The sequence below is a fragment of the Pelodiscus sinensis genome, chromosome 4 (genome assembly GCF_052426305.1).
Source record: "Pelodiscus sinensis isolate ZL-2025 chromosome 4, ASM5242630v1, whole genome shotgun sequence".
Taxonomy (NCBI): domain Eukaryota; kingdom Metazoa; phylum Chordata; order Testudines; family Trionychidae; genus Pelodiscus; species Pelodiscus sinensis.
In genome coordinates this window covers 49,524,765-49,813,122 of record NC_143055.1, presented here as the reverse complement: position 1 = coordinate 49,813,122, position 288,358 = coordinate 49,524,765, and the positions used below count along the sequence as shown (strand labels likewise).

General features: G+C 42.3%; 4 protein-coding genes and 1 pseudogene across 17 annotated transcripts; 2 read left to right on the top strand and 3 right to left on the bottom strand.

Moving 5' to 3' along the window:
• Nucleotides 1–39,314: 39,314 nt before the first annotated feature.
• LOC149524511 (small nuclear ribonucleoprotein F pseudogene) lies at nucleotides 39,315–39,680 on the bottom strand (annotated as a pseudogene).
• Nucleotides 39,681–122,067: 82,387 nt separating this feature from the next.
• Nucleotides 122,068–172,405, bottom strand: SPATA18 (spermatogenesis associated 18). 11 transcript variants are annotated; one of them, XM_006113468.5, is made up of 13 exons: nucleotides 163,967–164,648; nucleotides 156,880–157,009; nucleotides 156,670–156,785; nucleotides 152,634–152,752; nucleotides 148,190–148,285; nucleotides 133,846–133,980; nucleotides 132,858–133,095; nucleotides 131,560–131,718; nucleotides 130,887–131,062; nucleotides 129,314–129,437; nucleotides 128,889–128,978; nucleotides 126,304–126,349; nucleotides 122,068–125,781 (listed from the first exon to the last, which is right to left on the bottom strand). In XM_006113468.5, the coding sequence occupies exons 1-13, from the start codon at nucleotides 164,051–164,053 to the stop codon at nucleotides 125,774–125,776; spliced, it is 1,524 nt and encodes a 507-aa protein (XP_006113530.1). In that variant the 5' UTR covers nucleotides 164,054–164,648; the 3' UTR covers nucleotides 122,068–125,773. The 11 variants fall into 11 exon arrangements, with proteins under 11 accessions (XP_006113530.1, XP_075786555.1, XP_075786554.1 ...); XM_075930440.2 differs by lacking the exons at nucleotides 122,068–125,781; nucleotides 163,967–164,648 and adding an exon at nucleotides 172,385–172,405 and having other exon boundaries at nucleotides 126,224–126,349; XM_075930439.2 differs by lacking the exons at nucleotides 122,068–125,781; nucleotides 163,967–164,648 and adding an exon at nucleotides 172,242–172,327 and having other exon boundaries at nucleotides 126,224–126,349.
• SGCB (sarcoglycan beta) lies at nucleotides 171,696–188,483 on the top strand. 2 transcript variants are annotated; one of them, XM_075930442.2, is made up of 6 exons: nucleotides 171,696–171,893; nucleotides 175,119–175,328; nucleotides 178,580–178,765; nucleotides 178,890–179,081; nucleotides 181,736–181,867; nucleotides 182,508–188,483. In XM_075930442.2, exons 1-6 carry the CDS (start codon nucleotides 171,855–171,857, stop codon nucleotides 182,706–182,708), a joined length of 960 nt encoding a protein of 319 aa, XP_075786557.2. In that variant the 5' UTR covers nucleotides 171,696–171,854; the 3' UTR covers nucleotides 182,709–188,483. The 2 variants fall into 2 exon arrangements, with proteins under 2 accessions (XP_075786557.2, XP_025035725.1); XM_025179940.3 differs by lacking the exon at nucleotides 171,696–171,893 and adding an exon at nucleotides 172,476–172,496.
• A 137-nt stretch (nucleotides 188,484–188,620) lies between these two features.
• On the top strand, nucleotides 188,621–201,186 carry LRRC66 (leucine rich repeat containing 66). The gene is given in 6 exon segments (XM_089777661.1): nucleotides 188,621–188,745; nucleotides 188,922–189,264; nucleotides 189,266–189,423; nucleotides 193,099–193,179; nucleotides 193,872–194,053; nucleotides 198,158–201,186. Coding segments are annotated over 5 exon segments (3,414 nt in total). The 5' UTR covers nucleotides 188,621–188,745; nucleotides 188,922–188,926; the 3' UTR covers nucleotides 200,813–201,186.
• A 14,719-nt stretch (nucleotides 201,187–215,905) lies between these two features.
• On the bottom strand, nucleotides 215,906–273,583 carry DCUN1D4 (defective in cullin neddylation 1 domain containing 4). Of its 3 annotated transcripts, XM_075930444.2 has the most exons (13): nucleotides 273,393–273,575; nucleotides 264,671–266,359; nucleotides 263,385–263,530; nucleotides 260,561–260,631; nucleotides 258,599–258,638; nucleotides 253,384–253,498; nucleotides 241,861–241,952; nucleotides 238,174–238,244; nucleotides 230,415–230,506; nucleotides 227,071–227,179; nucleotides 221,691–221,795; nucleotides 221,001–221,106; nucleotides 215,906–220,903 (listed from the first exon to the last, which is right to left on the bottom strand). In XM_075930444.2, exons 6-13 carry the CDS (start codon nucleotides 253,452–253,454, stop codon nucleotides 220,848–220,850), a joined length of 702 nt encoding a protein of 233 aa, XP_075786559.1. In that variant the 5' UTR covers nucleotides 253,455–253,498; nucleotides 258,599–258,638; nucleotides 260,561–260,631; nucleotides 263,385–263,530; nucleotides 264,671–266,359; nucleotides 273,393–273,575; the 3' UTR covers nucleotides 215,906–220,847. The 3 variants fall into 3 exon arrangements, with proteins under 3 accessions (XP_075786559.1, XP_075786558.1, XP_025035712.3); XM_075930443.2 differs by lacking the exons at nucleotides 263,385–263,530; nucleotides 264,671–266,359 and having other exon boundaries at nucleotides 273,393–273,583; XM_025179927.3 differs by lacking the exons at nucleotides 263,385–263,530; nucleotides 264,671–266,359; nucleotides 273,393–273,575 and having other exon boundaries at nucleotides 221,001–221,103.
• Nucleotides 273,584–288,358: the final 14,775 nt, after the last annotated feature.

Here is a 288,358-nt window from a genome sequence, read left to right as displayed (position 1 = left end):
CCATGGCGACATTGGAACTGTAGCTGGCTCTTGCTTAGCAAGTGCCTACTCCCTAGTAGTAGCTCTCGTTTCCTAGTCTTCATCTCAGTTTTTGTGATAAAGATCTTCAAGCACATACAAGAACAGTGGGTGAGTGCCCAAATATTTAGCCCCCCTGGGGTGCTGGGGCATGCCTAACACTCCACGCTTTAAAGTGTGCACAGATTGTAAGTGCCATATGCCCAACAGCCATCTGCACGACGCCTGTCTTTGCTGTTAGGGTGAAGAACACCATACGGAGAAGTGCAGAATCTGCAGAACTTTCAAGTCCCGTACCAAAAAGGACAGGGAGCATAGGATCCCAAGACTCCTGATGGAGGCAGCATTAAAACCCCCTCAGATCAAAAAATCAGTCCCGGGAGCCAGCTCGGTGCTCAGTGCCCCGGGCCTCCTGGAGAGACACGGCACAGAACCTGGGTGCAGCCAAAAAGACTCTCGGTACCTGGGATCCCCAGCACTGAAAACGATGGTGCCGAGACATAAATCGGCACTGCAGGGCAGGAGAGAGGACAGAGGCAGGTCCTCCACTAGCCCTGGCAGAGACAGTAGGTAGTAAGCAAGGCAGTTACCCAGGCCTCATGCCACAGGAGTCCCTGCAAAGCTACCTTACTCCGGCTTTGTCTTTTTCCCCAGATTATAGGTGCTGAGAGCCCTGGGCTTGAGCCCTATACAGTGGGACTTTGGGTTTCTGCCCTGGGCCCCAGCAAGCTTGGTGGATCTCTTGAAATCTGCTCATGGGACCCCAGTCTCCTGTTTGAGAACCACTGCCTTGTATCAATTTATTGGACTATATCCTGGGGATATGGGAGCATAATGATGTATGCACCAGATTCCAGTTCATCGTGTTCTGCAGCTTGGATTTGACTACTGATATATGCCTGGACCCAGTGTGAACTATAGCTGCAGCACTAGGACGAACTTCAAAGCAACTCACATCCTATACCAAGGGTGGGCAAGATAAGGCCCATGGGCCACACTGGCCTGCCAAACCATTTGATCCAGCCTGCAGCTCACCCTGCTGCTTCCCCACTTCCAGGCCAATTGAGACCTGGGGGCAGGGGAGTGCGTGAAGTCATTCATTGTTCAAGACAGCTGGTGATTCCTTGTAGGTGCCACACCCCTGGCAGGGCACGGGTGCCTAGAAGAAACTGCCCCTTCCACCTGAGGCCCCACTACTTCTGGGGGGAGGGAAGCCAGCTCATGACCACAAATCAAAGTTTGTGAACTGGCCCCCTTGCAAAAATTATTGCCCACCCCTGTCCTATACCCATTTGAAACTAAATTAGCATGGGCCCACATTTAAATAGAAGTTTATTCATAAGAAAATAAAAGGAGTTTTCACCCCCAGGTAGTCTTCTTTGTGATCTTAAAATGCCTGCAGTGATGGTGGGGGCTAGGGAAAGTTTTGCTTCCAGTTACACGGGTGTAGCTCATGACTTAGTGTTGTGCCTCAAGATTTACATCAGCAAAAGTGAAAGCAGGATTTCTAAAGAACCAGCTCTAACCAAAAATGCCAGCAATGGCCCTAGAGAAAGGCACGGAAGCTGAAAATACCTATTTAAAAGAAAATTATCTTAAAAAATAAAGTAAATCTTCAGATTTTTTTTAAAAAGTGCTTTAAATTTGAATGTACCAATACTGGTCCATTTCTGCTTTTGCGGAAAAACTTGCCAGCTGTCTACACTGGCCACTTGAATTTCCGCAAAAGCACTGATGATCTCATGTAAGATTGTCAGTGCTTTTGCGGAAATATTATGCTGCTCCTGTTTGAGCAAAAGTCTTTTTCCGAAAAACTTTTGTGAAAAAGAGCCAGTGTAGACAGCAGAGATTTGTTTTCCGCAAAAAAGCCCTGATCGCGAAAATGGCCATCGGGGCTTTTTTGCAGAAAAGCACGTCTAGATTGGCCACGGACGCTTTTCCGCAAAAAGTGCTTTTGCGGAAAAGCGTCCTGCCAATCTAGACGCGCTTTTCCGAAAATGCTTTTAACGGAGAACTTTTCCGTTAAAAGCATTTCCGGAAAATCATGCCAGTGTAGACGTAGCCCCCTAGTCTCCGTGCCATGTGATCATACTGAAGAGCTCCAGAGCCATCATTCATGCTCCCTTCTATCTCCTTGCAGGAACCTCTCGCCCCGCATAGGAAAAGCATTATCTATCAATCTCTGGGCCACTCCAGTGAAACAACATCAATGGCCTTAGACTGCAATCTGTATGGCCCTCAGTGACAGTTCTCCAGGCACATGTCAAATACTTTTCCCTAGACAGGACAACTATCTGGAATTCTGTACAATAGGTTGCCCCAGGGCAAGTCTAGACTTGTGCAGCCACCGTGTCTAATTGCCCGCAGAGTACAACGAAGCTGTAATCGGATACAGATATATCCCACTTTGTCAGAGAATAATTAAGGCACTGGTAGCAGTGGCTTAAGCAAACTTCAATTAATATTTAGACTCATTGCCAGAAATATGTATCAGAAGCAAAATGGTAGCACCTACGGACTTCAGCTGAAATCAAGAGCCCATTGTGCTAGGTACAAACATGTAGGAAAAAGCAGTTTCTGCCCTGGAGAGCATAAGTAAACACACAAGGCAGACAAAAGGGCTGGGGGAAGGGATATCACACAAATGTAGGCCGAACAATGCTTTTTTAAAAAAAAAAAAAAAAAAAACCAAAACCCTATGGAGTTTTGTTAGGAAGGAACTAGAAAAACTAAAACTAGAAGAGGGAAGGGAGGGAACAAAAGAGAGCAGCGGCTGAAGTGAAGATCATGAGGAAGGAAACTGGACTCTCTTTCATTGAATTGGATTGAAATGACTTGTAGAACCTGTGCCAGTCCAGGTCTGCTTCTAGGGAGCAGAGCGAGACTCTTTCAGTAAGAACCACATGAACAGTGAGAGACAGTGAGGCCACTACCCAATCCATGTTCATGCCTGGTTTAAGACAAGATGTGAACTCATCTCTCCAGTGGTAAAAGCTCTAAGCTACTGCACCACTACATTGCTTGGTGTAGAAGCACAAGGTTACCTACAGCCAGGATAACTGTTTGCACATTCTAGAGCCCACACGTTCAACATTCAAATTTCAAAAGAGAAAATAATAATTTTAAAGGGATTTACATTTATTTGCTCCAAGCTTTTAGATTGGTTCCGGTTTTAAAGAGGGAACAAACTTTATCTGCCTGCAGGCTTTAACTGATTCTATAATTGAAATTCCAGACATGTATATAACTTTCTCACATCAGCATTTTTGTCACTATCCATCTAGTTTATTTTTCATGCAGCTCTCGGAGTCCCTATGCAGTAACGTCTAAGTAAGAGCCACATTCTATTTCCTGTCTGTAGCTCATTATTTAGGATATGTTTGAATGACAGGACAATGGATACAGAATTAGTAACCTTTGATGGTATTATAGACAATGCATTGCAGGGGAGCATTTTATTATTCTGTGGAACCTGCATACACAAAAATGTGATCATCCTCACAACCCTCTTCTTTCTAAACTAATTTGTAATGCCTTTGTAATGACCATACAGGCAGTTTTAAATCTACCCATACTGTAGATATTAAACTCAATAAATGCGGAAGATTAGAGATAACCTTGCAAGCCCAAGGAGACAAGCTGCACTAGTCTAAGTGTGCCACAGGAGGTATTTATTGCTATAATCAATCCCTTTGGGTTCCTGCAGGGAAAGGCAATTCTGCTGGCACTGCCCCTGAGCAGGAGGGGCAAGCCGTACCAACACATCTCCCTGGTACACTGGCACCATGCCTTCCCTGCTAGCTCCCTCCACTTTTTGGGTTGCACCAGTTGTCTCCAAGCCTGCTGGAAGAAGGATGGTTTAGGAAGATTATCCTTGTCCCCACAAACATCCCAGTACTGGGAGAATGAATCAGACCTACGAGTCTTTAGTATGGCATTAGTAGTCAAACATCATTAATGGATTTCAATAAGAATTTTGACAAAAGAGTCACTTGTCCTTAATTCCTTATTCAACAGTTTAGAAAGTTATAAGCCTCTAAAATTAGGGGTTGGATCTACCCCTGCTACAGCTCTGCATTTTAAATGTAGTAAAATGCAGCACCACAGTGGTCAGTCCCAGCTTGCGCCAGCTCCAGGAACTACCCCCTCTGTGGCTATGCAGTTCAAATGTAGTAGGAGCCAAACCTGTGAACCCTCACTCTTATAAATCTCACTCAAACCAATGGGACTAGTCGTGTATTGTAAGGGTCATTCCAGATAGTTTATTATAATAGGATCCAAGTGGGATCCCTCAGAGCAACAGATTGGTCAGACTTATTATTCACCAAAATGCTCTTCCAGAACCGTCCTTTTTTTGAGGGGGGGGGCACAAAGAAAGTAACTCTGAATGACACACGAGCATGATATTTGGTTTTTTATATTCAATACACTAATAGCTTTACATTATACTTTTGCTTGATCCATTTATGTTACACAGTATTTGTCTAAAACAATCTGGTTTTCAGTGCACTTAGCCACCATGTCCATTGGTTTCTGGAATTTTGCAAGAGAGAATCAAGGTAGAGTTCACAGAGCTGGCCTATGAAATTAAGCAGCTGTATTTATCACATGGCCCACATACTTTACTCTGTTCCAATGTATGTGTATGGCCTGAGAATGTGGGGAGACAGATAATCTTTGCAAATTTCTTATTAACATTTTACTTTTCCTCTGAGCTCTTGTATGACAAAACTGCTGTTTTCCTTTTTTCTTCCAGTAAATAAAACATGGAATTGGAAAAAGGGCCACTTCTGCTAGTGCTTTTTCTAACATATCTTTGTCTTAAGCAGACAGTTGAGTAAATCCAAGGTTTTTCCTGCACGTCTGGAGCCAATCTAACATGCAATGAAGTCAATGGAAGAAGCTCTATTGACTTCAATAGAACTAGTTCAGAATGCTGCTGAATTGACTTAACCCCACACACTTAAAGTGAATTATACTTTTTTTCAGAAATAACAAGATAACAGCACAGAAATGCCTCTGAGCTACTTGTCTATTGAAAAGTAATAGAGATGTAGCCATGTTAGTCTGGTCTAGCTGAAACAAAAGACAGGACTATGTAGCACTTTAAAGACTAACAAGATGGTTTATTAGGTGATGAGCTTTCCTGGAAAGTGTCTCTACATTCTATGAGACCCCTTGTGCAGCACTGCCCCCTCCTGGCCAACATATTAAGAAAACTCTTCATGATGAGGTCACTCCCTCACATACTACACTTTCAACATAATTTTGTTTAATCAAACCCACCTCTAAGCACTTAATTTTTTCTAATAGTTTGTGTGGTCACTGATGGTAGGTTTCACTATACCAATACAGTTTATGAATTTTGCACCAAATAATAAATACATAAAATTAGAGTTAAATTTTAGTCTTCTTTGGTCTGCAAAAGTTTCTACACAGTCATCTCATGTACCCTTTGCTGTTTAACAGCAGGTATCAGGTAAGTAAGGTATTTAAAAATGTGATCTGCCTTGATAAATACTTGGAATCTGAATACTTGAGCAAATCTCAGATCTTTACCTAAATCAACTCCCATGCAAATTAATGCCAGCAGTCCAAACTGTTACATATTTGCATAATCAAACTCCAGAAAAAAAACACCACCTCAACTGGCCATTAAAACTTTCAGTCTGTTGGAGAGTATATATATATATATATATATATATATATATATATATATATATAAAATCAAAGCACATCACCATTCCCACAAAAGATCTTATCCTAAAACTCCCTTACCTTTTGTTTTTTTAAGTAGGTCTGTCAATTACTTAATCATGCTATTAACTCAAGTTAATTAAATATTAATCATGATTAATATTTAATCATTATAAATTATAGTTTTAATTGCACTTCTATACAGTAGCATACCAATTGAAAATTATTAAATATTTGGATGCTTTTCTACATTTCCACTTATAACAAAGTACAAAGCATACAGTGATCACTTTATATAATTTTTATTACAAATATTTTAACTGCAAAAGTGGTAAAAAACTGTTTTTCAATTTATCTCAAAAGTACTGTAGGGAAATCTTTTTATTGTGAAAGTGCATATTACAAATGTACATTGTTACATAACTTCACTCAAAAATAAGACAATGTAAAACTTTAGAGCCTACAGATCCACTCAGTCCTACTTCTTATTCAGCCAATCACTGAGACAAGGTTGTTTACATTTGTGAGAGATAATCCTGCCTTCTTCTTATTTACAATGTCACCTGAAAATGAGAACAGGTGTTTTAATGGCACTTCTCTAGTAGGCACTGCAAGATATTTACAAGCTAGAGGTTCTAAACATTCATATGACTCTTTGTGCTTCAGTCCCCATTCCCAAAGGCATGTTTCTAGGCTAATGTTGCTTGTTTAAAAAAGTAATTACATTTGTGATTATTTCGTGTTATAGTAGTCTTGGATGATGACCCAGTAAATGTTCATTTTAAGAATACTTTCACTGCAGATTTGACAAAACACACAGAAGTTACCAATGTAAGATTTCTACAGATAGCTACAGCTCAACTCAAGGTTTAAGAATCTAACATGCCTTCCAAAATCTGAGGGACAAGATATGGAACATGCATTTAGAAGAAGTGAAAAGTATAACACTCAAATGCACAAACTATAGAACCTGAACCACTAAAAAAGAAAGGCAACCAACCTTCTGCTGGTGGCATCTGACTCATGATGATGAAAATGAACACGTTGGTCTGCACTGCTTTGGACCATTATCTAGCAGAATCCACCATCCACACATGTTCTGTGGAATGGTGACTGAAGCATGAAGGGACATATGAATCTTTAGCGCATCTGACAAATATTTTGCAATGCTGGCAACATATAAATATTTTGCAATATAACAAAGGCACATGAATGTCTGTTTTCACTTTCAGGTGACATTGTAAACTAGAAGTAGGCAGTTTTATTTCCTGCAAATGTAAACAAACCTATGTATCTGCGTGGACAAGAAGTAGGACTGAGTGAACTTGTAGGCTCTTAAGAAAAACTGTTTTCTTTTGAATGCAGTTATTTTTAATACATAATTTTACATTTCTAAGGTCAGCTTTCTTGATAAAGAGATTGCAGTACAGTATTTGTATTAGGTGAACTGAAAAATACTGTTTATTTTACACAGCAAATATTTGTAATAAAAATAAATTCAAAGTGAACACTGTACACTTCATATTGTGTTGTAACTGAAATCAATATATTTGAAAATGAAGAAAAACATCCAATAATATTTAAATACATGGCATTAGTATTTATATGATTAATCACAATACTTTTTTGTCCCATGTAATAACTCGTGATTAAAAAATTAATTGCTTGCCAGCCCTGATTTTAACTGGAATGTTTGTTACATTTGGCTATTAACACTAATTTTCTACAGATTATCTGAAGGTAAGTCAACAATTAGCACAAGCAACACATTTTTGCTGTTCGTAAAGAAAAGGAGTTCTCCTGTATATGTCAGTCATATCTCTACCTATCAAGTTGATCTTTTAGTGATGGTATGATTGATTAAAAGTTGGTGATAGAGGAAATGAAGCCATTTAATAGTCTGTGGCAGCAAAAACTATCAGTTCCTCCCACTCTGTTGGCATGAATCTGAAACACATGAATAAATATTCAAAGACTTTCTCTGTGCTCTTTGAAGTCTGCACTTCAGGAAAGCAAGGCTTGACTTCAGTTTTACGTCTCAGATAGTCTAAGGTGGTCTCTTATAAGATGAGAATGTATATAACACCCAGTTTCCATGGCAAAACAGTGGATTAGCAGTGCGGGTGGCCATCGTGTTTTATTTAATGTTCTTTATAGGGTTTGTTTCAAGATGGTAAACCTCTGATTACAGAATGAATGAATGCTGTATGAATCCTGCCATACAGCAGTGGATTATAGGTCAAGGCAAAAAGAGATAATCTTTTCAGTCTTTTTTTTTTAATATTATTACATCTCCTGGGACAAGATGTGACTCTCTCAATAGGAGGCCATGGCACATCAAAGGAATAAAACTGGAGAACAAGTGCTGAATTAGTTCATCTATCTTGAAATCTAGCATCAAATAATATATAATCCAACATCACTATCCATAAGATACAGCAAGCTCTGTTACATGCTAGTCATACGCTAAGGCCCATTATGGGATTAGAGATTTCATTTGTCTAAAATGCATCAAAACTAAAGGCCTACTTTTTAGTCACAGACAGAAATGCCTGGTCAGATCAACTGGTTAAATAATTAAAACTTGTTTGGAGATATGGCAACTTGAACCAGTTGAGAATCTGTCTCTTGCTGTACAGTAGCTTATCATTTTACTTTGCCCCTTTTTTTAATTAAAAAAAAATAATTACAGTGAATTCATTGATCATGAAAGCTGCAGAAGTACTGGCACAGGAAAATGAAGTATTCTAATTAGCCACAGAAAAGAAAGAGCAACATACTTCAATCCTAATATAAAAAGACCACTTCCTGGGATAAAAGTGATTTTGTACCCATATCTCTACACTTATTCACCCATCCTATTGGCTTAGATGTGCCACTAAATGCACAGGTAGTTTTCTCCAGTGAGAAACAGAGTAAAACACAAAAAAGTCACAAACTCCTGTTGCACCTGGCTATTCAGTATGAAAGAAAAACCATCAATGACAGCAATTTTCAGTTTCCAAGCACCTTGGACAACATTTGAACCACTGACCTAATGATTACAAAAAAAAATCACTATCCATTTATGTTCTCCCACAATTTAGCAGAAAGGCTGACTGAAGTAAACATGACCCGCTTTCCACAGACTTGTAATCAAATTAAGGAAGTATACAAAACAAACAAAATTATTTTTCATCATGTATATCATATAACATATTGGCTCTATTTTCACAGCTTGTCAAGCTAGGCATCTGTAAATTGCTCAAGTAGTTAAATATGTTGTCTATTACCTTTACCTTTCTTAAGTTATTTACTTGTCTCAGTGGAAGAATGTATGTACTACCTTCTAAGGATAGCAACACTAGTGTAAGTGAAGTGCTATGAAAAGCCATTTGGGTGAACATGATACATTTGAATCCTGAGTTAAAAGAATGCAAACCAGGGCTCCCTTTGAGATGTGAGCTTGCACAGCCACTCAGGAAAGATTCGATTGCTGCCCAGATGAATAGCAGAGCACCCACAGCAAGATTTTTTTTTTTGTTTCTATTAGTGGGGCACATGGCTCAGTGCTCATTCAAAATTTATTCTGCGCATGGATGGAAAAGATGAGAGGGAACACTAATGCAAACTATCATATTTGAGTATCAGAGGGGTAGCCGTGTTAGTCTGAATCTGCAAAAGCGATGCATCTGACGAAGTGGGTCTTTGCCCACGAAAGCTTATGCTCCTACACTTCAATTAGTCTATAAGGTGCCACAGGACTCCTCGTCGCTTTTATCATATTTGAAACATGGTTGAATCCAACAGAATTTCAGTGTATGCTGGGCATCTAACTACCTTTGGTTCCTTTGAAAATCTCAGGTTCAATGCTCACCAAATTTATAAAGATCATTCTGATTGTAAAAACTTCCAGCTTCAGCACAAAGGGATTAAGAAAAACATATCCATGAAACACATCAATACATTCTGCAACCCAGTTCTTAGTGAACTTCTTATGTAAATGTTTTCCACACAATCTGAAGTCTTTGTTAACAATTTGAATGTGTGTTAAAAAGGAACATGTTATGCAATTCTGCAATATGTTTTAACTGGCACTGGATAAATCAGGGAACAAACCTCAATCTCTGTTTTAGCCACCAGCTTGCATTGCTTTTGCTGTTTAGATTGTTGTTTGTATTTACTCCCCATTTGTTATGTCTACACAGCAGCATTATTTCAGAATAATTAATGTTGTTATTCCAAAATAACAATCTGCATCTACACATAAGCAGTTATTTCAACATAATGTCAAAATAATGTTGAGCTGAGGATTGCTTACTTTGACTCTTGTAACCTTCATGGTACGAGGAGTAAGGGACGTCAGAGGAGGAGTGCTCTTTCTCAAGAAATAACTGCTGTGTAGATGTGCCCAAATTCGAAATAAACTATTTCGACTTAAGCTACGCAATTAGCGTAGTTCAAGTTGCATATTTGCATAGCTTATTTCGAGTTTAGCCCTGTTGTGTAGATGTGTCCATATTTAGTAGGGGTTTTTGTTTTATTTTGGTTTTAAGTTTAGTGTATTTTATTCCAGGGTGTGGTATGAGCATGCTGTTTGTGCACTAAATCATTAACTTTGCTTGTTCAAGGGGACTTACAACTATGAGCCTGATTCCATTTCTCAGAACCAGGCAAAATCCCATTGATGTGAAGTTATTTTTGATTTATAATCAATAAGAAATCAGAATCAGGCTCAAAATGTGATCTTACATAAATATACATTAACTATAAAATGAATATACCAATAATATTTTTAAAAACTAATAAAACATGTAACTGAATCAGCAAAACATGTAACTGTAAACATATGAGTAGTTCTACTGAAATCAGTTGTGCCGCATATTATAGTGCTTTGCTAAGGTGGAGTATTTCCATTATTCTCTCTTAATATTACTTTCTTTTTGTTCAGTTATTTGAAACAGGAATTCAGGGTTTACTTGCTTTGCCTTGCAAAGTACCATGAACTGTTGTGAGGCTGTAGATGTCAACAGTAAAAGTAATACTTTTGTACCAAGCATAACAGTTTACCACCAAAGTGGATTGTAGCCTCTTCCGATATGGATGATATGCTGATACAACATGTTTTAAGTCCCTTTTGACCCTCCAAGGTCTCTCATACAGTGACACTTATACAAAGGCTTTTGGAATGTTTGGCTTTTACAAAGAAGACCATGCAAGAGGGATGTGCTCAGCCAGTTATATGTATCTAGTTTGCAAGATACAAGAAGGACACTTTTAAAAACTCTGATGTCTTTAAAAGCCAACTCACCCCTCTATCTTTCCATCAGGACAGGCCGCTGAATAAAATACAGACACATGGGATAGATTTAAACAGCATGCAATATTATTAACAACACTGGGGAGGGGAGCTATGTGTCCTTCCCCTGCTCTCACATAACAGGCATTTAACTGGGTCCAGTGTGTGGTTACCAAGCTCCCACTGTATAACCAATAACTGTGCAGACTTGTGTAGGCCTATGCCTATGACTTAGCTCATTTCTGAATCCCTTCCACCTGGGGATAACTGGGGGGGCTACCTCAATCCAGGAAGATTTCAGATCTCCTGTTTTCTTATAAGCACATGGCCTACCAGGGAAATCCCAGATTTCCTTTCCCTCTGGAAACAGGCCTTTCTAGCTTTTATCCAGACCTCTGCAAGTTGGGTCCAATTGGAAAAATTTCTTCCTGATCCCAGAATAGAATATCAGTCAGACCTGCAATAGCCTACAAACACAGCTTTTATGGCACTCTAATCCACACACCTGCTGGGTGTGGTTCATTGTTCCATCTAGTGGCACTTAGACCACTTGCAGAGAGAAAGAATGAGCCTGCTCTACAGCCTTAGATGAGAGCCAGCTGGTTATTAGCTCAAGCTGTAGAGGCTCATGCACTAAGCTGTAGGGATCCCAGCTTCCGTTCTACCTGTCAGCTTTACACTACTGCTGAGGGAGGGAACAGGAGACTGAAGGAGCAAGAGGCTTTTGAAAAATCCACGCCAGTTTAAATATGCAGGGGTTTGAGGAGTGGCATGCAAGACCCTATTGGGTAAACTGATCCCTCATCCCTGAGCCCTCTTTCTGGCCATGCATGCGCTTTTCAGTCCCAGACAAAATCACCATCTTCCGGGTATTGTGCTACACCCCACCCCTCAGTTCAAGGTCCTCTTCCCCCCATTAATTGTCAGGGAGAGAGGACACTTAAACCTTCATCTCCTCTTACTGCCCTTCTTTTAGTGCTACAAGAAGATAGCTGTGCCAGTAAGGGCTCTACTTTTGTATGGCACAATGAAGTGAAAATTACTGAACTGATGTTCCACTTATTTTTGACTGGCAGCTTAAAACAGTGAGATTCAGCTAAATTCACTCCTGGAGTAACTGCTGAAATCAATTCTTTAGTATAATGCAAACCTAAAAGTTCTTCAGACCAAAACAATACCGTAAGTCAAGGCACTGAAGGCCAAAAGCAGGCCTCGCCATTCATTTAAACCTCATCTACTCAAAGTTACCCATAGTTGACCCACAGCCAATGTGTGGTTAAATCAGTCATCATTTTGAACACAAGGGCACTCAGAACTTCATGGCAGCAGTGAGCATAGCCTCCAAAACTATCAGCTTTATAAACATGGTACCCTAGCACTTGCGGATCTCCTTTAGCTATCAACAGTATAGGGTCTGTGAAACACTGTTGAGCAGTTTTCATTCCATTCAGCAGTACACATTAATTCCAGCCAATTCATTGCAACTATGTGCAATTTTAATAGTGTTTGCTGAATGAAAAAATGTTTACCCCTAAAAGATTGCCATTTTTATATTTCAAAGTGATAAACACATTCATGGACCATTTATTCAAGCTTCTTTAATGTCAAACTTTGTGATTCAGATAAATGGGACCAGAATCCACTGGTTTTTGCTTTGAAAACTAACATCCCAAGCTACTGGAACAGCTATAGGACACAGCTAACCATTTAACTGAACTTCTCAGAATGTGGGCAGTTCAAGTAAACGGGTTTTAGATGTGATGAATTCCTTGCATTGGTTATGCAGAACTCCTCCTAGTCTGCGCCAGCTCAAATTTTAATGTAATATTAGCTTCCATTTGACCTCTCTTTGATCCAGTTTTAGTTTATGCTGTTGCCTCTACTTAAGGCATTGGTTAGGGTATGACTAGATGGCAGTGTAGTTCAAAAGTAGACTATAACATCATCTGTTTTATATCTCCTGTGCTAAAATCTTCAGATCTACTTAGGATAAAAGCTTATGCCAATGCCAAAGGCTCTCCTCTGAAAAAAATGCACAGTAATAGGTTATAGCCACAACCTTACAAACAAGATTCCATGGTTTTGCTGGAATTTGAATGGATAACTGAGTAATATTCCAAACTACTGAGTATCCAGGAGTCCATGTCATGCAATTGTAATTCAGCTGTACTGAATCTATAGCGAAATCTGTTGAAATGTATGTAAACTTAGGCATTAAGTAGTAGTCAAATTGTCTCTGCACTGGAGTCTTAGAACACTTATTACTAAAAACAGAACCAAAAACAGGACACTCACGTGCAAAGAACAAACATTTTAAAATAACCCTTGACAAAACAAATATTCTCTGACTTCAGACATCTCCTGAAGGAAAAAGAAAGGAAATATAAATGATTCATTGGCAGTGTAGCTGATATCTAAAAGGGTCCTAGAAGCCATCTTCAGGGGTCCCTTTTTTACTTAAAATCAAAATCCATTTGTAAGTTAGTGACCTAGTTTTTTCTACTGTTCTTCCGGAATGCAAAACAGAGCAATTGCCCAGTGTGCAGATGACGTACAACTTCAGCATTCTCAGAAACACACAGTTCTTTCCAGTCACTCGTCAAAACACAGTAACATTGCCCTCTGGTCAAGGTTAGCAGGATGAATCTGTGAGAGCAGTGTTTTAGCTTCACACACCATTAACCTAGAGTGCTTCAGGCTATATACATCATGTACTTGGTGAACAGGCACTGACATAGTCCTAACGTATTTGTGTACCAGAGTATAGCAAGACCTAAGATGTGATTAATTTCCAGGAGCAAAAAAAAATATTGTGTGGGGGAAGAGGGCAAAGGATACTGAAGCATGGGCCAACTACTCTAAAATTATGTAGTGTATAAATATCAACTGTGTGCACATCCACTATGTTTTCTATTGCAAGTAACACTGTATTTTGGTGGAGAGGGAAGAGGTAAAAATTAAGAATTTTAATCAATTTTTTTTATTTCTTTCTGAAATGTTAATATATTTATTTAGTCTAAGATGATACATTTGTTGGATAGTATTTTGTTTAAAAACTATAAAAATATTGTGGTTATTCCGAGCCAGAAAAAGGATGCCCATCAGCATTCCATTACATGAATACTTACAGTGGTAATCAACTCCAATGTACAACTACTTACACTGAGTTTTTGGTGCCAAAGCTCCCAATCCAGAGTCTGAACATCAAGAGTCAACAACCAAGCATCCCTTGAGTCTGTTATGGAAAACATGCAATATATGCAGCAAAATTCTTCTTTGAGATCTGCAGTACTTTTGGTTTTAGAATCTAACAAGATACAGGCTCTATTTTAACTGGGAGCCTGCGTGGTTTCCTTTTCTCAAAGAAGAGAAATTGCCAGTGCTTAATAACATTGGCACAGAAACTTCAAAACAAACAAAGAGAGATATCCAGTTATGAGAACAAACATAGGGGGCAAGCACTGAAATAATTTTGCAGCCTATATAAGTATGTTTTTTAAAAAAATTCGATGTATATAATCTTTAAATTAAATTATATATGAGAGTTAGTGCATATGTCTGTCAGTCCGTAGGATTGCCTGCCTGCCTGTGAGTCCATTTATTTTAGAACTCCTCCTACAGGGTAAGAGCTAGGACCACCACATTCGATATGCTGTTTTCTCTAATCCTAACTTAAAGCAAGGTCAGAGTTTGGTTATGCCAGGAAAATGGGATGAGCCTGGAATTTGATTGTTTTCCATAACACGGAAAGGGAGGGGGCTGGCAGGAGGAATACTGTAGTTATACTGCAGACTGACCACTGGGGTCAGCAAGCACAGGGGACAGCTAAACAGTAAAGTGACCACAGGACGTCAGCCGCACCAGGAAGAGTGGCCACCTGGGGTCAAGGCTCTTCATGTTATTTGCCATGGGTCCAGGTAAGTAACCCCCACTGCCACAATTCCCTCCTCTCTGGCCCTCGGCTGCAATGCCAGATGAAGGGGGAGAACCCCACCAGCCAGCAGTCCTGCCAGCCCAGAGGAGCTATGGACTAGGGCCAGGTACTGGAGCTCTGCTCTCTCCTCCTTCCCCCAGACAAGCTGGAGACTGGGGTTAGCCAGCATAGCCCCAGCCCTCACCTCCAAGGAGCTCTGCTGGGGTTAGGCAATGCAGCCAGGAGGAGAAGCCAGGGGAGGGAAGCTGGCAGCTTCAGTGCCATCCTCCCTGCTGCAGGTGGCCCTGTTGAGCCCCCAGGCCTCCCAGCCTCCTTCCTGAGACCCTTGGCCTGAATCTTGCACCCTCTTGCCCTGAGCTCCCCACACCTCCCAGCCCTCTTCCTTGACTGCTGCAGCCCCACATACTTCCAGCCCTCTGCCCTGAAGGAACTGAGCAACACAGGAAAGTCTTCTAGTCATGTACAAACATCACGAGGGTATCTGAGCAATAAGCAAGTCTATGGAAATCATCGCCACAACATGGTCTAGTTTCCTCTTTCCTTCCCCTCAGGCAGCTGGAGATTTATTTCCCCCCTCCATCTTCTACCTTCTTCCCTTTAACCCTATATGATTTTTGATATTCAGTGAATGAAGCATTGTAGTGCAGTCATGTCTAAGGGGCCCAGTCACAGACGGGACACCATTGTGCTAGGCCCTGTACAAATACAAAACAATAAACGAGTCCCAAAATCAGTTTATAATTGGAAAGTATCTTCAAGGGATTAGTGTCACACATCATGGTATATTGTGAGAATGACGCTTAGCAGCCTGGCATTCTCTCACTTTTTAAAACGCCCATTAAAGAGGGTGAGGTTTTGGCATTTGAAAAAGGCATATAAATCCTCCATATTTTGTATATTGTGTTGCCGAGTATATTTTTTATGGTCTGTGAAACAAGCCACATGGCTCAGTGAAGGCATATGATTTTCACAGCATGCATCCTATCCAGATCATAGGCACAGTTGTCTTTTTTTATTAATTATATTGTCATATCTCCAGAACTGCCTATTTTCTTCATCTCTGTATTATTTTTTATTTACATTTTAAGACTGTTCTGTTTAATTTATTACCTATTTTAGAATATCATGCAAATAATCAAATATCTTCATATTAAATATCTTCAAATGCAATCTATGAAAATTATGAAGTTAATTATGAAGTTATGAAAGAACTAAAAGAATACAGATGCTCTGGTTATAAAAGGTCATTTTTAAATACTAGCTCCAGCAGATGGTGACACTCAATAACTTGCAAGTTTTCATAAAATTATGCAGAAGCTCAGGCTTTTGCTACGAAAAAAATTGACAACTAATGGATTTTGGTGAGTAAAAGAGTGCCTGTTTATTGATGGTATATACCTACATCCCCACTGTGGTGATCACATGGAAATTCAGTTAGAACTACACTTGAGAGCCACAGGGGAGGTAGACTGACCCAGTTTATACCTTTGTCATTCTAGCCTCAATATGACAGGGCATCTGCCTTGCAATGGCCCTTTAAGGGTTAAAACCCAGCTGTGGAACCTGCAGCTGAAGCAGATACAGCCAATTAGGGCCCAGCTGGGGCTGTATAATTAAGGGCACCTGGGAGAGAAAAGGGACTCACTCTTGCTTCAGCTGTGGAGCAGGAGGGATGTGCCTGCCAGAAAAGCAAGAGGCTTCTTGACTTAGAGCAGGGCTGGGGAAAGGACGTCAGAGCTGGAGAAGCTCTGGCCAGGCAAGTTCAGAATCTTTCAAAATGGGGCATTTCTGTCGAAAATGCCTCGTCTAAACTGCCTTTTTTTTTAAAAGCCCCGTTTCGAAAAAAGTGGCGGCCGCCATTATGCAAATGAAGCGTGGGATATTTAAATCCCGGCTTCATTTGCACTTTTGATGTGTCTCGTTTACATCCTTCTGCCGACAGAGGGGTGTAGTTTAGACACATTCTTAGAGTTCTTTGAAAGGGTCAACAAACACGTGGACAAGGGGGATCCAGTAGCTATAGTGTGCTTCTTCACACAGCACTGTCAACCTGTGGAACTCCTTGCCTGAGGAGGTTGTGAAGTCTAGGACTATAACAGGGTTTTAAAAAGAGCTAGATAAATTCATGGAGGTTGAGTCCATTAATGGCTATTAGCCAGGATGGGTAAGGAATGGTGTCCCTAGCCTCTGTTTGTCCAAGGGTGGAGATGGATGGCAGGAGAGAGATGGCTTGATCATTACCTGTTTGATTCACTCCCTCTGGGGTACCTGGCATTGGCCATTGTTTGCAGACAGGATGCTGGGCTGGATGGACCTTTGGTCTGACCCAGTATGTCCATTCTTATGTTCTTATGACACCAGCCAAAAGAGGGCACTTCAGGGTTGAAGAGCTAATTCCCAGAGTTGCCAGCAGGAGGCACTGTGGGGGGAAGAGTACCTGCCCCTTGACACCCACCCTACTGCCCATGTTGGATTTTCTAATATTGATGTCCCTGTGCTCAATTCTTCCATGATTTTCACCTTTTCAAGACCCTAAAATGAAGCAAAATTTTCTAGAGTTGGTCAAAAATTTGCAATGAAAAAAAAAGTGTTCCCAAAAATATGAAGTTTAATCAAAAACATTTTGTCTTCAGAGAAAATGTTTGATTCATTTTAACATTTCTAAATTAAGAGAAAAATAATTTTGGTTTGGATTTTCTTTGTTTGGTTTTGATTTCCAGCCCACAGGCTGCCAGGGAGGGGGTTTCCGGCACATGTGGCCTCCCACGGAGAGTGCCAATTGATCTCTCAGGAGGAAGGGAGCCTGTCTTCTCTGAATCACACAGTGATAGCCAGCAGATGCTGACTGAATGTAGCCAGAAACCTGGGCCTTATGCTGTACTGCTTTGTGGTTCAGTGACACTGGACCACTTACTGGTGCGTTGGAATAAGGCTGTTCCCGCCAAAAACCTTGTGAGAAGGATCAAAGAGATCCTATCTGATAGTGATAGAAATGTAGCCGTGTTAGTCTGGGGTAGTTGAAGCAAAATGCAGGACAATGTAGCACTTTAAAACTAACAAGATGGTTTATTAGATGATGAGCTTTCTGGGCCAGACCCACTTCCTCAGATCAAATAGTGGAAGAAAGTAGTCACAACCATATATACCAAAGGATACAATTAAAAAAAATGAACAAATATGAAAAGGACAAATCACATTGCAGAACAGAAGGGAGATGCGGGGGGGTGGGAAGGGGGAGGAAGGAAGGTAAGTGTCTGTGAATTGCTGATATTAAAGGTAGGGAGAGTGGGATGTTTGTGAGTTAATGGTATTACAGGTGATAATTGGGGAAACTGTCTTGGTAATGGGTGAGAAAGTTCAAATTCTTGTTAAGTCCTTGTTGGCAAGTGTCGAATTTTAACATGAATGACAGTTCAGAGGATTCCCTTTCAAGTGCAGATGTAAAAGGTCTTTGTAGCAGAATGCAGGTGGCTAAGTCATTTAGAGAGTGTCCTTTCTGGTAAAAACCTATCTGATAGGTTGATGGAGATGTGCAGGGAGGATTTCTGCTCCATCTGCAGACACAGTAACAATCTGTTCCAGGCCCAGGGTGCTGTGTAGGCACAGAGCCCACGGCACATCACACCCAATTGCCTTAACCCACTTGCAGTGAGAAAATGTTTGTGAATTCACTGAACGTGTCCCTCCCCATGATTGGTGCTGGACTGGGAAACAGTGTGGGAGAAGGGGACTGGCTCCAGCATCACGAACAGCTCCTGGCTCTCTGGGATTGCTAGCTGGCCATGCTCCTCCTCCTCTTCCCCAATCACATTGTCCTTCATGTGGTCTGCAGGTGTGTCTTGGCTGGACGCCACAGTTACACTGGGGAAGCTGGCTGACCCCCTACCCCCCACAAAAGGTTTCCAGCTGCTCGTAGCAGTAGCATGTGAGAAGTGCTACACCAGGCCATCCACTCGCCTCCTTCGCCTTGTGGTAGGATTGCCTGAGCGCTTTGATCTTGACATGGCACTGCTGGGCATCCCTGGAATAGCCTTTAGCCCCCATGAAGCTTGTGATCTTGCTGTAAATGTCGGTGGTCCTCTTGCTGATTTGGAACATTTGGTTGTATGTAAAATAAACAATACATTTTACTGTGAGCTGAATGCTATCCATAGCTAACTTAGAGTTTCTATAAGCTTTTCATCACGAGAACAAAAGAAAAAATGTCATCTGGTATCTGTGTGAAGGCACCAAATCTATATTCTTTGAATGCAGCATGGTTTATTTTTCAGTCCAACTTGTTTTTGCTGAGATAATAGACACAATGAACCAAACTCTATCCACTGATTTAAACTGTTGTGCCAGAAAAAAGAGTTTGGCCTCAGGTCCACAGTTTATAAAGTTCATCCTGACTGATTCAATATACTCACCACTTTGTAAGCATGTGCCAGAATGTATGGATTTTTTTAAACTACTACATTCAAATGTTTCTATGAGCAAAAGTCAGAAAATAGAATTTGACCTTTTTATAAAATTGTCTTTTTTTGTCTCTTGCTGCCCTCTGCTGTCACATGCATTGTCTACACTTATCGAACTTCCAACACTCACTCACAAAATGAGCTCAGATCAGAAAACCTCAACTGTGTGGGAAGTTTGGAACTGGATCCACATTCAGACTTACACTGTGAGCAGTCTTCTATAATGTGCTGTGCCAAACACCAAACCAAACAATTGCTACACTTTGGGGAAACTGGGATACAGATTCGCTTGCAGGTACAAATTTTGCTATTTAAGTACATCCAAATAATCAACAGATTCTAAAGCCAGTATAATGCTTTGAAATAATAGTTACTATAATGCAGCTGTGAAGCATTTCCTGAGTGGGCGCATACTAAGTTTTGTTGCTGAATACTTGGTTTTGCATGTGATGTGCAAGCATCTCTCTCTAAAGGCCTGATCTTATGAGATGTTGAGTGCTCACTAGGAATCAAGACCACTTCAAAGCTTGCAGAGGGTGTTTAGCACCTTTCAGAAATCCTTGCAGCAGGAGTAAGTTTTATGTTAAGAAAATGATGTTTCCAAATGCTTCTGATATAATACACTTTTCTAAGTACAAAATAGTCAAGTAACTTTCTATTTTTCTTAAGCAAATATAATTAAGAGCAGACTGTAAACTACACTTTCAGCATCCTAAACTCAATGGATTAGTCACGTCATGTTAAAAATCAGGGTAGATAAACATCAATTTTTTTAAAAACAAAAATAGTTTTTGAAACCAGAGTGATTTTATTATATTCAATAGAGTTTATGTAATTTATTTAAAATTATGACAACCTGTATTAAGGCCTAAACATACTATAAAACTCTTTAAATAATTTTTTAAAAATCATTAAGCAGTAGATGTTTCCTACCAAGTTTTAAAGAAAGTCAAATAATTGAAGTCACCAACTAAGCAGCTTGAACCAGCATTTGTTGAAGTGCTAAACTAGCCTTTGATAGCAATTGAGAAGAATATTTTCCTCATTTCCATTTATTTGACTAGTTCAGTTTAACAACTAGTTCATTCAGACTTAAAACATCAATTGAGAGTTAAATAAATTTAGGAAAGTTTGTTTTTCTCTCCTAATAATGAATTAAAAAAAATCAGGAATGAGAGGATGACATGTACTTATTCTAAAATCTGAAAGCCTGCGGTAAGCAAATTTTTAAAAAAATCAGTCATAAATTAACATACATGTTTATTATTCAACATTCTTTAACATAATACAAAAAATGAAAAATTCAGAATCTGAGTAAATGAAAGCTATATAGTATTTACAGAAATGTATATTTATTGAATGCATCTTCCTAGTTAGCGAAAAGAAGCACCATGTTTAGATTAAAGGCGATATTTAATGCAAATCAACAGGTTTTAATGGACATCAACTAGTGAGAATCAATCTTTCTTTTGGAAAATAACCAGAACGTACAAATGCAAAAAAAGATTAAACCTGCTCATTTAAATCAATGTTTTCTGCTTGATTTAAATCAAAAGGGACTTAAATCACTGATTTTAATCAGCAATGTGTTTCACTAAAAATACAAGGTTCAGGCAGTAACAGGAACACTATTACAGTCCTTGGATGAGTAAGTCACATTTGCATAAGCATCACTGGTTTACTAGCAGAATGTTTCCTATGATTAAGAAGAAAATGCTATACAGAACTAACCTACTTCAGTCTTGGCCAACTCTTCTTGGCACGTGTACCTCTGCAGAATAAGAATGAGGTTAGCCAAACTATCTGCTTAGGGTACTACTAGCTGCATAATAAATCATTCTTTTTAACATAAATTCCTTAATACATATAGAAGGGTACTTTAAATTGATTTTCTAATCCTATATTACCATCAGTTGCTTTATAGTCATTGTATCCATTGCTGTTTTAGCAGCATTGATTATTTTGGGCTAAAAGAAAAATCACTTTGGTTTTATTGTTACTATTAACGTATCCAATCCTGTATCATAAATTCACAATGAAGTCAGTGATAATGTTGCAGGATCAACCCAGATTTTTCACTGGATTATGTAGATCATCACAGAAAGACCAGGTGATGTGCAAGGTTTTGTAGGTCCCTCTTGCTATGGAGTCCTGGAACTGATTGGAATCTTACCAATAAAGAAGCAAAGCAAGTAATCAAGGCTGAACACTGCATCACTTGAATCATTTCCTTAAGATTTACTCAACAAAAACTAGGAGGCATTAATCACCCTCTTCCCCCCAAAAATTATATAAATACAGAAGATACAAATGCTAATTTTTAAACACGAAATCTAGTTTCACAGGGTATGCTGGAAAAACTCTCATTGAAACCAATAGGGAACTTTTTTACATAAAGTATAAGGAAGAAAGCCCTCTAAAATATTTCTTTTCAATTCACCATGGCTGAGGATATATAAGATCCAAAGGAGGAGGACAATGAGTGAATACATCTAACAAGTCCCATTTTGCTCCTACTTCTGCTTTGTATTTGGGATTAATTTATTTTTATTTGGAAGACCAGGATGGATTAGAGCTATTTTTTTCTGGGTATATGGGTGGGTAGAGATTAAGAAGCTGTCCTCCTCTCTTGAAAAAGGGGCAACATCCTGAGTCTTTTTCTCCCGGCATGGAAAGAGTAAGGGACAGGTACTAGCTGGTGTCACCTAAAAAGAGCCAAGCCCACTGGTTAATGAACCAAGACAGGAATACTGAATTAAGACCAGACACACTGCATTCTTTTAGAAGCTGTTGTATCTCCCTTCTGCTGGGTTCTACCTCAAGCAACTCAAATACCAAACCAGAATATTCCTAGGAACCACACCTGAATCAGGTTTCTTCTACCTACTCCTTCCTCTCTTCCCAATACCCTCAAATGACTGCGAAAGCAACAATAGAACACAAAGGCTGTGTCTACACTGGCAAGGTTTTCCGGGAAAACTTGCCAGCTGTCTACACTGGCCGCTTGAATTTCCGGAAAAGCACTGATGATCTAATGTAAAATCATCAGTGCTTTTCCGAAAAAACTATGCTGCTCCCGTTCAGGCAAAAGTCTTTTTCCGAAAGACTTTTGCCCGAAAGGGCCAGTGTAGACAGCACAGTAGTGTTTTCCGCAAAAAAGCCCCGATCGCGAAAATGGCGATAGGGGCTTTTTTGTGGAAAAGCGCGTCTAGACTGGCCATGGACGCTTTTCCAGAAAAGCGTCCTGCCAATCTAGATGCGCTTTTCCGAAAATGCTATTAACGGAAAACTTTTCAGTTAAAAGCATTTTCAGAAATTCATGCCAGTGTAGACGTAGCCATAATGTATACAAATAAAGAGAATGTGTTGACATACAATGTGTTATTTTAAATGCTATGGTCTACCATAGTATCTTTGCCTACTCCATGGCCGTCTAGTAGCCCAGGCAGGGGGCCAGGCATGGCTCCACCCACACTCTGCCCCCTGAACCAGGGGCACCATTTCGAGTGCCTGGGGGGGAGGCAGCAGCTGAGAACTCCAGGATGTGGCTAGCTTTTCATCCTGTTCCCCAGCCCCTAAGGGAGTGAGGGGAAAGTGCTTGCATTCCATGCATTCCTCTCACACCTGGCTGGTGAGCACTTTCCTCTCACTCCCTTGAATGGGATGAAAAGCTAGCCACATACTGGAGCGCACACTGGGGCAGCCTTGTACATTCTGTTCATTCCCCTGAAGCATCTGGCATTCACCATTGTTGGAGGACAGGATACTGGGCTAGAAGGACCATTGGTCTAGCCCAGTATGGTCCTTCTACATACAAAGAATTCCCAAACTAATAAGTTACTGGACAAAGAAAAAAAATCCCTGACTTCACTTACTCCAGTGTAAACGTGGAGTTACTCCACTGACATCAATAGAATAGCTCTAGATTTATACCAGTATAACTGAGGTGAGCATTAGTCCTCTTACTTTTGAATCATTATTCTATGGAGGGATGGGGAAGCTTGAGATAAGTATTATCTATGGTCTTGGATCAACATATTACAAGTAAATATCATTACTGCATCTGGAGAATAAAATCTAGACAAAGCACACAAGCTGTTGTGATACCTCTGCATAATGTGATGAGTCAGTTGTAATGTAGTACAGGAGGTGAAAATCCATTTGAGAGTATTCTGGCTCAGGGGCTCATCCTTCCACTTGCTGTATTTCAAAACCATACACAGCATCCAAAGTGCTGAGATCCTCCAATTTCACCCCAAAGGGCAATTATCAGAAGTCTGTTCTTAAAATTATTGCAGAAGATTCCAAGACAGAGTCAAGGCACATTGACTGCTGGGCATGCGTTGGCCTCCCACAAGATACTAGACACAGTGGGCCCCCAAGTAATTGCTGTCCAATTCCACCATTGGGATTGATGCAATGAAGCAGTTTTATCAGTTGAATAATTCACTGTTGACTTGTAAGACAGACAATGAACAGAGCAAGGTTGCCAGCTATTTATCTTCATTATCTTTTGTTAGCTTTCATGCTCATTAGTTAAAATCTAAAGCCTCTCCTTTTCCTTCCAGATTTGTTTACAGCAACAGAGAGAAAATGAAACACTAGATTAGAAATACCAAAAAATCATGCCTGCCAAAAAGCATTTTCACACTAAAAAACGCACCCCATCGTAGTCATGAATCTGTTTAACGCTTGATTTCTATCCAACAGAACAGTGGAAACATGGAGGATGTGTCAAGGTTCACTTATCGAGAGACCTAGATTCTGTAGCATGTTTTTGCAAATGAAAGAGATTATGGAGAATGTTTTATTATTTTTCCAATATTAATTTGTTTTGTACTACTCTTTAATGGAAAGGACTGATAGCACAAATCTTGTACTAACCTCAGCTGTGTCAAAGTATCTTGCTCCTGACTTTTAACACTCCTATATCAATCCTGAACTTCTTCAGCAAAGAGTGCCTAAGTGTGAATTATAAGAGGCTTGATTTTTTAAATGGACTGCAATCTTGGTTAAAAGTAGAGATAAACCCAAACCAGAACTTCTAACCCTAACTCCTGCCTCCATTATCCTGCCCAGAGAGTAGTGACATTTAGCTTCAGCTCCTTGGATCTAAATCTGTCCATACAGTTTTGGCTGCATGTCAAACTCAAACACGGAAAATTAATTTTCTTCGTCTGGGCTGTATATAGTCTGAAGCAGTAGAACTCTCATGAAGATAGCTGATCTCACAAGAGGAAGTGATATGAGTTGGACTTACAAGCTGGCGTGAGTCCTTGGGAACACGAGACTGTAGTGAGCACTCCCAGAACACAGAGGTTGGTATGTATGTGGCTATTGCTACTTTTGCACAGAGACATGGTCCTGGAAGGTGGCACTTGTGCAGCCGGATGCTGGCGGTTACTGGGAGCTGATCCACAGCAGGCCCAGACTAGACCCCTTCATGGTGAGGTGCCTCACAGCCCTGCATACTCCTGGGGAGCATCACAGCCAACCCGGTTCCTACCTTGACACCCCACCTTATCACAACTCCATGTCAGCCCCCCCCCACACACACCCTGCACTTCTTTCTCCCAAAACTGGTTCCTAGTCTCTCTCCTTGCCCCGTCTGCCACAGTTTCCCCCTAGCTCCTCATCAGATCTCAGAGTTCCCCTCCCGCAAGCAATTGGCTTCCATTTCCCTTCCCACTGCCTCCATCATTCGTTCTGGTCTTTTAGCCCATCCACTCCCAGTCTCCTCCTGTAATGGAGTTAGGGTTACCAGTGGTGTCATTGTGGGATGAGGTCTCTGGGTTACAATTCTCCACCATCTCCAGGGTCCCTTGCCACTGGCTGCTCCAGCACGGTGGCAGTCTCTCTTTCAGTAGTTAGATTCTCCGGCCAAGTCATTATGGAAGTGGTCTCTTTCCTGGGATAACAGAGTCTAATAAAATATAGCAAAAAGAGAGGTTCTGGTCCAGCTCTTGAAGGCCTCACATACTTACTTCATGGCTATCAGTAGCTTTATCAAAGTGGGGAAGGTTATGCGCCCTTTTTGGCTGGCTGGTTGGGACATTTTGGCTTCCCCTCATCAATATCAAACACCCAGAAGTGCGCCAAAGCTGCATTCCTACTACGTATTTTCCCAATCCACTATCAACCCAAGAAAAGATACAACAAAGAGTCCTTAAAACTGTAAGAACAAGCTAGTCCCCTGACCAGGGCCTGGGGTTGCTGCCACTTGCAGATCACCCTCCTTCCAACAAGAACTCCCACTGATGACCGCTCTATCTGATGACCTCTCGGAATAGGTCCATGCCCCCGTCCTATGTGCTCTTCCACCTCCATTCCCAGCCATCTTACTGTTCCCCCTACTGTGACTGGTGTGTTGGGGCAAAGCTCAGAACTAGGGATATTAAGTTTAGTTTAATCAACTAATCCATTAGTTGATGGATTTTCCATCGACTAGTCGATAAACAGGGAGCGACAGTAGGATTAGCTCCTGGGCTGGGCGCTAACCCTGATGCAGCTCTGTCTTTTAAATGGATTAAGAGCCTATCAGCTCTTAATCCGTTTAAAAGGCTAAAGCACAGCAGGAGGGACCAAGCGTGAGCCAGGACAGCTGATTCCTGGCTCATGCAGAGTCACCCTGCTGCGCACTAGCCTTTTAAAGAGGCTCTTAATCCATGTAAAAGGCTGCTGTGCAGTGGGGGGAATCCTGCGTGAGCTGGGAATCAGCTGTCCCGCTTCATGTTGGGTCCCCACAGCTGAGCTTTAGCCTTTTAAATGGATTAAGAGCGTGTCGGCTCTTAGTACCATTTAAAAAGCAGAGGTGTGTCTGGGACTAGGCATGAGCTGGGAATCAGCTGATTCCTGGCTTGCACCTGGTTCCCGCTACTCCCTGCCTCTCCTGTTCCCTGTGGAGACTGTGCTGGAAGAAACCAGTTTTTAAGCCAGCTCCCTCCAGCACTGGCTCCTGCTCCCCCCGATAAAGGCAGCAAGGCGTGGGGGTAAGCGACTAGTGGAGGGACTAGTCACTTACATCCCTATTAAGAACTGCTACTTAACCTCTTCTGTCCCAGCGCTGAAGGGCCAGCTCCACCTTCCCCTTAGCCCCGCGTGTGTCCGTGAGGAATTGGTAGAGCTCGGCCTACAGCGCTGAGGGGGTGCCGGACTTTTCCTCCGTCTGGGCCCCGTGTTAAATCTTGCAGAGCACGGTGATGCAAACAGGGATCTGATCCCTGGCACAGCACTAGGAATGACAGCGCCGCGCTGCCCGTCTCCAACCCCGGTGAAAGAGCGGGCGGCGGGGGGAACATGGCAGCCCCTAGTGAATTAGGGTATGTCTACACTACCCCGCTAGTTCGAACTAGTCGGGGTAATGTAGGCATACCGCACTTGCAAATGAAGCCCGGGCTTTGAATTTCCCGGGCTTCATTTGCATGAAGCCGGGCGCTGCCATTTTTAAATCCCGGCTAGTTCGAACCCCGTGCTGCGCAACTACGCGCAGCACGGAGTGGCTAGTTCGGATTAGGCTTCCTAATCCGAACTAGCTGTACTCTTCATTCCACGAGGAGTACAGCTAGTTCGGATTAGAAGCCTAATCCGAACTGGCTACTCCATGCCGCATGTAGCCACGCGACACGGGGTTCAAACTAGCCGGGATTTAAAAATGGTGGCGCCCGTCTTATGCAAATGAAGCCCGGGAAATTCAAATCCCGGGCTTCATTTGCAAGTGCGGTATGCCTACATTACCCTCCTAGTTCAAATAAGGAGGGTAGTGTAGACATACCCGTAGAGACTGGGGACACGAATACCACCCCCTGAGGGACGCCCACAGCTAGTGGGAATGAGACGGTCCCCATGTGGGTAGCAATGACAACAAGATGTGGGGACGCTGGAGGAGGAGGGGGAGCAGGCATTACCGTAAGGGCAGGAGTTGGGGGAGAATGGGGAGAAGGTGATGGGGAAGCAGATATTGTGATAGGGGCAGGAGAAGGGATGGGTTCAGGGCTGGGGTGGGTCAGGCACGGTGTGGGGGGGAACGGTACCCATAGGAGAGGGGTCAGGAATGGGGGAGGACTCAGGGCTGGAAATTGGCTCATAGAGGCTCGCTGGCGGAGGGTCATCCTCCCCCTGGGTGTGCGGGGTCAGACCCAGGGCCTCGATCTCTTCAAAAATGGACCTAAGCTCCATCCCCTCGGCCCCACAGGCCTCCCCGCCGGTCACCGAGGCAATAATTACCTTGGCGGTGGCAACAGGGGCCTCAGCTGGTACCAGTGCCGGGGAGCTCCACCTGCGGCCACCCCATGGATAGGCTCCACTGGGGGTCCCCCCTCACTGCCACAGCTTCCTCGGCCGGCGCCTCCTGCTGACACTCGCCGAGGGTATTCTAGGCAGTGCTGGCCCCCCTTGGGATTTTTCAGAGGGGGGCCTTTCCACCCTCCTCATCAGAGAGGGGAGATTGAGCCCATGGACTGCGGGCTCGGCCCTTCCCCTGAATGAGCATCCAGCCCTCTGAGGTGGAGGTTGAGGGCTGTCCAGCAGGGTAAGGCCAGGGGGGTGTAGATGGTTTTCGAGGGGAGTGATGAGGCAAGGGGGGGTAGGGAAACCTCCCCCTGGGGGGAGCCCTCTCCCTCGCCCAGCAGCAACCACGCCACCCTCTCCTCCTCAGGCCCCATGGAGACAGATGGAACAGAGGTGGGGCTCGCCCAGGCACGCCTGAAGAGGTGCATCTGGCTCCCAAGCAGAGCTGACGGTTGGAGAAGGGGCAGCCGCCGAGGCCGGACTACTAGGGGGGCCAGCAGTGTTGGGGCCGGCACCCTCCCGGGTCCCAGATGCCTCCTCTGACCGGGCCAATGGGCAGTCCCTCCAGACCCTTCTAATGCTACCCTGCTACGTGCTGCCGGCAGAAGGACAGGACGTGGCGGAGGGCAGGGTCCCTACAGCCCAACTGGAGAGGGCTGATAGTGGATACTGGCCTCCCCAGGGTGGAGGGCAGGGTGGGTAGGGGGCAAAGTAATGGGTGCAGGGCAGGGGCTGGCTCCTCCAGCTGCACTGGGCTACAAAGGGGGACTATGGGGCCATCAAGGGGGGATATAATGTGCAGGGGGGGCTAACTAAAAAGGGGGGAAGAGAAGGGGTACTAGTGCTCGGGGCGGGGACCAGGTACTCTGGGTAGAAACAGAGGACTACTGGAGGCTGGGGGAAGGGATAGAGCTGGGTAAGCAAGGCAGGGCAAGGCAAAGCAAGGGCCGGGAGGCAGGACACACACTACATCAAGCTAAGCCCAGCCAGGGCAGGCGACAAACAAACTGGGGCTGGGCAGGTCAGGTCAGCAAACTCAGGGGGGGGGAGGGGGCGAACAGAACTGGTTAACAGGGCGGGGTGGGCAAGCTACTCTGGTGGGGGAAAACAGGGGCAAAGGGGCCCCTCAGACAAACACTGCTGGGAGGGGGCCAAATCCAAGGGGGGGGAAAACACACCCACAAGTGCTTGTGGAGGCTCAGTTCTCGCCCACTGCTGCAGCAGAACAGTTCCAGATGGTAAGGGGGGGGGGGAGTAGCTAGCCCTGCCAAGGGGTGAGTCCAGATGGTGCAAGGGAGTTGATGGAGGGGGTTGTGGGGGTGGTGGTGTTGGGGGGCACTGGACTGGGGGGAGGGCTCTGCTCTTAGCAACTCAGTCCACCACTACCCCAGGAGCAGGTGAAAAAGCTCAGTTCCAGAAAACAAATCCCCTCCACAGTCCAAATGGTGGTCCTCTTCTTTTCCCCCTTGGCGGGGTGTAGGTGGTACAGCAGCAGCAGCAGCAGGCGGCAGGTGACAGCCAGTTGGGGAAGGCCTCTGGGTGGTGGGTGCTGGTGGAGTCTTCTTCCTCTGGAGTGGGGGGGGGGGGAGAAGGGGCAGGCTGGCAGGCCCCTGCTCCTCCCTCAGGCAGCAGCAGCAGCTGGTGGTGGTGGTGAACAGGAGCAGGAGCAGCAGCGTCATCCAGGGGGAGCAGGTCCAGCAGCTGAGGCCTCAGCAGGCAGGCAGTGGCTGGGTAGGGCAGGGAGAGCTCCAGCTGGTGCAGGCAGCCGGAACGGGAGGGGGGGGGGGGGGGGGAGGGGGAAGAAGACAAGAGCAGCATCTGCACCCTGCTCCTTCTCTGGAGTGGTTCGAGTGGCCACCCACTGACCCCGCAGGGAAGACGACCCTCCCAGAGCTGATCAGCTTACATGCTGGGAGAGAGAGGGAGAAGTTGCTAAGCACAAAGCTGCCAATGCGTGAGAGGGGTAATTTTCCCCCCAGTGGCAGTGGTGGCAGCCAGGAGCACTGTGCTCTTAAATTGCTGAGCCTGAAGGCAACTATCTCTCCCCTGTTTTCAGCCCCACTAGGACAGTCCTTCAGGTGCTGGGATGGCAGCACTTTAATGGCAGCTGTGCACCAGCCAGTATAGTCGGCCACTTTCTTACGAATTTGCTGTACCAGCCCACTTTGACCTTCTGCTCTTGAGACATTCGCAAACTACAGTTTTTCAGAGGCTTATTGCTTGGCCAAATCGGGGTGGTTTTTCATGACGTCAAGGGCACGTCTGTGACACTAAGGGCTTCTCTCCACTTACCGAGAGCTCGATCCTGTGGAAATTGATCTTCCAGGGTTTGATTTAGTGAGTCTAGTAAGGACCCGCTAAATCAGGTGCTGATCTCACCCCAAACAACTCTGGTACTCCACCAGGTCATGAGGAATAAGGGAATCTCTCCTATCCACTTCCCATGTGGAATTCCTCTGAGGGGACTCTGCAGAAATTCAACCTAAGGTACGTCAACTCCCGCTACACTATTCATGTAATTGGAGTGGCATATCTTAGGTCGACTTTCTCCCCTAGCATAGACTTGGCCCAAGGCTGCCAACCCTACCAGATTACACATTTCTGTAACAAAGCATTGGGGGTGTAGTGCTTTTCAAAGGAAGATCTCCAAATGTACGTGGGTTAAACATACTTTCCCCAGCTTCATCTTTGGAAAATGGTAGGATTGGTCCTAGCTGAAGTTTATCAAAAATTATTTAGCCTGATGCAAGCACCCAGCATGGCAAATTTCAGCCAAAAAGGTTAGACTTGGACAAAGCCATAAGCAACTACAACAGCATCAGGCAATCTGAACAATGTTACCAATGTAGAGAGATGGCTGCCCCACTGTAACAAGGGAAAGGGTTAAAGCAGGCCAGAGGGTGCCTGCACAAACCCAGCTAGGTTCCTAGTAAATCCCCAGGTTGTCCAGCAGTTTCTGGCTCCAGCCTTTACCTGTCCCAGAGCAAAGAAAGCAAGTACAGAAAGCAACCCAGTTTCTGCATATGAAAATCTAAGTGGTATTAAATATTTTTATGTAGGCAATGAATGTATGGTCTCATGTAATAAGGATAAACGCTGCAGACTGTGTTTATCTGGGAATGTTATATTCCATTGTCCGCAAAAGGTTGTTAATTTTAGGCTAATGGAAAAAAAATCCTCACACATCTGCTGCAATTTCACTGCTGGCCAACAGATGTTGCACTAGTGAGTTCTCATTTGTCACATCTGGCAGAATCTCAAGGTCTGGTATTACATATTCACATTTCTTGGACATAAACAAACCTACTTCCCCTCAATCTTTCTTTCTTTTTGTTGCTTTCTTCTGCTTTCTTTCAGACTGGAAGGAAGCTGAGTAAGATGTTTGTTTTGGGAGAAGAAGAAAAGACCAAGGAAGACTATGCAGGAATTAAAAAGAGCACAACACAGGTTTCAGAGAAGGGCTGCTTTAAAAAAAAATATTGTGACTTATGATTCTCTACACAGGTCATTCCTTCAGAAAACAAAGTTGATGTAAACAGCTGGAGATGGTAACTTGGACCACTGAGAAAAGCAAGATGAATAAAACTTCCTGTTTTCCTCTCCTACACCATCCCACAGAGGGTGGCCTGCAAGGACCCTTTCCAACCCAGATGTTGGATTCCCAAAGGCGTTTTTCATTTCAGCTGAATATCAATTATTCTTTTACACTGTGTGCTTGAACTTGGATTTAGTTACAGCCTGCCACGCTTCACTAAAGGGCCTGCTGACGTATCAAGTCAATGATAAACAATGCTGCAAATCTTGTAAGTGCACGCACTCTGTATCAGCAACCCTTATTCTCGGAGGCCAATAGGCAGCATCTCTTTCAACTCTCCACCTCCGGACCAAGGAGCTTCTCCCTTTCCATTTTACTTTCATTCTTCAAATAAGCTGCTATTTGGTCATTCTAGTACTTTAATTTACTGATATGACAAGAGTTGATTCATAAAATAGTCTGTGACAACAGGCTATGGAAAGCAACTCAGCATCCTTTTTGAGCTTCTCTTATTATTTTGAGTGCCTGACTTCCTATACCTTAAAGTTGCCATGATACTAAAGAGTTGGGTGATCAACACCTTCTGAAAAATCAGGCCCTGATAAGGTGTCTCCAGTTGGGCACCCAAAAATGAAAGCATGAAAAATCTCTAGGAGATTGTTGTTTTAAACATTGGCCTTGGATCATTGCTGCTGCACATTTAAAGAAAGTGTCATTTTATTGAACACCCCAATGGAGCTCTGGTTTAAAACAAAACAAAACACACCCCTCCAGCAATGCTTTGATTAAAATGAGAATCATCAGTATCTGGAGGTGAACTAATCCCACTCTGTCACTGTCTCACCATGATCTTGGAATAGTCACTTAACCTCTCTATGCCTCATTGTCTCTGCAAAAGGAAAATGCTAATACTTTTGAAAAGTATTTTGAAATCCTTGGATAATGGCTTTACTCTGTCATAAGCACAGTGTGTGATCCTATGTGTCTGGGAAGGAGCATAACCACAAGATGGGAGTCCTACTACCTAAGGTAAGGATTTCAAATACTTTGAAGTAGTTGATCCAAGTCGATTCATATATTTAAAGGCCTCTGTTTGATATTTGGGCTCTCTCCAGTTACACGAGTCAACATTTCCAGTGATGCTGAGCCTTTCATTCAACCATTTGTTCTGGCTCACAATTTTCATTCACCTACTTCAAGAGCACCTTTGACTTCATCTCGGGAACTGGCTGGTTCCCATTGCAGATAAGCTGCCAACAGTTGTCAGATACGTGTCAACAATCATTTTATAATTGAAAAAGTATTTTGAGAATAAAGGCTCCATGAATGTTATTTATGGAGATATTTACCAAGCTGGAATGGAAATGGCAAAAGCAACAGTGCTGCTCCTGCTACATTTGAAGACTCCTCTAAACCCAGACAAATCATTCATTGCAGTCTTCTTTTGAGACATTATCTACTAGTGAAAGAGAGTTGGCTACTTCTGTGAATCTCAATTTTATTGTGGTCCTTGCATCCACAGCTGGCAGAAATTATCAAGGGGACACTACTGCTCCCCTGGAACACAGTGGCAAAACTCCCATATGCTTGCTTCAACATGGAAAATCCTTGGCCAGCTTCTCAACTGGTGTGAATCAGCATAATGCTCCACAGAAATCAATGGACTTCACCAATTATATCAGCTGAGGATCTGACTATTGTTTGTTTCCCTTTAGAAAGAAAGGAAGAACCATCCTTTGATTTACAGCTTTATGTCTACGTACTCTAGCACTTCTCCCACCACATCCCTAAGATGGAGAAATATTTACCAGATAATGTATTGTGAGTGGAGGAACCTGCTAATTGGCTACATCTGTGGATGGAGTTTTCAACTCAAATTGGCCTCACTAAAGCTTTTTTTTAAGCCTTCGATTTACCCATTTTAAAAATGCACATGTGCTCCCTGCTGTTGGCATACTGATATTGCTGCTTTTATTAACAATTAATAACAACAACTCACATTGCATTTTGCTATGCTTCAGAATAAGAAATTTTGGTCACTCCCTATAAGGGTTTACAAAGCATGAAATCTTGAGCAGGAGGCAGAAGTGTACTTTTCTTCAGTATTACATGCAATATTCATGCCACAACAACCTGTGACACATTTCCACTTTCTTTGAAAGAAAAAAAAGTGAGAAAAATCTACACTCACAGAGGGTATGTCTACACTACAAAGTTAGTTCGAACTAACGAACATTAGTTCGAACTAACTTTCATAGGCGCTACAATAGCGCTCCGTTAGTTCGAATTTAATTAGAACTAATGGAGCGCTTAGTTCGAACTAGGTAATCCTCATTCCACGAGGATTAAGCCTAGTTCGAACTAGCTAATTCGAATTAAGGGGTGTGTAGACCCTTAATTCGAACTAGTGGGAGGCTAGCCCTCCCCAGGTTTCCCTGGTGGCCACTCTGGCCAACACCAGGGAAACTCTACTGCCCCCTCCCGGCCCCAGACCCCTTAAAGGGGCACGGGCTAGCTACGGTGCCCATACCAGGTGCAAGCCTGCCAGCACCCAGTCAGCAGACCCTGCACCTGGCACAGATCAAGCCACCCACCCGATGCCCCCCCAGCCATCCCCCTCTTCCTGGGATCAGGCTGGCAGCTCCCGGGAGCTTGCCCGGGACCGCAAGAGGCGGGCACCCGCCTGGGCTAGTGCGGACATTGTGGACCTCGTCCACGATCTCCGCACTAGGCACAGGAAAGTGGCCGGCTTGGCCAGGAGCAGGTGTGCAAGAGAATCAAGGGGGTCCACTGAGACCCCCGACCCTGAGCCCTGAGCTTACAATGGCCGTCCTGGGTCAGACCAAAGGTCCATCTAGCCCAGTAGCCTGTCTGCCGACAGCGGCCAACCCTAGGGACCCTGGAGGGGATGGACCGAAGACAGTGACCAAGCAATTTGTCTTGTGCCATCCCTCTCCAGCCTTCCACAAACCTTGGGCAGGGACACCACTCCTACCCCCTGGCTAATAGCACTCCATGGACCCAACCTCCATGACTTGATCTCACTTCCCTTTAAACTCTGTTCCAGTTCTATCCTTCACAGCCTCCTGCAGCAAGTTCCACAGGTTGACTCTTTGCTTTGTGAAGAACAACTTTCTGTTACTAGTTTGAAGCCTGCTACCCATTCCTTTCCTTTGGTGTCCTCTAGTCCTTCTTTATGGGAACTAATGAAGAACTTTTCTGTATGCACCCTCTCCACCCAAATCCTGCTTTTAGAGACCTCTATCCTGTCCCCCCTCCATCTCCTCTTTTCTAAGCTGAAAAGTCCCAGTCTCTTTAGCCTCTCTTCATATGGGAAAGAAAAACGGGGTAAAAGAAGATGGTGTTTGAAGATCCCACAACAAATGAAGCCCATCACACTCTGAAGCTTACATAGTCTCTAAATTGGGCCCTAAATGGGTCTCGTTCTATGTTACAATTCTGTGGCATTGTAAAATTGCACCAGAAGACATCTTTGTGAACTCTTCCTTCGACTTCCCTTACTCCTCATAAAATGAGGGTAATAGGAGTCAGAGTAAGAAGTTTTTCAGTTTGACATTATTTCAAAATAATGACTTGCTGTGTAGATGAGCATTTTTTTATTCCAAAATAACGCTACTATGTAGACATATCCATGATGTCCTTTCCACCAATCGGTATGCCGGAAGTAGGAGTGGATGCCTTTAGTTTTTCTTTTAAAATCTATTGTATGTATTGTTAGACTAGAGTGGCATCCCAATAGCCATCCCAGGCAACTGAATGGTACCATCTACACAAGTTAAGATTGAGATCGAGATATTCAAATGGATGTGATAAGAGACAGTGCACTTTAGATCCCCCTGGTTCAGCCGTATTTGTTTGGTCACTGGGCTCTCATTGAAACTGGCACCCTCTCTCCGCCATTCCAAGGCAATTCGTTCACTGCTTCTACAAAAACAGAAGGTGAGAAATGAAGATCTGGAATCTATAGTGCTTTGCTTTCATCTGAACTTGGTTAAAACAAGATAAACTGGCTTTTCAATAGCGCAAATTCACTGGTTTACTTTCCAAAGCAGAAATTCAACAGGAAGGAGACAAAGAGAGTCCTAAAATCCAGCAATGCAATTTCAAACATAGTGATAACGCTGCTTAATGTGGCAGGCAAGTTGCAAAATATTTTCGAGTCACTGGCATTTATGGAATCTTTCTAGGATGTATAAACTGTCCTTCCTAACTTTATCAGCAAGATCAACATTTTATAACAGGCCAAACTGAGGCCAAACTCATCACAAGCATAACTCCACTGAATTCAATGTAGCTACATGTTGGCTGAATTGGACACACAAGACTATTTCTGTTAAAACATTTGTGTTGCATAAAAAAGTCTCCGCCTGAGCTTACTTGATTTATACAGATGCATTTTCTGAAACTACACTAAACTGTAAGGTCTAAGGTTTTAAACTACAACTCGTGATCTTTGTCAAACCTTGCAACTCTCAGAAACTTACTGTAAGCTGCAACTTTGTAATCTTTGTAACTCTCAGCTACCTTGCTTGTAAGTAGTATAAGCTTGATAGCTTTTATCACCATGCAATTTTGATAGGTGCCCTGTCCCTTTCCCCCACCCCCAGCCGCCTCCTAATCCTGTTCCCTTCCCATGATGCCCCCTAACCCCCCAGGGGCCCTCCACCACGTGGCTTCCAAGATGGCGGGCTGGCACCATGTTGGACATGCACTTTTCAGGTCAGGGAAACTGGAGGCCGGCGGCTTATCCATCTAAAAAGAAAAGAAAAGGGTAGAGAAAAATGGAATAAGCGTGAAGCTGAAGAAAAACCTAGCACCAAAGAAATAAAAGAAATAGAAGAAAAGGGGGAAATGGAATAAGAGAGAAATGGGGGGGGGAGAAAAAAGGAGGGGAAAGGAATAAAAGTGGTAGGCTAAAAAAGAGAGAAAAACAGAGCAAAACTAGACCAGAGAAATAAAAGAAACAGGAGAAAAGGGGGAAATGGAATAAGAGAGAGAGAGAAGCTGATGAAAAACCTGCACAAGGTGCCCAATGGGGCTCCCACCAGGCATCCTTCCCCAGCAGCAATCGGAAGAGGGAATGGTAGGAGGCAAGATGGAGAGCCCTCGGTACCACTCTTCCCTATAGGAGCGTCCAATAGATTTTCAGCTCCGCCCTTTAGTCGCATCCAATCGAATTTAGTGGTGACCAATGAGAGACCAAGCGGTGTTCTCCATTTCAGAAATTGGTTTATTTGAAAAAAGCCACCTGTTGGCCATTTGTCTTCATGTATAAAAGTTGGCTTTTTTTGCAATGTGTGGTTTTAAGGACAGGCGATACAGCCCTATGGCCAGTCTCTGATACAACCCTATGGCCGGTCTCAAGGCTCTTACAGATGACAAGGAAACTGAGTGCTTTTGGGGCTCCCTGAGGGCTACCTCACTGTCTCAAATAAACTTTTTGTATCCTGAAGAGAGAGAGCCAAAAAAGTGGGGAGCATCAATGCCCATGAAAAAGAAGAGCAGTGGGGGGGAAAACCAATGACCCCTATGGCAGATGAAGAACTGAAGACAATGGTAAGCTGATTTGTATGACTTCATAGCAAAATGTGGACAATTACTTGAGCGGTATACAAATGTTATGTTTTTATAGTAAGCGCTGTAGAAGAAAGAGAGAACACACACGAGGTAGCGGGTCCAGAGAAAGCAGAAGAGAATGCATACGAGGTGATGGTCCCCAAGGAAGAAGAAGAAAACGTATATGAGGACATGGCACCTGAGACGCGGGCCAGTGAGAGCGATAAGGAAAAATCAGTTGATGGCGGCTGAGGGGCAAATAAGCACATCGGCACCCGGTGCAGAGGCAGAAGAGCAGGAGGAGGTAAAAGCAACTTTTATTGTATTTGAGAGAAATGAAATATGGGTCTAGTAGATATCAGGAGTTAAAACTTGTGCTTAATATCAGGTACCTGAAGGCGCAACCGGTTTGTACGGCAATACAGGTTATGACATGGGCGATGGGATGGTTGAGGTAAAATGATTTATTTTTGTGGTAAAATGATGGCCGAAAAAAAAGTGAGAGGTGTTTTTTTTCTGCGTTTCCTAATCTTTTAAAGAATAGGAAAAACAAAAGGGCTATTAGTATAAAAGAATGAGTTTGAACAGATACAGGGCCTTCTTTCTGCTCTAGCAAACAGAGATGAAATTTTGATTGAGGGGGGACAATCCTACAGAGGCATTGGACAGTCCTTTGCCTATGAGGGCTGCCAGAAGACTGATGTCTGATTCCTGGTATGTTTAAGCCTGCTTATTGGTTTTATTACGTTTTTCTCTGTAAATACTTTTATCTTAAGAATAAACGTGCTTGATCGGAGTTGTGTGGTAACTGCTGGCAATATGTTCTTGCCGAGAACATGGCCATCGGTTAATATTGGTTTGCTGTGGATATTACAGTGTAAATAATGTGATAGCATGGCCTAAAAACCCCTGATCAGAAGGGAGCCAGAAAAAAAAGTCCCTGCTAAGAGACAACTGTTTGCTGGAGAGCTGGCTGGGGATTTCTGGGATAGACCACAGAGTTGCAATTACCTTGAAACTGACACAATGCACACAGGTATTTGAGCTATACAATTGTAATCCCCAGGCTCTGAAAGAAATTAGTTGCTTTCTTTTGAGCTTACATGGTTCGCTTTCACCTGTAACAAGATTGGGTTATAAACCAGGGACAATATTGAAATGTTTTTGTTCATTCTGCAGTTTTAATTTCTCCATAGCTTTTTAGAAGCTACATTTTTGGCTTCAGCACAGATTGTAAAATGCGAACCAATCATCTTTTCAGACAATATGCTTTTTTACAATGTATTTACTGTGTAATTATTTGCATTTTAAACCTTGTTCAGGTCATCTAGCTTTAGAGGTAGAGATGGTAATTTAGGGCCAGTTCCACCAGTTCCAGCTATGAAGTGAATACTACTCTTATTTTAATTGCTCTTATTTATGTCACTTGTTTAAGTGCACAATCTCCTCTGTCATTGTTCAGCTTTTTCTACAGTCAGACACAAGAAATGAATTAAAATGACCTAATGAGGTCAGTATACTGGCTTAATTTTTCCCAAGTTTTACAACTAATTCCCTGCAGCTGTATGTAAAGAACCTTTCTGCAGGGAATCAATGTCTTCTAGGTTTTTCTGTCCCAGAACACGTGCTATTTCAAAACATCACCAGCTGTCTATCGATCTCCATTTCGTGCTTAAACCAAAACCATATGGCAAACCAAGATAAAGGAATCCTTTAAAAAAAAAAAGTGATGCTGAAAGCTCTCAGGTGATCCAGTCTTGAACTTTAATAAAAGACAAATTAAAAAAAAGTGGCAGCAGACCAGAGTTCCCAAATACTAAAGTTAAGTTTTGTAAATGGAGTGGGGGGAGGGAGGGATGTGTGGAGAGGAAGAGGTCAGAGGGGAGGGGAGAACTTTGCAAAATGCTCCAGCAAGAGAGACAGAGCTACAATGAGCAGTTTGGCATTGATTCCAACTCAGGTGAACAAGGCCTTGTGGGCTCACAAGCACAGTACAGACCCAAGACTCCATTCACCCACTGATTACTTCAGCTAGGTGCTGCTGACATTCTCACTCAGCATTCTGCTCTGGTCTTGCTCTCAAGCAGCCTGTTAACATTTCTAAAACAGGGCACCAAATCAGTTTGGAGGAAACACTGCAAAAGCAGAGGAGCATTTCTGTGAACTGGGTGCCAAATGGGCTGCAGTGGGAGAGGGAGACAAGAGAGTATGAAGTTAGGATATATCAATTACTCAACTTGAAACAGGGACAGAGGAGACCAGATGTGAAGGTGCTTCCCAGAGTATAAGACCTGACAAACTAGCGCAACTAGATATTAACACAGTTATGAGAGACAAACCCCAGGACTGAGCATTTAAGAACATGTTCACACAGAAAGCACTTTTGGGGGCTGAGAAATGTGAATTAACTATACCAGAAATGGAGTGCAAACCAAATTCCAAAGCCAAAACAAGAGCCACTGCAAAGACATACTCCACGCCTTGCCCTTAACCGTAATCCTTTTTAAAAATTGAAAAAAAAAACCCATACATTTATTTTCCACAAATATACAATCTTATTCGCTCATTTCCCCCATCTTCTTCTACTACTCCTCTGATGTACAGGGCATTATTGCACCTTATCAGAACTTCACCAAGGTGTCCAAACAATGCACTGTTTATGTATTCTTCTGTGTTTGCAAGCTGCATGTTCAGATTGCCATTGACAGACACCAGGTAGCCCTTGTACTTCATCCCTCACTTCAGCTTCCCCATCACTGGCTTCCCTGTCAGCCCATTCAGGAAGAGCTTGGGGTTCAGGGCAAGCTCACAGTAATGTGGCCTGGCACAAAGCAGCCTCTGAGCAAGAGTTCTGGGACTCTGTAGCCTCTCAGTCACCCTCTTCCTCCAGATCTCCATTCACTCTCAGGACAGTAATATAGTCCATAATGTATTTCTGCAAAGTCTGCAAGAATCCACTTGTAATATATCAAGGAGTTAAGCCAGCAAAAACAGATTTGATTGTCATCTCTACAGTTAGGCTGAAGAAACAGAAACGCACACAAGGAGGCATGTTCCTTGGAACACATTCATGGTATATTATCACCAGTGAACTATGCAGGCCTTGCAGAAATGTGATCTGCAGGAAATGATCTTCCTCACCAGACTGAGCCCAGTTTTGTGCATGCCAACATGCACAGACAAACATGGCTGCACAGCCCCTCTACTAGCCTATGATCAGAGCAACTCTTATGTGGAGCTTCATAGCCTTTTGGTGTATGCGCTTTCAGGAGGGCTAAGAACTACAAGAAGTTTCTTGCTTCTTTTTTTGCTCCTCTCCCCCCTTCTCCCCCACACACTGAGGACCTAGAGTGGCACTGATTGCTTCTGGAAAAGTCAGAATAGTTGATTACAACCACTGATTTCTTAATCTTACAGAAGAAACTAAATAATATGCTTATAAAAAGAATAGTGTTTCCATCCTATAGTCTCATCTCTACAATTAGACTGAAGAAAACACACACACACACACACACACACACGTTTGTTGGAACACATTCATAGTGCATTATTCCCAATGAATTATGTGGACCTTGCAGGAACACTGAATTCTACTGTTCTTTTCTTAAAACACTGCGGTTAAAACATGAAAACTAATTCTACCCAAAATAGTCATTGTTCTGGATAACATTCCTCTCTACTATTATCACTTCAAGACATTCATTTTCTGTCTCATTTACATTCAGAGCAGCCCCACATATAGGTACTCATCAGTGGAACTCCGATCTTGATAAGGCCCTCAGGGCATTGCGACTATAAGCAGAAAACCCACAGAAAGAAACATCAAGCTGGCTCTGAGCAAAGGAAGCTTAGGTGCATCAAGCTGTTGGCTACCCAGAATGGCTTTGCTATTTGGGACTTACTGGGTACAGGAAGATTACCAGGTGTTACTCAGGTCCTCAACTCAAATAAGTTTTGTTTTCCTTTATTGAAATCATTGCTTAGGTGGGGCTAGGAATAAAAGGAATAAGGTAGGGCTGGAAATATGCAGGCTGACCCAGGGAGAAAAGACAATCTCAGCCCTTTCTCACTGCAGAAGCTTCAGGCCAGGTGAGACACACTTGTCCATGGCCACCGCAGCTGCAACAGGCACACCAGAGGGAGAGGTGCATGTCCCCCAGCTGGGGGCAGACAGACATGCAGACAAACAGACAAACTCTCTGTAACATATGATTGATAGCTGTCCCTTTCTCCACTCCTCCCAGCCCAATGGGTTTATAGGTGTCCCAGTTCCATCTCTGGCCCATTTGCTGCCCCCTGTGGTCATTCTGCAGTATAGCTCCCTCCTGCTAGACCCCTTCCTTTCCATTTTATGAGAAAATCAAATTCCATGAACATCCCATTATTCTCACACAACCAAACCCTGACCTTGCTTTAAGTTATGGTAAGAGGAAGCTGCATACCAAATTTGGTGGTCCTAGCTCTTACCAATTCTTGAACGAAGGAGACAGACATTTCTAAAATATATATATAGTAAGAAGATGATTACGGCAGGAGAAAAGAAAGCTGCCTTTATCTCCCTCACAATAATGCAATTACATGTCAAAACGGTTCTGAGCCAGAGTCAAAACTAGCATAAATGGGAGCAAATCCATCCAAGTCAATGAAGCTGCTTGTATTTACAATAAGTTTGAATTGGGCCCTCTGTCATGACTAATAGGAGTAACTGCTGCCCATTAGGCTAACCAGCACCATAAGCTTCCACTGAAAAGAGCAAGAAGGTTATTGAGTGCAAAATGAAACCATTGGTTGTTCAGAAATGTGCACATTATTCAGACTACCTAAGTTCTGGCAGAAAGCCTTGGAGATAAAATGCTTTACTTTTGTCTAAGTATGGTCAAAATGTAGAAACAAAAATCAAGATTTCTCAGATTTCAAATAGTAGATTAAACAATATACTTGTTTAAAAACATTTAAAATTTTCTCCTCCCCTTTTTCCCTCACCGAGTGAACTAAAATGAATAACTCCATGGTTGGATATAATCCCCCCCATGCACACTTTTCCCTTTTTTCCCCCTCCCTTGCTCTTTTTTCTCCAACTTCAAACATTTTCCAACTCTGTCACTCTGTCACTCTGTCAAAAGGAAAAATGAAGGTGTAATTCTGCTACCTTCTAACTTTTTAAGCCTTCTTCAACTTTTGAAAAGTTACATTTCATCACTATAAATGGTCAATCCAGGTCAGGATGATTTAGTTTTGTACTCTGTTTTTATCTACATCGCCGAGGGTGGTTTGGACCCAATTTTATCCATACCATAAAATTATGTTGTTGAAAGATTTTGGGGGGGATTGAGCAGGGGGAAATTAGAGATGGCTGTGGTGTTCTGGCTTTGGTCCATCTCTACTTTACACATACAAAAATGGATGAGCCACCAAAATTAAAGTTATTTCCATTTTAATCACCACATATACTGGTATTGGTTTAAATGTGTAAACCATAAGTTACATGCAATAAGACACATCTTATCTCAGTCATTTTGCTGCTCACGTGACTGGTAGCTTTGTACACTTAATGGTTCTTCATTACAGGTGCCCAAAGTTTTTTCACTCATACACCTGACAAACACGCCTGTGTTTACACAAATAAGGTAATGGAAAAGATTAATTGGGAAAGAAAAAAAAAAGGATAAATACTCTGCATTTTTTTCTGCTTCCAGGATGACTTAGAAGATACTGATTTAGAACATACATTAGTACATGGGATAGTTTTTAAGTATTAAAAGGCTAGGCATGTGAGACTTAGCATGAGTGATTTCCTTTTTCAAAATACACAGATGAGATGTGGAAGCCGCAACTGTCCTGAATGATACTATCGAAATGTTAGATCTTGGAATGTAGGTGTGTTTAGAAACCCTGCAAATGCTCCCAACAAGTGATTAGAATCTACTTCTGAATCTAGTAGCAATGAAGGCCACATGAAAATTTAATGTAAATAAATGAAGGGAATCCATAAAACCTATACTACCTTTTAAAGTCTCCTAATATATTTACACACTGTACTTTGTGCAATGCTCATTGCTATTACCTGTAATGAGAAAATCCTCACTATCCCTGTCCCATTCTCTGATGTTTAAATCACCAGAATGTGAAATATGTACAAAGCCAACAGCAAAGCTCCACCTGAATACACTTTTGTAACAGCAGTGTCCATGTGGGGTCATAACACTGGGAGTGCCATTTGTCATGACATAGTGGCATAGCTACAGATCAGTTTAATCTGAACCACCTGCAGAATGCTATACAATAAATTCACAGAACTACAATCATCACCCAGAATATCATGTTTTGAATAAAACCATAGTCAGAGTCTACAACCCTTATTCTGACTATAACTTGCCTCCATCTCATTCTCTTCCAGTTTGAATCACATCACCACTCTACAACTGAAATTAAAACCACCTGGCTCACTTTCATATTGTTTCTTTCTTAACAAATCAGTGTGAAAGCACTTTCTTACGATCTCTCACACATTTGCTCAATTTAGCAATTTGAATACGCTTTTCAGATAAGTTTGACAAAATATCACATGCTGTGATAATAGAAGCACATTTTTCCCTCCTTCCTCAAGCCCCCCAATACCAGGATATGTAAAGTGTTACTTTTGCACATTAAAAAACTTGGCTAAAGCACTGATTCTGGGGCTCTGATGCCTTTTTGATGATAAAATGCTGTCCCAGTTCCTCACATTTACATTTTATGGAAGAAGTTGCTAAAATCATACTAAATAAATAATAATAAGATCCAATAATAAGGCAAGACACAGCAGGGGAGCAGCAAACAGATAAAAAATAAGTTATAAATTGCCAATTTTTTGTACTCCATAGCAGTTTCAGGATGCATCAAAGCAAGCAAGGGACAAAGGTAACCAACCCTCTTATCAGCTTCCCTTGAAATGTGTGACAAAAGCATGGTCAGTCACCACATGGAACAAAGCCTCCTATGTGGACATAGGTTCCTGCCAGGAGTGCTTGAATAAAAACACTTACAAATGAGTGGAGATGAACAGGGCTGAATTCTGAGCTCTGTGGGTTGTGTTGGCTAAGAAACACAGAAAGCAGTTCCTGCTGAGCATTCATTACAGTCTGAGGATTGGCCAAAGTATTAGTGTGTTTGCTGTCTCAAACTCCTCGCTGGTCAAATCCATACTGGAACTAGTAAAATTGTAAGTAATGGTAATATAAAACTGACCTTCTCACTAACATCTAGGACTTTCAGTCAGCTTCCTCCTGGAGAAGAAATCAGGGACATGGAGATTGGTTATATTTTAAGTGTAACTTGTTTCATATATATGGAACAGAGGTGGTCCCAAACAGTATGGGTCCTCCCCTAATAATCTCAGCTCACGCCTAATGCCTCATTCCCATAGGGCAACTCTGCTTCAAGAATTGTGTCCAACCAAGAACTAAAGGAGAGAGCAAACTGCCCTGCTATTTATATGGTTCTCCCTATCCAGAATCTTGCAAAACCCCAAACTAACACCACATAGCCTCTCGCCCCAGAGCAAATATTTGCTTTATCACTGGTGACACCTGCCATAGCAATAATTTATCAGTCTTGTATCTGTATCAGGTCCTCCCAACCAAAACGTCAACCAGAACAATGAAATGCAAGATTTTATGTTTTGAAAGTTCATGGTCTAAATGACCACCAAATAACCCAATTTGTTTTCGTGCATGTCTCAGATATGCCCTCTGATCCTTATTTGTGTTTCAAGGGTGTGACAACACAGTCGGGGTTCCCCCGTTCCTGCACCCCCATAGCAGCAAGAACAGACTCCATCAGCTGGTAAAATAGAAGGGTTTTATTGCTTCTCCAGGATACAGCACAGCATAGACGTGATGTATTTACAGGAGTCTGGACCAGGATACCTCAGACCCTTAAAATGGGGTCCCTAGGCCCCTGGATCCCAGCCCTCTCCCTAGACTGGTTCCTCCATGATTCCAGCCCAAGACTGATTCTTCCCCCAACCTCCCAGTTCCTTTATTCAGCCTCTTCCCTTAACTTGTAGAACTGGCTTTAGCCACTGCCCTGGGGTAGTAAGGCACCCCCTGCTGGGCCGTGCTTACAGACAGCTGCCCATGGGGGTCACCCACAGTCCAAGCATAGCAACCAGCAAGGAACTTACACTACACCACAAAAGGTAGCTACATTAGATGGCTAGTGTCTCTCTATAAATTACTTAAAAATCATGCACTGCAGACACAAGTTGAGGAAAAATTATAATTTTATTTTTAAGTCTATCCATGCATTTCATCCTTTTGGGGCTCAAATGTGATTAAAGACCCAAAATGAGGAACACAAGAATAATAAGTGACAGAAACTTCAAATCCTCTGGGAACTGTTATTTAGCCTGACTAAAATCATCTATAAACTTAATTTTATGAGTCACGAGTTTCAATGTAAATAGTTCTTCATAACCGAAGTGAAGTAAGTACCCCAAACTTTGCAGACGTAAGTGTGAGACTAAACTGTAGTTGTATGTGCCTCGGCTACCCTTTCACTAAGGAAGAGAAAGCCCAATGAGGGGGAAACTAAGGGACTAACCCAGAAAGGCATTTCAATTATACAAAATGCTTTCAATAATACCTACAATGGAAACAGAGTAAGAGCAACCAGCTACTGGAGATACATTGCAGAACACAGGCATTCTCCTGTACTGCCCTATACAACAGAATGAGAGCACTCACCTACATTAGGGAAATATTTCCCAGATGTTTTAAGTTTCTCCTGGAGGGCCCAGAAGAACCTTGCAGTTCCTGCTTGCAGCTAAGAGACACCATTTTGGAATCCTTTATAAGTAGGCATGGAAATGCAGTTGACTTATAGCCTTTCACAGAACCACATGCTGGCACACATGCAATACTGCGACCTTTCATCAAAATGAATAGGAAACTCCAAATACTGTACTCATATTAGTTCCTCTTTCTTTTGCATTCCCAGCCTATCTCCTGTACTGTATGGTCTGTGTTGTTATTGTCTCTTGCCTCCAGCTGGCCAAAGCACACCTGAGGAGACAGATTATTTTAAATAATTAAAATATCAATTAAAATGCTACAGTGAATGTAACTCTCCTCCACTGAGCTGTAGGGCAAAAGGGAATTGTCATACTCTTGGTCTGTTTGTGCTTGAGGAATCATGCTCAAGAGAATGAGAATGACCAGTTAGTGGAGTCATCCTTGGCAGCTGGGGAGAAAAATGTCAGATCTGTGTGTGAGGGAAAAGGTTTCCACTGACCCTAGCTCTGAGAAGTAAGGCTTCAGTGGTTGTCTTGCCACTTTGTGACCAGCTGTTTTGTCCATTTCACTGCCCAAGATGGTGCTGGTTTTGCCCCATTTCATACAATAATGGTAAAAATGTGGACACTTCTCCACAGATAGTCAGAAGGACTGTGGAGAGGGCAAGGGGGCGGAGGGGAAGGTTTGCTTTGCTTTTTAAGAATGGTGTATTTCTAGTTTTGTTTGCCCATAACAAGTCCTACATAATTAAGTGATGCATGATAAACTTCATGTTCTTGTCTTTAATGAAACTTCCCTTGGAGGTGTAGCTGGAGTTATGCCCAGCAGTTTGAATCTCTATTATACAAATGCTTGAAAAAATGGGAGAGGCTGAACAGGGACACAGAACCAGAAGTCCATAACATAGAATATTTCCTGTGCCGTGGGCTTCCCCAGCTGTTGGAGACCTGGCAAAAGGGCTCAGTCTGAGCTCCATACCCACCTCTGAGGCACAAGGCAGATTGGGACCGTGTCCAGGGCATTGCCAGGAAGTATTATGCTTTTGCTGTTCTCTCAGAACTCACAGAGGACCAGTGCAGAGATCAGAGCAACTTCAAAGCTGTTCAGCTGGGGGTCTCTGCACAACACCAGAATATAGGGAGTATGGATGTGGTTCCGTGCACAAAAATCAGAATAGAATTGGGCCTAATGGACCTATAATCTGCGGTTCCATCATTACAGCTACAGTATGACAATGAAGAACAGTTAAAACTTCCAAGTTTAACACAAAATGCTACAGACAAAATATTCCTAAAAGGATGTGTTTGCCAACTTCATATATGCTATGCACTCACTCTGGAGGTGTTCTTAATTAGGATTTGAATAGTGCTTCACGGGTACAGAGTTGGTACTAGGTGTAAACAGATTAAACCATTGCTTAGGGCTCCAAACATCTCAAGGCAGTCCCCCTATTTGCTTTTTTATTATGTGTTGGGGAGGGGAAACATTCCTGCTTATTGCTCAAATGGGCTAACACTAGCTTTCATGGACATGCATTCAAACTTTCAGAGAGCTCTGGACAGCTGTACAACAATGAATGCAAAAAAGGGACAATTAGATTATAAACTCTTTGAGGCAGAGAATATTATTTATTCTGTTCATACGTACCATGTTAATTTATAATGCTATATCAGTGATTACTGTAATAAAAGAAAGAAACAATTAATAGCAATAGCAATAATAACATCTTTGTGCATTATACCAGGAAATGCAGCCACTCTTTGTTATTAGTAAAGGCCACATAATATTATGTGTTGCCAACTTGTGATTATATCACAAGTATTGCAATATTTGATGTCTTTCTTAAGTCATGTGATTACATGAGAATCTCAGCTTTCATTTGGGGGAAAAACACTGAAAGGTTCTAGTCTTCATGGTTGCAGAGAAAAGCTTGAAAAGATGAAGTCTAAGGACTCAAAAAAGGCAAATAAAGATACCACTTTTTTTTACAAAATCATTATTTTAATAATCCCATTATTTTGGTAGATTTCACTCATCATTTTTGAACATACAGATTAGATAATACTGAAACTTATGCTGGTTCAAAATCATACAATTATATGAAGAATTAATGCATTTAATTTCATGCGTGAGTGATGTTTTTATTTTGTGAACATAAAATGTTTCTTACTTTACTTATTTTTACTCTTTCAAACCCCTTATTTTTGTCTTCTTTCATTCCCCTAATTTTCCTGGAAATATTGATGTCAAAGGTCATAGTCAGAATCCAAAATACTGAATACTTCACTCATCCCTAATAAGCATCAAACATTTAATAATATGGAATCACTTCAGAAATCATCTTGTTTGACATCCCATGTTCTTTTTTCTGTGGAATGTGACTATTTCCCACAGGGAGGTGTGAGCACATGCCTATAAAATCAATACACTAAACATGAACTTTTGTGCTATTGCCAGCAGTAGTTATGGTTCCAAAGAGGTTTTTACTTTTACGAACTCAGCAGTTTAAAGGAAATTTTCAGACAATGTATGCCTTTGTCCAAAAACTAAAGACCTGCCCTATTAATGTTATTTACAGCATGTAAGCATAATTTTGATCACCCATGTTTTTAATTAACTACAACCAGCTATAAAAAAAACTAGACTCTGATGTTAGCTCAGTAGTGCAAACAAAACAACAGTAGCAGTAAAGAACAATTGATATATTGTTCATTTTAAAAAAATGAATATTGTGGGGAGCAGGACACATTCTGATCTTAGGGTGTGTCTACACAACACCCTAAACTCAAAATAAGATATGTAATTTGTACTAGGCAAATTGCATATTTTATTTTGAATCTATTTGGAAATAGGCTATTTTGAAATTTGGCACGTCTACACAGCACCAAATTTTGAAATACCACGCTATTTCGAGCCATTCCTTATCCCTCGTGCAAGGTGGTTTACCGGGATGGCAAAATAGTGCACCCATTATATTGAAAAATATTTCAAAATAAAAGGCAGCTTGTGTAGACGCGGGGTAGCTATTTCGAGATCCTTACAGTATCATGAAATAGCCATGCTGTGTAGATGTACCCTAAAAATCTTGAATAACTCCATTGTGATCACATGCAAGTATAATCACCTTTCAGACATTGGTGATAAAGTCATAAAATCATACCTTTCCTTACACTAATTTTATACTGCAGCAACTGCTCTAAAGTTCAGAATTTACTTCTTATAGCAGAATCAAGCCGTGTGTGTCTGCTGCAGATACAAAGCAATACACACTACACTATGGTTTTCACATCCACTGAAGTGCTTTATATGCAATCATATTTCACAAACATTTCATTAGGATTTTTGTGAAATTTTTTTAAAAACTGCTTTGTCCAGAGAAATATGGAAGGAGAGGAAAAAAGGAGCCTATGCTGAAGAAACCAAACCAGTCTGAAAGACTATGACTACAGCCAGGGGTCCCTGCTTCACTTCTTACCAAACTGGTATAACTTACTTAATACAGAGTTACTTCTGAATTACTCTGGTGTAAGTGAGAGAAGAGTCAAACCATAAAATATGCAATTTTTTTTGCAAAAAATAAAACATTTAATTGTTTTCTTTGGAATCTGTCCAAAGAGTAATGCAAGCACAAAAAAAATCTGAACTCTCTCTTTATCTCCAGCTGAATCATGTAATTTATCTGACATCTAGTGGAAGAAAATAGAGCTGTTTTTTTCTAACAATTAGTTCGAGTATGTCTACACTACATGGCTCGTCGACGCAGCCATGTAGATGAGCTTTGTAGACATAGCAAAATGAAGCGGCAATTTAAATAATCGCCACTTCATTTACATCAAAATGGCTGCCGCGCTGTGCTGGTCAGTTGTTTGGCGGCACAGCGCGGTAGCCTGGGCGCTCGGTGGTCGACATCAAAAGCCTTTGCCAACCACCCCAGTAAACCTCATCCCACGAGGCATAACGGGGGGGTCGACAAAGGCTTTTGATGTCGACCGCCGAGTGTCCAGACTACCGCGCTGTGCCGCCAAACAGGTGATCGGCACAGCGCGGCAGCCATTTTGATGTAAATGAAGTGGCGATTATTTAAATCGCCGCTTCATTTTGCTATGTCTACAAAGCTCATCTACATGGCTGCGTTGATGGAGCCATGTAGTGTAGACATACCCTTAATGTTTAAAATCAAGTCATGCCCTCCTTGAATTTTCCTGTAGAAAAGGGCCTTAAAAGAGGAGGATTCCATGAAGTGGCATTTCAAGTTTCTTTACTGAGGAGTCCCTGTCCCCACAGAAGATTCAAGGAATTTAGCCCCAAAACCAAAGGATCCAAGGAATACACAGTAGACCAATGCCATCTATTCAAATGCCCCATGTCTTCACATAAATTCCCTGTAACTTTCTTTAGCTTTCCAATTCCATTGGAGCCTTGTTCCAATGCTCCTGCTGCAGTCAGTTACTCCTGACCTAAATAGAGGCTCCACTCACAGAGGAGCCATGGAACTTCTCCCAGCAGTCTATGGGCCATTAATTAGAGGAAGATGTAACTCCTTTCCCCCCCTGTGTCCCATTCCCCACAGCCTCTCCTCCTCCCCCCATGGGGATTCTGGACTTTGCTGAGAGCAGTGGGGTTCAAATAATGGAAGAGTGTCAACAAGAATATAATGGAATCTTCCATTCCATATAGGGGACAGATCTTGGGGCGTGACACGGTAATTAAACAATCAGCTAAATGTTTCCTTGCAGCTTTAAAACCTTAAATAAGGAAGGTGTTTAAATATTTTTTTATGTAAGGTGACTAAACTGAACGCCGTTGGAAAGCCTGAGTAAATGAAGTGCCCCTCCCCTTCTGGAAGCATGGAGTATCCCCCTCTTCCCCCCAACCTTGCACAGGGGCCTGCCAAGACTTTTGGCTTCCCTGCTGAAGATAGTTAAACTACTCATTCAAGAACCACTGAAAAGCACATGATTCCATTATCTAGATCCAGTGCACCAAGCTCTTTAACTTCCCTGAAGACCAGAACCATCACCCTTAAAATATAATTACCAGCAGTCCCATATCTGTCTATAAAATGAACCCACAAGTTAACAGGCATCCTGTGAAGGATGTCGAGCGCTGGTGTGAGAGTTCTTGACAGCTAAAAGGTGGCCTATTGGACAGTGCAGACAAAGTTTTGATTGACTATGTCAAAGAGCCCCATGCATAGGAAGTTACATTATTCTGCTGCTCGTGAAATGACAAACACGTAGTTCATCGATACCAGGTCTTCATCTAAGAGGAATGGATATTGCCTTGATTTGTCAGAGATGGAAGGGGTAGCCCACTACTAAGTCTACATAGCAATCATGGAGCAAAGATGAATCAAGAAAAAACCCTAAAACCAGTCAGTAAAAATAATATCTGCAGAGAGGCAATGTAGCCTATTGGTTAAAGCACTGGCCTGGGACTCAGGAAGGCTGTGTTCTAGTTTCAGCCGAACACTAGCCTACTGGGCAAGTCACATCCCTTCTCTGTACCTCATGTTCCTGTTCTGTAAAATGGGGATAATTACAGACATTTTTTGTCAAGTGCTTTGAGATTTGGTATAAAATAAGAGCTATTTTACACAACATGTAATGCTGACCCCCTACTGCTCAAAAAACAAATATGTGGAAGAGAAAGATCCAACACAGAACTATTGTGAGTATGAATGTCCAGGTTCCTAATACAAGCTCCCTTTGGAATGGAGCTAACTGCCACATAGACAGGACTGGGGATTGGCTTTGCAGTCAGAGGGGAGGGTGCCTTTATCCAGCCCAGTGATGTGTTGAGATTAGTATGGAGTTGCCTGTCCATTTGAGCTTGTACTCCCATGCAGTAGCATAGATATGTGTCTGTCTCTTGAACTCCACGCCCCCTTTCTGTAATTTCTGATGCAATTTCACACAGTTAAATCCATTCTCTTAGTAGCACAACATGGAGAAGATCATTTGTCCCATGGTAAATCGTTCTTTGCAAGGTTTATGAGTTAAATCTTTTCAAATTAATGTCTATTAGGAGCAGCTTAAAAATTACTTGGAAGAATTATATGTTAGCCATCAATTGCTGTTAAGCATTAAATCTGTTTATGCAGCTATAGGGCCAAATGCAGCTTGCCTTACACACAAACCGTCACATTGAAATCGTGTCAATGGAACCATTCCTACATGATAGCCCAGCCATGGACATAGGAGTGGACTCATTTCTTTCAGCATCTTAACCGCTTTAAAGGGTATTTGGATTAAAAAACAGAAGATGGTTAAAGAAATCAGTTTTGTAAACAGAAGATATTAATAGTAGTTTATTTTTGTGTTTTATTATGGCAAATTAAGCCATGCTTCCTACACACTATTCATTTTTAAAATTGATTTGGTTTTTGTTTTTTTGTTTGTTTGGTTTTTGTTGTTTGTGTTTTTGCTCCATTATATTTTCACCCTTAAATCCTTTTGTGCACATAGTATCATAGGGGCAACATGATTGTCTTTGGAATTTTGTTATGAAAAAGATAACTTGTTTCCAGTGTTGTTGTGCCCATATTGATCTAAGGATATTAGAGAGAGACAAGGTGGGAGAGGTAATATCTTTTCATGTACCAACTTCTGTTGGTGAAAAAGACAAACTTTTCACCTACACAGAGCACTTTCCTCAGGTCTGGGAAAGGCACTCAGGATATGTCTCTACTTGCACTTGCTGGACAACATTTTTGAGGCGGTGAAAGTGGGATTAAAGAGCACTGGGGTGTATGTGGAGAGGCAGAGGCTCAGAGCTGGGGCAAGGGTGTATCACCAGCCAGCCCCTGGAGATTCTGTATCTTTTCTGTATGATTGTATAGGACACAATCACATTCCAGGCACATCCCGTTTTCCTGGCACAACCAAGCCCTTACATTGCTTTAAGTTATGATAAGAGGAAGCTGTATATTGAATTTGGTAGTCCCAGCTCTTACTGTTTAGGTGGGGTTCTTGAACAGACAGACACACAGACAAGCTCTCTCAAATATATACAGGTTAACCCTCCAAAATCCAGGACTCTCTGGTCCGGCAGGACCATGGATATTGCTGGATCAGAGAGCTCTGGCTGGCCAGGTTCAGGCACCAAGCTTGCAGGGGGGAGCGCAGCCCAGGCAGCAGTGGAAGTACTGGTGGAAATACTGGTGGTGGGGAGTGCAGCCCCAATGGGGCTGCAGGCAGCAGGGCCAGTGCCCAAGAGTATAGCCCTGGCTGAGCAAGCAGAACAAGTAGAGCAGCCCTAGCTGAGTGGGCACAGTGACAAGCGCTGTCCTGACTGGGAGGGGGACAGTGGGGCCTGGTGCCACCAGTGCAGTGGGGAGCACTGCCCTGTCCCTAGATTGGACTGCAGTTCCAGCAAGGCTAGGAGCAGTGGGGCTGGTAGAGGAGTAGGGCTGAGATCTGGGACAGGAGCCCTGACCTCTCTGGTCCGGCATACTCCATGTTTTGGGACCACTCATGTCCCTAGGGTGCTGGACCAGGGAGGTCCTACCTGTAGTAGATTGTTGACGTTGATGGTGAAGTCTAGGAAACTGTCTGCTTGTATGAGAGTTGGATGGCTATGAAAGGCTTAGGTTATCTGTTCAGAAGAGGAGAATATTATAGATGTATCTCAGGTATATTAGAAGTTTCATTGTATTTTCATTGTACACATTTTTATCTACACATTTTCTCCTTGAGATGGCCAATGAAGAGATTGGCATATGCATATGCTCTACAGTCTGCTCTAGTTTGTATTTATCAGCAGCAGACCTGAAGAAGAGCTTCATATAAGTTTGAAAGCTTGTCTCTCTCAGACCAACAGAAATTGGTCCAATAAAAGATATTACCTTATCTACCTTGTTTCTCAACTATTTTCACTGATAGGAAATTTCAAGTACACTTTTCAAGAACTCTGATTTTTATTCATATTCTACTGAGAACAATTTAATTTTATATGCTGGAAAATCTACACTTAATTACAAACTAGTAATCTTATTTATACATTGTTTTTCTTTTGCTCATGTTAACTGATAGTTCATTATTCCCAGTGCAGCAATTAGACTAAACAAGCACCTGAAGCACAAGCCTTGCCAAAATTACTTCTTTTATTTATTTGTTACTTATAAACAAACAATTGAATGCACAGTTAATGGATTGAATGAATTCTGCTTATTTCTGATCCTTTTCTGTTTAAAAGGAAATAGCTGGTAATTTTTCAGTAATATTTATGCCATGATTCTAAACTCCCATCTGTGATTAATAGTTAGAAGGCTTATCATTCCATCAAGTACAAATCCAATATGTTTTGCCCTTTAATGAGTTCCTATAAACATTGGCCAGACAACAAAGAACTAATCTCAACCCCAAACTTTCTAGTAAGGCAATTGTGTGGACAGGGGTGGTGATGTAAGGAGACCCAAATTCAGTCTTGGTGCAAGTATGTCTAACTCTTTCAATTTCACTTACACCGGGGCTGTATTTGCTCCATGGGCTGCTGCTTATAGCCAGCCTGCCAAGGCATACAAAAGAAAACACAGCTCTATGGTGCAGTGTTCATGTAACTAACATGAACTAACTAGAATATAGAAAATTATACATTTTAAATCTTGTCAGTGATTTCCTGAACATAATAGTACCTCCCTTGCCAGATGCTGCATAAGTCAATTAATTGGTTAATCTTTCTCCCAATGAAATTAGTGGCATGACTTTCATTCAAAGGGAACAAGACCAAACATTTTGGAGATTCTACTTTGTATGATCCTAGTGGTATAAATGAGAGCAGAACTCAGCCTGTAAAATGTTGTATTAATGCAAAATGTTTTTATTTTTTCTTGTAATCAACAGCAACCTTATTGACAACTTGCCATCCTTCCCAAATTATAGAATATAGAATTTTACACTAAAGTAAATAAGGTTTAAAGCATTTGTAACATGTAACAATAACCCATTGTTATTGTATAATACTAAAGGACAAGAACATTTCATTGTGGTAGATAGAACAAGGGATGAAAAATCGTATTCTGTATGAACTTTATTTAATTTTATTCTGTATTCTAGTCTCAACACAAAATAATTGTTTATCATCCACAGCCTTACTTTTGTTCTGACATATCTCTCTGTAACTAATCCCTCTTTTGCCTTCCAGAAAGCAAAGGTGAACTTTAGAATGAGCTCTGGATAACATATTCCCTAGTGCAGTTTGAGCCTCATACAATTACCTTCTGGAAATTATCGTATATACTCGACCATAAATGGAATTTTTTGTTAAACGATGCATGAAAGAGTGGAGGTCAGCTTATGAATGGGTCATTGTGTTTTACCAATTTTTTTTTAACTTCAGGGGGTTGGCAAATTTCAGTTCCCAGCCCAACAGGGTAAACTGCTGGTGTGCCGGGATGTTTTATGTACCTGGAGTGGGTGCAGGCACAGAACCCTTTGGCTCCCAGTGGCTGCTGTTCACCACTCTGGGCCAACAGCAGTGGCAGGAAGTGGTGGCCAGCACAGCCCTTGACTCATGCTACTTCCTGCAACTCCCATTGGGACTCATTTAGCACATTGCTGATATAGCATTTCCAAAATGATTTTTCTATCATTTCCAAGGGAATGGACTCTCATGCCTTCTTGACCCACTGGGCAGCCAGACTGATTTTGGGCTTTATAAGATTTATACCTTTTGTCAATTTTGTCTGACCTGAGCATATCCAGTCAGACCACATTTTGCATAGCTTGTCTGAAAAGGGTTTGTTCAGAAAGACAAACAGTTGAACAGAAGTTAAGGCTCCAGCTCAGTGTTCCCTGTAAGATTTTCCAACCATGAGTGGACTGAGTTTTGGCTTATGCACCAATATTGAGGTCATGTGCATTGGTTTGGATATGTGCCAAGGTGGCGCCCAATTTATTCACACACACACACGTCGTGCAGGCACGCACCTGGTGGGAACTATGCTCCAGGTATTATGGTCAAAGTAGTTTTCGTTTCACCTCATACATCCTGTGTGCCCTGAATATGTCCCAAATAAGCATAGAAGATTTCTTGAGAAGTCCTCCTGGTCTCTTATTCCACACTTTTTCTAGCCATTCAATCGTGCCACTTTCATCCATTCATCTCTTTTCATGTGTGTGCAAGATGATACCCCCAGGAAACTGTCATGGTTTTAAGCAAGGTTTTTCTTCTAAAAATAACAACATGGTGGAACTTTGATCCATTGGCCAAACATGATAAAACCGCTGTAAAATGGATTTTTTCATAGCCAGTGGTTTTAATTAAAACTCTTTTTTCACCAACATCAGTTATTGTTCTGTTGCCTGGGAGATCAAATGTCACCGGTGTTTCATCTATATTTCCTATTTGTGACAGCTCAAATGCATACAGTATTCCTTTCTGTGTTTTATAATAAACCTTTGGAGAGATTCAGTTTTTTTCTTGCAGGTCTCTAGCAGCTTTTGCGCTATCTTTGTTCGCTGCCAAAGACAGAGACTGTGACTGTTCATAAAGTGAGTACACCAACCCACTAATGCAACAAACACTAATGGCTTTTCTAACTTGTATTTTTCATCTTTTGCAGAGCATGCAGATGAAATCTACTTCTCAGATCTACCCATTTTTTCGACATTCAACAACCCAATCATTGAGATTTTTCTTCAGCCGAGAATATGAAGCGCACCTTGTTAGACATTATTTCTTGTTTCTTGGCATGTCTTTTAGTGTTGATTTATTTTTTCACCATTCAATTACATGCTTCTCAGTGATACAGAATTCACAAGCAGCCGCACGATTTTTGTTTGCTTCTGGATATTCAACAACTTTAAGATGAAATGCTGAATCTTAAGCAGATGGTTTTTCTTTTGTTTTCACCATTGTCCGTTTTAAATACTAGTATGAAAATCTTATAAAATAATTTATAGATTGTGTAGAACTTTAGAGAGGAATGTTACCTGTTTTATCTCTGTCAAATTATAATAGTTCTTTGTTTATTTCAGGGAGGCCTGCAGATTGGCATGTCTGGGGTGATAACAGGCTATTTAAATTTTATTAAATATTTTATCAATCCTGCACGTTATATTTTTAGATTACCTAGGGATTTAGGAGGTCCTTGGTCAACATGCATGAAAAGATCAAATCACACAGTAGCAGACTGACACCGCTGCCATAGTATCATCATTTATTGTATTTTTCTGACTGTCTTATAAGGTCTAGCATTTAGTGAAGCTGAAAGGTCAAATTTCATGTGGATGCAATTTAAATAAAAATAATATTTTAGCACTTTTTTAAAAAAAGAAGCGAGTCCTGAACTAACATTTCATCATCTACAACAGGGGGTCAGCAAACTTTGGCTCCCAACCTGTTAGGGTAAGCTGCTGGCACGCTGGAAGGTTTGTTTGCTTGCAGAGTCTGAAGACACAGGACCCCTCAGCTCCCATTGGCTGCAGTTCACTGTTCCCAGCCAATGGGAGCTGTGGGAAGCAGCACAGGCCAAGGGATATGCTGGCCGCCACTTCCCGCTGCTCCTGTTGGTCAGACATGGCAAATCACAGACACTGGGAGATGCAGGACTCCATGCCTGCAGATGCTCCAGGTAAACAAAATTTCCTGACGTGCCTGCAGCTTACTCTGATGAGCTGGAACCAAAATTTTGCAAATAGCCAATATAAAGTTGGCTTATGAATGGGTCACTGTGATTTTTTACCATTTTTTTTAACTTGGGGGTCAGCTTATGAATGAATGGGCTTATGATTGAGTATATACGGTATATAGAAGGCTCCTAATGAATTCCACAAGGTTTCTGTTAAACATACTTTCTTAGCTGGTCTAGGGAGACACTACCTTGGATCAGGATTAATTGCTTGGATTTCAGAGGGTGCACCAGATGTTAGGAACAACATACAACTAGTTCTCTTGATACTCCAGGAAGAGTGCCAAAATTATTGGTTGGAAATACTCCAAGGGATTGACTTCACACCCAGCAGCAGGATAGCAGCCTCGCAGCCACCAGTTGTGTCATAAAGATTATTATTTCTATTACTTTTTTAAAAGTGAAAGAGCTATGGATAAACAACCATACTGAAAAGTTAAGGTATTTTGAGCTGAGAGTGAAGCTGTAACTGCATAGGTTCATCAATTCATGCTGAAACATAAATAAGATCCTTTAGCAGAGGTGTCACACAAACAATGGTCATGATGAAAAACAGAACAGGAAATGGGGAAGAGGTTTTAATTAGCTCCAGTCACGCATGGAGTAGTAGCTTTGACTGTCTTTCTTTTGCATCGAAAATTAACTTTGGAAACCCTCAGCCCAAGGAATATCATACTCTCACAGCAAAGCCTTCTACTGACCGAATTCACTTGTCATCCTATTAATCTAAGTTCTTCTTTCTCCAGCTCTTAATCCTGTTATCACAAATGACTACCAGTCTGACTCTTCTATTCAAAATTTAAAGGATTACTGGTCAGACCTTCAAAAAGGTATGTTGGCACCTAGCTCCCATTGAAATCAGTGATTGTTTACAATGACATTCTCATGTGTGCACATCTACATATATATTTATATATGCTAATAAATCTCATTTACTTGAGTATAAAATTCTATATGCTGTAATTTGGAGAGGATGGCTAGTTGCCATTGATTTTAATGGACATTAGGTGCCTACATATTTTTGGGGATCTGGGCCCAAATCAGTCTCATACAAATATTTATTGGGATCTGAATTTCCATCAAGAACATTGCAATAGACTCTGCTACTCTCTGTTGCCTAGGGTGGAGGAGAGGAAGACATGCTGGACACCACATACACAGAGAGGCTGGAGGGGAGGAAGCATTCAAGCAGTGTTCCTCTGACGACCCTGGAAAATGAATAGAGGTTAGAGGGACTCCTATCCAGCAGAAAATGAGTGGTAGTTCAATACAGAAGGATGAAAGCAGGGACTGAGGAGTCAGTGGTAGGTGTAGGGGAGGTTATAACTGAAAGAAATGTGAGAATAGACATTTGTAACATTTGGTTTTGCAAGAATGGATTTTCACCATTTTTGTTCAGATGCTGTTCCGAGGCTAATATTGGGATTTGAATAAAAATCTATTGCCCCAGTTTCTGAACCTGGCTGCCTCTAGACTTTAAATTGGAAATTAGTAGGTCACCTCCTTTTCTGTTTTCAGATAAAATTGACTATGACTAAGGGAGAACTCCCATCATGTCAGTGTTGGGGAAGATGGAAGTTTTGCCTGCACCAGGACTGCAGGAGTAGGGCCATGATACATGCAGTGGAGTATTAATGGTTGGGTATCTTAGGGTCAGAGCATAAAGCCAAAAAGCAGCATGTAGGAGAGTCAGCGTGAAGGTGCAAGCCAGACCAATAAGGGGTTGCGTCACCTCTTAGGGTATGTCAACACTTGCAGCCTATTTTGGAACAGGGCTGCAAATGTAGGCATTCGGAATTGCAAATCAAGCCCGGGATTTAAATATCCCGTGCTTGATTTGCATCTTCCCAGCCGGGCGCCATTTTTTAAATTTACGAGCCCAGAATAACTGCCCACGTCTACACCCGGCAGTGAAACAGGCGTTCGAAATAAAGCCCTATTTCAAACTACCTGTTATTCCTCCTGCAATGAGGTTTAACAGGTAGTTCGAAATAGGGCTTTATTTCGAATGCCCGTTTCACTGCCGCGTGTAGACGCAGGCAGTAATTCCGGGCTTGTAAATTTCAAAAAATGGCACCCAGCCGGGAAGATGCAAATCAAGCACGGGATATTTAAATCCCGGGCTTGATTTGCAATTCCGAAGGCCTACATTTGCAGCCCTATTCCAAAATAGGCTGCAAGTGTAGACATACCCTTCCTCTGTAACCTTGAGTGCCTCACAGTGTGTTGCTATTGTAGCTCTCAACCTGAAATGCTCAGTTAGCAACAAGCATGCTGGTCACACCCTGAGTGTTTGTGTGCTATGCAGCCAGCTTTGGCTCAGTAACTCGAATCCCAGAAGCCTATGTACAGCCTTGCTCTGGATTCCACCAGCCTTGGTTACAGCCAGCAAGGTAACCCAAACATACTCCCAATCCCAAAATTTCCCCCAAACATGGTATTTTGCAATGTCCATCCCACTCCTCAACAGTTCAGAGAAATAGTAAGGTTTGTTGCTGTTCTAAAGATACAAAAGCACAGAAGAGCTTATTAACTTTACTGGGAAAAATGCAACTTTTCATTTAAATACCACACTAGTTTATAATAAATTAGATACAGGTTAAGTGATACCAAGTAAAGTCAGAGATGATTACAAGAAAATAAAAGCTAAGTCTAAAAGTCTAATACTTAATCTAGCAAGGTACAGGCTTCGATCAAGATGGTTTTTCTCACAAAGTTTCCCCATGCTTGACTAACTTTTTTCTGCCAGGATCTTCCATAGAAGCACAAGAGCCTAGCTTCCTTTGTCTTCTTGGTAAAAGATCTTTGCCTAAGGAGGTTTCCCAATGTATTTTGTTCTCAGAGGCTTCAACTCCACCTGCTGTAAAGGACCTTTCTTTCTCAGCTTGTATGAATTCTGTTCCCTTGTATGTTTCTAGTGGTGGATGCCAAAGATGGCTTCTGTCTTTGCTTATATCTTCAAAAATTCAATTACTTTGTTCTAAGCGGCACTTATGACTTCATGCTGTCCTTCACTGTTCCCAGCCAACGGGAGCTGTGGGAAATGGTGCCACAGTCCACACCACTTCCCACAGCTCCTAGTGTCTGGGAACAGCAATCTGCAGCCAACAGGAACTGTGAGTGGCAGTGCCTATGGATTCACAGGTAAATAAAACGACCAAAGGCTGCCAGGGGCTTACCATGGTGAACTGCATCCAGCCCAAGAGCTGCTTATTCCCCACCCCTGCTCTAGACTCTTTTATAATAAAGTAATGTGGTACACAATCACTTAATTCAATTGCTTATCATTTGAAGTTCAGTCCCCGTGGACTTAGAGACCAGTAAACCTTTGAAATAGATTATTTTGTAGGTTACCCCTCAACGTACAGTTTATTCAGACTATGAGGGTGACAGAAGCTCCATGCTTATTCCTATCCTTAATAGTATTTGCTAAAATGAAAACTGTTCTTTTCCCACTGTTTTGTTGGTCCTATTTACTGTTCATATACCCAAATTGAGGCAAACTCACACTCCTTTGTTTAGGGCAGAGCAATTTAACACCTTTGCCTAGGCAAGGCTGTCTGGTCTTGAACATGTTCTAGAGGACATGGAAGTGGTAGAGGGATTACTGGGAGGTATGTTCAGAATGAAGATGAAGTGGATCAAAATCTCTACAGGGAGAATCAGGCCATATCCAGCATTACTTCAAGAACTACACGTTGGCTATATAGACATCCTAGCCTGGTGAGACTAAGTGATCCATCCCTCAGCCATGGGACATTTTTATATCCCACCATTCCTAGGATGTCAGTTAGTGAACATAGCACTTGCATGCTTTATGCTTTTCTCTCTCTTTCTCTCTCTATATATAAAAAGTTTTTCCTGTCGGATGACAGAATGTTCTAGCCGGGCAACAGAATGATGTCATGGCATCATTAGTGTCAAGAGGCTCCCTCAGCGAAGCGAAAGCAGCCAGAGAGAGAGGGGTAGGCGAGCGCAGAGAGCACAGCCCCCTAGTTTCTTATTAAATAATTTTGGGCCATATATAAAAATCAAATTTAAACTCATCAGTTTTTTGGAAAACATTTGAAACTATTCATTGCATTTTCAGTCCAAATATTAATCTCTGCTTGAACTAAATTTGATCTCCTAGAGAAGGAATTAAAATAATTAAGAAAATTAACATTTAATTTCAGAGTTGTACAACGTAGCAACAAATCTGACTTTATGTAAATTTCAGTACAATAGAAATTGGCTAATTCACTAGTAGTGAACAGAGATATTAAGACCAGTGAGATAAAAACAGGGAGCCAATGTCATTGCTGTTCAAAAAGAAATAATTTTCAGTAGCAATCTTCATAACAGAATGGAAGTGGAAGTGCAGCATCATAGCTGAGGGCCTTCACAAACCATTACTAGTTCTATTAATATTATGGAGCACTGCTTCTGTGTTAAATGTCATATGATCTTTCACTAAAATAAAGGACATACATGTGCATGTGTCTGTATGTTTGTGTGTGTTTGAGAGAGGTAATGAGTGTTCATTTGTTCATTTCTAGGCCAAAAATAGTAGTCACATGTCCAGAGCTAGTTAAATACCAGTTAATTTCTCAACAAATTTTGTGATTCTTTGGTGAAGTTTAAGGATACAGTTGTTTGTTTATTGATCTCTTCAGATAATGATATCAGTGAATAAATATTTGTGCTTGAGACATTCAAATGTATAACTAATAAAAACTGAAGGCTTTTCTTGTTTAGAATAGCTGAGGTAGAACCACCCAGTTGCAAAGTGAGTTTTTCCAAGATGCCTTCAAACCAAACCTTATGTAGCATCTAGACTGAGATACTGTTGTGTCTTGAAAAGGTACAGAAGTTCAGTCTCCATGTCAGCTCTTTTCTAATTCTATTTGCTCCAGAAATTCACAGCTGTACCAAAATTCCTGACGCCAATCCTTGATTGAATGATGTGTGAGTTTACCATATTAAAACAACTTGGACAATTACCACATGGACGTCCGCATTGAAACAGAAGCATAAAAACTAAATAGTATCAATATACTTGCATTAGTCCATATAGTCCTATAAATAGTATTATAATTCTAACCCTAATTAATATTGCACATTGTATGTGGTCAAAAGTAAGCTTTTTAACCACTTGAACAACTTTTTCTGTTTGTCCTCTATAAATCTTCACCTTATCAAAGATCAGCTGGCTGTTTTTAATATGTGCAAAATACATTTTATAAAGGGAAAAATACTTATTTTTCACATTTTCAAAATGAATGGATTTTTTCGAGCTGTACACTAAAAGTCCATTTGAGACTTGGAAATGTTCTATTGAGAAATTTTCAGAAACTTGCTATCAAGTAATGATAGGGATTATAATGGAAGTCCGAATGAAATCATAACTAAAATATTTATTACTAAGTTATTAATATGAGGGATAATGAGGTACCTATTACTGTAGTATAGTCTGTCAAAACAAAAACATCCATCTCCTGATTTGCAGCTTTTAAGTCTTATGAAATACTGCCATCCTGTGGTAATTTTTAAAAAAGAAAACACAGACACACATCTGTTGTCTTTGTTCAAACACTTCTTCCATTTGAAAAAAAATATTGTTTCTATTTATCTGGCACTGATAACCAGTGCCCAAGCACTGGATATTTCATGTACTTTAAAATCAAGGTTAGCACTAGAGTTTTTTCTAGTCTAGTCAGAGACAAGTTAGCACAAATTACAATGCCTACTGAGGCATTACTTCCAACATAACTTACAGTTCTGCAACCTGCCACAAGCTCTTACAGCAGTCCAAGCAAGATTTTTTTTAATGAGCATGAAAAAAAAAACCCCAACATGTAGAGATTTCAGATGGGATGGTGATTAGAGATCTAGCAAAAAGAATGATACACATGGAACAATTATCTGTGTTGGTAATAAATGCAGTACGACAGCAGGACAGCTTCCTAGAAAAGCTTAGAGAAATGAATGAATAGATCATGATCCCAGCTTTTCTGACAAAGATACACAATAATTTGACAATATTGTTCAGAGGGTCTAAAGTTTTTTGATTTGAGACATTTATTATTTCTCAGAGGAAAGATTAAGATGTAATGTCACCACTGGAATTTTTAATGGAGCCCAGGTTTGTATGTAATTTCATCCATGTATATATTCTATACACTGAATGTCAACAGTGAGGTAAGAACCACAAAGCAAAATGTGGCTGCAACAGTAATTCTTATTTAAGATTCTGATTATTAGATTAGAATTTTCCAATGTGTCAAATATTAGACTTGTGGCTGAGAAAAACCAGGCTATGCAATGACTCAAGTCAAAGCCTAAGACAATAGTATTTGTGAGCTTGACAGAAGCGGTTTCAGGATTCTGCTTTGGCCTAAGACAGATATGTTGATTTATTTTATTTATTATATAGAGAAAGAATGAGAAAAATGGTTGAACATATCAGTTGACCTGATTCCAAGTATCACGAAGAAGGGGCAAAGGATGGAAACACAAGCAATTGTGTAAAAGTGATTCCTCTTTTACAAGCTACTGTCTTACTTCATATAAAAAGATTTTCTATATAGCCTAGTGTTTTCACAATCTGCATAGAATCCCATCTCTCCAATAAAGAATCCTGTAGTCCCAAAAGGTTCAGTAAAAAGAAGGCAAGAAAGATCTAGGACTGATGCCAGTCAGTCAATCAGTAAAGCTAATACACTTATTTAAAAAAAAAAACCAGCCACCATGGCTAATAAGTATGATCAAGTAAACAGTCAGGCCAGGGAAAGTCATAAACCATGGCCATGGAGATGCTGAGGCCTCCCAGAGGTCAATAATTTCAGTAAATAGAGTAGCAACCCATTAAACATTTGGACATTACAAGTACACACAGTCCTTAAAGGATACTAAGTATGATACCGAAGTTCCATTTCCCTTTTATTTAGCCCACAAGGAAACATTTTGCTGTATCTAACAATCCTTGCAATTCAGACCAGATTTTATTCACACAGCTCATATTGTAACCATTTTGAGACAAACAGACATTCATCTGCAGCTGATACCTCCTTTGAGTCTGTAAATGCACTTAAGCAAGCAAACAGTTGAATTCTGTATATCCAACATGTTGGGTGAGGTGAAATATGTCTGGCTAATTGGGAGTTCTTATGAATTAATCAATAATCATGGAGTCAATAGAACAAGAAAACAGGATGGCAGAGACTTTTTTGTAGGAAAGGAGATTTAAATTGCAGGCATTTGAATAATTATGAAATAATCAACAGACAATAAACTGAGTCATTAGAACAGGGAGTATTGTGGCAGTTAATTTCAAAGGCAGGTTTGAGAGACAAACAAAATTTAGATATTCATGATTCTACTGCATATGTAATTACATCAAAATAGATTACAGGTGCTAGTGCCCTGACCTTGCAGTCCCTCAACTTGCAGAACTCTAGAGCTATAAGGCCATGTCTACACTATGTAGAAGATCTCCTCCATGCCCCTTCCAGGGGAGAGTGCTAGGACTCAGACACAGCTGATTCCTAAGGGGTTGACTGCAGAGAGCCTACCTCACATCACCAGTTATATGGTAAGGAGCCTTGTACTTCTTGAGCCATGGGTGAAAATATAATGAAACTTGCAGCCTGACGCTTAATTCCATACACATGTCTGTCTGCATTTTGCCAGAGAATCCACAAAGGAATGTATCATGTCAGACTATAATAAATGCTATCATAACAGAGCTTCTCTTGATTGTTTTGTTGGAGTAGGCTGTATTCTAACTTTCTGACTCTGTCTCTATTAGAACCAATTCTCACTGACTTCAAGGCTCCATTGGCTGAAAGGAGATTTTTTCCTGAGTAGACTGAATGAGAATTTAATTTGACCATGTATATTTAACATTTTGGACTTGCCATGCACAAACTTGTTTGCTGACAAGTAAATCCCTTGTTGGGAACTAATCTCTCCATAGCTGTCTTTTGGGGGGGATTGTTCCACAGTCTGTATTGCTTAACTTTATTCTGTGGTACAACTGTTCCTCTTGTCACTTAGAGGACATGCTTCAGTCAACCCTTCAGTTACACACAGAGATATACATTAGAGAAACAATCCCCTAATTGGAATCTTAACACCTTTATCATGAAACAGTTAATGGTAGATTCCCATACCTATATGATATGCTTCAGGATATAATGCTATTTATTACCAAAAAAAAAAAAGAAGACAGCAATTAGTCTTTGGTTTTGGAGTTTCTTGCAGGATTGCCTGAGACTGAGATTCCCCAAGACTCACTCTACTCCATCAACAGGAAGTGATATTCTGACACCCACATAAAACTTGAAATAGGACTTTGATGAAGGCAGTGGCAGATGCCTGACAAATTGTTCTGTCAAAAGCTATTAGCAATGAATCCTGCTAAATGTATTCTTGCAATGTTCACAAAAAAGATTATTGCTTTAAGCAGGATTTTAAATACAGTACTCAGAATCCATTTTCTAATTATTAGTATTTATTATTAATTATCATCTCAAGAATTTAATACTCTTCAAGCGTGCAGCATGAAGATCAGGGAGGACAAAAAAGTGAAATAAATCTTTTGTGGGTACAGTATTTCAAGAGCTCTGCTTCCTGGCTGTGTGCAACCCCCCTCCCCTTCTGTTATTTACATAAAAAATTGGGTTTAATGATGTCTCATGACCTTTTATCTTAGCTCTCGTGTCTCCATCATTGTTTTTCATAACTGGATTACCAGTAGCAACTGTACATTCATACACTCTGGCTACATCTAGACTGGCACGATTTTGCGCAAATACTTTTAACAGAAAAGCTTTTCCGTTAAAAGTATGTCCGCAAAAGAGCGTCTAGATTGGCAAGGATGCTTTTGCGCAAAAGCATCCATGCCAATCTAGACGCACTTTTGCATAAGAAAGCTCTGATGGCCATTTTAACCATCGGGCTTTCTTGGCAAAAAATTAAGGTGCCTGTCTACACTGGCCCTCTTGCGCAAGTATTCTTGTGCAAGAGGGCTTATCCCTGAGCGGGAGCGTGAAAGTATTTACCCAAGAAGCACTGATTTTGTACATTACAAAGTCAGTGCTCTTGCGCAAATTCAAGCAGCCAGTGTAGATAGCTGGCAAGTTTTTGTGCAAAAGTGGCCGCTTTTGCACAAAATCTTGCCAGTCTAGACGCACCCTCTGAGGGTCACTATTATTCCTCAGGGAAGGTTTGAGCAGCGACAGATCAGAACACTCCAAATAGTAACATTTCCTCCCTCTCCATGGACTTCATCGTCCCTGAGGATCTGCACATTCATCTCCTCCTACCCATGTGGCAATCACTCTGTGGTACTGACACTGATCCCAGCCCCTTGTTCCCAGTACAGATATCCTTCCATATGGAAATAGATCCATGCAGTTTTAAGTGCATTGGTGGGAGGAGGAGGAAACCATCCAACCATTTTCTCCTGCTTTCCCCTGCTTGCTAAGTCCTGTATTACCTCAGTTCCAGACCCCTGCATGACTGATAGTGACCTAACAACATGGCTTCTGATGGGCACAGTATGATGATGCATAGGAACTTGAAGAACTCTGCTTTCAGGAAGTAGGTGATGAAAGAAAGCAGTATACATAGAAGAAGCCTGAATGTTGCACTGTCTTCGCTCTCTCCTTTTATGCTTGAACACTGAATACTTGTTGCTGACATTAACGAGGACAACCTTGAGTCCTGCCCTAATTTGTGTCCATGTGGCAACAATTCCTGTGGGTTATTGCATGGGCAGAGAATCAGTGGGGTGCAGTATCAATCTACCACCCTCTCCAACCACATCCTGCCTCAGAATCCTCCCTGCACAGATGACAGTCAGGGGTCTGAGGTGAGCCCAATGGCAAGTATAGATGCTAAAGAAAGCAATTTTAGCAATTTAGGGAGAGGAATTCTTCCCTTTGATTCAGTACTGAACCAATACTTTCATTAACCTGACTTACTGAGGTACCATTTTGTTCATGAGTTGTAAACCCAGCACCCTGAGCACTTGTGATGCCTATATAGCCCATGGCATTCTGTATGAGAGGAAAAGTTAACTCCACTGTCCTAGAAAACTCCAGCTTTGGTCTTTAAATTTTGCTTATCTAATTCCCCTTCAGTCTCTTTTTTACTTGCTGTCTTAAACTACAAGCTAAATGCAGCTGTATGCTATAAAACAGCTCATGGGGCTCACTTAGTGTTTGCTGATTTTGGTAGATGAAGTGATCTCTATATAGTCTGTAAAACATTTTGTGATGATCTGTGATGAAAGGTACTAATTTAATGTAAGACCGTTATTACCTGTTCCTTAATTAAACCGCATGATTTGTGGGGGCAGGAGGAGGTGAAAAGTTCAGGGAGTGGGCTTTCAAGCTGACATCATTTTCCAGCATCAATGCACTCCAGAAACCCAGTACCATAATTATTCAGCCCTCCTTTTGAACTGCTGCTCCCCAACTTAATAATTTGTAAAAACTTAAAAAACAATAAACAGTCTATTAGCATTTTAAAGACTAACAAATAAAATACTACCCGACTGTTGTTTTTTAAGTTGTTCCTGTTACAGACTAACTTGGCTACCCCTCTGAAGCTTCATAATTTGTGCTGAATCAGTAATTAAAAGGAGGGATCTTTTCTATACCCTTTTTTAATTGCCCCAGCTTGCTCTCTGTTTCTGGGCACAGATCCGTGTCCTTGGAATAACGATAACCAGTATCATTGTGGATTGCCTATCCATCTGATAATCCTCAAACCACTGATAAACAAGCTTGTCAGCAGGCCTTAATTTGTGCACTTTGCCAGGGCTGAGGCCGAGCTCCTCTAGGCTTGGCAGTTCATGCCCCCAGTACCTCCGGGCTTGCCACATCAGTTACAAATGTAAACAGATTGCTTGTGCCCCAGCACATAACTGCTTGGGCCCCAGGACCTCTTTCATTATAAATTAAGCACAGCTTGTCAGTAATCTGCTATCTACAGCACAAAAGATCATCCTGCTGAAACTGGAAAGGGCTCATTGAAAACTTTAACTTTTGTCTTCTTATAGTACAGCAAAATAATTAATAAACTCTTGTATACTATGTTTTAACTGAGGATCAGGCAAGATCAAGAGGAAAGGCCATGAAATTAAATGGTGGCAAATTCAAAACTGATTGATGAAAGGAAATATTTTTTTTCGCATAACACATAATTGCACTGTAGAACTCATTATGGAGATTGTTGAGAGCAGTAAATCAGCAAGATTCAAAGAGATATTGGACATTTATATGGATAAGATGACTATACAGAACTATCATAGTTAATCATAACAAAACATTTGAAAGCATATAATATTAACCCCCATGCTTCAAAGTTTAAGTCCAGCCTACAGTGGGCCGGGGAGAGGGATGTAGCTTATGCTACAATTGCTTACAGTGCGATTCTTACACCTTCCCATAAAACTGGTGCTTGCTACTTTGGAGACATTGTACTGGACAAGAAGGACTAAGGTCTAATCCTATATGACAATGTTTATGTTCTTCACAACATTTGTATGAGGTAAAAATATACAGGCAGTCCCCGACTTACGTCGGATCCGCAGTTACGAACGGGGCCGTCTCCCTGGTCTCCAGCAGACCAGGGAGAGGAAGCAAAGCGGCGGAGCACGCGGGCAGTGGACAGCCCAGATGCGTGTCAGGGAAAAGGGGAGCAAAGCAGAGCAAAGCCGCAGAGTATGCGGGCAGCGGACAGCCCAGACGGTGCGTCTGGGCTGTCCCGCTGCCCCCGTGCTCCGCGGCTTTGCTCCCGATGCCTGTGGTACAGCAGCTGGGGCGCTGCCGGTTGGTCCCGGAGCGCCGCTCTGGGTGCTACTGGACCAACCCGGCAGCACCCCAGCTGCTCTGCCCCAGGCGTCCTAATTCAGCCACTGCTGGTCAGTTTCAGCAGCGGCTGAATCAAGACGCCTGGGGCAGAGCAGCTTGGGTGCTGCTGGGTTGGTCCAGTAGCGCCGAGGAGCAGCGGCGTTACTGGACCAATCCAGCAGCACCCCAGCTGCTCTGCTCCAGGCGTCCCCAAGTCAGCCGCTGCTGAAACTGACCAGTGACTGACTACAGGAAGCCCCTGCCCCGGGCTTCCTGGAATCAGCCGCTGATCAGTTTCAGCAGCAGCTGACTTGGGGATGCCTGGGGTTCTTAAGTTGAATCTGTATGTAAGTCAGAACTGGCGTCCAGATTCAGCCGCTGTTGAAACTGATCAGTTTCAGCAGTGGCTGAATCTGGACGTCAGTTCCGACTTACATACAGATTCAACTTAAGAACAAACCTACAGTCCCTATCTTGTATGTAACCCGGGGACTGCCTGTATTATAATTGCCATTTTACACATAAGGAAATGGTGTCACAGAAAGCTGGAATGATTTGCCTAAGTTCACACAAGTACTAAATGGCAGAACTAAAAATACAACTCAGGAGTCCTAACTCCCAGTGTTATGTTCTAATCATTTCAAAAGGCCATTAAAAAAAACAGCTCTTGAAAGCATCTTTTGTTCAGAAAATTCTCCAAGAAAAGGTTTTACTCTTCAGATCACTGTATCAAACTCAAGCTAAAAGTAAACCTCCCCAAATCAGATCACATTTTGGCTTTGTGCTAGGTTTAGCTGTGCTTTCCTTTCGGTTAGTTTTGGTTCTTTGTGTACTAAGCTTCTTCCTCCCTCCCCTTGTTTATTGCTCTTGATTTAATGCCAGTAAAACTGCAAACAAGTAGAACTATGTATTCTTGCTGTTCCAAGCCTTATCACTATGATACATTTTGGCTTAATTTCCATCCTTCTTTTTTAAATAATTAGTTAGAAAATGCATCATGTCATTACGAGTTCAACAAATAAGCTGTGTAAAGGGTCTTTCAACATTTGCCTATGAATATAAAGAAAACCATGTATAAATCCTCACCATCCATGCATTCCAATTATACATAAAAAACTGATACACCATTGGCTAAGCTTTTTCATCCTTTTTTAGCCTTAAAACATCTATCACATCATGCTTGAACCCTTCTCCCTTAACCCCAGTGGATGTTTTGTACTCTTGATATAAGAAAAGTAAACTCTTAGGACTTCATTCTACATCTCGATTCAATTATACCTGGCATGACTCAGTACAAAACATCTGGGCTGTGTCTAGACTGGCCAGTTTTTCCGGAAAATCAGCCGCTTTTCCGGAAAAACTTGCCAGCTGTCTACACTGGCCGCTTGAATTTCCGCAAAAGCACTGACGATCTCATGTAAGATTGTCAGTGTTCTTGTGGAAATACTATGCTGCTCCCGTTCAGGCAAAAGTCCTTTTGCGCAAAAGGGCCAGTGTAGACAGCTCAGCTTTGTTTTCTGCAAAAAAGCCCTGACTGCGAAAATGGCGATCGGAGCTTTTTTGCGGAAAAGCGTGTCTAGATTGGCACGGACGCTTTTCCACAAAAAGTGCTTTTGTGGAAAAGCGTCCTGCCAATCTAGATGCTCTGTTCCGAAAATGCTTTTAATGGAAAACTTTTCCGTTAAAAGCATTTCCAGAAAATCATGCCAGTCTAGCCGTAGCCCTGGGCTGTGTCTAGACTGGCCAGTTTTTCCGGAAAATCAGCCGCTTTTCCGGAAAAACTTGCCAGCTGTCTACACTGGCTGCTTGAATTTCCGCAAAATCATGCCAATCTAGACATGTTGAAAACCAAATGTGTCCAGCTGTTGTCAGTAATTTGATTAGCAACTGTTCAACAACATCGACACTCATACAGTGGTTTACATTGCCAAAGAACTGTACAAATGTAATTATTCACTGAAGACCTAAGAGTGGTTTGAGCTAGGGATGTCAACAGGTAGTCAACTATACGATTAACCAATAAGCCTGGGCTTATCAGTTAATCTTGTTGACTACTTGCATTTCCACCCCCCATTGCTGCCTCTGTATCAGAGACAGCAAGGTGGGGGGGAGCAGGAGCAAGTGCTTGGGTGAGCCAGTTCCCCCACAGCACAGGCTCCACAGTACCACCTGCCCCTCCCCCACCCCCACATACTGCTGCCTCTATCAGAGGCAACAGAGTGGGGAGGGAGGAGGCAAGGGAGGCTGCTGAGATGCAGCGCCTGTCTGCCAGGAGTCTGAGCTCCCCATGGACAGAGGCTGCTCCACAGGATGCAGAGCAGCTTTTGTCCGTGGCAAGCCTGGGCCTGCCGTGGACCGAGGCTGGTCCCCTGCAGCAGCCCCTGTCTGCAGTGGAGTCCCAACTCCCAGGGACCCACCACAGACAGAGCTCAGACCTACCACAGACAGGCTGTCAGACCAGCCTTTGTCCACAGCCAGCCAAGGCCACTGTGGACAGAGGCAGCTTCACAGCAGCCTCCCCCACCTCCTGCTCCTCCTGCCCAATCCCAGGCAGCAGCCTCTTTCTGTAGGAAGCTTGGAGCACCGCAGTCAGGGGCTGCAGCCAGTTTACATGGGAAGCTTTTTAAAAAACTGGCTCTCCTCATGAACCAGCTCCCGCCTGGCACCCACTGCTGCTGCCTCCAATACAGAGGCAGCAGTGTGGGATACCAGGGGGATCTCCAGGAGGGGGGCCAGGAGCACACTGGCTGCTGGCCCCACCCCAGGGACTATCGAATAGTCATATAACCAATAATAAATAATGAGGTTATATGACCTTTCAATTACCCGATATCTAACAGCCCTAGTCTGAGCAGAGGTCATCATCATCCTGTAAGACACTGAATGCATTCTCTTTAGGAAATCAACATGCGCAGCACCTCTCAGATGGAGCACAGCATTTTGCCTGATAGTATCCACTATCCAGAGTTACTTCTTTTGACCTCTGCATGCAGGTTTTCACAAGAGGAAAAAGAGCCTTGAAACAGTCACATCCTAGAATACATAACAAAGGATAAGGGGTCAAATTACAGCACTGTGCTTTAAACACAACTTCAAAATGCTTGACAGCTGGTGGAGTGTGAGTCACTTTACTGCTGTTGTACTACAGGTTTAAATCATATTTTACCTCACCTTTTTATAGCTTCCACAGAAACACAGCTGGTTTCTGAAGTTTTCAAATTGGTTGAGCCTATGAGAATTCAACCCATTGAAAAACCAAGATGACTCCTGGCTTTGTTTTCATCTGGCTCAAATCAACTGAAGTAGTACAGGGTTAATTAGCATACTGAATTCCTAAGGGAAATAAGGCACTTTATTGTTATGATTTCACTGAAGGCTGCATGCCAGATGCTGTCCACTTAAATCCATACATTTTGGACTAACAATAAGAAGGAGCAATAGAAAAGTAATAACTATTGCAGTAGAGGTTTTGACGGAACCTTGTTTTCCTGCCTTGTACCGTCTCTGCAATTTTATGGAATTCGCTATGGGGTTCTTTTTTTCATAAGAGTAACTTTTCATTGATTTGAAGTTTCCTTTAAAATGTTCCAATTGTGCCAACAGACAATAAATAGGTCTCTTATCACAGATCAGAACCATAGGTACTGGAACTAAGGGGGTTGGAGGTGTGCCACATTGCCTGCCTTGAAGTGGTTTCCATCACTGTGGTTTGCAATTGAGTTCAATGACATGCTGCACTGCCCGCTATAAAAATGGTTCCCGCACTCCTGATCAGCACAGCATTGCATTACAGCATAATTTTGTAAAGGTGGGATGCTTTCATGCTATGCAGACCTGTCCCAGGTTAATGAATTTCACTTTCTTTGAATGCCAGTTGTTGTTACTTTGCTACAAACTTTTAAGAGTTTTTCACCATCTACGTGAACATACAGAAAGGTATTAGATGCTCTCACAAGGAAATCCAGGCCTTCCTGTCTAATGTCAGAGCTCAGACAGCAGGAAAACATTTAAAGCAGTAGTGGGTAACTTGTGGCCCACGGGCTGCATGCAGCCCAACAAGGTAATCCAAATACAGCCTGTGAGATATTTTCCTGCTGTTGACCATCCACAGGCACCTTCCCTCTCCCCCACCCCAGCTCTCAGTGGCCATGGTTCTCTGTTCCCAACCAATGAGATCTGTGGAAAGTGCGAGCCAGAATATCCCTGCGGTCCCTTCATCTGCAGGCACTACTTCCCATAGCCCAAGTGGTTAGGAACAGAAAACTGCGGCCACTGGGAGCAGTGAGGGGCAGTGCCTGTGGACAGTCAATGTCAGCAAAATGTCCCTTATCCTGATGGGCCACATGCGACCCGCAGGCTGATTTAGAGTAAAGTATCAATAAACAAATGGACACAGCAAACAAGCTGAGACACAAGTCATATATACCACTCTACAGAGAGATATCCATTATTCCAGTATTAAATTTCCCCTCAGCACTGTGTATACAGATTAATTTTGGTCTGTCTCCACAGACAGTTTGTAAACCCTGTTACAACCTTACTAGCAATGACATATCTGGCTCCACTCCCATGCTAAACAGGGCCTGAATGGCAATGATTTCAAGGATATAGAAACCAGATAGCCTGAGGGTCTATTGAACTGTACATATAGACTTTTCTGGGGGCACCACTGAGAGTATCAAATCAAGGCAAATTATTTAAAGACGTGGCTACTTACAGCCCAAGGCTTACAGCACAAGTCCTCTAGTATAAAGCACACCAAATCAGTCACAAAGAGCATGTCTGTTTACCAAACGGTTGTCCTGTGCCACCACCAGTTCTGCTCCCCATACAGTAGGTGAGAGGTTATGAAAACCAATCTCATCAAATCAAAAGATGTTCTTCTGATACCAAAGGAGCAGCTACATTCCAAGTTAATTTATAACTAAGATCTTACCCAAAGAAGCATGCTGTTAGCCAGTCCTTTAGAATCTAAAATCTAAAGATAGAAAGAATCAATTACATACACCAACTGCAAAGTTCTTTGTGCAGGCTTGTAGTAAAGGTGGAATAATCTGCTGTTTTAAATCAAGTCTCTGGAATACATCCTTTGTTAGGATGGGTCAGTAGTCCTTTGTTAAAGCTTCACTTCGTAGCAAAGATCCTCCAGAGGAGAGAAGCTGGAATGAAGAGGAACTCCCAAGGCCCTTTCTATAACTTTGGGCACGTGGAGGGACTCTTATTTTTCTCCCTGTGCTAAAGTATGTCCTAAGATAGAATTTGTCACATGAGAAAGTCACCTGTCCATGCATGACTCAGTCCTTATTAGGTAGTAGCTATTGCTCCCATGCTGGTCTGAACGTTCACAGAGGAGCTCATCATATGTGGATTGGCACCACCCAAGGTTCATTGTCAATCAAGTACTTCTATTCACTTGACCTTGTCCTTTTACAATAGGCTGGACCTCTTAATGTCTCACAGAAGCAAACATTTGAAATACAAGTACATAGCCCACATTCATAACTTAAAATACAAAAGTGATATGTGCATACAAATGGTATAAACAGAATCAATGAATCATACATTTTTCATAGACAGAATCAATGAATCATACGTTTTTCATAGACATCTTACTTGGCTCAGTTTGTGCAACCATATAACAGTGGTTGTGTAATCCACATACCTGCTGGGTTGGGTTCACTGTCCCATCGAGTGGCATTTAGACCACCTACAGAGAGAAAGACTGAGTTTGCTCTACAGCATTAGCTGAGAGCTTTTAGCTCAAGCAGTCGCCGCTCATGCACTAAGCTCCAGGTTCAGTTCCACCTGTTGGCATTACAGTTGCATCAGTGACTTTTATATTCATATCACAATCCAATAACATCACAACATGGTTGTAAGGCATCGAATGAGATGATTTCTGATGAGCTTACAAAGCCTTTTTTTCTTCATCTTTATTAAAGGGCAACAACAATCCACCCTACAGTACTTCAATGTATGTGCTGATCATTTGGATTATTGTGTATTAAAGTGAATTACTTTGGATACACCATACAAAGCAGTAGCTGTCTCATATTGCTATAGAGGTCTCATATTGCTATTTTGCCTTCTGGATGGAAAACAGAAGGTCTGCTCATGGAGAAGACCTTCCATAGGTTCATACAAGGGAACAATCCTGCCCATAAGAATGAATGTTCCTGTGAGGTGCTGAGTGCCTTCGGTACTAACAGGAATTTTGAGTGCTCAGAACATTCCAAGCCACCATCAACATCTTATTATATTTCATCTTTATGTTTCAGATTCTATTTCCAAGGCCACCATTTCTCTACACTGATTTCTATGATGAAAAGAAGTTTAGTTCCCAACACAGACACAGGCAACTCACAAACTAATATATGCAAACCCTTAACTAATTGTTGCAGTAAAAAAACAATACAAGTAAATCCATTTATTCATGTCTGAATATCAGTGACATTATAGCCATTTTTTCAGGAGCCTTCATGATCCATTACTAACTTCCAGCATTCAGCAGCTGGCCTTCCAGTGATCTGCTGTACACCAGCTATCCATCTCTTATCCTCTATTACAAGACCTACCAGCCATCATCATTCTTTCCATAATAACTCTCTGGAGGTTATTTCCATCTTTATGCCTAGAGTGACCAAAGGGCTTATATTTACATTGATTTCCAGCTGGAGAGGCTGCTTCTTCCAGTAATATTTCTAACAGACATTTTTCCCACCCAGGAGTTATGTTTTAGAACAGACAGACATACTGAGTCAGACCAATGGTCCATCTAGCCCCATATCCTCTCTTCTGACAGTGGCCAATGCAAGATGCTTCAAAGGGAATGAAGTCAGTTGAGAGATGTCTACCAATGGAAATCCCAGCTCCCTCCACTTTGTCAAAACCTTCCAATTTTTGTCTTATAATAAATTCTGCATATGTGTAAAAGAAGCTTGGGGACAAAATATGCAAGAGTTTTCATTAGCATCATATCTCAAAAGCTTCAATTTTCTTCTTGTCAGCAACGTTAACTTCCCATGACTCACATCGACAAATCGCTATGGAAAAAATTAATCTTTTCACCAGTCATACCTGGTGTATTTTGAGATACCAAGGTTTTTCCCAAGCTCTCTTAAGGGAGGCAAAATTGAAGGAGTGATTCCTAGTCTTTTTCCAGTTTATTTGGAACTGTCCTCTTAGTCAACTATACATGATAATTAACCTACTGCCTCTGCAGCTTGTCCATTAATCATGATGTCTGCATGCATTCTGATTTTGTCAGTCATGTGAGCACACATGCATTTCATTTTCATCACAATCAGCAATAGTCCATGTCCCTCACTAAGTGTTTTTACAGACTGCATCATGCGTTGAATTGCATGAGTGGCTATAGTAAAAAGCATTGTATCATCCGCTTTTCTGAGGTTGGCTAAAAGATGTCCACCAAGCAAAGTCCCAGCTCCTTCCACTTTGTTGAAAACTTTCAAGGCTTCTCTTTATTAATTCTGCACCTATGTTAAAGAGACTTGGGGGCAAAATAAACCCTTGTCTCATACCTGCCCAGTGGAAAACCTCTCATTGTTACTAACTGTTGGTCATTGTGGGATGTTGTTGGCATTACAGACTTGTGATGAGATCAATGAGATGCTTTGGATTCCCCATATCTGAGAGTATTTTCCAAAAACTGTCATGTTGCATGGTACCAAATGCTTTTGAATAGTCAATGCAGCACATAAGCAATTGTACTTTTGGGATTTTTCAGTGATCTGACAGAGATTCACGATTTGGTCAGGTGCAACTTAGTCCTCTCTGAAACCAGCTTGTGGTGGTGGTAGTTCTATTTCTATTAATCTTTTCATGCAGTCCTGGAGTATGTCAAACAAAACTTTGCTCACATGTGATATTATGGAGCTATTACTTCTTTGATAAGAGCAGAAAGATACCCTTCATTCAGTCCTTCAGCCACTTTCTAGTCATCCATACATCATTACCAATTCTCCATGTGTACTCAGTACCACTTTGTTCACAAATTGCTTTTAACATTTCCGCTGGCATTTTACCTGCTCTTGGTGTTTTCTTAAGCTTCACTTACTTAATAGTAAGTGCCACTTCCTCTCACAGGATTGATGAATCTAGCTCCATACTCTGTTTTCTATCATCTTGTTTTATGAGTAATTCTGGTGAGGCCTAGGGATTGGCACAGTAACTTCTCCATATGCATTTAATATCAAATTCAATGAGATTTCTGCCATTATATTTTATTATACTCTATCACTGAGAAAACCTTTTAGCAAGAAGTCTGACCATTGTGAACATACCTTTTGTATTATTACTCTCAATAATTCTCAAGTTCTGTAGTTTTTGCCCTTATATATTCACTCATCTTCTCTAGTCTGCCTTTAAATCTGTCTGCTCAGTTCCTTATATTCTTTCCTCTGTACTTCTAGCCCCAAGACTTTCTTTCTGAATGTGTCATTTTTCCACGACCTCAAACATTTTCAAGGATAATTATGTAGCAGTCCAACACTAAGAGTTTGGAATGATTTTTAGCATAATGGTTTTCATTTTAATCCAAAATTTGTTCAGGTCATTCTCTTCCAACTTTGCTAATGCCTCAAACCCATTCTGGACAAAAGTTATTGTTAGGCCCAAACCAGACCAATGAGGCAATGGACAGCTCCTTGCTGCCACGCAGAAGCAGCAATGATGTGCTGTGGGCACAGACTATGATCAGTAGCACATCAAGAGGGTCTGGCAGGCACCATTTTCATGGCTCCTGTTTTGCTCTCTACTCTATATAAACATCAAGGGAATTCCACTAAATGTTCAGGCAACAGCCTGGATTTCCTAAAGCTGCTATGAACATTCCTGTTCTTGAACTCCTGCTTTGATCTCAACTTGATTTGGACCTCTCCAGCTGAATTGGGCCCTGAAAACCTGACTCAGAATCTGATCCTTAATATAATTCCCAATCTGCAACTTCACTATGAACTTCTCTCCTACTCTCTGCCTCAATTTGACCTCACTCTGGCCATTGGCCCCAACTGTCTTGGTCAGGATCTTGACAGTTATGTACCTTAGACTAGTTCAAATGCAGTGGACCTGTTAAATATCATACCTTTTAAAGTATTAATGTTACGTATAAGGTTTTATCTCCAGCACAGCTGTATCAATACATAGTTGATTTGGCTCTTTATCATACTGTCAATTGAACCCCATGTGTATAAATATAAGGTGTTGGGTGAAGATGGTATTTTAAAGAACCAGAACAATATTCTAGAAGAGTATTCTAAACTCATATTCTAGAACAGAAGAATTCAACTAAATGCTCACTCTATCATTTTGTAAAGCAAAATCACTATTTCCCGTTACTTCTTTATGACATCTTGAAGTTCCAACTTCTGCATTCAGAACCTTCATTGCAAGGATAACTTTTCAGTGAATGTCTCTTCAAATCACTCAGAAAACTTATCAACCACAGCCACAAACCATAATTGCAGTCAGAATGTAAACCTGCAGAAAATACAGTGATCTGACAGATATTTATTATTTGGTCAGGTACAACTTGTTCCTCTCTGAAATCAGTTTGTTATGGTGATAGCTCTGCTTCTATTTTTTGTTTCATGCAATTGTGGATTATGTGGAGTTAAACTTTATTCACAAGTACATCAGAGAGCTGGTGCTTCTTTGGTAAGAGCAGAAGGATTCCGTTCACTCAGTCTTCCACCCACTTGTGGTATGTATTGATTGGCTTTGTTCAAAGGCAAATTGCAATGATTCTATCAGTGACTGGATTACATCCAAACATAGTTTGTTTCCTTGGATAAGATAAATGCAAACACGTTTTCTCTCATTCTCTGGGATCCTGAGTAGTACATGCTATATCCACTCATAGTCATGAAATGACCCCTCTCCTTCCAGTGCAGCTCAGAAATTCCACATATTCCGATCTTTACATCTTTGCAATTCTTTGGTCACAATGGCAAGCTTCTTGTCATATACACATTAAATTCCACATTCCTACTCGTTTGTTTATGAGGATTCAGGTCATTCTTTTCCTTAATGCAAGCATCAGTCACTGTACTTCCCAATGGCTAAAGTTTGCACTCTGAATGGCTGGATTTTCTTTCACGGTATAATTATATAAAGACAAGAAATATTATAAAACAATGGGAGGAGTATGAACTTTCCTCCCTATCAGGCTACTATTTTGTAACAAAGTAATGTTGGTTGCACTAGCTGGATTTGTGCAATGTTTTACATTGCCTCCTCAGCTTCCACTCAATTCAAGCAGTACTAAGTACCTTGCAGGGTTATACCCCAACTCATTCCCCTGATGTTACAGTTTAAATGTGACCTAGCTTCTTATAAAGAGACCATTTCTGAGTAAGCCTGGAAACAGAAGAGTGCTTTGGTCAGAAAGGCCCTTGAACTAGAGTAATGGTTCGAGCTATCACAAAGGTTTACAGTGTGGGCAATCTCCTGGGACTGGAGATAAACAGAGCTACTGTACTCCCTCATTTCTAAGGGTCAGAGGTTTATGCAGATGCCAGAGTTATTTCTGAGTAAGTACAGGATGAAGAAAGCTGAAGTGAGAGGATACAGGAAGCAGAGATAGTAGTAATACAGGGGTGCAACAGGAAGAGAAGAGAGGAGACTAAAGAATAGACAAGAAGCAAACTCAGCAGGTATTAACAAAAATAATATCAATCCCTCTCTAGGTTGTTGTCCTGGGAAGCCGGCCATAATTCAGTGAGAGCTCTTGCTACCATCATTTAGCTAGATGTATTCAAAGTTTTAGTTACACGGAGTCTTAGAACTTAACATGTTTTGACCAGTTTCTACACATTATTAAGTATTTGTCCCCCTAAATGTTCTCTCTCTTTTTTTTAATATAGCTACCTTTGGCTTGTGACCACTTACTGTATGTACATGATCTTCTCTTTATTCGAGACTTCTTTGTTTCTTTTCATATCCATTTATCTTCTGCATAGCCATGTTATAGGCTGGCTGGCCGGCCCTTTGAGGCAAGCTGGGCTCAGCCTTGTGCATGACATAGCAGCTGTCCCTCAGGCTCACTGATGAGCTGGCAGCAGAAAGGCTAATTAGTGATCCTCAGCTTGGTGTGATGATGCTTAATTAGACATTGACCCCAGCTGTGGTGATGAAGCACTGGAAACTTTAGAAGAAGGAAGATCCTGAAGGGAAGAATGAGGAATGTTCCCAATAGGAAGAGCTGCTTAGAGAGCAGGGCAGGCTCCTGTGGGGGACCCCTGAGCTAGGGCCAACAAGGGCAAGGGAACAGACAGAGTACTCAGAAGGGCTATGAGTTTGCAATGTTGGGGAGAACCACATGGTGATTTGCCTGCCTGGTGTGAAGGTTCTGGGTCTCTCAAGACATCTATACAGACTTATGGAAGGAGCAATGGTCATGGTACATGTTGGTACCAGTGTCATCAGGAAGGATAGGAGAGAGATCCTAGAGTGCAAAATTAGGCTGCTAGGTAAGAGATTAAAGTCTAGGACCACCATGGTAACATTTTCTGAAATGCTTCCAGTTCCATGTGCGGGGCCAGTGAGATAGACAGAACTGCAGGGGTTCGATGCATGGGTGAGATGATGGTGTAGGGAGGAGTGTTTTGATTTGTTAGGGTTAGGTGAAACGTTTGGGAAAGGTGAACCCTATACTGGAAGGATGAGCTCCACCTAAATCAAAATGGAACCAGACTGCTTGCATTTAAAATTTAAAAGGTCACAGAGCAGTTTTTAAACTAAGAGCTGAAGGAAAACTTACAGGTGCAGAAGAGCATGTGGTTTGCACAGAGACATCCCTAAAAGGAGGATCTATTAATGGACATTCTTTATGTCCTAGAAAGGAGGAAGAGGATGGAACGTGATAAAATACAGGCAGGATCCAAACTGAAACAATCAAATGAGAAAAAATCCTGTTCAATTATATCACGTAAAGGCAGACAGCTAAAAAGTGACACTTTAAGTGCTTATATTCCAATGCTAGAAGTCTAAATAATATGATGGGAGAATCAGAGTGCCTCATGTTAAATGAGGATATTGATATAAAAGGCATCACAGAAACTTGATGGAATGAGGATATCATCAGGGTACAAAATATCAGAAGGACAGAACAGGTCATGCTGGTGGGAGAGCTGCACTATGTGAAAGTATAGAATCAAATTAACCAAAAATTGTAAATGAGCCAAATAATAAGAATAAAGCATTAGGAATACATTACTGACCACTTGACCAGAAAGGTGACAGTGACTGCAATGCTCAGGGAGATTATAAAGGTGAATAAAATTAAAAAACCCTCAGTAATAATATGGGGTTTCAATTATTCTCATATTGTACATGTCACCTCAGGATGGGATGCAGAGACAAAGTTTCTTGACACCTTAAATAACTGTTGAAGTAGCTTGTCTAGGAATGCACAAAGGGAGAAGCAATTCTTGATTTAGTCCTAAGTGGAGCACAGGATCAGGTTCAAGAGGTGAATATAGCTGGACTGCTTGATAATAGTGACCCATTCTTATGAGGATGACAGCCATTATTTTGGTCTTCTTTCTGTGTTCAGCGGAACATATTTTAAAAACCATTGCTGATATGAATTGTACAAAAGATGAACAACATAGCTGTTAAAACTTGAAAAACAATGGATAGTCCTTTGGTATATATGGTTGTGACTATTTTCTTCCACTATTTGATCTGAGGAAGTGGGTCTGGCCCACGAAAGCTCATCATCTAATAAACCATCTTGTTAGTCTTTAAAGTGCTACATTGTCCTGCATTTTGCAATGGATAGTCTAGCAGCACCTTAAAGATTAACAAAACATGTAGATGGTATCATGAGCTTTTGTGGCTGTTAAGGCATGCCATTTTACTAAGCTGCCCCTGCAGTCAGAGAGTGAACAATGGAAAAATATGACTACTTCTCACTGCAAACAACTGATTGGAATGAAACTCTGGCATAGTTCAACAGAAGGGTGCATGTTTGAAACACCTAGGCTGTGTCTACATTGGAGCGTTCTTGTGCAAAAGCAGCCGCTTTTGCGCCAAAACTTGCTGCCTGTCTACACTGGCCGCGAGTTCTTGCGCAGAAACACTGACATTCTAATGTATGAAATCAGGGCTTCTTGAGCAAGAACTATGATGCTCCCACTCAGGAATAAGCCCTCTTGCGCAACTGTTCTTGTGCAAGAGGCCAGTGTAGACAGGCAACACGAATTTCTTGACCAAGAAAGCCCTATGGTTAAAATGGCCATCAGAGCTTTCTTGTGCAAGAGAGCGTCTAAACTGGCAAGGATGCTCTTGCGCAAAAGCACATCTCTTGCGCAAAGGCACATGCCAGTGTAGATGCTCTATTCTGGAAGAGTTTTTGCACAAGAACTCTTCCGCAAAAGAGTTCTTGCGCAAAATCATGCCAATGTAGAAGTAGCCCTAATGGATAAAATTCTGGCCCCACTGAAGTCAGAGGCATTATTTGCCATTGGTTTCAATGGGGCCAAGGTTTCCCATACTATCTTTAAGACATACCTGTAGCAAATAGTGAGTCCATGACTGGCATCTACAGATCTACTAGCTGGTATCAGAAAAACATAATGATTGGAATGCAGGGACTAAAATCAATCAGCACATATAATCACACGTAACCTCTGGAATCAAGATTTGTAAGTGTATCCAATGTGCTGTTATATATTGAGCTGTAGGATTTTAAATTAAAAGTCAGTGTGAGTTTTAAAACAAACTTTCCTATCTGCTCTTTGGTTACAAAATGAGTTGGTACAAGTGGCTCAAAAGCAGCCTCTTTTAGAAGAGGAAATAATATGTGGTTTCAGAATGGAAATCTAGATGAAAAACTTCCTGATCTCATTTAGCACAGCACACTATCCTCAGTGACTGCATTGGAAAGAAGAGCCTCTATTTGCTAGTGGGTGTGGTAAAGAAAGAGCTACAAATTCAAATCTAATTTGCCAAAAAACAAAAACACAAAAAAACCCTCCACACCCCATAACAGTGAAAAATAAATCTTTTAAGCTACAACTAGTAATATAGTAAAGAATTTGTATCCACTATATATGTGGATAAACTATAATCACTTGTATTGTTCTTATTGTCAAACACTACAGGGGACACAGAATCCCCCTCTGAATATTCTTTGGGGTTTTTTTTAAAGGAACTCATCTGTGGTGCTCTTATTTATGAAATCAACCCATCTGGTTTGAGCTTTGCTATTACTTATACCACATTAAGCATCTAGCCTACTCCTTTTGAGTAGCCAAGCACAACTGGGACTTCTATGTCCAGTCATATTTAGCAGATTTTATCTGAAGAGTCTTCCCACTGGATCAGGTCATTGGAGTATCAATCTACTCAGCTGTTCTTCCTGTCAATTCATGGGACTAAAATCTCCAGGGATGGTGAAAGGTTGTTCTTATGCCTCTGGACTTAGCTCAAATATGGGGAGCTCCATGGCACTCAGGAAGCCTGTTAAAAATGACCATTTTTCTGAAAAAACTTCACTTACGTCCACACTGCAATCACACTGCAATAAAAAAAAAACAAATCAAAAGAACAGAGGGGGGTTTCTGACATAGAAAGAGGTTTACCTATGAGGAAGAAGCCTTTTTCCGAAAGAACTCTTTTGGAAAAAGGTGTGTGTGGATGGGGAAGAGGAAGTTCTTTCGAAAGAAGAGGAAAGAGGGGGAAAAGCACAGGTGACTTGGTGGCCACTCTGTCCATAGTAATCACAGCTTAAATGCGAGATAGCATCCATTCAGTGTGGATGCTATCTTTAGAAAAAGCAGATCGCTTTTTTCAATGCTCTTTTGCTGTGCAGACACTCTCTTTCAGAAGAAGTTTTTTTGGAAGATCTCTTCCAGAAAACTTCCAAAAGAAGCCTGCAATCTAGACATAGCCTCAAGCGTTTGCACTGCCTCCTTCATCAGTCTTCTTACTTTGTTTTTGTCTTTCCTGAATTTAAAAGATTAGGCTCTTGGCTTATCCATGTGAAGCATGATCGTGCTCCCTCTGCTTCAGATTGCCACTCCGACATCACAGCTCTGATTAGTCCCAGCAGGGTGAACCTCCACTACAACCAGGTAAGGATAAACTGGATCTTCTGATCCCTACAATGGTCAAGTCTACACTGGCAAGCTATTGTGTAGTAAATCAGCCTCTGGTGCTCTAACTTTTGATGCGTCCACACTGGCAAGGCACTTAGTGCACATAGCTCAGCAGTTAATGTGCTCTAGGTAAACCACCTCCGTGAGAAGTGCAGCACTTGCTGCATTCTGGATAGTGCATTGGAGTGCCACTATGGACACCATGGTGTTGTATTGCATCCTGACTGTCCGCTAGCATCCTTCCCCAAAATGCCTGTTCTTGCCTCTTTGGTCATCTGTTTGAACTCTACTGCCTTGCTCTCAGGAGACCAACCCTCAGACCTGCCCGTTGCATTCTTTTTATAATTTGAAAGTCCTTTTCCTGTGTATTCAGCAATGCGTGGTATGTTCTCAGTGCATATTTCCAGCTTGCCATGCCTTCTCCTTGCACCAGGGGATTCCCAGCTTGGAGCCATGCTGAGTTACTAGACCTCTGGGGAGGAGGCGGCAGTCCAGTCCCAACTATGCTACCATCAGATAGGTATCATGTTACTTGTGGGCGGGTATCAAGGTGCATGATCCAAAGGGTCCATGACCAGGATATGCTGCAGAGCAGAGTCAAAGTGAAGGAGCTGCAAAATGCCTACCACAAGGTACAGGAAGCAAACCACTGCTCTAGTGCTATGCCCACAACCTACAGGTTCTACAAAGAGCTCCATGATATACATGGAGGTGCCCTACCTTCACTCCAAAGACCCCTGTGGATACCTTGAGAGCCCATGGGGCATCCAACAGTGAACCAAGACAGGAAGAGGAAGATGTGGCAGAGTGTGCTAAGGGTTGAGAGGGACCCAGAGCCAGAGAAGGACTCAGCATCCATAGAGGCTTGCAATCAGGAGCTGTTTTGCATCCCTGAAGAGGTGAGCCACTCGCAGCCCGCGGATGACATGACTGGTAAGTGGGTTGGGTCTCAGGAAGTGCTTGAGAGATTTGCTGGGAGCAGGAGGTTACAGACTAGAGAGGAGTTATTGTAAGACATCCTGAGGCATGCTGGCACCGAACACAAGAAATGGTGGGACAGTGACAGGAGGGAGTATAAGGACAGCATGCAGCGGCTCCTAAACATTATGGAGCAGCAAGTGGGCACTCTGGAGGCACTGCTAGTGCTGCACACATCTCACCTGCGTGACCACCCCCCTCCCGCAGCTGCTGTCCTAAAATTGTTTTCAATACACCCTTCCCATCACCACCAAACATGGTTTGGGCACCAGCCTGTCCCCAATTGCCATCTGCTGCACTCCACACCTGGCTCCTGCAGGCTCCTGCTGCACTCCCCACCCATCCACTTACAAATTAGCCCTGATGAACGGTAGCCCCCATTGCACAGCACATCAGAGAGCGGGGCTGCATATGAACATTGGTCATAAACAAACTTGTGAAACTCTTGGGGCATGCCTCACTTCCTGCCTCTCCCACCCTGTCTCCCACAGTGCAGATGCTTCATGCTTCACGTGTCCTACATTGTGTTTAATAAATTAAATTCATGTGTTTCAAATGAATCTTTATTCCATTACATGAAAGCAAGCAAGTGTACCCCAGCAAAACTACGGTCACTGTAAGACTAACTGACCAATCGGAATAACCCTCTAGCAATGCAGCAACTACACTCCCATGGATAGCAACAAGTTTCACTGGCTTTCAGCATCAAATTGCTGCTTGAAGACCTTTCTGATCCTTGTGGCCCCACATTGTGCTGCTCTAGTAGCCTTGGTCTTGGACTGTCCAGGCTTGGCCTCCAGACACTGTGTCTCAGTGGTCCAGCCCAGAGTAAAGCTTTCACCTTTCCCTTCGCAAATACTAGTGGAGACCCAGCACATGGTGATAACCATAGGGATGTTATCATTGGACATGTCCAGTTTCCCATGCAAACATTGCCAGCAGGCCTTCAAATGGCCAAAAGCACACTCCACAGTAATTGAATTAGGGATGTCAATGTGTAGATGACTACGATTAACTGATTAGCCTGGGCTTATTGGTTAATCCTGTTGACTACATGCAGAGTGTATCCAAGGCAGCAAGGGGAGGGAGGAGGAACGAGTCGGTGCCCTTGGGGAGCCGGCTTAAAGCATGAGTCCTAAATCTGCCTGCCCACCTCCATCCCCATGCTGTTGCCTCTGATAGAACAGCTCCTTGTTACCGTCAAGGTTCCCATGTATGATTTCATGATCCACAGCATTAAAGGATAGGCAGAGTTTCCAAGGATCACAATGGGATTTCCACTTCCACCACAGTGATCATCTGGTCTGGAAAGAAAGTCCCTGCTTGCAGCTCTCTGAGCAGGTCAGTGTTCTGAAAGATGTGTGTGTCATGTACAGACCAACCTGTGTTAATGTCCATGAAACACCTACAGTGATCCACAAGCGCCAACAGAACTAGGGAGTAATCCCTCTTCTGGCAATTGTATTCGGAAGGTAGGTGGTCTAGTGTCAGAATTGGAATGTGCATGTGCCATCTCTTACCTCAACACAGTTTGGAAAGCCCAGCTGTGCAAAGCCAGTCATGGTCTTTCAGCACAGAATGCGATTGATGGCTCTGCACATTTCCATCAGCACAAGTCCAGTAGTCGACTTTCCCACTCCAAAATAATTGGCCACCAAGGGAAAGCAGTCTGGAGTAGCCAGCTTCCATAGTGTGACCACTACACGCTTCTCCATAAGCAGGGCAGCTCTCATTTGCGTCTGCCTTGCCTTGCCTTGCCTCACAGGGTGGGGGCGAGCTTAGTGCACAGTCCCATGAAAGTGGCTTTCTTCATCCGCAAGTTCTGCAGCCATCGCTTGTCATCCCAGGCTAGCGTGACAATGTGATCGCACCTCTCAGTGCTTGTTTCCCGAGCCAAAGAGTGACATTCCACTGTGGTCAACACCAGTGTTCCCTCTAAGCTGCGGAGAAGCACAACTTCACAGGTGATTAATCAGCCCCGCCCACTCAGTCAGCTCTGTGAACTGAGTCCTGGGCCTCTGACTGGGCAGGGCTGATTAATCACCTGTGAAGGTGTTCTGTTGCCCAACTAAGAAGGAACACTGTCCACACCTCTGTGAATGCCACAAGAAATCTCATGTTGTATGAATGCTGCTCGGACTCCGCATTGTCACTTTGCAGCTTCAGGAATAACTCAACTGCCACTTGTGACATGTTAGTAAGACTATCAGCATTTTCATGAACAGCAGAAGATCTATTCCCACACAACAAAGAGGCAGAGCCCATAGCACAGAAGGCATTGGAAGATGGTGCCAGAGCCATATGAAAGCGCAGGGGTTGCTGGGATGCAAAGTAATGCACCACTGGTCATTGGGACAGGATCCCAGATGCCCTGCGCCTCCCCACAAACCTCTGTGGCAGAAGAGGAGTGTGGGATAGCTGCCCAGAATGCATCGCTCCAAAAGGCACAAGTGCTGTGAGTGTGGTCACGCTAATTCACTGGCAGCTGAGAACGTGGATGCCCAAAAGCATTTTCATTGCTGCGCTCCATGAGCAGCACTTTTAACTGCCAGCACTTTACATCTGCCAATGTAAGAAAGACCAATTCCAAGTCTGTTTTTTCCTCCTTGCTTTTGATCAGCTGTAGACCTTAGGATCAGGGTTCCTTCTAAGATGCACACAAACAAAAAAAATTTCCACCCTGCACTGTGTGGCGGGCAGCTGGAGGCTGCTCTGGCGGCCAGGTCTGGAGGAGCCACAAACTGCGTGGCAGGCGGCAGGGGGGCTGCTCCTGTGGCTGGGTCCGGAGGAGCTGTGTGGCGGGTGGCTGGAGGCTGGTCCAGCGGCCAGGGCTGGAGGAGCCACATGGTGGGCAGCAGGAGGCTGATCCAGCCGCCAGGGCCAGAGGAGCTGCGAGCTGCATGGCAGGCAGTGGTAGAGGCAGGGGGGCCAAAGACAGCGGGGGTCCAGCACAGAAGCCAGCCAGCAGGTGCCAAAGGTACTGGCCATCTCTGGTGGGGTGTAAATTCAGGGTAGGGGAGGAGGGCAAGGCATGGGGCCGGGCACAAGTCTCTGGGCAGTGGTGTTTGGGCTATGGGCCCTAGGCCCAGGTACTGGCTGTTTGTGTTGAGGGCCAGATAGCATATCCCTGGCATATATACTGGTGGCACATAGGGGGTGGGGATTGCAAAGCTGGGCCCAACTACAGAGTGTGCATGGGGGTAAGCAGTTAGCCAGGCCTACAGGTACCAGCTAGCTATATGGACTCCTGATGGGGGCACAGGCAGAGGGGCACACACAGTGTGTGTTGGAGGCAGGGGCCAGCAAGCTGGGTGGTTTTCAGGGTGGGTGGCTGCAGGGTCTTGTACCTTGTTAATTATCCGTTTTTTAGTATTTTTTCTTACATAATTTAAATTTATATCTGTAATGTAAATCACACACACACACACACACACACGGCTTGACAAATCAGTGAATCTACTCGCTCGTGGCAAGTAGATTTCAGCCGGTCACCCCGTTCACCGGCAGCATGCACATGAGTAATGTGGGTCTTGAGCATGTGCAATGAGGGGCTGGCGAGTAGATTTTGCCACCGTTTGTCAAGCCCTGTATAGTCTATGTCAATTGTGTCACTTATTTCGATATTGGGAGCATCTACACAGCACTTACTTCGAAATAGAGCACTCTTCCTCCAACTTCCCTTACTCCTTGTACAATGAGGGTTACAGGCGTCAGAGTAAGAAGTCCTCCAGCTTGATAGTATTTCAACATTATTTCGAAATAACTTTGTCTGAGTCTACACAGCAGCCAGTTATTTCAAAATAATGCTGCTGTGTAGATGTGCCATTTGGGTGCGTCTAGACTACACAGCTCCATCGATGGAGACCTGTAAAGTAGTTTACTCGACATAGTCAATGAAGCAGGGATTTAAATAATTCCCACTTCGTTTAAATAAAAATGGCCACCACACTGTGCCGACAATCAGCTGATCCGGCACAGCGCAGCACTCTAGATGCAGCACGGTCGACAGGGGAAGCCTTTGTTGACTCCTCCAGTAAACCTTGTTTCATGAAGCATACCGGAGCAGTCGACAAAGGCTTCTATTGTCGACCGCACCGCATCTAGACTGCCATGCTGTGCTGGATCAGCTGATTGTCGGCACAGTGTGGCAGCCATTTTTATTTTAACGAAGTGAGGATTATTTAAATCCCTGCTTCATTGACTATGTTGGGTAGACTACTTTACATGGCTCTGTTGATGGAATCATGTAGTCTAGACACATCCTTAGAGAGAACACTGTTCTGGGTATAACAGAGAAGGAGCTTCTAACACAGAGTCCTCAACCATAGAAATCAACCCTTTCCTTTGGCCTGAAAAAGTCCAAATCTGTTGACCCTCAGGATAAGTTGCAATGTCCATCTGTTTTCTCTGGCTTTGGGGAAATGAGATCTGGAAGCATGGAGATGAGACTATTTCATGGAATATTTTCTAACAGTGTTCTGGCTATTAATTTTCATTGGAGCTTTTATGGTAGTAATATACGTCAGGATTTCATTTAATCTAGTTACTTTTATGTATGAATTTGTAAGGCTTTCAGTGTTATGTCTACAGCACCAACTGCCTGATTTTCTGAAATAGTGAGTGCTTATTATCATTAATGGAAACCTTAGTTGCTTAGCAGAGCTAAAAATACAAGCTGTTAGAGTCCAGGCTGGATTTTTTTAATGTTATAAATAACAACAACTTCTTGCCTCCCTCACTTCTCTGCTACCATCAGCAACATCTTTGGCCTTGAACATATTCTTATTCCAGAAGGAGGTAAGAAGTTATAGCTGACACTGTTACTTGGTTTCTGATAACATAGCCTGGCTAAATTATTGCGGTGTACTTCTCAATCAAAAATAACGAATAACTGGAATAGCTTCCTCGCTCTTGCTGCAGAGCTCAAAGCAGATCCTCTGTGTTATTTTTCAGCTGACGCACAGATGGGTTGCTTCTTAAAACCTGCAGACCTGTGCTGAAGACTCAAAGAGCTTATTATTCTTAAGTGTGAGTAGCACAGCCCCAATACAAGCTATGCTCTTCACATTCCAGCAGCCGTTCCTATTCTTGGACATTTACCACAGGACAGGCTCCGAGACCTTTGGGTGTTGAGAACAAGGATATTCCACACAGAGTTAGAAGAAGCCCAGAAGGAAAAACAGTTTTGCATGTGAGGTTTTCTTATCCTTATCGTATGATGTGTTACATAAACCAGGACCATGCCCAGAATTGTATCTCAATTCATAGTAAGCCTGTAAGAAAGGATATGTGCAACTAATGGAAAACAAATGTCGGTTTTGGCAAAGCCCACAGCTAACATCAGTTATTTTTCCCCCCATTGCTAAAGAAATTGTCATAATGAGACAGTCTCATGGAACAGATTGACTGCAGTCTTCTGGCTTTCTCTTAACCATTTGAGTGCTTTGCTGATATACAACATATGCCACTGACCTTATTGCTATGGCTCAAGAAAAAAATATCACTGGAAAAAAAATCAAAATCTTTTTCATTTACATATATAGTGTCCCAGGGAAGGAAGTTCAGAGTTGAAAAGGTAAATATGCATCACATTTTGGAAGTTCTAAGTAATTAGCATGTAACTTCTAGCCTGTACGTTGTTGAATTTGGGCCAACGTTGAACAAGAACTACTGACTGCTTAAAGAAAACAAAGCCTGAGGATATGCAAAGTTGTGTGGTGTGGTGTAATGCCTCAAAGCAAATTAATGCACAAGGCAATTATTGTTCATTTGCAGGAATGGTGAGTTATATGGGCCCGTGGCACCCAGGCTCCAGGAATATTCTTGGCCAGCCATGCCTGCCACCCCTGTGTGATTTAAAAGGGCTTGGGGGCTTCTACTGCCAGTAGCAGCCCAGTAGGGCTAGAGCGGCTTCCTACCCGCTGGTTCCACATGGTTGCCAGCGTGTCCCTGCGGCCCCAGGCGTGTCTCCATGCACTGACCCAGCGCTGCGTGCCCCTGACGGTGATGGGGCCTGCAGAGGTAGTAGTTGCAGGCAGCAGTGCACAGAGACTCCCTCCTCCTCTGCCTAAGAGCTGCTGCCAGAGGAGAATGTCCCAGGTTAGTACCACACCCACAGCCACAGAACCCTCAGTCCGCCTAGAGCATGCACCCGCACCCTCTCCCATCCTCAAACTCCCTCCCAGAGCCTGCACCTCTCGCCCGCTCCCACACCCACATTGCCTCCCAGAGCCCAACACCTCATTCCCTCCTGCACCCAAACTCTATCCCCGAGTCTGCACCTCAAACCTTCTCCCACTCCTAAACTCCTTCTCCGATCCTAACCCCTCTGCCTTCCCACACCCAAATTCCCTCCCACAGCCTGCTCCCCAGACCCTCCCCTGCACCCCAATCCTCTGCTCAGGCCCAGAACTTGCACCCCAGACTCCTCCTGCACCCAAATTCCCTCCCAGAGCCTTAGGCAGCAGTGGGGGAGGGGGAGGTTTGGATAGGGGAGGGATGCGGGATCTGGGCACCACCAACATTTCTACAAACCTGCCACCCCTATTAATTTGTACTTCTTAGAAAAGAAAAAAAAAACACCTGTAAATACTAGCAGAGAAGCTACCATAACTGGCTTAGTCAGCAGCAGAATGGTTACCATCATCTGCTAACCACATCAAGCTATAAAGAAAAGCAATATTAAGAGTCTGTCAAACTAAGTAACAAAAAGGGAGTCAGGGACCAGGCTGAGACGCCTTCTGTGAGCCAACTCTTATGTATCATATGGGGCCTGTGCTGTAATCCTGAGACAGACATAATGTCTATTGAATTCTCGGCATCAGGGCTGCAGGCTTTGACCTGCTGAGACCTTGTCTAAGCTAGGAAAACTTGGCATGCTCACCGCCATTTGGTTTCCAGCACGCTTGTAGCGCTCTAGACATTCACTCTCAAAGGTGCATGGGGAATTGTATTACTATGTAGAATACACTTGCTCTGAGAGCGGCTAACACTGTGTGGGCCTCCCCAGTGCCAATTTTCACTAGTACTCTGCCAGCAGCAATGGGAATCACTGGTACAGAAGCCCCAGCAGTGAAAATAGTCTTCCCACTACCACCCCACAGTGTGACTCTCACTCATTAGGAAGTCTGCCTGGTCTACTTTCTGCATTCCTCTGCAGAGGGGTCTGGGTTTGCTGTAAGCCACTTGTACAAACAGAGCTGCACACACCGAGCTGATTTGTGCAGTATTTATCTAACCTCAGCTTTGGCTATGGTACTCTGCTCCATTTGTCCTCATTGTATCCCAGAAGCAGCCTGCCTATCAGCACACTGCCAACTGTGCAGAAGCCAAGATAAGGACATGGGTAATTACATGGATTGTCACAGATGAACTTGGTCATTCAAAACACTCTGGTCTATAGCAGGGTGTCTGAGCACCTTGCCTACTTAGGCATTGCTAGGTCAGTGATGGGAAAAGATCAAAGGTGTTAAGGTCTAATTTATCAGGGTTGAGACAATAATATTCTGTCTTTGCTTTGACAATGTAGGCAGAACACCTGGATCGCTCAAATCTGCAATCTAATGTGCTGCAGCAGGGCCGGCAGCCTCACCGGGCCCCTCCACGTCCTTAGAAGGGGCGGAGCTTGGGCAGAAGGGGTGGAACTGGCACTGCCTGGACTGTGATGCATCAGCACCCCCCAGCTAACCTTCAGTGCTGCCCGGAGCATGCCATGCTGTGCTCCATGAGCAATTTAAAGGGCCTGGGCCTCCCTGCTTCCACCACTACTACTGCTGCAGAAATGGCAGTCAAGATGCCTGGGCCCTTTTGAATCACCAGGCCCTGGGGCAGTTGTACTTTTCCCCCAGTCAGCAGGCTTGGTGTGCTGCTAGAAAGTATGGAGATTCCATACACTGCTAAAATAAGAGATGAAGGGAAAAACAGCTTTGTGAACCAGGAAGACTTGAGTATGAGTAGCTGAAGTGGCAGATAACACTATCCAACGTAACAAAATATGGCAGAACATTAACTGCCTTTGCCTGCAAAATGTGATGTGGTTACTTTTCAGTGATAGAAGGGTTGAAGCCACCAAATCTTTGTTTCTATCATTCCTGTAAACTCAAAAATGCCTGAACACTTGGGCTACGTCTACACTGGCATGATCTTGCTCAAGAACTCTTTTGCGGAAGAGTTCTTGTGCAAAAGCACATCTCTTGCGCCAACACACATGGCAGTGTAGACGCTCTCTTCCGGAAGAGTTTTTGCACAAGAGCATCCATGCCAGTGTAGACGCTCTCTTGCGCAAGAAAGCTCTGATGGACATTTTAATCATAGGGCTTTCTTGTGCAAGAAATTCACGTTGCCTGTCTACACTGGCCTCTTACACAAGAACAGTTGCACAAGAGGGCTTATTCCTGAGTGGAAGCATCAGAGTTCTTGCACAAGAAGCACTGATTTCATACATTAGAACATCAGTATTCTTGCGCAAGAACTCACGGCCAGTGTAGACAGGCAGCAAGGTTTTGCGCAAAAGCGGCCACTTTTGCACAAGATCACGCCAATGTAGACACCGCCTTCCTGGTGTTTCAGCGATGTCTTCCTCTAATGTGGCTAGATGGCAAATTTACCTCAATAGCTGCACATGCCATAATGCAGCCTTGCAGAGTTCTGTCCACCACTCTCTTGCATGCATATTTTGTTTTATGGGCTCACTCCAGGCTGCTTTTTATTTTGTTTTTTCCTGCAAAAGCTTTCACAATAGCCCTGAAAAGGCATATGTGAGTCTTACAGAATCCATGAATCATTGCAGCGATTGCCTTGTTTCCTGTGAACAACGTGTTGATTTATTAGGGTTGTCAGGAGACCTTCTCGGACCATACTTCCAGTAAGAGATTAGAAGGGAGATTTAACCGCCTACATCCCAGATGTCCAGTGGCTCCAGCTACGTGGCATCTGTGTAAATATCAGCAATAAATTGCTGACTGAGATTAAATAGGATTTCTTATTTTTCCGTTTTGCCCCATGTTTAGGCATTGTTCAGCCAAGTATTTTTAAGTCATTTGTGGAATCTTTTGTTATGAAAGCTTCTGCATACTATTCATTTTTTAAATAGGTTTAATAGAAACCCCTGACTGCCAGATACAGCATTATTAGAGCCCAAGGTTGATATTTCAGGCTGGTATTATGCTGGAAAAGAGCATGGCCTAGTGATCAAGACCAAGACTGGAAGTTAAAAGAGAAGCCTGGCTTTGCCATGGATTCATTGTATGATTGAGAGGATCTCTCAGAGTTAGAGGCCAGAACAGACCTCCAAGTCATCTAGTCTGACCTGATGTAAATCATGGTCCAGTAAACTTCACCCAACCCAACATCAAGCTCCACAATCTGAATTAGACCAAAGCACTACAACCCTGGGGGTATGTCTAGACTGTACCCTATGTCGGCAGAGGGATGCAGATTAGGTCGACATTGCAAATGAGGCAGGGATTTAAATATCCCATGCCTAATTTGCATAAAAATGGCCACCACACTTTGCCAATTCAGCACTTTGTCCGCAAAAAGTAACAGTCTAGAGGGGGATCCTTGAGAAAGAAAGCCTTTTTCGACAGATCCCTTATGCCTCCTAAAAGGAGGCTTACAGGATCTGTCGAAAAAGGCTTTCTTTCTCGACAGATCCCCTCTAGACTGCCGCTTTTTGTGGACAAAGTGCTGAGTCAGCAAAATGTGGCAGCCATTTTTATGCAAATTAGGCATGGGATATTTAAATCCCTGCCTCATTTGCAATGTCAACTTGCCTAATCTGCATCCCTCTGCCGACAGAGAGATACAGTCTAGACATACTCTGAGCGACTAAAGAGTCTGTTTGTGGCACACCACAAAGAGGGACCAACATGCACCAAGGCCTGAAACCCCTACAAACACACAGAACTGGTCTAGTGAGGTGCCCTGAAAATCCTAGCAAGCGATCCACACCCCATGCTGCTGAGGAAGGCCAAAATATATCACTGTCTCTGCCCATCTGACCTGGTAAAAAATTCTTGCCTGACCCAGAATATGGTAGTCAGTTAGACCCTGAGCAGTTCACCTGGAGCTTGCTAAATGGAATGGTCCTGGGTGGCACACCAGGATGTGAATCCACAGCAAACTAGCTTGCTACACAGCACTATTATGTAGGGACACTGCTGCAGAAGGAGAGAAGATCTGTAGCATATTTTGATATACTCCTCTTTCAAACAGCAACGTAGCTACAAAATTTCCGCTGCACAGTAGCAGTGTCCACATCAGCCTATAACTGCATGGCAAGCTAATAAGCTATAGATTCACACCTGGCTTGTCATGCAGTTGTGTCCTGTGGACAAAAGGCCTTAACGTCTGTTTAGGGGATAAAAATGCTCTTTCAGAAGTGTTGTTGGACTCATTGTTTGTAAAGTGCTTTTAGAGAGGATACCATCACAATTCAAGGCAACGCCACCTGGCTTTTCCCTCCATGATCTACTCTCAGGCCTCATCTACACTATGGGGTAAGTTGACCTAAAGTTATGCAACTCCAGCAATGTTAATAACATAGCTGGAGTTAACATAGCTTAGGTAGACTTATTACGAAACTCTCCTATCAATTTACCTTAAGCTTCTCATTCCATGGGAGTACCAAAATTGATGAGACGGAGAGGATATGGGCAACTGTGATTAGGACCATATTTCCACTGGAAGGTACTAATAATCTCAGGAGAACTCCACTATTTTTCTGCACCCTCCAGAAGTACCAAATTGAATTATAGTTTCCTAATTCAAACTATGCACATTTGTAATTCTGTTATAGATGATGCAGGTAGCAATGGTTGTAATTCAAGTTTCTCTGACTCTTCCCACTATAAGACCCCATTTTCAGTTACTTATTGCTTTGCTAAACTTTAGCCATTTTGATTAAATTTCCTGAGTTGGATGTCTGCCTCAGATTGAAGTTTTTGGGGAAAACTACCAAAACAAAAAGTTCAGCTGTTTTTTAGGTTCAGCTGAAATTTTTTTTTAGTTATTTGTTGATAATTATTAGATCAAGGAAACTGTCATCACTATGTGGAATTCAATGGAATTTTTTTATATCAGAAAATACCAAAATAGTGTGTTTACCTATTATCTTATAGACTAAAAGCTAGGACAGTTAGAAATTCAGTTCAACAGCAGCACATACTTCAACACAAACTTCTGAGGTATTGGTTGGAACAATCTAATGGCTCTACATATCTTTAGTTTAACTATGAACAAACATCCCAGTGTGATAAGTTCACTGGGTTCTGTTTCTGTTTTTAGTCTACAGCAAATCTAATTATCAATGAGAAATAAAATGTCACCTTGAACCTAACCCAGATAAGTAGGTCCATGATACTCAATATAAAAGCCTGTATGTATTATGTGACTATAATACTGAGGTGCTACAGCCCTATATACTGTTTCATTTATATAGCACTGGTGACTTCTAACAGCTCTAAGTAGCAATGTAAAGTTTCCTGTGGTTTACATTTTAAGTCAAACCTCAAAAGAGAAGCACTTTTTTGCAGGGAGGAGGGCCGTGAAGGTTTTCTTTAAACTATTACTAACTCCTCAAATCCCAGGGTCTTTGTGCAGAAGGTTTTCCCTTCACATTTGTCTTGATCCCATGCAGTAGAAGCCATGAAGAGAACTCTATATCACTGGAGATTTCCACTTAGAAATCTCTTGGGCCCGGAGGGAAGCAAACCAGCAAGTGCAGCTGCTCACTGGTTTCATCCTGTTCTATCACCAACTCTACTCCAGCCCTGAAGATCTATACAGCAGAGTACAGCACATTGGATTCTGGAGATCTGTGGAAAGTAGTAGCAAGGTCCAGTATGCCTCGTTTCTGTAGGCATATGGCACTTGCTAAGAACCTCCGCTCCTTTGCCTTCCTCAGTGATTAACAGAGAGGAACCTAGCTCCCAAAGTCACAAAAATCTGTGCTGCCAAAGCATGGCATTCAGTGATCATCTACTGCCCAAAGAGCTCTGCAATACCAATCAGAGCACAGTAGGCTCAAGACTGAGGCCATCCTACACACTACATAGGGTTCGCCTGCAACCTGCATGGAAGATAGAAGACTGGGAGACCTTACATTCCAGGAATTTCCTTCAGATTCTTCCTTTGAGGGAGCATGGGTATGCCTCCCCCATGAACTAACAAGAGACTTGCCCCAAAACCAAGCAATCTCAGGGTCTCAGGGATCATCCATAAAGAGTATCTATGCTTAATAACATGTTTCCAGCTCCACAGTCCACATCCCCCTCTGCAGCAGAGCTCCTGTATGAGTGACTGGCCTCCAAACCTTACATTCACATAGGCACAGGAACTAGGGTTGGCGGGTGCTGCAGGAAACATAGGTTTGCTGGTTTCCACTGCTTTGCTGGTCATACACCTAGCTATGGCCTCAGCCTTGGCCCCCTTATGCTATCCTTGTCCCTCCCTCCTGGAGACACAGCCCGGCTCCCAGCCCCAACTCTGGGGTAAGAGGGCTAGTTTTCAATACCCACACTATTAAAAATGTTCCAGCGCCTTGTGGAGGTTATTTACATTACAGAGAAAAGCAGGTATGGTTATGATGATGAAACAGAACGATGATCTTTCCCTGGCCTGTCCCTTTCCACAGCATGAAGTCTGGTGGTTTCCACATGTTCCCACAAGCTGGTTCCTATTGTGGAAGGGAAGCTAATGTAATGGAGGCAGCATTCCCTCTTTACCACCCCCACATGTGGCTTTACCATTTTTCATCCCTTTCTGTGGAATCAAAAGAAAACAATACAGCTGTGAGTTTCAGACTTAACCAGAACTCTCAACCTCCTGCGTCATTTTAACAAAAGCTGATTTGAGTGTGAATCATGTTAAGTGCTTTGTTTGTCCTGCAACTCTGTTTTCCTCCTGATAACTTCAAAATATTGATGGGAGTTTCTTTAGACCTGAAATACCTTTTACTTAGCAGCTGATGGTGAAAAAACCTTAACTGTTCACAAAGCTGAACGAACAGTCTGTGTTGCACTTTCCTTCTTCAATTGGGAATCTTAGGACAGTATCATAGAAAAGATGACATGAGAATTCACTGCTTCAAGAAAATAAGTGTTTATGGCCACAGAAAAAGAAGTGTGGTTAAATTTCTCAAGTTAAAATATATGCTGTTCTGAAAGTGCCACATTAACATATCAGCTGATAACTCCAGCTCTGGAACATCTGCCTGGGGGTTGCCACATCATGATGAGCATATGTTGCCTTCAAAGAATTTAGACAAAAGGGGAAAGGGAGGTTTCTTAATATAATTCAAATCTCTCTCTCTCTGTGTGTGTGTGTGTGTGTGTGTGTATACACACACACACACACACACACACACACACACACACACACAGAAAGATTTATATATTACACAAGAGTTCTGTGGCATAGATCCATATCTTTATCACTAATGCAATTCCCCTTGATTGTCCTGACAGTCCTAATAAGTTTCAAGTGATTTGGCCTTTGCTGTATCCTGCAGCTGAAAAGTCTTGGCAAGAAATAAATGGAAACACAGAGAACTTTAATTTTCTTCTTCATATATTCTCAGGGGCGGCTTTAAGTCTTTTGGCACACTATCCAGGCATTTGCAAAAGGCATAGTGTAAATAAAAATTAAACACCAGTGTTATCTTCAGGCAATCAGAAAGAAATTGCAAAAAGATATGCCACGTATGTATAATTGTGCGCGTTCTTGATAAAAAAGGTGCAAGAGAGACATTCTTTCTATTAGGAGAGGGAAGAAAGGATATCCTTGCTTCTCTTCTTATTTTCAAACAGGAAATTAGTGATATACTTGAAACATCTCCCAAACTTTGTTAATGTTATCATTTTCATGGTATGTTAGCAGAAGAATGCAATGGCTGTCTACCAGAGGTCAATAAGTTTAGGGCAGTAGTCACCGACCAGTAGATCAGGATCTACTGGTAGATCTTGGAGCCTTTGACAGGTGATCCTGACTGGTTTGACCAAGAGACTATCAAGTGCTGGCACTTCTGCCCCTCCCCTACTGCTGCTCATCTCCTGCCCTTTGCCTTGGAGCTGCCTCCCCCTATCCCCAGGAGCCTCCTGATTGCTGTGCAGGGCAGGAGAGGGAGAGGAGGGAGCAGTGGCGGATATAGGGCAGGGCGAGCAGGGCAGCTGCCCTGGGCCCCGCGCATCAAGAAGCCCCGCGTATGAGCCGTGTCAAAGGGGGGACCCTGTGAAATTGTGCTGCCCTGGGCCCTGCAAAATCCTCATCTGCCCCTGGGAGGGAGGGCCACTGATGTCAAGGTGCCCCCACTCCCACCCTGTATCCTAGCTCCACAGAGCACCGGGGGCGGGGGGGAGCACACAACAGGACTTGGGATGCAGTTTGCTGGCTGCTTTTGGGAGTGGTGCAGGTGCAGGGCCAGGGCAGGGGTAACCCTGCTTTAGCCCCACTGCACCACCACCTGACGTAAGCAGTGCCCAGTTGGAGCTCACATCCTGAAACCCCACCCCAGTCACAAACCCCCTCCTGCTGGACCCCTAAGTCTCTGCCCTATCTCCAAGCACCCCTGAATCCAAACACCCTCCCGGAGCCTTTACCTAGAACCGCCTCTTACACCCCAACTGCCTGCCCCAAGCTCAGCTCAGAGCCCCTCTCACACTCCAGATCCCTTAATCCAAGACCAGAGCCTGTACCCCATCCCACAGCCCCTGCCTGATAAAAGGGAGGAAGGCTGGGAGAGGAAGGGAAGATGGAGTGAGCAGGGGCAGGGCCTCGGAGAAGGGGCACAGGAGGCAGGGCAAGGGTATTCATATTTGAGGTAGATCTTGGATTGCACTTAAATGCAAAAAGTGATCTCATACTTAAAAAGGTTGGAGACCACTGGTTTAGGGTGCTTTGTGATCAATATTGAAAAGAGGGGCACTCATCTAGATTAACTTTATACTTTTTAAACCGATACTTTAAAAAAGTTCTAAGCTCATACTGAAGACCAATTATTTAATTTTTCTCTCAGGAAAGTAATTCTTTATAAAACTTTCTCCCTTACGTAGCTCAGCTATTAGGTCATTTGTAAGACTGTAGCAAAGCAACTCAGCACATCCAAGCAGCGCGTACATCACTCAGTCAGAGTCAGACATATTTCTGAGGGGCAACCATGTTAGTCTGTTTCAGAAAAAACAACAAGTCGTCCTGTGACACCTTAAAGACTAACACATTTATTAGGGAATAAGTTTTCATGGGTTGGAGCCCACTTCATTATATGCCCCTCCCCCAAAAAATTTGTTAGTCTTTAAAGACTAACAAAAAGACTTGTTGTTTGTTTAGAATCTGACATGTTAATTCATTTCATTTTTAGGAAAATAAAACTCCAAATTCTGATATCCTTATTAAGATTGAGTAGTACTGTACTACACCAGCAGTCTCGTTGAAATAAGCGGTACCACTCACAAGACAAGAAACTGGTCAACCTCAGTAAGTGTATCAGAATTTGGCCAAAACTAAAATAAATAAAATCAGTAACTGCCTAGAGCTAGCTCATTCATATCTTATGCAAGTTATCACCATTGCCTTCAAAAGGATCAGTATTTTCAATGGACTACCTATGTGAGTAAGTTGAGAATGATTTGACCCAGTCTATGCAACTGTGGTTTTACTGATTTGAGATTTTAAATTGATTTGACTGACTCCCTTTACCTAATGAAGTCAGTGAGACCTCCCCTGTCCTTGAGGTGAGAATGAATATGGCTCTTAGAAACAACTTTACATATATAATCAATGCTGGATCCCAATAAGATCCCCAACATGCCCAAGTCTGATTTTTTTCATGTAATTTGCTGTAATATTATTTGTTTTAATTACTAACATTTTAGAATATGTTTCTAGTTCCTAAGGATTTTTTCCCCTAAAGGAAATTAGGGTTTCCTGCAATTGTACATATAATTTGAGTATTCAGTTAACCCAAGTGCACAGGCAAAATCAGTTATTTTAAATAGCCATTACAAGATTTACTTTGTCATTATTTATTAAATACTCCATTTGTGCCTAGTTCCTTCTTTTATTGAAGTCAAGGTTAAAACTCAGTAGGGTCCTCTATGCAGAGGGTCCAACAGAACTGCCAAACCCCTGGGCAAGTGGGAGGGCTGGTTCTGTGCTCCTGGAAGGGAAGGGGCCTTGGGCTGAAGGGGCAGGGATAAGGGCTAGCATCCCCCAACCAGCCCTTCCAGTGGCTCCTGGGGAGGATGCAACATGGGGCTCCAGTGAGGATTTAAAGCAGGGGTGAGGAAACTAAGGCCAAGGGCCAGATGTGACCCACAGCTTCCCTGGATCTGGCCCCCGAGACTCAGGGATCCCTCCCCCCCCAGCATTGAGGAGCCTGTCCCAGTGCTTCATCCCCGTCATCTCACCGTGAGGTTGGAGCACAGAAAAATCAATTAGCCTGGGATCCCCTAGGCTCTGGTGTGTGAGAGGAATGTGGGGAGTGTCTTTCTGCTTCTCAGTCGGGTGCCACAACAATGAGGTTTTGTTTGGGATTTTTTGCTACTCACTTGTGTGTGGCCCCAGCAGATTTTTCTATGGATCAGCGGCTCCAGACCCTAAAAAGTTTCCCCACCTCTGATATAACGGGAACAGGGCTCCAGCCACCATCTCTGCCTCAATAGCAGTGGTGGCAGCTGGGAGCCCTGGTCCCTTTGGAATTACCAGGTCCTGTGGCAACTATCCCCTTTGTGCCTCCTTCTCAGCAAGCCTGTCTGTGTATGCAGCTGCATGGACAAATTAAATGTGCAGTTGTACATACATCTTCATGCACATCCACAGGTGCCTCACTTTTTGTAAATCAAGCCATAACTCTACTGAAGGCCACCCTTCCAACACATTTAGAACACGACTTTTGGCAGTTAATGGACCAGTCCGACGTGACTCTCAGTGCACAGCTGTATAATGTTCCATTCACCATTCAGTGCATAATAGACACCAAGATACTCAAGTGACTAATATAGTATGGGGAGTCTGAATAGTTAAGATTGATCAGATGAGACCTTTCAAATAAAAAGTAAGTTCTTGCCTAATAGGTAATTAAAATGTTAATGACCCAGGTACCTAGAAAAAGGGCTGAATTTTAATCGGCTCCATTAGACCACACCATTATTAACTGAAAGTTTGCACAATAAGAAAGAAAGTGCTACTTTCTATCAGTTTAAGTGAAGTCCATTCCTTGACTGCTAATTGAAAAGTATTCCTGTTAAAATCTGGTTCAGAAGGCTTCTAATTATTTCCTCCTCTCCATATAAGGGATAAGAACATCTGATGATGACCAGACCTAAAGAAGAGTTTGAGTAAGCCCGAAAGTGTGTCTCTTTCACTAAAATGTCCAATAAAGGATGCTGCCTCGTCTACCTGGGCTATCTACTGAATTTCTGATGTTTTTCAGTTAGTTAATGAAATAAAATCTTTCAGTTCATTTGCAATATGAATAGAAGCAGTCATCATTTCCATTTCTGAAAGTCACAGTGATGCCATGGGACAAATTACAGGTGGAGAGATTAAGAAGAAAGACGAAAAAACTATGATGCCTAACCAGTCTATTCAACAAGACATTTTTTTAAATGAGTGATTTAAAAATGTCAACACTTCTATATTTGATAAAGACAAAAAACATAAGTATTTTGATTTAGATTTGGATGGGAACACTTTACCACCAAGTTAGAAATTACTCATGAAGTGAGAGCAAAAGATCCCTTCTACAGCTATAAAACATGATAGCAATCTGCTTTTAGGAGAAAGGAGGCTATCATGTTATAATGTAATGTATCAACGGATACCTAAGCTGTGAATGATGTCCAGCTGGATCTAAAACATGGCTAAAATATGGAGAGGAAGAAATTTGTTGATAACAGCTGACACAGAGCAGTGAAAAAGAACATCAACATCAAACAGCTGGCACATAAAATTGGTGGCATTTGCCTTCTTTTGGTTTTGCACAAAGTAAAAGTTTTTCCCTATACGATCCTATTTCACTAGGAGGGTGGTGTGGCACTGCAATGGGTTACCTACAGAGGTAGTGGAATATCCATCCCTAGCGGTTTTTAAATCCCAGTTTGACAAAGCCCTGGCTGGGATGATTTAGATGGGATTGCTTTTGGCAAGGGGTTGGACTCAATGACTTCCTGAGGTCTTTTCCAACCCTATGATTCTACCATAAAGGAAACTGAGCAGAAATTTAAATGCTAGACCTGAATACACTGAAATTTCGAAGGATAGTGGCAGGGCTGGCCCATGAGCATAGGCAGACTCGGCGGTCGCCTAGGGCGCCGCCTTCAATGGGATGCCTGATGATGACATCACGCCATTGATGAACGTTCAGGCAGGGGCACCAATCGTGCGTTCCACCTGGGGCGCCAGCTGCCGCAACCAGCTTCAAACCGCTCCTGGATAGTGGCAAAGTCAAGATCTACTCTACATGGATCAAGTTTAATCTCCATTTTCTACCCAGTATGAGTGAATATATAACAACAAACAAAAATCAATATTTACTATTCATTATGTAGATCCTATAATGATAGGGTATAATCCTGCTCAGGGCAGAGTGCCCTTACCTATCAGGAAAGTCAGGAGAAGTGGAGGTCACACAGTAGCACCAGCTCTGGCACCACTTACCATCCCACAGAACTGAGCCCATAGCATGTACAGTACTTCAAAAGTGACAGGACTTTGATATTTCTAGATAATATTTATATCTGTGCAAAACGTGTTCTATGCTACCCAATCAGAACAGTACAATTTGACATGCACTTGACACTGTTCATGATCATGCTATAGAAAAAAACCCTTTGGTCCTGGCAGTCATATAAGTTGAGATTGCAGGGCTAAGCGGTCATGAAAACAGCTGTTACTTGGGAAATGAACACATCAGATTCCAAAAATCGAGTCACAATAACCATAGAATCTCATAGTGTCATTTTTCTAGTCACTTTGTTGACTAGAAGCCCTTGATCAAGAGCTGGCTGATAGCATTTCCTTTCCAAGAAGAATGGTTTAAGTGATGTTTAGCTTAAAAGAAAATTGCAGCAAGTAAGTATGAATAACAAGTTTCTAGGTCACAAAAGCCATTACCACCTATTGAGCTTAGAATCACTAAAAGGTTACAGTAAATGGTGAATTCTGGGTACAGCACAGGAAAGCCAGTGACTGATCTTTAAGGAAGGTAGATATTTAAGTAAAACCAGACTATGGTCAATGTTGGCTGGCTTCCACTGGTAAGAGCACCATAGTTGTGTAACAGTTCAGCAGGGAAAGAAGAAATATAAGATGACCAAATTAGAAAGAAAAACAAACATACAATTCGAAAGCAGCTTGAATTCTCTCCAACTTTAAACAAAAGGAATATCATATTTTGAAAATCATAGGAAGACATTACAGTTAAAAGGGGATTAGCCTCTCTGGATAAATGTGATAATGGTTTTAAAGTCTGGAAAAAGGAAGACTGGCCTAGTGACTAGGATATGAGCTTGAGACCTGGGTTCAAATCCCCCTAGTACCATGACAGATCTCCTGGGTGACCTGTCAGGAGTCTTAGATGCTCTATACCTCCATTTCCAATCTGAAAAATGGGAGTGATAGCACTTCCCTACCTCACCAAGTGTTATTGAGATGACTCCGTTATAAATTGTGAGGTGCTGGTTTGCAAAAGTGCTGGAGTCTAACACCTTGCCAGAAACAGTACAGAACTGACTGCAATGTTCAGACAGTCATGGGCAGCTAGTGACCTAGCTCCCAGCCCCTTCCTTTGTGCCCCCCTCTAACTGCCTCACTCCCACAGTAGTTGAAAACATCTACTGTGTGGCCCATGACCCCAGCATTGCTCGGCTGGGGGCAGAGAGGCAAGACCCCAGCCCTGGTGTCCTGGAGCTTCAGTGCCCACAGTTCCTGGGCAGTGAAGTCACTGCGTCCATAGCTCCAGGGCTCTGGGCCCCAAAGCACTGGGCAAACAGGCAATGCATCCAATCCTAGCTCCCTATGAAAAGTATACTAGTCTGAGGGAGGGGCCACAATAGGCTGTTCGGGGTGCTCAGCCTCCCACTGCCTACAATACCTGATGCCTATGCTATCCTATCAACACTGTATTAACCCATAACTTTATCCCTCCTGCCTCAATAACAGAGAGACTGGGGATCCCACAGTGGCCAAAGTGACCACTTGGGCTTCTGTGAGCACATACTAGGTGGGGTGGGTGTGCCTATGCAAACAAGATCAGCCCCTGACGTCTTTTTGCACCACTCGCCACAATTCACCACCAGATGTCAGGGTAGAGCTTATCCTGACGCTGCTTACATCTGTATAAGCATACATAGATTACAGAAACTCCCATAGTGCTCCTCTCTGATCTCAAAAGTATAAGAGCCTTCAGAACAGGCTAGAACTACAGCCAATATCTGTTCAGTATGGAAAGGAGAACGCGCGCGCGCACAGACACACACACACATTTTTACCTCACACTTCATGTTAGAATGAAATCACAGTGTCGATCAAAACAAATGAAAGTTTGGAACTGTCTGGAAATGAGGGATTTTAATTGATTCTCATGGAAAGCCTTAAAACAACTCAGGCTTGCTTGAAAATTCTGTGACTTTTTCCAATGTACCTGATGGCTCTTTGATAGCCACAATATGCTAGTGAAGGGACTATATCTCTGAGGCAGGCTATATGACCAAAAAGTTGCTGCTGGCAATGACCAAAGAGGACTTCAATCCTCCTTAGGGATGTATTATTGAGAACTGGCCTATTACTGATAAAAATCAAACCCTCAAAAATGCCCATCAGTCCCTGTTCACATATGAAATATCTCCAGTCTCGTGCTGTCTTGTTTAAGCAACCAGACTAGAGAGTGAAGCTATCTGTTAGCCTGGCCAAAAGAACATTTAACTCAAGCAGAACAGCTTCAACAGACATGAAAGCAGTAATCCGAGGGTTAATACAGAACAGAGGCAGGCGCAGGTACCAGGACAGACTCAAGTCCATACTTGTGACAGTCTGAGCCCACAACCAAACTTCTGGGCCACTCCTTGCCTAATATTTAAGAAAACCACTTCCACAGGCAAGAGGGAAGCAAGCCCCACATCACGCAGGGAACATGCAGCACAACTGTGTTTGAAACCCCTTCTTAAAGCAGGCAGAGAGAGGATGCAAACACACAGCACCACTAAGCAAGGTAGGTAGTTTAGCTACTGGACCTCAAATTCATAGTTGCTGCTGCCCAAATAATATTTAGCTTAAGTTCAAGAGGTTCCCAGCCACCATCATCACAGCTAGCTATATAACCCAGGGATGGGCTGTAGCACATCCCTCTTCCTACACACATTTTTCAGGGAGCAGAGAGGAGTTGCTGGGTCAAATCCCCTTTAACACACAAGAGAAGCCCCACCACTGACCTAGAGATGGAGCATCATGCATCTTCCATCCCCATCCTAGTTAATTAAAGAGGAACAGCTTCAATGCGTTAACATTGTGGGAGCCCTCATCACTGTACCCTATGACCCAATGATTAGGGTATTCACTTGGTGTGGTGGCATGTTGAGTACCCTCCGATCCTGCACCCCATCTGCAGCATGATGAGACTCTGCCAGCCAGTAGAATAGAGAGGATTTATTGCTTCTGTGAGGTATAGCACAGCCTAGGTTCTATGTGAGCATCCAAGTGAGGGATCAGGCAGCCTCAGACCCCTGGGGCTAGGGGTCCACGGGCCCCCAAGCCTCCAGTACTCAGCTTAGTCTCTTCTCTTCTTGTTTCTCAGCCAAGATTGACTCCCCAACTCTGCCCCCAGCCAGGTGGCCGTCTCCACCTCCCTTCCTTTGTCTCTCCCTCTGGGAGGAGCCTTGTTATCTGCTCAGGCTGGGACTAGGTGTCTGGGCCAATACACATGTGGGTGAGTCAGTGGGAATCACACATGACAGTACAGCCAGGTGTGGACACTGGGTTACAGAGCAGACAGCCCCTTCCCCCCCACTATGTCACACTTGGGCAGCAGGTGAACCTTCTTCAACGGCCTTCTTACAAGGCAAGGGGGAAATTAAGACAGCACGAATGGCCAGACGAGGTCAGACCAATGATGATGCTAGCCTTAGTCACCCATTTTCAAATAATGGCTGATGCCAGACGCTTTAAAGGCAATGGACAAAAAGAGATCAATTATCAAATGATCGGTCCTCTGTCAGCCACTCCCAGCAGCTTGCAGGCTGAGGTTTAGGGATGTCTGGAGCATAGGACTGTGTCCCAGACTATCTTGGCTAATAGCCCTTGGGGGAGGTATGCAATTGCTCACTTTTTTTTAATTGAACCCACTTACAGGTTGACCTTCACAATGTCGACTAGCATGGAGGGCCACATTCTGATTGAGCATTGCAGGAAGATATATTACCTCATCAGAAAACATATTGTATTTGATCGCTCTCTGCAGCTTAAGTCTTTACTGTACCAGATTCCTGGTTCCACTAAATTCAATGGCAAGACTCCAGATGAACCAGGATCTCACAAAGGCTATTCTACACTACGAGTTTTCTTAGAAAAAATATGCTAATAAGGGACTCATTTGCAGGAGTTGTGATCTCATTTGCATATATGCTCTGGCTGTCAATCTTCCAGGGTTCAAATCAGTGGGTCTAGTGAAGACACACTAATTTGAACTGAGAGGGGCACTCCAGTCGATGCCGGTAGTTCTGCTTCCATGAGGAGTAAGGAAAGTTGAAGGGAGAGTATTTTCCTGCAGCATGGACAGCACCAAAAGCTGAATTAAGGTATTTCAACTTCAGGTATGCAATTAACGTAAAGTCGAATTAAGATACGCAACTTCAGTTATCCCATAAGGTAGACATACCCTTAGGTCTGCTCACTGCCTCTTTTCACATTTCAGCTGAAAACACACGAGGAGAGATCAGGAAAGTCTGCGATAGATGGCAGGCACTGCAAAGGGGCTGGTCCTTGTGCTAAGTGAAGTAACATTATATAATGGGACACCACAGAATAATAGCATTTCAAGCCCAAGCACTAGGAATGCTAACAAAAAGAAAGAAAAGCCTATTTAGTGATCACTGTTACAATCTGTAAACATAGTAGTAAGTAAGTAATGTTACCAAAGTATTTCCTGTACTAAGTATCTACTCCAACAATGCCCTGTTTAAAGAGAGAATATTGGGAACACTGCAGCATATCTCAAAATGACAAATTGGAACGATTTTAATGACAACCCCTGCTAAAGCCTTACAAATCAAAGAAAATAAGTCTGTATAGGACTAAATAGCTCGACAGCTTAACTCTTTCCATAAAAGAAGGTTGTGTCTGCAAATACAAGCATATTTTACACTTTCCAGAAGTTAGCCAGCCCTTTTTTGCCCTCAGGAGTGGCCCTAGACAAGCTGCCAGCAACTGGCGCCCTAGGCAAAACGCGCGATCGGTGCCCCCACCTCCAAAACCCTCAACGGCCATTTATCTTTGCGCCCTAGGCGACCACCTAGGTCACCTGTATTGACGGGCCACCACTGCTTGCCCTGATGTAGATTATTTATTTATTTTGCTAAGTCTGGATGCTTTTCCTTATCATACTTTTCCTTGTCATTGCTGCTTTTTCTCTCTGAAATGAGTTCACACCCTATTGCTTGTCAGTCATTTAGCATCTTGTTTTGGATGTTAAAATGAAATGTAAGGAGAACCCATAGTTCACCAAATGGACCATTTCAGGGCTGGCTTTAGGAAGTGCAGGGCCCAATCTGAACCAAATTTTAGTTGAGCAAAAAAAAAAAATTTTTTTTTTAAAAAGCCACCAACCCAGCACACAAAGAAACAACTCACAACCCCTTTAAATTCCCAGCTACGGGGCAGAGTCCCACCTTCCAGCCAAACCCACGGGCCGACACTTGCTCCCGCAGCACACAGAAGGCACCACGCTCCTCCTCCGGGGCCAACGCCCCCTCCCGCAGCATATCTGGCACACCAGCACACTTCTGGGTTTAGGGTGCGAGGCCCTCTGGCTTTAGGGCGCAGGGCCCTTTTAGGCGTGGGGCTCAATTCAGGGGAATCGGGCGAATCGGCCTAAAGCTGGCCCTGGGCTATTTAATTAGACATTATTAAGTGGATATCTCAGTCACAATGCCTGTGCCAGTCAATCAAATAGAAAGCTGTTGGAGGTAACAATGGTCAAATCAAGCTTTTGTATTATCAATTATAGAGTGTTTTCATATTTGGATACTAGTGTTTCCCTGCTCAGATTGCGTTCACATTCTCTTTCTTAAATGCTTGTCAAAAACCATATACTGATATGCTGCCTCAGCAAATTCATCTGATCCCTTGGGGTATATGTGCATACTCTTGTCAAAACTGTAAACAGCATAGGTACATGTGGGTACTCAGGGACACTCTGGTTCTAATTCAGCCTCTGCCACTAATGTGCTGTGTGATCTTTGACCAGTCATTTAAATTCTACCTTATTTTTCCAGTCTGTAGAAGGCACTCAGAGGGCTGTTGAATATTAACTTCTGTTTGTACATTGCTTTGAATAAGTAAAATACTTCCATACAGAAGTGCTAAGTATTAGGCATCATCTCAGGGCTCATTCTAAGTCAAGGTCAGTGGACCTCAACTGTCCAAATTCATCTAATCAAAGCAAGAGCCAGCTGTATGGAGTTTGATTTCTATAAGCCCCTAGAGCTGTGGTGTCCAGCGCTAGCAACTGGCTGGTTGAGTGTGGCTAGTTGGCTTGAACAATGTAGTTATTTGGCCAGTTCACTAGAGTAGTAGCTACTATTGTGGCTACTATGTCAGAACCAGATGGCACCATGGCCCTAGAGTGCACATTGGCCAATGAAGAAGGAAAGCAGTGTTCCTTGAAATCTGAGCCTGAATCCTGCAGCTTTTTCTGAAGAATCTAGGGAGACCAACGTTGAGGAACATTTTATTCCCCATCACCCTCTGAGGGGCAACACACGAGGCATATTCTCCTCATTGTTAAAACTTGAAACTCCACATAGAAGATGTGAGGCGTCTTCTCGTGAGAGCCCCTCTTTACTTGGTATCCAAACAGATGTGAAGCATCTTCTCGTGAGAGCCCCTCTTTACTTGGCACCCAAACATTTTAACTTTCCTTGTACAATGAAGGGAAATCCAACCAAATTTGCTGATTCTAAATCGGAGTTTGCTAAGTGACTGAATGCTGTCATGCTAGTGGCTCATTGTTTACTACAGTAGACTTCCGATAATCCGGAACCTATGGGACCTAGGTGGTGCCGGATTATCAGATATGCTGGACTATCAGGAGGTACTATAAACTGGTTATATATATATATATACTATATACATTATATACTGTATATAAAGTGTTCTTAACCCTTTTTATTGTACATACTGTATACAGTATATTGTAATATTTTAGTTTTTTTAAGCCTTTTTTACCCTTTTTGCTCAGTTCAGCTGCTGCCGCTATTACCTTGTGACTCATTTCTTGCTGAAGCTCACTCACTAGGCTCTTGCCATTTTGATGCCGGATTATCAGGAGTGCCAGACTATTGGATGCCGGACTATTGGAGTTTTACTGTACATTAAACCTAGTCTTTTGTAGCTCCATCAATATTTATTCTCACATGAAGCAAACAAGTAGGTCTGGTTTTGATTAGACTTGTAGTTAGCTGTCTAAGAGTTAGACTCTGGGAAAGAAGCCTTGTAGAGTCACTTGGAAAAGCCCATAAATTGTCTGCTGTTCGTTTAAATTAGGTTCAGAAAGAAATGCAAACCTGAAAGCTGCCAGTGTTTATAACTTTGATCAGAGTTTGGGGCTTTTTGGGGGGAGGGGTGTCCTGAGATTGTTCACCATTGAAGTGGGCACAGGGCCAAATCCTCACTCCTCCACACAAAGCTGAGACAAAAATAATTTGTACAAGAAACATAAATTATGAGTTTAATCGCTTTGCGCTGCTCAGCCCCAAGACAGAGTGTGGAGCAGCTGCATGGGCTCTGCAGTAGCAGCTACAACCTCCATCCATGACACAATTCAAGGGCTCATTTAACAGTAACGTCTTCACTGACTTAAGCTGAGAGAGTTCAGGAAAACCTAATTGGCGAGTAAATTCTCTATTAAAATTTCTGCACTTCTGTTCACCTTGAGAGGACTTGCTTTAGTTATTAAACTTAAGGGAAGGAAAATCTAGGAGGAACTAGTATGTTTAGAGCAGAAGGGGAAGGGTTTACCCCGTTGCACGAGTGTGCTAGAAGCAGAGTACTATAACATAACCAAAATCCAAATAGCAATAGGACCTCTGTCTCCATATTGGTATGACTAATTATTTTAAAGAGAAGATTAGGGCATTCCCAGAAGGTATGGTATGGAAATAGTTCCATGTGAGTGTAATCTTTCTCTTTCTAATATTGCCACAAGCTGGTCTCTGATCACTTATATGTCAGTAGCAAAGCTTCCCTGAACTTCACTGAGAGCAAGATCAGCTGTTACGGTTGCAAAGCTGTTAGCCTGACTGAAGGGAAATAACATATCTAACTGAATCAATCTTTTTAACTGAATTAATTGAGGAACGATGGAACAAGTAGGATGAAGTGATTGAAACACAGGTTCCAACTATTATCAGAGTCCCTTGATCCTAGTTCTTACTAGTGGGATCACTGACATACAGTTATAGTGAGTTGGTATTTTGCACGTGACTGGAAAGGATACTGAAACATTGGCTTTCACGTGTATTACAACAGCAATATTAGTTCCTAGTTCATCCTCATGCCAAAATTTGCATAATTCAATGTTTAACATTTTTTTAAAGGGTGTTCTTATAATATATAACTCTACTCTGGAAAATAGTGCCTTCTAACCTGACAGCACACAAATAGCCATTAAGTGTATGTAGTAGTCATATAAACAAAGTAAAGAGGAGGGATGGTCTTACAGTCAGGGCTTAGAACTGGCAGTCCAGATCTAAGTTGTGCTCCCAGCACCTGGGGATGGGCACAGGACTTCAGTGGGCCATGCATAGAAAGCTCAGATACTACAATGATGAAGGCCATACAAGTACATGGCTAGATAAATACATTCTCCCTCTTCAATTTTCTCCCCTGTAAAATAGGGCTGTTAATACCTACCTGACAGGGATTAATGATACCTTCCAAATGTCTGGGTTTGGCTAGGACACTGTTGGCATTTTAATTCCTTGTTTAGGTGCTCACAGGTCCAGAAAGCTAGATCAGCTTATGAAAAAATAATGTGGCTGTGACAGGGCATTCCATATACTTTATGAAAATATGCTTATGAACATGAATGACATGAAAGGAATACGGTGTATGTGAAATGCTTCAAGAAAGATATTCTTGGAAAAATTATAATCTACTGAATATGACTATCCTATTTGTATGCATGTATCATCTTTGTACATCAAGTTAGGAATATGGAGTATAAACCTGTGTTATTAATGTAGTCACACTAAACGAGGGCCATTAATGGTACTTCAGAGCTATAATAGCCAATTAACAAAGAGACAATGAAGCTTAGCCTTCCTGTTGCTGTGGGTAGGCCCGTGAAGTATGGAGACAGGGTTCTTGCAGAGACATGTGACTATGTCACTTGATGAAGGAATCCATTTTAAATCATATACTTTTCCATAAGTAGCTGAGAGGGGGTCAAACTGAAACAATGGACTCCTGCCTTATACAAATCCTACTTAAGGATGAGGAGTGAAGTAATCTAGGTTGTCGGTTCCCCCTGGCTACCCCGCTCAAGATGATTTCTGGAAACATCTAAGACTAAACTGGTGTAAGGATTGGGCCCAGACTTTCCAGCCTGTGAAAGAACCTTATCACACCAACTGGTCTCTCTCATAATCACTTATATCCTACTTTTTACACTTAATAAAATCACTTGTTTCTTAATAAACTTGGGGTATGTCTATCCTGCGGGCTAAAGTCAAGTTAAGATACGCATCTTCAGCTACATTGATTGCATAGCTAAAGTCAAAGTACTTTAACTTGGCTTTTGGCGCTCTCTACACAACAGGAAGTCAAAGGAAGAACACTCTTCCTTCGACTTCCCTTACTCCTCATGAAATGAGGATTACAGAAGTCAGAGTAAGAAGCCCGTTATTTTGAAATTATTTTGAAATAATGGGCTTGCTGTGTAGACACGCACTCTGTTATTTCAAAAAAACATGAGTTATTTCGAAATAAGCGTGCTGTGTAGACATAGCCCAAGTGTAAATAATTGCTACTTGGGGTGGGGTAAGCATCTGGGAATCTCTGTCTTTACTCTGAGAAAGAAGGCGAACAACATGAGCCTACCTTGTATAAGGCTGTGCATTTGGGTGCTGAGGCGAGTGCCTTTAGTTGAGCCACTCTCAGGATCTATAGTATACTGCAAAGAGCTATAACTCTCACTGTTGGATGAGGCCAGAGGGCCTGGCTCAGCAGGACAAAGCTGAGAGGCACCCAAGAGGACTGGAAGTTGGGTTCAGTGGTATCTCAGCAGATCAAGTGACAGTCCCAAGGCGATTCCAGTGACTGAATCACAGTGGGTTTCCTGACAATAAGTGGTGTAGAGAGCAGGCAGTAGGCCAGAGGCTTCTTGAGCAGAGTTCTGTCTGGTCAGCCCTGGCACAGATTGGGACATGCATTAGGGAAGACATAAAACAGGAGAAATGGGTACTGGGGGAGGGACAGAAACATACATTGGGCCATAGGAGGTCACATAGGTGGTACAGAACAGAGTAAAGGGAGAGCACACAGGACACAGAGATGGAGAGGAGAACCATGGAGGCGGGAAATGCACAGTGAGACATAAAAGAACAAGGGGAGACAAGAGAAACCTGGAGAGAGAATGAGTGAAATGCCCCTGAATCTATGTGAGGGAGAGAAGGGGTAGAAACAGACCAGCCATTTTTTCCAGAAGATGTCAAAGAGAGGGTTTCAGGCTACTGAACCTTTCTTAAACACACACCACTGGAGACAGGGGCAGTCTGCTCAAGGAGTGGTGCTAAGAGCTTCAACTCCTCTGTTAAAAAAAACAACATTATAAAGTACAAAATTAAATTATAGCCACTCCTGACCTCTCACTCTTGGCACTCCCAGTCCGTTAGAAAATTGTCCTGGCCTTTTTTGTAATGTTGGAAACTACTAGAGTATTGCCAACTCTGGCAATTTTATTGCAAGTCTCACAATATTTGATGGTTTTTCTTTTAGCTCTAGGCCCTGAATGAAGATTTCATTAAAAGCTCAGTTTTCTTTTTTAAAGAAAATTTCAAGCCTTCATGCTTCAAGAGAAAAAAAACTTGAAAACATGATCCATGTGCATTCCCAAGACCAGAAAGCAAATTTTAAAAACTAGTATTTGTTTTTTTAAACATTTGAGTATTCTCATAATTTGAGGCATGACTCATTTTTAATAATGGAGGTTGACAATTCTGTAATGAGCGCCATTTTTTAGCTGCACTAAAAACATAATTGATTTCTTAGATTAAATGCATGGTAAGGAGAATTTTTCCACTATTATCCACCAACAGACTTGATTGTCTGAAACAGTCTATAAAATTACCAACCTAGCATCAGTTTTATAATTCCTCTTATTTATCTATTTCAGCTAACTAGGATTTGTTTGTAATGTGAATGTTTTCATTTTTGCAACTGGGGCATTTTTGGTTTTTAATAATTATTACTTTAAAGGTTTTAAAGAACCCATCTATTCAAAAAAGGCAGACAACAGGTGCTACATTACTTTTGATCAGAAAATCTTCCCTCATAGCACAAAATAGTCAGGCTTAGCTTGGCTGAACCCACATTTCCTAATTGTAAGGAGCAGTTAATGGACACAAAGCATTATCTGTACCTTATCTAGTGCTGGCATTTTGTTCAGTATTCCCAAAGACTAAGGCTTTTCAGACATACATTTTAATTAGAAGGAAGTTGCCAACAGCTATTTCTCTCAGGCAAGAGGGGGTTGTTTTGTTTTTTAAGATGAGAACAACTCATTTATTCAAGCTCCAAAAAGTGTATTAGGTAGCAGCTGGGGGGGAAGCTTGTCCTATGAAGATGCTCATTCAGCTCTCAAACAGCTTCATTTGCTAAATGTGCTGTGTGTTTCTCTGATATTGAGGGGGTTGCCTACATGATTAATTAAGAATAAAGGCTGATGGGTAAGTATATGATTATATGCAAAAATGCTCAAAGGTCAATCTTAGGAAAGATTCTATTGAAACATCTGCTTTAGTGTTGTAATTCTTGTATTTCTCCCTTTTTGTATTTTATTGCTAGGAACACATGCATCAAAACTCTAGGCTGCGTCTAGACTGGCATGATTTTGTGCAAATACTTTTAATGGAAAAGTTTTTCCGTTAAAAGTATTTGCGCAAGAGAGCGTCTATACTGGCACGTGCCTTTGCACAAAAGATTTGCTTTTGTGCAAAAGCATCCTTGCCAGTGTAGACGCTTTCTTGCGCAAGAAATTAACGTTGCGGTCTACACTGGCCCTCTTGCGCAAGAATACTTACGCAAGAGGGCTTATCCCTGAGCGGGAGCGTCAGAGTATTTGTGCAAGAACCACTGATTTTGTACATTACAAAGTCAGTGTTCTTGCACAAATACTCACAGCCAGTGTAGACAGGTGGCAAGATTATGACACCCTTTTAGATACCTGAAAACGGCTATCATGACCCCCCCCCCTCAATCTTCTCTTTTCTAAACTAAACAAACCCAATTCTTTCAGCCTTCCTTCATAGGTCATGTTCTCTAGACCTTTAATCTAATCTTTAAAAATGCTAGTCTGCATGTGAAATAAAAGTTTTGTTAAAGAAAATGAAATCATGCACAACACTAAATACCTTGGATTCACATTTACTGTTACTGAGCTATTTGGAATGGCGGTGTTCTATGCTCTTCAAGATGCCATCTCATGGTATATCTTAATACACCAGAATCCTGATAAACATGCATTTCTTCATGAATGGAATAGTCATTTGTTTATCAAAAAAACTGAGGTGACATGCCTATTTCCAATTAATTATGATTACTACACCTCCATGTACCAGTTCTCCCCCTCTCAACCTCACAGGTCAGAGGGCCATAGGATTCCTCTGCTATCCATGAGATCTATAAGTAAAAACAGTTTAGAGAGAAAACTTATGTCCCAAAACAATCAACCAACATTAAAAAAAAAACAGTTCCAAATTAATAAGGTCTATGCTCTACACAATAGCAGCAGATGACATCCTTAGACAAAAAGACATTAGATTATTCAAAATGTGTATTTACTCTGGTCCATGAGATAGAAATCACCAGAAGGTGAAAAACAGTGATTTTTCCATAAAAGGGCGCTCTATTCAGGTTCATGCAGGGTAAAGGCAAACAAAGAGCCTTTGCATATTTTTTTAAGAGAAAATGCCTCTCTAAATCGTAGGAGAAGGGAAGAACATGGAAAGCTGATAATCCATTTCTAAATCATAGTTAGGCAAGCAGCTGACCAATACCACAAGCTCTCTCTTTTTCAGACTAGAAAACAAAGACCTAATAGGCATTATAGCAAATATCTATGTTCTCCCTTAAGCAGCTGAGATATCTTCTTTGGTGATGAAAAGAAGAGCTGATGGGGGAAAAAATGCTAGTTTTTTTTAAATTTCCATTGAAGTTATTGATTTTTTTTTAGATTTTTCAACAAAAGCATTCATCCAAAACCTTTAAAAAAAAGTTTAGTTTTCAGGAAAACATTTGTTTTCAAAACTGAACATTTTGTAACCAAAAGCATATAAAAAAAGTCAGTGGGTTTTTCATTATCCAATAATGGTCAGCATTAAATTTTCAACCAATTGCATTTTGATTAAAAGGCCAGTTTTAATTGAAAATTAAAAGTGTTGACAAAACAATTTGACCAGATTTAATGAAAAGGCATAGGAGCATTACCCAGCATTTAACATCCATAACAGCTTCCCATTGATTATCTCTTTCCAGCTTTCTAATAATCAATTATCAGATTTGTTGCTGTTGTTGTAACCAACTGTTCTTAATGTTCTATGTTGTTCCTCGTAGTCTATGCTTAACACATCAGTCAGCTGTCCAATTTTATACAGCTTGATTAAACTCAGATATGGACACACACCTGCTTATACTGCTTTCATATGTAACATTTATAAGTTTATTTCCAAACATTTTTTGGTAGCTGATTTTTTTTTTTTAAATGCTGAAATTTTACTTACACACACAAATTCTATATATAAAGCAACAGTGCCATCTTGTGGGAAACTGCAGGTCTATCACTTGGCAAGTTTTTCAGGAGCTAAATTTATGAGAAAAATTATCTAATCTCATAGCCCCAAACCTTGTACTATACACTAGGGTTTTTTTTAATGTATATTTGTCATGTTGATTGGAGGGCAATGTTCAAACAAAATCTAAAAGGAACAGTGAGGGATTATTTCCTTCAAAGCCCATATTTCCTATCTCTCTCAAAAAACCTGGCTCCCTCTGGTTAGCACATGAACTACTCACCTCTCTATAGGCAAATATTGATTCAGCTGCCATACATGCAACAAAAATTATGCACAACTCCAGTTTTCCAGAATGCTGATGTAAGAGTTCTCAGCTATGCAATGATGTGGACAGACATCCTAGTCAACCCAGGAAATGAAATCAGCCTTCACCTCCACCTCCCTGCAACTGTCTGAACACCTGTGGAAGAGCTAGAAAGCAGATGGTTTTCTGAAATCTGATAATCAGGTCTCCTCCCACAGGTTCCCTGTTCACACTCCCCAGTTTTTGTGGCCTGCTTTAATTTTGGCCATGGAACACTTACTCCATGTGGCTAATCTTACCTGCAGACAAAATGGTGGTATTAGCAGCAGTATTGCACCTCCCACTCTTTATGCACATAGCAGGCAGTGTAATATGGGTTTAATGTAAAGAAAAACTTACTCAGAACAATCCCTTCTACATCAAGAGCCTTGCACATAAATTTGGCTGCACTGCTTAATTTGTGCCAGACATAATTTTTGGATTATGTCTGTGTGACTTGTATTGCTACACCCCAGGTGCCATCGTCTCATCCCCTTTTGCCATTTCCTCACTTTGGGAGATTTGTGTCCCTTTTGCTGTTTTTTGCAGCTGTTTCGTATATTTCCCTCTTTTTGCCTATTTAGTACCTCTTGGCTTCCTTTTCCATGTCTACAGAAGCTGTAGAACAGCACTTTACACAGAAGAGAGCTCTTGTACCCTTTGTAGTCTAACATGCCATCCATCCTATAGATAGAAATTACTAAGATTAATTTCATCATTGTCTGAACAACCGGACACAAAACAAAAACAACTATAAACACAGGCTCCAATTCATCTGCCAGGTTCAGCTAATCAGTGCTTAATTTGTTAGGAGAGAGGTACCAGGGTTCAAGCAACTTTTTTTAAAAACTTTCACAACTGATGCTGCAAGCCCAGAGGTACCAAGGCTTGCCAAACCCTGGCACAAATTAAGCAGTGCAGCCAAATTTATGTGCAAGGCTCTTGATGTAGAAGGGATTGTTCTGAGTAAGTTTTTCTTTACATTAAACCCATATTACACTGCCTGCTATGTGCATAAAGAGTGGGAGGTGCAATACTGCTGCTAATACCACCATTTTGTCTGCAGGTAAGGTTAGCCACATGGAGTAAGTGTTCCATGGCCAAAATTAAAGCAGGCCACAATCCCGATGTGGGCTGCAGTCCAACACACTTTATTATAATTCATTGGAATAATTTACAACACAGCTAAGCAGTTTTTTTTCTTGGTCCTCCAATGAAGACTGTGTTTTGGAGACCCCAACTGTGAGTTAGATGTAAATAGAAACTGAATAGAATCCCATGTTCCTAGCTAATTTGATTTTGCTGCCTAAAACCGGCCAAGTTCAAAAAGGAAGTATAGCCTGATATTTATACTCTGTTGTTGAGTTACCAGTAAAACAACATGTCTATGCCAGGAAGGAGGTGGGACTGGACCTTAATTTGGGGTCTGTGTACTTTTGCACCAATGAGATTGGTCTATTCACAACTTCTCCAAAAAAAACCATTGATATTGTCATCTGCTCTTCATAAACCTCTTTTTTAAGGGTCACAATCACTTGCCTACTTAAAATAACAGCAGACTGAAATGTGGTTTAGATTTGTATTATTCTTTTACCAAACTCTAAACTAACTTAAACTTTGTAATGTGAGATGCCAGGACTGTTTGGAGTAAGTAGTCAGTGATTCCATAACAAAATAATCTAGCGTTTTTAATGACAATTTTTGAGGTACCTGTGAAAACATGGAATTCTTGGTGTTTTGCCAAGAACAATTGGAATTGACATGTTATTTAGGCTAAAGTCAGTCTTCTGTGAAATACCAGTCTGAATGAGATAAATAAATGGCCCTAAGTGGTATTAATCAACCAAAGATAGAGTTTCATTACACAAAAACATACACAAATGTGAGTGCCACTGATTTGAAATTTTGAAGAATTTGAAATAAGAGGCTGATTTAAACTATAAGCTCATTATATCAGGAACTGGCTACACTGGTGATACTCCTATAAGGTGGGCGTAGTCCAAACTAGGGGTATAAAATCCTGTTTGTTTAACCTATTAAAGGGAGGCTGGGGAGCCCCCTGCCCACCTCTGGGCTGGAGCAGCCCCCCACCACAGGCAGGGGCTGCACTGGTGGGCTGGAGTAGCCCCTGCCTGTGGGGCACCTGGGTCAGCCCCAGGCAGGGGCTGCTCCAGCCATGCTGGAGGAGCTATTCAAGTCCCCACCTGTTAACCTTAGCCAGTAAGCCTCACTCACCAGTTAATGGTGAGGTTTACCAGTTAAACATTCACATCCCTAATCCAAACCTTAAAAGGATTTAACATGACATTCTGATGCTTTTTTAATTTAGAGAGACGTCTGTGACTGACCTGTCTTAGCACAGAGGAAGAATCAACTTTCCTCTTACAAAGGTGAGGTTTTCTTGTTGGAATTGAGGGCTTTGACAGTACATCTATGAGAATTTTGCACCCAGAAGTACCTCATATTTCCTGATCTAGTTGCCTCCTGGGCTCAATAGAAGCCATGAATTTATTTTATTCCTGAAGGAATTCTGTGCCAAAAAAATTAGAGATTCTGCAAAAGTTTTTTTTAAATATGCAAAATTCTGCAAATTGTGTGTCAAAATAACACTATATGACCACATCTTTTTCAATTATTTTGATAATTTATTTCAAAATACCTGTCAGCAGGTATGTATATCAAAGTAGACACAAAAATTTCCCTCGGGAGTACAGAGTTAAAGAAACCCCTGTGAAAACCCACTTCCTGTTTCTCTGCCCTCTTCCCCCCTCAGATCCCAAACAGGAGGCAAAACACACTCCTGCTCCAGCCCAGTTATGGCCTCCTCAGACAACTCTTATCCCCTACCTTCTGAGAGCCAAGGGATCCAGAGGAAAAAACCTGCCTGATGCTAGGTTCAGGGCTTACATGGAATTTCCTTTGTGTCTCTTCAGGGCATGATGGGTATTGCAGCTGCTCAGAGCCTTCCAGTTCCCTCTGCCTTTCTGCAGCCTTTTTTTCTACTTGTGAACTGGGTTCTGCTAGATCCAGTTGGCCCCTAGTGGAAGCCAACATCTCTGTAGTCCATTTCTGTAGAGGGAGAAGAAAGTCTGTGCACACATTAATTTCTGCACTGTGCAGTGAGCAAAATTCTGCTAGAAGCATTTTTTATTTGGAAACTACTTTTAAGTTTGGTTTAGTACAATACATGAATTTCAAGAAATTAAAATTTCTTATTGAAATTTAAAGCCAACAATTAACTACAAATCAAATTTAAGCAAAGGTAAACTGACCATCTCCAACCCAAATTACATCTCAAATTACAACAGGTTCATGCCACCATGAGTGATGTGATAAAAACCAGGCCTAACACATGCAAATGAATCTTCGACTGCAACTCCCTTTGACTGGTAAATATTTTAAATTTCTGATCATGTATTATGAGCTTACCAAACTACCTGACAAGTTATGTCTTATGAACGTTGCTAAATTTTAAAATAAATATTTCTAGAGAGTAAATAAGGTTATATTCAACGTCTCAGTGCTAAGTAATTGGATACAGTTGAGTCATTCCCAATTGTGTTTATCTTTAATTCTTTTCAATTTTCTTAGTTCCATGATCAGTTTCCATGGATAAAAAAACCCATAATGATACAGACTTTTCTAGAGGACAGCCTTTCAATAATAGAGAAAAATAACCACCTAATATGTTTTCAGCATCATAGGAATCACCAGATATTTTGATAATCTAAAAACTCCCCTTTATCCAAAGCCCACAAAACATTTTACAAAGGTAAGTAATTCTCATCTTACAACTGTTGAAACTGGATATTTTCCTCTAAGATATAACACTGTGTAAAGGAAGAACTAATTTCAGTTTAAAATTAGCTTTAAAATTCTCTTTCTTTATAAAATGCTTGAACAAAGAAGTCAGTATATAGGTTATTGGGCAGTTTATTTCACAGAAAGTGACACCAAGTTAAATATCTGTGTACTACCATTTTTTGGTTAAAATGGGTTCTAATTTTCAGAGAAAATTTTGTTATGCATTTCTTGCTTGAATAATCACTACTCTTAGAATTCAACAGCTGGTTTTCAGATGTATCTTATTTGTGTTCTACGTTCTCTTCAAACAGCAGAATGTCATGATTGGGTATAACAGTGTGCTGAGAAAAAGGGTGTTTTTCCTGAATAAATAACACATGCTCTGTGTCAGTAAGATGCTGACAGCTTTTCTCATATTTTTCAGTATCAATTTGATTTAAACTGTGAAACAAGATGCAGATATTTCTGTGTAAATGTAATTGATACATACTGCATAGGTGAGAGATACAGTACAATCCAGAAACATATTGGTCTGTAAAATATGCTAAAACACTTGCAAAACAAAATGAATTCATTTTTCAATCTTCTTTAATGCAAAGCCAGGCTATTTCAAACCAAAGAAAGAATATAAATCTCTAGTCAACAGCAATCAAAGATGAATGACTTAGGACAAAGCTATGTTAAGGCTAAAGAAGAGAATTGTCAATGGCACTTTTATATAAAGACAAACTTTACAACACATTTAAAACAGCTTGTCAAAAATGTGAAGAAGGATTGACAGGCACCAGTTGGTCGAGGAATATAGAAGGGTGTTAGGTAATTAAATAGCTTTTGCCTCCTCTGCAAAGTACTTCTCCTCCAAATCCACCTAGAGTGATGTATACTATTCTGGCTGAGCATCGACATCACAAATTCCCACCCAAAGATAGGTGGGAAAAAAAGCACAATATTGCTTCTGACTTGGATCATACACTGCACGACAGTAAGGTAAGTTATCCATCTTGGTAACTCTTAATTAGATACAGTGATATTCTGGGATATATTAAAATCATTTGCTTATAGAGATTCCACAGGTTGATGCCAAGTATTTCCTCAGAAATAGATAACAAAAAATGTATCAGATTTAGATTAAACCCTGGAGTGATCTTTTCTTCAGCCATTCAAAATCAGCTTAGAAAGTGTTGTTATGCAAGGGAAACTCTTCAGCTATAACAACTTTTATATAAAACATACGTTTTTTCCACTCAAATCCACTGGTCCATATAAGTGCCGCTTTTCATCCTAGGCAATTTCATTTATCTCAGTGGGATTATACAGAGTTTGGATCAGCTCTGAATTTGGCCCAACACTTCAGGATTATCACTGACATTATGAATAACACTGTATTGTAGCAGTCTCGTAGCATAAACCCAACTGATCATATTCATTTTTAAGCTTACAAAATTATATCAAACATTTATGCATTTTGCCACCTGTATTATTTTAAGATTACTGGTGTGGCATTTACACTGATTTATTATAAAACATTTTCTCTCACTAAAATACTTTATTAACATGTATATGTTCTATACAGTTTCTGTTTGGTGATTCTTTCATTTAGCTCAGCTAATTAAGATAGCATTTGAGAGAAATTACAGAGTTCCCTTTTTATATGGGCATTGTATTCTATTGTAGTCTATCACATTGGGTCATACACTGACCTTGATCAGCATGTACAAATTGCACTATTGTCAGGTGGAGTTATGGATGTAGATAAAGGGCAGTAAATAGCTGGTTAACATCTGACTCATCACAAAAAAAAAATCTCTTATTCTACCAATGCACTGATTTAAATGACTATAAATGAGCTGAAATAAAGCCCAATAAAAAAAATCTCTTAATGACATCATACACTCTGCTAAATGCTATTTGCTACACAGACCAACATGATAAGAATAACTGTTTATCAAGTTTATTTTTTATTGAACTTTTATATTTTGCAAGGGATTACTGAAGCCACTTTCTCCCTGCAAAACATAGTGTGCACCCACATTAATTCTTTTAAACTTCTCTACCTTGAGACAAGTGAGTGGAGGTTCAGTTAGCTGATTTGGTGGATTCTGTATATAATGTGGTCCTCAAGAGTTTTAAATCTTTGTTTCAGAACTTGCATTTTTAGTTCTTTGCAGGAGACTACACTGAAAGGGATTGCTGGGTGTATTCCAGGGTCCGTCATGGATCCCATGTCATTAAATATGTTTATGACTCTTTTGTAAATCAAGAGTACCTTTTACATATGCATAGAACCAGGATCAGAGTCGAACGAGGCCCACAGGCACCAGTTGTGACATTATAGTTACAGTAGGGACTAGTAAAGTTGGGCTGGTCTGGGCTGGTCTTAAAGTTTGTAGCACCTCAAACAGACTTCAAACAGACTGAAAATTGTAGAGAGGAAGAAAGGAGTATACCAAGTCTGCACAAGTCCCCCTATGAGAGTTCATGTAATTAATTAATGAAGGTGAATTTTTAAAGAGTTAAATAAATTCATGACTAACACCATGTACAACTATAGATTTTGGAACAAAAAAAGTAATTAAATCTTACTATTACAAAAGGGACAGGAAGGAATTCCTCATCCTTTCAGCCTTTTACATTCCACAACTGCAAAGTCAAGTTATGAGAAATTTCCACTTTCCTCTGAAGCATCAGTTATTGGACAAACAAGATCTTGGACTTGTTCAGCTAATGGTCAGAACCATTACAGTCTTAGAAATCCTAGGTTTCTATGTGAAAGTACAAGGCCCCCAAGTAGTCTCTTGTGTTGCTTGTATTTAAGTTGGCCCTACAGATGCATCAGTTCTTTTAGAAACAATTATTCTGATATTGACATGAACTTTCTACAGATGGACAAGAAATCCCTTTAAATGGCAGAAGAACCAATGTACTTCTGAGGCCAAAATAATTATTAATTCAGAATGCAGCAAATTACTGTCTTTAATAGCCAAGTTTTTGTGACTATATTCATCTGGAGGCTCTAACAGGTTTGTTCTGTATGTATTTGGAAGAAATACTGAATAGTTCATGCATCCGAAGCAAGCATTTCAAATTTCAAAATGTTCAGAGACGTTTTTAAAATATCTATAGGGTCCAACTTGCAATCACTAGTGAGATTGACCTATGAAGGAAGGCTGAAAGAATTGTGTTTGTTTAGTTTAGAAAAGAGAAGACTGGGGGGGGACATGATAGCCATTTTTAGGTATCTAAAAGGGTGTCATACAGAGGAGGGAGAAAACTTGTTCATCTTGGCCTCTGAGGATAGAACAAGAAGCAATGGGCTTAAACTGCAGCAGGGGAGATTTAGGTTGGACATTAGGAAAAAGTTCCTAACTGTCAGGGTAGTCAAACACTGGAATGAATTGCCAAGGGAGATTGTGGAATCCCCATCTCTGGAGATATTTAAGAGTAGGTTAGATAAATGTCTATCAGAGATGGTCTAGACAGTATTTGGTCCTGCCATGAAGGCAGGGGACTGGATTCGATGACCTCTCGAGGTCCCTTCCAGTCCTAGTATTCTATGATTCCTTTCTTCAAGGAGAGACTGGATTTAACAAGCATAGGGAATTCCATGCCAAAACCATCACAGCACTCCACAAAACCCACTGATTTATGGAAGCTGTGTGCTTCCATAAATCAGTGTAACTGAAGACCTGGAGATGGAAATATAGAAATCACATGTGCCAATCATAAACTACCATTATTTCATCAGTCAGACAACAGAGACCATCTTTAGCTCAATGACAGATCCGACCAAGTGATTAAGAATTTCACATTCCAAGATCTGTGCTGCCCTTCTAGAAATTTAAATAAGCACCATCTAGTGACACTGTTTTCAAGTAACAGCTAATTTCAGCAACAAACTGTAATGTTCATGTGATGTTAAATATGCTGTCAAAATAAATGGCATTTTGTTTCAGGTAAAAATGTTCAATATGTGATCCTTAGATCTGCTGCTCAGGTCACTAAGACCTGTGCAAACTCTTAGGCAAAATGCGTATGATCCTAAATGTCTACGCAATTTTTTGTATCAAATTGGTTCAATTAATTTCTATAATGATAAAAAACCTATTACACTTATAAAAATACACTAAACAAAACACATTTAACCCTCCAGAGGGAGGGATAAAACTGCCATTCACATTATTTTAGGTGAGGTTTGAGGTACTCTTGGAAGAGGAGGAGGCACCATTGAAGCTGACTGATCCGGAGGTACAGAATCACAGAAACATATCCAGTTAATTTAAAGTCCTATTGGAGAAAAATACACATTTCAGTATGACTATTTTTCTAAGTAGCTACATTGAGTGGATTCAAGAAGGCACTTCATTTGAAATTCTGAAAATTGTCTCATTTTATCCTTGTCATTTTATCTAGTCCATTTGGAATTTGGCAGGGATAGAACCAGGAGCCATGCAGTGGAATCGTTTGTTCATGGAAGAGCCCTCTCCCGCCCCCCCACCCCAAAAAAAACCAACTCTGTGATGACTCTGTAGGACATTGTGTGGGTAGTTGGCTGGCCATTGCACAAAGGCAACCAGCAGCACAAGACATTGGGATAATGATTTGGAAGAGATGAGAAAGAAGGCACCCTGCAAGAGTCAGAAACATCAGCATTTTTACAAAATGAAAAAGTGAAGGGCCACTCATTTTAAAAACGCCACAAATGTGTCAGAGACAAAGACACGCACAGTGTTATTTGATTTCTTTACTCAATATTTCAAGCACTTAATGAAAACCATGAGGCATTGTGTACTGAATGTGCCCACTTACTTGGGCTTCCGCTCCTTATTGGGGAAGGGCTGCGACTTCGAGGTAACTGCAAGACAAATAGCAAAGAGCAAGTTAGCAGGCCAAGAACAATACCAGTGACTGAAGCCCCTGCAACAATAAGGAATTGATTAAGACAGATAAGTCCAGATGATCTTATCAGGTGACTCGTGCCTTATGCTGCAAAGGAAGGCAACCAAGACTCTGCCAATTGGACGTAGGGGAAAATCTCTTCCCTACTCAAATCTGGTGATCAGTGAGACCTTCAGGATGTAAGTCCCATCAGCCTCACAACTAGATGAAGTGTTCTCTGTACCACCTTCAAGTGTGATTCAACAAGGCACTTCCTCTCAGTCTTCTCTCATGACACCCACATGTAGTGAGTCTAACAAGATATTGTTAATAAGGTATTTCATGTATGTACCCACGCATTTTTATACACGCAATGGGTATGTGTGTATTAATATATAAAAACATCCCCCACATTCTATCTATGCACTATATACGATAGACACCTGATTATACAGTATCATTAAATAATGTTAAAGTATATATAGATATAGATAGATAGATAGATATAAAACTATTCAAATATTCACAAATTGAAGAACCTGCACCACGAGTAAAAAGCTTTGCTACACTCTCACGTAATCTTATTACTGTGAGCTCAGCCTTTCCTTCCTTGTTCTTCCTCCCTGATTTGTTACTCCTGCCTTCCATTAGAGGGTAAACTTAGACTGCTAGTTCTAAGAAGCAGGGACAGTGTGCTATTTATCTGTATTGTGAGGGGCCTAAAACATTTTCTGGGTGGTTGTACTTGATAATTAGGAAAGGCTGGAAGTTTAAAAAAAGAGGACACCTGTAGAAATGGACAGGGAGCAAAGCACGTAAGACCATCAACTCAATCAAAACTTTCATTAGCCTACATGTGATCTGCAATGAGGATAGTTTACAATACAGTTTTTAATTGAAATTGTTTATATAATATGCACACACACATGATAACCATATACAGTCCTGGTAAACATAGTAAAAGAAAAATGGCTCTAGAGGTTGAACCTCTCTTGTCCAGCACTCTCTGGTCTGGCAACATCCATGGACTGGCATGATTTTAGTTAGCCAGAGGTCCAAGTTTAACATGGTCCCGTAAAATTTGTTTACAGACACCAGTCTCGGCTCTCAGTGCTTTGTGCTTTTATTTAGCTCTAATTTACCCCTAAATGTCTACACTCGCTCCCTAGTTCAAGCTAGGGATGCAAATGTAGCTGACCGAAATTGCTAATGAAGCAGGGATTTAAATATCCTGTGCTTCATTAGCATCATCTCGCCCATGCATTATTCCGCTCACCAGCTGATTCGAACCAGGAAGTGCGCTCCTCAAAAAATGAGGAGTAACGTTAGTTCAAACCAAGGGGTTTGATTCGAACTAACGTGTCCCGGAGCGCACTTCCTGGTTCGAATCAGCTGGCGAGCGGAATAACGCGCAGGCGAGATTATGCTAATGAAGGGGATATTTAAATCCCCGCTTCATTAGCAATTTTGGTCGGCTACATTTGCATCCCTAGCTCGAACTAGAGAGCAAGTGTAGACATACCCTAAGAGACCAGTAAGCAGTGGAAGTGTTGGTAATGCTATTAGACAATATTCATCTTCTTTGGGTCAAATTCTCTGGTTTGGCACTGGTCAGGTCCCAAGGATGCTGGACTAGAGAAGTTCAACCTGTACATGATAATATAATTCTCTGGGAAGTCACCTTATACAGCAAATTTTATATTCACCTTATGGAGAATGTGCCCTGCAATATATATTTACACACATACCACACCACCAATAATATTAAGTACAAATATTATAATAATGAGGTAGACTGCACTGGCCTATAGCATAAGTGAACAGGATTATGGTAAGTATACCATAACTTCTTGCATTTGCAAACATAAGCAAACAGGGAACATATAAAAATTAAGATACATTTATTGTGTGTCTTAGTATAAACTTGAAAGGTACCTTCATGGACCTCAAATGCTAAGGAAAGAATAAAACAAAAAGTTAAGGGACTGGAACATATTGGTTGGATTTCAGTGATATGTAAAGAGAGATATAACTTGTAAAAATCATCATATAAATATGCCAGCAGAAACATGGAACTTTGAAAGCCCACCTTCTGCATAAAGGTGATGTAACATTGCTTCACAAGATGACTTCCCAGAGAATGATATCATAAAGAACCATTTTCCTTTACAAAGTCAATATTAGCTTGGTGCCATAAATCTGATTAACATAGTTTATTTAGCCACTTGAATATATTTCATAACAAATCAAAGTGTGGTCAAGCAATTTACTATAGTATTTATCACCAAAATTTACATAGTTGACTAAAATAGTAACTCTCCGCATGTATTTTGTACAATGCAGTTGTATATGAGTACCTATTTATAAGTACAATATTTCATCCTATTCCATGCAAGCTTGTCAACATGAATGCTTATTTCCCAGGTTCAACGTGCACACATGGCTTGTCATGTTACTAAATCCCTAGAGCCTGTTAAGTATATTGAAAGTTCATTGATCAGTGTGTTATACTATACCAAGGTGCGGCTGGGGCTTGCAGAATGAGACAGAATAGGGCTCATGCTGCGGCTTCTGCTTCTGCTTTTACTCCTGCTCCTGCGAGACCACTACAATAAAACACAGTAGGACACAGATCTATATTTTAAAAAGAATATTCATTAAAACTAAATTGGGAGCAGCCTTCTTTCCCTGAAGCCAAGACTTGAGTATATGAATAAAAGAATATTTCTTTAAGGCCCTAATTCTGCAACCATTTATTTACGTATTTTCCTTTAAGCACACAAGAAACGTACTGAGGTCATTGGGACTACTCATATGCACAAAATTAAGTGCGGCTAGATCAGGTCCCAAATAAATATTTATATATAAAATCCTGCCTGTTCCAGAGTTGCCTCAGAAATTAAACAGGATGACTTCCCTTATCAAGCCTGGGGGTACATACCAGAGCACCTCTCTTTGAAACTGCCTCTCCCTTCACAATAACTGAATCATTTTCGATCAGAGGAGGCCACACATGATAGACCACCAAGGGAGCAGTAAAATCAGAGTCGTAACTGCGATGGTACCTGTTCAAAACACAGCAAAGAGGGTATTACCATGTCAATACTGAAAGAAAGCAGTGATGGCTATACTTGATAAGGCCAGAATATTTATTATAGCTTGTGATATGTTTTAACAATATTTCAATAGTACAAGTATAAAAAAGGAATATACTTGTATGAAACCCATCTAACATAGACATATGTCTTCTGCCAGTGCTAATGGAAATTTTGTTATAATAATGTCTCACATCAGATGCACACCTGCATAACCGAGGTAAAAGCAAGGGCTGATGGGCAACAATGAAGTGCAGTGTTTGGATAAATAACATCTTCCTGGGCCACTTTGTCAAACAATGATTAGATAAAAAATACAACAACAAATATGAATCAGGACTAAATATTAAATTGACAATAATAGTTTCCATCAAAGAAACCAGTTTGGATTTTGGACACACTAGCTAGAAAGGTCAGAATTAGGATTCTAGGAAGCCAAGAAAAGTTACCTTGGACGACAGCAGTACCTTCAGTTTCTCCTTCTCCTAATGATTGCTGCTCTTTTTCACATCCTCTCCCCATATATCTTTCTTTCTCCCTCCCTGACCAATGTCCACAGTCATATATCCCCACAAATGGACACAATAAGCTTCCCTTGTCGACCGCACCATGTCTAGACTGCCGCGCTGTGCCGGATCAGCTGATTGTCGGCACAACGTGGTGGCCATTTTTATTTTAATGAAGGGATTATTTAAATCCCCGCTTCATTGACTATGTTGAATAAACTACTTTACATGGCTTCGTCAACGGAGCTATGTAGTCTAGACACACCCGAAGAGCCTTAAAAGAGCCCTTAAAAGCTGGTTTGCAAGATATTGAAGAAAAATAATCCATTTCTACAAAGAATTTTCACTTTAAGAAGTGGCTGCTCTTCCACAGAGCTGATGGTGGGGTACCAAAGAGCTCAGAATCCACAGAACAGCTTCCAGAAAGGATATGCAGAGGATCCTGAGATGTGTGTGACCCTTGAAAGCAGACACCATCATGGATACTTGCTTCTAATGAACTGGGAAAGTAACAGTGGAGGAAGTAGCAAGAAGAATTCTTTTTAAAAAACTGGAGGCAGAAGGGAATATGGCAGTGAGAAAGATGATAACCTTACTAAAAATATTAAGATCAAATATGCACGAGACTGGAGTTTATGGATAAAATTGTTGCCCTGTTGGTTGAAAAAATGACTAATTGAGAAATATACTGCCCAAAGTTTGCATACTTTTGAAATTATATTCCACTACAACCCTTGAATTCTCATCAAATTTGCTACGCAGCAGGAAAACAAGACTCAGACTAAGTGAGTTTACCAGCAATCTTAAACCTTAGTGTAAATGTGGCTGAACTGCCTGAAGGATGGACTATGTGACCTTTTCATCTCTAATTTCTATGGTAGGAGTCTATTATTAAATATTTCAGAGTTCTTACTTGTTCTCATTAAAAAGTTCTCCATCTGCACCAAATGCAATATCAAGAGGCGGAACCAAGGTTTGCATTGAAAAAGCTACACGGCACAGCTCCCGAATCAAACTGCTGATCATGATGAAGTCAACTTCTGGTGGAAATGAAATTTTAGGATTGATGTTCATGGCACGAATTACTTCCTGAAAAATAAACATAATGTATCAAATTACTCCTTAGTTTACCAGAGCTTTTTAATTACAGACTGGCTAATATGGAAACAGCTGACCCTCCTAACTTTCACAAACTCCATTTAATAAATGGTATACAGAACACCAAAGATGTGGTCTTATGTTATTTCTGAAATGGCATTACAATATTGGCATCAATGCTGATATCAGTTCTGTGACTAGTATACTGATTTTAAGAGAAGTACAGTGCTGTCTAGGCTACTACTGAAAGCATCATATAATTGTTTTATTTACTGTAGTGGATTACTTTTGCAAAACAAAAAGACACTACAATCACAGATAAAATATATTAGATATAAATAATATGCTTGTGTTTATATTACTGCATAAGAAAGCTTATTGCTACAACAAAGTAAAATGAGTGCTGTTAACTTCTCCCTAGTAAAACTAAGAAATTTCAGATTTGTACAAAATATGAATAGTCAAGCTTCATATTCCTCATTACTTACATTGACACTGGCTTGAACATCATATAAATCCTCATGGCGCACTATATAATCCAGGATAGTGTCTTCAAGTGATTCAGGCCCTGAGTAAGTTAAAGACAGAGTTTTTCTCACACGCATTTTGAATTGTCTGAAGGCCATCTTTGCTGCATGGAAAGACTCCTGCAAATGTTAAAATAACCAATTACATTTAGAACTCTGTGATCAAGAAAATAGGTTTGATTTTCAAACAATGGTCCAGAAACATGCCCAGAGTAACCTCACTGATATTGAGGAATAAATTTAGCCAAATGTCTTTCTAGTTTTCAGGGAAGAAAAATTCTTGTGTTAAATTATGATAGTATTTAGAAACAATACACTTTGGAGAAAGTAGTCTCAGATTCATTCCTCACACTTGGTTTTAAATTCCAGGTGACAAATCAGATTAGAATGCTTCATACTTCCCTTCTAGAACTTTCTATTTTTTCCATAAAATTCCATCACTTGCTAAATCAAGTACTGTAGTTTAAGATATTTAAAGATGTCCGTGGACAGGATGTTGTATCTAGAGTGTAAGATTCTCTAGTAGAATACATATAGAGGAGTACATGTTGTCAGTTAGTAAGAAGATTTGTAGTTTGATTGTGTAATTTGGTTGGAAATTGCTATTTTATGGAAAAACAATACCACTTTGTATTTATACAACAACATCTGCTATTGAGTCTTGGTGAGGAGCAACCACAAGTCTCAGTGATAGCACCAAGTGTTCAAAACTTCTCAGCGCCATATCCATTAAGAGTCACAATTTTTGTTCAGGCTAAGTACTAGATCAATTTTCTAGAGGGAGAAAATGAAGCACAGAAAAGCAAAATGACCTGTCACAGGTCACAAAATGAATTGTGGCAAGCAATGAGTAAAATTGAGAATTCCTCTTGTCTCCCTACCTACCTAGGCTCTTATATGATACCCAATAAATTAGAAAACATGCTTCTAGATCTCTCATGTGACTTATTGTGAAGCACCATATGAACCAGTCTTAGTTATTTGGAAATATTACATTTTAAACTAGTTTAAATGAAGCAGTGTGATCTAGTGTAATAACAATGGGCCCAGCAGTCAGGAACTGCCATGTTTTAGGGAAAAGATAAAAAGGATAATAAATTGAAGGAATTAATGAAAAATAGCAACAAAAAAAATGTATCAAGTGAAGCATTTTCTTCTGTAATTCAGTTTTAATTCAGCTAGGTGATATTATTTTACATAAAGTGTGTGTCGTGCACAAACCGTAATGGAAAAAAAATGTTAAACATTTTATTTCATACCACAGCTGCAACATATATTATCCTCTGCACCATCTCCAGATCCTCGATATAAGTCATCAAAAGGGCCTGTGCATCCAAACGTTCTTGAGCATAAATCTCACTAAAGCGAGCCACCAGGTGGGCATGACGTGCAGCATTTGTAAGTCTGGCTCGGCCAGGTGAGCAGCTCCTGAGTGGGAGAGGACTAGGGGATCTACTTCGGCAGCGCCTTGGAGAAGGAGAGCGACTCCGTGCAAGTCTAAAATGAATGATAAAAAGTAGTTAAGGTCACCCTGTTATTTTCAGAATGTTTTGGTCTGGTCTACACACAGTTTTTATACCAATTTGATTATTGTGTTTAAGAGTGTGATTTTATACTGATATAATCAAAGTCCTAGAATGGATGCTGTTACACCAATAAAAAAGATGTGTATCCCATTACAGCTTATTCCCATAAAATGGTTTCTAATATCAATATAGTTGAAGCAGTTCCAAAGCATGTGGGGGTAAGCACCTTGTACCACAGAAACAGAATTTAAAAGAGTAAAACTTTAGGAATTTTTTCCTCTTCCGTTACCAATGTACAGTGACTGACACAGTGAGCAAACAGTCTTGTGCTGGAATGGAATGGTGCTCCAAAAGTCTTATAGCAAGAAATAACACATTGCTTCTGTCCAGAAACAATTTTTCTTTAATCTGCCAGGCTGTCCTTTTGATATGTTTCCTGAAGCTCAATGAAAATATTTGTGTATTCCTCCCCTTTCTTCCTTCAAAATAAATTTGGTGGAAGAGTTTGTTGTTTCATTATAAAAGGGAGAAGTTTAAATGTGTTTACTTTTCAATCTAAACTCGTGTATCTGCAATTTCTTGCTCTTCAGTTGCATCTCAACATGTGTATCCTAGCATGGAAGATTATAAAATTAAATTTGAGAAACTAATTTAGATGCTATTCAGTTTTTGTGTTGCTTCCTTTGTATGTTTTAAAGAATTGCCAGATTAGGGTCAATACCTGCTTTGAAGAACAGATTTTTGGGCACCCAGGATGGCAATCTCATCCTTTAGTATTTGAACCTGCTGCTCATAATCATTCAGGCGATCCAGATTCCTCAAAGCGCTCTCCTCCTGTGCTTGAGAAGCCTTCAGACTTAATCATACAACATAACGCTAGTCAGAAAGAACCCTTTATTAATCCATATTAAACACAAAAAGCTTTGTAAAAATAACGGGGAGATTACCTTCTAAAATCTAGAAAGAAACACGGGGAACTCCCTTGTTAACAATGAACTGCAAAAAACAACCCAATTTTTTCCCCTTAACTGATATTCATGGGCTATGTCTACACTGCACATTGTTGCACAATAAGATAGGTAAATGAGGCACGGGGATGACTATCGCCGCACCTCATCTGCATACCTACTGAAGTGCCATTTTTGCGGCATGGGCTTTTGTGCAAGAAGGAGCTGTCTACACGGCTCCTTTTTGTGCAAAAACCCTCTTGCGCAGAGCCGTTCCGCCACTTATTTTCAGAAATAACGGCTCTGCGCAAGAGGGGTTTTTTTTGCACAAGGAGGAGCCGGGTAGACAGCTCCTTCTTCCGCAAAACCCCGTGCCCATGCCGCAAAATGGCGGCTCATTAGGTATGCAAATGAGGTGCAGCAATAGTCATCCCCGTGCCTCATTTGCATATCTTATTGCACAACAATGTGCAGTATACACATAGCCCGGTATACAGATGCATGTCTTGTGACAGGGGATATTAATTACCCTTACATATTCCAGTACCACTTCAGGTGAATTAGGTCGGTCTCTTTCCTGTACTCCACAACATAGTCTCAAACTTTTTTTAAAAAAGGTTTTGTTTTTTTTAAAATTTTCCCCATCAGATCCTCTTTCTTCTGTCTGCACAAGTGCCTGTGCAAGATTTTTAGAAGCCCTGAATAATGATATCACATGAGGTTCCAACCTTACTGGAGTTCTCCCTCACCCCAAAAGATGGAAAGATTATGATAATTCTTAAATTTGTCATATGCCCTGCAAAACAATTTTAAACATGTCTATATTGCTCTTTACCACTTTTCCTAGACAAGTTAGAAGAGAGGAACTCAAAGTTTAAGAGAGTTATCTCAAAGTTTCCCCCTTTCCTCATCCCTTTCCGGAAAAGGGATGCTAATGAGACACTTTGGAATTGCAAATCTGCAGGGGATTTAAATATCCCCCACGGCATTTGCATTTACATGGCTGCCGCTTTTTTCCGGCTCAGGGTTTTTGCCGGAGAAAAGCGCCAGTAGGAATAAGGGATCCTCCGGAAAAGGGCTTATTTTCCAGAGAATCACGTCTAGACTGGCGCTTTTCTCCGGCAAAAACCCCGAGCCGGAAAAAAGCGGCAGCCATGTAAATGCAAATGCCGCAGGGATATTTAAATCCCCTGCGGATTTGCAATTCCGAAGTGTCTCATTAGCATCCCTTTTCCGGAAAGGGATGCCAATGTAGACACAGCCCTGAGGTTTTCTGTCTTGTTTTGGACACATTAGGGGTACATCTAGACTACATGCCTCTGGCAACAGAGGCATGTAGATTAGGCTACCCGGCATAGGAAAATGAAGCAGCGATTTAAATAATCGACACTTCGTTTAAATTTAAATGGCTGCCGCGCTGAGCTGATCAGCTGTTTGTTGGCTCAGCACGGTAGTCTGGACGATCCGTGGTCGACATCAAAGGCGTTTGTTGACCTCCCAGGTAAACCTCATCCCAGGAGGCATACCTGGGACGTCGACAAATGCCTTTGATGTCGACGGCAGAGCATCCAGACTACTGCGCTGAGCCGACAAACAGCTGATCGGCTCAGCGCGGCAGCCATTTAAATTTAAATGAAGCGGCAATTATTTAAATTGCCACTTCATTTTCCTATGCCAGGTAGCCTAATCTACATGCCTCTGTCGCCAGAGGCATGTAGTCTAGACGTACCCTTAGCGTTTTCTTCCCTTTCTTTACAGGTGAGGTCTTTGAAGGACTTGACTAATTATGCCAAATGAGGTTGCCACTTGCGCTGAAGGTCATCTTTCTCCCTCTACTTCAAGGCGGGAGGCTCTAAATGTAATGCAAGAATTGCCACTATACCAAGGAAAAGGAAATATGCCTCTCATTTGAGGCAGGAACCGTTACCTTTAGTATTCATTTCATGTGACATCACTAGTCACATCGTTCTATTCCTGAAGCAAGGATTTCCAGACGAGAGAGATAAGAGGTGACCAGACATTTCTATTTAAATAAATAATCAGGAAAGAAAACCAGACTTTTTTTACCCTGGAGATGTGCAGGGGAGGGAAACATTTATGCATCATAATCCCTTGGCAAGGGGACAGGGATAACTTGGAGAGAACAGGGGTTTAAAAAACCAGCTACTAAGTGACAAACGTGAAAGTTTTGCCAGGGAGTTTAGAGCAGAAGAGTGAGTGGAAGATATACTTAACAATAACCCTTATTACGCCACATACACACATACTAGATCTACACTGCAATGGTAAGTCAGAAAAAGAAACTTAATTTGTGGTATGCAAATTGTGTATCTTTTTCCACTTTAATGTCAAAAGAGGCTTTTCCGAAATTTGGCGTGTCTACATAGCACCAAATTTCAGAAAAAAGTGCTCTTTCAACACATCCCTTATTCCTCATAAAACGAGGTTTACAGAGATGGCAAAAGAGCACGTCTGCTTTTCAAAAAATTTTCTGAAAAAGCGGATGTGTTCCTTGGACACAGCATTGCTTTTCCAGGATACCTCCAGTATCCCAGAAAAGCAGTGCAGTCTAGTCACAGCCATACACAAAACCCATCAAGAGAAGAAACTAAACCTGCAAGAGTAAAAATAATGCTGGCAGAAGTCCTGCCGCAAAGTTTATTGCCCTGAATGCAGTATGTAGGATTCCAGGCCTTGTGGGCAGTTGGGTTATGTGTACAATTGTTGCAAAGAACTCAGGGCTATTAGGGTACATCTACACAGCACCCAAAACTTGAAATAAGATACAAAATTTGCACTATGGTACACAGCACCAAATTTTGAAATAACGTGCTATTTTGAGCCATCCCTTAACCCTTGTGCCACAAGGTTTACAGGGATGGCAAAATAGCATGCCTATTATTTCAAAATAAAAGGTGAGTTTCTAAGATGCCAGGTAGCTATTTTGGGATTCCTCAGTATCCCAAAATATTTCTGCTGTGTATACCTACCCTAAGAGACCAAGGATGGACTCCTGAAAGCAAAGAGGCTGAACTGGAGGAAGGGAGGTACAGTGAGACTTTCAGTGACATAGTAGAGCAGTCCCACCCCTCAGCCTGACAGCCTCTGTGCTACTGAAGAAGATGAAAATCTTAGAGAAGGAGAACATCAAGCTAGATTACTTGAAAATTGTCTGTTCTGTTCATTCCCTCTAAACTAGATGTGGCTAATGCCAGATGCAAGACAGGATATTGGGCTAGATGAATCACAGGCCTGACCCAGACAGGCCATGCCACCTTATGTTTGTATAAGTAGTAAAAAGGAAAACTACATGGCACTGTTTTATTTGACACAATACCCTTAGCAATTATGGTGACTAGGCAATGCAGACAGTCAGGATTGTGTCTGTAATAAGACACAATAATTTCACACCAAGAAAAAGTAGAAGTCTTATTTCAGTATTTCCTATCTTTTGACAATTAACATTATTCACAAGCACACCCCTCAAGATGAGTAATTATAAAATGTGATGATCCTCATCTGAAGTTCTATGTAGTAAGTCTTACTTTCTCAATAATTCCCATCTCTTAACTGAAGTTATTACAACTGCAGCTAATAACTGCAAATTATTGCACCTTCAGAGACCTACTTAAAAAGATGCCTACTTTCTTCATAAGAAAAACAATGGCATTAATGTTATAGTTTAAAGCTAATTAGAGTACATATACACAACTATGTTTATACAACTATGTCCCCACACGAAGTCACAAATTTAAAATAATCCACAAATTGGATTATTTTTAAAAATATAGAAAGAAAAACAAAGCAATAGAAGAAAAGACCCTCTGTATAGAACATATACAGTAGACCAAGCTCTAACCTTCGACAGCCTTGACATTATTCCTTTTCAATGCTAGTCTAGCATTGGTGGGAGTCATGCTGTTTTAAATTTTCTACTTAAAAACTATTCTGCAATCTCTATAAAATTACATATCCAAAAATCAGTAGAACATTACCAGTTTTCCCACTGATTCTAAGGAGCTCTGAATATTATGGGATAGTAGGAAACATTGGGTCAACGGATGCTTCATAGACAAAAAACATTAATAAAAGCAAATGAGTGTAAATAATTTTGTACAGAATACTAGACCTGGAAGGGACCTCGAGAGGTCATAGAATCATAGAATCATAGAATAATAGGAGTGGAAGGGACCTCAAGAGGTCATCGAGTCCAGCCCCCCGCCCTCAAGGCAGGACCAAGCTCCACCTACACTCAAGAGGTCATCAAGTCCAGTCCCCTGCCCTCAGGGCAGGACCAAGCACCATCTAGATCATCTCTGATAGATATCTATTCAACCAGGCCTGGCCTTAGGACAAGGCAAGCAAGGCAGTTGCTTTGGGCCCTGCACCTTCAAGGCCCCATGCTGCCAGAATCCCACCAAATCTTCACATTCCACATTAACCAGACACCTGCCCCCCATCCCCATGTACCACACGCAGTAGAAGGACTCGGATAAAGCTGGGGAGTGATTAAGAAGTCTGTGACATTTAGGAATTAGAATCTCACTGTATTTCACTGGCAGCTGGGACCCATCCCCTCCCTGCCTCTGTTCTTCCCTTCCTGCTGGCACCAGAGCTTGTGAATGATTCACCACCAGTCAAGGGTTTTACCCTCACTATCGGCACCGGAAACCAGGAAGACTCAGTAGCCACATTTTACAGGCAAGGAACTGAGGCTCAGACTCATGAACGCTGGGATTAACCAATCTGCCAAAGAGATTTGGGCACCCACCGCTCAGCAAGGTGGAAACAGGAAGTGAGGAGTGATTTGGAAACTGATGCCTGCGACTCCTGTCCTTTGTCCTAGGGCACGTGGCAAACCAGCAAAGTACAGCTCTGCTGAGCTGAGCGCTCGCTCTGTGTGGGGTATAAAGGGGACACCTCACTGTACTGAGCTGTCTTCTGGAATCTGCCTGGCCCTGCCCTGCACACTCTCCTCCCACAGACGCCTTCTCCCTCCGGGACTTCCCGCAGCCATTCCCACTGCACAGAGACCCCCAGGCCTCCTGCCCTTCTCATCTACTCCCAGTATCCCTATTTGCCAAGTTTACCCCCCAGAGCCCATCCCACTCCTCTCATGAGCTCTGAAACGCAAGCTGGCAGCAACAGCTTCTGGATCCTCTTCTCTCCACCCCTGCGCGAAAGATTTGGACCAACAATGGCAGGAGTTTGTCTCTTTTATAAGCAGCAGGATATGCAAATCAGATCGACAGCTTTCTGTTTAAATCAGTCCCTGTCTCTGCTCAGCCTCCTGAGTGTGGGCAGCCCCCTGAGTGTGGGCAGTGACCTGTCAGTCCCCTGAGAACTTTCCCCACCAGCACCTGGGACAATGAGGGGTTGGCTCGGCATAGTGCTCATCTCAGCGAGTGTAGAAGGTGTCTGGTACCAGATCAGCCTGGTGGAGTCTGGAGGAGGAAATCAAGAAGCCCGGGGAGACCCTCACACTGACCTGCACTGTGTCCAGATTCTCAGTCACTAGTATGGGTGTGCCCTGGGACTGCCAGCTGTGGGGGAAGGGGCTGGAATGGGTCAGAGTCATCTGGTGCACTGGAAACACCGCGTACAGTGATGCTCTTAGAAATCGCCTTAGTATCACCAGAGACACCTCGAAAAGCCACGTGTCCCTCATACTCAGACTTTAAAGTCAGAAGGGACCATTATGATCATCTAGTCTGACCCCCTGCACAGTGCAGGCCACAGAATCTCACCCACCCCTCAGAATAATCCTCTCACTTATATCTCCGATAATGAAGCCTTCAAATACTTTGAAGGTCCCAAGATGCAGAGAGTCCTCCAGCTGTGATCTGCGCCCCATGCTACAGAGGAAGGCGAAAAACCTCTGCCAATCTACCGTAGAGGAAAATTCCTTCCCAACCCCAAATATGGCAATCATCTAAACCCTGAGCACGTGGGCAAGACTCACCAGCCAGAAACCCAGAAATTCTTTATAGTAACTCCTATCATCCCTCCATTGACATATTTCCCACTGAAAATGAATGGTCAATTAGTTACCAAGATCATATTCTCTCATCAACCCATCCCCTTATCATAGAATCATAGAACTGGAAGAGATCTCAGAAGGTCATCAAGTCCAGCCCCCTGCTCTAGGCAGGACCAATCCCATCTAAATCAACCCGGCCAGGGCTTTGTCAAGCTGAGACTTAAACACCTCTAGGGATGGAGTCTCCACTACTTTCCTAGGTAACCCATTCCAGTGCTTCACCACCATCCTAGTGAAATAGTTTTTCCTAATATCCAACCTGGACCTCTCCCACCACAACTTGAGACCATTGCTCCTTGTTCTTCCATCTGTCACTACTGAGAACAGCCTTTCTCCATCCTCTTTGGAACCTCCCTTCAGGAAGTTAAAGGCTGCTATCAAATCCCCCCTCACTCTTCGCTTCTGCAGACTAAACAGACCCAACTCCCTCAGCCTCTCCTCATAAATCATAAGCTCCAGCCCCCTAATCATTTTGGTTGCCCTCCGCTGGACCCTCTCCAATGCGTCCACATCTTTTTTGTAGTGGGGGGCCCAGAACTGGACACAATACTCCAGATGTGGCCTTACCAACGCCGAATAAAGGGGAATAATGACATCTCTTGATCTGCTGGCAATGCTCCTCTTAATGCAACTTAATATGCCATTAGCCTTCTTGGCTACAAGGGCACACTGTTGACTCATATCCAGCTTCTCATCCACTGTAACCCCCAGGTCCTTTTCTGCAGAACTACTACTTAACTGGTTGGTCCCCAGCTTGTAACTATGCTTGGGATTCTTCCGTCCCAAGTGCAGGACTCTACATTTGTCCTCGTTGAACCTCATCAGATTTCTTGCGGCCCAATCCTCCAATTTGTCTAAGTCACTCTGGACCCTATCTCTGCCCTCCAGCGTATCTACCTCTCCCCCTAGCTTAGTGTCATCCGCAGACTTGCTCAGGGTGCAATCCATCCCCTCATCCAGGTCATTAATAAAGATATTGAACAAAACCGGTCCTAGAACCGAACCTTGGGGTACTCCACTAGAAACTGACCGCCATCCTGACATCGAGCCGTTGATCACTACCCGCTGGGCCCGCCCTTCTATCCATCTTACCATCCATTTATCCAATCCACATTCCCTTAACTTGCTGGCAATGATATTGTGGGAGACCGTATCAAAAGCCTTGCTAAAGTCAAGGTATATAACATCCACTGACTTTCCCATGTCCACCAAGCCAGTTACCTCATCATAGAAGCTAATCAGATTGGTCAGGCACGACTTGCCCTTTGTGAATCCATGCTGACTATTCCTAATCACTTTCTCTCATCCAAGTGTCTCAAAATGGATTCCTTAAGGATCCCTTCCATGATTTTTCCAGGAACCATGATTTTTCCAGGAACCCTGCAGCTGAGCTGCCTGCAGCCCGCAAACACTGCCATGTATCGCTGTGCCAGAGACAGTGAGGGGAAACCTGTCCAAGCCAGCACTTAAACCAGTCGTGCAGAGAACCAGGCTCCGTGTGCGAGCCACAGACTGTAACAGCTGCCTGCCCAGCGGTCTCTCTGCCTGGTAGCTGCTGGCTTCATCGCCATCCTGTGGTCAGGCGCAGCACTTGTGGAACGTATCCCACCTCCCCCAATTCACACTGAGACCCAGAACCCCTGGGGCTGCAAGTCCAGGCCTCTCTCTTCCAAGTGGGGAAAGGCCACAGCGAGAGTCAGTCCGAGCTCTGGCTATGGCAGCTGGACTCACTGGCCCGTGCTTTCTGCTCCTGAGAAGATGGAACTGGAGGCTGTAAATCCAGTGCCGGTGGTAGTATCCAGAGCCCCGCTCTCGTGCTAAGGGGGTGGCAATTCAGTCCCCAGCTCAACAACATCTGAGCCATTTCCTGGCCGGGGCATTTATCCAGGTCAAACACTCAGACAGGGACCATCTGTGCACAAGGGCAAGGGGCAGAGCGGGCTAAGCCCCTTGGGCTTTCACACGAGCGCCCAGCCTCAGAGACACTCAGAACATCTTTCGGGGCTCTGTGCTGCTGAGTATTCACCATCCACCAGCGTCCTGCCTTGGGCCCTGCAAACCCTTTGGCTGGGCCTATATCCGAGCTGCTTTTAAATGCCTCCTGTAATGGAGATTCCATGACCTCCCTGGACAATTTGTTCCAATGTTTAACCATCCTGGCAGTTAAGAAGTTTTTCCTATTGTCCAACCTAAACCTCCCTTGCCGCAGTTTAAGCCCACTGCTTCTTGTCCTATCATCAGAGGCCAAGGAAAACAGTTTTGCTCCTTCCTCCTTGTAACACCTTTTTAGATACTTGAAAACTGCTATCATGTCCCCTCTCAGTCTTCTCTCTTCTAAACTAAACAAGCCCAGTTCTTTTAGTCTTCCCTCATAGGATATGTTTTGTTGCTCTTCTCTGCACCTTCTACAATTTCTCCACATCTTTCTTGAAATGTGATGCCCAGACACAATATTCCAACTGAGGCTTAATTAGTGCAGAGTAGAACAGAAGAATCACTTCTTGAGTCTTGCTCACAATACTCCTGTTAATGCATCCCAGAATGATGTTTGCTTTTTTTTTTTTTTGCAGCGTCACACTGTTGACTCATATTTAGCTTGTAGTCAACTATGAGCCCTAGATCTCTTTCTGCAGTATTCCTTCCTAGACAATCATTTCCCATTCTGTATGTGTGAAACTGATTGTTCCTTCCTAAGTAGAGTACTTTGCATTTGTCCTTATTAAACTTCATCCTATTTACCTCAGACCATTTCTCTAGTTTGTCCAGATCGTTTTTAATTATGCCACTACCTTCAAAGCACTTGCAATCCCTTCCAGCTTGGTGTCATCTGAAAACTTAAAAAGTAGGGCTGTCAATTAATGTGCATTAACACCTGCGATTAACGCAGAGCAAAATTAACCCGTTAATTTTTTTAACACGTTAATCGCAGGTGTTTCTGCAGTGTTACCCCTTTGAAATGCTGAAACAGTGTTTCAAAAGAGCAGTGCTGCATGGAACCAGGGTCAGCTGGGGACTCCAGCTGATCGCAGTCTCCCATAGCGTGTCTCTTTGAAACGCTGCAATAGCAGCGCTGCACGGAGCCTGGAGTCAGCTAAGAATTCCAGCTGACCCCAGGCTCTGCCATTGCGCTGCCCCTTATTTCAAAGGGGCAGTGCTACAAAGTGATCCCAGGCTCCCGCAGCGCTGCCCCTTTGAAACGCTGCCATGGTGTTTCAAAGGGTCAGCACATCGTGGAGCCTGAGGTCAGCTGGAATCTTATTATTGTTTAACAGCAAGATTAATCACACGATTAATCATGATTAATTTTTAATTGCTTGACAGCCCTATTAATAAGCTTATTCTCTATGCCAATATCTAAATCATTGATGAAGATATTGAACAGAACCAATCCCAAAACAGACCCCTGTGGAACCCCACTTGTTATGCCCTTCCAGCATGACTGTGCACCATTAATAACTACTCTCTGAGAAGGGTTATCCAGCCAGTTATGCACCCATCTTATAGTAGCCCCATTTAGGTTCTATTTCCGTAGTTTATTATTAAGAAGGTCATGTGAGACCATATCAAATGCTTTACTATTCTGAAAATCAGCTATGAACATGCATGGCATTCATTTAAAAAAAAAATCTCATCTCTTGTTTAAAAAAAAGGACACCAGTTTATCACGCAGCCATGGTCACTTGCTGTTTAATCTTCAGTTTTTTAAATAATTTTTCAGTTAAAGGGTTAAAACAATGACCATAGATTCATAAACTTTGTGTATGTTATTTAAAAATAAAATAGACACCTTAACCTGATGGAAGTTAATTTTTTTTTAAATTGCAAAGCCTAAGAAGTTGTAGGAAGTTTCTAAAGTTAGCACAAATTAAAACTTGAGTGCTATAAGTCCCTGAAAATAAAAAGTACAAGAAAAGTGGTTTTCAATCAAAAAGCCACAGAATTTCATTTTCAGCAGCTCAACATGCTCATTGTAGAATCAATAGCCCAAATTCAGCACTGCTTTTTTCCCCTATGTTTGTACAGTCCCTAGCACCATGAATAGGTAGCCTCTTGATGTAACCACATTACAAATAGTTTGTCCTTATGGTTTAATCACTCATAATACCTCATCAGTTATTTTGACCCTTATACTTTATTTGTATTACTCCATTTAGGCTTTAAAAATCTCACACTTATTAGTCTGTAAATAATGTGAGTTTTCTTTTTTGCCATTCAATAGCTACCTCTCACACTGTAATCAGCCAGGCACCATCAGCATGAAGCTTACTCACCATCACTCAACATTGCAATTCTGGAAATGACCAAATTTGAATGGATCAATACAGAAAAAGTAAAAATCTTACAAATTAATTATTTTAAGAGGAAAAATCCAGAATATTATAAAGCTGATACTTTGTTCCTTCATTCAGCTTTATGCAAACTTGTTAAGGTAAACTCATTTATCATTTAACCAAACTTGACTCCTCTTTCTTTAGATGGAGCACACAAAGGCCTGGTCTACATTAGACCAAGCAGGTTGGCTTAAGGTATGCCATCTAGCTATGTAAAATGCTCAGCTGGATTTTACTTGCCTTAAACTAAGCCACTGAGGTATCTACACTGCAGAAGGCTGACAGGACTACAGAATGAGCAGTATAGGATGCCAGCAGGGGCTGCCCTCAGCGGTCAATTTGGGGGTCTACACTAGACCCACTTAATCAAACACTATAAGATCAACCTCCAAAGGGTCAATCTTCTCCATAGTGTAGACAAGCCATAAGTAACCTCAACCTGGAACTAATGGATGCAGTTCCTTTGCTCCTTTCAGCCAGGCATTCCATCTTAATTTGTAAAATTTTAACTTTTTTTTTTTCTGTAATGCTGTTTCATTTTCTTCAGATGACCCATTCAAATTCTGTCATTTCCAGAAATGCAAGTGTGAATGATGGTATTCTTAAGACTCATACTAATAATGTCTGGCTGATTACAGTATGAGAGCTAATTCTGGAGTGAGAAAATGGTAATAAAAACTAAAAGTTGCACTCTGAAATAATAAGCAATCAGATATTTTTAAATCAATATATTTTGAATATAATTTGAAGCCAAATTAAATTGTCAAATAACCTTAACTATGACCAAATAAATAAAATAATAAACAACCCAGCCATAAAACTCAAGGAAAAGAGATTGAATAGGATTAAAATACTGTTTTAGAAGTTCCAAAAACAGACTCTCACTGCCAGAATCCAGATGAATTATTGCTCTACTGACATAGAAGTGCAGAGATAGTAGGATGGTATTTGGAGAAAAAATTGTGATGTACACATGCTGAGCTCAGAACAGTTTCCATCTTTTCATAGCATTCAAAGTATACATTAAAAATTAAGTTCTTTCAGAAATATTCAGGCATTTTCATTTAAAGAAAAAAACCAAACATGGACAATAGTATACCATACATGAATATATTAAACAGTGTTCAGTTGCTGAATATGTTCAATTGCTGTAGGCCATAAAACCAAAGAACAAACTTCTGTTAATTTATACATAATTTCTCAATACCATTAAAAACAAAACAAAACAACCCATAGTGCAGTGAACGCAGGAAAGAAAAGAGGAAATCAAGTACTTGTCTCAGGGCATGATACAGCTCCAGCTGACTTCAGTAGAAAGACACTCATTGGTTTCAACTGGGGTTCTAGCTTGCTTAAGTTCCACTATACCAAACCAGGTAAGTGGATATAGGTACTTCCTTTCAGCAGATGGAGAAAAAAAAAAGACAAAAAAGTTTTATGACATCACTTTCTTTAAAAGTGGGCTGCCTGGCTCTGATCTGTTAGGATCTTCCTGAGCAATAAGACTTCTGTTTAAAAAAAAGCCCACAATAGAAAACTAAGAAAAAAATTCTGGACAACTATCTGGCTACATCTAGACTGCAGGCTTCTTTCGGAAGAAGCTTTTCCAGAAGAAATCTTCTGAAAACACTTTCTCTGAAAGAAAGTGTCCACACTGCCAAAGCACATCAAAAAGCTATCTGTTTTTTTGAAAGATAGCGTCCACACTGAATGGACGCTATCTCACTTTTAAGCTGTGATTACTATGAACAGAGTGACCACCAGGGCACCTGTGCTTTTTCCTCTTTCCTCTTCTTTTGAAAGAACTCCCTCTTCCCCATCCACACACACCTTTTTCCGAAAGATCTCTTTTGGAAAAAGACTTCTTCCTTGTAGAAAGAAGTTTACCAATGTCAGAAAAACCCCTCTGTTCTTTCGATTTTTTTAAAAAGAATGCGATTGCAGCATGTACATAAGTGAAGTTTGTTTGTGGGGGGTTTTTTCTGAAAAACTGCTGTTTTTCCGGAAAAAAAAACCTCTGTAGTGTAGACAGAGACTCAGAAACAACAACTGGAAATGGATATCTGGGTTGCTATGTACAGGATTTGGAAAAAAATCAAATTAACAGAAAAGGAATTACCTGTCCCCAACATCCTTCTATGTCCTCTTAAGCAAATCGGAATTTCAAGTAACTAATATCAGAACAGAGGGTGTATCTACAAAACACTGAAAAAATGGATAAACCACAGCATGCAGCTGTCTTTGAAAGGAAGAGCATTCAAATCTGAAATAATATGAAAGATATAGATATATATAGATATATGAGAGTTAACCTTAATCAAAGAGCCACAGAACCTTGGATGTGGAAAATACAGGCTGCCTGTGCACAGGAAGAGTGAGATAGTCATTCTAAAAAACTCTTCACGTACACTTGCTCAAGAATTAGGCTTATAATCAAAGGTGACCAGGAGCTTCATGATCAACAGGTCTATAGACCAGAGGATCACACCTCAATATGTGCACATGTGACCAACTGAGATGACTCCTGAATTGCCTACCTTTTATAGATGAGGGAACAACGTATGGATGATAGTGTTCATTCAGCCTTAGAGGCAATGATTCCCAAAATACAAAAAACAGTTCTCTTGCTACTTTGCACTTTATTTAGGAACCTATAAGGTCATTTAAAATGTATCATCAAGAATAAGGGTTCCTGCTGTTCCAATTCTTCTAGCTAGATCTAATTCACTAAGCCAGACTGCCACAAAATTTGGGGCTACTATATTATGAATGACTGATAATGGTAGAATATTCCTTTCTTGTTACAAGAAGATTTTAAATTTTGATTCTCCGTGTATTTAATTTTTATGCTTTCTGTCCTCAAACTTCATCTTATGCTGACATGCTATATTTAGATCTTTGCTACCTGGCCTTTAAACTCTAAGCGTCTTACAATTTTTATAACTGGTGTCTGTCTGTCTCTGTCTCTCTCATTTGTTCACAGATTTCTTAGTCTGTGGTCCTCTGAACTGGACATAGCTAAGACTTCATTAATGATGAGTAGAGGGGCACAATTATCTACCAAATTGTACATATTCCTGTTAATACGCCTCAGGTTTTACATATAACACTCCTAGCACACCTCACACACGATTTACTCATAAGACAGTCAACATGGGACCTCTTACATTGGGTCTACTTCCATTAAGTCACAAGACCTCTCTATGTACAGAGCCAAAGCTCCAATCAACTGACTGTTAAGAAAAAAACCAGATGTGTCCAAATCAAAAGTCTGCTTTTTATTGGGTATTCCCTGGCCTAGAGAGATAATGAAACTGCCTGCAACTAATGTGCAATATCTCTAAATGCTCCAAAGAAAAAAATTTAAAAAATAGTAAAGTACCCTGCCTAAATGACTGTAACTAAATCCAGACAGCTGAAGAGAAGATATTTTCCAAAACACAGGGGAAAAAAACCCAGAGCCTGAAAGGCTATCCAGCTATCCAACTGCTAGAGTCTAAAAGACAACCAATCATGATCAACCAGTCAACTTTACAAGGGGTTCCCTTATAAATTATATATATATGTCATGATAAATGTTTGCCTGTTTCATGTGTCAGTAGATAGAATTATTTCACTTTATTTGGAGTAGCATAGGACAGTAGAGAATTTAACATTATAAAATGGAAACAATGCACAAACATAAAATCACAACTCTTTGAATGCTACCTTTCTGTCACAAGTATCCCTACATCACATTTTTCTTACGCTGCGTTTAGATGAATAATTTCATCCTCTGCTGCCAAAAGGGTAGTGGCTGATTTGGTCTTTGTCTCTTCAAGAGCCATCTGGGCTTCTGCCAGACTGCAAAAGAAATTAATAACTACAATATACCTTTAAATTAAAGGTTCAGATTTTCGGAGTCAATTTTGCATGACAAACCAACTTTTTTTAGCAGACTTTTTTGCAGATTTTACATAAATAATCTGCAAAAGTCATATCTGAGTCAACTGTACCAACAGAATTACTGTGTTGTTGTAACACTTTGCTATTAATCTTATAAAACTCCAGTTCCTCTCTCTCACTCACTCATTTTATGTTCCAATTTGTCTCCATTATCCATAATCTGGTATAATCTCTGAACCCGAGCACTCCATTTGCTAACCTGCCCATCTCCAGTTCCACAATACTGCCTGTTTTTCACTACCTTCATAGCACTGCCATCAAAATTTTCATTAATTTCTCTTCTTGACTTAACTAGCACAATTCTGTCCCCAAGTCCCTGCTTTCTAGATTCTTACATGCACAAAATATTGCTGCCCACTTTCATACATGTAATTCTGCAAAGGAAGGCAATTATGCCACCATCATCCTGTACCATTATTTGAGCAAACTACAGTCAACAATTTTACTAAGCCAATAAGCCTATGTCAACACTAGTAGTTTTGTTGATCTAACTTGTTACCCAGTGGCGTGAAAAAAAAAATCTCCTTATGACACAAAAAAGTTACACCACCAGACCTGCCAGGTTAGACAGCACTACGTCTGTGGGAGACACTCTCCTACTGATATAGAGCATCTATAGGAGCACTATAAGTGGCCCAGTTGCATTGTTATAACTGTGCCACTGTAAGGTCTCTAGTGTAGACATGGTCTAAATGAAGTCCTGGGTATTTTAGGAAAGATGCATCCCAGAATCAACAAAGAGCTTGAAGACCCTTTATCAGTGGCATTTGTATTGCTTCCTTTCAAGATTAAAGTTGCCAGCCATCCTTTAACATCCAATACTGACACTCAAGAGATCGTTTTGTTAACAGCCTTCGTGGTTATCAATCAATAATCTTTCTTCAGTCCCTACAATTCTAGTTTTTGACAGATGGTATTGTTATCTTTGGGTGACTATCTCCTTCTATTAATGAAAAGAAGTTATTTAGTTAGATCTATACAAAGGTTGATGAAAAACCTATCTAAACCTTGTGGCCATTAGGATCAATTTATTTGTTCATCTGAAAGATCCCAAAATGTTGCAAAGACACTTCCCCTCGTCCCCCAAGAGCTCTCACATGGGAGCCTTCAGTATTCCATCTTATCTCCTCTCAGGTTCAATGTAGGTATTGACAGCACAAGGAGATTGTGAGATGTCTTGTGCTACAGTATCCTCAACATGAAGAAGTCACTTAAGTCTACATCTCCTTTTCATCTAATCTGGACACCTTGTATTTGCTTTCCTAGAGTTTGTTAAAAGAGATGGAGACAGGATCAAACTAATTCATGTTCAACCAAAATGGAGGCAGAATGATGCTGATATGCAGATAGAAAACAGTGGAATGAACCATAATTGAAACTATACCATTTATTGAAGCTGTTAGTTCTGATTTTCACCAATATGGCTTTACCATTTTTTTACTATTGCCATTCTTGGAATTCCAGATGAAAGCAAGTCTATATAATTCTTTGGCTCAAAGGCTGAGACCATTTCTTGTTATTATGATTCTTGCCACAGCTGCACGACTGTATTTTTAAACTGTCTAGAAGAGTGCAACATACTTTGCTGGAGCAACCCTTGAAAGCACTTGGAAGTGTCAGCAAGAGCAGAGTGCTGTGATTTGCTTCTTGGAAAGGGCAAGTAATTTTGATCTGAAAATACCAGCGTTTCACACTCCACACAGGCTAGTATGTGCAGTTCAGGGTTAAATGCCAGCTCTTCAGTCCCAACTAGTTATTTGAAAGACTGTCTCTCTCCTTCTGTCTTGTCGCAATGCTTATGATGTGCTGAGATGCTCATGTTATTGTTCCTGTGCTATACCCTTCTAGGACTGGCAGCAGGATATTCTCACTAGTGAGTATATATCTTTGGACTTTGCTCCATCTAGTGCTCCACTAGAATCTGGAACACTCCAGAAATAAAAATGACTATTTGAGCACAAATTATGGTGAAATACTGACTCTCAAATTAAAGGAGCAAAAAAATTTTCAATAGTTAAAACATAAATGTGCAGATAGATTCAGTCCTACTGCTCACAGCCATTTTTAGAGTTTTAATTACCTATGACAACAATGAAAACATTACAGGAAACATAGCACTGTTCCTACATGCACCTCCTTGCTGTTTTAATTTTAATAATATGCCTCTATATTTCACAACTATAATAGCTTAGTTTTATCTAACACTAAAATGTTAAATAAATATAGTAAATGAAGATTAGCTTAAATTAATTATCCATAGTTCAGCTATTTATTAAGATAAATAGTTGCTTCAGTGTCAAAGATGTTACTGTTGTGACTGTCCCCCATTCACATTTGAAAGGCAAGAGACAACTGCAGGGAATGGACAGTAACTTTCATGTAAGGATACTAAAATGTAGTGTCCCTCAAGCATCTATTCTGCTATGCCTATGTTGTCTGACACCCACAAGAGGGCTCTTGGTGAGATAGGGCCAAATCCTACTTCCATTGAAATCAATGGGAGTTTTGAAACAGAATTCAGTGAGAGTAGAATCACAGACATAACTTCTAATCACTAGAGTATTAGTGTGCTGCTATGCACCTATATGGCTACGTCTACACTACAGAGCTCCGCCTTTTTTTGCGGAAGAGCAGACGTGCTCCTTTGGAAGCCCTATCTTCCTCCTCCTACGAAGAATAAGGGCTCATCTGAAAGAGGAGGCTTTTCTGAAATTGTAAATAGTTAGCTAGGATATTTGGGCATTCTTTTCAATTATAGCTCCTCTATGAACTGTCATGTTTTGTATATGAGAGATACAGTATAGGTAAGGTGATAACTTTTATTGGACCAACTTCTGTTAGAATGTAAGAACGGCCATACTGGGTCAGACCAATGGTCCATCTAGCCCAATACCCTGTTTTCCAACAGTGGCCAATGTCAGATGCTTCAGAGGGAACGACCAGGAACAAGCATTCATCGAGTGATCCATCACCTATCATTCATTCTCAGCTTCTGGCAAAGAGAGACTGGGAACAGAGAGCATGGGGGTGGCATCCCTGTCCATCTGTGCCAACACCCATTGATGAATCTATTCTCCATGAATGTATTAATTCTTTTTTGAACCCTGGTATAATTGGTGGAAGATACAAGCTTTCAAACTACACCAAGTTTTTCTTCAGGCCTGGGGAAAGAAATCAGAATACTAAATACAAATTGGGACAGATAGCTAAGCACTCTTAAGAAGTCAGAAAGAAAGCGACAGAGCCTAAGATTGAATCCACTACAGCTTGGCTAGTGGTTTGCTCTGAATTGACCAGAATGGATTATACTCGAACCTTCACTATACTAGTCTAAGAACTTTCAATGATATGTAATAAATTCTACTCTGCTTTGAAAACATTGCTTGAGCAACATCAGTACACATACTTGATAAGGCACATTTGTCCCTGAAAAGTGTACAAGTCTCTGTCAACCAGGAGTCTAGCTCAATTAGACTCACTAGGCAGATCTCTCTATATGAAGCAGGAGTACTGTAGTCCAGAGGTTCAGGCTAAAAGTTGGTGAGACTGGGAGGCCTACCCTGAAGCTAAAGAGTAGGACTCCCTGGAAGTGTGCCACACTGAAGTGGTTTTTACAAGAGACTGTTTAAAAGCTAGGACATAAATATCCTGTGGATCTGCTTAGTTATGTGTTCCAACTTGGATTTAACTCAGGCACTCTGATTTCATTCCCCAGATCTGAAGAAGAACTCTGTGTACTTTGAATGTTTACTTCCACCCACAGAAGTTGGTCCAATAAAAGACATTACCATATTTACCTTGTCTCTCAGATATCCTGGGAGCAACATGACTAGAACCATAAAAACCCTGTATCTTTGGATTAATCTAAAATGCATCATATATGGCATAAAAATGTCCTCCCCTGTGCAACATGCAGTACTGAATCTATATTAAATAAGTTATCAGTATTATGATAAAAAATAATTCACAGCAAAATGTTTAATTTCTGCCAGGCCTGTTGTTTTTCAGGCAGTTAATTTGATTTTTTAAATTATTTTAATTTTTTAAAAAGCAGTGAATTTACTTACTAGAAGACATTTAATGCCTTGGGCATACAGTATCCTTCAAATTCAGAAAATCCAGAGTCTAGACACATTTTCGATTCTTATTTCAAAGCAGAAATGGAATATTTTACAAAACTATTAGAAGTGAGGTTTGAGAAGAAAAATAATTTTGTAGTTGAAAAATATACAGTTAATTCTCCTACTCTTGTTGCACTAAGCTGAGTTGTAAACGAGTTGAATTCAGTTCTTTCTCCAGATGTTGTAGTTCATGGTTCCGAGTGCTGGCAAATTCCCTCAGCTGCCTTTCTCTCTCAATTGACTCCTACAGTGAAATATAAACAACACAGCATTTGAACATTATTATGCCTGAAAGTTAGACAGCATTTCCTTAGAACAGTGATTTTCAATCCATGGACCTCTTGGGATCCACAGGCTATGTCTAAGAAGTCTGTTAAAGGTCGATGTCACCATGGAACACCAGTTTCCAACCTGGGTCTGCAGGCCAAGATTTCCAATGGCTCCATACCTCCATTCAAAATTTTTGGGAGGTCCACAAATAAATACAGGTTGAAAACACTGCCTTAGAACATCTCATAACACTGCCTTAGAAGGTCTCTGCATTTCTGAAATGATGCAGTAAAAAAAATTTCTAAATTAGTCTTAAAGAAAATATTTGTACTTGTTCAAACACAGAGAAAGAGAGAGAGAGAGAGAGAGAGAGCACAAAAAAACCAGAGCACTGCAGTAAAAGTTACAATAAAATAGTAAAGCACCACAAACTATATTACACAGCTACATATATGGATATGCACACAAACATCCACACACAACTTTTTGGTCCATATTTTTTCCTTCTAGTAAACTTTAATAAATGTTTAGAACTAAATATGTCAACAATTCTTTTTATGCATTCATTGGTTCACTTTACACATTAATGGGCCTACAAAATAATGGGGAATCTTAAGAACAAATTAAACAACTACTGTAACTGCTTTTAATACCACATTGCATTCCCCAATAAAAACTAAATGGATTAGTACTGTAGTTATGCACTGGGTTTCAATTCTGATTTTGAAGGTGAAAATCCATGAATTATCACAGAGATTATTTCTTTCCCCGCACACTTTTAAGTATGGTCATTTGTTAAAAAAAAAAAAAAAACAAATTAAGAGAAAGCTGATCTATTCCCTGTACTAAGTACAGACCCTAGTCAGATTAATCCTAATCATTTTATTAATGGAAAACAGCTTATTTAAACTGGACATTATTTATTTGTGGGGAAAGATTTCAAGTGAGAAATGAGGGAGAGCATGAAGACATTTGTTTTTGGCCCCCCTGACCTTCAATACATTTTTTCAAATCTCCCCACTAGCAGAAAATACTGTTTTCTTCCAGAACACACAAGAGTGCCACAGGATGTCTGCATCTCCAGCACCAGCACTGTAAACAAAATCTTTTGTAAATCTTATGAATTGTGCAGGGAAAAAGAAAGGAAACACACACTGTTGCTATTCTAGTCCTCAAAGCTAGGTACATGTGGTTTCATGATTTATATTTATTTCCTGTAAAAAAAATTCTAACACCACATGTATCAGAGCCCAAGCTTCAAAAGAAGAACCAACTTTCAGCAGGTATGGGATGTTTGGTACAGCCAACCATCAGTTTACATGAAGGCTATGTCTACACTGCCATTTTTTTCGGAAAAAGATACGCAAATTGCAAACCGCAATTTGTGTATCTTTTTCTGTTTATTTTTTCAGAAGAGGCTTTCCTGACATTTGGCCTGTGTACATGGGGCCAAATGTCAGAAAAACCTCCTATTTTGGAACATCCCTTATTCCTCATAAAATGAGGAATACAGGGTTGGCGAAAAAACGCACCCGGCTTTTTCGGAAACTGTTCCCTGGACACGGCAGAGTTTTTCCAGGATACCTCTAGACAGTGCTTTTTTTGTAAGTAAAAAGGTACTCTGGGGCAAACTTGTTGCGCAAAAAAAAAAAAAAAAAGTGCCGGGCGCCGAATGCGGTTGCGGCCCCTTTAAGAACCACAGTGCTGTGCTGGGAGCCAGAAAAAAAAACCACTGCATGTCCCAAGCAGGCTTCTGTCAGGAACTGAGCCGCCCCAAGCCACCCTAGGAAAACAGGTGACAGTACGCGCAGGGGAAATTCCATTCCTTTTCTGTGGGCTGAGGAAATAGGTGACGGTATGCCGTTCCAGGTAGTACCATCACAAAAAAAGCACTGCCTCTAGATAGTCTAAACACAGTCGAAGAGTTTCACAAAACACTAAGTTGCTTTCAATACAGGTATGGTATAAAGCAAGGGTCTGCAACTTTTGGCTTTTGAGCCAAATATGGCTCAGTATGGAACTAAATATGGCTCTTTTGTCATTCCCAGAATACATGCAACTTTTTAAATTAAAATGAAAAATTCAAAATTTTAAAAAAGTGTAATTACTCATGTAGCTTGAATGCATGCATGAACCTAAATTTGACCAGTTAAGATGTAAACCTCAAAGAAATGTGTGGAAAGATGCATCAGCAAAAGTCCCATTAAATAAAGTTTGTGAGTACAGGCAGTCCCCGGGTTACGTACAAGATAGGGACTGTAGGTTTGTTCTTAAGTTGAATTTGTATGTAAGTCGGAACTGGTACATATTGTAGGGGAAACTCTAGCCAAACATTTCTCCAGAGCTCAGTTTTATTCTCCCACACCTCACTTCCCTCAGTCCTTTATTCTCAAGCTGAGGTGTCTGCTGAGAAAAGCCGCTCCGCGTCTCCCTGGTCTGCTGTGGGGGGGCGCTAGCTTCGCGTCTCCCTGGTCTGCTGGGGGGAAGCAGCTAGTGCAGGGTTGCCTCACCCCGTTTGTAAGTAGGGATCCAATGTAAGTCGGATCCATGTAACCCGGGGACTGCCTGTACAATGTTTAATTTATGCTATTATAAATCATCATGTCAATTATAAATAATATTAATTTGTATATTTTCAGTCATGCAGATGGGCATTCTTATATGGCTCTTTCAGAACACTTGTTCTGAATTTTGATGTAGTTTGGCTCTGGTTTGAAAAGGTAGCCAACTCCTGGTGTAAAGTCTTATGCTGATGTAACCGCACACTTATAATTAGCATCTTTATGTACCTTGATATAAACATGTACATAAGGCACTAGTGTCATGTACAAAATAAAAGAGCTTAAAGCAGGAGTGGGCAATAATTTTTGCAGGGAGGTCACTTTATGACACTTTATGTGGACAAGTCTATCTCTCCCCCTTTGGAAGAGGCAGAGCCTCGGATGGAAGGGTAGGTCTACAAAGAGTGAGAAAATGAGTGCAAAACAGAGACACTCTATATGCGAGACAGACTGTGTGACACAGATTGAGTATGTGTGGCGCAGACAGAGCAGTGTGTGTATGGCACAGAGACAGTGTGGCACACACTGGGTATGTGTGAAAGTGATACAGAGAGTATGTGTGCTGCAGGGTAATATTCTGAAAGAAGCCATGTTTGTCTCTTTAAGGCAGGAAAAGCTGTCCTGCTCTGTGTTGTCTTCTTCCTGCCCCACTCTTCAGAGATGGAGTATTGGGGGAAGTGTGTGTGTGAGAGAGACACACACATGCACTGAAATCTTAGAAACACCATCTTAGATGGTGACATTGCCACTGCCTCAAAGTAGGCTCTCCTCTGAGTCACTTACCATCCATGCTTCAGACTGGAGCCACTCTGTTGTGTGGCTCTCTCTGCCAGACCCCTGTTCTGCGGAAATGATACAGGGGCAAGGGGACACCATGACTTCAGCACTCCTCTCTTCCCTTCACCCCTCACCCCCATCCTGCACAGCTCACAGGAGAATCCTGGTAGCAGCTCAGCTCCAAGAAAGAGCAAGCTGGGGCAGTTGAATACACACTGCTGACTGTAAGTATGCACACTCTGCTAATCAGTGGGACGAGCCAGAGAGAAGTGCTTGGAGGGCCGGATCCAACCTCCGTACTTGAGTCTTCCCACCCTTGGTTTAAGGCCTACCAAGCTAATTTAGTGAAATTAACTTTCATGATTTCTTTCATTGCCTTTTTAAAGCTTTAAAAAAACCTAAAAATGACAATTGTAACAATTAACAACTGTGGAAATAGTTTAGAAAGCAAACTGGGGGGAAACCTTTGTAAAAAAAAAAAGTTATTTTTTTAATTACAGGAAGTCTTTGGTTTATATATTTTTATCATTTTAAAAATAAACATTCAGCATACCTGGATGAGAGAGAGACTTGTTTCAAAGGGCCTTCCTGAAGTAGTACTGGAAAAACAAGTCCCCAGCCATGGCAGAAGACGGGATTTTATTGTTTCTACGCCTGCATAATGGCCACCTAAAAAAACACGTAAACCAGGTATATATCAGAAAATGCAAAGATAAAACCTGAGTCTGCACTTAAAAAGAAAATGGAGGTGATACATACAAACCTTGGAGACATGGAAAATTCTCACCTTCTCGAGCTGTTTGATTGAGGATTGTGAAGAGCTGCCCCTGAATCATTGAGTTCATTTCTATGATTTCACAACATCGGTTCAGATTCTGATCACATGTGTTAATCTGTAAATCAGAAGAATTAAATGTTTGGGATTTTTTGTTTTGACTTGAGTAATTATAGATATGATGTAGATTGAACATGATCAAAAGCTTCCGAGGGGTAGCTGAGTTAGTCTATAAACTGGAAAAAACTTAAAAACAACAAATAGTCTAGTAGCACCTTAAAGACTAACAAAACATGTAGATGGTATCATGAACTTTCTTGGGCACAACCAGCTTCTTCAGATGACTGGAGTATTGAAAGTCTAGATCCAAGAATAAATAAGGGAAGGCGGGGTATGGGGCAAAAGGAAGGGAAAAAAGGGAAAAAAAGACAGTGAATAGATTGTTCAAATTACAAGAGGCTGATAAGAACAATTAGCACCTCCATTGTTTGGTTGGTTACTTAAGTCATTAGGATGTGGAGTCTAGTGTGTGAGCCAGCTGATATCCCTGTTCATTCCATTCTGATAACAATCAAACTTGTAAATGAAGTTAAGTTCCAATCATTCCCTGTGTATTTGGCTTGTGGAATTGGCCTGAAACAACACAGTGGTTGCAGATCCATTAATGAGTGCACGGGCAGGTTAAGGCATTCTCCAACAGGTTTCTGTGTGTTGCCTTTTCAGATATCTGATTTGTGTTAATTAATTCTTTCCCGTGGAGACCGTTCAGTTTGGCCAATATACATGGCAGTGGGGCATTGCTGGCATATATCACATTAGTGGATGTGCAGTTAAATTAACCTCTGATGTAGTGGCTGATGTTGTTGGGTCCAGTGATGAAATGTGTAGATATGTGGGCAGAGTTGGCATCAGAGCTGATTGCAGAGGTGGGTTCCTGGATAATTATGATGAAGGTGTGTTGCGTGGTTACTAGAAAGAATATTTTTGAAGTTTAGGGGGTTGTCTGTAGGCGAGGAATGGCCTTTCCTCCAAGGCCTTTGAGAGTGAGAGGTCATTTTCCAGGATAGGTTGTAGATTGTGGTTAATGCATTGGAGGGGTTTAAGTTGTGGGCTGTAGGTCATCACAAGTGGAATTCTGTTGTTTTCTCTTTTTGGCCTGTCTTGAAGTAGTTCATGTCTGGGTACTTTTTTGGCTCTTTCAGTCTGTTTTTTCCACTTCTCCAGGTGGGTATTTCAGTTTTAAGAATGCTCTATATAGATCCTGTAGGTTTTTGTCTCTGTGTGATTGTAGCAAATCCAGTTGTATTTTAGGGCTTGGCTGTATACAATAGATTGAGAAATGTGTCTGGGATGGAAGCTAGAGTAATGAAGGTAAGTGTAGAGATCCGTAGGTTTCCGGTATAGGGTAGTGGAAATTTGTCCATCATGTAATTGTACTGCAGTGTCAAGAAAGTGGATCTCTCATGTGGATTGATCCAGGCTGAGGTTGATGGTGGGGTGGAAGTTGTTGAGATCCCTGTGAAATTCTTCAAGGGTCTTTCCCATGGGTCCATATGATGAAGATGTCATCAATATAGAGCAAGTAGAGAAAGGGTGCTTGGGGCGAGAGTTGAGGAGGTCAGCCATGAAGACGTTGGCATGTTGTGAGGCCATGCGGGGGCCGATAGTTGTGCTACTGACTTGAAGATACAAATTGTCTCTGAATCAGAAGTAGTTGTGGGTGAGGACAAAGTTGCAGAGCTCTGTAACCAGGTGTGCAGTGGTGTCATTGGGGATGGTGTTCCTGATAGCCTGTAATTCATCTTCATGTAGAATGTTGGTGTAAAGAGCTTCTACATCCATGGCAGCCAGGATAGTATTTTCAGGTAGATTCCTGATGTTTTGTAGTTTCCTCACAATGTCGGTGGAGTCTCAAAGATAGCTAGGACTGCTGGTAGCATAGGGTCTGAGGAGAGTGTCAATATTGCCAGATAATCCTGTTGTAAGTGTGACAATACTTGAGATGATGAGTTGTCCAAGATTTCCAGGTTTGTGTATCTTGGGTAGCAGACAGAAAACTCCTGGTTAGGGATTAGGGGACGGAGTGTTAGTGTAAATTTTGTCCTGAGCAGTATCAAGCTTTTTTTAAATAACTTTGTCTGATTTCATTACTGCTTCCTAAACCATCATTAGAATGTTCAGATACCTCTGAGTGGGGAGGGGAATAATACATGTTAATAGTTATACTACAGGCTGGGAGTCAGGCATTTAAGGTCCTATTTTCAATTCTATCAATGACTTATTAGGTTAAAAATCTTTCACCATCTCTATGCCTCAGCTTTCCCCTTTCACAAAATAGATACAATAATACTTACCTACCTCAAGGAAGTGGCATGAAAATTTATTAATGATTAAAAGGTGGTACAAAAATCATTGGATGAAAAGATCTTACATAGGTGGAAAATATTTTCTGCAGGCTAGTTGAAATAAACCACACATAAGGTTGCTTTGTTTCAGTATGTATGAAACCAGCTAAAATCACCTGTAAGCTGTATGGAACTATTGACAAGGCAATAGCATTCAAGAACAGGGAGAAACTCGCAATATGTCCTTAATGCAAAAAGCAGCAAAACAAATTACAGAAAGCTTTCCATTATCTGATGGAATTACTGGAATGAAATTTGTCCAGGACACTACTGCCAATGCTATATCTGTCAAGAAGACCTCTATGACCGGGCATCCGGCCATTCTGTTCATCAGTCCCTTATATCCACCTTTCAGTGCAGCCTTCCACCCCACCCCAAGTCCCCATGTCCCGAAATTGGCCCCTTTTTGGCCAGTTGCAGTCTGTGATTGGCATATTCCGACCTGGCACTGCGACAGGCATGTCCCTCTGCAGCTCAGTCTCTCGATGCCCCTCTGCGTGGGTCGCGGGGAAAAGGGGGGCCCGGGCCCACCCCCTCTCACCGGCCCCAGCCCAGGGCCCTAAGGATGCGGACTAGACTTGTAGCCCAGTCTGACTGGCGGGGCTTTTCACTTTAACGCGCCAGTCCACGAGCTTTCCCTTTGCCCACCCTGGGCTACTTCCTTTCCCCGCTTCCGGCCCCCGAGCAGAAGCAATGTTGCCAGCTTGGGCCCGTCTCACCTCCCTGGGTCAGAATTCCACAGGCTCCCTCTGTCTGTGGCCTGTCTCTCCTCTCTGCCCTCCCCCTACTGCGCTCCTTCTGGGGTTTTAAATCTCCCGGCTGGGCACTCGCGTCTACGCCGGGACCTCGTCCCTTGCTGGCATGCCGATGGCGGTGACGTCACTCTGCGTCCATCCGCCGTCCGCTCCTCTCCCGGGCAGCTGCATCTCCCAGGCAGCTGATCGCCATGTGCGCGTTCGGCGACCGCCGAACAGCTGGCGCACCGCTGATATCGTGCCCCCTTGGTCGCCACACAGGCGGTGATCGGCGGCCCTCCAGTGCGGGGTGGCTCTGCCCTGTCACAACCTCTAAGAGGTCTTCACAGACAATGATCAGTATTTCTATTTACATGTAACATCTGAAATAACTGCACCTCCAGGAGTACAAGTGCACCAATCAGCTGAATTACCAAAAATAATGATATGGATATTTATAACTGAAATGTTCTTGATTTTAATTAACCTTTCAAATCCTTCAATTTTGGTGTTTGCTGAAAAGGAGCATAGAATTATTAGTATCTTGGGTGCTGAGGCCAAACCACCAACTTATCTTGAAGGTGTGTTTTCCACAGCTTTATCCCTATCTTGTCAAAACAGGATGCAAAGGTACAGCAATACTACTGAATGGATGTTGTTTCCTGTTCAGCTACCTCCTAATCTGTATTTGTATATATCTGACCTGGTTTTAACCATGAAAAAAAAAATCAGTGGTGATGGAAAATTTTTGTAAGAACTGAAAAAAAAAGCAGGATCCTCTGCCGCAAAGCCATTCTCATGGTATTTTCATAGTAGATGTACTTGGCATCAGAAGAGTCGTCTGGCTAATCTAAATGCAAAGACCAGCTCTCAACAGCCTGATCCTTCAGCTTGACTCTGCTCCAATAGTTGTGCAAGAACTGGCAAGAACTGTGCCAGTAAAATGGGAGATCCTGGAGTATCATCTGGGAAGCATGGACAGCAGCAGCACTAGAGTTCCCAGGATGTCAGAGTAGAGGCCCGAGCTATGGATGCTTAGGATGCAAGAGTAGATTTGGGTGCAAACAGAGTTCCAGTTGCAATGAGAGATTTCTGGTGTCTGATAACCAAGACAAGGAATGCTCTGAAGCCACAAGTGATGAGACCATATTGCCAATCACCACCTCCTTCAAGCATCTGAATGCAGGAGTAAAAAATACAGAGGCCTTGATATTGAGCAACCAGGAGTCCAGGGGCTTTGGCAAAGGCATGTCAAGGAACTGCTGTTGCGATGCCTCCTGACTCAAACTCCTGCTTGTAGGTTCTACTTCATCCCATTAGCCTGAACTCAGTGCCATCTCATCCTTTTGGCTACATTGGTGATGTAGAAGACTTCTGAGTTGAAACTGTCTGGGCATATGATGAGTGCATATGATGACTTGTGCAGGAAATATGGTACCTGTGCATATCAATATAACAGATAAGTCTTTGACTTTGTGAGGCTGTGCTGACAGAGTCTGAAACCACCAGCAGTTTCTTTCCCTTTTAAATGCCATACTTGCCAGCCAACATGGATGTGTGTTGAAGGAAGTGCCAGACCAAGAGGAAAATATAAGCACCATGAAGGTTGCTAGGTACCCTAATGAAAAACTGACACCGTAACTGAAGTGTCGATGCATATAGACCAGTGCTTACACAGGCACCAAAGAAAAAAGAACCCAGCTGTTGTACAGAAGGTACGGAGGTACTGAAAACATCAAAGGAAAAAATAGCACGTATCAGAGCTTTTCTGCACCTTTTTACCGAGGCAAGTGCCAAAAATGGAGGGGGGGGGGGAAAGGCACACAAAAAGCGGAAGCAGAAGAGCTACAGACATGTGTTGAGGTAGTCAATGCAAGAGTCTCGGTGCATAGCACAGATGCACATGACCTGACTAGAAGTTAGAGAAGATATGGTAAAAGATCCCTGGAGACTGCTTGATTTTCAAAGGAGCTTGAGCAATGGCTAATGAGAAATAATCTTCTGTAGGGAGTTCCTTCAATGACCAAGGTCAAAAAAGAAATGGCTAATATTCAAAGGGGTACATTTATTCTCAGATCTTGGTACATGTTTCCCTCAAGGGTTACAAGTCTTTAAATTCCTGGGGAACTCTGCCAGTTCCATATTAAGAAGATAAGGCCCAGAAATAAGAATCTTGCAATGATTGCATTTTTAGGAACAGTTCAAACACCTTGTTCTCACTTTCAAGGGTCTGCATAATTCTGCCTTTTATATAAATTTCCTCTTTGTTCCCCAGCTTGCTGCTGTACTTTATCTACATTCAATACTTGTCACAGTACCACAGGCAACATTTAACAGAATAGCTACAAAGAACATTCAGTACCATGTTCAATAGTTTTGTTATCTGCAAGGAATAACTTCATTTTGGTATTAAGTTATAATTACATTATCTTTTCAGTTATACAAAAAAAATAGTTTAAAAATATTTCAGACATGAAATAACTGTAAAGTGAATTGAGTTTCAAAAACAAGTCATTTGTTCTAATTTTGAATTTCTAATAATTATTAATGGGTCTGATTTTTTTAAAAGAATTTCATAGTTCTCAAACTGATATGTCTCAAAGGTGTGACACTATAATCAGCTATACATACTTTGAAATTTTAAAGAAACAAAAAAAAATTATATTCCATTTCCACAGCAGCAACTGGAGATGGGGGGTAATGTCTACACAGCAGTGCTGAATAAGCTATACAACTTCAGCTACCTCAATTGCACAGCTTAAGTTGAAATGGCTTATTTCAGCTTCTGGCACTATCTACACAGCAGGAAGTCAAAGGAAGAACACTCTTCCTTCGACTTTTCTTACTCCTTGTAAAATGAGGGTTACAGGAGTCAGAGTAAGAAGTCCTCCAGCTCGACATTGTTTTGAAATAAAGGCTTGAAGTGTAGACACACTCTTTGTTATTTTGGAATAACGTCAGTTATCCTGAAATAATGCTGCTGTGTAGACCTATCTGGAGAGATCCTTGCCAGAGGCTTTTGAGAATCTTTGCGGAACAAGCTGTATTATGTTGTGGCAAGCAATAAAACATTTCTTGTCTAACTTTTCTCAGTATTTAAAGGTCTTCTTATATTCCTTGATGTTTATGATACTCAACAGCTTTCAAGGCAGCTATTGTGCTTGCCTAATATCTAGCACAGAGTGTTTTCAAAAGTATTATAAGGAGTTATAAAGTTAAATGGAGGGCACTGTTCTCCTTCCAGGAAAAAATATTCTTTTGGTGGAGTATTATTCACTGTGAAAGAGTGGTCCTGGTGATTTTGCAAAGATGTGAAGTTGTATTTTGGCAACTAATCTTTTCTTTAATCTGATCAGATGAGTGAATCAGAGCCACAAGAGATGAACGGGAAAATCAGCAGTCTCTGCTTCAAGTTGTCTCTGGCCTCCTATGTTGCATTTATAGTATCAATAGGTGTCAGTTACTATAGTAACCACAACAATGTCTGGAAACCAGCGTCCTTGGTTACTGCTTTCCCGGGAAATCACTGGAAGTATCCAACACTTAGCAGCCGCTTAACACAGCCTTCCTCAGTGGCCTAAATTTACAATAGGAGACAGCTGTAGCAGTAGTTATAGTGGCTATTCTTCCCCCATTCATTTGACAAAGTTGAAACGCTAATTCCCGAACTGGCTCATTCTACGAAATCCTTTTGGAGACACAAATGTAGAGACAAGAGGCACAATTCCAACCACTCCATCAAGCCGCGCTGTAGCTGGAAGCCTTTTTTCCCCACCATGGCAAATCGCCTCCCTTTGGACCGTCAGGCTAGTAAAGGACATAAGTCTAGAGCAGCAACTTTAGACTCCCCCAAACAACCCCGGGATTCAAATCGCTTCAAAGGCTCGCGGCGGGGAACAAAGAGGAGACGCGTGTGAACCACACACACACACTCACGTGGTAATCTTTGTACCAGTTCTCCAGCTTCTCCTGCAAAATCCGGCAGCTCTCGTTACTGATCAGTCTCCGCAAGCTGTCGGCCATGGTCACACCGCGATGGAGAGCCGAGGATGGGTGACTGGGACTGGGACTGGGCTGGGGGGACTAGCAGATGATCCTCTCCCCGGGTACTCTACATCAGCAGCCCCAGGGCGCTACACAGGGAGTGGGGACCCCGCGGCTGCTGATGCCACCGCCTCCAGCCTGAGCTCAGCGCTGCTCCCTCCTGCAGCCGCCGGCCTAACGGGGGCATTTATACTCCGCGATTGTTAGACACACTGACGTGTGCTGTGCTCGGATGCCAGGGACGCCACGGCTGCGCGAAGGGGCCACTTGTTCGTTGTAGCAACGCAGTGAACCCGCCTCCCTGTGCCCAGCCTCGCCCTTTCCACGCAGAAGCTTTAAATCCGGAGGCGGGGAGGATTTCTAGCTAATCCCTATCTCCGCGCCGTGAGGAGGAAGACTCCAGAGGAAGGTGTTTTCATCTGGGAAGGGGCAGGTCAAAGACGTGCGGTGCAGGCGAGTAGTTTCCTCAGGACGCCCTTCCCAATACCGCCTTTCCCTCCCTATCCCGTCTCCTCTCCTCTTTTCCGCTTCGAGACACTCGCTGGTTTCAGTTCAAAGCACCTTTAAGGCGCCGCAAGACAACATAGTAGCCTTTGTTACGCATAACACGTGCAATTTAAATTGGATAATTAAAACACCGTGGGACTTTTTTTTTATCCTCGCCTTGTTCCGCAAGCAAATCTCACACAGTCACATCCAGCAGGCAAGGCTATAAGGCTGAAATCTGGCCAATGTAGATCCGCGGGACAGAGGAAACGCGCCGCTGCTGTTGCTTTTGCCTCTAACCTCGCCTAAGTTTTTCTGTCTGTCTCCTGACACGATTAAGAGCAAAGAGATCAGTTGATTCAAAAAGTGTTCCAGGCAGGATCTGGCTGTTTGGTTTTCTGAAACCTGTGAAAATGCTTCTGTTAGCAAAGAAAAGATACTATCTTAAAGAATTTGGCATAGCTCAGACAGACATAATATGCATCACAGATTAAGCAGACAGGATATAACAGAGTTCCCCCAAACTGTAGTCACACTAGACTACTCAGAATCTGCAAAACACTTTTGGTCACAGAGAGTATATCTACACTACAAATTTAGGTTGAATTTATTAAGGATGACTTTTTAGCATTCATATAGAGAAATGGTCTGAGGTAAACAGGTTGAAGTTTAATTAAGAAAAATGCAAAATGCTTCACTTAGGAAGGAACAATCAGTTTCATACATACAGAATGGGAAGCGACTGTCTAGGAAGGAGTACTGCTGAAAGGGATCTAGGAGTTATAGTGGACCATAAGCTAAATATGAGTCAACAATGTGATGCTGTTGCAAAAAAAGAAAACATGATTCTGGGATGCATTAACAGGTGTGTTGTGAGCAAGACAAGAGAAGCCATTCTTCTGTTCTACTCTGCACTGGTTAGGCCTCAGTTCAAGTATTTTGTCGAGTTCTGGGCACCACATTTCAAGAAAGATGTAGAGAAATTGGAGAGGGTCCAGAGAAGAACAACAAGAATGATTAAAGGTCTAGAGAACATGACCTATGAAGGAAGGCTGAAAGAACTGGGTTTGTTTAGTTTAGAAAAGAGAAGATTGAGGGGGGACATGATAGCAGTTATCAGGTATCTAAAAGGGTGTCATGAGGAGAAGGGAGAAAACTTGTTCATCTTGGCCTCTGAGGATAGAACAAGAAGCAATGGGCTTAAACTGCAGCAAGGGAGGTTTAGGTTGGACATAAGTTCCTAACTGTCAGGGTGGTCAAACACTGGAATAAATTGCCCAGGGAGGTTGTGGAATCTCCATCTCTGGAGATATTTAAGAGTAGGTTAGATAATGTCTATCAGGGATGGTCTAAGTCAGTACTTGGTCCTGCCATGAGGGCAGGGGACTGGATTCAATGACCTCTCGAGGTCCCTTCCAGTCCTAGTATTCTATGATTCTATGATTCTATATTTACAAAGTCTCACTGGGCACATGAGGTGAACAGAGGGCATCCCCACTACTATGGCTACCTTCCACTTTTACAGTGATGCATTGTGAGTAACCATCTCACAGTTCCTGATGCTTATTTATATTCTGAGTTAGGCTTTCAATGCTTGTTGAGACAAAAATACTGCAGTGGGTGGTTCTGGGGACATATTTTCAGTGTCCCATAATGCACTTATCTTCTCCCTCCCTGCTTGAAATCAACAGCAATCTTTTTGCACCCTTTTTTCTCTGGTTATCCATGCAGATGCTATAGCATGACAAGCATGGACCCCTGCTCAGCTGCAAATTGTTGTGGCAGGTATTGCAAACACCTTGCATGTTATGTTGCAGTTTGTCCAGAACCTAGCCAGAAGCCAATGGCAAGAGGAAGAATGTGAGAAGGCCACAAATACAGACATACAAGAACCAACTGAGTGGAACAATTGGCATATACTGGCAGTAGCCAGACCTGTTGACAGAGTGGAATGCTGATTCTGGTCCTGGGAGACAAGCACAGACTTGGGAAGGTTTCATTTTAACTTTCCCAAGCACTCATTAATGGATCTCAAAGTAACGGTATTGTTTCAGGCCAGACTAACCATTTGCCTCCCAGTGCGCTTTCCTGACCTTCTTTATTTCCATGCAGCACTGCTGGGTGTCCCTGGTGTATCCTTTTTCCACCATGCAATTTTGGCATATACATCAGCATTTTTTCTGCTGCTTCAGAGTCCTGCCTGCACAGATTTCTCTCCCCACAAAGCAGACCGATCCAATATCTCCTGCATGCTCCATGCTGGAGTTCATTTGCAACACAGGGCATTCATAGTGGGTTGTGCCACTGAGGTGTGCTGCTGGGTTCGCCATGCTGGCCAAACAGGAAATGCTTATTAGCTCTAATATCACAATCTCACTGGGGAGAGAGACCAAAAGAGAGAAAAGTAATGATTGTTGACTTAACTCTGATGTCACAATTCCACTGTCCAATGTGATATTCATGGAACTGAAGCAGAAGATAGACCTTGAGAGCTATGCTGCCTGCCAGGGGCCCATATCTGAGACATTACGGAGGCATTGTCAAGCATTATCCAGCCCTCTGACTACTACCAATGCTACTCATCCACATGGGCAATAATGATACTGCAAGGTGTGACACTGAGCAGATCAAGAGTAACTACAGGGCTCTGGGAATATGGGTGAAGGAGTTTGGAGCACAGGTGGTATTCTCTTCAATCCTTCCTGTCAAAGGTAGGGGCCCAAGCAGTGACAAGTGCATCCTGGAGGTGGATGCCTGGCTGTGAAGATGGTGTCTCCAGGAGGGCTTTGGCTTCCTCGACCACAGGATGCTATTCCAAGAAGGATTGCTAAGCAGGGATAGGATTCACCTTTCGAGGGAGGGGAAGGCTGTATTTGGATGGAGACTGGCTAACCTAGTGAGGAAGGCTTTAAACTAGGTTCGACAGGAGCAGGTGACCAAAGCCCACAATTAAATGAAGAACATGGAGACCTGGGAGATGGGTGAGAAATGGGAGGGTGCATGGGCTATAACAGCAGAAAAAAGGAGGGACAAGGCAGAACTGGGAGGCAAGATCAAATCAGTATTTTAGATGCCTATATATACAAATGCAGGAAGTACGGGTAATAAGCAGGATGAACTTCAAGTGCTAATAAATAAACACAACTATGACATAGTTGGTATCAGTGATTGGGTGGGATAATACACGATTGGAATATTGGTATAGAAGGGTACTGTTTACGCAGGAAGGATAAACAGGGTAAACAGGGAGGAGGTGTTGCCTTATATATTAAAAATATATACACTTGGACTGAGGTGGAGATAGATGTAGAAGACAAACTTGTTGAGAGTCTCTGGGTTAAAAGGGGTAAAAAAACAAGAGTGATGTCATGCTATGGGTCTACTACAGACCACCTACCCAGGCAGAAGAGGTAGATGAGGCTTTTTTTAAACACCTAACAAAATCATCTAAAGTACAGGATTTGGTGGTAATGGGGGACTTCAACTATCCAGTTAGTTACAGTAAAACTCCAATTGTCAGGCATCCAGTGATCTGGCACTCCCGATAGTCCGGCACCAACTGGAACCCGGAAATGCTACGGCAGCTGTTTCAAGAAGTTGTTAGTCAATTACAGTACAGCCGGGTGGATCTGCAGGTGACAGGCTCACAATTTATCTTTCCTCTACTGTCTCCGGCAGGGGCAGGGATCGGCGGGGAACAGGTGGATCTGCAGGTGACAGGCTGCTGCTGAAACTGACAAGAGATCGTCTCCCCTCCCTGTCCCTGCTGCTTTTACCAGTAGACTCCCGATAGTCCAGGATCAAAAGAGAAAGTGAGTGAGCTTGAGTGATCCTGGACTATCGGGAGTCTACTGGTAAAAGCAGCAAGGACAGGGAAGGGAAAAGATCACTTGTCAGTTTCAGCAGCAGCCTGTCACCTGCGGATCCACCCGTTCCCCGCAGACCCCCGCCCCTGCCGAGACAGTAGAGGAAAAATAAATTGCGAGCCTGTCACCTGCAGATCCACCCGGTGGTACTGTAATTGACTAACAACTTCTTGAAGCAGCTGCCTGCCTCTCACCTCCTCTCTACCGCCGCTGCTTGCAGGCTTTGCCTTCCTGCAAAACAGCGGAGGGTTTGCTCCTCGCCGCGCCATTCCCCGCAGAGCCCCTGTCCTCCCCGCCCCCACCTGATGCAGTGCAGGTCCCGGCATACCTGTAACAGCACCCTCCCCCCCGGAGTACCTCCCGATAGTCCAGCATTTCCAATAATCCGGCACCACCTGGGTCCCAAAGGTGCCGGATTATTGGAAGTCTACTGTAGTTGGGAAACTAATACAGTGGGGCACAGACTATCCAATAAGTTCTTGGACTGCATTGAAAACAATTGTTTATTTCAGAAGGTTGAAAAAGCTACTGGGGAGAAGCTCTTCTAGATCTGATTTTAACAAATAGGGAGGAACTGGTTGAGAATTTGAAAGTGGAAGGCAGCGCGGGTGAAAGTGATCATGAAATCATAGAGTTCATGATTCTAAGGAATGGTAGAAGGGAGAATAGTAAAATAGAGACATGTATTTCAGGAAGGCAGATTTTGGTAAGATCATAGAGCTGGTAGGAAAGGTCCCATAGGAAACAAGACTAAGAGGAAAAACAGCCGAAGAGAGTTGGCAGTTTTTCAAAGGGACATTATTAAGGGCCCAAAAGCAACTTATTCAGCTGCATAGGAAAGGTAAAAAGTATGGCAAAAGACCAACATATGAGCCAACAGTATGATGCTATTGCAAAAAAAAAAAAAAAAAGGAAACATGATTCTGGGATGCATTATGTTGTGAGCAAGAAACATGAGAAGGTGGGTACCTATATTGAGAGGTAATAGAAATGTAGCTGTGTTAGTCTGGTGTAGCTGAAGCAAACTGCAGGACTATGTAGCACTTTAAAGACTAACAAGATGGTTTATTAGATGATGAGCTTTCGTGGGCCAGACCCACTTCCTCAGATCAAATAGTGGAAGAAAATAGTCACAACCATATATACCAAAGGATACAATTAAAAAAAATGAACACATATGAAAAGGACAAATCACATTTCAGAACAGAAGGGGGATGCAGGGGGGGGGACACGAAGGAAGGAAGGTAAGTGTCTGTGAATTAATGATATTAGAGGTGGGGAAAGTTAGATGTCTGTGAGCTAATGGTATTAGAGGTGATAATTGGGGAAGCTATCCTGGTAATGGGTAAGATAGTTGGGGTCTTTGTTCAATCCGCCCCCCCCCCCCCGGAGAGTGTCGAATTTTAACATGAATGACAGTTCAGAGGATTCCCTTTCAAGTGCAGATGTAAAAGGTCTTTGTAGAAGAACGCAGGTGGTGAAGTCGTTGAGACAGTGTCCTTTCTGGTTGAAATGGCAAGAAATAGTTTTTTCTTTGTGATCTTGTCTGATATATGTTTTGTGGGCATTAATCCTTTGGCGAAGTATACAACCGCATCTGCTCTAATCCCACTGACAGAGACCAGAAGCTTCAGGATCTCTACAAAGCATTTATAAATCTCAACTACCCACCCGGAGAAATAAAAAAGCAAATTGAAAGAGCCAGACGAATACGTAGAAACCATCTACTTCAAGACAGACCCAAGAAAACCAACAATAGAACACCACTTGTCATCACCTACAACCCCCAACTTAAACCTGTCCAACACGTTATCAATAAACTACAGCCTATACTGGAACAGGATACCATACTCCAAGAGGCTCTGGGAGACAGACCTATAGTCTCCTATAGACAACCACCTAACCTCAAGATGATTCTTACCAACAACCACAGGACATACCATACTAATACCAACCCTGGTACCTTCCCTTGCAACAAACCCCGTTGCCAGCTTTGTCCACATATTCATTCTGCTGATACCATTATTGGACCTAACCAAGTGAGTTATAAGATCAAGAACACATATTCCTGCGCATCCAGAAATATAATTTATGCTATCATGTGCCGAAAGTGTCCGTCTGCTATGTACATTGGACAAACGTCTCAGACACTTCGCCAAAGGAGTACTGCAAGTACCCTTACTGAGTACTGCAAGTGGCACCTAGACCACTGCAACAGTTAAGATCAAGAGACCGCTACAGCATGGGCTGGGAGCCAGCTGGCTTTTAGCTCAGAGGGTAGAAGCTCCTATAGTCAGCTCCCGAGGACCAAATCCGCCTTGATGGTGGTTACGATTACACAAGTCAAACTCAGCAAGGTGCAGTATTCTGCAGAATTTAGACCCAGCTGGGTGTTTTGGGAGCATGTAGAATTTGTGCATCAGCCCCATTCAGATTCAAGTCCTAACTCAGGCAGATGACTGAATGGTATGTCTCTCTCAGACACTTTAGCTTAGCAACACTTGTATAACTTGAATGTCAAGAGGACAATAAAGAGGGTCATCTGGGAACAGAGCACAGAGACAGGAAGATTTGTGTCAGTCCTCTCCTGCCAGATGAGATTCAAATTTAAGGAGAGAAGCCAGCACAGAATTTCAAGTGAATTTACGTATCAGACTCATTGGGGCTGAAAGTTTGAAATGGATGGTGTCAAACTCATCTGCTGTGTGTCATAGGAGGAAGACTAGTTGAGTGTCACACTCACCAGGAGTAGATTGCTGGGGAAGACGTCTGTACATCATACTCTCCCCCCCCCCCCATGGGTATGGTGACCATATAGCCCCCAAAATCCGGGATGGTCATGGATTTTAGTTTCCTGTCAGGGTGCCCAAAATGGGCAAGGAGGAGAAAATGGGAGCTGTGGCTCAACTGCACTTTGTATGAATTCGCTCTCTCGGGGCCTATCTGAGCAACTCACAAACATTAATGCTGAGTTTAGTCTTCCAACAGGCCTGAGAGAGAGAAGAGGAAGTGGACACCCTAAGTGGAGCACCCAGAGGGGCACTACTCCATAAAATATCATTATCTTCAAGCTACTCCTGAGGCACAAAAAGGGAAAGTGACCGAGTATCTGTGGCAGAACAAGGAACTTGACCCCGATTTGCTGACTCCCAACCCACAAGCTTCTTTCTGGGAACAACGAGGGGGACCCTGCATTTGGGGTGCCAGAATACGTGACGTATCAGATTCAGCCCCAGAGGGGGGCCCCCTCTGGGAGTGCCGGGAGGAGCCAGAAGCAGAACGGACTCCCGCCCCCATTGTCCAGCCCGCACGTGGGCAGCGCGGGTGCCCAGCCCGCCGAGCCCAGCTTAGGCAGCGGCGACAGGCGGCCGTCGCGGCGCTACTCTCCCTCGGGCGCCTGGGCGGGACAACAGCTGCAGGAGGGGAAAATGGCGGCGGCCGCAGCAGCAGTAGCAGCCTCCGAGCAGGTCTGTGGCCGAGATGCGGCGGGCAGCCCCTCCCAAGGCCGCCCCACCGCCAAGGGCCGAACACCCCAGCGGAGCTCAGCCCCAGGGAAAGCGGCCGCGGACTAATCCCTTCCAGGCGGCTGTGCCGGCACCGCCCCTGGGACCGACCAGCCGGGGCTCCCCGGAGACCCGAGGTGTCAGGCCAGTCCAGGGAGCCTGCTCGGGCCCAGTCCGGAGCCTCCGCCCGCCGGCTGAGAGCGCCTGGCAGCCGGACGCAGCCCTGCGGGAGGCGAAGAGCCAGCGCGGAGTGGCCGCCTGAAAGCCGTGCTGGCGGCGGTGAGGGGTGAAGCCCAGCTGCTCGGTGCTCACCCCTCTGCCGGGTTGTAGTAGCCAGCGCTGGCGCAGCGAAAACCCGTCCGTGTTGCAGCGCGTGGGCTTGGATTAATGGGTGGGGGTCGGAAAGGGGGGGGGGGTTAGGGAGTGGTTCGTTGCTGATTGATTTTGTTACTCACATAATAAAATCAAAATTCGTGAGTTGAGTTTCACTGCAAGCAAATCTTTCCACAGTTATCTTTTCCTTTAAAGGTGGCCTGAAAAGGGTTCTGAGTTGTCAGGGTGGATGAGGTAAAATCTTTTTTTGGACCATCTTTCGTTCATAGCAGGGCCAAGTTTGCCTTTCTGCCTTAACAGCGATCTGCTTTTCTTTAGGTGACCTGAAGAACCACCTTGTCTCTCCCCTATTTTGGGAGCCATAGGGCTAGAGCCATAGGGCTGTCTTGGGAGCCTGGGGCCTGAGAGAGCCTGACAACTGTACAATTGCCATAGGTGTTTTGGTAAAACTCCATACTTCTAAAATCTTGTGACTTCCTGAGAATCTTAGCTTTTTTTTCTTTTGAAATGAAAATTAACTTAATAATTAACTTTTTTAAATGTCATGATTTTGCAGGACATGACTTGATTTTTTTAATGCTTTCAGTTAGTAACAATGATATTTTAAAATCATGTTTGTTATTTTTGCTGCTTTAGTATAGGGATGTTAAGTAGCGATTAATTTGCTTAAGTGAATAGTTGGTAAGCACTTGTGCATTCCGCCTTTGAAATATACAAGAGCCCCAGTGGAGGCTCCTAAGTATTTCAAAGTTGGAATGCCACGTGGAGCCCAGGGCCTGCGGGAAGTCCCACTGACTCCTAGGGTTGCCAGATACTTTCACAAAAAATCCCAAATATGGCAGGGAAGAAAACTGGTTGAGAAAAAACAAACAAATGGGACCAAATTTGTTGAGCAAAGGAAAAAAAAGTCATTGCCCCTTTAAATCCCCATGCCTCCCACCAGACACAGCAGGGGAAGAATGGCTCCACAGGCCTTCCATCCGAGAAAAACAGAAAATACCAGACATTTTACATGTCCGGTTAAAAAAACAGAAAATACTGGACAGGGGCCACAAATACCAGACTGTCCGGGTGAAAACCAGATACTTGGCAATCCTACTGACTCCGGCCTCCATGCAGGCACTTCCCTCCCAGGTGGCTATGCTGGTACCATCCCTGGGACCAACCAGCCGGGGCAGCTTGGGGACCCGAGGTGTCAGGCCAGCCCGGGGAGCCAGCCTGGAGCCGCCTTTTCCGCCTGGGGGCTGAGAGAGCCTGACAGCTGGTCGCAGCCTGGTGGGAACCTGGCGAGAGGAAGGGTAGCCCAGCAGGAGCTCTTGAGCATTTCAAAGCAGAAGCACCACTTTGAGCCTGAGTCAGTGGTGAACTCAGAGTCCCACACTGGCCCCAGACTTCTTCTTTGACATGCACAAGAGCTCCCGCTGGGGACTCTTGAACATTTCAAAGCTGGCACACAGCCTGGAACCCAGGGTCAGCTGTGGAGCTTGGACCCCCACTGCAGACCAAGGCTGCTTTTTGGCAGCCTCCCCTGCCACCTCTTTTAAGCTGCCTCCCTCCCCACCAGCTCCCCCTCTCCTCTCCCCCCCCCCCATGCTTCTGTAGGAGGCTGGGATATGGGGCGCGGAGACAGATCCGTGGAGTAACCCCCTGCATGTATTGGCTCCAGCGGGGGGGGAAGGGGACTCTACGTGAGCTGGGAACCAGCTGTTCCAGTTCACGCTGGGTCCCTCTTGCTGCACTTTAACCTTTTAAAAGGCAGAGCTGCAGTGGGGTTAGCTCCCAGGGCCGGAGCTAACCCCACTGTGGCTCCCTCGCTTATTGACTAAATTTAACATCCTTACTCTGGAAAGCTCCAGTGCACTAAATTTATTTGTTAGTGTTTAAAGTGGCACCAGACTCCTTGATGTTTTTTCATTGAAAAGTATTCTTAGGGATAGAAAGTGGAAGGGTTTTAGGACTCCCATACTTAGACCTAATGCTCTAATACCCTTATAAATTGGTTAAGTCTTTTAAAGTGCCATCGGACTCCTGGTTTTGCCTGAAACAGACTAACATGGCTACCTCTCTGAAACCTTTCTATGAAAGTATCTGCTACTTGTTAATTTGCCCTCAGTAATATCAATGAAAGGGTTACTGTCACATTGAGATCCAATAAATTAAAAACAATGTCAAACTATAGTTACTATATGTGCCCATGAGTTTCCCTGCCAATTTGTGGTTTTACAGTATTTTTTCTCTTTCCTATTCCTGAAGCAAAAGATCCTCAGAAATGAGAAAATTAACTATGCACAAAATGCTGTCAAATGCACACAATAAAAAACTTGAAAGATGTTTTGTCTATTCTTTCAGTTGGAGTAATTTTAGTTGTTACCTGTACATAGTGAACAAATTTTAAAGTAGTATTTTTTTTAAATCAGCGTCCCTTTAAAATGTAAATATAGAGAGACAATTTAAATAGAGAAACAATGTTATGGCTTTTACCATTACATAAATAAAACCACTGTGAAACTCATACATTAGTTCATAGGAGACTAAAAATAAATGTTTGCGAGATTACGAATAATCCAGTTATACAGAGAATATCTTGTATCAATTCCAAAATAGAAATATGCAATTAAATTCTTTACAACTGAAATGTAATTAGTTACTACACAGAGTCACTGATTTATAAATACTTTAAAACAATTATAAATAATTCCTCTATTTTTAATAAAGTACCTCCTTATTAGTGTTTCTTAAAAACAGACAAACTACACATTGGAATAGCAGACAAATATTCCACTGGTTCAAACTCTTACTTTTGTTATAATCAAAATTTACCTGCAAAATAATCATTTGCTTTGTGTTATGCTGTAGCAAAGTTCTAATGGCCCTGTGAAAAAGTCTATGCGTGAGAAGGCTGTGGAACGGAGAAACGTTAATAAAGAACACAACAGTAACTTTAAGGCTGGATACATTCCAATTGATGAAGACCGTCTCCATAAAACAGGCTTACGGGGGAGGAAAGGCAACTTGGCCATTTGTGTGATTGTTCTCCTTTTTATTTTGGCAGTCATCAATTTGATTGTGAGTATAATACTTAGGCTAGAAGAGACATTTGGCCACGCTTGTTTTAATTTTGAGTATTAAATATAAACCTTCTTTAGCATAGGTCAGAATATTCTAGAAAGCAAATCTTAAAGTGTATTAAGGGTGATGATTTTTCCCCCTGCCTTTCCTGCTTATTTGTAGCATCAACAAATGATTTCTAAGTGTTTTGTTGTTGGTTTTTTAGTAGCAAGAAGTCTCTAATCTTTTGTCTTTTTCTTAGTATGACTAAATAGAGCAATGATTTTTTTTCTCCATTTGCTGTATTTCTTTCCAGAGTTGTCTGTTATTAAAATGGCATCAAAACATTGCAAGGTGTGTTACGGAGACTAAAAAGATAATGTTCCTGCCATAAAGAGCTTAAACTCTAAATCTTATTTTTACATACTCTCATCTAAGAGACCACCTGTATCACTTATACAACAGAGCCTATGCCTCTATTATTAATCAGGAACAGGAATTCTCTGGTTGTTCCCCAGTCAGAGCTGTACATGAGAAACAATGCAAAATATCACCAGTGCAACATTTCAATACAGTTATTCTTATTGTATCTAATGAAGTGATTTCAAGCCATCAGGATCACAGGAAAGCTATATAGTCACAACTGAACTGTCCATTAGTTTTCAGAAATCATCCTGTACAATCTGCACTCTGATTTGCTACTGTAAGTCATTATTTTAATTAGGGATATTAGCGGCTAGCTGGCTAACTGTTTAACCAATAAGTGTTGCTTATCAGTTAACAGTCCCAGTTAACTGCAGCAACCCTCTGCTTCCTGGGCATGCTCTGCGTTTTAAACTCAGACTGGCAGAATGGCTCAATCCCAGCCCATTGGTCTGAGTTTTAAACAAAGAGCATTCAGGGGAGCTGCCCGCCACCCCTCCCTGGAGCCTCTGATAGAGCGTGGGATGGCAGGCGGGAGCTGGTCCATGTGGGGAGCTGGGGTTTGCCGCTCTGCGCTGTTGCCTCTGATACAGTGTGGGGCAGCAGCAGCCCCTGTGGAATGCTGGAGCAGCCTCTGTCCATGGGGAGCTCGGGTTCCCCACAGGCAGAGACTGCTGCCATCCTGTGCTGCTGCCTTCGATATAGAGGCAGTAGGGCAAGGTTGCAGGAGGCTCCCTAGGAGCAGCGCTGGGAGCGCACTGGCTGCTGGCCCTGCCCCTGAGGGAAGAGCATTTTAGTAACCATGTAACCACTAAAAATTGCTGTGGCTACACGATTACTAAAATAAACAATTTTAATACCCACCTTTGCTTCTTATTTCCTTCAAATAATAAATTATTTCTCGTAGTTAGGCATTTCAGTATACCAGGGGTGGGCAATAAATTTTAATCCGGGGCCACTCCAAGATTTTGGCAAGTGGTTAAGGGCTGCATTTCTACTGAGGGGGTTTAGGGTCTGGGACAGAGGGTGCAGAAGGGAGCTTGGGCTAGGCAACTGGGGTGCGGGAGGGGGTGTGGAGTTTGGGTGAAGTTGAGAGCTGTGATCTGGGACAGGAGAATGGGGTGCTGGGTCAGGGAGGGGGTATGGGTTCTGGCCTAAGAGAGGGTCTCTAGGCGGGGGTGCAGAGTCTGGGAAGGAGTTGTGACCTGGGTGAAGGGGGTGCAGAAGGTTTGGATAATAACTTGGGGCAGGGCAATGGGGTGCAGGATCAGGGAGGGGATATGGGTACCAGAGAGGATTCTGGCCTGGAGGAAGGGTGTAGGAGAGGGCGCAGAGTCTGGGAAGTAGTTGTAACCTGGGGGAAAGGGATACAGAGACTTTGGGTGGTAGCTTGGGGCAGGTAGTTGGAGGGAAGGAGAAAGCCAGAGTGTGCCAGAGACAGGCTCTGGCTGGGGAGTGCTTACCTAGGCAGCTCCCAGTCAGCAGCCCTGTAGGAACCTGAAGGCTGCAGTCACAAGCTGCTCCACATGGATCTGCTCCTATCAGGGTGAAGGAGCGGGAGGGAGAGAGGAGGCTTTGTTGGCTGTCCCTGCTGCCAGCAAAATCTCTCAGCCACTATTGGTCAGAAACTGGCCAGTGGGAGCTGAGAGATTTTGCTGAGGGGCAGGACAGAGCACAAAGCCTCCCTCCTTGCTCCCAGAATAGAGCAGCCACATTTAAAGCGGCTGTCTCTGCGCTGTGCTTAAGGATCTTAGTGAGGCAGCTGCAGGCCGAATCCAGTGGCTTGGTGGGCTGGATATAGCCCACTGGCAGCCTCTTGCCCATCCCTGCAATATACCTCAGTACTGAAGGGTCCTTTCTATTAATTCAAGATTGACCATGTTCTGGGTTAACAAACACCTTTCCCCTTGAGTTTATTTAGCTTAGGGTACAGCCATTACCTCAAACAGGAAGATGGCTCAAATTATCAAGCACATTACTTAATTTCAAAAATTTAATGTTTGGGAAGAATATAGGTTTTTATAAAATTTTTCAAACTATTTTAGAGCATATTTCAGGTGGATTTAAAAATAACTATATATTGTGACTAATTGCATGTTAATGTTTTCAGCAGAAAGACAGCATAACCATAGTACAGATGGAACCTCCCTGGTTCAGGACCTGAAGGGTCCTAAATGATGGAGTTTTCCATACTAGGGAAGATTCTCCCTGTTCCTCGGTACAGGACCGCTGCTCTGAGCCCTGGTGGGTCTGCGCTTCCCACCCAGGGCCCGGGCTACGCTCCCCAGTGCACTGACTCCAGCTGGAGCTGCATTCTTGTCACTGGTGCAGACTGCACATCTGGGTTCCAGTCCCAGCTGTGTTCTCGGGCACCAGCCCTGCCGCCTCTGGCCCAGGTGGGGCTATGCCAGCCTGGCTGGGACTGTGCTGCCAGCCCCTGTTGACCCGCTGCCTCTGGCCAGGTGGGGTTGCGTTCCCCGATACGAGCCCTGTTCTCCACACCACGCCGGCCCAGCTACCACTAGAGCTGCACCCCCTACCACCAACCCAGCTCCTAAACCTGGCCATCCGGGGCTCTGTAGTCCATGGATCATGGATGTTGCCAGAGCAGAGTGTCCTGGATTATAGAGGTACAATCTGTAAAGCAAAGGAAAATATTTCTTACCTACTTCCTTTCACACCCATTGTTAAAATCTCTAGCACTTAAATAATTTGTATGCTTGTAGTTATTTTAAAATGTAATGACTAAAACTAGTCCTTATTATAAAAAAGTATTTTGACCACTCTTTTTCCTGCATCTGTGGTATTACCATAAATATGAAACAATGTTTGTATTACTGTTTTAGATCACACTTGTCATCTGGGCTGTAATTCGAATTGGACCAAATGGTTGTGACAGCATGGAATTTCATGACAGCGGCTTACTACGTTTTAAACAAGTATCTGACATGGGAATTATACATCCATTATATAAAAGCACAGTAGGAGGCAGGCGTAATGAAGATTTAGTTATAACGGGAAATAACCAACCGGTAAGTTACAGAAGTTGAACACGTGCTTAACAATATGGAGGAAATGCAATATTTTTATTTATTGTAACTGTAGTAGAAATATTTGTCATGTTTTAAAATAATTTTAATGATTTGGTTTTTGCAGATTGTATTTCAACAAGGAACAACAAAACTCAGTGTTGAAAAAGACAAAACTTCAATTACCAGTGATATTGGGATGGAATTTGTTGACCCAAGGACACAAAATACTTTGTTCAGCACAGACTATGAGACTCATGAGTTTCATTTGCCAAATGGAGTGAAAACTTTGAATGTACAGAAGGCATCTACAGAGAGGGTATACACTATTTTAATAGATCAATTTTCTTTTATATAGAGGCTAACTATGGAATTGTCTTTTGTTGCAAAGTAGGAATGCAGTGTGTTTTATCATGAAATAACTGTTGCAAAATGTAAACAGTAAAATTCTATAGAAAAGTTATAAAATGTTCTTTAATCTATATGCTGTTACAAGTAAGAGAATCAGTTAGGACTGTTAGTTACAGCCTTTTAATTTATCTCAACATACCAAGACCAGAATAACCACATTTATTTTTGTTTGCCATTGGAATTTTCCTGTTTGTTCATTCACCAGGATTGATCTTTTTACAGCTAACAGGTCCCAACATAGCTTGTTATATAATTAATATTGCAGTGGCTGTGGAGGAATTCAGATTTTTTTTAAAAAGCTCAGTTCTTTAAAAGAAAATACAGTAAGTGTGCACACACACAACCTGTGCCTGTTGCTTTATTTTTCTTGACAATAGATTTGTTATAACTAGATGTTCAGAAGTCAGATGACACTTTCCAGCATATTATAAGAATTTTTAATTTTCAGTTAAACTGATAAGTGAACAACATTGTCATTGTAGGGTTCCATGTTTGTCAGTTTGACTTCGAGATCAAATAAGCCCCATTTACTAATAAAAAATATGAATTTTTCCTATTGCCAGCTATACAAATTCAGCATAGGATCTGAAAGTCAGGTTCTGAGATTTCTTTCTTGTACATAACCATCTGTAAAAGGTTCTGCAGGCTGCATTAAGATTAGTCACAGCTGTAGAACCCCATTGCCTCAAGAAGGTTTACACGGGTAACTGGATGTGTACTTAAATTTAATGTACAATTCTGTTGATAATATGCAAGAAGGAATAGAAACCAGCTCATTCTCTCAGTGATATTTAATCTGCAGAACAGGAATAAAAATTAAACTTTTTTTTTTACATAAAGTAAACAGATATGACTCTGAATACAAAAAGGAACAGTTCTGATGGGTAAAGAACCACCATTTTTAATATACAGGCAGTCCCCGGGTTACGTACAAGATAGGGACTGTAGGTTTGTTCTTAAGTTGAATCTGTATGTAAGTCGGAACTGGCGTCCAGATTCAGCCACTGCTGAAACTGATCAGTTTCAACAGCGACTGAATCTGGACGCCAGTTCTGACTTACATACAGATTCAACTTAAGAACCCCAGGCATCCCCAAGTCAGCTGCTGCTGAAACTGATCAGCGGCTGATTCCAGGAAGCCCGGGGCAGGGGCTTCCTGTAGTCAGCCACTGGTCAGTTTCAGCAGCGGCTGACTTGGGGACGCCTGGGGCAGAGCAGCTGGGGTGCTGCTGGGTTGGTCCATTAGTGCCGCCGCTCCTCAGCGCTACTGGACCAACCCAGCAGCACCCAAGCTGCTCTGCCCCAGGCGTCCTGATTCAGCCGCTGCTGAAACTGACCTGTAGTGGCTGAATCAGGATGCCTGGGGCAGAGCAGCTGGGGTGCTGCCGGGTTGGTCCAGTAGCGCCCAGAGCGGCGCTACGGGACCAACCGGCAGCACCCCAGCTGCTGTACAACAGGCGTCCGGAGCAAAGCCGCGGACCACGGGGGCAGCGGGACAGCCCAAACGCGCCGTGGCTGTCCTGCTGCCCTCGGGCTCCACGGCTTTGCTCTGCTTTGCTCCCCCTCTCCCTGGTCTGCAGACCAGGGGGATGGGGAGCAAAGCCGCGTCTGCGCTGTCCGCTGCTCACGTGCTCCACGGCTTTGCTCTGCTTTGCTCCCTGTCTGCAGACCAGGGAGACGGGGAGCAAAGCAGAGCAAAGCCGCGGAGCACGCGGGCAGCGGACAGCCCAGATGCGTCTGGGCTGTCCGCTGCCCGCGTGCTCCGCGGCTTTGCTCCCCGTCCCCCTGGTCTGCAGACCAGGGAGACGGGGAGCAAAGCAGAGCAAAGCCGCGGAGCACGCGGGCAGCGGACAGCCCAGACGCGTCTGGGCTGTCCGCTGCCCGCGTGTTCCGCCACTTTGCTCCCCGTCCCCTTGGTCTGCAGACCAGGGAGACAGGGAGCAAAGCAGAGCAAAGCCAAGGAGCACGCGGGCAGTGGACAGCCCAGACGCGTCTGGGCTGTCCGCTGCCCGCGTGCTCCGCCGCTTTGCTTCCTCTCCCTGGTCTGCTGGAGACCAGGGAGACGGGCCCCGTTCATAACTGCAGATCTGACGTAAGTCGGATCCGCGTAACTCGGGGACTGCCTGTAGTCACTTTTCAAAATAAGACTTATAAAGTAGGTTAAATTTGGCACCTAAACTACTTATGTGTTCCTCTAATTCTCTAGCATTAATTGTTGAAATTCCTATTGTACTTACACTTGCATATCACTTGGCTAGGTTTAAGTCAGGTAACAGCCTATGAAGTTAAACTTTTTACTGTGACAGAAATTTTCTAGGATAAATAATCTTTGCTTCTATATATGACTGATTTGTTCAGAGCAATAAAAAACTGTGGATGCTTTAAAGACGTTGGGAGAGGGGTATGCAATATGCATTAAATGTGTTAATTTGAATATAACCGTGTTCCTCATTTTAGTAATGTGAAATTAATTTAACAAATCTACTTAAAGATAAGTAAAATGGAACTTTTTAAAACTAGATCCACCATTATTTGATTCTTGCATATTTTTTCCTGTTTAAGATTACCAGCAATGCCACCAGTGACCTAAATATAAAGGTTGATGGACGTGCCATTGTTCGTGGAAATGAGGGAGTTTTTATCATGGGCAAGACCATTGAGTTTCGTATGGGTGGTGATATGGTGCTAAAGGCAGTAAGTATTTTAAACTGAGAAAATGATTTCTAATAAATCCATGTTAAAACAAGAAAAAAATCGGCTTAATTTTTTTGATGTATTCAAATCTGTAAATTGACATAGAAATATAGTTTAGTAGCATTCAATTTAATTTTATTAATTTCTAGCACTATAAAAACACGTTACAATTTTTCATCTTTTAAATTGGTGACTCAAAAACTTTGAGTAATTATTTCATACACTGTTCTTTTATATGTTAATGATGTGGACAGTGTGAGGTGGAGAAGAGGTTAAGGAAAAAATAGAAGATTTTAGAAAATTGATGATTAAAGTCTAATTTATGTGGTTTATAAGTCAGTTTGGCAAGCTCGTTGTATTGTGCATCACAAATATAATTATCACAAAATTAGTAGCCTGATCATATTGGCCTATGAGTAGAGTAGCAAGATATGTTGAGGGTCAGAACTGAGATGTGTGAGCACTACATTCAATAGTGATTTTTTTTTAAATAAAATTGTTATGCAAGGACTTAAGATGGAAACAAAATAACCTCTCTGTTATCTTTAGAATAACTTTGAAAATAAGCTATTAAGTTTACATTCTTTTAGAAAGAAATGCCTTCTTCTAGGTGATAATTATATAATTATTATTTTATTAGGAAAACAGCATTATCTTAAATGGAACTGTAATGCTCAGCACATCTCGACTGCCAAACTCTTATGGGGAAAAGTTTAATAATGTTGACTGGCTGCGCTACAAGCTCTGTATGTGTGCAGATGGAACTCTATTCCGAGTTGAAGTGAAGACCCGCAACATGGGTTGTCAAACCTCAGTCAACCCTTGTGGAACCACACACTAAACACAAAGCACTGGAACAAGAGGAGTCATGAAGAGAGTTCATTTACATTTTTACGTGTGTGTATAAAACAATTGCATGCCATTTATTTCTGTTTTTACGACAGTTTATTATGTTTTATTACATAACATTTTTAGCACGTTTTTATGTTTGTTACATAAGTTCAGTATTTACAATAGAGTATCATAATAATGGATCTGATTTAGCAAGATACTTAAGCATATACTTCATCCTTGTTCACGTACTTTACTAAATTGAAGTTTCTGGAAATCTGGGTGAGATACAGAATTGTGAGGATGCACGTTGTTCCACAGAGCCCTTTTGGTGTTGTGCAGATCATCCGTTAAGAAGCACACTGTGGGATAACTGTAGTAAGAAGAAATCCCTGGCAGCATGGCTTCATTGGAAATATGCTCTGGGGGGATACTAGGAACCCAACCACAAAGGAACAATTGGGAAGGATCTTTCCAGTTCTTTAGAGATAAATTCTATAAGAAGGAGCCAAAGAATAATGTGGCTTCTTTTATATAGATGTATTTTATGATTATTTTCAGCCCACTCTCAACCAGACCTTCATTTTAAGCACTAGTAATTATTTAGTGTGACGTCAAGGTCAGTCATCCAAATAACTGCTTTGTAGTGACAATCTGTGCCTGACATCTAAAGTAGTCTTTTCTCCATCTCCAAATAACCATATTCACACATTGAAAGCTAGCCCTGTTTTTGCATCCAAAACTGTAAATGCAGTGAAATCTTTAGTCAAGTAGATTCAGTTTTTATTTGCAGTTGATGCATATTAACTGTTGAAATTTTAAGATGAACTCTTGACGATTTCTTTTGATTATTTTAATTTAACTAGAAACAAAGATATGCTAACATATTTGATCCTTAAGAAGACTTTGAGAAAAATCTGTGCCCAACATTTTAGGCAGAACGGGCAATCGGTTATTGTATATGCTCTGATATTTAAAAGCTTGTATTCTACTTTGAAAAGCCTCTTTTTTGAGCAGAGCAGAGCAGCATGTATTCAAATAAATGATCATGTAGTAGTAAATATAGAGTTAATACAGAAAGCTGAACTACTACACTAGTCACGTAGGGCATGTCTACACTTCATGGAAGATTGATGCTGCCACTCGATCTTTCTGGTTCGATTTAGCAGGTCTAGTGATGGCCCTCTAGATTGAATTCAGAGGGTGTTCCCTTCAATGCCAGCACTTCTGCTCCCCAGGAGGAATAAGGAAAGTTGATGGGAGCATTTGCTACTGTCAGCTTCCCAGTGTGTGGATGGCACAGAAACGTGATGTAAGGTATGTCGACTCCAGCTACGTAATTTACATAGCTGGAATTGCGTAACTTACTTCAGCCTTCTCATGTAGTCGGGGTGGCCCATGGCTATAGACCAACTTGGCCAGCACCCGATGATGACATCATGGGGCGCCCAATAATGACGTCACCACATTGAGGCTGTGCAGGCGGGGGCGCTGGTTCCGTGTTCTGCCTGGGGCATCAGCTGCCGCAGCCAGTCTCAGGCCGCTCCTGCATGTAGTGTTAACCAGGCTATAGAAACAAAAGTTGCAACAAAACACTTTTAATAGATATCAAAAGGATAATAGTCTTCCTTGCTTCAGAACATACCTGTGATTTGACTCAGTAAAGAGGGTGGATAGCTAGCTGCTGCCCAGCTGTGAAGATATGATTATTTTTCTTTAGGAAACTAAGTTGCTTCTTTGTAAGGATGTGCCATATTTTATTCAACCAGATGCTTAGAGAAGAAATTGATAGGAGGCAATAGAAAACCATTAAGTATCTATTTAAAAAATTGTGAATGGAATCAACTCTTCTACTTGGAATAGCTGTATCAATAGAAGGCCAATGAACTGATATAGATGTATGGGAAAATCCCATGTCATACTAGCTTGCATATTGACCATTTCTCCAAATATGTATATGATATGCAGTTCTACCATATGTGAACAGAAGAGCCTTCAGCAGAATTCCTTTTCATTTCCAGTTGCTTCAGCTATGCATTTATCTTTGAAGTACTTAGTTGGCAATACTGAAATCTGGTTTATCAGAATTTTCTTTAACTCCCAGCATTATATCTAAGCATAGCCTAGTTATGCTCTGTTTAAATTATATAAGGTATTTATAAAATATTTTATTTATGCTGCTGTAATGTGTTTCCATGCTATTTTTATATTAGGTTTCCTCTACTATAATAGGGGAACCCAATTTTATTTTGTGTGCCTTAAGAAATATTCTATTGTATTCTATAGATGAGGATTCAGAACACTTATATAACACTATTGTAAGCCATAGTGTTTGAGACCATTACTTTTCTAAATTAAAAAAGTGCAGCTATTTACAAGGACTAGAAATGCACACTTGTTACTAAGTAACCTGGTGTTTAAATTCTGAATTGAGCAAATGATCTAAATATGATAGTAATCTAGGTCCCAATTCTGCATGGTATGGACACATCTGTCAAATTTTAACATCAGTAAGACTAACACATGCTTAAACTTATGCAGGTTCTTATGATGAATTGGAGTTTTAGGGTATGTCTACACAGCAAGGCTGTGTCTACATTGGCATGATTTTGCCTGTCTACACTGGCGGGGAGTTCTTGCACAAGAACACTGACGTTCGAATGTGTGAAATCAGTGCTTCTTGCACAAGAACTATGATGTCCTGCTCAGGAATAAGCCCTCTTGCGCAACTGTTCTTGCGCAAGAGGCCAGTGTAGACAGGCAACAGGAATTTATTGTGCAAGAAAGCCCGATGGCTAAAATGGCCATCGGAGCTTTCTTGCGCAAGAGAGCGTCTACACTGGCACGGATACTTTTGCACAAAAGCACATCTCTTGTGCAAAAGCACATGGCAGTGTAGATGGTCCCTTGCGCAAATACTTTAACGCAAAAACTCTTGCGTTAAAAGTATTTGTACAAAATCTTGCCAATGTAGACATAGCGCAACATTATTTCGCATAACTAGCATTATTTTGAAATAATTTAGTCCGTGTCCACCCATGCGGCAGTTATTTCGACATATCAAAATACCGTGAAGCTGGAGGACTTATTACTCCAACTCCTGTAACCCTCATTTTATGAGGAATAAGGGAAGGAGGAAGAAGATTGCTCTATTTAGAAATAAGTGCCATGTAGACAGCACCAAAACTCAAAGTAAGCTATTTCAAAATAAGCTACGCAATTGACATAGCTCAATTTGTATAGCTTATTTTGAGTTAAGCCCTACTATGTAGATGCACTCTTAATGAAACCTTTGCACTTAGAGAATAATGGCAGCTTTTATTAAAACCCTCAGCTGTTTTTGGAGAGAATCATGTATTCCACTGTAAAAATATAAATTTGCTAATTGTATGCCTGTTACACTTACTGCCTTTAGTTTGAAATAGTGTTTTCTAATAACCACTAGTGATCTTAATAATGGAGGCCATGCAAGTGATTTCCTGGGAATAGTTATCAACAGGCTGTACTACACAATACATTTCTAGTACTAGTAGATGTACCAATGTTACATATTAACGTCTCTACTGAATGTGGTACTTATATTTTCAGAAGTTCAAATCTTGTTTTATTTCCTGATGGTCCCCAAAGGTGCAATAGGCATGTCACAGAAAATCATTGTTGTCCCTGCCACAAAGAGCTTATGATGCCAGTGGGACTCTGCATGAATATACCTACATGGAGCTGGTTGCGGGATTGGAGGCTTAGTTTAGATATGATGCAATGACTAAACATGTCAGACAGGAGGGAAAGGATAGGATGAGGTTGAATGAGGGCAACAACAAGATGATTTTTACTCTAGGGCTGTGTCTACATTGGCAAGATTTTGCGCAAAAGCGGCCACTTTTGCACAAAATCTTGCCGCCTGTCTACACTGGCCGCAAGTATTTGCACAAGAACACTGATGTTCTACTGTATGAAATCAGTGCTTCTTGCGCAAATACTCTGATACTCCCACTCAGGGATAAGTCCTCTTGCGCAAGTGTTCTTGCGCAAGAGGCCATTGTAAATAGGTAATATCAATTTCTTGCGCAAGAAAGCCCGATGGCTAAAATGGCCATCAGAGCTTTCTCGTGCAAGAGAGCATCCACACTGGCATGGATGCTTTTGTGCAAAAGCAAATCTTTTGCACAAAGGCACATGCCAGTATAGACACTCTCTTGCCCAAATACTTTTAACGGAAAAAACTTTTCAGTTAAAAGTATTTGCGCTAAATCATGCCAGTGTAGACGCAGCCTAGTGGTTTAGTTAAAAAAAACAATAGTGAAAGTAATTCTCACCCACTTCAGATACGAAATAAATGTTAACATTTTGCAAATACACAGCACATTTCATTCTTGGAGCTTAAACTGCTTTACAGAAGTGTATGTTTATTATCTGTATTAATATTCTTTAAAGTATACATTTCCCTCAGCACACAAATTCCTTTGCTGTTTTAAGCATATAGAATTTTTGGGTTATTGCAACATGGCAAAAAAAACCAAAATGAAAAAGCTTTTAGTATTTTCACTATATATTGTTAATGGCAGGCGGATATACTGTGGGCTTCAGCCTCTCTGGTTCAAGACTCTCTGCTCCAGCAACAGGACCACAGATGTTGATGGACCAGAGCCCCCCAGCGGCTGTTGGTTGGGAGTCTGGCAGCCCTAGGGGCTAGCATCGGAGCCCAGCCAGCAGCTATTGGGGGCTGGCAATGGAGCAGAGCCATCCCAGCAGCCGCTGGGGGCCTGGAATGCAGCCCAGCAGTATAGTCTGGCCACCGCCAGAGGCTGGAAGTACAGCCCAGCCCAGCAAGCCTGGCAGCCACCAGCAACCAGGAGCTGGGAACATAGCCCAGCTGCCATGGGGACAAGAGCACAGCCCAGCTGGCAGCCACAGAGAGCCAGAAGCAGGACTAATGGCCAGAAAGTGAGCCAGCCTGAAGGCCAATGTCCAACAGGAGAGCCCTGACCTTCCCTGGTCCTGTAAACTCCCTTGTCCAGAGCCTATCAGGTCCCCAGGGAGGTCCAACATGTAGAAGTTTCATTTTAAAAAGTTTTCAGCAGCACTTTCTGTATAAAAATAGTTGTTAATCAAATGATATTACCTTGATTAAGAAGTAGAAAATCTTTATGGGCACATTGTGGCCTTTACATAGTTATTGGTAACTTTGGTTAGCTACATGCCTGACCATAGGATTGTATACAGTACCTGGATTCAGAGTTCCTCTCACTGAGGTATTTCATGCAAAGAGTGTTTGAATGAACTTGTCTCAAAAACCTGTAGTAGTGTTAAATTATGTTTTTAGATTTGTTTAAAATATCCATTTGTAATGGAAAGCTAGCAAAAATAATCCTTATCCATATAAGGGTCAATATGTATGCTGCATGCTAATTATTTTTAAATTTTCTTAATATATATGACTCTTCCATAAAGTTTATGCCAATTGAAAATATATTGGTGCCATACATCCCCTTTGTTGTGCAATTATTTGTGGTTTAACTGCTAACTGCATCCTTTTATGTTTTCTGGATGTTTTTGTTTAAGTAGAGGATTTCTTGTGTGCACTAGTATTTATTTAACAACTAGGTACAAGGAATATTGAAAGTACAAACTACATGCCTCTGTATAAAATAGTATTATGTACTTTCAAAATGTGGTGTTCTTGAGGAGAGTTATTCTCAGCATGTTTAACAATTATTGTTTCAATATGTAAAACAATGTTTTAGTCCTTGTTTTTGAAGTGAAATAAATATCTACTAAAAATCTAGACTCCTTTAAAATTGTTAGTATGTACTCAATTTAGTTTACAATACTATAGTTTATTGATTGTACAAGTGTTTTATTAACTAGAAGCATGATAATCATTCCACAGCGGTGTGTCAGAATATGACTAGTAGACTTTGCTCCCTGATAAGTATATACAATAGAGGAAATAGGAGTTCAAAAGTCCATGAATTTAGTAGTTCACAAGTTTCTGAGTGACTGCGCTATGGGCTGATCATCTGGGAGAAAAGTAAGAAAACTTGAAAGTAAGTTTTTAGCAACTTCAGACTAAATGTGCATTTTGCAAAGTAATTGTGACGCTTAATGAAATTGAAGGATTAATACAAATTGGCATTGAGATTTTTTTTCTTTAAAGTAACATGTTTACGGTTTTCTGATATTTCTTTTGTCCTCTATTGTAATTGTACATATTTATTTCTAGGTATTATGGCAAATCCTTATGTGAATGTCATAGCTGTGGTCCTTTGCTTGAATTTTACTGGATTGTCAAAGACCAGATCGCAGCAGACTGGTGTTGGTATCTATTACAATTCTGACTGCTGGTGGGATGGGAAGTTCTTGGTGAATTGTTCTTTCACTGGAAAATCTATCCCCACAAACATATCACAAACAGTAACAATAATCAATTTAAGTTATAATAATATTACTACCTTACTGTGGTCTAACTGGAGAGATAAAAAATGGAATATCAAACAGCTGGATCTTAGTAATAACCAGATTTCTGAGCTGTCTTTAAATAGCTTTAGAAATTTACCACTTTTGGAAACTAAATCTGAGTGGAAATATCATTCACTACATCATACTGGATTTACATAAACCTGCACACTAGACTGATAAATATAGAAAAGTTAATACTTATGATCTTCTTCCTTCTTTAAAAGTCTTGTCCATCGAGAGAAATAATCTTAATGCAATTCCAAAAGGTGAGTAGCAGTCTAAGAATTGACTTCCAATATATGATTTTGTATATTGTTTTAATTAATCAGTTGTGTTTATTTAAATCTGAATCGCCTTTAATTCCATTTTACATGTCCTGATCCACAAAAGATCATAACAGGATTTACAGGCTTTTCTATATCCTCAAACATTAATGACTGTGGTCAACACCCTGTGAGGTACATATCGTCTCCCATTTGATAGATAGAGAGCAAAGGCAAATCTTTGGGGAAGCTGGGAACAACATGCAGATCTCCTGAGTTACAGTCCAGCATCTTATTCACAAGAACATCAGTAGAGAGGGGTGAGGAACTTCACTACCTTAAGAGATGAAGAACATTTTGTATATTTATTCGCCAAACACCAGACACAAACAGCCTCTAGTCTAGAGAGCTCACAATTTCAAGCCAAGAGCCAGTAACTAAGAAGGACGGGGAGAATACATTTGAGTGGCTTTTGGACAGACTTTTCTAATCATATTTACAATATTTAGAGTCTAAGACTATATTTACACTAAGGATGTTAAATATCAGGTAATTTACTAGTTGAGTAATCAATGGAATTTCCATCGACTACTCAACAGGCACTTCCGCATTCCTCCTTTGAAATGTACAAAAGCCCCAGCAGGAGGAATGCGGAACTCTGCATGCAGCCTGGGGTCAGCAGGAAGTCCCACTGACTCCTAGCTGCACGCGGGTGTGCCATCTATGAAATGTACAAGAGTCCCCAGTGGGAGATCCCCTGCTGATCCCGGAAATCCCCTGCTGATCCTGGGCTCCATGCTGTGCTGCCACTTTGAAATGCCACGCAAAGCCCGGGGTCAGCTGTGGACTCCCCGGCTGATCCTGGGCTCTGCGCAGTTTGAAATGCTCAGCTGTACGGCACTGCCCCTTTGAAATGCCACCTCGGTGTTTCAAAGATGCAGCACCGCATGGAGCTTGGTACAGGTGCTGTGCAGCGTTGCCGCTTTGAAGTACCCTCTCCCCCCCGCTTTGAAGCCTCTGTCTGATAGAGGCAGCAAGGGAGGGGAAATCAACTAGTTGACTTGACTATCCGATGAACATTTGCTTATTGGATAGTCGACTAGTCCTTAACATCCTTAATCTATACTACACACCACAGAGTATAGAGCAGGGGTGAGCAAAATCAGACCTGCAGTCCGAATCCAGCCCACCCAGCTGATTAGCAGAGCATATATACTTATAGCTGACAGCATGTGTTCAGCTGCCCCTTCTCCCACCTTGCTCCATACTGGAGCTGAGCTGCTCCCAGGATTCTCCTGCTAGCTGTGCAGGGTAGTGGGGTGTGCTGAAGTTCGTGTGTCCCCATCACCCTGTACCCCATCTCTGCAGAGCAGCACAGCTTTCTCTATCTTAAAGAGCCACTGTGTGGCTTCTCTCAGACTTACTCAGCAGCAGCTTGCACACAATATTTAACAGCCTTGACTAGCCTGGAGCCTGAATTGCTCTACCATCTCTCTATAGATATGAACATGCAAACAATAGCAGTATTGGAACATTCAAAACATCATTGGAAGTAGAAGGGAATAAAAGGTAAATACACCATAAACAGAAACAACTTTTTAAAAAAATCTTGGGGAATCTCTCGTCTCATAAGTAGGTTTTGTAGAAGGAGAGCCTAAACATTAATTCTTGTTACAGGCCTAGTCTACACCAGGGATGTTAAATTTCGATTAATCAGCTAATCGAATAGTCAATGGAATTTCCATCGACTATTCTATTAGTCGATAAGGGGGGCACTCACTATCCCACTCCGCCTTGCCCTTTGAAATGTACAGGAGCTGCTCCTGGCTCTTGTGTATTTCAAAGGGAGAGAGGCAGCGGAAACATTCACCAGTTGGGATGGAAACAGTCCCCGCTGGCACGGGTTTTCCTCTGTGCCTCTTTCTTAGAAATGTACAAGAGTTGCAGGCAGCTCTTGTACATTTCAAAGGGAGAGGAGCAGCAGTCAGACAGTGTGAGTGGGACTCTTTCCCTGCTGCTCTCTGCCTCCCCTACTCCCCCACAGAGACAGTTCTGGGGAGAACTGGCTTTTAAGCCGATTCCCCCCAGCACCGGCTTGTGCTCCCCACCCTGATAGAGGCAGTCACCCTGCCTTGTGCTTGTGTACCTTCTGTTGCCACCCTGATAGAAGCAGCAAGGAGGGAGGGGAAGCAACTAGTTGAGTTCCTACTCGTGTACCCAATAAGCATTTGCTTATCACGTAGTTGAGTAGTCATTTACAACCCTAGTCTACCCTAGAAAAGCTTTACAAGTGTTAGAAAAGAAACATACTGGCAAAAAGTGAAAATACCAGCAAATGCATTTTCATGCTAGTATAACAACATCCACTGTAGGTTTTTTGTGAGGACATCAATGCCACAAAGACACACACACACACAAAATCATACCCCTAACTGACATTTACTATACTGGAAAAAGATTTTAAGGTAACCGTGGCCTCAAGAAGGTAGCCAAACAAAGTTCTTCATAAAGTTGTACAGGGAATTCCAAATAACTGTCCTATAGATCTTCTGGATAGAAACCCATCAGAGTTGATTGCAGGTTGACATGCTGCACTGTCAATATATCATCCGGAAGGTTTTGCTCAACCAAACCTTTTCAAGTGATAACCTGATATAGCAGAGCTGCTTTTGCCTTGAAGAACAGTGTTACCATTTCCTACTCTGAACAGTTTTCTATGTTCCTGTAAAAATAAGAGTCAGAGTGATTTGGTCATTTCCACTGAAGACACCTCCCCCCATATCTGGAGGGGACAATTGCCTTCTCCAACTTTTCTCTGGTTGAGTTTTAGCCAGTTACATCCAACAAGATGCCAGATGTTCATTGTTTAGTGTTGCGCTAACAGTGCTCTCACTGAAGTCAATAATCAAGTGAATGGTAAAATTTCCACTACCTTCAATGGGAGCATAGTTAGACCAACACTAACCATGTCAAAAATCCCTTACAGGTCACTGCGTGTCCTTTGTGGATAGTAGTCATGAGCAAGCCACATGTCTACTGCTAGAAGCATCATTAAAGCTTTCTTTAAGGAAGACAGTGTGCCAGTTTCATTAAAAGCTGTTACGTCCCTCCTCAGGAAAATCTTTCACTGCCTATTGTTTAAGAAAACTCCTATGCTATTGCCCTTTCACTGTCTGAAAGCAACAGTGAGGTGGTATTTCTGAAAACCTTGCTTTTCTCATGTGAGCACAGGAAGGAGACTACACAAGTTCCTGTTTGAAGAACTCCTCTATCAAAAGAACAAAGGTTCAAAGATTAATGTTAATTATTATGAATAAGATAGAGCCTTTGATACCAATGACAACACTTGGTTGACTTTACTACAGGAATGGACAAGTCAGCACCGGGGTAGGAATGGAATCAATTTTCACAATGGTTCCTGTGGGTGGGATTGAGCAACTGCTAATCCAACCCAAGAGTTTTCTCCTATAGGGACCCAATGTGCTGTATGAACTCTAAGGTAACATTTTCAAAAGTTATGTAGGCATGTGGAAGAGCCTAAATCCTAGGGACTTTCAGTGGGACTTGGTGTGCATGTGTGCAGAGGGAAGTGTAATTTCCAGTTCATATAGACATATCCTGCTAATTCACTAGCTGTATATGAATATAGAGCAGTGTTTCTTAAACTGTGTTCCACAGCACGCCCGTGTGCCACAAAGGCAGTCGGAGGTGTACCGCAGAGAACAACAGAATTCAAAATGGCTGCTCTTAAAGAAGCAGGTGAAATTTTTTCCCCAATAACTTATCCCCCCAACCTTTTTTTCCCCCTCAATAACTCTCTCCCTCCTCCCCCCCCACACACATTTTTTTTTTTTGTTCTACAAAAAAATCCTTGGTGTTTCTCATTAAAAACAAATATTGTTTGGTGTTCCTCTGTCTTAAAAAGTTTAAGAAACACTGGAATAGAGTATAGCTTGACAGCCAGGGCCAGATTAATCATTATGCTAATAAAGTTATAGCCTTAGGCCCTCCTGCTCAGGCAGGAGGCAGGGCTAGGTAAGGGAGGGGGAGTGAGCTCGCTCACACAACCCTGTTGGAGCCTGGAGCACTTCTGCCAGCAAGAAAGATAAGGCAAATATGTATATTTTTTACAGCATTAAGTAATCTTACTGCTTTTATGCACTTACAAACTGAAAAGAACATTTCAGATGTTATTAATTTGCCAAAAAGATTAAAATGGTATTGATACTCTGCTACCCTTTTGGAAACAAGACTAATGCTGAATAGAATATGCATGATAAACAAAAGACTATAGAAACCATTTGTACTATCCAACAATTAAAATAATGATTTTCTGTCGTCTTGATAACAAAGTTTATTACCAGACAAAATTGGTGAAAGATTAAGAAAGCACTTTGGGCTTTAAGTGTATGTTAAGCAAGTATGTTACACAATTCTTTTTGTATTTTCAGGACTAGGGAAGTCTTTACAAAGTCTGCCTCTGTCATCCAATGAGATATCACAGATTGATCAGAGTGATTTTCACAACTGTTCCCAGCTAAAGAACATCTACCTACAGACCAACAAGATAACCAAAATTCATCCTGATGCCTTCAAGAATCTTAAAAGCTTGCAGGTTGTAAATATGGCATTATAATTTTTCAAATGAAAATGGTGTGTATAGAATACCTGTTAGGAACATTAAGCATCATAACTTTTATCCAGTATTAATTCAGTCATTAGTATACAATTGTAAAAATTAATCTAAAGGAAATAGAGTAGGTCTCAAAAAAATCCTCAGTTCTGTGACAACAGCTTTAAACCATAGCTATATGGGGGAAGTTGTAAAATATTCACATTATTTTTTCTTGTAAACCTTCGTAAGTATTCTAGTTTTTAAAGGCAAGTTTTTCCATCTTTTCTTACAGGCTAACTTCACTTTCATATATTTCCTAACCCTTATTAGGACATGTGCTTATACCGCAATTTCAATAATACCAATAGTTGCATCATTTAAACGAGTGAGAGTGTTATATAGCTTCTTTTAATTTAAGTGAAAAACAGGTATCAGAAGAGAATCCTTTATGGGATCTCTTGCAATTTTGACTAAATTTAACAGGAGGCAAAATGCTTTGGGCACTTTGTGCACTGCAGCAGGCATTCAAAACAGATCACCTAGTCCCATTTCCCTGCTATATGGATCCTTCACTGAGCATGCACAGACACACACATAGAAACTGGTGCAGGTTAAGAACACGAGAAATGTGCATGGTCCTACTATTGACCAGAATATAGATGAATTTTAACACTGCTTTTACAGCATAAATACATATGTACCCACTTCATGGACAAGCCATGTAGTCCAGAATTAAGCTCTTAGTTAAAGAGGGTAAAGAGATTTTAAAAGACCAAAATTATGTGATTTGGAAAGGAGACCCATAAGAAAGATCTGTGACAGAAATATATAAAATAATGAGGCGGGAAAGGTAACCTAGTATGTGTTACTTATTTCTCTCCTCCCAGCCTAAAAGAAAAGAGGCACTCTGAAATTTAAAATAGTGCACTTAAAATAGATATTAATTATTTTAATATACAATTACCCATAATTTTAATCCTAGCTATTTAATACTCATTCTTCAGAGCATAAAGTATCCATCAGTTGGATCAAGAAGGATTTGAAAATATTAGAGAATTACCTTCCTTTGAGGTATCTGAAATTAACACCATTGACCGGGATAAAATTCCTCTTTGCCAAAGCTGGGGTCCAGTTCTATAGTTTGGAAGAAAGTTAGACATGAAGCTTCCAGGCCCCTAGCAGTCACACTGAGGATGAAAGAGTTCTAAGAATACTGCCCTAATTTTTTGTGAGGAAAAGCCTACATTCTTGCACCTTAATGTTGTAATCTCCCATATCTTTGAAATCACTTAATAAACAAAGTTGTAGTACAATTACATCTGGAATATTCTGAAGGTATTTTTCCTGCTTCATTAAAAATGTTTAGCACATTTTGGTCTGGTAAAAACTGGTTTATTAAAATAAATGTTATTATTAATGTTGCAAAAGTTAGTCGCCATTTGCTCTATACAGCTCTTTGAGTAACTTTTTTAAAAATACATTGTGAACCTCAGCAACAATGCTATGACAACCCTTCTACCAGCAATATTCATTGACTTACACATACTTCAATCAGAAGTGGATTTATCAAACAATCCCTGGATATGTGACTGCAGGCTCATTGCTTTCAAACATTTGGAGGATAGGGACATAATTCAAAATGACCTTAGCAAGTTAGAGAAATGGTCAGAGGTAAACAGGATGAGGTTTAATAAAGAGAAATGCAAAGTGCTCCACTTAGGAAGGAACAATCAGTTCCATACATACAAGATGGGAAGCGACTGTCTAGGAAGGAGCATGGCAGAAAGGGATCTAGGGGTCATAGTGGACCACAAGTTGAATATGAGTCAACAGTGTGATGCTGTTGCAAAAAAAGCAAATATGATTCTAGGTTGTATCAACAGGTGTGTTGTAAGCAAAACTCGTGAAGTCATTCTGCCGCTCTACTCTGCACTAGTTAGGCCTCAGCTGGAGTACTGTGTCCAGTTCTGGGCGCCACATTTCAAGAAAGATGTGGAGAAATTGGAAAGGGTACAAAGAAGAGCGACAAGAATGATTAAAGGTCTAGAGAACATGACCTATGAAGCCAGGCTTCATGAACTGGGCTTGTTTAGTTTGGAAAAAAGAAGATTAAGGGGGGAACATGATAGCGGTTTTCAAATATCTAAAAGGGTGTCACAAGGAGGAAGGAGAAAATTTGTTCCTCTTGGTTTCTGAGGACAGGACAAGGAGTAATGGGCTTAAAGTGCAGCAGGGGAGGTTTAGATTGGACATTAGGAAAAAATTCCTAACTGTCAGGGTGGTCAAATATTGGAATAAATTGCCAAGGGAGGTGGTGGAATCTCCCTCTCTGGAGATATTTAAGAACAGGTTAGATAGACATCTGTCAGGGATGGTGTAGGTGGAGCTTGGTCCTGCCTTGAGGGTGGGGGGCTGGACTCGATGACCTCTTGAGGTCCCTTCCAGTCCTATTATTCTATGATTCTATGATTTCATTAGTTTTCTTTCTGAATGGTGGAAAAAGTGGAATATCTTATGCAGCAAACCGATCAGCAACTCGTGACAACCTCTGCTGTCTCTCAAAACATTTCATTTAAAATGTGAAATGCCTATAAACAACGTTTCATTTAAGAAAATTGCTGTCCCTATCAGAGAAACAATTGTGCTAGACTGTGGCTTGGATAAAACCTGTGGTATGTGTAACAATCACTATATTCATCCTCCATTTTAAGTTCCTGTAAAATACATACGGTAGAACCATAATCAAACTTCATTCACAATAAAGGAAACCGTTCCTGAGCTAAAATCTTGATTAAGCATAGTTGTACTATAAATAGATATCAGATACATTAAAACATAAGAATGCTGTGATTAAACTGTTTTTTGGAACTTAAGTTTCAAAAATTTGAATATTTATTTTAAATTGTTGATGTCATATTCTACATCTTTATTCGACATTATATTGTAAAATTAGTCATGCTGCAAAGTTAAGAATGAGTTGTGTATTATAAATTAGTGCATATTTTGGAGGATGGAGGCAGAATAAGCTTTGCCACCCTCACTGGAGAAATAACTATGAGACAGTATTTCTGAACTGTTTGTAATGAGTGGAAACACTGTGGTGTTTTTATTCTCACTAGTTAAAGTGAAAGAGGGTTTTTATTTAGGTCTGTAAAGCTTGTGTGAAGGGGAGAAGGTAGTTTACATTTTAGTTTATAAATGTGGCTACCCAAAGCTTTAACACATAATTTACTTTGTAAATAAATTCTTTTTGACCCATTATCACACTCTCTCTCCCAATGTCAACAACATCCATAAGGACTAAGACTTTTCCCACTGAGCCCTCTTTCTAAAATGGGGCCCAATTAACAAGTACATTGGAGTGGTCCTGAAAGTTCAACAAAGATTGGCTCTGACAAACTAACAGGAAAGCAAAATGAAGGCTTTTGGACCCTCCTTTTGAAAAGTTTTACTCCAGATGGCTGGATAGGAAATGTCAGGTTTGCCAGCCAGTATCTACTCCCAAGATTAGTACAAATTAAAAGGCTATCTATAAGATGTGCAGGACCCAAACCATCAAGGATTTATTGATTAAAATCAATACATTGACTTTAACCCTGAGATGAAGAAGTAGTCCACACAAGTTCTGGAGCAGATGCATAAGCAGGTTCACAATAAGGTATGTCAGTAATTAACCAACAGCCACATTCTGCACCAGATGAAGTTTCAAGTGATTGTCAAAAAGATACAGCTATAAATATGCATGTATAATATGGCTCAAAAGTAAAGTATTTCCATTGTGAATCAAAAGCATACTGATTTAACTCTAGTAATTTCTTCCTCTAGTGTTTACAGTATGGAAGTTTGAAAGGCTATGGTCCAAATTGGAAGTGTGGGTGAGTCAGTATGATGGTTTAACAGAAAGGTGGCAGGGTATTAGCAGAGCATTGTGGAATAAAGTAAAATATGGGCTTTGTTTAATATTTAAGAATTAATGGCATCTAAAATGGTTAAAGATTATCATAGTTTCCATAGAAATGATGACTACACTGAAGACTATTTAGCTTTAATGGGCAATAGATTTACCTTTTTAATATGTATTTAATGATCTTTCTTATTCCAGGGAATAAAGAAATCTATTAGTGGACACCCAGTGGCAGGATTTCCAAGGACCACTAGCTTCCTCCTATCAGACAGGACAAAATAAAAAACTTAATAATATACAATATTGGGAAAACTGCAGAAGGGCTATATGCATGTATTTGTAACCAAATGAAGATGAAATATCTCATCTATGACATATATGTGGAGCAAAATTTTTCATCATTTTTGGTTAGAAATGCCAGAGATGTCAATGCTGTTATTAGACAAGGAAGAACAGAAGGAGACTTCAATTTGGCAGTGTCTCTCTCAGTGGTCATTACATTTGTTTGTGCTTTTTGTCTTGGTGCTTTCACTAGACCTTACATTTGCAGGATCTGGAGACAAATATGCAGAAAGAAAAGCTCAGCTTCAGAAAATACATTTTCTAATCAAGGATTTTCAGCTGAATCCCTGACAAGAGAAAACACTGCAAACACACAAATAAGGGTGCAGCAAAAATTATCTTTTTGTAGTGGAAACTCTTCACAAAATGTAGGCTCTCACATTGTGGATATTTCTAGCTTGCATAAGGAGGCCCTTCATAACAGAGTACTTGCACTAAGTACAGAAGAAACAAACCAAGATCAAAGCAGTATCAATATTGAAGTAGAAAAAGAAAAGGTGTCTCAGAATAACCAAGCAACTAATTCTGCTGATGAAGCAGACACAGAGATTGATGATGAATTTTTTTCTGCAGTATCAGATCACCAGTATGGCAATAAAGCCTTTCAAAGAGAATTATCAAATAATGACAATTCATCACATGAAGATTTAAAATACCTTTTTAATGAAAATTCAGGAAAAAGCAGGTTCTCTTCTATAGCAGATAGATATACCATGGACTCTTACTCACTCTCTGCTGAATCTTCAGATTTAGATTTACCATTTGCAAGAGAAACCAACTTCCCATTTTCTGAAGCACAAATACAAACAAATACACAGTATTCTAAATACAATGATGTAAGCAACGGATCTAATCTGTTTCAGTCTGAAATTGCAGAGTCTCTGCAGAAGAGACAAATGACTTCCCATAGTCAGCCCTTGAATACTCAACAATTGATGTTCAAAAGGAATAACTGTGAAGAAGAGCTTGATGTAAATGATAACATAAATATGCTCAATGACAGTGAAAATTTAATTTTACCTCTTAGTTATGAAAATGATACAAATATTGATTATTCAAACACCCAACAAACACTGAAACATTCTCCTGCTAGTATTCAAGAGTATGATTGTAAAGAAGAAAATATTAGAAATGAAGACAATCCAGTGGACAGGTTTAGTGACAGCAATTCCATAGAAGAAGGATCTATATTCACACTGAGTGATTCTAGTTCTTTAACAGAAAGTGAGCTGGAGCAGTCTAATGCTGGTGATGATCATCTGACCAACCCATCCGTAACAGAGCAGATGATTACGTTAAAAAGTGGTACGGGCAAGTTCACCACATTGCTACAGAACCCTAACATTACTACTAGATTTCAAGATATTATAGAAAATCATGAAAATAAAAATGAAACATATTCTGAAACAGCTATACTTTCTGGATCAGGCACTCGCAGGTCTGGAACATATTCATCTGTTCTTCATATGGATTCATCTCAGATTGATATATCTGACACATCTCATACGGAAAAGTTTGATGATCATGTAATCCTGTCAGATTCAGATACAAACAACCCTGCATGTTGTGAAGTTCTTGGTAAAACTGAGTATGTTACCAATCCAAATTCACCAGCCCAAAATATAATTTCTAACCCTGCCTGCAAACAAAATATAAATTTGAATTGTGTAACATTACCACCATTAAATTATTCTCCCAAATCTACTCCAGATACAGAGAATATTTCTAACAGCACTTATTTGAAGCTCTGTGAATTTTCTACTCTAATGCAGGATTCGGACAGATCCATTCCCACTGATCTAAAAGAAAATGTTATTGAGATCAATACAGACGAAAATCATATAGCTCAGAGTTCTTCCTTAAAGAATTACAGGGAACCATTTCTTCAGTCTCATTCTGAGAGCACAGATGAAAAAACTGTTTCAAACATTACACAGAAACAGGATTCATCAGTGCAACAAGAACTGCGTATGAAAATGTCTGGGTCTTGTGCACAAAGAATGCAAAGGGATTTTAATGAAGGGGAATGTGATACACACACAGAACAAGAAGTTTTGTCTGGAATAGATAAAGGCAATTCTAGCTTGTGTACAGCAGAACTGCAGTTTCACAATATTAGGACAGATTCAAGCTCTTCTGAAACAATGCAATCAATTTTAAATGAAGAAAAATACTTACAACTTGATCATCAGAAGGAAGAGAATGTAGGTTTTCCAGCTAATCCTCAGAGCTTTCTAAATGAAAATGTGAAACATTGTTCATATAAGGGGTCACAAAATGTTCAAAGAAATACAATTGGCAACAGAGCCAATTCCAGTGAAGCTGAGAATGAAACTTCTTTGGATGAATTAGCAAATGTATTTAAGGTCATTCCAATCCTTCAAAATTCAAGTGAAAAACCTGATAAAAAAAATGAAGCCACAAGAGGGCAGCTTTTAGCAGAAGGCAGCTTTTTTGTTAAGAAGAAAAAAGCCTTTGATGGTTTTGCAAGTGTTCTACAAAGCAGGAGAACAATTGACTCCACAAAATAAATGTAGGATGTTAAATGACTGTAACAAGACTCTCTGCAACATTTATTAATGGTACATAATCTTACACAGTAACCAAGTACATGTCAAAACATGCTTAATTTAAGTTGAGTTATACACTCATAAATATTGAACATAAAACTTTAAAAAAATCCATCTAACCAGTATGCACAGTTCTCAGCATAATTATCTGCCCTGAGTTATTTCAGATATTCATGCTGTAAAAATATTTAAAAAATAAAAGTAGTATGACCCTAAGAGTGTGCTATATTGTAACTCATATCAGGCCTGATACACTCACTACCCCCAACACACTGTTGTCAAAATATCTATCTAAAAGGTATCATGCAAGGCAGGGGTGGGCAATAATTTTTTTTCCGGGCGACACTTCAGAAATTTTCGAAGTGGCCCTGGGCCGTACCAGAAAGGGCGGGGCCTCAAGCAAAAGGGACAGAGCCGGAATACTTCCCTGCTACCCCACCCACAGACCATGATTGGTCTGGGGGTGGGGGAGCATCTTTGCCTCCCTTAGAGGTTCCCCCACAGCACCCATGCCTCTGGCAATGGGAGGAGATATCGCGTGCTTTCCTTTATCCCCCAGATTGCCTGGGGGTGGGGGAAACACACAAAGCCTCCTCCCACCCTGCCAGGAGCATGTGGCACTTCTAAGCACCACACACTCCTTGTAACATGAGGGCAGGGTGGAGAAAACTTTGCGCGTTCCCCCTGCCCCCAAGCCAGTCAGGGCTTGGAAGTGGGGGAGCACGTGAAATCTCCTCCTGCTCTGCTAGGAGTCACGCACTCCTGGCAGGGCAGAGGAAACTTCATGTGCTTCCCCCTGTCCCCAGACCCTAATTGGCCAGGGAGCAGGGGAAGTGGCAGGGCCTCCGTGGGCTGGATCAACCCGCTTGGTGGGCTGGATCTGGCCCGCGGAGGCCCTTTTGCCCACCCCAGGTATCATATGTAAACTGGTAAATTGTCCTCCAGAATGAATGTGATACACATGCACGAGTTGTGTACAAAGAGTTATTTATGTGTGCTGGAAGCGTGTTCTTTAAAATGTGTTTGGGAAGCAGTGCATATATTGAGCCTGCATTAGCAAAGAAATATGGATTCCCATATCTGGCTGGCTTGATTAAAAACACAGGTACAGTGAAAGTACATTTATATACAGGGTAAACAAAGCAACCAAGCTAACAAGCAGCAGCTTAGTAAACACACAGGGGGACAGAGTCCACACCCCTATGAAATCTTCCTGTCTCTTTAGGCAGAGATAATAGACTCGGGGAAACCTAAAGAGATCAAAAAGACATGTTAATTACCCAGCACTTAGGAGGACATAGGTTACAGCACCCTCTGAGCCAGTGAATGTTGGGTCTCTTGGCTGGGAGGATGTAAGTGAGAAAGCTGCTTAGGCAAAGATAACTTACTAAAATTAAATTTTACAGTAGAGATCAAATTTTGTTTTGTTTGTAACCAAACCTGGGTTGTTGGTTTTTTTGTATTTGCTTTATATCACTTAAATCTGTTCTTTATTAATAAACTTATTCTTATTTTATTACAAAGACATCTCAGTGCAGTATATTTAAGTGAAGTATATCTTCAGCTAACTCAAGGAATATGACGGGGTCTGTATAAAGGGAGCACCTAAAGTTCAGACATGGAGAAAATGTATAAACAATAGTCAGACTCACATAACTTAGCTCAGCTAGGGCTGCAACCATGGTTTTTTCTGCATCCTGATTAATCCATACAGTGGTAGATTTTGGATGGATTTGGGGAGAGTGAGAGGGATTGCAGGTTTGAAAGCAACAGCACAAACGTGTTCAGGCCCATCCTTCCCTCCATTCTCTTCCTCTGTACCTCATTACTTTTTCTTTTATGGCTTTGAAGTTGCTCCTCTAATGAACACTCTGTTGTAGGACCCAGGGAAGAGCATACGAGTGGGCTCTGGCCACAGCACTGCATGAATGTTATTTCATGACCTAGAATAATATAAGTGCAACAAACCTTCAGAAAAACAGTGGAAGTGGCTATGCTATCAAACAAAGCAAAAACTGGCGAGGTTATTCCCCCCCCTTTAATCTCTTCTAGATACAGCAATTTGAATTTCTTAATGGAAACATCAGTAGACAAAAATAAATTCAAAGCAATTTGAGATGGCTTTTTTCAGCCCTTATTTTTTCCATTACATCTTTGACTGTTTTATAAATGATAGCTGATGATCTTTTTAAACCACTATCTTTGAAGTGTCACTGAAAACTGTAGAGGCTTGAAAAAAAACCTATACATGGCATTTATTTGTATCCCAGAAGCATTCAACTTGGAATGGAGGAACAAAATTGCTTATTTGAGACCTACATTTCCCCAATGGAAGAGATCAGCAGATTATTCCTCATACCTAAGTATCATTTCAGCAGATATGATTACAGATGAGAGACAAACAGAGATTCAATGAATAGCATATTGACAACTGGGTGCGTAGTAATTCTTTCCAAGTACAAAGATAACAAATCTCATGAGACATCAAGATCATTTCATATTGGTGTCATTCACATAGGGATGTGTAAGAGAGGAAAACGTGAAATTAAATGTAGACTGGGGGAGGAGAAAAATAGAAGTTCAGGAACTCTATGCGTAGAGTTCTCTGAAATGCTTCCAATTGCACAAATTGGGCCAGATATCTAGGGAAAACATCAAATTCTGCACTTTGATGAAAAAACAGTTAAAACCAAGAAGGGATTTACCTTTTTTTTGTCACTGGATGGAGCCACATAGATGGGATAGGTTCCAGCTTAAAGAAAAGTGAAACCAGACTGCTGACATGGAAAATTGATATGGTTTGGTAGGATTATTTAAAGTAGGAGTTTGGAGAAAGTCAACAGCTGTTGAAGAGGCCTAGCAGATATTTTTGCCCAACTTGAACTATATCAGGATTACAGAAAGTGACACTGAGTCCAGTAAACATGAAGATACCTGAACTGAAAAAGGGAAAAGATTAGGTCACCAAAGTAAATTTTTGGAAAATACTCCATCTCTAATTTTATTCCACAAGAGTAATTCTAATCTAACTAATCAATAAATTGAGTTGCTTTTTCAAAGTAAATTATTCAAGCATACACAGTGTTGTTATAGGTATCGGTCTAAGGATACTACAGAGACAAGTTGAGTGAAGTAATCTCTTTATTCGACAAACTTCAGTTCATCTATTAAAAGCTATTACCTCACCCACTTGTCTCACAGTCATACTTTATTTCAATTATTTATGGAAGTTTCAGCCAGGTATTACTTGAATTTGACTTTGGTAATTAAGTTATCCACAAAAAATTGTGCACTCTATGGTCTCAACTGTGCCACTGTGAACAATCATTTTACATGTATAAGAGTCTCAGAGGGGTAGCCATGTTGGTCTCTAACTGAAAAAAAAAAACTTAAAAAAAATGGTCCTGCAGCACCTTAGAGACTAACATAAACACTATCTACATTTTTTTGGTAGTTTAAGGTGCTGCAGGACCATTTGTTGTTTTTAACAATTTTACAGGCATTGTCACAGATCCTCTTGTACTCCTATATAACTCATGAAGAACTGAGCCTGAACTTTTTTGCACATTACCCACCAATATGCATGTTGATTCAGGCATTTTGAGTTTCTCTGGTACCTCTACTTTCACAGATTATGATTGTGGCTCCCTTGGGATAATCACTCCTAGTGACTTCCCAGCTGTAATCAGTTCTAAGCTTCAACAGAGGTGTTTTACCATTAACAGTACTATTCTTTTGTCTTTCTACCCACTTTCTTGCCACTGTTAGGTTTGGAAGCTGGTAGATAAAAATTTGTCAGTAGGGTTGCCAGATGGTTTCAACAATAATACCATGGACACACCCTTTGAATAGAGCAGCCTTGGATTTGGGTAGGAAATGCGTGCAGGCATTGACTACTGCTCTCAGCTCAAAGAAACTGATGTGTTGGAGGGACTCCCGAGCAGACCATCGGCCTTGAATTTGGTAATCTCCAAGGTGGGCTCCCCAGACCAGCAAGAATGCATCTGTTGTGATCTGTACCGTGGGCTGTGGATGACGGAAAGGAATGCTGGCCAGCATGTTTGTGGGGGTACTCCACCATGTTAGGGATTCCCGTACCGTAGGAGGGACGGACACCGTTCTGTAAAGATCGTGATTGCCTAGTTGATAAATCCAAGGTGTAGCCTTGCGTGCTGCACCACATATGTGGTGGCGGCCATATGACCCATAAGTCTTAGGCAGGTAAGTATCGAGGTCTTGGGGCTCGTGGAAAGTATCTGTACAAAATTTGAATTACCCGGAATCTGGATAGGGGCAGGTAAGCCCTGGCGGTGGTAGAATCTAATCATGCTCCGATGAACTCGAGGGATTGCAATGGAGTCGTGGAAGATTTTGCAAGATTGATTATGAGCCCAAGAGCATTGAATAGATCTTGTGTGATGTTGATCGCTTGTGATGCCTCCTCCAGAGTAGGCACCTTGATTAGGCAATCATCCAAATACGGGAATATTACGATGCCTTGTCAGTGGAGATACATTGCCACTACCGCTAACTTCTTTGAGAAAACTCTGGGCGCTGACGAAAGGCTGAAAGGAAGAACTCTGTACTGAAAATGTTCATCACCTTCCAGGAACCTGAGGAAACGTCTGTAAGCCAGATGTATGAATCCTTGTCCGAACGGAGCACCTGGTCCGTTTTCTCGGCAAATAAGCTTTGCCTGTCAAAGGGCAAGTCCTCTACTTTTGATTGTAGCTCTTTTGGTAATGCAGCCAGTTGGAGCCAGGATGCTCTGCGCATCACCATTGATGTGGCGGTGGTCCTTGCAGCTGTGTCAGTAAGTCGAGGGATGCAAACCAATCCCTTGCATTGAGTGCTGGAATGAATGATGGAAGCCAGTGTCACCATCCTGAACCTGTGCTTTCGAAGGTATTGATTGAGTCATCAGAGGTCCAATATTCGTCTCCACCCTCCTTTTTCTGGGTAAGGAAATATCGGGAATAGAATCCCTTGCTCCGGAAATGTTCGGGCAACCTCTCTACAGTGCCAATCGTGAGCAGGTGGAGAACCTCTGTTTTTAAGAGAGGCTCATGAGAGGGGTCCCTGAAGAGGGACAGGCAGGGGGTGAACGGGGGAGGTAAAGAAGAGAATGGATTGCATAGCCTGATGTAATTAGCTTGCGAACCCATCTGTCTGTGGTGATGGCAAACCATCAATGCTGGTATGATCTCAATCAATGATGAAACAGTTTGTGCAACTTCTGTGGATGGTACACCAAAGGGATGGTTTGCAGACCCCCGACCAAGCCATCAAATGGGCTGCTGGTTATTTTCTTGGTTCAGCGCCCTGTTATTTTGGGGTTATCTCCTCTGCTACCGCTGCCGCTGCCTAGGTCATAGTTGATTGTATTGTCTGAATCGAGATGCTCCGTATGAGAAGGGCCTCTGATGATAATATGGCACATATCGGTGTCAATAAGGCGGGGTATACATGCTGAACGCCCTAAGTGTGGTTCTTGAATCCTTGCCCGAATGGAGCACCTGGTCCGTTTTCTCGGCAAATAAGCTTTGCCTGTTGAAGGGCAAGTCCTCTACTTTTGATTGTAGCTCTTTTGGTACTGCAGCCAGTTGGAGCCAGGACGCTCTGCGCATCACCATTAATGTGGCGGTGGTTCTTGCAGCTGTGTCAGTGATCGCCAACGCTATCTGCAAGGCCATCCTTGAGGCAGTATAGCCCTCCTGTACCACCGATTTTAATATCTCATGTTTGCTTTCAGGGAGATGATCTAATAATGGTACCAGTTTTGTATAATTATCAAAATTATGGTTAGAAAGGAGGGCAGCGTAGTTTGCCATCCTTAACATTAGGGTGGCCGATGAGTAAACCTTTCTACCAAATAAGTCTAGGTGTTTGCCTTCTTTGTCCCCTGGGGTGGTCTTATGTTGGGGCACCTTCGCCCTCTGCTGTGCTTCATCCATTACCAGAGAATTAGGCTGTGGGTGCGTAAATAAAAATTCCATGCCTTTAGAGGGAACAAAGTACTTCTTGTCTGTCCTCTTGCTGGTTGCAAGGGCCAAGGCAGCTGTCTGTCATATTTCATCAGCTACTTCAAGTATTGCGTCATCCAGAGGTAATGCAACTTTTGACTTTCGCGATGGTTGTAAATTTTTAAGAAGCCTGTGCTGTTTTTGCTGGACTTTGGTTAGCTGCGCCTCTTGGGATTCTACCACACACTCGAATAGGTCTTGGAATTGGCAGGCATCATCAGTGGGTGAACAGTCACCAGGAAAGACCGCCTCGTCTGGGGATGAGGATAATTGGTCTGTCGGGGATTCCCCTTGTGGCTGGTCCTGCTCCAATATGTGACCTGTGTCCAGGTCAGGATGAGATAGTGGGGGCACATCCCCAGTTGAGGTATGGGGTCCAGTGACCACAGATGTAGCAGGAGGACTGATGATGTCACGGGGAGCGTGTGCACAGTGGTAGTGAGGCAATCTTGAACAGGTGCGTCGTGCTGAATAAGGGCAATGGTGATCGTAGCAATGTTGTTCATAACGGTGCCTGTAGTAACTTCTATCTGGAGAATACCTTGGGGAATATAACCTCCTTGTAGAATGGTGGTAGTGGGAGTAAGATGAAAGGGAGGGTGATCTCGGAGAGCGAAATCTGCCTCTTGCATGCCTTGGGGATAGTACAGATCTGTGCCAGTGATAGCACTATGGGGATGTAGAATAACATGGTGAGTTGTGGCAGTGATGTAGAATGGGGCTGCCATGGGTCACAGCCTCTGAACACACTGAATGTGGCGAAGCAGGGGAGGAAGGCTCAGGCAAAAAAGGCACCAGTTCCAGGCTAAGAGAGGGAGTGATAATCCGCCTGGATTTGCGCAATGCCTTGGACGGTGCCTGTGGGAGGTGGTGGTGGTGTAGTGGCACTTGTGGCTCCAGTTCTGTTGGTGGTACTGGCAATGTTGGTGCTGATGGAAGTGCACACGCACTTGGTGCTGTGGTCAGTGCGGTTTGGTGCATCGGTGCCGGCAAATCCAGTGTTGGGGCCGTTGTTGGTGCCGGGTTCATACCGGTGCTGGCTTCGGCATCGGTGCAGTGGTGGTTCTCAGCACCAGCATAGACAACCTTTTGGGTGTTGCTGTCGGTGCCAACTCTGCTTTAGATGTCAGTGGAATTATCTGTGCCTGTTCCCCTGAAAGGGCAGAACTCGGTGCTAATGTACTGCAGGTGGCCTTATGCTTATCAGGGCAATAGGAGAGGCCCATTCCCGAGGTGCACGGCTTTTCCGCTGCACTGATCCGCTTAGACAGAGAGTGGCGGCGTGGAGAAGAGCTCCCTCCAGTTGCTCTTGGAGCGGCCCACTTATCAGTTGCCTGAGTGTCTGGAGGCCAAGAAGCGTCAGTCAGCCGGTTACAGGATATTATTAAAGAGGAGCTTCTTGAACCGCATTTTGTGGTCTTGCTTGGCTCACGCCATGAGTTTGGCGCAGTGTTGGCATTTCTGAGGGATATGGCCTTCACCCAAACACTTAATACATTGCGAATGCCCATCCGAGGTGGGCATCGTGTCTTGATATGTTGCACATTTTTTGAAGCCGGGGGATTCCGGCACGTTACGTTCTGAGGCGACTAGTTAACTATGAGGAAATTTTTTTTTAAACTATAACTATCTAGAACAACTAGGATTACTAAACTGGAATAATTAGAACTACTAAACTAACACTATTTACAACTTTTCTGTTAGAATTGCAGGAGAAGAATGAACTCCATCTTCAGCCGTAGATGATTAGGAGGAACACGTGGGAGCTGGACTGTGCGCATGCAGAGTCGGCGCGAATGGCGCCCGACGCCTGCTGCACATGCGCAGTCCAGCTGGACTACTACTGACGACTCCCTGATCTACAGCGCGGGACGAGCCCGACACCTAGGGTATGTCTAGACTGCATCCCTCTGTCAGCAGAGGGATGCAGATTAGGCAGGTCGACATTGCAAATGAGGCAGGGATTTAAATATCCTGTGCCTAGTTTGCATAAATATGGCCGCCGCGTTTTGCCAACTCAGCATTTTGTCGGCAAAAAGTGGCAGTCTAGAAGGGGATCTGTTGAGAAAGAAAGCCTTTTTCAACAGATCCCTTATGCCTCTTTCATGCACAGGCCCAGAGGCTTAGTCCTTTGAAAACAGGCCCTGAGGCCTAGTCTTTCACTGGACCTGCTTCTAGTCTGGGATCTGGGAAGAAGGGGTAGGGGGGCCCAGGCCCACCCTCTCCACTGGGCCCCAACCCAGGGCCCTATCAGGAGTGGGTGGTTCCCACCACTGGCTTGGCGGGGAGTTCTCCCCGAAACGCACCGAGCCCGCTGGGGCTTTTCCTGTTTCCCGCCCTGGGATGCTTCGTACTCCAACCCCCGGCCAGCGGTGGTCCCATCTGTAGCTGCGGGTCAGGTGGCAGTAGCGGCATTGGCAAGCCCAGTGTCAGGTGCAGCAGCGTCTGGTGCGGCAGCAGCGTCTAAGGGGGCTGTATGGCGCAGCCAGTGTTGTGGTCGAGCTCGACCCGGGGATGTTAACGGCACAGTCCACTGGTCCTGCGTCTCTTGCTCTGGCTGCAGCAGCTGTGGCTCGGGTGGTTGGGCAGTAGCACCTTCTCCTCCGGAGGTCAGCCCCAACTGAGCTGCTCTGCAGGCTTTTATACCTGGGCTGAACTGGGAGTATGCCCAGCAGGGCTGTGGGGAAGGGGCGTATTCCACCCAATAGGCGTGCTCTGCTCCCCCTTGATCAGTGCGGGGTTGGCAGGCCCCATCACACTATGAGTGGAATAAACTTTATGATGTGCACTGAAGTAGGTGCAGATATGCACCACCAGTAGAAATACATGCTGCTGGCTATAAGTGTACTCTGCTAGTGAGTTGAGAGGCAATTGAATTGCTCCTGGGTGGCCACCCAAGCACATAGCTGACAAGGAATACTGTTCTCCCCTCTATATGGTCCTACACCCCCCACTTCCATTCAGTTCCAGGTCAATTCAATAATCCCACTGGCTCCTGTGCACTCACACCAATCTGCCCCCCTTTACTTGCCTTCTGAACTCCAATCTATGTAACACCCCTGCAGTGCCATGTGCCCTGCTCTGTTCCCTGCCCCATGCCTCCTCACTTGGCCCCAGAGGCAGGGTGCTGTGAGGAGTGAAGCTATTACACTCTCCCTCTCCATTGTTGGCTGTTTTGGACCAGAGCTGGCTGCACTCCTTTCCAGCACTGTAGCAGCCTTGGGGGGCAAAAGGTGTAATTGCAGCACCTTTCCAGAAGAATGTATTTTCTGTAAGGGGAAAATATCTGAAGGGAGGAAGTTACATGAATTCTTCACATATGGGCTATGTCTACACTGGCGGGTTCTTGCGCAAGAACATCTTGCACAAGGGTTCTTGTGCAAGAAGTCTTGCGCAAGAACATGTCCACACTGCTGTGTCTGAGATGTGCTTTTGTGCAAGAGCACCCATAGCAGTGTGACACTCTCTTGCACAAGAAAGCTTAGATGGCCATTTTAGCCATAGGGCTTTCTTGCGCAAGAAACCCCTGCGGCGCATCCACATTGCCCTCTTGCGCAAGGACTGTTGCACAAGAGAGCTTACACTTGTAAGAAAAGTGTAGCTCTTGTGCAAGATGCCCTCTCTTACCATGCCGTACTGTAAATCTTCTAGCACAAGAGAGGGTGGGCAGTGTGGACGCGCTGTGAATTCTTACATAAGAACGGCTGTACTTGCACAAGAACCCGCCTGTGTAGATAGCCATGGAGTGGCACAGAATACCCCCAGCAGTATATTTAAGCTTACTTGAACCACCCCATCATCCAATGTTATCCTAAAATCATTATGGGTTTCCCCTGAATAGTATCAGATTGAAGAAATGACCAGTTTATAAAGTTCCTCTTGAACAGATATGCAGAAACAATTTCTCTAAGCACAAAACCCCCCTTTCATACTATATTAGACCCTTACATATCTTTTGAAGCACACAGTATATCCTAGCAAGTTTAATAATTTGTCTTTATATTAATAGTATTCAAAATAATAAGATTGCACAAGTGCCCTTTAATTAATAAAATATACTGGGACTTAGAGCCCAAAAATACTCTCTGCACTGCTACTAAGCCTAAGAAAACCTGGTACTTACCTTGTAACTGTTGTTCTTGGAGATAAGTTGCTTATGTCCATTCCACTTACATGTGCCAGTGCTGTGTGCACAAGTTCTGGAAGCTTTTTACCCTTAGCAGTACCCACTGGGCCAGCCAGGTAGACTCCTGGGCTATGTCTAGACTGCAGGCTTCTTTCGAAAGAGGCTCTTTCGAAAGCATCTTTCGAAAGAGCCTCTTTCGAAAGATCGCGTCTAGACTGTAGGCGGATCTTTCGAAAGAGAAATCCGCTTTTTCGAAAGAGAGCACCCAGCGAGTCTGGATGCTCTCTTTCGAAGACGGCCTATTTACATTGAAGAACGCCTTCTTTCGAAAGAGGGACTTTCGAAAGAAGGCGTTCTTCCTCGTAAATTGAGGTTTACCGCCATCGAAAGAAAAGCCGCGTTCTTTCGAAATAATTTTCGAAGGCCTTGCCCTTGGAATGAGCAGAACTGAGTGTTGCATAAAAGCCTCCGCCTGAGCTATTACTTGATTTTACACATGGATTTTTTGGGAAATACACTAAACTGTAAGGTCCTGATAATACATGATTTCGACTGACAAAAACCTGCTGACTGCATTGCTGGGAGGGGGGGCAGTTGTCTAAGGCACTTCATTACTGATGATTTGTACATGATTGTCTGAAGCATTGCAATTATTTCAGCTGCTTTGTCTTTTAAACTCTGCAACTCGTAATCTTAAACTTTGCAACTCTGTAATCTTTTTACAAACTAGCAACTCTCAACAAATTTGCTTTAAAATTCAGAAACTTACTGTAAACTTGATTGTTGAGCCTTGCACCTTTGTAATCTTTTTGTAACTTCCATCTACTCTGCGGCTGTGTCTAGACTGCATCTCTTTTCCGTAAAAGGGATGCAAATTAGACATATCGCAATTGCAAATGAAGCGGGGATTTAAAAATGGCTGCCGCTTTTTTCTGGCATGGAGCTTTGCCGGAAAAAAGCACCAGTCTAGACACGGATCTTTCAGAAAATAAAGCCTTTTCCGAAAGATCCCTTATCCCTCATATCCTTATAAGGGATAAGGGATCTTTCGGAAAAGGCTTTATTTTCCGAAAGATCCGCGTCTAGACTGGCACTTTTTTCCGACAAAGCTCCATGCCGAAAAAAAGCGGCAGCCATTTTTATGCTAATGAAGCGGGGGGGATTTAAAGCCCCGCTTCATTTGCAATTGTGATATGTCTAATTTGCATCCCTTTTACGGAAAAGGGATGCAGTCTCAACGAAGCCTGCTTGTAATTTACTGTAAACTGCATTCTCCCCTGGGATGGGAGAAGAGAGAGAGAGAGAGAGAGAGAGAGAGAGAGTGTAGACTATTGTGTGTTTGGGATTAGAAACTGTAAGGCTGAGCACATGGAGCTAGATGGGGAGGCATCAGACCAATCAAGGCTGTGCAAACAAAGGAGACTGCTGCTCTGCTGGATCAAGGAAAAGCTGGGCATGCTCCCTGGTGGCAAATGTGGATGAGTCACAGGGGTTGTATGGAGGCAATAAAAGGAAAGAGCATGTGGCAGAAACCCTCTCTTTCTGAGAAGCTCCTCTTTCTGCAGCCAGGTTTTTTTCCTGACCAGCTTCCCAGCCATGATCAGCAGACAAACCCTCCAAAATCTACATGCCTTGGTTCCTTCTGCTGCCCATATGCAAGTAAGTGTGTGAGTGCATGAGGGCAGGAATGAATGTATGTGAATGAATGAAGGTTTGTGTGTGTTTATGTGAGAGAGATAGCTGGTTCTCTTTAGTTTAAACCTTTAGTGGCAGCTCTATCCTCTTTAGTTTAACCATGTAGTGCATATAATGAAGTGTTAATTCCTTGATCAATAAATCCATGGTAGTGTAACGCTGGGTGGTCTCCAGTGGGAATTTTTTGGGGTCACACTGAGCACACCTCTTGTTTGTCTGTGATAGAGAGGTCTAGAAGGGGAGTCCCCCACCTCTGGAAGACTGTGCACCATCTCCTCCTTAAGAGACCATTAGTGGGCTGAGAAAGCCCTACTGAGTTGGTCCGGTAGGGGATTGCAGGACCCCAGGAGGTAGGAGGCCTGCACGTGAATCTCCTGCTCGATGCAAAGGTCCCACAGCGCTATGGCCTCCTGACAGAGAGGAGAGGATCGAGCACCACCCTGTCAGTTGATATAAAACATCGCTGTCTTGTTGTCCGTCAGGACAGAAACCACGTTGCCCCTCAGCTGGGACAGGAACACCTAGCACACCAGACCCATGGCACTCAGTTCCCTGACACTGAAGTGCAATAACCTGTCCATGTGGGACCACATACCTTGAGTCCATAGGTCTGCTAGGCCCCGAGGTCTAGGATGGGGCAGAGGCCCCCTTTGGACTTTGGAATGAGGAAGTATTAGGCCTATAACCTCTTCCCTCAAAATGCAGATGGAGCCTCTTCTACCACCCCCAAGGATAAGAGCAAAGAGACCTCTTGATGAAGGTGGTGATCATTAGAGGGGTCTCAAGGAGGACTGGGAAGGGGGGTGGGAAGAAGGGGAGGAGAGGAAGGGGATGGAGTATTCCCTTGCCATCATCGCTAGGACCTACCCATCCAAGGTGATGGAGAGCCAGGAGCGATGGTAGGGGGACAGTCTGTATGCAAAAGGCCAATCTAGATTCGGAAATGGTAATCCACCCTTGGGTAGACCTTCCGAAGCCTGATCTCGGGCCCTATGGTTGCTCAGAAGCTGACTGAGAGCGCCTCCTGGTGCCCCTGCCATTATTGCCTCTGTACCTCCGCCTACTGTCCTGTCTGGGCCCTTGTTGAAAGAGCCTCTGTGACCTGGGATTCAGAGGGTGACGCTGAAGGGCAGAGGTGTGTATGCCCAGGGACTTCAACGTCGCCCTCTATTCTTTCAGACTGTGCAACTTGCTGTCAGTTTATTCTGAGAAGCCCCGAGCCTTCAAAGGGCAAGTCCTGTAATGTAGGCTGGACTTCAGGAAGAATGCCTGAGACCTGAAGCCATGAGCTTCTCCCCATGACAATGCTTGTAGCCATTGAACATACTGCAGAGTCTGCAGCATCAAGGGCTACCTGAAGGGTGGTGCAGGATATCTCCTTGCCTTCCTCTGTTAAGGCCCCAAAATCTTGCTGCGACTCTTTCGGGAGCTGGGACCTGAACTTGTCAGCCACCATCCAGGAGCTATAGACATAGTGGCTGAGCATTTCTTGCTGGTTAGCAATTCCCAGCTGGAACCCTGCTGTCGTGTACACCTTTCGACCCAAGAGATTGAGCTTCTTGGGCTCCTCGCTCTTCAGGGTGGCCTCAGGTTGCCCTGCCTCTCTCTCTCTGAAAAGCAGCCTGTACCACCACCGAGACTGGTAGCGGGTGGGAGAACAAGTGCTTATGGCCTGACTGGTACAAAATACCTCCTTTCCGCCCCTTTCTGCATCGGGGGAAGGACGCTGGAGTCTGCCAAAGATTTTTCATGATTTTGGCCACTGTTTTGTACAGGGGAAGGGCAATCTTAGGAGGGGCATCCACCGTCAGGATGTTGACCATGGAATCGGATTCCTCTGCCACCTCCTCTGCTTGTACCCCTAAGATTTGGGCTAACCTCCTAAGAAGGTCCTTGTGGGTGCGCATATCCATGGCAGGCATGGCTGGGGATGGGCTCCCCCAGAGCCTCATTGGAGGAAGAAGAAGAGTCCATTGGGGACAGTGGCTCCTCCGGAGGCAAAGCTGGCTAGACATGATGGGCTGTGACTGGGCCGAGGTCTCTGTGGTCAGTTGCTGGTCCAGGGGAACGTGCTCCCCTGGTGATCCCAAGTGGCTGGCCCTGGATGCTGAAGTTGGGGCCCTAGTTAGTGGAGTGGCTGAAGGAGTCGCTCTGTGCCATGAGTGCACTGACACCAACCCCGATCTAAAAAGCTCCTTCCCCTGGGCTTGATGATTCGCCCATGGGGTCCAAAAAGGCCACTGGGTTGGTGGCTGCCATTGTGGAGGCCACTCCTGAGACAGCGGTGGGCTGGTCTTCCGCGAGTGATGCCTCAAGCGGCAATGGTGGTGGGGTCAAGACTGGTGCTGAGATCTGGACCGGTGAGGAAACCTCGAATGACCAGACCTTGAAAAGGCCCTTGACATGAAGGACTCCATGTCTGGCTCAGAAGACGCAGACCATGTTGGTGCCATTGGTGCCTCTTGTTCCCAGTGCTGGCTATGGTACACCATGGCCGCTGGTTTGCCCTGATGCAACAGTGACCGTGCTGGGGGTGCCAGTGTTGCTGGTGCCATGGACTGTGCTGGTACTGGTGCTGGAGGAGCCATCGATGCTGGAATGGTGTTGCTCTGCCAGGCCCATGCTCACGGGACCAGTGCCACCCCCTCCAGTGGGATCGACCCCACTCTGAAGCCATGCTGTTCATAGCCTTCATACAGCTCTGCACCAGGTGGCCGGTCCTGGAGAGGTCAGTTCAATCAATTCTCAGGCCATAGCAAAGGTGTCCAGGATCTATGGGCAAGGGACCTCTTCCCCGAGAGGTCATGCACTTTGGGACTACTGGCCCATGTGGGGCTCGACCTGCACCTGTGGTACACAGAGCCTTGAGGCCCCACCATTCTCCTGGGGATGGGGAGGAAAGAGAACGAAAGTATCTGCTAAGTACTTTAATGAACTATCAATTAGGATAACACTAACTATAAGAACTACAGAACTATCTATAGAGATAAGGGTGCTAAGGGCACACCTGCATAAAGCAAGCAAAGCATTCCAACAACCATCAGGGGCTGTAAGAAGGAACTAAGGGGGTAGAGGGCCAGCAGCACCACTCCAGGGAGCTCCCTGGCTGGCCCAACAAATACTGCTAAGGGTAAAAAGCTTCTGGAACTCATGCATATGGCGCACACATACCTAAGTGGAATAGACATAAGCAAGTACTCAAAGAAGAACTGAAGTTTTACCCAATTTAATGAATCAGAAGAGAAAAAACTCTGAATTACATAAACACATCTTAAATTGGTGTTGTAAACAGAAATTAGACTCCGCTAAGATGAAGTTAAGTAGCAGTTCTAGACCAACATTTTATGTGGCAAGTTCAGATGAGTGAATATTGGTAACATGAGCCACAGAAAAATCTGAAGTCAGTTTCTGAAACCAACACAAATACAGTTTATTTGTGGGATATCATTTTACATTAACTCCAGCAAAATCTAAAAACTAATTGGCTGAACTCAAGTAAGGTGGCATAACAGTTTTTCAGTCAGGTTGTGAGTCACAGAACTATAGCACACCTCATAAGATGCAAATACCTAAGACATAAAAACATTCACAGTTATAGGTTACCTGCTGTTACAGGAACAGCAATGTCAGTAGAAACTATTCTGTGATAACACAAAAATCAACCCTCATTTTGGTCTCATTTACAGACAACTTACAGTTTAATTGGTGGATGGATTGTATACACTTATGCAACAATATGAAAGGATAAAGTATAAGGCTTATAAGAGGTATTTTAGCAGTTGTAATAAAATTGGGGCACAAGCTAACTTTTAAAGCTATTTAAATTTCAAGACCATTTAACAATGTTAGGCTTGTGACCAAGGGCCAACAGAAATCTGGAAAAATCCTAGCAAAATTAAGGTACACTTCCACCCCTCCAAAAACAGGTCCGCAGAACAAAGTCAATAGCCCCATGCCAGGTGTCACTTAACTGACTCTGCTAGACACATATGTGATGAAAAATGAGTTTGTGATGGAACAGGAAACTACAGTTCTCTATCAAAGAAGTCCAAAACTTAATGATTAAAGGGGAAAGTACACTACATACATTCATTCCAAATTTGCATTGTAGTTTAAAAAAATTAAAATGGGTTGTTCAGACTAACAATTGGAGCTACCACTTTTTCCTGAACAGACTTGTTTCAAGAAAGGGGGAGGTTGATCTAGACTAGGGAATTAAAGTAATACACAGGATTAAATCAGGGGTGGGCCATAAGTGGCCTCTAGGCTGGATGCAAATTACCAGGATTAGCCCCAGGTGGGCTGCCAGACACTTAATTTACCTGCACAACCACAGGTACAGCCATTTACATCCCTTGTTAGCCACGGACTGCCATTCCTGGCTAATGGGAGCTTCAGGAAGTGGTCCATACCAGTTCCCATTTCCCAGGAAGAGTGACCTGCAGCCAATGGGAGCTGTGACCAGCCACACCAGTGGATGCAGATAAATAAAGCGTCTGGTAGCCCACCAGGAGCTAAACCTGGGAAACTGCTTCTGGCCCAGAGGCCACTTATTGCCCACCCACGGATTAAACAGCAAGTTCCCATCGGTTAGTATTATAGATTGTTCTAGTCCATTTGGCAACAGAAAGGATCATCTATGTAAGTATGATATTGTTAATTTTTCCTGAAATTAATATTACCTTAAATCTATTAAGGAATTCTAACAAAGCCAATCACTTAATCTTAAATAATATAAGATGCTAAGCACTATAATATCTTCATGCTAATTTCCTCACTAACAAACTCACTGCCTCGCTTCTCTTTAATACCAAATTGAACACATAAAACATTCAACCTGAACTACACACTTATTTTACATCAGAAAGTCATGTATTGAACTTACAACACTTTGCCACAATGACCTGTCTCTCACACTTAGCTTCAAGGTGAAGAAGCTGGCAAATTTTGTGCATCTTTCGCAGAGCAAGGAATAAGCTGAAGTGTCATTTCATTATATTAAAAAAAAGCTGAACAGCAAAAAAGCAAAAAGAACTGCTTTGAGAGTTCTCACTACTTTTTAAAAAAAGGCAGGGCTTTTGAGATTCATCGCTGAAAGCCATGAAGAATGAGGTTCTCAGTTTATCTACAGAGCTCAAGCAGCAGGAATGCAGGTATCCGTATGCTAACTAGACAACATGGATAATAGACTTAGTTCAGTCTTACGACTATTTTTGTGTCATCTACACTGTAAATGCCAACAAACGTGAAAATTATCTACAGCTATGTTAGCTATTTGATTTACAAGGATACCTATTAGAAACTCACTGGAGCCTCAAATAGGCAACTGGAATCAGACGAAAAATAATGTATTTCATATTCAAACCTGTTCTTTGGACCCTATTCTGCATCAGCGGTATGCAAAGCAAATGAGAGTAATATAACATTTTACCTAGCACAAGTAATTGTAAAAAAAGTGTGGTAGAGGGATAATTAAATTTTAGATTCCATTAAACAGTAAAATTTGCATAAACAGCTGGGTGATCTGAACAGATTTCTGTTGACCCTGATTATGACAGTTGTATCTATAATAATGATTACAAGTCTTTGGCTTCTGCCTCCATTATTGGAAGCCAGATTATTCATGACATATAAAACTCATTATGCAACCCATGTTGTGTTTTAACTGTGCTACTTGCCTGGAATTGTAGCTAGCCTAACATGTAAGAACACATAGTATTTTACCTAGTTTTTTAGCAACCACTATTTAGCCTAATTTTATGTGTTATATTGCTTCCAAGTTTATTTTTTAAAAGAACTAAACCCAATAGCTCCACAGATATTTCCCTATGGCTATACTCACTGTAATATACACATTTACATTAGAAGTCTTATTAAAATGTGTTTTAATAAGAGACTTATTGTAAACATTAAATACCACATATTTAATTACTGACTTGTGCAAACTGGCATCAAAGATGTAAATCATATTATAACAGCATACAAACAGGCAACAATTATGTATGCTTTGTGTCTGACTTTTTTTAATAACATCACAAAACATGGTAAGGGAAGGCAGTCTACACATTTTATCTTAACATGATTTTATATTGTGTGTATATCATGCCCTGTGGATATACATACATAATTTTTGTCTTAGATGTTGAATTAGGGGAAAAACAAGTTTAAATACAAAAATGATCACTAATAGCAAAGGAACAGTGACTCTGGTTCACAGCAGCAAAAACAGCATGCTTTGGTCCATCTGGCTTAATTCTTCACACAGTGACCATGTTTACACTAAGCAGAAGATTGATGCTGCTGTAGTCGATCTTCCAGAGTTTGAATAAGTTGGTCTAGTGAAGACTCACTCATTCTAACTGAGGGGGCTTCCCCATCGGTGCTGGTAGTCCTGTTCCTCATTAGGAGTAAGGGAGCTGATGAGAGCATTTGCTCCCATTGACCTCCTGCTGTGTGGACGGTGTGAAAACCGGATTAAGATGCATCAACTCCAGCTACATAATTAATGTAGCTAGAGTTGTATATCTAAAGTTGATCTTCCCCTTTAGTGTAGGCCAGGACAGTGACGTTAACAAAACCAAATAAAAACAGGAGTTTTACCACTGACTTCAGTGGTGAGCGGAAAGGGATCTTCAGTGGTGAGCGGAAAGGGATCTTCAGTACACCTGAAAATTTCACATTCAATGGAAGAGGTTTTTTGGATCCCTATCTATAATAGTTTCAAAACTGCTAATATACTTAAAAATATTTTGCAGCAAAAAGTTACTGCTTTATTCCAAAATATTCAGTGGTGACTTTGTTAAAGTATACTATTTTGGGGGCATTATCACAAATACTTAGGGACCAAAGTACAAGTTTAATAGCAACAGAAACTATGAAAATCTATTTAAAAAAAAAATTAATACTGATGTATTATGAAACAGTAGTCAAAGAATACATGACAAAATAAAATAAAATAAAAAAAAACCTTAAAAACACATCCCAGTCAATCATTTAAATAAATGGCTAAAACTTTCCTATACAAATAATCAAATTAATGAAATGAAGTGGCCCCTCACTAAAGGTACTGCATATTTAACTCCTTAGCGCTGGCGTTAAATGTGCCCATTGCCTGCAATGGACATTTTGCCTGGAAAATCCAATCCCCAGCATGAAAATACTTAAGCTTTCACTATTCAATATAATTTTTACTTACTTAGAGACACAAAATTATAGCATGGGAAAGACTCACTAATGTTACAAACAAAAACCAGAAATAGTTTTTACCGTTGGCTGGGAATAATGAACCTTAATTCGCTAGCTAAGAACTAGCTATAGATCCAAAATTTAAAATTCACTTTGCAGCAACATAATTCAAACAGTCTTGGTAAACCAAAAATGAAAGGAATATGCCAAAGACAATTTACAAAAGTCTAAACCCAATTTTTAAAAGGTACTTTAATTTGTTCACTTGTACCTATATTCAAACGATTGCAGTTTTGACATTAAAAAGCCAGTACTTTCTTCTCCAAGTGGAAATCATCTGTGGCATGTACAACTATTACAATTTTAATAATATTAATAATAAAAATACATCAATACTTCTTACTAAATAAAAGTGATGTTTGGCATATGCCTGTGAAGAAAACATAATGCACCTCTCCTTGTCCCAAAAATTGGCATCTTAAACAGTAAGATTAGAACTGCCAACAGTTCATGATATCTATGTTCAAACAGTCTTAATTTTGTTTTCTGAAATGCTACATTTGAGACCAAATAAAAACAAGAAGTATGAGTTACATGTTCATTGAAAGTGACTAGAAATATGCCACAATTATTTTTACAATACATTTCTCCAGAAATAATCCCTAGGTGAAGCTTTTTATACACATATACAAAATTTAGACAGCAATATACACATAATCACAGTGAGGATGCTGGCAAGCTCACCAATTTGTAGTGTAAATACAAAATGCAAAGCAGCCTTCAAAGAGAACAATGCTACACAGCAAGCATAGCTGGCCTGTTAAATAGCAAACAACAAAAGTTCCCTGCAAAAGGGATACAGTGCAAGAAAAGCAGCATGCGTTTTGATACAAACAGCAGTTTATGGCTAATGGTTGACATAACTGTAGTAACAGTGACTCTTGAGTGGCTGTGCATAGTTAAACTCCTATGACATCTGTTTCCCTTTATACCACTCCACAAATTCATCCAATAACACTGGCCCTGTAGAGAGATATTAAATAATTATACTTTTATATAAATCTTGGAAGAGGAACTGGAGGAGTAGGGGTACATGGAGAAAAATTGAAGAAATACTTACATGCTCCATCTTCATCATAATTACTGAGGTCAAGGTTAATTGTTCTGCTGAATTCTAGCACATTACACCACTGGTCCTTGTTAATCACTTTGTATTTTGATTGCTGCTTAAGATAAGAAGAGTAAGTCACTAAAACAAACTAGTTTACAACGTGAAAGAAAATCACTTCAAATGTTCAGGTTTTTAATAGAACTCAAATGCAATAAAGGATAATGACTGATGATCTAAGCCAATGGAAAGTGTAATTTTAGGGCTTGGACACTGCATTTTTTTAAGTATTAAGAATTTACAAAATGACAACTTAGAAAATAAATGCTGAGTCATATTTTAGTGGTTTACTAGTACTAAAATATAAATATTTCAGAGAACATAAGAACGGCCATACTGGGTCAGAGAAATGGTCCATCTAGCCCAGTATCCTGTCTGCTGACAGTGGCCAATACCTGATGCCCCAGAGGGAGGGAACCCAACAGGTAATCCTCACGATCCCTCCCTTGTCACCCATTTCCAGACAAATGGAGGCTCGAGACACCACTCCTACCCATTCAGGCTAGTAGCCACTGATGGACTTAACCTTCATGAATCAATCTAGCTCTTTTTTGAACCCTGTTAAAAGTCCTAGCCTTCACCACATCCTCTGACAAGGAAGTAAAACACCAATCTGTTTCAAACTACAACTTGGTTGTGTACCTCTAGAAACTGGTGGAATACCGGAAAAAGAGGCCATGTTTTTCCCAATAAAAGTCCTAACATACACTTGGCAGTATTTATATCTAGGCTGCGTTGGTCCTTTTCCTGTTGAAAGAAAAGAAAAGGTTAAAATGTTGCCTTATTTCCACCAATATTACATCACTATTCACTCTTAGCAAATCATAAAAACTGTTAAATTCTAAGCAACCTGTATATCTCGTACTATATTATTATAGCATACAAGGAAGTATAATTTCCTAATGAAAACTATATTCCTTTATAGTTATTTACCAGGCTATAGAAAAAAGTTACTTTTCATACTAACTGTAGTTCCAGGATCTCTACTATAGATGAAGGAGCCACTCTTGGGGTACAATTTCAAAACTTTCTAGAAAGCAGAAGCCACTTAAAGTGAAAATCTGGTTGTCACATGATCATCTGGGTGGAAATTCAGCCTGCTCTTCCCTTAGCTTTGCTTCAACCACCTCCTTTTTACAGTTTAAGATATTTCAGAAACGCTTCTGTCAGTGACAAACAAGGTTAACACTTTCCCAGTTGCTTCAGTGACCTCTCTGATATTTTGATTATAATGCTGACAAGTCAGATAATTTTCTCAATGGCCATTATCACAAGTTTTCAATAATTCTCTGAAGACTTGGTCTTCCCCTGTAGCTTCTTCAGATTTTACATTTCTGTCTTTCACTTTATGTGGTAAGATGTGCCACTTACAAACCAGGCACAAGCTCATATCTGGTTCATCTGTTTTTGTTAGTGTTATTAAAACAGGAATTGGAATTAAAAGGACATATTTAATGTTTAGATTTTACTGGATGCTTATGAGTTGCTGCATGTATTAATCTCACTTAAAACATCTGTAACCTATGCTATAAGGCAATATTTGAGCAACTGCATTGTGAGCTCCTGCGACCATGTAAATTGCCAGACAAGAGACACATGTTAATTAGCACGAAGAGCTGATCTTCTCTTGATGTTGCAACCTTCCCAAAAGGAAAGTTTCCTCAATACCCTATTGTGGGACACTGCAACTGGATTTTCCCTAAATATCACAACAAGATGACACAAGTTGTCCTGCTGTCTTCCCTGTGAAGAGGAGTAATACACATGGACACCTATCAGCTAAATTTGCAGCTTAGAAGACAGGAGAAGAGAATAAAACTTCGAAGTAGTAGTAACTGAATATCCCTACGCTGCATGGTCTCTGGGGTGGCAAAGTGTTTCCAGGCATAAATAAGAAATACTCAGCTGCTGAGCCTGGGTTAGCCTTAAAACATATAGAGCTTGCTCATTTTAGAAACTTTTATTATCTTTTGAAACTTTAGACTAACTCATTCATGTATATATGTTTTACCTGCTTTAACTTGTAAATAACACTCCTTTCCCTATTTAATACATTTTATAGCGCTATAGGATTGGTTACAAGCACTGTCTTTGGTGTGATACCTCAAGTGCAACTGACATGGTGAAAGTGCCTGGTCCATTGGGACTGGGAGTAACCTGAATATTGCTGTGATTCTTGCTGAAAGGCAGAGATGAGGATTTGGGGGGGGTTAAGGACACTGATCCACAGAAAAATCAGTTGGGGGACCACACACACACCCAAAGTGAGAAACAAAACAAAACCTCACCTCTCTTTGACCTTGCCTCCAACTAAGAAGAAAAAAAAGAGACACCTTACACTCCAGCCCCATGGGTGGGAGGGGCACAAACTCAGGGCTTACTGCTAGAGACGGATTCTCTTTTCTGGATACCAGGGGCTAGTAGATTTTAGGGTCCCCCTCTAGACTCTAGGGTGGTGCCAAAAATGATGGGTTCAGTATGTAGGACAGGCCTACTGGGGAGCAGGCTGAGCATGGCAATGCAGTGTCTGGGTTGGAAGTGGGATAAGGAGAGGGCAGGGGGTTGAGGCGCTTACCTGGTGCAATTTCCAGGGGAACACAGGTGGCTCCATGCTGCCTTGCACTTGAAGGCACAACCCCCTGCTACTTCCATTGGCCATGATTCTGGGGGAGCAGGGAACAGCAGCACACAGAGCCGCTTCCTCCTCCCTGCCAGAGGGAGCCCATGAGCTGGATCTGGGCCATGGGCCAAAGGTTCCCCATTTCTACTGTAAGTGAACATTATCACAAAAGCATGCTCCCCTTGATGTTAAGCTAGATCAAAGTATCTAAAGGGACTGTCTGTAACTCTATATTAAGGCTGTTAGTATCTGAGTTCACTTGACAACTAGTTGGTGAAATCTAAGTATAGAACTCACAACTAATTTGTGGTCTGTGCCCTGCAATCCAACAGTTTGTCTTGAAGTTGGTATTTACATTCTTGAGTCACTGCAAGAGGTGCAACACTGGATGCTTAATTTCTTTATTAAAGTCAATTTCTTGTGGTGTTCACGTGTTCACCTCTTTAAAGTGTTTAGCCAATTACTCTCATTTCTTGTATATTCTTAACAAGCCCTTTGGATAGTGACATTTATCAACTTAACAAGGGTCTGACTGGCAAAGTGTTTTAATATTTCCTCGTTCAGCAGCCACTTGAGTTTCTTTGGCAATATTATCCACATAACATTATCATACTAGTCACAGGATATTCCTCATTTATTCTCATGCTGCTTTTCACTACTTTGTTTTATACAAATATTTTGCTGCTACTTTTTCTAGAGATGTTTTGAAGGAATAGATATACAGTAAAATCTCAAAGGTAATAATATAAGAAATACAATCTGAATGGTCACAATACACGTCATTTAGAACAGGAACAAGCAATCAGGCACCTTCCCTTCCCCCGAAAAAGCAAATACAAAAAAAAAGTTAAAAAAAATTGATTAGTTAAGGAAATTGGCTTTGTGCTTGTTTCATTTAAATTCAGCATTTTGCTTCTGTATAGTAGATTTAATGCTCCTGTAAGTCAGTGTTCAGGTGTAAACTTTTGAAAGAAAAATAACATTTTGTTCACAGTGTAAACATTTCAGAGTAATAAACAACCTTCATTTATAACTTTGAGGGTCTACTGTATTTGCTTTGGTTTGTTTCCTTGCCTTGCTTGTCTATGAACCAGCTATAGTTTTTGCAGCATATATGAAACCGTCATGCAGTACCATCACATGTCAGTATTGAACTACTGTGATGGACCTAAGTTTTGTACCACTTAAAATGTGTTCTTCAGTTCAATCTGAAATTGCTTTTGTAATGCCTGGGCTATTAGCTTTTTGCTGTGAATTTTTGGCACTTGGATAGTTTTTGTTTTTCTTGAGTCTGATCTTCAGTCTTGCCACACAAACAGGGGAGCTTACATCTGAAGTAATCAACGTATGCTCTAACATCACAAAGAGTTGATCTAAATTTCCTTACAATATATGTATGATCAATCTCATTCCTGGTTAGGGTAGGTTAGAAAACAAGAATTCCATTCTCAGGTGAAAACCTGAGATTTCATTTTGCATAGAAAAGAAACAGACTATTTTCACAACTATTCAGACACAGCAGCCAACAATCTGATGGTTAGGGCCCATACTTCAATGCAGGAAATCCATATTCAAGTTCCTGCTCTATTCAGACAAAGCAGGGACTTGACCCTTCATCAACTGGATGGTAAACACGCTGTCTTTTTTTGGCCCAATGAATCAACACAGACACATTTATACAAAGTTTTGGTTTTGACAAATCAGCATATTTTGATAAAAATGGCATTTTGTGAAAAAAAAATCCCACCCAGTTCTATACCTGGTGACTATGAGGAGGTCCACGTTATTTTATTCATGTTTTTGAGTAGGAATAGCATTTAATCAATTATGAGCCCTGATATCCACCACAGTATTAGCAGTACAGATTTTGTATTAAAAGTCAAATCAGATCAGGATGCCTGTCGAACAAGTACTGAGAACACTACTTATAATTGTCTGAAAAAGTTACGAACCAGTATTTACCTCACAGCCATCTTTTCCCACATCACATTGTAGGGTTGTGTGGTTTGTGAATGGTTTTGAAAGAAAATAAAAATCTAATGCTCATCTTGACAAAGATCAATATGTGGCTCAGTCAGAACACCAGTGAAGGAAGTTTTTTACAGTGGAAGCTATTTTGTCATTCTCTCCCCTCCTTCATGTACTGTAAAGGACTTGGCATCATTTTGTTTTTAAATCTCATTGTGATGACACTGCACCTTCCCCTCATTTCTAATGTGTTAAAAGGAAAGCTCTAGCCCATTTCGTTGAATAGAGCAATTGAAGAGTGCCACAATTATAAGCATATGGAAAACATTAAAAAAGAAAAATTACTGGCATTCCTAAGCCTTGTGTCAATCATACAAAGAGTATCACAGGGGACACTGATATTCTTGTGAGTTACTGTTAGACTTTGTACATTTGAAGAATAGTTTTAACTGTACCACCTCCCCTCACCCTGATCGTAGAGCAGCTTTCAGTGTACTTTAACAGTTTAAATAACTGATTTTGGGTTCCATTATTGCTCAGTGTCCAAACGTGTGACTTTTCTGCAAGACAGTCATAGGTTCAGAAACAGCAATTACTAATTTATTTTGAAATGTAAGTATTTTGTCAGATTTATTTAGAATACCAGTTGACAGCTATTTTAGTTAAAAGAGACAGTTAAAGACTCATTAATCCTTTAAGGCATTATCTCAGATAAGTGTGCAAGTTTTTAAGGACTAGCGTGCAAATCAATAAGTGACAACCATATGTATATATCTTAGGTACTCATTACTATTATATCTAAGTGTCTCGCATTCTTTAAAGGATTTATTCCCACAAAAATCTCTGTGAGGTAGGGAAGTACTGTGGAGCCCCAATTAGCCAGTCTAATTGGGACTGCAGCCAGATAACTAAAAATGCAGATAAACGGAAGAATATCAGCCTCAAGCAGCTAGTGGTTACATTAATATGAAAACTCAGATAATGGAGGTTCAGTTATATGGGGTTCTACTGTACCATTCCTATTTTATAGATGGAGGAACTAAGGCAGAGAGACCAAGACTCTGATCCTGAGTGACTGGAATCAATGGAAACTGCCATTTACTTTAACTGACACAGAATTATGGTCCAAATGACTTCTCCAAGTCATACGAGAAGTCTTTGGTGAAGCAGGGGATTGTACCTGGGATTAACTGCATCCAAAATGAACAATAGTAACTGTACTGCCCATCCCCCCATTTTTTACCCTCTACCGTGTTGGTATTTGGCAGACATAGTAGCTGAAAACAGTCAACTGTAAAGAGAGTACATTTGTATGTTTTGGAAGCGATCTTAGTTGGCATCCTAAGAACAACTAGTCAAGACTTTTAGCTGTTGCATGTGAAGGTGAGATCATAGAAATAAAAATAAAAGTCATATGAGTCCTGGACTACTCACCCGTGCAAAATCAAATGCGTATCTATAAATAAGCTTAAAATTTGTAGGCTCATTTAATAAGGATCTCAAATAATCCAAGGAATTTCTCAATTTCTCTGTTGTATCACATCTACAAAAGAGAGAAGATATTTATAATCCAACACTAGATTTTTATTTGAATTTTTAGAAAAAAGTTATCCCAAATATCCTTAACTTTGTCTTCATTCCCCCACTTCTCTATGCATCCTCCATGAAAACTAAATACACACCTGTGGGCTTACTGACATAAGAATATTGAACCAGTTTAACTTAAGGTGTGAACGGAAATGGATTTCTTTAAACTGTTGCAAACCTCCATATGGACACACTTATTTTGTTTAAGAATAGAGGGTTTTTTCAATTTAAGTTGATTAGGAGCAGGTTTAATTTAAACCTAAATCAGCCACTTAAACGGAAGAGAGCATCTACACAGTGTTTGCACCAATTCAAAAATTGATTTAAAATATACCACTGTGATTTTCTTCTGCTTACAAAGTCTGACTACTATCACAATTTGCAGTTATTTATATACAGAATCAATCCTGAATCAGTGGCTTCAGAGCTGAAAGGTCTATTATTTATACAATCTTCCTGCTGAGAAGACTCCAAGAGAAATGTGGAGAACAAAAAAAGCCCCTTTACAAGCTTTCATCGATTTCACAAAGGCTTTTGACCATGTCAGTAGAAACAGACTATTTGCTCTTTCTAGAAAAGACAAGATGTTCCTTTAAGTGCTAAACCCTGAGTTAGTCCTTCCATGAAAACACATACACTACAGTCCAATATGACAGTTCAGTCTGAGGCTTTCTAGATTCATGTACTTGCACCAACCTTGCTACTAAATAAGCTTTTGATCATTCATCTGAGGGAATTTACTTGTTCACAAAATCTGATGGAAAGCTGTTCAATCCTGCAAGATTCTGATCTAAAACAGAGGCTCAGGAGGTCCTCATCCAATACCTCCTCTTTGCTGACAATGCAGCAGCGAAAACTTACCCAGAAGCCTACCTAAAATGTTGAGAACAGTTTTTTCAAAGCCTACTATGGCTTTGTGCTTACCACAAGCCTAGAAAAAAAAGAACGTAATGTGCCAACAAGTTGAAGCAGCACACTTGTGACGTAGTGGGGGTACTTGCTGGGCTGTGGTGACCTCTGCTGTCTGGAGCAAGACCCAGCAGGGAAAACCTCACTATGCAAAGGTGATGCCAAACCGGTTGAACTAGATACCCCCCATGGAGAGGAACAAAGGAAGGTGGAGGCTGCCCTGGCTGTGGGGCAGGGCTGGAAGAGAGTGAGTTGAGTTGCAGTCTGGGAGCATGGAGGAGACAGCCTAGGGAAAGGGGCTGGAGTTTAGGGGCCCAGTCTCCCCCCATCGCAAGGGGGCCTGAGGCATCCTAGCCCAGCTCTGGGTCCAGATTACATCTGTGCTGTTCTGTATCCTGGAGAGGCAATAAACTTCCTCTATTCCACCGGCTGGTGCAGTCTGTTTGTGCCATTTCGGGGTGCAGGAGACGGGGGACCCCCAACGCGCCGTCACAACACTCCATCAAGATCAACAACTATAAACTTGAAGTGATGAACAAGTTCACTTAACTGAAGTCCACTACTGCAGTCAACCTTTCATTTGAAATGGAACTCAACATCCATATCATAACAGCCAGCATAATAATGTCTAAACTAAACAAGAGATTACAGCAAAACAACAAACTGACAACACACCAAGATCTCTGTGTATTGTGCATATGTTATCTGCACACTTTTGTACTGGAGCATGGCATGGAACTTCTACTCTCAGCAAGAAATGAAGCGCAACAGCTTTCATATGAGTTACCATCACTGAATCTTTGGAATATCCTGGGGTGCATCTACACAGCATCCTTAAATTCAAAATAAGATAGACAATTTCCATAGTACAAATTGTATCTTATTTCGATTCTATTTCATAACAGCTTAGTTACACGGTGCCAAATTTCAAAACAACACACCATTTAGAGACAGGGATGACGAAATAGCATGCCCATTATTTCAAAAAATATTTTGAAATAACAGGAGGCTTGTTAAGACATAGGGTAGCTATTTTGGGATACCTCTGGTATCCTGAAATAGCTGCGCAGTGTAGACATACCCCTGGAGGGATAAGCGGTGCTCAAGCAAGCTAGTATACCCAGCATGCAAACAATCTTTAAACACAAACTCCTCTGCTAGCTTGAGCATGTGTGCTAAATGAATATGATGAGCATATCCCAAAGGACAAGCTCTATGGTGAGCTGGCATCTGGAAAAAGACCCAAAGGATTTCCAAAATTTCATTTCACGGATGTGTGCAAAAAAGAGCTCATGGACAACTGGGAAGATCACACTCAGCACCACAGCCTTTGTAAACAAGAGCTTAACAAAAGTCTCCAGAGTTACAAGAGAAAGCAGGCCAGCATAGTACAGGAGAAAAAAGTTCACAGAAGGCAAAGCTAAAACATAACAGATGTAGCAGATTTGGCTCTCTCAAGTGGGTCTCTTCAGCCATAGCCAAGGCTACCATAAAACTAGTTGAGTAAATTCTTTACCTCTCAATACTGCATATGTATTCCTTCAAGAATCAAGGATGCCTATTGCTACTGATGTGTTAAAACCTGCATGCTATAACAGCTTGGTACTGTGGCCTAACATCCAGATTAACTTTGAAACTTTCAAGCTTGAACAGCCCGGTCTGCTCTAAAATGGCAGAGACAAAGCTGAGAGGTGGGATAGACTAGATGTGCCAAAAGGAGCCCCAAGAGGGAAAAAGCCTGGAGAGAAAAGCTTATCTGGAAGGTTTCCTACAGAACTGCAAGGAGCCACAAATATGAAAAAGTAACTGAGAACCCTTGAAAGTAGTCTGCTTGTGGGAATTAACTTGAGTAAACAGACCAGAATTATAGAACGATCACTATGTTTGAGATATGGTATTGTATGACTAAAGCAACTTCAAGGACATGTTATTTTGGTTAAGACTTGAAGACTTATTTGGAGTGGGATGATACAAGAGTGTGCCTGATTACAGAAGCATTGATCTTTCAGTCTGGAACATATCACCCCACACCTGTGACATTTTCCCAATATGCAGACGTTTTAAGTGATGAGTCTTAGGCTGCACATATATTGCTGGCTAGCTGCAAGAACACACTGGAAGTATCTGACAGAGGCATACTTGCTATAGTAAAAAAGAAACACTTATGTCTAGTTCTCCAGAGCAGAGTCCTCCTCTTTATGTTCTAAACCAATGACAGAAATTTTACATTATTACATTTACAACAGCAAAATTAGATCTTGTAACCTTTTCAAGGCACTTACTGCAATGACGTCATTCCTTTTAACCATTCTTGCAATGTGAAGTAACCCATGTTTTGTGCATCCAATTTCCAAGCTAGAACAAGCATAACGACCTGTTTATAAAAGAGACAATATTAGGACGGAGTAGGACAAAAGATTTCTCAAAGTTTATAAATAGGTTGCCAAATCCTTTTATTCAGTTTAGATTAAGATTCATTCAAATGTGAGCGGAACAGGCAGGATGTTAAAACTCCTACTACAGAAAAAATATTTTTAAAAAAGGTTTACACACTGATTAAACTGCTCTTTTATTCAGAAGCACTTCTATTTTAAATTACTAGATTTCAATTGCATTCTACCTCAATTCTCAGATCACCTCACACCCTCAGTCTGCTCCTGCCCCCTACCTCCTACCCTGACCCTGAGTTGCAAGCCCTCGAGTTGAGCGAACTGGAAATGCCGCCAGTATTCGATTCTCTGGAAACAGTAGCACACTAGTGCAGTCAAACAAGCACAGACTGGTGGGAATTGCATAGTACTACAAGCATGGGATGATCAGCAGAGCAAAATTTCCAAATACACAAGGCCACTTTCTTGGAACTTTGCAAATTGCTTTCCCCCGCCCTGAAGTGCAGGGATACCTGAATGAAATCCGCTCTGATCGTGGAGAAGCATGGGACAATTGCTCTGTAGAAGCTTGCAATGCCAGACAGCTACTGGTGAGCTGGCAATCCATTCAGAGTGAAGAAATCTAAAGTGGGGGCTGCTGTGATACAAGTGGCCAAAGCAAACCCTTCTGCTATGGATAGTGACACTAGAAAATGTGGAGCACTTTGCCACAATGGGGTTCCCTAGCTGCAATGGGGTGTTAGACAGAACTCATACTCCCAGCTTGGCACCTGACCACCTTGCTAAGGAGCACATGTAAACCACAAGAGAGCTACGTCTACACTGCAGGCTTCTTGCGCAAGAACTTTTTGCGGAAGATCTCTTCCGCAAGAAGTTCTTGCGCAAAATTGCATTCACACTACCATGTGCTTTTGCGCAAGAGAGCATCCACACTGCCATGAATGCTCTTGTGCAAGAAAGCTTTGATGGCCATTCACAGAACAGCCATCAGACATGTGCTTTTCCAGTAAGGGTTTCCTGTGGTCCATCCACACATGCCTTTTTGCACAAGAGGTCTTGTGCAAAAAGGCTTATTCCTTGTAGAAAGAGGAATAACTCTTGTGCAAAAAGCCCTGTCTTCTGATAATCTACTGTACTTTTTCTTGTGCAAAAAAGCGCTTCGTAGTGTGGATGCTCCACGAGTTTTTGCGCAAAATCTCTGCAGTGCAGACGTAGCCAAGGAGTACTTCTTGGTGCTGCAAGCGCTGGCAGATCACAAGAGCCATTTCACAGAGGAATCAATGTGGAAAAGTGCGTGATGTGCACACCTTTAGAACTCCTGCCTTTTCGGAATGATGCATGGTGGAACTTGTCCCCCCCAGATTGGAAATTTAGGATCAGAGAGGGGGAAATGCCAATAATGATCATTGGCAAACCAACCTACCCCTTGCTCCCATAGCTCATGAAGCCATAGACAGGCAGCTGGAACCCCAGTAAGGAGCAGTTCAAAGAACAGGCTGAGCTAGTGCAGAATGAAAGTGGAATGTGCTTTTGGACATTAAAGGGAAGGTTTAGGAGTCTACTGACTATGTTAGATTTCAGCAAACGCAACATTCCTTTTGTGGTGACAGCCCGCTATATGCTCCATAATATTTGTGAGAGCCACAGGAAAGCTATCTGGCAGGGTGCAGGGCTGAGGCAGAGTGCCTAATCAGAGATTTTGAGCAGCCAGACACCAGGGCAATAACGAAAGCACAGAACGGGGCAGTGCAACTCAGAGGCTTTGAAAGAAAGATTTATGAATGGTCAGTTTTGAGAATCATGCACATTGCTCTCAACAAGGCGCCCCTGCATTCAGTGGGTTTACCTGTTACCCCTCTCACTACATAAAAGGGACAGAAAAGGAGTCCATTGTGGGACCCTTGGTGTGGGGGGAAAAAAAAATCAGACATGTGAGGACAGTCTTTTGCTTTATGATGCCCTTGAGTTCGCCCTCCTGTGTCCTACGGTCCCTGGGGGTATGTCTACACTACAAAGTTAATTCGAACTAACAGTCGTTAGTTCGAATTAACTTTCATAGGCGCTACACATACAAACCTCTAGTTCGAACTTAATTTGAACTAGCGGAGCGGTTAATTCGAACTAGGTAAACCTCATTCTACGAGGCCTAACGCCTAGTTCGAATTAAGTAGTTCGAAGTAAGGGCTGTGTAGCCACTTAATTCGAACTAGTTGGAGGCTAGCCCTTCCCAGCTTGTCCTGGTGGCCACTCTGGGCCAAGCCAGGGAAACTCTTCTGCCCCCCCTCCTGGCCCCAGAGCCCTTAAAGGGCCACGGTCTGGCTATGGTGCCCATGCAAGCCTGCCAGCACCCAGCCAGCAGACCCTGCACCTGGCACGGCATGAGCCAGCCACATGCTGTCACCCAGGCCTCCGCCTCTTCCCAGGACCAGGCTGGCAGCTCCCAGGAGCCTGCCAGGGGCTGCAAGAGGCAGGCGCCTGCCTGGTCTAGTGCAGAGATCGTGGACCTCATTCAGGTTTGGGGGGAGGCCCCCAATGTCCACAATCTCCGCTCTAGGCACAGGAAAGTGGCCATCTAGGGCAGGATAGCTGCCAGTCTGGACACCAAAGGCCACATGCGAACCCAGGAGCAGGTTTGCATGAAAATCAAGTTGGTCCAGTGAGACCCCCGACCCTGAGATTAGAACATAAGAACGGCCGTACTGGGTCAGACCAAAGGTCCATCTATCCCAGTAGCCTGTCTGCCGACAGCGACCAACACCAGCTACCCCGGAGGGGATGGACCGAAAACAATGCCCAAGCCATTTGTCTCGTGCCATCCATCTCCAGCCTTCCACAAACAGAGACCAGGGACACCATTCCTACCCCCTGGCTAATAGCACTCCATGGACCCAACCTCCATAACTTTATCTAACTTCTCTTTAAACTCTGTTATAGTTCTAGCTTTCACAGCCTCCTGCGGAAACGAGTTCCACAGGTTGACTACTTCTTTACAAAGCAAATACTTTATTAGTTTGAAGCCTGCTACCCATTCATTTCATTTGGTGTCCTCTAGTCCTTCTATTATGGGAACTAATGAAGAACTTTTCTTTATTCACCCTCTCCACACCACTCGTGATTTTATATACCTCTATCATATCCCCCCTCCGTTTCCTCTTTTCTAAGCTGAAAAGTCCCAGTCTCTTTAACCTCTCTTCAAATGGGACCTGTTCCAAACCCCTAATCGTTTTAGTTGCCCTTTCCAGAACCCTTTCCAAGGCCAAAACATCTTTTTTGAGGTGCGGAGACCACACCTGTACACAGTACTGAAGATATGGTGTACCATAGTTTTATATTTCCCCTCCTTCTTCCCCTGGCTTCCCCCTTCCAGCTCCCTCCTCCCAGGTTTCCCCCTCCCCTCTCCAACCCTCTCTCTTTCCCTCTTCCACCTCCTTTTCCCAGTCTCGCCAGAGGTTAATTCCCCCCCCCCCCAAGTTTTGTTAAATAAAGAGAGTTTATTTTTGAACAGACGTGTCCTTTATTTTTTACATCAGGAAGGGGGGCTAGGGACGGGTAAGTGGAAGGTGGTGAGGGAGGAATGGGGCACGAGCCTCCGATGGGGAGGACTGGGGTGGCTCTGCAGGTTCCTTGGGGTGGAAGTTCTCTTGCAGGGCCTCCTGGATCCGGACAGCCCCCACCGATTGATCCTCCCTTCCCCCCCTCCCCCCCGCCGGATGGCAGCCTGCGGCAAGTGCAGCCGGGCTGATGGCCGAGTGCTGTGATGTGCCGAGCGTAGGCACTCAGGGCACTCCAAGACAGGACTGCTTTGCTGTTCCTCATAGAGGTAGACAAGCAAGTGGGGAACCCTGAGAATTGTCTGTCCAGGGTGGGGGGGTCAGGTCTCCTTAAGCACAGCCCTCAGCTAGCCTGAGGCAGCAGCTCCACTCTCTAAGTCCTAACCTGATGCACTTCCGGCACTGGTTCCGGCCAGCCTTAACTTCGGTTCAGGGTCCACTCAATGTGGACATGCTATTTCGAATTAGCAAAACGCTAATTCGAATTAGTTTTTAGGTCTAGATGCACTAATTCGAATTAGCTTGGTTCCAATTAACTAATTCGAATTAAGTTAGTTCGAATTAGTGCTGTAGTGTAGACATACCCTGGGAGAAGAGACTATGAAACTGGATAAGGAGAGAAAGCTGGTCCACAAGAGTTGGCGGAGCCTCTCCAGGTACATGACTGGGAAACCTACCATGCACTCCATCACACATCACGGACAAGACGACATTCTGGAGCTTCATTTGCAGTTCCCTACATGCTCTCTTTTCCTGATGCGCTGCTTGCATATTGAACCCATGACCCTATCCTTCCCAGGCTAGCGCCCTATCCCTTAGGCCCCCAGTAGCATATTTCTACACTTGATTGTGTGTCCCCTGTCCAAGTGGGTGGATTGCATTTGCTCCTTGAACATGTTTCCCTTGTCCATTTTTGCCTTTGGATTTGTGCGATGCAGACAGCTGGTGGAGCCAGGGAATGCACAGCAACCTGCCTGCTGGTCCTGCAGTAACAAAAAGTTACAAGGACACACATTACAGAAGATGCACCGCAGAACCTAAATCCTCATCTGTTCACATACACTGAAGGTCTTTCTAAAGACAATGGAGATGTGTTCTGTACAAAGCCAAAGTTATGCTTTAAAGCAGACATTTTACAGCAGGGGGAACAGCTGGACTCACATGATCTGATGGCAAGCATGGTAAGGAACTTGCCAGGACACAATCCTGTGGGTGGAAGGGGAGGGCAACAGCTCATGTGTTACCCCTACATATTCAGCACAGCCGCTTGTTGGGAGAGTGCTACCTTCTCCATTCCCACAGGAGCCTGCGAGTGGGAGACTAGGAGGGAAGGGATGGAGAGCCCAGTGGCTAAAGCCATGCTTCACTGGGGATGAGCAAATGGTAGTTAGTAGCAGAGGCAGCAGCTAAAAGCTTCCCCTTCATCCAAGTTGTCCTGCGAGATCAGTCTTCTCTGAATCACTCAGAGTGACAGGGAGCTGATGCTGACTGAATGTGGCCAGAAACTTGGTCCTTAATGCTGAAATGATGCCAGACCATTTTCTGGTGGCTTGCTGTCACATTACCGAATTGGAGGGAAGCAGCCAGATCGCTGCTGCACCCCTAGGAGGGGGTGTTGGCCCCAGAAATCTGTATGAAAGGGAGCCATGTGGGGTATTGAATGGGAGCTTGTTGTTTTCTGATCCTGTGTACACTGTTTATGTGAGTATATAATGTCTGTGTGTGTAGATCTGTAATGTGTGTGGAAACTGAAGATTTCCCTGCATGTGGTTAAGCATTGGGCAGGGCCGAGCCTGTGGAGCCTGTGGACATGCTAATTACCTGTGGAACAATGGTTCTCAATGGGCCAAAGACACACCCAAAGAATGGGGGCTGTCCTGAGAGCAGCCAGCAGGGAACACAGAGAGGCTGAGGACCAGGTGACCTGCTACATACTAGAAGAGGCCAGGAAGGAGTATAAAGAGGCCATGTGGTCAATGCCATTTGGTTCTCAACTCAGCACTTCATCCCAGAGGCAGCACTGCAGGGATTGAAGAGCCCGGAAGACCTGTGAACCCATCCTGATCGTAGGATGTGCAATAAGAACTTTTAAACCAGCAGCTGTAACATCTCTGCTAGAGCCTGCATCGAGAACTGGGAGATTCGGTGCATGTAACGTACTGTACTTTAATAACCTTACTCTCATGCTTTTCTTTCCTGTAATAATAAACCTTTAGATATAGATTCTAAAGGATTGGCCCAGCGTGATTTGTGGATGAGGTCCAGAGGGTAAATTGACCAGGGATCTGTGGCTGGTTTCTTGGAACCGGACAGAACTTGTTCGGGGTAGGTGGGATTGGGTGCTAGGACCCCCCACCTGTGTATAGGCTCGGGGCCATCTGGGGCACGGATATTGCTGGAGTGTCGGAGGGGTTTTGCTCGGGAGGCTTCAGGCAGGTTGCTGAAGCGCTCTGTGGGACTGGTTTGTGGCCTGTGTGGAGAGGTCACCAGTCGGAGGCTGTAAGTAGCCCCGGATTTGAGCAATTCGCTCTGAGCGGACGCCCTCAGCTGTGCCCAGACACGGCCCAGTCCGTCACACTTGCATAGGAAAGCGTTCTAGTGTAGAGGATGGAATAAGGCAGGCCTCCTCAGAAATCTTGTGAGAAGGATTAAAGAGTTCCTCTATGAGTGCTTTATGGAGATGTGAAGGGAGGATTCCTGCTCCATCTCCAGACATGTTAACAATTTGTTCTGGGCCCCCTGCACTATGTAGGCAAAAGAGTACACCACACATTCTTCCTAACTGCTTTAGGAGCTCATGAGCCCATTTGTAGTCCCCCCTCCCCCCCCAAAAAAAGTCAACTCATAAGAAGTGCCCTCCCCAGGATCAGTGCCTCACTGTAAGATGTCCTGGGAGTAGGGGATTGTCTCTAAGGTTATAACAAGCTCTTGGCCACATCGGTTGCCCTGCTCACTGGCTGACCAGTCTCCTCATTCTTCTCCTCCATGCTGTCTTCCATGCTACTGATCTGATGAGTGTCTTAGGAGGATCCCATGGGATCTGGCTGGAGAAGCCAGTCAGCTTACCCTCTAGGAACAAATGCAGCTGCACATAGAAGCAGCATGTTTGTGGCAATGCTCCAGACCATCTGTCTATCTCCTCTGTCTTTTAGGAGGATTGCCTCAGCTCCTTTATTTTCACATGGGACTGCCGGGCATCCCTGGCCTATCCTTTCTGCACCATGGACTTTGCGATCTTTGCACAGATATCTGTGCTTCGTTTGCTGGTTCAGAGCTTCATGAGAACAGATTCCTCTCCCCACGCATCAACGAGGTCCAAGATCTCTTTCACACTTTATGCTGGTGCTTGTCTGCACCCATAGAAACTGGAGCCCAAGGAACTTGAACTCATGGAACTCCTGGTCAGGTGCGCTGCCTGCTCTGAAGTGTGCTTACAAAGCTGTCCACACAGGAAATGAAATTCAAAATTTCCTAGGGCTTTTCCTGTTCATCTGGAGAGCAGCACAGTCTCAAGTCCTGGCCAGAGCAGACATAGCGGGGCACTGTGGGATTCCTCCCAGAGGCCAAGAACATTGACTTCTGCAACACTACGGTAAAGTGGATCATGCAAGGCTGAATTTCATATTACTTTCGTGAAAAGCAGGAATACTGAAATCAACTTGTGGCCCTTAACATCGATGGAATGGACTTGGTAGTGGGGATGAATTGTTTAGAAAAAAAAAAAATCAACCTTATGCCACTAAATACGATCTAAACTACTAGTGTAGACCAAGCCTGAGTGAAAAATGGCACTATTTAGAATGAATATCAATGGATACAAAAAAAAAAAAAAAAAAAAAGATTAATTCCTTAACAGCTTAATCCTATCCAAACAAAAACTCTGAACTTTTGAGATCTCTGCTATGAATTTCAGGTGTGGCAAGCAATAATACAAAACATGTCTGGTTTATGCCTGGTTTATGCCTTTCCATTAAACAATGGTTTCTTCAATTTTCCAATTCAAAAATTGTCAAACTTGAATGATAAAAGATTGATAGATACAAGACAGGCTAGTGATCTATTTTGGTGACTTACGTATTTTGGGAAAAGCAAAAACTTACATTTTCTGGTTCAACTCCGATGTCTTCACAAAATTTCTCCATGCCTTCAGGACCTACAATGTCATCAGTTCCTGTAATCAACAACATTTCACAATATTGTTGTTTAAATTAAAATTCACCACAAGCACATCACCGCTGTAAAAGAGAAGGATTCATACAGGATAAGGTGAACTTCAGTAGGATTCAATTTCCTTTAACATATCCCCTTGTAAAAGAAGTATCTGCATATTAAACTATGCTAAAAGTTTATCTCTGGCAAGGCATAAGAAGAGAGAAAGAAAATATCACTATCTTTCCATTCTTTAACTTGTACCACAGTACCTAGTAATTGCAGCAATTCTGAAAAGTAAATAAGGTACTAGAGAACAAAGACTTCTGAAACTGGTTCAGTAACAAAGTGCTGCTATACCAGGCGAACTGAATACGGAGGTTATTGGACAAATTTTAAAGTTCTCAATTAGACAATAAATATGTACAGTTGTATGAGAATACGATTTTTTTTTTAAAAAGGAGAAACTATAGATGGCTAACAAATGTGTTATACTACTATAGGACTGTTCTCCCCCAGAATCTAATGCACAATGTACTTGTTTTTATCAACTATAACTACCTTCTGAGTCATTTAAAAAAAATCTGAAGTAGGACCCTCATGTCCATTTTTATTTACACTGCATCAATACCATATTGTACCACATTATGGAGAGTTCACCCATATTAAAAATCCTGCAAAAGTCTGCAAAATAATTGCTATACGAACAGGCTTTAGAAAATATAACAGCAAGAAGAGCAATCAAATCAAGATTACTTCAGAATCTCTGCAATTTGCTCTATGACAACTGTCAGAAGTATATATTATAATAACAAAATAATAATAATAATAAAGCTTAGAAAAAGAAACCCCATGGTTTTATCATGAGAACTGTGGCTGATCCCTCACTTTTGAGTTAGTCAGTCTTCTATCAGGCTTAAATATTCCGTGTTCAATTTAGAAGTAAGAGTTTTTTTTAACTGTACATGTTTCCCACCTTTATTTCCTTATCTTTCCATTATTCTCCCCTTCAGCCACTCAAAACAAAGGTTAAATATGATTTCTGTCATTTTATAAGGGAAAGTCACATTGGGGGGAAATGTAGCATCAACAGTGAGTTTGGGTAAAAGAAAAAAAAAATCTATGAAGTGAACATACAAGATCCTCATTTGAAAATGTGTTTTCTAGGAATGTTGTAACACCATTCTGAACAGAACTACACTCCCTTCTCCCTGCCTCCTTCGCACCTTTGCAGATGCAGCAAATGGAAAACCAAAGATTTTTAACACGCTACCATCCTCTCGTGTGAATTATTTTAATAGTCAGAACAAAGGCAGGAAATCCATACAGCCACAAATAAAGGCAAGGAATCTGGCAATAAGGTGTCTCCCTTTCTCTCAACCTTGCCCTTCTCTTCTCCCAAAGTGCCAGATACAAAGACCTCTGACTAGTTTGGTTCATATTAATCATTATTTGCTTTAACAGCATTATCAACAAAAATTAAGGGGTAATTTATTAGATGTTCAGACGCCACAAAGGACTATAAAGGAGAACATTTAATATCATGCATCCAAACCAGCAGCCACCCACCCACCCACCCCCTAAAGTTGTAAGCATGTTTTCAGATTCACTAGCCATGGTCCTATTTCTCTGACTACCACGTATTCAGTTTTCTCCTTAACAGTTCCTTACAGTACTACAAATACTACAAGATTTTTTTTCTCCCATTTCAAATAAGACAACTGTGTGTGTACCACTCTAGAAAAAGAATCTGTATGTTGTCAAAGAATGCAGTATGTCATAAAAGGTGGTCCCAGAACAAATGGCTAAAATTAAGTCCTATTCAATATACAATAGCGAGAACAAGACTAAAATATACCCCCATACTTAATTTGATGAAGTGGGTCTTACCCATGAAAGCTCACTATTATATATTTGTTAGTCTCTAAGGCAGGGATGGCCAACCCACGGCTCTCGAGCCACATGCGGATCTTTGATTTAAAAAAAAAAAATGCAGCTCCTGCTGCTTCTGAGACACACTCCCGGACTGCTCACGGCCGGCTGCTCAGCGCACAGTGTCCCAGCACCTACACACAGCCGGCCACCAAGCACATGGCATCCTTGCACCTGGAGAGAGAAGCACGTGGCAGCGGCAGCTTCGGGACCCAGGCATTAGGTTACAGCTGGGGGGAGGGAAGGGGGGGAGAGGAAGGACTGGGTTAGAGTGGAGGGGGTTGCTTAGCTCTGGGAAGGGGGATGGATTAGAGAAGGGGGGTGGGGGGCTGGGAGTACCTGGCTCTGGGAGAGAGGGGGCATTGGGTTAGAGCGGGGGTGGGGGTGGAGACTGAAGCACCTTAAACACAAAAGTCTTTGTGGATGCATAAGGCAGCCAACACAGATGTCATATTTAAATTCCTGAGCAAAAAAAAGGATCAGCATGTACCTGGTTTACACTGTGTTTCTTTAAGGAAAATTCAAAGGCTATTTCGGGAGTGGCCAACCCACAGCTCTTTGAATAAAAAAAAATCGTGGCTCCTGCTGCTGCTTCTGAGCTGCGCACCCAGACTGCTCAGGCCAGCCGCTCCGTGCACGGTGCCCCAGTGCCTGCTCATGGCTGGCTGCTCTGCACATGGCATCCCAGCGCCTGGAGGAAGTAGTGTGTGGCGGCAATGGCTCCAGGACCCAGGCTTTAGGTTAGAGCCGTGTGTGTGTGTGCGCGCATGTGCCTGTCTCTGGAGGAAGGGAGAGGAATTGGTTTAGAGTGGAAGAGGAGTGTGTGCTTGGTTCTGGAGGAGTGGAGGGGGATTAGGTTAGAGCGGGGGGAGGGGACTGGGAGTGACTGGCTCTGGAGGAGGGGAAGAGCCCTGGGTTGGGAGGAGGAGGGGGAAGAGCTGAAGCACCTTAAACTCAAGGTCTTTGTGGATAATACATGGCTCTTCTCACTCTATCCACCACTGTTTTGGCTCTTCGTCTCTACCTGGTTGGCCACCTCTAAAGGTGCCACAGGACTACTCATTTTTAAAGTTACAGACCAACACAGCTACCCTCCGAGACAATTCAAAGGAAAGACTCGTTCAGGAAATGTGATCTCAGGAATCTGTTCCATTCTCTGTTTATAACTAGAACCAAATGTAGAAGTTAACAACTAAATATGGCTAACCTCCTTCCCCTTTTAAAACCGGGCCTAGGTCATGAGGTGTCTTCACTTCTCAGTTATAAGGGATCATAGCTCAAACCAGTGAGTTAATCAGTCTTCAGATGGAAACAATTTAGTGTATAGATATTAGAAATAAATTGTATAGATTTGATTAATGAACAGTTACTAGTTTATTTTAATTGTGTGTAACTTAAAACCAAAATAGTGTGAAAATATTATCTGCATTTGAAATATTTCTTGTTTGGGAAAAATACTGCCTCTGGTGTGCTAATTCTTTTTTCAGACAAGCACAGGCACAGGCACATCTTGAAGTCCTTTGGATTCTCTGTTTATAAACAGGTTATTTAAGGATTCTTTTTTAAATTTTTTGCTTTACCAAACAACCTCTGTATTCAGACTGAAATTTATAGGGGAAAAAACCATCTCATTAAATGATGCCTTTAAATTTCAAATACAAGTTTAGACAGCTGTCAGGATTCAGTGTTGGTACATATCAACTTACCTGCATACTCATAGAACCATTCTAAGCACCTCTTACTTGAAAAAACTTCTTCCTCTGTCTTTATTCTAGTTGAATCATATTTTCTATACATGCTAAAAATGGAGAAAATAATAATTATATTTTAAAAAATGGCTTTGTAATCAAGACACAATTAGCCAGTACAAATGGCAATATCATTTTCCCAATATGGATAGTTTAATCTTGGAGCTTCTGTTTCTCAGGCTTTATTCATTTCATTTGTGGGGGGAGTATTTTTGGAAATTTTTGAGCTTTCTGTAGATATAAAAATGGTGTATACTGTAATGAGTAATGTGTGTGTGTGTACACACACACACACACACACACACACACACAATAATATATACTGTAAGGAATAATCTCTTTGTAACGTTAGTGTGCTGAAGAACGCAATACTGAAGAAGCAGCACTACATGAAAGCATACTATGGAAGTTTTAATGAACATCAATAAAGGCTAAACAAATTTGTTAATGCACAACATACAAATGCACTTTAAAAATCACACTCCTTTAGTCTGCGTTACTGATCTATGGAGACAAGCCCTTGGATACACATAACGTAACCATCTCCAGGTTCACTGCATAAACACCAGTTTATTTTCTTTTATTTTCTCTTCTTTTCCAGCATCAGGGATTTTATTGGTGTTTAGGTAAAATCCAAAGCCCTGCTTAATCTTAAGCATTTTAATCAATATCTTGCACCTTTACACAACTATTGGTAATGGAGTAAGCAACAAAACTAAATACTAGAAATATCAAATATACAAATTAGGGACGTAAGCAGGTAACTGAGTATACAATTAACCAATAAGCCTAGGCTTAATCTTCTCAACTACTAGCATCCCCTCCCCTTTGCTGCCTTTGTATCAGAGGCAACAAGGGGTGGCAGGAAGCAGGAGCCAGTTCTGGAGACAGCCAGCAGATCACCAGCAGATCACCAGCTCTGCACTGCCACCTGCCCCCCCCCCCCCCATCCCCATGCTGCTGCCTCTTTCCACGGGGCGCGCAAACCCCATGCAGACAGGGGCTGCTGCCACCCCATGCTGCTGCCTCAATATCAGAGACACCAGCACAGGACAGCAGGCAGTTGATCTACTCCCGGAACTAAGTCAGAAGCAGAAGAGTGATGTGCACTGGGTCCAGGCTGCTATGGACAGAGGCTGCTTCATGGTAGTAGCCCCTGACCACAGGGGAGCCCAGCTGTGTCAACAGGGAGCTGGGACCCTCTACCGACAGCAGCTGCTGCTGGGGACCAGCCTTTGACCATGGTGCGTCCAAGCTCACCACAGACAGAGGCTGTTCCACAGGATGTGGGCAGCCTCTGTGGGTGGAGAGCTCGGACTCCCTGCGGACAGGGGCTGCTGCTGGACCATTCTCTGTCTGCAGCCAGCCCAGACCACTGTGGACAGAGGCTGCTTTATAGCAGCCTCCCCCTCTCCCCGCAGCAGCTTCTGTCTGTGGGGAACTTGGACCTCCCGCAGACAGGGGCTGCTGCCACCCCATGCTGCTGCCTCTGTACTAGAGGCAGCAGTGTGGGATAGCTGGCAGTCGGTCTGCACGGGAAGCCGGTTTTTAAACTGGCTCCCCTTGCGGACTGTCTCCCGCCTGGCATGCCAAGCTGCTGCCTCTGATACAGAGCCAGTTTAAAAACCAGCTTCCCATGCAGACTGACTGCCAGCTACCCCACACTGCTGCCTCTAGTACAGAGGCAGCAGCCCAGGATGGCAGGGGGCTGCCCAGGAATGGGGCCCGATTGCACTAGCTGTAGGCCCCACCCCCAGGAACTATAGAATAGTTGAATAACGGCTAAGAATTCATGCATTACCCAACATCTAACATCCCTAGTACAAATAAAGTTTCTTTCAAAGCTTGGAACTTTTTCAACAACTTTGACTGGATGGCTAAAGGAACTGTAACAAGAACTTCAAACCTTAACCTATAGATCACTGGTTTAAAATCCAACTTAGGTTGATAACCACCAAAAACCCCTGAAGTGTGACCAAATGCCATGTGAGTTTGTTAAAGGGCTTTCCCTTCATCCCCTCCCCCAGTTCTGGTAATGAAGATAGAAAGCAGAAGATCAGATGTGCAGTGCAAGGCGGTGTTTGTTGGGGTTACTTTAAGAATGCATATCCATAATTCTATACACTGGTAGAGTCTGCTTCCCATTGTTTCATTCCCAGATCTGCTGTCCAACCCGTTGCTTATCTCCCTGTTTCCCTATTGCCCCTACTCCTCCTTAGTAGGTCCAAATATATATACCCGCTATACATACTCCTGGGTACTGCTCCTTACAACTTATAGTCATGGTTCATTTTGAAGGGTAATGAGTCTTCATCCCACCTCTTTTGTACCCATAGAAAGGGTAAAGAGTGGGATTGTGTGCTGGCCAAGGCCAGGCTTTTCTTCATCACTTAGTGTGTTTTATGCCTCCTCCTCCACCCTCTTTGCCCCTCCAAACTGGTTGCTTGACCTTGGCTTGATAGGGGAGCCACGCAGCCAGACTATACCAATTCCTCCAATTGATGCCAGTAAAATGTGGATTAAGAACCCATTTACTACTGACACCGAAAATGAAGTAATACTACAACTGAGTGCATCAGAAGTGGATTCATTAACTGAACTTTCCTGTGACTCTGCCTTAAAAGAGAACTTTTGATAAAACCCTCCTTGATTGATTTTTGGTTGAGCGGTAGAAACGAATATTCACATTTATCTGAGAAAGCAGTCAAGTTCTTAATGCCTTTCGTCACGACATACAAGTGTGAATCTAGTTTCTCATCTTTGGTTTTCTTCAAAAAAAAAAAAAAAAAAAAAAAGAAATAGATTCAATGTTGAACCAGACTTGAGGATAAAACGTTCTTCTTTTGCTCCTGACAAAGTTGCTATGTGATGCAAAACAACATCACCCTTCCCATTTGTTCTCTTTTTAGTTATTTAAAAGTTATAAACTTATATTCAACCCATTCAATTATAAATAAAAAAGCTTTACAACTGTTAAAATTCTACTGGTTAAATTGTAATTAAGATTTGTGTTATGTACTGTTATTATTGTAACTAAATAATACAGTTAAAATGTATTCATTTTTCATTCTTTTTCTTAATATGCATTTATATTTTGGGGCTGCAAAAAACAGTACTAAAAAAATGGATTCCAACTTAAGTAAAAAGTTTGGGAAACCCTGGTCTAGCCGGCTTTCTATCCATCTTACAGTCCAATCCATATTCCCGTAACTTTCTGGCAAGAATATTGTGGGTGACCGTATCAAAAGTTTTGCTAAAGCTGGCACTGAAGGCTTCGGGAGGACCAGAAACTTATTTGCATATTCATCATTTGCTTAATGAATATGCAAATATGTAAATGAATGTTACCAGTCCTCCAAAAGCTCGTGAATGGATTTACTGGTCCCCGTCTCAAAAAGTTTGGGAACCCTTGCCCTAGGGTAGATGTTGCATAGGCCAGCAGAAGGAGAAATTCTGCTGACATAGCTGTACCACATCCCTTAATGTAATTAGCTAAACCAATACAAGCACTCTCCTGTTCGAATCATTGCACCTACACCAGAGATTTAGCTGACAACTATGCCAGAAGGGCCGCATTTCCCCTCCCCCCCCCCACACACACACCCTAACCAAAACATCAATGCCAGCAGACCTCTGTAGTACAGACTAGACCTAAAAACACCTACCTGTCTGATAGTGTAAAAAGGAGAGAAGAGGCTTTTCTTAAGGTTGTGCTTTCAAGACTAAGTCTGATGCAGCTTTTAACCATCTCATCAAGTCTGTTGATGTGTGGAAGAAGCCATATGCATTACTGAGGAAGACATCTGAGCATCTCATATCTTGGGCTCTTTTTAGCATGATATTCCATAATACAGATGGTAAGATGATGCTTATTGTGTCTGGGATGTAGCTGGGGATGGTACTGTTTGCATTACACAGAAAGGGTGTAAATCCCTAGAACACAGAAGACATCTTTGAAGGCCTTCAGCATGTGCATGCCACAGTCTTCTCCCTAAACATCTGAGTCCTCAGAAGGCAAGTCTTGAATCATGAACTGCACTTCCCCTGGATATCCAAAATTTGGAATCACAATGCATTGAGCATAGTCACTGCAGTAGCTATAGCCCTGTCTAAAATGCCAGAAAGATAGTCTTAATTATAGCCTTAAGCTATTCTCTGGGACATGAAGAGCAGACACCAGTCATATTTGGCCAGCAGCAGCAAAGTGAAATACAATTTCCTCCCAAATGTGCTGAGGTATACTTTTGAACAAAAGTACACAGAAGGACAATCTCATCTTTTCTTGTATGGCTGATACAACTCAAAATCCTAGGTTGGGATGATTGTAGAAGCTCTCAAACTCCATATGGGGTAGGGTAGCCTGTAATGGGGTAGCACTTGCACTCAGCCAGATGGGGAGCCTTGTAGGAGGCAAGTGCCTGCACTGCTTCAATTTAATCAGCCTTTTAGGCTCCTCAACCCTTTAGCCGAATCACACTCCTGTGTGAATCAAAGTCCTTCCAGGGTACACGTTTACAAGGGCTCATCTGATGCCCTCTATATGATCTCTGAGTCTACCTCAGACTCAGATGGAGAATGGTGCCTCCAGGGCTTCCCTTCCTGGAGACAGTGTCAGAGCCCTGAGGTAAGGGTGAGATCACAGCTAGTCCTGCCATGCTTTTTAACCTTGTGGGACTGGCCTCAGGATAGATGCTCTAAAGAAACTCTTAAGATCAGGGTTTGTACAAAATTCTCGAACATATTCTTCAGCTCAGAAACCCATACTGTAAAGCCTGCCTAGAGAAATTTCATCAACTTTAAGAGCTATTAAAGTTGATTTTGGTACTCCTGCTTTTCACAAGGATTAACTCAAAATTCAACATGGCATGGTCAAATTCACAGCAATGCAGACCCAGTAGAGAAAGTCAAGGTTTTTGGCCTCCAGAAGGCCTCCCACAGTTCCCTGCTCTGACTGCTCTGCCTAGAACTTTTACCTCTACAGTTATCCAGGTAAACAGAAAAAGCATCAGAAAAGTTTGAATTTCATTTCCTGTGTGGCCAGCATTGAGAGCACACCTCAAAACGTAGCACACCTCAGCAGCACACGTGGTCATGACTTCAAGTCCCATGAGTTCCAGTTCCCTGGGGCACAAAAGAGCACCAGTATGAACGTGCAGGAGATCCTGGACCTCATCGAGCAAGAGAATGGGTTCATTTCTTCATGCAAGATCCAAAACAGCAAAAGAAACGCTGATATAGCAAAATGCCTGGTGCAAATAGGATACTCCAGAGATGCCCAGCTAAAATGAAGGAGCTTGAGGAGTCCTACCACAAGGCAAAGGAGGCAAACAGATGGTCTGGTGCATTGCCACAAACATGCCATTTCTATAACCAACTGCATATGATTCTAGTGGGGGGACCCAACTAGCTTCCAACACCAGACTGTGGAGTCCACCCAAGACATTCAGGGGAGTAGCGTGCTGGTGGAGGGACTGGAGAAAGAGGACAAAGAGAATGGCCAGCTGGAGAGAGCCAAGAACTTTTCATCACTTTGGAGCCAATCCACTCCCTCCCAGAATGCCTCAAAGTCAGGCACTAATCCAGGGAGGGCACTTAAGGAAAAAATGGTGAACTTTCCAGACTACAAGCAGATTAAGGCAATTGGATGTGATACATGTCGTGCTCTGTGCCTGAACAGCATGGGGGGCCCAGAACAGCTTGTTAGTGTGTCTGGAGGTGGAGCAGGAATCCTCTCTGCAGATCTCCATGAAGCTCTCAGATAGGAACTCTTTGATCCTTCTCACAAGGCTTCTGTGGAAGCCAGCCTTATTCCTTCCTCCACAAGAGTACACCTTTCTACACCAAGCCAGCAGTAAGTTGTCTGGTATCATTGCAGCACAAAGTATTGCAGCATAAGGTCCAGGTTTCTGGCCATAATCAGTCAGCATCAGCTCCCTATCACTGTGTGATTCAGATAAGACTTCTCTCTCCTGGCAACCTGGACAAAGAAGGGGAAGCTATTCTGCTACTAGCATGGTTTCAGCCTTTGGCACCCCCTCCCTTCCTCCTGTCTTGCCACTTCCAGATTCCTGGGGGATGGGAAAGTAGCACTCTGCTGGAAGCAAAGTGTAGCTGGCACAGAGGAGGGAAGCCACATGGGCCACCACCCTTCCCTTTGGCATGACCATACCCTGTCCCTCTTTCCACTTGCATGATCATACTCTGGCAGGTCCCTCACCATGCCTGCCTCCAAACCACGAGTTCAGATGTTCTGTTGAGAACTCTGTTATGTACCCGCTGTACATAGGCCACTTTAAAGCATAACTTTGGCCTTGCACAGAACACATCTCCACTGTCTTTAGGGGGACCTTTGCTGTATGTTAACATATTAGATTTTAGGCTCCACAATGCATCTCCTGTAATGTGTGCCCTTGTAACTTTTCTATCCTTGCAGTCTTCCCTAAATAAAAGTTCATGATCTCTGAATGACAGTCTCTTTAATGCTTGTATTGCACAGGAGAGGGATTGCAAGCAAACACACTGAAAACAGACACACCTCATTGAGAGCAACATGCATGACTCTCAAAATTGGCCATTCAAAAGTTTCTTTCAAAGCCTCTGAGTTACATTTCCCCACACTGTACTCTCCTTATCGCCCTGGTGTCTGGCTCCTCAATATGTCTGGTTAGGTTCTCTGCCTCCCCCCCACCCCCACCATGCAGATAATTTTCTGCCTGGCTCTCAAATATTATGGAGCACACATCAGGCTGTCACCACAAAGGGAATGTTGCGTTCGCTGAGGTCTAACAGTCAGCTGACTCCAAAACCTTCCCTTTAATGTCCAAAAGCACATTCTATCTTCATTCTGCACTTGCTCAGCCTATATTTGGGGGTCCTTACTGGGGGTCCAGGCTGCCTGCGTATGGCTTTGTGAGCCATGGGAGCAAAGGGTAGGCTGGATTGCCAAGGATCACTATGGCATTTCCACCTCTGATTCTAATTTTTCAGTCTGGGAAAAAAGTTTCAGCATGCATCTTTCTGAAAGTGCAAGAGTTCCTAAAAGATGAGTGCATCATGCACCTTTGCCAATCATTCCACGTTGATGTCAGTAAAATGGCTCGTGATCCACCAGTGCCTGCAGTACCATAGAGAAGTATCCCTTGGCAAGGTAGTCAGTTGGGGATATGCATTCTGTCACCCCATAGCAATTAGGAAACCTCATTATGGCAAAGCCATCCACTATAGTATGTGTTTCCCAGAGTCACTACCATCTGTAGTAGAAAGGTGTGGATTGCCTTGGCTACTTATATAAAACCAACAGACCCCACTGTAGACGTCCCTGCACTGAATTGATTCCCAACTGACTGGTAGCTGTCTGGCATTGCAAGCTTCCACAGCGCAATTGCCACATACTTCTCCATAGTTGTAGCATTTCTCATTTGCTTCAGGGCAGGAGAAAGTCATTTGCAAATTTCCATGAAAGTGGTCTTGTATATTTGGAAATTTTGCAGCTACTGCTGATCATCCCATACTTGTAGTACTATGCAGTCCCACCAATATGTGCTTGTCTGATGGCACCAGAACCCATGTTCCACTGTTTCCAGAAGATCGAATGCTGGCTGCGTTTCCGATTGTTCAACACAAGAGCATGCCTGTACAGAGTGCCCATGGTACCCCGAGATGGAGGAGATTCCTCCTCGTTTTTTTCCCCGGATGGAGTGATGGGCTTATGCTTTTAAAATACTGCACCATTAGGTGTATCAAAGGAGACATCAACATCAGAATGGCTTGATGAAAAATAGGATGCACAAGGGGGGTTCTATGGTCATACTGCTATGGCGTCTGCACGAGTAACTACAGCCAAAGGGGCAGGAAAAGACTGTTTCCTGTTGATCTCAAGCAAGGGGGCGGTGGAAAGAGTAGCTGAGTGCATTACGGGACACTGACAACATGAACCCATAACCACCTGCTCCACAGTTTCGGTCCCAGTGGGAGCATGGCCCAGAATGCAAAGTGGCCCAGGCACTGTGGGATAGCTACCCACAGTGCACTGCTCTCAAAGTCTATGGCAGTCTCCCTAATGAGGATACGCTACTTCAAACTACGTTGATTTCTTACAGGCACAGTGGGGACATGAACCTTCAACTTTACAAAGTCAGGTGACCAGAAATCAATCTTAATAGATTCAACCTTATCTCCTAGTGTAGGCATAACCTCAGGTATGGAGGTATGCCTAAGCCATTCACTACTGTGGGGGCAGATAAAACTGGAAGCAACTTCAAGGAGTGGGACATTCCTCTGCTGCCAGAGGATAACAGATCTGATTCTATAACAAAGCTAAAAAACACACTAAAATAATAACAGCATTAAAAGAGTACTAGTTACACATAAATAAGGAGAAATTGTTTACAATGAAAACCCTTACAATTACAATTGTAGTATATTTTTAACTTTACTAGGGATGTAAATTTTTGATTAATTAGCTAATCAAATAGTCAATGTAATCTGCATCAACTATTCGATTAGTCGATAACAGCTCCAATGCTATAGCTACACTTCAAAGGTGACAGCGCTGCAGGAAACACGGGGCCAGCAGGGGACTCAAGGAGTCCCCAGCTGACCCTGGGCTCCATGCAGTGCTGCTGCTTTGAAACGCCATAGAATCATAGAATACTAGGACTGGAAGAGACCTCGAGAGATCACAGAGTCCAGTCCCCTGCCCTCATGGCAGGACCAAATACTGTCCAGACCATCCCTGATAAGACATTTATCTAACCTACTCTTAAATATCTCCACAGATGGAGATTCTACAACCTCCCTGGGCAATTTATTCGTGTTTGACTACTCTGACTATTAGGAACTTTTTCCTAATGTCCAACCTAAACCTCCCTTCCTGCAGTTTAAGCCCATTGCTTCTCGTACTATCCCCAGAAGCCAAAATGAACAAGTTTTCGACCTCCTCCTTATAACACCCTTTTAGATGATATCTAAAAACTGCTATCATGTCCCCCTCAATCGTCTTTTCTAAACTAAACAAACCTAATTCCTTCATTCTTCCCTCATAGGTCATGTTCTCTAGATCTTTAGTCATTCTTGTTACTCTTTTCTGGACCCTCTCCAATTTCTCCACATCTTTCTTGATATGCAGTGCCCAGAACCGAACACAATACTCCAATTGAGGCCTAACCAGCACAGAGTAGAGTGGAAGAATGACTTCTCGTGTCTTGCTTACAACACACCTGTTAATACATCCCAGACTCATGTTTGCTTTCTTTGCAACAGCATCACACTGCTGACTCATATTCAACTTGTGGTCCACTATAACCTCTAGATCCCTTTCTCCCATACTCCTTCCCAGACAGTCGCTTTCCATTCTGTATGTACGAAAGTGATTGTTCCTTCCTACGTGGAGCACTTTGCATTTGTCTTTATTAAACTTCATCCTGTTTACCTCAGACCATTTCTCCAATTTGTCCAGATCATTTTGAATTATGACCCTATCCTCCAGATTAGTCACAACCCCTCCCAGCTTGGTATCATCTGCAAACTTAATAAGCGTATTTTCTATACCAATATCTAAAGTGTTGTTGAAGATATTGAACAGAGCCGGTCCCAAAACAGACCCCTGCGGAATCCCACTTGTTATGCCTTTCCAGCAGGCTTGTGAACCATTAATAACTACTCTGAGTATGGTTATCCAGCCAGTTATGCACCCATCTTATATTAGCCCCATCTAAGTTGTATTTACCTAGTTTATGGATAAGAATATCATACGAGACCGTATCAAACACCTTACTAAAGTCTAGGTATACCACATCCACCGCTTCTCCCTTATCCACAAGGCTCGTTATCCTATCAAAGAAAGCTATCAGATTGGTTTGACACGATTTGTTCTTTACAAATCCATCCTGGCTGTTCCCTATAACCTTGCCACTTTCCAAGTGTTTACAGATGATTTCTTTAATTCCTTGTTCCATTATCTTCCCTGGCACAGAAGTTAAACTAACTGGTCTGTAGTTTCCTGGGTTGTTCTTGTTTCCCTTTTTATAGATGGGCACTATATTTGCCCCTTTTCCAGTCTTCTGGAATCTCTCCTGTTTCCCATGATTTTCCAAAGATGATAGCTAGAGGCTCAGATACCTCTCCTCTATCTGTTCCTTGAGTATTCTAGGATGCATTTCATCAGGCCCTGGTGACTTGCAGGCATCTAACTTTTCTAGGTGATTTTTGACTTGTTCTTTTTTAAATTTTACCTTCTAAAACTACCCACTTCCCACTAGCATTCACTATGTTAGGCATTCCTACAGACCTTTCGGTGAAGAGCCATGGGGAGCTAAGGGCCAGCTGGGGACTTCCATCTGGCCCCAGGATGCACGCAGCATTTCAAATCAGCAGACCCCGGGCTCTACGCAGCACTGCCGCTTTGAAGCACTCCCTCCTCTTCTCCCACCTTGCTGTCTGAGGGAGTGCAGGGGGAATCGTCATTCACATCCCCATTCTTTATTTGCATATCACACACACACACACACACACACACACAAACTATTAAAAACAGAAAAATGTTAGAAATGTAAATCAGCTTTTCACCATTTGTATACAATTTGAACATGTCCTTTGCTAAAACATTGAAACAGTACATGAGATTCAGGAAGCAGTGCTGTCTGTAAACAAGGGGCTGATTTTAGTGCAAACATTTTTATTGAGTTTGTTAAAAAAGCATTGTGTCTGGTCTCACTTCATTCTATACGTGTGTGTACATTTGCCACTTTCTTGTAGTTATGTTGTAATATTTATTTTGCACCTTGATTCACTTTTTACTTACATTTCTGAAAAACAGTACAAAACTATTTAAGACAGACACGTATATTGCTTTGTCAGTTTGTTCTATACTGCATAGCCAATACAGAAAAGGGGAGCTAGAGACTTTTCCTTTCATCAGCACCAGATTTTAATAAGTTCCAAGTCAGTTACCCTTATGCAACCCTATTAAACACGAAGTTGCACAGACATAATTAGGGACCTAATTTGTCGTAGAGAACTTTTATTACTAGTGACAGTGAACAAAAGTGGGAGGAGCCTACACTGAATAAGACATTATAATAAAATTCCAGGCTGGCAATTAGTAAAAAGATTTTTTTACATTTGAGATTTATTATAAGTACATTTGCTTTTTGAGCCACTTATTATACACTGGAGCAACATAGCACAAGCCCTACTGTCTAGCTACTGTGCACACATGCCCTTAAGAGTTCCTAGTTTAAGCAAGCAAGACATTTTTCCAGCTCGGAAACTGGAGCACAGAAATTAAGTTACCGTTTCCAATGTCACACAAGAAGTCTAAAAAACAGGACTGTCATAATTACAAAGCCATCCTACCTTACTGAGGCACAAAAGCCCACATTTAGTGCCCATTTTACCATTTCATAAGTGGATGATCACTTCAGCTATTCATTAAGAACGTTTTATCATTTATCATTATCATTTAACATTAAGATGACATACCCATCATGTCTACTTTTCTTAGCAGATAAATCATCTCCTGCTGCAGGTCTCCTCTTTTTCCTTGGAGGCATCACTTTGCTAAAGCAGTCTGAAGAACTGCAAGATCGGAGACTTCCTAGGGGAGAGAATTAAAAACAAGGACAAGGAATAAAAGTAGTTAATAGGATTGTAAAGCATGCGCATTTGTGTCTCATTTTTTGAGACAGGTGAATTGGCTTGAATAAAAAAATTGAGACTTCAGAGTTAAACAAAATTCTCCCAACTCCTTTCAAAATGCCACCCATTTTTACATGCCACTACTGCCTGATTTCTGGGAAGACTGAAAGCACTGAAAAACATTACAGAAACAAAGAGCAATCTCTTGTATTATTTTCAATCTGCACAGTATAAATTAGGGCTACAAGCTTAAGAAAATCTGCTTTAGAACCCTGGGAAACATTTTCAATTTTATTAAAACCAGAACTTGAGGTTTTGCCTTTCACTTGTCATAATAAAGGGATAGCCCAGTGATTAAAGCACAATACTTCTCAGACACCCTTATCTGATTTCTTAATTGAATTTCCTGTTCTCTGTCCCAAGAAGAACAGGAAGTACTCTACAGCAGTGGTTCTCAAAGTGCTATCTATGGCCGCCTCACAGGTGATGTGGCTTAAGCTCAACTCCTCCTCCCCAATGCAGCAGAGCGCCCACACTGCCACTCCAGCCTTGTAGTTGCCATGCTGCTGTGAGGGTGGAGCACCAGCTCCGGCTTCATACTTGGAGGGCACAAGGGGCAGGGAGAGTGAAGGAAGTCCCAACCTTCCCCACCACACCTGGCTCATGGAGAGAGACAGAGCAAGTGGCTCCAGTGGGGAGAGGGTGCGTAGAGAGAGCAGCAGTGCATGGAGCCACTTGCTCTGTCTCTCTCCATGAGCCAGGTATGGTGGGGAAGGTCAGAGATTCCTTCAACTCCACCGCTGCCTTGCACCCTACAAGCAGAAAGCCAGAGCTAGTGCTGCGGCCTTGCAGCTGCACGACAACCACGAGGCTGGTTCCCAACTGCATTGTGTGGGGGCTGACCTCACCCCCCATCCTGCTGGTGGAATGGTTGACATGCTGCCCAGCAACAACGTTTTAAATAAATATATAGAGGTGAGAAATAACAGACCTCAACCCTATTGTCCTTCTGCAAATTTTTGTAATCAATCCCTTACCTCTCTATTTCTGTTGATGTGTGTTTTAGTAGTTACATTCCTGGACTGTCATTGCTCATTAAAAGTGCTATCATATGGGTGGAAATTGGGTAAATATTTCATTTTATTAACAGCAGAACTGACTTAAATGAGGCCTGTGTGTTCTGTAGTCTTGCCTTAATCTTTGTATTCATGCCCGTCAGTGTAAAAGAAGCTATTTGCATATATTTGTATGTGTATACACACACGGCTCGACAAGTTATAAAAAACCCTACTCGCCAGACAAAAAAGGGAATTGCTACCCCGACCACGCAACCCCCACTGCGTAGGTGCGCACCACCTGGAGAACAGGACCACCAGGATGGCATATTTGCTTCTGTGATGGGGTGGGGCCGCTTCACAGCGGCGAGGGAGACTCGCTCCGCACTTCGACGGTGTCGACCCCTATGCTACACGAGGCATGCAGTGTTTTGACAGCAGTCTGCACTGCTTGCTCCCGTGCGGCCGCACAGCTGAGTGGCATGCAGGGGGGCCGAGTCCTGGGACAAGAGCTGGAAGCGGGGGTGGGGCCGCACGTGGGCTTAGGGCGGGGCTAGAGTGTGTGCGCGTCCCTGACATCAGGGGGAGAGGTGCCGGCGCAAGGGAGCACTGCATTCAAAAAGGGGAGCAGAGGAGAGCGGAAGAGGAGGGAGGCAACAGAGGGAGATGGGAGAACAGAGGAGCAGGCTAGAAGACGGCGGTGGGCAGAGGAATGAAGGGTGAGAGCAGAGGAGAGAGGAGGAGGATGGGAGATGGAGGAGGTCAGAGAAGGCAGGAGGGAGACGGGGAGTGGAGCAGACAGCAGAGCGTGGGGGCAGAGGATGTGAAAGGAGAAGCGGAGGTAGGAAGCAACCCTAAGTAGCCCCGTCCTGGGCATGTCTAGACTACATGGCTCTGTCGCCAGAGCCATGTAGATTAGTTTACTAGACATACCCAAATGAAGCGGCGATTTAAATAATCGCCGCTTCATTTAAATTAAAATGGCTGCTGCGCTGAGTTGATCAGCTGTTTATCGGCTCAGCGCGCTAGTCTGGATGCTCCACGGTCTACATCAAAGGCATTTGTCAACCGCCCCGGTAAACCTCATCCCACGAGGCAGGATCAAGCACCATCTAAGACCCATCCCTGACATGTTTGTCTAAACTACAGAAACTGCAATGTTGTAAATTTATTCCAGCACTTAACCACATGACCATTAGAAATTTTTCCTAATGTCCAATCTAAACCTCCCTTTTTGCACTTTAAGCCCATTGCTTCTTGTCCTATCAACAGAGGTTAAGAAAAACAATTTCTCTCCCTCCTCCTTGTAACCACCATTAAGGCACTTGAAAATCATTATGTCCCCCTCAGTCATCTCTTTTCCAGACAGACCCAGTTTTTCCAATTCTCCCTCATGGGTCACATTTTCTATACTTTTAATAGTTTCTTGCTCTTCTTCGGCTCTCCTCCAATTTATCCGCATCTTTCCTGAAATGTAAAACTCAGAGCCAGACACAATATGCCAGTTGAGGCCTAATCAGCACAGAACAGGAGAGAAGAATTACTTTGGTCTTGCTTACAACACTTCAGTTAATACACCCCAGAATGATGTCTGCTTTTTTTGGGGGGGGGGGGGCGCGCAGGAGTGTTACACTGTTGACTCATATTTAGCTTATCTAAATCACTGATGAAGATATTCAACAGAAATGGATCCAAAACTGATCCCTGAGAAAGCCCAATTATTAAACCCAAGCAGCATGACTGAACTATTCTCTGGGAATAGTTTGCCAACCAGTTTTGCATCCATCATATAGTAACGCCATCTAGGTTGTAATTCCCTAGTTTGTTAGTGCGAAAGTCAGGCAAGATAATATTAAAAGCTTTACTGAAGTCAAGATATACCACATTTACCAATCCCCACACCCACCACCTACAAGGCTTATTACCCTGTCAAAGAAAGCTATCAGGTTATTTGTTCTTCACAAATCCATGCTGATTATTACTTAACTTTATTATCTTCTAAATATTTGCTAATTGATTGTTTAATTATTTGCTCCATTATCTTTCCTGGTACAAACGATAAGCTCACTGGTCTGTAATTCCCCAGGTTGTCCTTATTTCCCTGTTAATCAATTACTATTATTTGTCCCTTTTCAGTCTTCTAGACTCTTTCCATATTTTTTCAAAGAATTGATAATGGCTCAAATATCTCCTCGAGTATGCATTCCATCAGGTCTTGGTGACTTGAACACACCTAATTTGTCTACATGATTTTTAACTTGCTCGGTTTCTATTTTAGCCTCTCATCCTACCTCATTTTCACTGGCATTCATTGGTTTAGATATTCAATCACCACCAACCTTCTTGGTGAAAACCGAAACAAAGAAGTCACTAAATACCTCCACCATTTCCACATTTTTGTTACTATTTTCCCCCTCATTAAGTAAACTGTCCTTGGTCTTCCTCTTGCTTTTAATGTATTTATAGAATCTTTTTTTGTTACCCTTTGTCTCTAATCTGATCTTGTTTTATCCCTACATATTTGTGTTTGTTCATATTCATCCTTATAATTTGATCTAGTTTCCACAGGGATTCTTGTTTGTAGATTACTGAAGATATCTGGTTAATTCAAGGTGGTCTCTTGCCACATTGCCTTTATTTCCTATGCTGTGGGATAGTTTGCTCTTGGACTCTTAAAAATGTCTCTTCAAGAAAACTGGCAGTTTTCTTGAACTGCTTTTCCCCTTTGATTTGCTTCCCACATGATCTTACCTACTACCCGAGTTTGCTGAAGTCTGCCTTCTTAAAATCCATTGTCTTTATTTTGCTGTTATCCCTCCTACCATTTCATAGAATCATGAATTCTCTTTTCAAGATCACTTTAATCCAAGCTGCCTTCCATTTTCAAATTCTCAACCAGTTCCTCCCTATTCATTACAATCAAATCTAGAACTGCTTCCCCCTATAAACTTTCTCCACCTTCTGGGAAAAAAAAAAAAAAAAGAGGTCTCCAATGCATTCAAGAATTTGTTGGATAATCTGTGCCCTGCCGTTTTGTTTTCCTAACAGATGTCTGGGTAGTTTAAGTCCCCCATCAAATTCTGTGCTTTAGATTATTTTGTTAGTGGTTTTAAAAAAGCCTCATCCACCTCTACTACTTGGTTAGCTGGTTTGTAGTAGACCCTCTACCATGACATCACCCTCTTTTTTTACACCTTTTATCCTTACCCAGAGCCTTTCAACAAGTCTGTCTACTATTTCCAGTTCAACCTCAATCCAAGTGTATACATTTTTAATATAAAAGGCAACACCTGCTCCCTTCCCCCCCCCCCCGCCTATCCTTCATGAGAAAGCTGCATCCTTCTATATCAATATTCCAGTAATGTGTATTATCCCATTTAGTCTGTGTGATGCCAACTATGTCATAGTAGTGTTTATTTATTAACATTTCTAGTTCTTCCTGATTATTCCCCATACTTTTCACATTAGTATAAAAACCATTTAAAATACGGATTTGATTGAACTCTGATAACACAGAGAGAGGGTCATCTTCTTAAGTAAAATTCTTTCCTTAATCTCAATCCAGAGAAACATGACTAGAGTGTTCGAAGTGCAGGAAGGGGTGGAACACAATGGACAGCGGGGGCTTAAGTTGTCCTCTGTTTCCAGTACAGCTCAAAAGAGTCTGAAAACGTGAAAAGCCAGGGAGATTCTGCTAGTCTTGTGCTAAGAAGCTAGATCTCAGAAGTGAGAGTCGTGTACAGGCACAGACTTTAGCAAACTCCTATTAGGAAGCAAGGGGGGGGGAGGGAGTAGTAGATCTCATTAAGACCTATGGGAAGCACTCCGTTGGAGAAACTACAAGCACAGTTGTTTTTCAATACTACTTTTGAAAGCAAACTTTGTTTGTATTATTTTATAGTAGATAACAATTTAGCCATTTAACATATTAGAATTAAATGTTAAATAAATTCAGTTTTCTTTTAAAGAGTATACTTTAATTCTACTAAATAATCATCAAGTACCTGTCTGGTGATCGTCTTGACCAACGTCTTCTGTCAGATTCTGTAAGACATTTTCATCAATGCAGTTAAAGGATATGATCCCCTCACAATATAAAGCTCTATAATAGCTTTTTCAACTATCATTTCAGGGCCGTGTCCAGACTCAGGGGTTTTTTCGGGAAAAGTAGCCTTTTCCCGAAAAAACTTCCCCTGCGTCCAGACTCAAGCCGCGTTCTTTCGAAATTATTTCGAAAGAACGCGGCTTTTCTTTCGATGGCGATAAACCTCAATTTACGAGGAAGAACGCCTTCTTTCGAAAGTTCCTCTTTCGAAAGAAGGCGTTCTTCAATGTAAAGAGGCCGTCTTCGAAAGAGAGCATCCAGACTCGCTGGGTGTTCTCTTTCGAAAAAGCGGATTTCTCTTTCGAAAGATCCGCCTGCAGTCTAGACGCGATCTTTTGAAAGAGCCTCTTTCGAAAGAAGCCTGCAGTCTAGACATAGCCCAAGATACTAATCCAGATAATTTTCATTATCACAAAAACGAGCAACTACAATTACTGAAGCGACGAGGAGTCCTGTGGCACCTTATAGACTAACTGAAGTGTAGGAGCATAAGCTTTCGTGGGCAAAGACCCACTGGCCCCAGGTTGTATGCGAAGTCCCTCTGACTCTAGGCTGCACGTGGCGTGCCTGCTTTAAAATGCACGAGTCCCCTTCAGGGGCTCACGTGCATTTCAAAGCCATGGAGCCCGGGGTCAGCGGGGGACTCTGGGCTCCATGCTACAATGCATGCCACTAGCAGCCTGGGGTCAGCTGGGGGGTCCAGGCTCCATGACAGCTGCTCCTTTGAAATGCGTGGAGGCAACGTTTTCAAGGGGCAGCTACTGCACAGCTGATGTGGGTATCAGCTGTGCGGCAGCTGCCCCTTTAAAATGCTGCCTCTGGTGTTTCAAAGGAGCAGCTGCTGTAGATCCTTTAAAACACCACCTCTGCACAGGGGCAGCCTGCCACACAGCTGATGCACATATCCTTAATCCTCCCTCCCTGGTACTCGAACATGGCTGGAGCCACATAGCCTCCTTATCCCTTCTCCTTGCATGGTGTGGGGAGGGGAAAAGTGAGGGCTGGGAGCCAGAAGTCCTTTCCCCCCTGTGGAGGGTGGGGGTGGGGAGGAGAAAGGCCTTCCCCCTTGCGGGCGGTAGAAAAGATGGGGAGAGCCAGGCCAGCCTCAGCAATGGCCCAACCCCTCCTCGCTGGGAGAGAGGAGGGCCACAGGAGCTCCGTGCTCTCCCCCCTCGTAGGGTGAGGGGCCAGAGCAAACAAGGCCTCACCCCTTGCAGCGTGTGGGAAACTGGGAGCCACATGCCCATGTACAATGAAGGCATGCATCCATGCAGCCTAAATATACACATCTCTCTCCCTTCCGAGAAGAGTATCTCCATGCAGGAGAAACAACTGGGTAACTGAAAGCCTGAAAATACGTGACCTTGCTGGAGCACTATGGGAAACACAGGTGCAGTTACCCTAAACTGCAAGAATGTACATGGCTAGCTATGCTGGGGAAAATACTGTGACTGTACAGTGAAGGAGACAAGCATCATCAACAGCCAATGCCTCATTGTATTGCTCTAAGTAGACCAATGCATGTTCAGTCCTTGTTTACCCATATTTACTCTAAGGAGCCAGACACTGAATAAATCTGTGAGCACAAGGAACATGTAATTTTCACACATGCTTCCATGCATACCAAAATGTACACATATTGAGACAAGGATTACATTGGACATAGTCAAATCTTAATTCTAACCTCTTGTGCATACATGTGCAACCTTAAGCAATCAACATACTAGAAGTAACTATTAGCTGTGGGACCTTAATGTGGATCCTCCCAAACCCATTCTTCTCCCACAAAAAAGTATAATATTCTAAATATTTTAGAGTAAATAAATTAGCTATTAATAAAGAGAAAATTGCAAGTTATTACCAGCCTATTGAGGGTGTGGTAAATCTTGTGAATATTTGCCAGTGTTGATAGATGAGAGTTCAGCTGAAAATCTAGAGGAAAAACAGAATTTAGTTTGGTCTCTTCTCTTGGTTAAAATTACATTATGGAATATAGTTTTTACTGCTAGAAACAAGATTTTATGCATTCTCTTTAAAAAAAAAAAACCCACTATCAGGCTCTGTTAAAGCCTGAGTGAATACTTCTCAACATAAAAAAAACACTATGCCCCATTTTTTTGGGGAAGGGACTACAGTATATAATTTTTGCCACAGCACAGGAATTAAGTACAACTTACTAAAACAAATTGTATATATATATTTTTAATCACACACAAGATCTCCTCCACTGTAGGCAAAATTAAAATAAAAAAAAACAACCCACCACACAAGTTCATGAAGATGAATTTAACCAAAAAAAACAAAAACCACCCGCCACACATACTCCGCCCCCTACAGAATCCATGAAACTCTCTCATCCGTCCCTATGCTAAGTTAATATCCCAAGCACATTTATCATAAACATTACATTAAGTTAGTTTGATTTTTAGAAAGGAATGTATATATTCTCCAACAAAAGCAATGGAAACATTTACACAATACCCGTGTTAATTTTGACTACAGACACGAGAGGCATAAAGCAGCAATAACTAGCTAATGAATGAAAAAGATCATTTTGTATTTCCTTACTTTTGATGTCTCATGCAATATTTTTAACCTAAATTATATTTAGATTTTAAAAAAACTCCTCCCCCCATGACCATGGCTTCTCTTCATGTCCAACACTAATAGTGTCAATGGAATTCCTCCATGTAAGCAAAGTGCAATATTCTTGCTAAAAAAGTATGACAGGTTCCAAACCCATCAAAAGTTAACCCTTGTCAGTAGTGAAGCATAGTCCAGCCCCAAAGAAAATAACCCGAGAAGCATTCTGTTTGGGACTAGTCAGGCAAACATTACCAAATGTTGTGATAAATAGCCCTATGAACTTAGAGGAGACCAAAAATGGTAGTGGACAGTCGTGCAAGACAATTTCAGCAGCCCTCTCTGAACAGCCGTAGAGATATCAAACACAGCCAGCATAACACTCCTGTATAAAAGAATTTTACTTTGAGTATCCACTAATACTAGGGTGATCAGATAGCAAATGTGAAAAATTGGAATACTTTTTTTTTGGGGGGGGGGGGGGGGGACGCAGCAGGAGGGACGGAAGAGAGCATAGTTGCTATACAAGACAAAGCCTCTAATACCAGGATATGTGATCACTATACTACATGTTTTGTTAGGCTTTAAAGTGCTACCATACTGTTTGTTGTTTAAGTTTATCCTATACAGACTAACTCGGCTACTCCCCTAACAAGCTTTAGATACTAATACTAGTCATTATATTAAAGCATTTCCATACAGGAACATTATGTTCACCTCTTTTCAGTTTCTAAACAAATAAAGAAAGTCACAGAAAAAAAAAATATATAATTTCCACACCTCCATCTTTAATATTAAAAAAAAAAAAAAAAAAGTCCCCAGAAAACACCGAGGTAAGCTATATGAAGCATTAAAAAAAAAATTAAAATTACAATACAATTCAAATTATGCTCATAGCAAGTACTCTGTTGTAAGTGAAAAGGCGTAACGGAGGGAAGTCCCAACTTTTAAAGAACACATTATGCATGGATTTGGAATTCTCATAATAGTGGATTAAACATAGTTTTTTAATTCAGTACCTTGTCTTGAAAGAATAATTTTACTGATCTACAATGTTGTTCCTTACCACAACACACATAGCTTAATTCAATGGCAGACCGCTCTGCCATACTGTTGGATTTACTCTGATTTTTTTTCCAGACAACAAGATTGATTTAAAAAATGCACTGAGCACCAAAAGTGGAGTTATTCTATATAAATTATCTATCTATTTAATATGAATGAGTAGTCTTATGGCACCTCAGAGACTAACAAATTATATACAGTATCATGAGCTATTTTTAAATCCATTAATGAGTAGTCATTCTTCTACAACGGAATTTGATACACCAACTACTGTACAAAGAGTGCAGAATTGACCTTCATATGCAAATATGACAGATTCCCTAGCTTGAACAAACATACTTGGATGTCCCATTATAAAACCAGCTTTCCTTACATTCAACACCCCATTAACATCAAAAGTCTGGGACACTTCCAGCCTCATTAGCACCCTCACTACAACTGACAGGTACTTTTTTCCCACCCTCCCTTCTTCCTTCTTTTTCTGTTATAAATTAGGATTCCCCTGTTTTTTTCTCCACTCAAGCTCATCTGAAGAAAGTGGGTTTTGCCCATGAAAGCTCATGATACTATATAACTGTTAGTCTTTAAGGTGCCACAGGACTACTTATTGTTTTTTAAAGTTACAAACTAACATGGCTACCCTTCTGAGACTTTTTAATATGGTAAGTAATTCCAAAAACAAAGGGTCTGAGTAGCAAAATCAGAAGAATCCCTTTAAAAAAAGACTAGCTGAAATATCTATAAACACTAAAAAACATTTGCAGATTTTTTGAGACGTGGTGGTAAGTATACTTCATTGCTACAGCAGGCCTGAGTTTGGCTTCCTGTTTAAAAAGAATTCTCAATCAAAAAAAATTTTAGGGACTAGAAATCATTGCACCTGAAATATACTCTGCCAAAATGAGCATTGCAACAATGCTGATGTTCTCGGGAGAATCTTTTTATTTATCATTTGCTGAAATGACAACTGCTGTAACTGAGTCAGCAATGGAGAACCTGTGCTATATCACAAGGCGCATGCAGTATCACATATATACCTTCCGTCCAAAGATGTGAAATAGTAACACAAAGTCAACTCAAGAAGGATCTGGACACTTCAATCAAAATGAATAAAAAATAGTTTCCGGTACTAATTTTTTTTACTCGAGTTTATAACTTGACCTCTTTATCATCAGTTTTCCTTCTGAAAAATATCAAATAATGTATATTATAGTAGTACAAGTAATCGTAACAGAGTGATCAAATTTCCTCACCCTGAGGATTTCAAAGTCTAAATATTTTCTGTTTCTAGAGGAAAGTTCCATATAGTGTGAAGTTACATATCCAGAGTAACATAGCAGAGTGTAAATGAGCTGAAAAGTTAAATTGCTTTATTTTAAACTAACAGTTACAGTAATTGCAGGTTCTACTTATAAAATATTGTGCCTAGCATTGTTACATCTAAAATATGATTTAGAATCATACAATCATAGAATATTAGGACTGGAAGGGACCTCAAGAGATCGAGTCCAGTCCCCTGCCCTCATGGCAGGACTAAATTAAATAATTCCCATTAAAAGATTTAGTTATTTAGGGTCTTCAGAGACACTTAATTTATCCTAATATCTATTATACTTTCTAGGGCTGTCAAGTGATTAAAAAAATTAATCACAATTAATCGCAATGTAAAACAATAAGAATACTATCTATTAAGTATTTTTGGATGATGTCTACATCTTCTAATATATTGATTTCAATTATAACAGAATACCAAGTGTATAGTGCTCATTTTATATTTATTTTTTATTACAAAACACACTGTAAAAAAACAACCTTCAAATCACCTCATTGAAGTATTGTAGTGCAAATTCCATCATGAAAGCTGAACTTTAATTATTCTGTATAATCAATATATTTGTGCCCTATTCAAAAGGGTTCTTTTTTAGCTCAGCCTCAGCTGTGGGAGGCATAGGGCCGGAGGGGGGGTAGACTATGCCATGGTCAGTGCAGAGTTCGGGGGGGGGGGCTCAGCCCCCAACTGCAGGTGGCATAGGGCTCAGGGATGGGAGTCAGCCCCCAAGCTCAGGAGAGAGGTCAGCCCCTGGGCTGGGGAGGTAGACCCCACCATGGGCAGTGCAGAGTTGGGGGGGGGGGGGGACGACTCAGTCCCAGAATCAGATGTGGGGGAGGGTCAGTCCCAGGAGGCAGAGAGGGTGGTTTGGGTGAGCCCTGCCCCAGGGGTGGGGAGGGGGAAGGGGAGGAAGAGGAGAAGGGGTCAGCTTGGGCAAGACACCTCCCTCCCCTCCCCCCCCCCCAGCTGTTTTATTTTACAAAATATGGTCACCTGGGAGGGGAGAGGGACGAGTGTCAGGGTCTTTACTTTTCTTGTTTACTTCTCCATTGGAGCTGGAACCATGTCTTCAGGTTTCTTCCTCCTTTATGGCTGCTTCATTTTTCCATGTCTCCTCTGGTGGTGGTTTGCATCACTGATCCTTAACAGAGACAGGCTCTGCAGCAGCTCATGCTGCTTTGCGGATCTCTGATTAATGCAAGTTAATTCTGCCCTGCCTTAATCACAGGCATTAACGCCCACTAATTGACAGCCCTAATACTTCCTAATAGTTCTTGTCGGTTGGAAAGATTTTCAAATTTTAAAATTAATATTTTCAAAAATTCAAGCTGTATATCACATTTGATAGATCCGACACAAAAATGTTTTCTAGGGTTTTTTTTTTTTGTTTTTAGATACAAAAGCAGTTAAAACCTAGTTCAGCAATGGGCAACTTACGACTAGTGAGTGGGCTGCATGAATGGCTCTCCTTCACCTCCGTGGGCTGCAAGATTGTTGAAACCAAGATGGTCTCCTGGGATAGGGCAGTTTTGCTAACTGCACTTGTGTACCTAGAATTTGTAGGGTGTACTGATTGAATCCTAGCAGTGCTTTGATTAGATGCAGAGGGAGCACATGGCTCTCTCAGTTACCATTGTGTACATTAAGCATGTTCTTCACTTCATGTGCCCTTACTTTATGTGCATGACACTTTCATAATACTGGTAGGAAAAAACCTATGTGGACAGAAGCCAGCAGAATCTAACAACTCTGGACAACAGTAAAAGTGTAAGTGTTTCATGAGCTGAATAGAACCCCAATGGGTCACAAGGATCCCATGGGTTGCCCACCACTGCTGTAGTCCATCGCAAGTTGATCATATTCATGTGGACATTACTAATGATAATGTGAAAACAGAAGACATTTTAATTCTAATCCAACAAAAACAAACAAAAACAAAAGGAAAAGGAAAAGAAAAAAATATATATTTTTGTAACTGGCAGAGTGGTGATAAACTTCCTGTTTTGGTTTTTGAATGTGAGAGGATATTTACTTTTCATAATTAAATTAGGTATGTAAAGACCCCTCAATAATGTTAACTGTTAAAATGATAAAAATGAATTGTTTAACCGGGCTCTGGATAGCTCACAGTGTGACAGTGATAGTGACATAGAAAAACTCTATAATAATGGGGGATTTAAATTATCCCCATATTGACTGGGTACGTCACCTCAGGAAGAACTGCAAAAATAAAGTTCCTCAAGAGCAGCTGGTACAGGAACCCACCAGGGGAGAGGCAATTCTAGATTTAGTCCTGAATGGAGCGCAGGATCAGGTCCAGGAGGTAACTGTTACAGGACCGCTTGGGAATAGTGACCATAATATAACAACATTTAACATTCCTGTGGTGGGAAGAACACCTTAGCAGTCCAAAACTCTGGCATTTAATTTCAAAAAGGGGAATTATGCAAAAAATGAGGAGGTTAGTTAAACAGAAATTAAAAGGCACAGTGACAAGAGCCAAATCCCTGCAAGCTGCATGGAAACTTTTTAAAGACACCATAATAGAGGCCCAACTTAAAGGTATACTCCAAATTAAAAAACATAGTAAGAGACCTTAAAAAAAGTCACCCTGGCTTAACCACCATGTAAAAGAAGCAGTGAGGAACAAAAAGGCATCTTTCAAGAAATCGAAGTCCAATCCTAGTGAGATAAATAGAAAGGAACATAAACACTGTCAAATTAAGTGTAAAACTGTAATAAGAAAAGCAAAAAAAGATAGAGGAACAGCTAGCCAAAAACTCAAAAAACAACAGTGAAATGTTTAAGTACAGTAGAAGCAGGAAGCCTGCTTAAAAAAAAACAAAAAAAAAAAAAAACAGTGGGTCCCCTAGACAATCGATACACAAAAGGAGCAATCAAGGATGATAAAGACATTGCAGAGAAGCTAAATGATTTATCTGCATCAGTCTTCACGGCTGAGGATGTTGGGGAGATTGCCATCCAGTCCCGGTGATTTGTTCACGTTAAGTTTTTCTATTTGTTCCATAACTTCCTCTAATGACACTTCAGGCCAGGACAGTTCCTCAGATTCATCTCCCACAAAGGACAGTGCAGGTTTGGTATTCACCCAAGGGTTCTAAAAGAACTCAAATGGGAAATTGTAGAACTGTTAACTGTGGTTTGTAATCTATCCCTTAAATCAGCTTCCGTACCTACTGACTGGAAGATAACTAACAGGACACCAATATTTAAAAAGGGCTCTAGAGGCAATCCCAGCAATTATAGACTGGTAAATCTAACATTGGTACCGGGCAAATTAGTCGAAACAATAGTTAAGAATAAAATGGTTAGTCACGTAGAAGAACATAATTTGTTGGGCAAAAGTCAACATGGTTTCTGTAAAGGGAAACCATGTCTTAATAATCTATTAAGAGTTCTTTGAAGGAGTTAAACATGTGGACAAGGGGGAATCCAGTAGATATAGTATACTTGGATTTTCAGAAAGCCTTTTACAAGGTCCCTCACCAAAGGTTCTTGTGTAAATTACACTGTCATGGGATAAGAAGGAAGGTCCTGTCATGGATTGAGAACTGGTTAAAAGACAGGAAATAAAGGTTAGGAATAAATGATAAATTTTCAGAATGGAGGAGGGTAACTAGTGGTGTCCCTCAAGGGTCAGTCCTGGGACCAATCCTATTCAACTTATTCATAAATGATCTAGAGAAAGGAGCAAGCAGTGAGGTAGTAAAGTTTGCAGATGATACTAAACTGTTTAAGATCGTTAAGACAGAAGCAGACAGTGAAGAACTTCAAAAACATCTCACAAAACTGAGTGACTGGGCAACGAAATGGCAAATGAAGTTTAATGTGGATAAGTGTAAAGTAATGCACATTGGAAAAATAACCCCAACTATACATATAATATGATAGGGGCTAATATAGCTACAACAAATCAGGAAAGATCTTGCAGTTATCGTGGACAGTTCTCTGAAAACTTCCACACAGTGTGCTGCGGTGGTCAAAAAGGCAAATAGAATGTTAGGGATTATTAAGAAAGGGATAGAAAATAAGACACAGAATATCTTACTGCCCCCTGTATAAAACTATGGTACGCCCACATCTTGAGTACTGTGTACAGATGTGGTCTCCTCACCTCAAAAAAGATATTTTGGCCTTGGAAAGGGTTCAGAAAAGGGCAACAAAAATGATTAGGGGTTTGGAACAGGTCCCATATGAGGAGAGGCTAAAGCAACTGGGACTTTTCAGTTTGGAAAAGAGACTAAGGGATATGACAGAGGTATATAAAATCATGAGTGGTGGGGAGAGGGTGAATAAAGAAAAGTTTTTCATTAGTTCCCATAATATAAGGGCTAGAGGACACCAAATGAGATTAATGGGTAGCAGGTTTAAAACTAATAAAAGAAAGTTCTTCTTCACACAGCACATAGTCAACCTGTGGAACTCCTTGCCAGAGGAGGCTGTGAAGGCTAGAACTATAACAGAGTTTAAAGAGAAGCTAGATAAATTCATGGAGATTAGGTCCATAAAAGGCTATTTGCCAGGGGATTGGAATGGTGTCTCTAGCCTCTGTTTGTCAGAGGCTGGAGACGGATGGCACGAGACAAATCGCTTGATCATAGTCTTCGGTCCACCCCCTCTGGGGCACCTGGTGCTGGCCACTGTCGGCAGACAGGCTATTGGGCTAGATGGACCTTTGGTCTGACCCAGTACGGCCATTCTTATGGGCAGGGCTGCTCTTGCTCAGCCAGGGCCGCTGCATCACACCGTAGTGGGCCTGGCTAGAGTGCCCCTCCACTCACATTCGACAGGGCGCTGTTCCAGCCCAGCTGTGCCATCAGTTAACTGGTTACCTCTTTACATCCCTGAAGAAAAGGTTAGCAGTGGGCTATGGAACCAAGTTAAGGCTCAAAGCTTCTTCTGAGCTGGCACCACAGCATTAAGGAGACTCAAGACTACAGGACAGATGACGACAGAACCCCTTACTAGTCTGATCCCCAAAACATCACACCTACATCTGCCAGGAAGCCATCAGGCTTTGAACACCATTTTATTAACAAGAGGTAATCCTGTTGGCTCTACACCTTCCAGAAGTCAGCAGTGACCTGGCAAGTTGATTGTGTAGGTACTCAGGAATTAACTACAAGTGTCACTGCACAACTACACAGAGCTGATATTTCACCAGTGGAGGACTCACATCAGGTTTGTTTGTAATGCACCACAACTCGATATGCCTGCACTTCACCCGAAATGCCTGCACTTCATCTCCAGTATAGACTTGAGCCTAAAAACACTGCCAGATACTTTTCTCCTTTATTGGCCTCAAGTTCTCCTATAAGAATTTAAATCAACATTTACTAGTTTTTCAAACCTAGAAATAGAGTAGGTCTTAAACATAGGTAGTATGGACAGGACCGTAGTCATTCAACTGAGTTTTTCAATTAATAGTACTGCTGGCTTTATACATGGTCCCCAGACACTCAGACTTAAACACTATTAATAATTATGGCAGTTCATGTCTTGCTAGCCATAAGTTAGCCTGGTTAGCTCAAGAAACTCTTTGCAGTGTTAGCAGGATGGCACAGGTATGCCTGTGCCATCGAATTAGCTAATCTTCCTCTTTCCTAGTTATATAAGGTATGACACTCCTAAGTGCATTATCACAAATGGTTTTACTTAGTGACAACAAACACTGGGCATTTCATGTAAGGGTATATAAGAATGGACAGCTGCCCAGATTCTCTTAGACTGCAGTGTACAAAAATTTAAATAAGAGTTGTGTGTGGTAGTACAACTTTGACTGTGATGGCAGAATACTTGCTGTATCAACATTTTGAACCATATAACCTGTTAAGATGACCATGTCTCTACCCAGTTATAAAACCCATGTTGTAGTCTTATGACGAGGCCTGGTTTTATTAATACGCCTGAGTTTATATACCACTTTTCAAACTTATCCCACATCTTGGAGAAGTGAAAGTAGGAAAAGATACAGAATGATTTTATTTCACACTACAGCTCTATATGAACACAGATGAAAATGTTTTTAAATCTATTCTCATATCCCCCTTTCTCAAGGCCAATATCTTGTAGCCAAGATTACTACGGGAAGGCTACAAACTGAAAATGCAGTCAGGCCTCATCCCATTCTGCCTAGAAAAGTAAAGGAGGAGAGTCCTATGAGAGGCCAGTGGTCCCACAATCCATGAATCCACCACAAAACTTAAGCTTTAAGTAAAAGTAAACTACTTTCCAGGAGTTTGAAACAGTCCTTCAAGAAAGGAAAGTTATAGCGAAAGTGGCATTAGAAAGTCAGAAGCAAGACAACTACTAACACAATAGCTCACTACTTAGGCTCATGTGATACAACTTGATACAAAATCAGTGATGGATCTTAGAGTACACCAATCTGCCAGACATTCAGGTATCTTCCTGCAGGAAAATTAACAATGCATGTCTACAGTAGCTGAGTTTCATGCAATTTATTGTGTTGGGGTCAAATGGATGAGACCAAAACACAAGAAGTCAACCCAGAGCGTCTGACTGATCTGTGACCACTGAAGACTAGTGTACTGTATAGCACTTTCAATATGATATGGGGCTTGCCTCAGTGTCCTGGGCGAAAACTGATGTACTATGTATTTAGTCCACTGGTTTTCACGCTAGCGTTAACTGTATTTCACTAGCAAGTGACGCATTGCTAACTCCAGATTTCCTAAAATACTTTGTGAACCTTCAGAATTAATTACACAATACAGATGGAGAAAATACTGCCGACATTTTCTCTTGTTACAGTTGGGATTGGAAAAAAAGAGTGGAGAAAAAGGAAGTGCTCCAAGACTATGAGATTCAAGTCTTTTGATATGAAGTTCAGCAGAAAGTGTTTTCTTAATTAAGAAAAAGTGATGACAAATTTGGCTTGGGCAGGTCAATTAGTCACGATCATCCGTGATGTAAACAAAACCAAAAATCTACAGAACCAAGATAGGGAGAAACAATATATAGTGTTTACAAAATGCCCTTCAGCAATTATGACAATCAGGGTCAAAAAGCAAAAGAACCTGCAATATATTTGGCATGTTTCTAAAAGAAACAGGTTACAGTCAAAGTCACTGAGCAACTCAGTGCATAAAAACCAACCAAAAAGGCTGAATGGATTTTAAAACATAGCAAAATTATGTGAATTTATTAAATTTCCAACTTTTAATGTTCAGCTTTAAATCTGAACCAATTTCCTGCAAACGTGGCTTAAGTTTCAGTTCTCACTGAAAATTTAATCTATCCAAATGCAAACAATAGCTGAGAGCATTACCCACATGCACTTGCCTGAAATACAAACAGGTTTATTTCAAGTGGGCTTCCAATAAAAAGTCATGTCTGGGTTTGAATAGATCAGAAAATTTAAGGACTAAATGAATTAGCGTGACAAAACTGAGTAAATGAGAAATACCATACAAGAAGCTAGAACAGAATCATAACCATGGCACACATTTCTGATTTACTATCAATCAACAGTACAATACATTAGTAATAGAAAAAAAACAAAATTTTGGAATGCTTACCTGGGTGTGTGAGACAACTCTACATGAACTCTCTTTAATAGCCATCAAGTTGGAAGTATTGCATAAAACTTGATAAACAGATTAACTGCCATATCTACTGTTTATACTTAAACTATGTAACCAACTGATATTCCCTTTTTTTTAATTCCCCCCCCCTTCATGTTTACTCTTATTTACAATCTTGATCAGAACCAGATCTCACTGTTTTATATTACAGAGGGCAAGCCTACCATGCAAAATTAAGCTGATCTAAGTTAATGTACAGCAACCACAGTAATTATTGTATATACTTGTTTGGAAGCCAACTTTTTTTGGTGTGTCAAAGACTTCCAACACCAGATTGATTCTTGACTGATTGGTAACAATCTGGAGTTAGGAAATCCATCATATAGGTTGCTATGACAAGCACGTAGAATCATTAATCGCATCCTGATACAAAGGACTGTATGATGGACATAGATAGTTTTGCAGCAATGGGGTTTCTCAACTACAGTAGGGTAATAGCTGGCATGCATATTCTTATTTTGGCACCAGACCACCTTGCCACAGAAGTACATTAACAAGGCTACTCCTGAAAGCACTGGTGGATGTTTTACTAAGATCAACACAGGCTACTTAGGGAAGATGCATGATGCACACATCTTTTAGAACACAGGCCTGTTAAGAAAGCTACAAGCAGGGACTCTTTTTCCTGACCAGATTATTACCACTGGGGACACTGACATGTGATCCTAGGAGACTCAGCCTAGCCCTTACTCCCATGGCTCATGGAGCCATACACTGTCCACTGGGGCCATCTTCCACAGGCAGTAGTGATTTGAACTGCTCTCTCACTCCCAGGGGTAACAGAGGATGAAGAGGAACTGCTCCTGAATGTCTTCAGCGGCAGATCAAGCCCATATGCTATTAACCTATGTGGAAGAATAGTTTCTGCTGGAGTAATTGCAAAGAGGCATGGGAAAGTGTCCTATAGAGGTGGAAGAAGCAAGGCAGTCCTCCTTAGGGGACTGAAGAATACCTCCAAGCAAGTTGCCTTGAGATCTCTTTGGCAGATTCATGGGATAACCCAGTGCACAGAAAAATGGTTCTTCAGGAGCCCCCTCTTCCTAACTCTACATGGGAGTAAGAAACAGATAGGGTCCTATCAATTGGTTATTTCACTATCAGCTTCACAGCCATGCAATATACACCATGGACCATGAAATCTGGCCTTCTGTGTGCTTTCACCACATACTATACATATTTCATGGGGGACAGTAGTGGTATGGTCATGCCTAGCTGTGCTCTGCAACCCTGCTTCCCCCCCCACCTGTATGGGCAAACCAAAGCCCTGCCTGCGCTTGGCACCCCTGTACTCTACTACCCCAGGGAGCGTCGCCCCTCAGGGGCAAACCCCAATCAACACTCCCCCTTCCCGCAAAGGGCAGCACGCTGGTCACACGCTGCCCTCCTGCCTCCTACCCCAACAGAGCTATTTCTTCCCGAGATAACTCTGCCCTGGTCTCCCACATCCCTGCGGGGAACACGTCCCTGGCGGCGCTCCCCGCGCAAGGTGCCTAGACCGACCCCCGAGCGGAGCCCCAGGCGGCAACTCGCACTTACCCAAGCTAGGAGAGAGGGCAGCGAGTTGGAGCGCGTTGCACGCTGGGAGTTGTAGTCCCCGCCGGCGCTGAGCCCATCAGCGTTGTGCAGCAGGAGAGACTCCCGCTCCCACAATGCACCGGGCTCGTTCCCCTTCGCAGCCCCTTTCTCCCGCACCGGGCTGACACGAAACCCGTTAAGTTACCCGAGGTGGAACGTGCCGCAAGGCGGCGCGCGCTGGGATCTCCACCCCACACACCTGGGTCCAGAGAGGGACCCTGCGGGGCCGGCGCCGGACTCGAGGCTCCTGTGCGCGACTGGAGAAACTGCGTCACAGGCTCTGTCAGCGCCCGCGGCACCCGCGGGGTCCCCACTAACCTCCCCGGCCGATCCCGCTGCGGCTCCGGGGTGCAGGGCGCCCCGCCAGATACCCCGCAAATGCCCCCACAGGCCCCACGCCGCCCTCGTCCCGCAGGCTTCCCGCCTCGGGCACCGGGCAGAGCCCCTAGGACGGGCTGCGGGAGACCCCTGAGCCTGCTCGCGGCGGGAAGCCCGGCCCAGCCGCTACTCACTGACAGCGGCGGCATCCGAGTGCATTTTCGTGCAGCGCACACACCGCCCGGCCGGGCTCCCTCTGTCTCTGTCTCCCAATCACAGAGCCAAGGCACGAGCCCTCCTGCCCCGCCCACACGTGCACGCCATTGGCTCGGGCTCGCGTGACTAACGCCCGCCTCACTGCGCCATTAGGGCACGCGCCCGTCATTCTTCCTCTGCCGGGCCCACACTGCTCGGCCCGCCTACCTCCTTCCTCTTATTGGTTAAAGGTCTCAACGAGCACCGCCTCCCCGACATATTGATTTGGTCTTGCTTACGTCTATTATTCCAGGCTCTGAAAGCGCGTGCAAAGAACACTACTTTGTGTCTCCCGGGAAGCTTATTGGTCCTGAAGGGTTGGACCACGCCCATAGCCTGTTTTGATTGGTTAACGAGAACGGATTTCTGACTAGTGGCTCTCAGTGGGTGGGGCTGGAGCAATGGGGCGGGGTAGGCGGGCGGGGGATGTGGAGTGGGCCACGGAGCTTTTCACACCTAGCCTGGCCCCGCGGGGCGCTGCGCGCAGATTTTTTGCGAGAGGTTGTTGAGAACCGATCTCCCTGCAGCCCAGGGAAAGGCTGCAAGGGAAGAACAGGCTTTCATTGTAGCTGCAGAGGCAAAGGATGGGCTGGGACAGCAGAACTTGCTGGGATGACCACATGGCCCCTTTTAAAAGTCCCAGCTTTTTTTCTCAAAGGGAGATGTTTGTCCTTTTTCTCTCAATGGCGTGCTGAGCTAGTGAGAGCAAACAGGATAAATACCCACTTTTGGTTAAAAAAAAAAAGTGGCAAAGTGGGGTTTAGAGGAACATGGGGAAGGTGCCAGTTCCGATTCAGGGGGGAGGTACAGCTGGGAAGACAGTGTTTCAGCAAGGGGGAAGGCCATAGTTCCAGAAAAGGCAACAGTTTCCTGAGGGTGGGATCCTCAAATTCCCCCCACAGGCAGGATTCCATGACACCCTCAGGAGGGGAGAAGGGAGTGCTTCTCAAGAACAGCTGGGGAGGCCTGTTTTCTCTTTTGGAAATATGGTCAACCTAGAACTAGCTGATGCTTCAAAAAGTTACTACTTGTGACATGAGAGTACATTTATCATAGACCAAACACTCAACAACTTGATATTTAGAAATTGGGAAAAAAAATAATGAAGAACAATAGAGGGCAGAAGCTATAATTGAGAACAGAATGAAGGCTTTAACACTCAATTAAAGTTTTATGTCCGATAATTCCAAAAAAGAACTGCAAAGAACAATTCCACTGCCTGAGAAAAAAGTAAGAAGACAGGACCAGTGCAGGGGAAGGTTGTTCATTTGTTATTCTTGACTTTGCATCCATACAGCAGGCATGCTCAAGAATGGCATATAAACTTAGGAGGCAAGACCCCACTGTGAAGTCCTGTCTTGGGCTAGATGAGGTGAGTTATTGTACATATGTCTGATAGAAATCTGTCCTTTCCACTCTGGCAATACTTATTGTCATACCAATAAAGTATCTGGAAATAAATGAAGAGCCAGAGCATGACTGGTCCCAACACAAGAGTGATGAGTTTTATCTAAAGTAAGTGTCTGGTGGATAGAACAGTAGCTATACTACTGCCAGCAAGATTGCTAGTTATAATATCAGAGACACATAACACTAAATGGTCCTAAAGACTGAACAACCCGCACATCTGCAAGCCAGAGCTGACTTTTGGTCAAATAGCACATTAAGCAAGCCAAATTTTCAGCTGTAAAATAAAATTTGAAGTACTGCAATAAATGTATCTCCTTGAATTATTTAGCCACATCTGTAATCCAAGTAATCTATAGGTCAACATTATTAAAGAGACCATCTTTAATCTACACTCCTGAGCAGTGCAGTTATATCCAGCAAATCCTTTATGTACCCAGCACTAGGAAGGTGGAGGTAAGTGTCTTTGATAAACTGCAGTGGTCTATATGTACACAAGTCCATATGAGATAGAAGATTCTAGATAGGGCCAGTTCTACAAATTGAACTGCGTAGTTCCCTTGGGTGTCTTCTGCAGGAGATGCTATCCTGTTAGTCTCTGCTTTTTAGAGGGAGAAGAGACATTCCTGCTTGAAGAACATCCTGTATACAATATTTCCTTATATAATACAATTGTAGCTTTTTTGTTGACAGTGGGTTGTTTTGGATTATGACCTTAATAGATTTATTTGGGCTTAAGCTTTTGTGGCAAAGTCTCTGGCAATTAAAACAGATCTTTGAAAGAGTGGAAAGTTTTTCCTCCATGAATTTTCTCTAGTAATCTCAGAGTGGTGTGGTCACTACCCCCAACAGAATCAAGTCCTCCATAATACAGAAAGCTCACAAATCCCCATCTTTCAAAATAATAAGTGGAACATCCACGCTACCAACCCTGTTATTTTGAAATAACAGGCTGGTTATTTTGAAATCTGTGCTCCTACTTTCCTTGGGAATAAGCTTATTTGGAAATAGTTATTTCAGGAGTTATTTCAAATTTAGTTATTTTGAAATAATTTCCCAGTGTAGGCATGCCCTAACATGGCTAGCCCTCTGGTACTCTAACACAATAAGTATATGAAATATGTCAGGGAAGGAAGTCCTTGGGTTACAGCAGGAGTGGGCAAAAGGGCCTCCACGGGCCAGATCTGACCCGCCAACCGGGTGGATCCAGCCCGCGGGACTTTGCTGCTCCCCCGCCCCCAGGCCAATTAGAGCCTTGGAATGGGGGAGCTCACGAAGCCTCTTCCTGTCCTACTAGGAGCGCACAGTGCTTCAAAGCACTGTGCGCTGTTCGCAGGGCATGAGGGAAAGCAGAGGAGGCTTTGCACGCTCCCCTGCCCCCAGGTCCTAATTGGCCTAGAGGCAGAGGAGCAAGAGAAGTCTCCTCCCACGCCAGGGGCATGGGCACCTTGGGGGAACGTGGGGTAGGGGCAAAGGCACTCTCTCACCCCCAGACCAATCATTGTCTGGGGGTGGGGAACACAGAAATATCTTGGCCCCGTCCCTTCCACTCAATGCCCAACCCCTTCCGCTCAATGCCCTGCCCCTTCCTGTGCAGCCCAGGGCCACTTCAAAAATTTCCAAAGTGGCCCCCGGCAAAAAATTATTGCCCGCTCCTGGGCTAGAGGAATGCCTTTCATTTGTCTCATGAAACATCATTCAGATTTAGTTGATTTATAAACTGTCAAAAATCTCAATTTTCCTTTTCCTGATGTATTCTGAGAGAAAATTCTGGCAGCTTACCAAAATGATACCCTTACCACAACCCCCAAACATGCTAAAAAATCAGGCAAATTGCAAAGCAGGCATAAGTAGTGTATCATGAATACCTGAAAACCGACAAAACAGCCAGGATTGCTCTTCCATTCTTCTAACTAAATTCCAACACATGGATCTAGAAGTCTATTCCTGCCATCCCAAGGGCAACATATAGGGAAGGAGTTCCCCATTTCTAGGCATGGAGGAGGGGAGAGAAAGGCAGCCAAGCAGTCCAAATGCCTGCCGCCCATCTAAACTCCCAGTACATGATGCAAGTGGCGTAACAGCTTTCTGCTACCAGCTAATGTAGTCAGTCCTGTAGCTCAAGTGGAAGAAGGCAGCCACAATACTGGAGGTTCTGGATGTAAGCGAGCTATGGAGGGAGGGGGAACTGCATCTACCATAAAAGTATCTGGGTGAAAAATTCTTAGGAAATTAAGAAAAAATCTATGTTACAGAAAAATTAGTTTATAGCAGACACAAAAGGGAGGAAACACCAGATTTCTGATTGACCATGCAATCTTAATTTTGGTCCCTTGTGTATATGCATTATGATATAACCTTTAATTACACAATCACACACTAAGTTTCTCACAAGATCCTCACCTCAGGTGCACACCCTGGCTCACAAAACAGTAGATAAAGTTGCACATGCAGTACAGATTAAGTTTTATTTGCTTTTAATGAAAGGGAAATTGATGCACCAAGAAGCTGAGTAAATTCATCAACAGTCATACAAATAATGTGACAGAGCTGGGAATAGAAGCCATTACTTTTGATTCCTAGTTTTGATTCCAAACTTTATTTTAGAATATGCATTCCTAATATTTGTCCGGCAATGTTATACACTATCTCTGAAATCAAAGTGCAATCTAAATACTCAGGGATAAAAGTCTTTATAAAAGCAAGAATTTTCTTCCATATTGCCAAGCATGGCAAAACTGGAATTTTTCTTTCCTTTCATCTTCCTTTTCTCTTAGCAACTGGTATTAATGCTGTATCACCACATTGACGCAAAATCCAAATGATAAAAGCAGCAGTAGCAAAACCCAGTAACTTCACTTTCAGATAAAAATGTTGCTGTTTATACTCTTTTATAAAGCAAATGTATAAATAAAAAAACTGAAATATTCCAGACACCGTACCCAATGAGCCAAGATGGATTAAATAAGTAAGTGTACATACACACAAACATTCTCTTTTTCTCTCTTCCTCTCCGGGCCCTGGCCCTAAAATATGAGTTACCAGTGCAAATGAAACCCATACTGAAATAACTTCATTTTCTGTTGCCTCCTGTGTGTCAACAATTGCTTTAATTTTTAGAGTCCACCTCCGGTGAGCAAAGGCTATTGTTATAATGTGCACTTTAATTCCAGCCTGGAGAATGTGCATATGTCCCATTTGTGAACTGTAGCTGTAAAGTGCTGTATAAATCACCAGACAGAGGTGCTATGGTTTGATAAAGCCTGCATTTTGTTTTTAGAGACTTGGCAGACATCTTTGTGGTTCCCAGCTGCTTTGTGTGCTGAGGAGTGGGAGTTGTTGAGTCTAGCCAAGAGCTTTGGTCTTCTTTGCTGAGACTGTTAATGCATAAATATTATATTTTAAGATATAAAGCTCTTATGACTTTACAAGTTTTTGAAACAATCTCTTATGTATTATAATGTGTATTAACTGAGAGTTTAGTGGATTCTGGCATTTCTTTGAAGATTTCTGCTAGCTCTAGATAAATTAAAAGCAAAAAGTGTCTAGCATATATGGTCACACAACGTGTGAATTAGCTTCACCATGTAAGACAAACAAAAATAGGACGGAAATCAGGAAATTCTTCAATTTTCTGGAAAAATGTGCAAAGTTATCCACATTTCCTCTCCTTTTCTTACCCCTCTCCACATGCAATTTACTCTAGATGTAAAGAGGACTTTTGTCTTTTTATATTCATGCTGCTTTTATTTTTTATTGACAGTTAAAATGACAAGCCCATAAAAGAGAATGCATAGCGTGCAAAGCACTAGGCCAAATTGCAGCTGATGACAGAAGTCATACTGAAAGTTGCCTTCACTTTCCCTCTTGCTGCCAGAAATGCAGAGAAGAAAATTAAGGCACATGTTCTTTTGAGGGGATGAATTCCATAGTAGCATCAGTCATTAAAGACCCATTTCCAAGGGAATCTGGTTGTGAATTGCTGAGGCCATCCATGGCTCCAAAATACTTAGAATCATAGAATACTAGGACTGGAAGGGACCTCGAGAGGTCCAGGCGCTTATCTTGCTTTGCTAAAGAACAGCCTTGAAAAATAATTTTGACTACACGACTCATAATGCACCTGGCTACAAACTACTACACCTTTTACATTCAGAATGTAAAGAGAACTGTCTAGGGAAAAGCACCCTTATCACAGAACAAAGGGGTGGGTCAGAGAAGCAATACATCTGGAAAAATGTAATAATCACAGGTCTCAATTATTAATGGATATGGATTTATAGTAAATACAAACAAAACAGTTTTACATAATGCTGCTGAAAATATTTAATTTAGGAAATAAAACAGTGCTCCACAAGAGTGAGCTCTGTTCATGTACAACAGCATAGCTCTATTACTGAATTAAGGATAAAGAGGACCTCATGTGGTTGAAAGGGGCAACTGCATTTATGCGTTTATGTGATTCCAAATCACTCAGTTAATAATTCCAGCCCCACCTTGCTACCTGCCTAATTTCATGCTTCACCACCCAGGGAACAACTACATTATTTTATTTAGTTGCTCTGACTTCCCAGTAATAGTAGCACTTCTGGATTATATCTGTTCTGAGCCTGAAATTTCCCTTTGTAGAACTGAATACAAGAATAGTATTTTCCATGAAAGAGCATCATTAGTTTTTTTAAAGGTGATGATCTATGTTTAAATAATTGAATTTATATATCTAACTATAATGCATCTTGTGAACAAACCTTAAATCCTTCCACCGTTTTTCCTCAACCAAAACTCTAGGTCATGGGTTCCCAAACTGTGGGGCATGCCCCCCTGGGGGGGCATGAAGAAATTTCAGGGGAGGTGAGAGGCGACCCAGCCCTCCCCTAAATCTCCCCCCCGCCCAAGTTTCGCTGCTATTTTTGTTTTTTGGGCCCATTCAGTTCCTTCTTTTTCTTTTTTCTTTTTTTTTTTGCTCGCTCAAGAAGTTTTGCTGCTATTGGGGGGAGGGGAGGGGAGGGTTTCTCAAAAATCAGAAAGGGAGTATGATGCCGAAAAGTTTGGAAACCACTGCTTTAGGTCAATGGAAGTTTTGACTTAATATGGACAGAGTGAAAAGAACAGCTCCTTTCCCTATGGTGACAGGATATTTAGGATGTTGTGGTCCATGTGGATCTCACTGTAGGCTGTGCATGCACATCCTGGGCACAAAATGGAATTCTTTTGAATATCAATGTCTTTCAGAGCTTTCTGAATCTCTATGCCAATGTGATAGCAGCCAGAATAACTGTCTCAAGGGCAAGGTTGTATGGGGAGATTTCGGCAAACCCAGTAATGTGCCTGAACCACTATTGCTTACTGCTTGAACTTTAGCAACCAAGCTAACAGGCCCAAAATAGGCCTAGACAGCATGACCAAGTCAGGGAGGGGGAAGAAGGGGAGTTTGGGTGCCACAGAGAGGGCAGCTTGACCCCACGTCCTTCCTGAGGCCCAAATCTCTAGTGAAAACGCGGAATTATACATTAAGAAAAATGGGAAGTTTGTCTAAATGCCCTAACACATATATCGATCAGGGCCCCCGAGCATGAAGTCTCTGAAAAAGAAAAAAACACATCTGGTGAAAGTGATGATCAGAAGAAAACCTCTTGCCTAACCTTTAAAAAGTGCTTGCCTAACAAGTTTTTGAGGGACATGTTATTGTAATACTAATGGATAAATGAGGAAGGAAAATTTGAGTTAGGGGGGACAATTTTGGGAACACTTGGAGGGACGCCTCGAGGACTCTTCACATCTGGACGCATCTTCGTCCCCAGCAGCAGATGGAAGACTGGCCATCGGAAGTCTGCTCGTTGTCACTCGAGAGCCAAACTCAACTTCGGTAATTATCAAGGGTGGGAGTGTTTTACTAACCTGTTGCGGATGTGTGTAAGTGCTTGAGACTAAGTAAAGTTTAGCTTTAAGTGAAAGCACTCTTGTGTTGTTCCGTTTGTACCATCCATCTATCGGTCGGACGACCGTGTCGCCCCTGAATTATTTCCTGACACCAGCTCGCAGAGAGTAAAAGTTACCTAGAGGTTTGGGTTGAAAGAACCCCAGGTAACAAGGTGATGTATTGAACAATCTGACAGTTATACAAAAGGAGGGTTCCCTGAATTTTAGGACGTTTTGATCCCAAATGGAGTCAGTATGAAAGTAGTCCTTGAGAAATTTTAATATTATCCAATATGAGAAGTTAAAGTACAACTAGGGTTGCCAGATAGTTTAACCAAAAATACCGAACACTCCCTCCCTTCCCCCAAAAAAAACACTGGGGAAAAAGTTCTGTTGAGGGGGAAAAGAGGGGGAGACCAAAGCACAAAAAAATAAATAAAAAAAAGAAAATGGCATTAAAATAGCATGGCCCCTTTAAGTGCATGCAAAGTCAGAATAGGGATAGGAAAAGGGGAGTGATTGAGCACTAAGACCCAGGGAAGGCATTGCTTCCCCTTGCTTCAGATCTTTAGGCTTTTTGCTGGTGGCCATCTTGTTTCCTTGGTCAAGCCAGAAGGCAGCTTCCCTGTAGAAGCAGGTAAGCAGGAGATCCGGGGGCGGGGACCAGTTGCTGAGTGTGTCCTAGGGTCACCAATTGTGTGGTATTTTCGCCTCCTGGCAGGGAAAAAAACTCAGAAAATACTGGACATTTTAGGTGTCCAGTATTTTCTGAATTTTTTTAATGGCCAGGAAGCGAAAATACCTGACTGTCTGGATCAATACCGGACACCTGGCAACCCTAAGTACAACTGTAATGTAGCATAACATGCTGACATTGCTGTAAGGTGGACCTTCAGAGATCTAAATACTACTCCTGCATTTTTGGTGTAGATTGTAGTTGAGGATCTTTGGTATTAAGGTCTCTACTAGGTCTAGATGAGTACTAGGCTTCCCATTGGGAAAATTTTTTCTATTTTGAGGAATAAATCTTCCTAGTGGAAGGATTCCTGATCTGTATAATAGTCTACTGAATCTGCAGGGAGCCATCTCTATCACACGCCTGGGCAAAACACAGGCCGTGGACCAGATCTGGCTCACCAAACCACCGGATCCAGCCTGTGTATGTTCCAGGGAGCCCAAGGCAGGCTCCCTGTTTGCCTCACCCCACCTGCACGCCGATCAGAAAAGCAGCTGAAGAGCTGTTTCTCTTTCAGAACTGTGAGTCCAGAGGGGTAAGGAGAAGGCTTCAGGCTAATGGGAGCTGCCTGTTTGAATAACAGGCAGCACAGAAAGCATCATTTCCCCCCCCCCCCCCCCGCACTCCGGTTAATAGAGATTCACACATGACATAACCCTGCAGCCTGTGCGGGGGTAGGGCAGACTGCCTGCCTGAGAAAAGGGCTGGGCTTCTGGTTAGGAGTCATCCAAGTAAGTGTCCTTGTCAGAGTCTGCCTCTGGCACCCCAGTCCCTCCCTTCTCCAACCCTCTGCCTCCCTACTCCACATACCCAAACACTGCACCCGTATCCCCTCCCAGATCTGGCACCCTAATCCCCTTTCCCAATAACAATCTCCTACTGCCCTAGGTCACAACCCAAACCTCTACACCCCCTCCTGTACTCCAGTTCTCTGCCCAAGGTCACAACCCCCTCCTGCCCTACATCACATCCTAAACCCCTGCACCTCAGTCCCTTGCCCTAGATCACAACCCAAACCTCTGCATCCTAGGTCACAATCCAACCCCCCTACACCACAGTCCAGTGCCTCGGGTCACAACCACCTCCTTCACCCAAACTCCCTCCCAGACCCCACACTCCCTCCTATACCTCAATCCCTTATTTATTTATTTAAAATATTTGTACCCCACTTCTCTATTTAAAATACTTGAGGCGGCTTACAAAAAAATTTAAAACACAACATACCGTAAATATAAAAACCTTGCCCCAAACTCGCTTCTGCACCCAGCCTCTAACCCAGACCCCACATCTCCTCCATTAATGTAATGCAAGAGTGTGACTCTCAACTACTTTCTAAAATCTTGGAGTGGCCCCCATCAAAATGTATTGCTCTATCAGGAGTGTTTGGCCAGTGAAAATCCAAGGCATTAAATGCAACAAGTGGATGCAGTCTCTGACCATGATTCTAAGAGTTTATGTCTGGGCAGTTTGGGAGGCATTTGGGAAGCTGCTTGGACATCTGCAATAGGTATGACAGCCAAAAATGTCTTGGGCAGTAAGGTGCTCTGAGGATCACTGTAGCCTTGTCCTGTCTGATCTTGGGTATTATCCTGGGGATCAGGGAGCTCAGTAAAAAGGCAGAGAGCAGAACTTGTAGACCACCAAAAGAGAGAACCATCTGGTGGTGACAGACTGGATTGATTGAAATCAAGGTGATTTAAATAATTGATTTAAACCTCCAAAATCGATTATTTAAATCAAGTTACTAAAAAAGCTAAGACTACGTTTAGAGAGCACTTCATTTTGGAAAAATGTCAAATGGGTAGTCTGGATCTTCAAAAACATGGAGTCCTGCGGCATATTAGAGCATGTCTACTCTAGGAAATTATTTTGAAATAACTTATTTCGAAATCATAACTCCTGAAATAATTGTTTTGAAATAAATTCATTCCCGCAGGAAAGCAGAAAAAAATTGAAATAACCATCCTGTTATTTCAAAATAACAGGCTTGGTAGTGTAGATGCTCCACTTATTATTTTGAAATAAGGGTTTTCTAATACATTGACTGTATGCAATCAGTTGATTTAATTGCTTATTTTAGGGGGCTTAAATGTACAGTTCTCCCCTTAGGATGCCTGTATTCTGATTTAAAAGCTTCAGAGGGGTAGCCAAGTTAGTCTGTAATTGGAAAAACTTAAGAAACAACAAATAGTCTAGCAGCACCTTAAAGAGTAATAAAACATGTAGATGGTGGTATCATGAGCTTTTGTGGGTACAACCCACTTCTTCAGATGTATTCTGATTGTCACAGTGGGGGATGACTGAATACCTCCTCGCTTGTTTATATTGTGCATTGTGGGCAGGGCCATGCCTGGGGACTTAGATCAACACCCCTGCCAGGCATAGGGCCTGAGGCAAACCCCCTGACCCAAGCAATAATTTTTTGCAGGGGGCCTCTTCAAAATTTTTTGAAGTGGCCCCGAGCTACACCAGAAGGGGTGGGGCCAGGATGCTTCTGGGCTTTCCCACCCCCAGACTATGATTGGTCTGGGGATGGGGGGAGCCCCTTTGCCCCCCCTTCTCACTAAGCACCCATGCCCCTGGCGGTGGGAGTAGACTTCCCATGCTCCCTCACCCCCTGGCCAATCAGGGCCTGGGGGCAAGGGAGCTCGTGAAGCCTCCTCCCTCCTTGCCAGGAGCACATAGCGCTTGTAAGTACTGCACGCTCCTCGCACAGCAGGGACAGAGCAGAGGTAACTTCGTGTGCTCCCCTTGCCTCCAAGCCCTGATCGGCCTGGGGCTGGGGGAGTGTGTGAAGCCTCCTCCCGCCCTGCCAGGAGCGTGTAGCGGCTCCTGGCAGAGTGGAGGAAATTTTGTGTACTTTCTCTCCCACCCCCAAGCCCAAATTGGCCTGGAGAAGGGGGAGTGACAGAGCCTCTGTGGGCCGAATCAACCCTCTTGGTGGGCTAGATCCAGCCCACGGAGGCCCTTTTGCCCACCCCTGCCCTATACCCATCCCCCCTTTTCCTGCGCCTGCACAGTCCCCCACCCCACCTCCACTCTACTCCTCCCTCCAAGCTGTACTCGTTTCATCCCGGCCCCTTCCCACCACTTCTCTGCCTCTCCCACACCTTCCCTGAAACCCCCTCCCTGAGCAATGTGGGGCAGCAGCAGAGGGCAGCCTCCTCAGGGCTGGCAGCCTCCACAAGCTGCTGAACAAGGGGCGGGGAGCAGCTCCACACTTCTGGAAGGGGCGGGACCGAGGACAGCCAGCCCTCAGCACTGCATGTAACACACAGGCCCTCACCCATTCCTGAGCACTGCCCAGAGTGTGCCACACGGTGCTCGGGCAGTGATTTAAAGGGCCCGGGGCTCCAGCCGCCACTGCTGCTACTATGGCAGTAATGTTTGGAGCCCCAAGCCCTTTTGAATTGCCAGGCCTCGGGGAAGTTGCCCTCACTGTCCCCTTCCCCATTGATGGGCTTGTCACTCTGCACTCACTGTGGAGGTGAGAGCTAGAGAAACCCAGCAGCCTGCTCTGTTCCGCCCCACTGCCCATCTTCCAGCCCACTGTGTTCCTCTTCACCACGGTGGCAGGAAAGGGAATGCCCAGGCTGGCCCCAGCCTGCTGCACTCCCCCAAGCCCTGCATCACTCAGGGGCACAAAGTGCAGTGGGCAGGGGACACCCAGGGTGCTCTGTTTCCTGCTGCTGCAGTGAAGCAAAACAACCCAGCTGCTAGAAGGTGGAAGTAGCACAGGCTGTTGCATGTGTCACTCCACTTTCTGGGCTCCTACTGCCTCAGTGAGTGCAGTGGGCAGGGAGGGGGAGAGAAAGAGTGACCCCTGCCACCGACACTAGAGGCATCAGGTAATCCCCAGATCACCCTAGGCCCTGTGGGCTCCCATCACTATGAGGGACCATTCTATCTATAAGACAGTTGGGGTGACTACAGCAGGGGCACCCAAAGCACAGAGCCTGGGGCAGATGCCCCAAACTGTCTTATGGATGGGATGGCTCTGATTGCGCATGTGCCTCAAAATTTGTACTGTGGAGTTTTGCAGAATAGGCACAAACACCATGCAGGTCAGTCTCCACCATGCAGGACATTCATACTAGGGATGTGAAGGACTAGTTGATTATCCGATGAGCAAATGCTTATCGGATAGTCAACAGGATAGTCGACTAGTCGCTTCCCCTCCTCCCCCACTGCCTCTATCAGATAGAGGCAGCAAGGGTGGGGAGAAGAGGGGGATACTTCAAAGCAGCAGCGCCATACTGAGCCCAGGGTCAGCTACTCCATATGGCGCTGCTGCTTTGAATGCCACAGGGAGCCTGGCATCAGGCTTCTCGCAGCATTCAAAGCGGCAGCACTGCGTGGAGCCCAGGATCAGCTGGGGACTCCCATGCAAAAATGCATCAACTATTCAACTAGTCAATTACCCAATACTTAACATCCTTAATTCATACATGGTTTCAAGTCCACCTAGAATCAGCTGATTCGGGTAGGATGCCCAACCTGTCCCTAAGACAGCTAAATCATTTTTTAAGGAGGGGATAAAGAATGGCATCCATTTTTTTATGTTCTATGGGTCCAGTCATCATATCAGTTGTTATAAGATGGGAGGGCAAGACTGATTTTCCTGGTCAAATGAATATACCAACCTCAGCCATAGTTGTAAGGGCTGTTGGTGAAGTCTGCCATGCTCCCTCTTCAACCAGATATTCCATTAAAAAATCTGACACCTGGAAACCCTTCTGCTGAACCCTTCTTCTTCTTCTTCTTCTTCTTCTTCTTTTTTAAATAATTTTTTTCCCTGGGATGGGTTTCCTCCAAGAGGCCCTGTTGTCAATTCACTCAGCTCTATATTGTAAAATGTTACCATCTGCCAAGAGTAAAAGATGATGCAGAGCTGCACTGATACTAAAATAACCCAGAGCACTAATTGAATGTGCTTTAAACACCTAATCTAATGTAGTCTTGATTCTTTTATAAACCTCCTGCAATATTCTCCAAATATACTTGTGCTAAGCAGGACTCGCGACTCTGTGCAACCTCATAGTATATGATAGCTTAAGAAAGGGGGGAGAGTTTTTAGGTGTCAATGTTGACTGTATTCAGTGGCTTTATTTTCCTCTCACAATGATATTACATTGGTATAATGCAACTGGGACAGATCCTCAGCTATTGCAAACAAGTATACACGGGAACAAAAAAAAACACACCAAAAAATAGAACTATGCTGATTTACACCAACTGAGGCTCTACCCCATTGGTTTTGATGGAGCAACTCTGGATTTATACCAGTGAAAATGATACCAGCTCATAAATATCAATGACTATGACTTATGAAAAAATTAATAGAAAAAATGTGTGAAGTATGAGATAATATTTTTTCACAATATGGAGAACTTATACAAATAATACAGTTGTTTTCTTTTTGTGTGAATCACTGGGTCTTGAGTACGGATGCAACAACAACTTCTAACAGTTTATAATGGTCTTTCAAATTCAAGTTCACTCTTCATGTCTGTGATGTATTAGTGTGGAGAAGAGTCTCACAACAATGAAGGAGTAGGAGTCAAGGTGGCTCAGAGAATTGGTAAGGGCATCCTGACCCTTTCAGCATCAGGTTAAGAATGTGACTCCAGATGAGGCTCTAGGCCAGTAAGTAGACCCGTTCAGTTCCAGAAAAATATTCACGTGAACAAGGGTTTATAGCATGAGGCTCTAGATTCAGTTCCCCAATCTTGTTAAAACTAGCACTCCCTGCAAAGAAATACAGCTGTGAATGCATCAATATAGCTCATGGCTGGGAGGCTCCATTGCACAGTTGTAGCACTTTGGTTAAGGCAACACAGAGAAGCTCCCACTGCTACTGCTCCCACTATCTGTCTGTTTGATCCACCTTTTGTCTAGTATATTGACTGAGATCTTTGGGGCAAGGACTGTATGTTTTATGCGTGTCCATTGCTTAGGACAACAGTCTGGTGTAAGTACAACTGTGATATAAATAAATCATGTTTACAATGTTACTTCAACGTGTGGTGTACTTAAGGATGTAGCACTGTTTATGAAAGGTATAAGCTAGAAGATATATCAATGGATTTAATCTAATTCTGTCTCCTCTATATAGCTAGGATTTTTGCACTGGAATGGGTTTACAGTGAGATTTATGACTGATCCCCACATAATAAAAATGTAATTGCTCCAGTGTTTCAGATCAAAGAATAGTATCCTTTTATGTTTTTTCCAATTTAAATTGGTCTGTGGCAAAAAAACAATGAGCAGCAGCTTTGTATCAACTGAATTACGGCAAGGTTGACCTGTGTTAGTGGTTAATCTTACTTCTTGATTAGTCTGAGTCCTAAAGCTCCTCAGCTGTATTTTGCACTAAAATAGATGTTAAATAGTAATGATAATTAGCTCGCAGAATGCATTTTCATGGTGCTGAAATCCACCCAGGGCCACCAAATTTACTGTAGTATTATTTTCCTTTATCTGTATATATGTACGACCTTTTAATCATGGCTTTTATACAAAAATGGGAAGGGTTTTTTAATCATTTTGATATTGCATTCATTTTTCCAGATAGATTCTGCTCTTTTGTACAACATTTAGCAATAACTAAGGCTCCATGTTTGTCATGAGAAGTCTGTGTCCCCCCCAGGGACAGATGACCGTTTTGCGGGGCCCCGGGCAGCATAATTCCGCGGGGCCCCCCCTTTGCCACGGCGCATTCGCAGTGACGCCATGCGCATGCGCGGGGCTTTCTGAAGCGCGGGGCCCGGGGTGGCCGCCCCGTTTGCCCTGCCCTATATCCGCCCCTGTCCCCCCCATCACTCCTAGGCATCGCCCCCTATT

Bases quoted from the DNA above. Each gene is read 5' to 3' on its own strand.
- SPATA18 (XM_025179928.3), bottom strand. From the start codon at position 164,053: ATGGCCGACAGCTTGCGGAGACTGATCAGTAACGAGAGCTGCCGGATT. The intron at 133,096-133,845 runs GTATTGACCCTA...CATTCATTTTAG, and splicing joins AAATCTGTTCTTCAAAGCAG to ACTTGCACGGAGTCGCTCTC. The intron at 128,979-129,313 runs GTATGTACCCCC...GTTTTATTGTAG, and splicing joins TTTCAAAGAGAGGTGCTCTG to TGGTCTCGCAGGAGCAGGAG.
- SGCB (XM_075930442.2), top strand. From the start codon at position 171,855: ATGGCGGCGGCCGCAGCAGCAGTAGCAGCCTCCGAGCAG. The intron at 178,766-178,889 runs GTAAGTTACAGA...TGGTTTTTGCAG, and splicing joins TAACGGGAAATAACCAACCG to ATTGTATTTCAACAAGGAAC. The intron at 181,868-182,507 runs GTAAGTATTTTA...TTATTTTATTAG, and splicing joins GTGATATGGTGCTAAAGGCA to GAAAACAGCATTATCTTAAA.
- DCUN1D4 (XM_075930443.2), bottom strand. From the start codon at position 273,417: ATGCACTCGGATGCCGCCGCTGTCA. The intron at 227,180-230,414 runs GTAAGTGCCTTG...TCTCTTTTGTAG, and splicing joins AAAGGAATGACGTCATTGCA to ATGTGATACAACAGAGAAAT. The intron at 220,904-221,000 runs GTAAGTATTTCT...ATCTCTCTACAG, and splicing joins TTATGATGAAGATGGAGCAT to GGCCAGTGTTATTGGATGAA.